The 288,358-nt window shown below is 51.3% G+C and overlaps 2 protein-coding genes and 1 long non-coding RNA gene across 5 annotated transcripts in view; 2 read left to right on the forward strand and 1 right to left on the reverse strand.

Annotated features, from left to right (window-relative positions):
* Positions 1-63,205: 63,205 nt before the first annotated feature.
* On the forward strand, positions 63,206-220,897 carry LOC140429183 (organic cation/carnitine transporter 2-like). 3 transcript variants are annotated; one of them, XM_072515850.1, is made up of 10 exons: positions 63,206-63,272; positions 73,487-73,641; positions 106,724-106,895; positions 111,540-111,681; positions 118,925-119,025; positions 137,860-138,074; positions 141,440-141,622; positions 168,739-168,874; positions 171,006-171,165; positions 220,065-220,897. In XM_072515850.1, the coding sequence occupies exons 1-9, from the start codon at positions 63,211-63,213 to the stop codon at positions 171,130-171,132; spliced, it is 1,293 nt and encodes a 430-aa protein (XP_072371951.1). In that variant the 5' UTR covers positions 63,206-63,210; the 3' UTR covers positions 171,133-171,165; positions 220,065-220,897. The 3 variants fall into 3 exon arrangements, 1 of the variants encoding a protein (XP_072371951.1); XR_011949008.1 differs by lacking the exons at positions 63,206-63,272; positions 73,487-73,641; positions 106,724-106,895; ... (4 more) ...; positions 168,739-168,874; positions 171,006-171,165 and adding exons at positions 192,695-193,014; positions 194,737-194,874; positions 207,482-208,135; XR_011949007.1 differs by lacking the exons at positions 63,206-63,272; positions 73,487-73,641; positions 106,724-106,895; ... (4 more) ...; positions 168,739-168,874; positions 171,006-171,165 and adding exons at positions 192,695-193,014; positions 207,482-208,135.
* Positions 108,610-141,557, reverse strand: LOC140429184 (uncharacterized). Its single transcript, XR_011949009.1, has 4 exons — positions 141,398-141,557; positions 121,340-121,532; positions 114,193-114,341; positions 108,610-109,281 (listed from the first exon to the last, which is right to left on the reverse strand). It is a non-coding gene; the product is annotated as an uncharacterized lncRNA (long non-coding RNA).
* A 38,664-nt stretch (positions 220,898-259,561) lies between the features above and the next one.
* The window catches only part of LOC140429963 (organic cation/carnitine transporter 2-like), a 317,607-nt gene continuing 288,810 nt past the window's right edge, over positions 259,562-288,358 (forward strand). Inside the window, exons 1-2 of the mRNA XM_072517551.1 lie at positions 259,562-259,735; positions 259,996-260,413. Coding sequence (XP_072373652.1) covers positions 260,042-260,413 — 372 coding nt within the window. The 5' untranslated portion in view covers positions 259,562-259,735; positions 259,996-260,041. The remainder of the gene's footprint in view (positions 259,736-259,995; positions 260,414-288,358) is intronic.

The raw sequence follows: 288,358 nt of genomic DNA on the forward strand, positions 1-288,358 counted from the left end.
ATCCCTTACCTGCAGGCTGTGATGTCACGGTTCAACTTCTTTCTATTTCTACCTGCCCTCGAGCCTTCCTCTTGATCTTTACAGCAGTTGTTTTTTTTTGGTTAGAGGAGGGGGTAGGGAGGGAAACACTGAAGAAGTGTTTCGGGTTTAAGTGTCACTTGACAACAGCTCCTCCACAAACCACCTTCAAGTTAGGGTGAGCACACGGACGTATGCAAATGTCCCCCGCAACAGCCAATCAGCATCTCCGCTTTACTGCCCTCTGCTGTATAGAATTCCTTTTTCCCAATCCTGTAGATAATCTTGACAATAAGCCCTCAACATTGTATTTAATGTCTGATGCCACCTTTCTAACGCTCCATGCAGTTCTGGATTGTATGCAGTTGATTTAAATTGTTTTATTCCTAAGTTATCCATAACTTCTTTGAATAACCTTGAGGTAAAATCAATCCTTTATCCGATGGTATTTCTGTGGGTAGTCCATATTTAATAAAGAATTTAAGTAACTCCTCCACAATCATTTTAGCTGTAATATTAAGTACTGGAATGGCCTCTGGAAACCTAGTAGACACATCCATTATAGTCAAAAGATATTGATTCCCACTTTTCGTTATCAGAACCGGCCCTACGCAATCAATTAGGATCCTTGTAAAAGGTACAGGGGCAGCACGGTAGCATTGTGGATAGCACAATTGCTTCACAGCTCCAGGGTCCGAGGTTCGATTCCGGCTTGGGTCACTGTCTGTGCGGAGTCTGCACATCCTCCCCGTGTGTGCGTGGGTTTCCTCCGGGTGCTCCGGTTTCCTCCCACAGTCCAAAGATGTGCAGGTTAGGTGGATTGGCCATGCTAAATTGCCCTTAGTGTCCAAAATTGCTCATAGTGTTGGGTGGGTTTACTGGGTTATGGGGATAGGGTGGAGTTGTTGACCTTGGGTAAGGTGCTCTTTCCAAGAGCCGGTGCAGACTCGATAGGCCGAATGGCCTCCTTCTGCACTGCAAATTCTATGATAATCTATGAAATACTGGAATGGGTATTAAGGGCACTGGTTTTATCACTGCTTGAGGTTTCCCTATCACTTGACATGTGTGACATGATTGACAAAATTTATCTACATCTTTATGTAGTCCAGGCCAATAAAAATGTTTCTTGATTTTTGCTTGAGTTTTCCTTATTCCCAAATGACCCCCCACTGGTACCTCATGTGCAACTCGCAACACCTCCTTTCTATACCCTACCGGCAATACTACTTGATGAACGTCTGCCCACTTTCCATCCGCCTGCAGATGTGAAGGTCTCCATTTTCTCCAAAGACATCCCTTTTACGGTAATAACACTCTGGTATACACGCAGATTCCTCTTCGTGTATGCTTTCTGATACATCCGTTTTTTTCTATATCTTTCTGTTGGAACTCCGCCAATTTTTCTGAACTAAAAATATCCGCCTCATTCTCCACCTGTTCTTCTTTTTCAACCCTCTGATCAAAAATCGTTTCTGATAATGGCACTTCAACTTCATCTGCACTCTTTGATTTCTCCTCTTGTCTTAACCTGTGACTTTGAGACCTTGTTTCTACACAATCCAGAAAAATCCCAGGATACGCGTCCTTCAACACTTCAGTTGTCTGATTTTCCACTGGCTTATCAACCACAGTAGGCATCACTCCCACCTGCGATCTAGCTATATCATTACCCAAGATAAACTGTACTCCTGGAAAAGATAGTTTCTCTATTACTCCTACTACCACTTCACCACTCTTCACTGGACTTTCCAATCTTACCTTATATTATGGAACACTACTCCTCTCACCCTGAATTCCACATATCACCACCTTTTCTGGCAATATTCTTCCCAAACCACATAACTCCTCATCTCTTCCCATTAAAGATTGACTAGCTCCTGTACCTCTTAAAATTGTGACTTATTTACCTGCTCCTCCTGATACACATGAGTAAACTTTACCCACACAAGTAAATTCTTTAAAGACATCTGGCACCTTCTTATCAATCACCTCTTGATCAGGCTGTGCAATCTTTTGCTCCTCCTTCGCTTCACTTGGGCTTTCCTTTACCACTTTTACAAACCCCACTGTCTTATCCTGTTTAACCACATCAGCCTTCCCAGTGCTTTTCTTCAACCACCAACACTGTGGTTTTACATAGCCCAGTTTATTACAGTGAAAACATTTTGAAACTTTTCATTTCTTTTCCACCCTCCTGGATTTATTTTTTAATCTGAGGTACACTCTTATTATCTCCCATCACATCACCTTTGCCTCTACCACTTGACTATTTCTCATGTCCCCAGTTTCTATCCTTCACAGGCTGAAACTGATGTCAGAAACCCAGCTTTGATTTATGAACTAATTCATAATCATCTGCCATTTCTGCTGCTAATCTCGCAGTTTTAACCCTCTGCTTTTCCACACGAGTTCTCACAACATTGAATTTTTAAACTCCTCCAAAATTATAATTTCTCTGAGAGCTTCATACGTTTGGTCTATTTTCAAAGCCCTTATCCACCTATCAAAATTACTCTGTTTGATCCTTTCAAACTCCAAGTATGTTTGACCAGGTTCTTTCCTTAAATTGCTAAACCTTTGTCTGTAGGCTTCAGGCACTAGTTCATATGCACCTAAGATGGATTTTTTTACCTCCTCATACGTCCCAGATACCTCCTCCGGTAATGATGCAAACACTTCACTAGCCTTACCTATCAGCTTTGTTTGAGTCAGTAATACGCACATGTCCTGTGGCCATTTATTTTGTTTAGCTCCCTTCTCAAATGAAATGAAAAAGGCTTCCACCTCCTTCTCGTCAAACCTTGGCAATGCTTGGACATAGTTAAATAGAACCCCACCAAGCTTTCGACTATGACGCTCTTTCTCACTATCCTCATCATTATCATCCAACTGTACGTTTCCCTTTACGTCTGCCAATTTTAACTGACTGTCATGTTTCATGGCCATTTTCTGACGTTCAAACACTCTCTCGTTGGGCGTGATTCTCCGCGAACCGGCGGGGCGGGCCACTCCGGCGCTGAGGAATGGCGTGAACCACTCCGGCATCAGGCCGCCCCGAAGGTGCAGAATGCTACGCACCTTCAGGGGCTAGGCCGGCGCCGGTGTGTTTGGCGCCATGCCAGCTGGCGTGTAAGGGCTTGGCGCCACGTCGACCGGCACCGAAGGGCCTCTGCCGGCCGGCGTGAGTTGGCGCATGCGCGGGGGGGGTTCTTTCCGCACCGGCCATGGTGGAGGTTGACTGCAGCCGGTGTGGAGGGAAAGATTTCCCCATGGCACAGGCCTGCCTGCAGATCGGTGGGCCCCGATCGTGGGCCAGGCCACCGTGGGGGCACTCCCCGGGGCCAGATCCCCCCGTGCCCCCCGAGGACTCTGCAGGCCACCCGTGGAGCCAGGTCCCGCCGGTAAGGACCTGTTATGATTTACGCCAGCGGGACCCGCCGAATACGCACGGCCAATCAGCACATCGCAGGCCGGAGAATCGCCGGGGGGGGCCACTAACAGCGACTGACGACTGGCAGGGCGTGATCCCCGCTACCGCCAAAACCCCGACGCTGGAGAATATGGCAGCCGGCGAGGGCAGGATTCATGCCCCCCCCCCCCCCCCCCGGGCGATTCTCTGACCCGGCGGGGGCTCGGAGAATCCCACCCTTATCTTTCTACCTGATATGTATTTCCCTTTCTCTTTCTTTTTGTTCTGCTCGTGCTATTCTTTTTTTTCTCCTTTCTTCTCTTTATTTTCTTTTTGCTCTCTCTCTCATTCGTATTCAAACTGCTTTAATTCTTTCTCATGTTCCATTTGTTTAAGTTGTAACTGAATTTTTGCCATTTCCGATGAGTCAAACTGTATCTCAGGCAACTTTAAATGCTTAGCCACCGCCATAATTACCTTATCTTTTTGCATTTTGTCAGGTAATGTTAACTGCAATGTTTTTGCCAAATCTAACAGTCTGCTTTTAGTCTCTGTCCGTAAGGTACTGCGTGTGACCATCTCCACCCCCAGAAATCAGAACCTCTGAAAGAGCCATTGTCCACAACACACTCCCCACTTAAACTATAATACCACATCTGAAAAGCAACCACAATATGCTCACCCCTCACTGTCTTTAAGTTCACTAAGCCAATCCAATAGATAGACTTTTATCCCGGATGAGCCCCCAATTTGTTATGGGCCATGGTTTAGAGAACCCTAAAGTGTATAATGGAGTTCACCTGGCCCACAACTTTTAATAGATTGTGGTATGGGGAGCACAGGGCCCGCTCTACAGTTGTGGTACAGCAGAAATGGAAAAGTATTTTTTAAAGCAAAACAATGTTTATTCTATGAACTCAAGTTAACCTTTTTAAAACATACAGTGAACATCTTAGCAACCATCAATTCAAATATAACCCCCAAAGAATGCAACACTAAGTAATCCTTAAGCTGTCCTTTTAACATCCATAATACTTTCAAAAAAACTTTTAACAGAAACACATCAGGTTAAAGTCACTACTGAGAGCAGTTATTAGTTTTAAATCACCAAAGGATCGATTTACAGTCTTTAGATTACAGAGAGAGAGACTCATACACCTTCTGGCTGCGACTGGAGCTATCCAGCTCTGAAAACGGAACTAAAACACATCTTGCAGCAAACAGTCGAAAACGAAATTAAAAAGCTGACAGACAGCCCAGCTCCACCCAAACTCTGACATCACTGATAAACACCCATTTCTTAAAGGTACATTTCTTAAAACCCATTTCTTAAAGGTACTCTCACATGACAATACGAGAACTAGACTAGGCAATCACAGGCAAGGCAGGCACAAAGGGAATGCACAAGTGTGATTAGTTGGGTTTTGTAAGGAATATTAGATGTATTATAAATAAAATTTGCATGGAATAGTTGTTTCTTTGTGGCTTTTATTTCAGGATTGTGGCCAAGGTCACTGTGATAGCCCATAACTGAGGGATGCTGGTGTGGACTGTTGTAAAATAGGAATCTTGGGAGTTGGCATCAAGTTGGGTGCTCATGGACAAACCGTCCGCAACATGGGCCTGCCCCTCTTCTTCCTCCTCCTGCTGCTGAGGTGAATACTGAAGGTATTCCCTGGAGGTAAGGGATGTGACCAGATTGTAGAAGGTTCAGCAGATCACCATGAATAGGTACAGCCATTCTGTTGAATAATGGAGAGCTCTTCCAGAGCGGATGAGGTGGTGCAAAGGTAGCTTCAACATCCCAATCATCTGACTGGTGCTATTTCTTGTAGCAGCATTACTCATTGGATGTATGCTGGCCATATATGTTTGGGTTGCAGAGGGGAGTTGTGAGCCAGATGGGATTCAGCACTGTTAGTACCATTGAATGTCAAGGGGGGATGGTTAGATTCTCCTTTGTTGCAGATGGTCATTGCCACAAATATTACTTGCCACTTGTCAGCCCAAGCTTGGATATTGTCCAGGCCTTGTTGCATTTGAATGTAAACTGCTTCAGTATCTGAGGACTCATAGCACAAATGATGTCTATGATAACATCACTTGTACTATGAGTCGCAAATGGTGCTGTACATTGTGCAGTGTCAGCAAAGATCACCACTTCTGGGGCGAAATTCTGCCGAAATGGCGCGATGTCCGCCGACTGGCACCCAAAACGGTGCCAATCAGACGGGCATCGCGCCGTCCCAAAGGTGCGGAATGCTCTGCATCTTTGGGGGCCGAGCCCCAACATTGAGGGGCTAGGCCGGCGCCGGAGGAATTTCCGCCCCGCCAGCTGGCGGAAACGGTCTTTGTTGCCCCGCCAGCTGGCGCGGAAATGACATCCCCGGGCGGCGCATGCGCGGGAGCGTCAGCGGCCGCTGACAGTTTCCCACGCATGCGCAGTGGAGGGAGTCTCTTCCGCCTTCGCCATGGTGGAGACCGTGACGGAAGCGGAAGGGAAAGAGTGCCTGCACGACACAGGCCCGCCCGCGGATCGGTGGGCCCCGATCGCGGGCCAGGCCACCGTGGGGGCACCCCCCCGGGGCAAGATCACCCGCGCCCCCCCCAGGACCCCGGAGCCCGCCCACGCCGCCTTGACCCGCCGTTCAAAAGGTGGTTCAATCCCGCCGGTGGGACAGGCAATTTATCGGCGGGACTTCGGCCCATCCGGGCTGGAGAATCGGGGGGCGCCAACCGGCGCGGCGCGATTCCCGCCCCCGCCAAATCTCCGGTGCCGGGGGGGGGCGGTCGGAGAATGACGCCCCTGATCTTATGATGGAGAGAAGAACATCAATGAAGCAGCTGAAGATGTTTGGGTGAAGTTTAAACATTGCTTGCAATTCTATTGGTGAAGTTTAAACATAGCAGCTTCAGGGACTGGATCGTGTCCAACTGGGGAGGGCTATTGATTTTTGAAAGTTGTATATGAGCTGAGTTTGTGTCTTTGTTCTGTAGAAGGACCTTGGCAGCTATCCAGGTCTTATCTCTCATGTACATGAATGCAAGCTTGTAGAATATTAAACCGTCTTCAGATTGTTGATGTGTCTGCTGCTCTTTGTACTGAGTTGAGCTACAGGCTAAAAGCCCATGTGGAAGCCGACTCAATACACAGGCCTTGAAACCGCTCCTGCACTTACTTAGCACAAAGGACGATAGATGTGGCTGTTGGAGGTCAATTACCTCAGCTCCAGAACATTACTGCAGGAGTTCCTCAGGATAGAGTCTTAGGGGGATATGCCAGGCCATGAGGTTACAGATTGTGATTGAATATAATTCTGCTGCTAATACTGGCCCACAATGCCTCATGGTTGTCTAATGTATTCTGTGAGTATGATTATGTCAGACTGTTGCTTGACTAGTCTGTGAGGCAGCTCTCCCAATTTTGTCACAAGCCCCCAAATGTCAGCAAGGAGGACATTGCAGGTTTGACAGGACTGGGTTTGCCATTGTTGTTTCTGGTCCCAAGATCAATGCTGGGTGGTCCATCTGGTTTCACTCCTTGCTGACTTTCTAGTGGTTTGATTTATGGAGCGGCTGCAGGGCATTCTGGAGAGGGAGTGTGAACAGACAGTGGTCGTGGTACACATAGGCACCAACAACATTGGTAAACAAAGGGATGAGGAGCTGCAAGCTGAATATAGGAAGTTAGGAGATAAATTAAAATGCAGGTCCTCAAATGTAGTAATCACAGGATTACTCCCAGTGCCACATGCTAGCGAGAGCAGGAATAAGAGGATAGATCGTATAAATGCATGGCTGGAGAAATGGTGTACCAGGGAGGATTTTAGATTCTTGAGGCATTGGGACCAGTTCTGGGGAAGGTGGATTCTGGATTTAGTCTTGGGAAATGAAGGTGGGCAGGTGGGTGAAGTGATAGTGGGCGGGGGATAGTGACCACAATTTAGTTAGATGTAATATTATTATGGAAAATGACATGGATAAATCAGGAATAACAGTTATAAACTGGGGGAAGGCAAATTTTACAAAACTCAGAGGGAATTGGCTGAGGTGGACTGGACAAGACTGCGAAAGGATAAATCAGCGGTAAACCAGTAGCACTAATACGTGAGATCCTTAGAGTACAAAACATACATGTCCCCTCCAAAAATAAGAATGGTACAGCCAAGTCTAAACCCTCACGGTTGTCTCGAAAAATACAGGGGACGATTAAACAGAAAAAGAAAACTTATGATAGTGACAAAAAAAATCAACACTGCAGATTGCTGAGAGGAGGTTTGCTTGAGTCACTTGGGAGGATTAAACTAGTATGGCAGGGGGGTGGAAACCAGAGCGCTATCTTAGAAGGTGTAAAAACTGAAGGGCACAAAAATAAGAGAAGAACATCACCTTGTCTACTCAAACACAATGGTTTGAAGTGTATTTGCTTCAACGCCAGAAGTACAGAGGGTAAGGCAGATGAACTTAGAGCACTTATTAGTACTTGGAATTATGATGTTGTGGCTATCACAGAAACATGGTTAAAGAAAGGGCAGGATTGGCAGCTGAATGTTGGAGGATATAGCTGCTTCAGGAGAGATAGCGGGGTTGTAAAAGGGGTGGGGGAGTATCATTACTGATTAAGGAGAATATTACAGCCGTACTGCGGGAGGACACCTTGGAGGGCTCATACAATGAGGCAATCTGGGTAGAGCTTAGGAACAGGAAGGGGACAATCACAATGTTGGGCATTTATTACAAGCCCCCCAACTGCCAGTGAGAGATAGAGGAGCAGATAGGTAGAGAGATTTTGGATCGGTGCAAAAGTAACAGGGTTGTTGTGGTAGGGGATTTTAATTTCCCCTATATTGACTGGGACTCATTTAGTGCGAGGGGTTTGGATGAGGCAGAGTTTTTAACGTGTATCCAGGAAAGCTTCTTGACGCAATATGTCAATAGACCAACAAGGGATGGGGCAGTACTGGATCTGGTATTGGGGAATGAGCCTGGACAGGTGGTTGAGGATCCAGTCGGGGAACATTTTGGGAGTAGTGACCACAAGGTTTTAGGGTACTTTTGGACAGGGGTGAGGGTAACCCTCACATTAAGGTGCTGAACTGGGGAAAGGCAGATTACGATAAAATTAGACAGGAATTGAAGAATTTGGATTGGGTGCGGCTGTTGGATAGTAAATCAACGTCAGACATGTGGGAGTCTTTCAAGCGACAGTTGATTAGGATTCAGGAAAGACACATTCCTGAGATAATGAAGGATAAGTATGGGAAGTTTAGGGAGCCTTGGATAACGAGGGATAGAAAAGAAAAATAAAACTTTTGTACGGTCTAGAAGTGTGGGAACAGTCGAAACCCTTGAGGAGTATAAAGAAAGTAGCAAGGTGTTGAAATGGGAAATTAGGAGGGCTAGGAGGGGTCATGAAAAGTCCTTGGCAAGTAGGATTAAGGTGAATCGCAAAGCTTGTTATTCATATGTAAAAAGCATGAGGGTGGCCGGGGAAAGGATTGGACCACTTAAGGACAATGGGGAGAATCTCTGTGTTGAACCAGATGAAATGGGTGAGGTACTAAATGAATACTTTGCATCAGCGTTCACTAAAGAAAGGGACTTTGTGGAAATTGATTCTTGGGTAGGGTGTGTGGACAGTCTGGATCATGTTAACATCAAAAAGGAGGAGGTATTAGGGGCCACCCCCCGTGATTCTCCGGCCCGGATGGGCCGAAGTCCCACCGCTAAAATGCCTGTCCCGCCGGCGTGGATTAAACCACCTACCTTACCGGCGGGACAAGGCGGCGCGGGCGGGCTCCGGGGTCCTGGGGGGGACGCGGGGCGATCTGGCCTCAGGGGGTGCCCCCACAGTGGCCTGGCCCGCGATCGGGGCCCACCGATCCACGGGCGGGCCTGTGCCGTGGGGGCATTCTTTCCCTTCCGCCTTCGCCACGGTCTCCACCATGGCGGAGGCGGAAGAGACTCCCTCCACTGCGCATGTGCGGGAATGCTGTCAGCGGCCGCTGACGCTCCCGCGCATGCGCCGCCCGGAGATGTCATTTCCGCGCCAGCTGGCCTTTTCCGCCAGCTGGCGGGGCGGAAATTCGTCCGGCGCCGGCCTAGCCCCTTAAGGTTGGGGCTCGGCCCCCAAAGATGCGGAGCATTCCGCACCTTTGGGGCGGCACGATGCCCGACTGATTTGCGCCGTTTTGGGCGCCAGTCGGCGGACATAGCGCCGTTTCCAGAGAATTTCGCCCGAGATCCCAGAGGACTGGAGAACAGCTGATGTAGTACTGCTGTTTAAGAAAGGTAGCAGGGATAATCCTGGAAACTATAGGCCGGTGAGCCTCACGTCGGTAGTAGGTAAATTATTGGAGAGAATTCTCAGGGACAGGATTTATATCCATTTGGAAACAAATGGACTCATAAGCGATAGCATGGTTTTGTGAAGGATAGTCGTGCCTCACTAACTTGATCGAGTTTTTTGAGGAGATGACAAAGATGATTGATGAGGGGAGGGTGGTGGATGTTGTTTACATGGACTTTAGTAAAGCCTTTGACAAGGTGCCTCATGGCAGACTGGTACAAAAAGTGAAGTCACATGGGATCAGAGATGAGGTGGTAAGGTGGATACAGAACTGGCTCAGTCACAGAAGGCAAAGGGTAGCAGTAGAAGGGTGTTTTCTGAATGGAAGGTTGTGACTAGTGGTGTTCCACAGGAATCTGTACTTGGGCCTCTGTTGTTTGTGGTGTACATAAACGATTTGGAGGAAAATGTAGCCGGTGTGATTAGTAAGTTTGCGGATGACACCAAGGTTGGTGGAGTGGCAGACAGTGTTGAGGATTGTCAGAAGATACAGCAGGACATAGATAGGTTGGAGACTTGGGCAGAGAAATGGCAAATAGAGTTTAATCCGGACAAATGTGAGGTAATGCATTTTGGTAGGTCTAATATAGAGGGAAATATACCGTAAATAGCAAAACTCTTAGGAATATAGAAAGTCAGAGAGATCTGGGCGTGCAGGTCCACAGATCTTTCAAAGTGACAACACAAGTGGACAAGGTAGTCAAGAAAGCATATGGAATGCTTGCCTTCATTGGACGGGGCAGCGACTATAAAACTGGCAAGTCATGCTACAGTTGTATAGAACCTTAGCAAGGCCGCACTTGGAATATTGCCCACAATTCTGGTCGCCACACTACCAGAAGGATGTGGAGGCTTTGGAGAGGGTGCTGAGAAGGTTTACCAGGATGTTGCCTGGTCTGGAGGGTGTTAGCTATGTGTAGTGGCTGAATAGACTCGGACTGTTTTCATTAGAAAGACGGAGGTTGAGAGGTGACCTGATAGGGGTGTACAAAATTATGAGAGACATGGATAGAGTAGATGGGCAGGCACTCTTTCCCAGGGTGGAAGGGTCAGTCACCAGGGGACATTGTTCAAGGTCCATGGGGCAAAGATTAGTGGAGATGTGCGAGGCAGGTTATTTTATGCAGAGTGTGGGTAAGCCCATGTCTGCGTGGGTTTCACCCCCACAATTCAAAGATGTGCAGGTTAGGTGGATTGGCCATGCTAAATTGCCCCTTACTTGGAAAAAAAATAATTGGATATTCTAAATTTATTTTAAAAAGGCATCTTGACAAACGCATGGATAGGATGGGTACAGAGGGATATGGCACAAAGAAGTGCTGAGGGTTTTGGCAAAGGTTGGTATCATGACCGGTACAGGCTTGGAGGGCTGAAGGGCCTGTTCCTATGCTGTATTGTTCTTTGTTCTTTGTTCATTGTTCTTTGAGTATAGAAAGTACAGGGATCAAGTAGAAAAAGAAATAAGGAAATCAAAGCAAGGGCATGAAAAATATTAGCAAGCAAAATTAAAGAAAACCCAAAGATGTTTTACCAGTATGTAAAGAGCAAAAGGATAGTTAAGGAAAAAGTGGGATCAATCAGAGATGAAGGAGGGAAATTGTGTGAAGATGCAGAGGATATGGGAAGAGATTTAAAAGATTTTTTGTCTCCATATTCACAAGAGAAAGGGATGATGTGGATATAGTAATCCAAGAGGAGTAGTGTGAAATATTGGATAAAATAATCGTAATAAGAGAGGAATTATTAGAGGAGTTGGAATCCTTGAAAGGATACGTCGCCAGGGCAGGATGGATTGTTTCCTAGGATGTTGAAGGAGGTCAGCGAGGAAATAGCAGATGCTCTGAAGATTATTTTTCAATTTTCACTAGACACAGGGGAGATGCCAGAGGACTGGAGGAATGCAACCATGGTTCCATTGTGTAAAAAGGGTACAAAGGAAATGTCGAATAATTATTGGCCAGTTAGTTTTACTTTGGTGGTGGCAAATTGTTAGAATCAATCCTGAGAGATCAGATAAACTGTCATTTAGAAAGGCATGGACTAGTCAAGGATAGTCAGCATGGCTTTGTTAAGGGAAGGTCATGCCTTATAAATTTGATTGAATTCTTAGAGGAAGTGACAAGGAGGATTGATGAGGGTAGTGCAGTGGATGTTGTCTACAGGGATTTTAGTAAGGTATTTGACAAGGTCCCACATGGCAGCCTGGTCAAAAAAGTAAAAGCCCTTGAGATACAGGGTAATGTGATGAATTGAATCCAAAGTTGACTTACTCACAGGAAACAAAGGGTAATGATTGATAGCTGCCTTTGCGAATGGAAAGCTGTTTCAAGTGGCGATGCAGGGGTCAGTGTTGGGGCTTCTGCTTTATTTTATATATTAACAATTTGGACATGAATGTGGGGGACACAATTGGAAACTTTGCAGATGACACAAAAAAATTGGCCGTGTAGTGGATAGTGTAGACTGTAGGCGTAAGCTCTAAAATGATATAGATGGGTTGGTGGAGTGGGCAGGAAAGTAACAGATAGAGTTCAACTCTATATGTGAGGTGATGCATTTAGGGAGGACAAAAGTAAAAGGGGATATAGAATAAATGAGAATATACTGAGAGGGGCAGATTAAGTGAGAGATCTTGCATTGCAAGTGCACAGGTCCCTAAAAGTAGCAGTGCAGGTAGTTAAGGTTGTAAAGAAGGCAAATGGAATGTTCCCCTTCATTGACAGAAGTATGGAATACAAAAGTAAGGATATGATGATGGAACTGTATAAGGCACTGGTGAGGCCACAACTGGAGTATTGTGTGATGTTCTGACACCACATTACAGGGAAGGATGTAATTGTTCTGGAGAGAGTGCAGGGAAGATTTACTAGAATGTAGCCAGTGCTGGAGAATTGTAGCTACGAGGAGAGATTGGAGAGGTTTGTTTCGTTTTGCTTGGAACAGAGAAAGCTGAGGGTTGATATGATTGAGGTATACATAATTGTGAGGGGTAAAGAGAGAGTAGACAGATGGAAAGTTTTTCCCTTGGCAGAGAGTTCAAAAACCAAGAGTAATAGATTCAAGATAAGTGGCAGAAGGATTAGAGGGGACATGAGGAACAACTTTTTATGCAGAGGGTGGTGTGGTGTCTGGAATTCACTGCCTCAGTTGATGGTGGAGGCAGAGACCCTAATCTCTTTTAAAAAGTACCTGGATCTACAGTTCATAAAATGTAATCTGCAGGGCTGTGGGGCGTGTGCAGGAAGGTGGGATCAGAAAGGGCACCTGGGCGTTTTTGGGTCAGCATGGACAAGATGGGCCAAATGACCGCATTCTATGCTGTAAAATGTCTATAGTTCTGACTGAATGGCTTGCTAGGCCAATGCAGAGGGTGTTAAAGAGTCAACCACATTGCTATGAATCTGGGGTCACATTTAGGCAGACAGGGTAAAAGTGGCAGATTTCTTTCCCTCAAGGGCATTACGACAATTAACAATGGTTTCATCATCAGACTATTAATTGCAGACTTTTATGGATTGAATTCAAATTCCATCATCTGTCATGAAGGGATTTGAAATTGGGTCCTCAGCGATTACTTAGGTGTCTGGATTACTAGTCTGCTGGCAGTACAAATATGCCATTGCCTCTCAACTGTAAACCATAGGTCGTGCACTTTTATGCTGGGGATTTTAGTTGTGGCGCGGAGGCCACTGAGGTTAAAGAGTTTTCCATCTCGGTGGTATTTAATACTGTCATCAGACAAGAGTTGATCTTTGATCAGAACCCTGGTAGAAGCCTGCGCGTGACTTTGTTTAACTGGGGAATTTGGGACGCCATCATTTCCCACACGATCTTGATAGATTGGTGGTCAGGTTTTGGTGATGTGTCGAACCACGATGTCCAGGACCACCTTGCCATTGCAGCCTTTTTCTGCCTTCACAGCCATTGAGATGCGCAGTCTTCCTTCGCCTGTTCTGCTATTGAGATTGTTTTGGACCATACTTTGTCTAGCACCTACCCCGACCTGTCCACTGTGGGTAGCCCTATCACGATAAAGGAGGGATCGTAGTTTAAGGTGTTTTTTTAGTTAGGGCTGTGGTATACCACGTTATTGTATTATTATTATTATTATTTTTTTTTTAATTCTCCTTTTTCACATTTTCTCCCACATTTACACCCATCAACAATAAACAATAATGAGCAAGATATGTCAATCCCCATAATAACAACGATCCCATCCGCCCACCAACCCCCAAACCTCAGCCCACATGTTTACATAAACAAATGACAAAACGGAATCAGGGATTACCCATAGTCACTCTTAATCTAACCTCCCCGCACCCCCGCCCCCCACCAACCACCCCCCCAACTAATGTTCGATGTTATCCAGTTCTTGAAAGTGCATAATAAATAGTGCCCATGACTTGGAGAACCTCTCCGAGCTTCCCCTCAGTTCGAACTTAACCTTCTCAAGGGTCAAGTATTCCAACAGGTCCCCCCGCCATGCCAGGGCACTGGGTGGAGAGGCTGCTCTCCATCCCAGCAGGATCCGCCTTCGGGCGATCAACGAGGCGAAGGCTATGATATCTGCCTCCGCTCCCGTTTCCAACCCTGGCTGGTCCGACACCCCGAATATGGCCTCCTGGGGACCCGAGTCCAGTTTCACATGCACCACCTTGGAAATTACCCTAAACACCTCCTTCCAGTACTCCCCTAGCTTTGGACAGGACCAAAACATATGAACATGATTCGCGGGCCCCTCCCCCCGCAACGCTCACACACATCCTCTACTCCTTCAAAAAATCGGCTCATCCTCGCCCTCGTGAGGTGCGCTTATATACCACCTTCAGCTGTATCAGCCCCAACCTCGCACATGAGGGGGAGGCATTCAATCTCCGGAGCACCTCACACCAGACCCCCCCTCCTCTATAACCTCTCCCAACTCTTCCTCCCACATTGCTTTTATCCCTTCCAGTGGTGCCTTATCCTCTTCCAGAATAGCTCCGTACACCGCAGACACTGCCCCCTTCTCCAATCCCCTTGTCGACAACACCTCCTCCAGCAATGTGGAGGCCGGTTCCTCTGGGAAGCTCTGTATCTCCTTCCTGGCAAAATCCCGAACCTGCATGTACCTAAACCCTTCTCCCTGCTCCAGCCCATACTTCGCTTCCAGCTCCCTCAATCCTGCAAACCGACCCCGAAGAGACAAATCTTTTAGCGTCTTAATCCCCTTCTCTTCCCATTTTCGAAAACTTCCATCCCACCTCCCTGGCTCAAATCTGTACGTTATTGTATTTAATGCATGGTGCTGTATTGTACATGCCTGGGCTTGTCCAGGCTGGCTCCGCCTGTGGCTCCTCCCCTCAGGCTTCTGTATAAAAGTGGCAAGTCTCCGCCTCCGGACCCAGTTCGGGTCCAGAGGCAGGAGGCTTGCTGTTTAGTGTATTAAAGCCTCAGTTGCGTTTATCACTCGTCGTGTATTATTGATGGTGTATCAATTTAATACACTAAACTTCTAAAGATGGACTCTTCACTCAAGATGAACTCCTCACTCAAGCCTGATCGCTTGCAACTGGACCCACAACCAGCCGACTCTACAGAAACGTTTCCACACTGGCTAAGCTGCTTTGCATCCTTCAACGAAGACTTCACAGACCTCCAGAAGAAGCAGGTCCTCTACGCTTGGGTGAGCCCAAGAGTCTTTAACCTCATCAGGGACTCCCCCTCGTACATGGAGGTAATAACGCTGCTAAAAGGACATTATGTGAAATCCGTTAACCAGGTATATGCTAGGCACCTCCTCGCCACGAGATGCCAACGCCCTGGGGAATCACACGCGGAATTCCTGTGTGCCTTGCGCATCCTCTGCCGTAACTGTGACTGCTGGGCGATATCGGCTACCCAGCACGCGGAGCTGCTGATCAGGGACGCCTACGTCGCGGGCATGTCTTGAACTATATCCGCCAGCGATTATTAGAAGGGGGGACACTTGGCTTCCCAGATACAGTCCAGCTCTCCAACTCACTGGAGGTGGCCTCCCAGAACATGGGGGCCCACACCTCCGACCGCGCAGCCATCAACCGACCCGGGTGCGGCGCAAGCCTGCGCCGCGCAGCGGCCCGCCAATGCTGGAGGCCCAATGTGCTACTTCTGCGGCCAGAGTAATCACCCCCGACAACGCTGCCTGGCACGGAACGCAACCTGTAACGGCTGTGGGAAGAAGGGCCACTTCACAAAAGCCTGCCAGGCCCGATCCCCCCCTAAATCTTCTGAGCACAGCCCTGCCTACTGCCTGTCGGGGCCACCCCCATGTGCGACCTGTGGGCGCCGCCATCTTTAATTTCGGCCGACACGTGCGACCCACGGGGGCCGCCATCTTGGATGCCATCTTGCACCTCCCCCGCCACGTGCGACACATGGGGGCCGCCATCTTGGGACCACTCTGCAGCCTCCCGGGAGCCCTGCTCACCCGACTGTACGCTGGCCGCCGTTACCTCTGACCGGCCTACCGATCGCCTTCCAAATCCCGCCTCAGTCACACTCGACATGTCCCGGCCGCACCACCTCGCGAAGTCCACGATGACCGTCCGGATCAACGGGCATGAGATGGCCTGCCTCTTCGACTCCGGGAGCACAGACAGCTTCATTCACCCAGACACAGTAAGGCGCTACTCCCTCCCCATCCTACTCGCGACCCAGAAAATCTCCCTGGCTTCCGGATCCGCAGTGGAAATCCGAGGGTACTGTGTCGCGACCCTCACTGTGCAAGGCATAGGGTACACCAACTTTAGGCTCTACGTTCTCACCCATCTCTACGATGCCCTATTACTGGGGCTCGACTTCCAGTGCCATCTCCAGAGCCTTACATTAAAGTTCAACGGACACCTGCCCCCCCTCACCATCTGTAGCCTCGCGACCCTTAAGGTCGCCTCACCCTCCCTCTTCGCAAACCTCATCCCGGACTGTAAGCCCGTCGCTACCAGGAGCAGACGCTACAGTGCGCAGGACAGGGCCTTCATCAGGTTGGAGGTCCAGCGATTCCTGCGAGAAGGGACCATTAGGCTAGTAACAGCCCCTGGAGAGCCCAAGTGGTGGTCGTCAAGACTGGGGAGAAGCACCGGATGGTCATCGACTATAGTCAGACCATTAACCTGTACACGCAGCTCGATGCGTACCCCCTCCCTTGCATGTCTGACATGATCAATCAGATTGCGCAGTATCGAGTCTTCTCTACAGTCGACTTGAAGTCTGCATACCACCAGCTCCCTATCCGCCCGGACGACCGCCAATACCACTGCCTTCGAGGCAGATGGCCGCCTCTACCACTTCCTCAGGGTCCCCTTCGGCGTCACCAACGGGGTCTCGGTCTTCCAAAGAGAAATGGACTGAATGGTTGACCAGTACGGGCTGCGGGCCACGTTCCTGTACCTAGACAACGTCACCATCTGCGGCCGTGACCAACAGGACCATGACGAGAACCTCCGGCGCTTCCTCCACACCGCGAAACTCCTGAACCTAACTTATAATAGAGAGAAATGCATCTTTCGCACAACCCGCCTGGCCATCCTCGGCTACGTCATGGAAAACTGAGTCCTAGGGCCTGACCCTGACCGCATGTTCCCCCTCCTGGAACTCCCCATCCCCCACTGCCCCAAGGCCCTGAAGAGATGCCTGGGGTTCTTCTCTTACTATGCCCAGTGGGTCCCCAACTATGCGGACAAGGCCCGCCCACTGATCAAATCCACCATTTTTCCCCTGACGACTGAGGCCCGACTGGCCTTCAATCGCATCAAAGCAGACATTGCCGAAGTCGCGATGCACGCTGTGGACGAGTCCATCCCTTTCCAAGTGGAGAGCGATGTGTCGGACTTTGCTCTGGCTGCTACACTCAACCAGGCAGGCAGGCCTGTGGCTTTCTTCTCCCGTACCCTCCATGCCTCCGAAATTTGACACTCCTCCGTCGAAAAGGAAGCCCAAACCATCGTAGAACCTGTGAGACATTGGAGTCATTACCTGGCCGGCAGGCGATTCACTCTCCTCACTGACCAATGGTCAGTTGCCTTCATGACACACAGCGGGGCAAAATCAAGAACGACAAGATCTTGAGGTGGAGGATCGAGCTCTCCACCTACAGCTATGACATCTTGTATCGTCCCGGGAAGCTCAATGAGCCCCCAGATGCCCTCTCCTGCGGTACATGTGCCAGCGCACAAGTAGACCGGCTTCGGGCCCTCCACAACGACCTCTATCACCCGGGGGTCACGTGCTTTTTCTACTTTATCAAAGCTCGCAACCTGCCCTACTCCATCGAGGAGGTCAGCTCCGTGACTGCCAGATCTGCGCAGAGTGCAAACCGCACTTCTATAGGCTAGACAGAGCACATCTGGTAAAGGCCTCCCCTCCACTGACTGTAAAGTGTACTTCCTCAACATCGTTGATGAGTACTCCAGATTCCCCTGCACTGACATGACCTCTGCCTCCGTTATCAAGGGCCTGCACAGTCTTTTCACCCTGTTCGGGTTCCCCGCCTACATCCACAGTGATCGGGGTTCCTCCTTTATGAGCGACGAGTTGCGTCAGTTCCTGCTCAGCAAAGGCATCGCCTCCAGCAGGACGACCAGCTGTAACCCCCGGGGAAACGGACAAGTGGAGAGGGAGAACGCGACGATCTGGAAGGCCATCCTCCTGGCCCTACTGTCGAAAAGTCTCCCAGTCTCCCGCTGGCAGGAGGTCCTCCTCGATGCGCTCCAGTCCATCCGGTCGCTCCACTGCACAGCCACTAACGGGACTCCTCATGAACAGATGTTTGCCTTCCCCAGGAAGTCCACCTCTGGGATCTCGCTTCCGTCCTGACTGACAGTCCCGGGACCCGTCCTTGTCCGCAAGCATGCGAGGAGCCATAAAACCGACCCCCTCGTCGAGAAGGTCCAGGACGGGCGGCAGGACACGGTCTCCCTTCGGGATTTGGCTCCTGCAGGCTCCCCGGCGACCATCACCACAATCCCCCACCCTACACCGTCTTTCCCCACCTCCGCCCACCACCCTCACGAACTGACACCCGCAGGCCCACCGGCAACAAGCAACACCACCTCCACCTGTACATCGCTCCCCCCTTCGCCGACTCAAGGGCAGCACGGTAGCACAGTGGTTAGCACAATTGCTTCACAGCTCCAGCGTCCCAGGTTTGATTTCAGCTTGGGTCACTGTCTGTGCGGAGTCTGCACATCCTCCCCGTGTGTGCGTGGGTTTCCTCCGGGTGCTCCGGTTTCCTCCCACAGTCCAAAGATGTGCAGGTTAGGTGGATTGGCCATGATAAATTGCCCTTAGTGTCCAAAATTGCCCTTAGTGTTGGGTGGGGTTTCTGGGTTATGGGGATAGGGTGGAGGTGTTGACCTTGGGTAGGGTGCTCTTTCCAAGAGCCGGTGCAGACTCGATGGGCCGAATGGCCTCCTTCTGCACTGTAAATTCTATGATATGATAATCAACATCTGGGTGAAGAAGAAGAAATCAACACGCTCCCGGGCGCGCAGGTCTCGACGCCGGCGCCCACACCACAGCCGGGACTGAGGCGGTCACGGCAGAAGGTCAAGGCCCCCAACAGACTTGACCTTTAAGACCACTTCACCCCCGCCGGACTTTTAAAAAAAATAGGGGGTGAATGTGGTAAACCACCTTATTGTATTATATGCATGGTGCTGTATTGTACATATCTGGGCTTGTCTAGGCTGGCTCCGCCTGTGGCTCCTCCCCTCAGGCTTCTGTATAAAAGTGGCAAGTCTCCGCCTCCAGACCGAGTTCGGGTCCAGAGGCAGGAGGCTTGCTGTTTAGTGTATTAAAGCCTCAGTTGCGTTTATCACTCGTCGTCTATTATTGATGGTGTATCAAGAGCTTCATGCTCGACACAGGCTTGGAGGGCCGAAGGGCCTGTTCCAGTGCTGTGCTTTTCTTTGTTCTTTGTTTCTTTGTTTACCCGAAGGCACTAAGCAAGCAATCGTAGAGCGCACTAGCCTCTCAGCCATGTCACGCTGCCGATCAATCAGGGGACACATAAGTACTCATCAGTTGATTTAAACCAAACATACAAGCTCTCGTCTAGATTCTCCACTGGTATTCATTGCAATTCACGTGAACTTGGCCAAACCAGCATCAAATATCAGGGTGAAAGTAGCATCAAAATCCAAATCTAGTTTCCTTGATCCTTTATGCTGTTTAAAATTTTCATGATGAAAACTAGCCCCGCTCACAAAACCTGCCGTGTCCTCAGATTGAATTAATAAGCATGGCAAGTTGTGGCCATTTGAGATGAAGGAGGTTCTTCACATTAAGGGGCAGGATTCTCCGGCCCCCCACGCCGGGCTGGAGAATCGCAGGGGGGCGGCGTGAATCCCGCCCCTCTGCCCCCCACCGGCTGCCGAATTCTCCGGCGTCGGTTTTTTGGAGGGGGCAGGAATCGCGCCCGTTGGCAGTGGCCCCCCCCCCACGGCGATTCTCCGGTCCCCGATAGGCTGAGCGGCCGCCCGTTTTGGCCTGTCCCGCCGGCGTAAATTACACAAGGTTCTTACCGGCGTGATCTGGCTCTGCGTGCGGCCTGCGGAGTCCTCGGGGAGGGGCGCGGGGGGGATCTCGCCCTGGGTGGGGAGGGCCCCCACGGTGGCCTGGCCCGCCATCTGGGCCCACCGATATGCGGGTGGACCTGTGCCGTGGGGGCACTCTTTTCCTCCGCGCCGGCCGCCGTAAAACTCTGCCATGGCCGGCGCGGAGAGGAAACCCACAGCGCATGCGCAGGAATCAGGGGCAAAATTCTCCGACCCCCCGCCTGGTCGGAGAATCGCCGGGGCTGGCGTGAATCACGCCCCCGCCCGTTGCCGAAGTCTCCGGCACCGGAGATTCAGCGGGGGCGGGAAACGCGACGCGCCGGTTGGCGGGCCCCCCCGCGCGATTCTTCGGCCCGGACAAGGCGGCGCGGGCGGGCTCCGGGGTCCTGGGGGGGGCGCGGGGCGATCTGGCCCCGGGGGGTGCCCCCACGGTTGCCTGGCCCGCGATCAGGGCCCACCGATCCGCGGGTGGCCCTGTGCCGTGGGGGCACTCTTTCCCTTCCGCTTCCGCCACGGTCTCCACCATGGCGGAGGCGGAAGAGACTCCCTCCAATGCGCATGCGCGGGAATGCCGTCAGCGGCCGCTAACGCTCCCGCGCATGCGCCGCCCGGAGATGTCATTTCCGTGCCAGCTGGCGGGGCACCAAAGGCCTTTTCCGCAAGCTGGCGGGGCGGAAATTCGTCTGGCGCCGGCCTAACCCCTTAAGGTTGGGGCTCAGCCCCCAAAGATGCGGAACATTCCGCACCTTTGGGGCGGCGCGATGCCCGACTGATTTGCGCCGTTTTGGGCGCCAGTCGGCGGACAACGCGCCGTTTCTGGAGAATTTCGCCCCTGGTTGGATTCTCCACTGGTTGGGTTCTCCACTGGCTGGATTCTCCACTAGCTGGGCCACTGGCTGGATTCTCCACTGGCTGGATTCTCCACTGGCATTTTCTCCACTGGCCGGTATCTCCACTGGCTGGATTCTCCACTGGCTGAATTCTCCACTGGCTGGATTCTCCACTGGCTCGATTCTCCACTGGCAGGATTCTCCATTGCGCAGGCAGTGCACCCTCGCCCGCGGTTTCCCGATGGCATGGGGCTGCCCACAATGGAATGCCCCATTGGTCGCTGGCGAGACGGAGAATCCCAGCGCTGGTTGGGGCGCGCCGCACCAGGAAAGGTGCAGCGGGACAGAGAATCGGGGGCGAAATTCTCCGGTATTGGCGCGATGTCGGCCAACCGGCGCCACAAACGGTGCTAATCAGTCGGGCATCGCGTCGCCCCAAAGGTGCGGAATCCTCCGCACCTTGGGGGGCCCAGCCCTAACCTTGAGGGACTAGGCCCGCGCCGGACTGATTTCCGCCCCGCCAACTGGCGGAAAAGGCCTTTGGTGCCTCGCCAGCTGGCGAGGAAATGACATTGCTGGGCGGCGATACCGGCCACTCACGGCATCCCCGTGCATGCGCTGTGGAGGGAGTCTCTTCTGCCTCCGCCTTGGTGGAGACCGTGGCGACGGCGGAAGGAAAAGAGTGCCCCCACGGCACAGGCCCGCCCGCGGATCGGTGGGCCCCGATCGCGGGCCAGGCCACAGTGGGGGCACCCCCCGGGGCTGGATCGCCCCGCCCCCCCCCAGGACCACGGAGCCCGCCCGCGCCGCCTTGTCCCGCCGGTAAGAGTGGTGGTTTAATCCACGCCGCCGGGACAGGCATCCTAGTAGCGGGACTTGGGCCCATCCGGGCTGGAGAATCGCGGGGGGGGTGGGGGGGGCGCCAACCGGCGCGGCATGATTCCCGCCCCCACCGAATCTCCGGTGCCGGAGAATTCGGCAACCGGCGGGGGTAATGTACACTGCTGATGTAATGAACTGCTTTGTTGTCCTAAATACCAGGGGCAAAATTCTCCCCAAACGGCGCGATGTCCGCCGACCGGCGCCCAAAACGGCGCCAATCAGACGGGCATCGCGCCGCCTCAAAGGTGCGGAATGCTCAACATTGAGGGGCTAGGCCGGCGCCGGAGGGATTTCCGCCCGCCAGCTGGCGGAAACGGCCTTTGTTGCCCCGCCAGCTGGCGCGGAAATGACATGTCGGAGCGGCACATGCGCGGGAGCGTCAGTGGCCGCTGACAGTTTCCCGCGCATGCGCAGTGGGGAGAGTCTCTTCTGCCTCCGCCATGGTGGAGACCGTGGCGGAGGCAGAAGGGAAAGAGTGCCCCCACGGCACAGGCCCGCCCGCGGATCGGTGGGCCCCAGGGTCAGATCGCCCCGCGCCTCCCCCAGGACCCCGGAGCCCACCCACGCCGCCTTGTCCCGCCGCTAAATAGGTACTCTAATTTACGCCGGCGGGACAGGCAGTTTATCGGCGGAACTTCGGCCCATCCGGGCCGGAGAATCGAGCGGGGGGTCCCGCCAACCGGCGCGGCCCGATTCCCGCCCCCCGCCGAATATCCGGTACCGGAGACTTCGGCAACCGGCGGGGGCGGAATTCACGGCGGGTCGGAGAATCTCGCCCAATGAGTGACTGGCATATCTGGGGCGAGATTCTCTGACCCCCCGCCGCGTTTGAGAATCGGCGGGGGCTGGTGTGAATCCCGCCCCCGCCGGTTGCCAAATTTTCCGGCACCCGATATTCGGCGGGGCCAGTTGGCAGGCCCCCCACCGCGATTCTCCGGCCCGGATGGGCCGAACTCCTGCTGCTAGAATGCCTGTCCTGCCGGCGTAGATTAAACCACCTACCTTACCGGCGGGACAAGGCGGCGCGGGCGGGCTCCGGGGTGCTGGGGGGGCGTGGGGCGATCTGGCCCCGGGGGGTGCCCCCACGGTGGCCTGGCCCGCGATCGGGGCCCACCAATCCGCGGGCAGGTCTGTGCCGTGGGGGCACTCTTTTCCTTCCGCCTCCGCCACGGTCTCCACCATGGCGGAGGTGGAAGAGACTCCCTCCACTGCGCATGCGCGGGGATGCCGTGAGCGGCCGCTAACGCTCCCGCGCATGCGCCGCCCGGAGGTGTCATTTCTGCGCCAGCTGGCGGGGCACCAAAGGCCTTTTCCGCCAGCTGGCGGGGCGGAAATTCGTCCGGCGCCGACCTAGCCCCTTAAGGTTGGGGCTCGGCCCCCAAAGACGCGGAGCATTCCGCCCCTTTGGGGCGGCGCGATGCCTGACTGATTTGCGCCGTTTTGGGCGCCAGTCGGCGGACATTGCGCCGATACCTGAGAATTTTGCCCCTGGTAACTGCAGTTTATTGGGCTCAGCCAAGGTCCTCGAGTATTTTATAACATCTCATTTCAATTGTGTTGCGACTTAGGGTCAAGTGGGGCTGGAGTCAGCTGCACACCTTATTAATATGCTCCGGCACCTTGGCCGACCTTCCAGTAGAACCAATTTGAAACAAGAACTGATCCATGCTATTTTAAAGCTCCTGAGTCACTTAAAGACATCTTTAGCAGCAGAAATGTTGGTTGGGTGCACATTTCTCCAAAAATAAACAGGAACGAGTTTCAACAAGATGGAACTGAAAATAAAATTGCCCTAAAATGGGAGGGGTAAAGGGTTGTAGGTGAATAGACATGACAATAAAACATTTCTAAGTTGGGCAGCTTAATTCCACATATTCACTTCATTACAGTGTTAATGTAAACCTACTTGTGACAATAAAAATTATTATGTATTGCTCAATTGACAAGTGAAGAATACAATTGATGGATAAGAAACAATTCTTTAATCTCAAGCCAGGCTGCTGATATGAAGAGGCTGAAGGCAGATCTGAGGAAAATAGCCTTTGAGACTGAATGCCAAAGATGATGACGAGAATAAAAAGAAAACTCATAGTGAAAATCTTTGAGGAAAGGAATCATTTTAAGTTTGCAGAACCGCCAGAGGGAGAAGAGGGGCGAAATTCTCCGGTATCGGCGGGCTCCGGGGTCCTGGGTGGGGCGCTGGGTGATCTGACCCCGGGGGTGCCCCCACGGTGGCCTGGCCCGCGATCGGGGCCCACCGATCCGCGGGCGGGCCTGTGCCGTGGGGGCACTCTTTTCCTTCCGCCTCCGCCACGGTCTCCACCATGGCGGAGGCGGAAGAGACTCTCCCCACTGCGCATGCGCGGGAAACTGTCAGCGGCCGCTGTCGCTCCCTTAAAGTCACCCATGACTACTACCCTGTGACTTCTGCACCTTTCCAAAATCTGTTTCCCAATCTGTTCCTCCACATCTCTGCTACTATTGGGGGGCCTATAGAAAACTCTTAACAAGGTGACTGCTCCTTTCCTATTTCTGACTTCAACCCACACTGCCTCAGTAGGCTGATACTCTTCGAACTGCCTTTCTGCAGCTGTTATACTATCTCTAATTAACAATGCCACCCCCCCCCCCCACCTCTTTTACTACCCTCCCTAATCTTATTGAAACATCTATAACCAGGGACCTCCAACAACCATTTCTGCCCCTCTTCTATCCAAGTTTCCGTGATGGCCACCACATCGTAGTCCCAAGTACCGATCCATGCCTTAAGTTCACCCACCTTATTCCTGATGCTTCTTGCGTTGAAATATACACACTTCAACCCATCTCCATGCCTGCAAGTACTCTCCTTTGTCAGTGTTCCCTTCCCCACTGCCTCATTACACGCTTTGGCGTCCTGAATATCGGCTACCTTAGTTGCTGGACTACAAATCCGGTTCCCATGCCCCTGCCAATTAGTTTAAACCCTCCCGAAGAGTACTAGAAAACCTCCCTCCCAGGATATTGGTGCCCCTCTGGTTCAGATGCAACCCGTCCTGCTTGTACAGGTCCCACCTTCCCCAGAATGCGCTCCAATTATCCAAATACCTGAAGCCCTCCCTCCTACACCATTCCTGCAGCCACGTGTTCAGCTGCACTCTCTCCCTAGTCCTAGCCTCGCTATCACGTGGCACCGGCAACAAACCAGAGATGACAACTCTGTCTGTCCTGACTTTTAACTTCCAGCCTCACTCCCTAAACTCATTTATTACCTCCACACCCCTTTTCCAACCTATGTCGTTGATACCAATGTGCACCGCAACTTCTGGCTGATCCCCCTCCCCCTTAAGGATCCTGAAGACACGATCCGAGACATCCTTGGCCCTGGCACCCGGGAGGCAACATACCTTCCGGGAGTCTCGCTCGCGACCACAGAATCTCCTATCTATTCCCCTAACATTGAATCTCCTACAACTATTGCTTTTCTATTCTCCCCCCTTCCCTTCTGAGCCCCAGAGCTAGACTCAGTGCCAGAGACCTGGCCGCTAGGGCCTTCCCCCAGTAGGTCATCCCCCCCCAACAGCATCCAAAATGGTATACTTGTTTTGAAGGGGAACGGCCACGAGGGACCCCTGCACTGTCTGCCTGTTTGTTTTTTTCCCCCTGTCTGTAACCCAGCTACTCTTGTCCTGTACCTTGGGTGTGGTTACCTCTCTGTAACTCTTCTCTCTCACCCCCTCTGCTTCCCGGATGATCCGAAGTTCATCCAGCTTCAGCTCCAGTTCCCTAACACGGGGCGAAATTCTCCGGAAACAGCGCGATGTCCGCCGCCTGGCGCCCAAAACGGCGCAAATCAGTCGGGCATCGCGCCGCCCCAAAGGTGCGGAATGCTCCGCATCTTTGGGGGCTGAGCCCCAACCTTAAGGGGCTAGGCCTGCGCCGGATGAATTTCCGCCCCGCCAGCTGGCGGAAAAGGCCTTTGGTGCCCTGCCAGCTGGCGTGGAAATGACATCTCCGGGCGGCGCACGCGCGGGTGCGTTAGCGGCCACTGACGGCATTCCCGCGCCTGCGCATTGGAGGGAGTCTCTTCTGCCTCCGCCATGGTGGAGACCGTGGCGAAAGCGGAAGGGAAAGAGTGCCCCCACGGCACAGGCCCGCCCGCGGATCGGTGGGCACGATCGCGGGCCAGGCCACCGTGGGGACACCCCCCGGGGCCAGATCGCCCTGGGCCCCCCCAGGACCCCGGAGCCCGCCCACTCCGCCTTGTCCCGCCGGTAAGGTAGGTGGTTTAATCTACGCCGGCGGGACAGGCAATTTATCGGCGGGACTTCGGCCCATCCGGGTCGGAGAATCGAGCGGGGGCCCCGCCAACCGGCGCGGCGTGATTCCCGCCCCCGCCGAATCTCCGGTGCCGGAGACTTCGGCAACCGGCGGGGGCGGGATTCACGGCAGCCACCGGCGATTCTCCGACCCGGCGGGGGGTTGGAGAATGACGCCCCAGATATCTACAGTTGCGAGATTTTCCGCGGAATGAAATGTCCTCGTTCCCTCGACTGCCAGATCACAACTTACTTGATAGGTTGTTCTTGCCAGATGAGTTGGGGGATGGGGGAATTGCAGACATCTGTGGATGGCTGATGGACACGGGCGGGATTCTCCGACCCCCCGCCGGGTCGGAAAATCTTCGGGGGGCGGCGTGAATCCCGCCCCCGCCGGCTGCCGAATTCTCTGGCGCCAGGGTTTTGGCGGGGGCGGAGATCGCGCCACGCCGGTTGGCTGGTGTGTCAGCATCCGACTAGCCTTTTCCCCGTACTCGTAGGTCGACCCCTGCGCTTTCCTCCACTGTGCCTCCACCTTCCCTGTGGTCAACAGGTCAAACTCCGTCTGGAGCCGTCGTCTTTCCCCCAGTAATCTTTCCTCCGGGGCCTCTGCGTATCTCCTGTCCACTCTCAACATCTCCCCCACTAACCTCTCCCTTTCCATGCCCTCTGTCCTCTCCCTATGAGCCCTGATGGAGATTAGCTCTCCCCTGATCACCGCCTTCAACGCCTCCCTTACCACCCCCACCCGCACCTCCCCGTTGTCGCTGGCCTCCAAGTACCTTTCAATACACCCCCTCACCTTCCCACACACCACCTCATCTGCCAGCAGTCGCACATCCAGCCGCCACAGCGGGTGTTGGTCCGTCTCCTCTCCCAGCTCCAGTTCCACCCAGTGTGGGGCATGGTCCGAAACGGCTATGGCCAAATACTCCGTCCCCTCCACCCTCGGGATGAGCGCCCTGCCCAGAACAAAGAAATCTATCCGGGAGTAGGCTTTGTGCACGTGGGAGAAGAAAGAAAATTCCCTGGCCTGCTGTCTTGCAAACCTCCATGGGCCCACTCCCCCCATCTGATCCATAAACCCCCTAAGCACCTTGGCCGCCACCGGTCCCTTTCCAGTCCTTGATCTGGAGCGGTCCAGTGCTGGGCCCAGCACTGTATTGAAGTCCCCTCCCATTATCAGGCCTCCTACCTCCAGGTCCGGAATGCGCCCCAACATGTGCTTCATGAATCCTGCATCATCCCAGTTCGGGGCGTATACATTTACCAACACCACCCACGTCCCTTGCAACCTCCCACTCATCATTACTTATCTCCCTCCATTATCCACTACGATAGTCTTGGCCTCAAATGACACATGGGGCGTCATTCTCCGACCCCCCAGCGGGTCGGAGAATGGCCGTTGGCCGCCGTGAATCCCGCCCCCGCCGGTTGCCGAAGTCTCCGAAGGGAGAAAAGTCGGCGGGGCGTTAATGTCGCCGCTGCCGTCGGAGAATGTCACGGGTCTGCGCAAGGCAGCCGATTTTCGGCCTGCCGATATTCTCCCTTCCGGATGGGCCGAAGTCCCGTCGACGTGATGACCTTTCACGTCGACGTAAATTAAACCTCGTTTTCATCAGCGTGACCCTGTGCTCCAGGTTCACGCCGACCAGCGTGGAGGTGAGTGACGGCCTGGGGGGTTGGCTCTGGGCAGGCAATGGCGTGGCCCCAGTCTGAATGCGTGAGGAGAGGTGTATCTCGGGTTGTGTGTGTGTGTGTGTGCGGCGGGGCGGGGGGTGGGGGGGGTGGTTAGAGTGGGCTGGGCTCCAGGGGAGTGCTGGGAGGGGGGTCCGTGCCGGGGAGGGGGATGTGGGGGTCCGTGCCGGGGTGGAGGTTGGGGGGGGGTCCGTGCCGGGGTGGAGGTTGGGGGGGGGGTCCGTGCCGGGGAGGAGGTTGGGGGGGGTCCGTGCCGGGGAGGGGGATGCGGGGGGTCCGTGCCGGGAGGAGGTTGGGGGGGGGTCCGTGCCGGGGAGGGGGATGTGGGGGTCCGTGCCGGGGTGGAGGTTGGGGGGGGGTCCGTGCCGGGGTGGAGGTTGGGGGGGGGGTCCGTGCCGGGGAGGAGGTTGGGGGGGGTCCGTGCCGGGGAGGGGGGTGGGGGGTCCGTGCCGGGGAGGAGGTTGGGGTCAGTGCCGGGGTGGAGGTTGGGGGGGGGGTCCGTGCCGGGAAGGGGGGGGTCCGTGCCGGGGAGGGGGATGCGAGGGCAAGTGAGTTGGTCCACCTGGCCAGGTGCCAGCCTCCAACAGTTGGACCCTTGCGGTCCATTCCCCCTGGCTGGGGGAGGAGGGGATATGGGCAATGATGACATGTCGTCGTTCCCCTCCCCCCCACCAGGCCGTCATGTTTTCCGATCATCCAGCGATGCTGGCCGCCGTGGCGGCAGCCGCTAATGTCTATGTTGCCCTGGATGAGGAGGAGGAGGAGGAGGAGGAGCGTGCCAGAGAGGCGGCGCAGGCTGCCGCAGAGGGACAGGCGGCAGCCGCCCAGGCTGGAGGGGCACCTGACCGACAGGACGAGGAGGGGGAGGAGGACGTCGCGGCCCCACGGCAACGGAGGCACCCGAGGGCGCCCCGTGTGTACCGGCCCCGGCAGTCATACCAGGACCTCACGGACCGGGAATGCAGGAGGAGACTCCGGATGAGGCGGGAAACCGTGGCACACATCTGCCACCTGCTGGCACACTTGTCACCGTGTGGCACTGGCGGGGGACACCCTCTCCCCGTGTCCGTCAAGGTTACGGTGGCCCTGAACATTTATGCAACGGGGTCATTCCAGGCACCGAGTGGGGACCTGTCCGGCATATCGCAGACATCGGTGCATCGGTGCATCCGGGCAGTGACAGATGCCCTATATGCCTTGGCGCACCGCTACATCCGTTTCCCCCTGGACCGGGCCAGCCAAGATGCCCGGGCCGTGGGCCTCTCTGCCGTGGCTGGGTTCCCCATGGTCCAGGGCGCGATCGATGGGATGCACGTCGCCGTGCGGCCACCTGCAGATAACAGGGCCGTGTTCACCAATAGGAAGGGGACCTATTCAATGAACATACAGGTGGTCTGCGACCACCGCATGATGATCCTGCACGTCTGCGCCCGTTACCCAGGCAGTGTACACGACTCATACGTGTTGTCGCGGTCATCCATCCCCGGCATGTACGAGGGACGCCATCCCCGGCTGAGGGGCTGGTTGCTGGGCGACGGGCTACCCATTGCGATGGTGGCTGATGACGCCTATACGGAGGCCACGCAATGAGGCGGAGAACCGCTACAATGATGCCCATGTAGGGACAAGGGGAGTGATAGAGAGGTGCTTTGGCGTGCTGAAGATGCGTTTCAGGTGACTGGACCTCTCTGGGGGCGCACTCCAGTATCGGTCAGATAGGGTCGGCCGCATCATTGTGGTGTGCTGCGTCCTGCACAACATAGCCCAGCAGAGGGGCGATGTGCCGCAGGCAGAGGAGGGCGGAGTGGAGGAGCAGCAGGAAGAGGCGCAGTCCTCCCCAGATGAGGGGGATGGGGGTAATGGTCAGGGCAGACGGGGTAGACACAGGCGGGTGGCTGTCCACCGTTACCGGCTGGCCCAGCGGGCACGGGACAGACTGCTAGCCGCCCGCTTCACTGACTAGATGGGCGTGGGAATCGGGTAGTATGGCCACAGACCGCACACCATGGCAACAGCCGACCACCCACACCCCCCACCCATCCACCCACCCAGCACCCTCACCCCCCTCCCCAACCCCACCCGCATGCACACCACCCCCCCCCCCCCCATTGCCGATCCACCTGCGGCACAACGGGCCGGGCTCACACAGTTGCGGGTGGACGCGTGTCTATTGCAGGCCATGGAGGATGATGACAACCCGCCCTGCGGTGAGCTCCTGGCTCCACATCGTTGGCCCATGTCTGACCCATGGCCACAGTACCACCATCCACCCGGACCATCCCTGCATGCGGCTGTGACACTGCAGCGCACGGTCCCGTCCTCTGCCCGGGGGATGTTGATGGCGGCCCAGGGGGAAGGGGGCAGACTCACCTGGGGCTGAGGTAAGACCACCCCTCACACACACACTTGCGCTCAACGTACATGACACCCCCGCACACTTTGGACAGAGCACAAAGGCAGCTTCTGTAGGTGTAACATTGACTTTAATAACCAAAGGAGTTCATGCACGTGCCCTAGCCCCTAAAACTCATCTGTGCCCTGCACCCATGCCAACTTATTCAGTGTCTAATTGTTTGGCCTTACGGGCCCTTTGACTACGTCTACGTGGTTCCCCAGACGGTACAGCAGAACTGGAGGTGGACTCCTGTGATTCCTGCCCTCTGACACTGGATCCCTTTGGCGGCCGTTTCCTGGGGCGTCCTGGCCTAGATGGGCCAGGCTGCGGCCCGGGCGACTGGGATGACGAGCTGCCAGCCTGTCCTGCCCGATGCACCTGGGACGGAAGGGGGGGAGTCCGAGGTGTCGCGGTGTACCGGGACCTCCCCTACAGGGGGAGCCGGGACGGACCACACCACCTCCTCCTCCCTCGGGGTGCCCGATGGCCCCCAGGCCTCTACATGGGTGGGGGATGCGAACGGACTGGCCATCCGATGCCCCCCCGACATCTGGCGCTGCCAGTCCTGGAGGCCCGTGCTGGTATCGACAGGGGTCTGCAGGTTTGCAGCCATGGAGCCCAGGGGGTTGGCAAACCCTGTCTGTGACAGTGCGACGCCGGCTCGCACATGGCCACTGGCGCCGATGCCCTCAGCGATGGCCTGCAGAGACTGGGCCATGGCCTGCTGAGACTGAGCCATGGCCTGCAGAGACTGGGTATTGGCCTGCTGAGACTGGGCCATGGCCTGCTGAGACTGGGCCATGGCCTGCAGAGACTGGGCTATGGCGTTGAGCGCCTCTGCCATCTTGCGCTGGCACTGGCTCATGGCCTCCTGTGAGAGGGCAGCCATGTCCTGGGCCACAGACGCCACCTGCACGGAAAGCCCCAGGCCTCGCAAACCGTTCCCCATGTCTGACACCGTCGCACCCATTGCCTCCACCGCGGACGCCACCCGTGCGGTGTCAGCCTGCGGTGTCAGCCTGGGTGGCACGCATGACCGGCACCACTCCCAGCTCCTGGACGCGGGTGGACTCCTCCACCTGCGACTGCAGCCGCCGCAAGCCGGCCGTCACCCTCTTCGCTCGTCTCCGGGTCGGTGGTTGCATCGGATCTATGTGTGGGTGTGGTAACTCCAGGAACCCGGGATCCATCTGGGCGGCAGATGTTCGCTTGGGCTGGGCTGCCCTCCGACCGCCCGGCCCCTCTGCTGCTCCTACCTCCACCTGCTGTACCGGGACGGCTGTGTTGTGCGCACCAGTGTGTGTACCAGACGCCTCATCACTAAAGTGCCCAACCGAGGTGAGTGTTTCTGCGATGGTGGAGGGTGTTGGTGACAGCAGTGGCGTTGTGTCGTGCTCTTCGTCCCACTCTGAGTCCATGGCACTTTGGGGTGGGGGTTCGTCTCCACCCATCCACTCTGAGTCACTGTCTGGTATTTCGTCTTCCTGGGTAGTGCTGTCCCGGGTAGGGGTGTCCTGGGCAGTGCTGTCCCGGGTAGTGGTGTCCCGGGTAGTGGTGTCCTGGGTAGTGGTGTCCTGGGTAGTGGTGTCCTGGGTAGTGGTGTCCTGGCTCGGATGTGACGGGGGCCTGTGGCTGCCCCCCTCGTCGCTGGGTGGTCGCTCCCGCACGTGACGGGGGTGTCGTCTCCCTGTTGCTCCAGGTCTCTCCGTCTCCCGTGGTGTGCGAGGGGCATCCTGCGAGCGTCGCATGCTGGAGGGTCCGGGTCTCTCCGTCTCCCGTGGCCTCCGAGGGGCATCCTGCGGCCGTCGCATGCTGGAGGGTCCGTGTCTCTCCGTCTCCCGTGGTGTGCGAGGGGCATCCTGCGGGCGTCGCATGCTGGAGGGTCCGTGTCTCTCCGTCTCCCGTGGTGTGCGAGGGGCATCCTGCGGGCGTCGCATGCTGGAGGGTCCGTGTCTCTCCGTCTCCTGTGGTGTGCGAGGGGCATCCTGCGGGCGTCGCATGCTGGAGGGTCCGTGTCTCTCCGTCTCCCGTGGCCTCCGAGGGGCATCCTGCGGGCGGTCTGCATCTGCGGGGATGGGTGCCTGGACGTTTGGTCCTGCGATACACAATGAAGCATGCATGGTTAGACATCAGGCAGTGATCAGGTGATATGGGGGAGGGGGATATAGGGGAGGGGGGATATGGGGACGGGCTGTCAGTGGCTCACTTGCCCCCGACCTCTGCATCAGCAACCTCCCGGTTGTCAGGTCCGCCAGCCAGTTCCAGGGCCCTTTCCTCGTGTTCGGTCAGTGGCCTCTCATCAGCGGGGTCTCCTCCAGTCCTCACATGCTCCCTATTGTTGTGTGCGCGCTTCTCCTGTGGGGGGGGGGAGGGGGGGCTGGCAGGGGTAAAAGGCAACACTGTTAGGCAGGTATATGAATGCACGCCATCGGTTGCGCGTGCATTGCAGAGGTTAAAGTTAGGGCTGGATTCACTTGGGGATATGGGGGATATGGGGGAGGGGGGATATGGGGAGGGGGGATATGGGGGAGGGGGGATATGGGGGAAGGGGGGATATGGGGGAGGGGGTGATATGGGGGAGGGGGGATATGGGGGAGGGGGGATATGGGGGAAGGGGGGATATGGGGGAAGCGGGATATGGGGGAGGGGGGATATGGGGGAAGGGGGGATATCGGGGAGGGGGATATGGGGGAGGGGGGATATGGGGCAAGGGGGGATATGGGGAGGGGGGATATGGGGGAGGCTCACCCTGCCTGCTCTGACGAGGTCGTTCACTTTCTTGTGGCACTGGGTGCCTGTCCGTGGTGTCAGGGCCGCAGCGGTGACGGCCTCTGCCACTTCCCTCCACAGACGCTGGCTGTGGCGTGGGGCAACTCTGCGGCCGTGCCCGGGATACAGGGCGTCCCTCCTCTGCTCCACCGCGTCCAGAAGCGCCTCCACATCCCATCACTCGAACCTCGGGGCTGAGCGGCGGCCAGCCATCCAGTCGGGTGTTCCGGTCAGGTGGGGGGGAGCAGCGCGGCCTTATGAGCCGTCACGCCGTGCGGTGTGTATGACGCTGCACGGCGTGAACCACTGCGCAAGCGCGGATCCCGTTACGTCGCTGCTAGCCCATTTCGGGCCGGAGACTTTCGACCCATTTTTCCGACGTGACGCAAGTCGGATTTGCGCCGTTTTTTGCGCCGATCGGCGGACTTTCCGCCGATAACGGAGAATTTCGCCCATGTTGTCCCAGCAAAATTGTCACCCCTCTATTTTTCGCGTCCAGTCCCGAGTGAAATACCTGTCCTACCCATCCCCTTCTTATCCTGACCTGGTCCGCCACCTTCAGGTATATCTCTTGGAGCATTGCCACGTCTGCCTTCAGTCCCTTCAAGTGCGCAAACACTCGAGCCCTCTTCACTGGCCCATTCAGGCCCCTCACGTTCCACGTTATCAGCCAGATTGGAGGCCCCCCCCCCCCCCCCGCTGACTAGCCATCTCCTTTTCTGGGCCAGTCCCGCGTCTCCCTCGCCCTCCAGTCCCCCAGCCGGGGGACCTCTGTCCCGACCGCCTCTTCTGTGTCCCATTCCCTTTCAGCCAGTGCAGCAGCATCCCTTTTTCCCGCCCTTCCCCCCTACCCTCCCCCCCGCGAGACCCCTGTCTAGCTTTTTTGCTCCCCCCATATCACTCCCGTAAGTCAGCTGACACCTGCTGACCCCGGCTTCCCCCGCCATCCCTTTGACCCCCCTGTGTGGGAGTCTCCCAATCAATATACGTTCCTTCGTTCCCCTTCCCGCCTTTCTTCCCGCGCGCGGGAAAAAAAACCCGCGCTTTCCAAAGCCTGCCCCACCCCCTCTGGCGCAGCCCCTGTCTCTCTCCCCAGCCCATATAACATTTCCTGCACGTGATTGACCCCCTATATATGCGCGGGAAAAAAAACCGCGCTTTCCAAAGCCTGCCCCGCCCCCTCTGGCGCTGCTCCTGTCACGGCCTTGTCTCTCTCCCCCAGCCCATATAACATTTCCTGCGCGTGATTGACCCCCTATATACAACAACCATCACACATCAACCCTCAAACACCCCCCACCCTCACAAACCCTCAGTTAGAGTCCAACTTTTCAGTTTGTATAAAGGTCCACACCTCTTCGGGCGTTTCGAAGTAGTAGTGCTGGTCCTTATGTGTAACTCACAATCGTGCTGGCTGCAGCATTCCAAATTTCACTCCTTTCCGGTGCAGCACCGCTTTGGCCCGGTTGAAACCCGCTCTCCGCTTAGCAACCTCCGTGCTCCAGTCCGGGTATATTCGGATCTCTGCAATGTCCCACTTGCTGCTCCGGTCCTTCTTGGCCCATTTCAGGACCCTCTCTCTGTCCGTGAACCGGTGAAACCTCACCACCATCGCCCTTGGCGGCCCATTTGCCTTGGGCTTCCTCGCCAGCACCCGGTGTGCCCCATCCAGCTCCAGCGACCTCGAAGGGGCCTCCGCGCCCATCATTGCCCCGATCATCATGCCCGCGTATGCTGCGGCATCGGCCCCCTCCACTCCTTCTGGGAGACCCAGGATCCACAGATTCTTTCTCCTCGACCTGTTCTCCAGGTCTTCGAGTCTTCCCGCCCACCTCTTGTGTAGCGCCTCGTGCCGCTCCACTCTCACCGCCAGGCCCAAGAGCTCGTCCTCATTCTCACTGACTCTTTTCTGGACCTCCTGGATCTTCACTTTGTGGGCCTTCTGGGTTATCCCTAGTCCTTCAATTACCGCCAGCATAGGTGCCAGCATCTCCTTGCGCAGCTCCTCGAAGCAGCGCTTGATGAATTCCTGCATCTCCTCTTTGTCCCCGGCTGCCGCCATTTTGACTTTTTTCCCTCGCTTCTCCCGCTGCTCCAATGCCGCTTTTTTGGCCGTTGCACTTCGGGTCCGGTCCATAAAAGTTGGTAGGGGACCTCTCTCTTCTCTTCCCCACGGGTTGTCTGTGAAAAAAATTCCGTTGGGGCTCCTCTAACCCCGTGATCGCTGGAGCTGCCGAATCGTGCGGCTTAGCTCCGCATAGCCGCAACCGGAAGTGAGGTGGAACAAAAGTTGTCCGAGTACGAGGGGTACATAACCGTTGGACATGTTGGAGAAGTTGATGGGGGCTGGGGCGTTTGTTTTGTTTAGATGCGTTCCCTCAGCCCCTGGAATTGGACAGAGCGCACAGAGCCTTCGCGAGGAAGCCCCGAGCGAACGAGCCGCCGAGGGCCAGGGTGGTACGTTTTCACCGTTTTATGGACAAGGAACACGTTTTGCAGTGGGCCAAGAAAGAACTGAGCAGCAAGTGGGAGAACTGTGAGTTGTGCATCTATTAGGACCTGGGAGCGGGTTTGGCCAAGAGGTGAGCTGGGTTTAATCGGGCAAAAACTACCCTCTTTAAGAAGGGCGCGAAGTTCGGGATGCTGTACGCAACCCATCTGTGGGTCACACATGAGGAACGGGACTTCTACTTTGAAACACTAGATGAAGTGCGGACTTTTATGAAAGCAATGAAGATGGAGGTGAATTAAAAGACACTGAAGCCTTGGAGAAGTACTGTGGCGGCGATTTGTTGTGCTGGATTGTATAAAATTAAGTAGCTCTATGTGAAATATTGGGCTGTGTGGATGGTCAAAGGTTGCTTTGTCTTGCAGGGAGCTGATTAGAGGAGGGATGGGCTTTGAATTTGGTTCTGCTTTTTGGGTAATTATTTTTCTAAAGTGACTTTCTTCACTTTTTTTTCTGATGTTTGTTTACTGGGGAATGTGATACTTTAAAATGTTTATTCATGTGGGGGGAGAGGGGAGAGAACAATAGGGAGACAGACTGCTTGGTGCCAGGGGCGGGCACTATCAAGTCAGCATGGGTCAGCTGACTCATGAAAGCACAGTGGGGGGGGGGGCGAGCAGGTGTTAAGCTGGAGCTTGACTTGGGGGATTTGGTTTCTAGTGTTGTTGCTAGGGGAGGAGGGAGGGAAGCTGCTTTGCTGACAGGGGAACTGTTACTAGGGGACAAATGGGAGGTTGGGAACGGCGACTGCCCTAGTGGGGACTCGAGGAATCAGAGGGAGCGAGGGGGGGGGGTGGCACTGGAGGCCCCCCATTGTTGCTAACTTTGCCTTTGTTTAATTGCTCTGTTTTATCACCTTTGCTCTTGAGTCGCCAGGTATCTTTATGATACCGCCACGTGGTTCAAGTCCGAGTAATGATCAATAATCCAATACACCGCTTAGTAAGATTTAAATCAAAGCACATTTATTATACACAGTAATCACTACTCATGCATAAATTCTACGTCTAAGCTACTTCTTATAGCTAACAGGCCTATACTTAACTTGGAACTGGCCCACCAGGTCAGGGAAACGAATGGCCTTTCGTTCGGGTTCTGAGCCTGCGGGATTCGAAGTTGGTACAGATTGGTAGCTAGGAGTGCCTATCACTTGGTTCGATTTTCTCCAATGCTGGAGCGGTTCCCTGATCGATGGGCGGTCTTGAGGTGGTCGTTCACCTCCTTTTGTGTAGGCTTCTGCTGGCGCCGAAGAGTCTGGTTTTGCTTTATGTGTCTAAATGTTGCTTATTGTTCCCGGGATTGCTCATTAATATGCAGATGGCTGTTATGCTGATGGTTGCTGGTATCGATCTTGTCTGGCCTTTCCAGAGGTAAATACAATCAACCTGCAGCTGCCCGTTTTTGTCCTGTTGGCTGACTTTCCCATCAGCCTTTGCCGTTCGCCATTTTAAATCGGGAGTTGGCCATTTTAAGTGGCTACATACCCTCCTTGTGATCCTAACGCGAAGTGTGAAGGATCACATAACTATGTTGCTTTCCATTCCCTGACCTGGGGGGAGGCACTTCCTTCATGGCCACTGCACTGACCATAGCTATGCAAAAAATGTTTTAACTAACAATTCTAAGGGCGCAATGTCAAACCGGGACATGCATTACAAAACAATAAATTGGGAACCTCTAACTATTCTTAATACACTACACTTACCTAAACATTTCATCATCCTAACTTCCTCAACCATACAAACAAAATCATAGCATTTTATACACAGTTTTCCTAGCTTGGCAGTCAAGCTCAGGATCGTACAATTTGCTCATGAACAGTTCTTTACATTTCTTTATTTACAATAACCGCAAGTGAATGCACTTTATTATAGATCGCGGGGGTCGGGGGTCTGGTCGTATCCGAACATAGGGGATCTGATCCTATATACCGGGGTTCGAGCGTGGTAGGCTCTCCTCCATTTCCGTAGACGCATAGTCTGCACTATGCAGCAGAGTATCGCTAATACCAGTAAGGTTTCTATTACATAGGACAGGGAATACCAGGTTATAAACCTGGCACACCAAGATGATGTGGTGTCGCTGGTGACTGGGCTCTGGGTACTGTGGGAAAGTGAAACATTAACGGCTGGGGGGCTTGAAGTCATGGGGTTCGCGTTCACGCGCAACCAAATGTCCATAAATATGATGCTGATCCGTGTGAAGGAAGTCCTCATGGCTCTTCTCTTTCCTTTTCTTTCTTCTCTTCTCCGGTCCTGGAGCTTCTGGAGTTCTGTGGAAACAAGCATAGTGTCTGTAACTATCTTTGTTTAATATCTTGTACGATAGTGTGTCTGTCCTGTAGTGCCAATTACTCCCTTGATAATTGGTCACTATGTGTGACTCCCTCATTTTTTTTCAAAAATCGAATTTTAGGACAAGACACACTTCCCAATAATGAACCAGTGCGAGCCGTCTCGCAGACTGTGCAATTTACCATCCAAATGTTTCAGGATGTAAATAGCATGTGGTTGGCAACCTAAAGGTTACCTAAACAAAACAAAACTTTTTGAACTGAAAGTGCCAAAATGAGGTGCGTATGGGCCGCGACGGGTAAGAGTTGGATGGAGTCCCCGGGTAGGACGGCTACCAATGCCGTGTCTCTCCTACCCAAGCGTAGTTGACCAGAGGGGGGGGTTCCCAGGCAGGACGGGTCCCAAGCCGTTTCTCCACTGCCTGAGCAACCGACAAGAACGGGCAAAAATGTAGTCATCGTGGTGGGACTGCCGTAGTGGTTCTACCTTCGAACCAGAAGGGCAGTTACGAACGGGCGTCTGGTTCCTTGACCAGTCTCTGTAGACAAGCTAGTTCCACTGAACTAGTGTCTGGCAATAGTGAGTCTCTGTAGGCAAGTCCTCAGAGGTTTCGGCCGAATAGGCGTGGGGCAGTGAGATAAAAAACTCTCCTGTCGGACAAACAACATTTAACAAACTTACACACAACATAAAACATGCGGCAGGTTCCATCAGAAAGGACACCACTTCTCCCAAGCGGTTCCTTTAAAACATCATCTGGACACCTCAGTTCTCGGTTGCGAACAGGGTCGCAAAGGGGTTCTCGGATTGGGAGTCAGACCCAAGGTCGTCATCTTCTCCCAGGTGCCAAACTCTTGAGTGTATCAGGGCTGAAAGGGCTGCGTGGTGTGAGGTGAGGTTACTCTCGTCGTTGCGGACGAGTCGGAACGAGTTATCTCGGTGCCAATAGTTGGTGTCTAGTTGTGTGGGGACAGAATCGGGGTCGTCAGTGTGGTTCGGTGGTCGGTGGTGGGGTTTGTTTAGGAAAATGATCAGGAAGGGATCACTTGGATCGTAGTCGGAATCGCCGGGTGTGGGTCCTGTTGCATGGGGATAGTAGGAGGCATGCTGTGGCTATCGTCCGAGTCACAGTCGCTGTCTCTGTTGCTGCAGTCTGTGGGCGTTCCGGGGTATTTTGGGGGTGGAGTCGAGGTCGAGTCCATGGCTGGGCTGGACGTGTTGGGGGATGGTAGGGTTACGTTGGCTGTGGGCGGGACGTGGTGTGCTGCGTCGAGCATGACGTGGTGTGCGTGGTTAGACTGTGTTCCATATGCCTTCAGCTGGTTTATATGGAACCACGCAATCTTACCGTTGGGGTACTTTATTTTATACACGGAAAGGCTTACTTTGTCCGCAATGGAATACGGACCCGAGTATTTTGGTGACAGGAATGTGCTGGGGTTATATACAGAGACCATAACTTGCTGTCCTATACTGTACTCAGTCGCATGCACTGCCTTGTCGAAACAAGCCTTGCCCTGTTTCTTTCTGGTGCCCAATTTTACTGCGGCTGCTAGCTGAGCCGTTTTAACATTCTCAACTAATTGCTCTACTGCTTTCTCGTGTGTGAGGGCCGTCACCTCGGGGCTGGTCAAGTCTAAACATAATAAATATTCTCTTCCTTTCATGGGGTGTCCGGTCATGAGGGCGTGTGGGGTGTAACCTGTGGAAGTAGAAATTGTGTTACGCAGAAACATCAGCGCAAAAGGGAGGACTGAGTCCCAAGTGGTGTTGTTCTGCTGGACCATTTTGCTGAGGGTGGATTTTAGGGTCCGATTCATGCGTTCCACGATACCACTCGACTGTGGGTGGTATGCTATGTGGAATTTTTGGGTGATGCCAAATATCGTGAGGACGTTCTGCATGACATGTCCCATAAAATGGGAACCTTGGTCAGATTCAATGCTGCGGGGGAGTCCCCATCTTGTAAAGATGTGGTGGGTCAAAATCTTGGCTGTGGTTTTTGCAGTGTTTGTGCGGGCTGGGAATGCTTCCACCCATTTCGTAAACGTGTCTATCACCACGAGTACATATTTATAGCCATTCCCACAAGGGGGCAATGGTCCTATAAAATCAATCTGGAGGTTCATCGAGGGGCCATTAACGGGTCGGGTGTGGCTGAGTTGAGCCTTTTTGGCATATCTGTCCGGATTATTCTGGGCACAGATAAGACAATTCTTGATGTAATGGTTTACATCTTCCTTTAAATTCGGCCACCAACAAAGCTGCTTGAGGTGGGCTGTAGTGCAATCGATTCCCTGATGTCCATGACCGTCATGGAACAAACAAATCAGTTGATTCCTGTCCTGTTCAGGAACCACATAAAGGGTGTCTTTTAACACCACACCGTCATGTGTGGTCAGTGCATTTCTAAACCTCTCATAGGGTGCGGGATATTTTCCTTTTACAATCTCCTTGAGATTGCTGTCCTGCTTCTGGGCCTCCACTAGATCCTCGATCTTTGTCTGTGAGACCTGAACTGCATTCACTGGTGCGCTTTCGGGGGGTGTCCAAAAGTATCCATGTCTGGAACCTGCTTTAGCCAGTGCGTCGGCTTTCACATTTCCAGGGGGGAGGAACGATGGTGACTGCGGACGTTGATGATCGCAAAAGTCCTGTTCTGGGCGCTCTCTAAAATGTGACGGAGTAATGGGGCTGAGGGGAGGGATTTTCCGTCTGCGGAAACAAATACTCTTGCTTTCCACAGGGGCAGAAATTCCGTGAGGCTGTTGCAGACATAGAGGCTGTCCGACTATATGTCTGCTGGGCTGGGGAAGGAATCGGGGTGTTCCACTATATACGCGATGGCCGCGAGCTCTGCTGCCTGCGCGCCTAAGTGGCCTGGAAGTATTAACGATATTTCCTCAAGGGCGCGTCCCTGCGCGTCCGCGACATAGATATCGCAACCTGTTATGCGCTTCCCATCCAAGACTGTGGAAGATCCATCCACATAGATCTTTTTGGGCTCACACGTGTCCGTGTGCTGGGGGCTCTGGGTTGAACTACCTATCTTTCTGGGGGGTGTTTTAGCGATAAAGGGGCCCATGTTGTGGTGTGGAGAGATAATCTCACATTCATGGGGGGTTCCGGGGTACTGTAAGTTGTCGGCTAAAAAGGTGTGCGTCCTTGTCCTTTTCACAGTGATGTCCCGTCCCTGCAACAGAAGGGTCCATCTAGCTGCTCTAATCTGGCTTACTGTACCGTCCTTGAGTCGTCCATCCAGTAAAAGTTGGGTGGGGGTGTGTTCGGTGAGAATAGTAATGGGGTTCAGTCTGGTAATATATGAAAAATACTGCACTGCCCAAAATACTGCGAGCAGGTGCCTCTCACAGGCTGAAAATCCCTGCTCTACAGCATCTAAAAGCCTGGAGGCGTAAGCTACGGGCCTTAACTGGTCGTGCCGTTCCTGGAGGAGCACGGCTGAGAGGGTGCGGTCTGTGGTCGCTACCTCTATGGCGTAAGGGGAAAGCGGGTCTGGAACTTGTAGTGCGGGGGCTGCTATGAGTGCCTGTTTTAAAGAGTCCACAGCATCCGTATGCTGCGGAAGCCATTCCCAGGGGGCTCCTTTCTTTAGGAGGTCTGAGAGGGGTGCTGCCTTGCTGGCGAAACCGTCAATGTAGTTTCGGCAGTAGCCAACCAGTCCTAAAAATGACCGGAGGGCTGAAACGTTCTGGGGAAGGGGCAATTCAGCAATCGAGTCAATCCTTTTACGCTCGATCTCGCGTTTACCGTGCGTGATAATTGTTCTGAAATATATCAACTTTTCTTCCAAAATCTGGGCCTTTTTGGGGTTGACTTTACAACCGGTTGAGTGTAATAGTTCCAGGAGTTCGGACAGAAGCTCAATGTGCTCTTCCTTGGTGTCTGTCTGCAGTAGTAGGTCGTCTACGTACTGAACCAGACATTCGGGGCGAGAGAATTTGGCTAAACCATTTGCCAGCTGTCGGTGGAAAATGGAGGGGGAGTTGTGGAATCCTTGTGGCAGGCATGTCCACGTGTACTGCTGTGCTTTAAAGGTGAAGGCACATTTGTACTGGCACGCCTTTGCCAATGGAATGGACCAGAATCCATTACTGACGTCCAAAACCGTAAAGTATCGGGAATTGAGTCCCTGCTTGAGCATGGTCTCGGGACTTGTTGCTACTGTGGGGGCTGCTGTGGGGGTGACTTTGTTGAGTTCCCGGTAATCGATGGTCAGTCGCCGTGATCCATCAGGCTTTCTCACTGGCCAAATTGGGGCATTATTAGTGGAGGCTACTGATCTAAGTACGCCCTGCTCTAATAAGCTGTCGATTACTTTTGAGATTTCTCCCTCTGCCTCTTGGGGAAATCCATGTTGCTTTTGGGGTCTAGGGTCAGGTCCTGTGATTTGTACTGAACCAGTCATCCGGCCACAGTCGTGTTTCTGGGTCGGGAATGCTGTCCTGTGCTTCTGCAGAACTGCCCTAACCTACTTGTCTGTGCTAATCGTAGTCGGATCAAACCAGAATTCGCCGACTGCGCTAATTTTGTTTGCATATTCTCCTGTGGTGACGTTGCGGGGGCTCTTGCAGATTTTGCCATTCTCCAGACACATTTTGTTGACTGGATCAAAGGATAGGTTGTGGGAATTCATAAAATCTATGCCTAAAATGTGTTCTGCTGTGTGGGGTAGATCGACTAAAACTATGGGGTACTTTGTCGTTATATTGCCAATCTGAATGGGTGCAGGGGCTGTGATGTGTCCCTGCTGTGAGTGGCCTGTAAAGCCGCTGAGGGTGATAGTGGCTGTAGTGGGCCACGTGTCTTTTTGAAACATGGTGGAGGAATTTATTGTGGTGCGGGACCCTTCTGTGTCCCAGAGAAATTCGATGGGCTGTCCCCGAATTTTCGCTGCAACTACCGGTCGTCCGGATCTATCCCAAAGGGTGTCGCAGACCCAACTGGGGGAGCCCGTACACCGTCAGTCCATTCCGGTCAAGTCCGTCTGATCTGAACGGGCGCTAACGCTGTGAATGGGTTCTGTCTTTTTCTTACTCAGAGTGCCCGTCTGCTGGGCTCTCTGGGGCTTTTTAGGGGCATTGCACTCTCTTGCGATGTGTCCCAACTGTCCGCAGTTGTAACACTCCTGTGACTTGGGTGGGGGGCTGTCCTTTCCCTCATTCACTCATGCGGGGAGGTTGTGGTGTGTTGTCTTTACTGCCTGCATATCTGCGCCGGCCTGCTTTTCCTCGGTATTCTTAACAGCGGGTTTGCTTTGAACAGATTGCTCCCAAGCGCGGGACAATCTTTTCACTACCCACTTCTCGTTATGGGCCTCCTCTGAGGGATCATAGCTCGTGCAAGCTTTCTGTCCTGTTTCGGTGGCATGGGAGATAAGGGTGTGGGTCCATTTGGCCATGTTGTCTGGGGACAAATGTGCACGGTCTAAGTCTCCAAAGACTGCTGCAAAGTGGATCCACAGGCGTCCAACAAACGCTGTGGGATGTTTGGATTTCTTTTGCCTACATTTGTTGAGGCCGTCTACGGCGTCACCCCGGTTATACCCGATCGCATCCAGGATCGCGGTATGCATTTCTGCAAGGGTGCCTCCTCCTACATTCTGTGGGTCGGGAAGGGCTGCTGCTACTGAAGGGTCTAAACTTAAAACTGTGAGCTTTACATGCTCTCGCTCATCCAGGCCATACATGGTTGCCTGATGCTTAACTGTGGCAAAGAAATGGTGGGGGTCTGAGGTGGGGAGGAACGGTGTGACCTTATCGCATGCGTCCCGTAATTGGGTCACTGTTAAGGGGGTGGAATATAGAAATTCCGCATCGTCCGATGTGGCTGTGCGGTGGGTGGTTACAGGGTTCATTGGAGCTTGAACTATCTGCTGTGTGGGGGGTTGGGGCGCTTTTCTCTTTTGTGGCTTTCCCTGCGCACATGTTCCCTGAACATATCTCTGCGCTGTTTCGTTCAATTCTTACCAATCAGGGCCATCTTCCTGATCTAATCTTTCTCCAAAGGTTTCCTGAAAACCTTTCTGAACAGAAAGCAGCGATTGCAGCTCTGCAATCTGCTTCCGGCACTTTGCGTGATCTAGCGTGCTTTGTCTTTGTTCTGTGGTGGCAGCATGGAGTGCTCTTAATGCTGCCTTGAGGTCACTACACTGTCTCTGTAATGCTTCTACCTGTCTTTCCGTTTCCTCACGTACCAGGACTGCACGTTGCGTGTCCTGATAGGCCTTTTCGTATTGAGACTGGAAGCTGCTTAAGTGCGCCAGACAAGACTGGTGAGCCCTTTTGGCGTCATCCACCTCTCCATCTTTTGCTGCCAACTTACTTCTCAATTCCAAATTCTCCTTTTCTACCTCGCTTACATCTACCTTACACATTCGATGTATGCCCTCAACTTCTTTCCGGAGCGTCCTAACGACCTCCTCTGTGCCTCGCAATTGTGCCAAGCAGGACACGATTGCCATCGGCTTGCGAGCTTTCCCTAAGCTCTTTTTGTGGATCTCGCTCAGGTTCTCCCACCAAGTATGCCCTATACTCCCGGGACCTGATTCCTCGTTGTCACAGAATTCATTCCAAAGGGGCCATCCTTTCCCTTTGAGATATTTCCTGATCTCTTCCTCCCAAATGGGACATTGTCCCACTCTACTGCTGCTGGTCGCTGTGACCGCAAATTCCTCTGGGTTCATTAGGCACTGCATTGCCTGCATTGCTATCTTTCCTATCCGAATGCTGCTCTTCAAATTTGGAACAGGGGTTTTAATCCGAATGCTGCTCTTCAAATTTGGGACAGGGGTATTAAGGCGGTGCTGTAAATACGGGTACGGCTTTCGCTACTTTCCGAAATACAAACTTCCGACAGTTTTGTCGCAACAAAAAATCTATCAGTTTTACCTTATCGCCCTGTTAGTTACGCATGCATACACACACTTCCGAATTTATGAGTATTGATCAGAACTGCTTGAACACTTGTGGTTTTCTGTTTCCAATTGGATCTCTAATTCAAATTCTGGGTTCTCCCGGAGTGGTTTTCCACTTCTAGATCGGGTCCCGGCAAAATGTCGCGAAATAATGTTGCTAACTTTGCCTTAGTTTAATTGCTCTGTTTTATCACCTTTGCTCTTGAGTCGCCAGGTACCTTTATGATACCGCCACATGGTTCAAGTCCGAGTAATGATCAATAATCCAATACACCGCTTAGTAAGATTTAAATCAAAGCACATTTATTATATACAGTAATCACTACTCATGCATAAATTCTACTTCTAAGCTACTTCTTATAACTAACAGGCCAATACTTAACTTGGAACTGGCCCACCAGGTCAGGGAAACGAATGGCCTTTCGTTCGGGTTCTGAGCCTGCGGGATTCGAAGTTGGTACGGATTGGTAGCTAGGAGCGCCTATCTCGTAGCGAGCGTTGAAGTAAGACTTACAGTTTTTGAGCGGCTGTTGAAGAGTTAGGAGAGCTGGAAGAGAGGTGGAAGAGAGCGCTTTGAACTTGGGGCTCAATTCTTATAGTCCCCAGGGGCTTCCCGCCTTTCGGGGTGGACCCTGTACCTGGTCCCAAGTGATTGGACTTTGTCCCAATCACTTGGTTCGATTTTCTCCAATGCTGGAGCGGTTCCCTGATCGATGGGCGGTCCTGAGGTGGTCGTTCACCTCCCATTGTGTCGGCTTCTGCTGGCGCCAAAGAGTCTGGTTTTGCTTTGTGTGTCTAAATGTTGCTCATTGTTCCCGGGGATTGCTCATTAGTATGCAGATGGCTGGTGTTTTGTTATGCTGATGGTTGCTGGTATCGATCTTGTCTGGCCTTTCCAGAGGTAAATACACAGCCAACCTGCAGCTGCTCGTTTGTGACATGTTGGCTGACTTTCCCATCAGCCTTTGCCGTTCGCCATTTTAAATCGGGAGTTGGCCATTTGAAGTGGCTACACTATCCAGGCTGATCACATGGAACGTTAGAGGACTGAATGGGCTGGTCACGAGGGCTCGCGTATTTGCGCATTTGAGGGGGCTGAAGGTGGACGTGGCAATGCTACAAGAGACATTTCGAAAGGTTACAGACCAGACAGGATTGAGGAAGGGGTGGGTCAGTCAAGTGTTCCACTCAGGACTGGACTCAAAGCCCAGGGGGGTAGCGATCTTAATCAGCAAACGAGTGGCATTTGAGGCAGGGAGAATCGTGTCAGACACGGGGGGGAAGGTACATAATGGTGAGTGGGAAGCTGGAGGGGGTGCGAGTGGTACTTGTGAACATCTCTGCTCCGAATTGGGACAACGTGGAATTTATGAGGCAGATTTAAGGTAAGATCCCAGACTTATAGTTACATAACCTGATCATGGGAGGGGACTTCAATACAGTCGTTGATCCAGAATTGGACCGGTCAAAATCCAGGACAGGGAGGAGGCTGGCTGCAGCAAAGGAATTGAAGGGTTTTATGGAACAGATGGGGGGAGTAGACCCAAGGAGGTTTGCACAGCCGAGGACGAAAGAGTTTTCCTTTTTCTCACATGTCTACAAAGTATACTCTCGCATCGACTTTTTTGTTCTGAGCTGGGCGCTAATACCGAAGGTGGTGGATACTGAGTACTCGGCAATTGCAGTGTCGGATCATGCCCCACACTGGGTGGATCTACGGGTTAGTGTGGAGAGAGGGCAACGCCCGCTGTGGAGACTGGATGTGGGGTTGCTAGCGGACAAAGCGATGTTAACCACCAGAATTATCTGGAAACAAACGATCCGGGGGAGGTCTCTGCAGCGACGGTCTGGGAAGCTTTGAAAGCAGTAGTCAGAGGGGAATTAATCTCGATACGGGCCCACAGAGAAAAGGTGGAACGGGCTGAGAGGGACAGGTTAGTTGAGGAGATAATCCAGGTGGACAGGAGATACTCTGAGGCCCCGGACGCGGGGCTACTGAGGGAGCGGCGGAGGCTACAGGTGGAGTTTGGGCTGTTGACCACAGGGAAAGTGGTGGAACAGTTGAGGAAGGCAAGGGGGTTGATCTATGAATATGGGGGCAGCACGGTGGCGCAGTGGGTTAGCCCTGCTGCCTCACGGCGCCGAGGTCCCAGGTTCGATCCCGGCTCTGGGTCACTGTTCGTGTGGAGTTTGCACATTCTCCTCGTGTTTGAGTGGGTTTCGCCCCCACAACCCAAAGATGTGCAGGGTAGGTGGATTGAACACGCTGAATTGCCCCTTAATTGGAAAAAATGAATTGGGTACGCTAAATTTATATTTTAAAAAATCAAAAATTTTTAAATAATCAATGAGTACGGGGAAAAGGGAAGCAGATGTTGGCGCAATAGCTCAGGAAAAGAGAGGCGGCCAGGGAGATAGATCAATTAAAGAGTAGAGACGGTAATACTGTCCTGGACCTAGCGTGGGTAAACAAGGTGTTTAAGGACTTCGATAGTAAATTATATTAGTCAGAACCCCCGGCTGGGATGGAGGGGATGTGGCAGTTTTTGGATCAGTTGAGGTTCCCGAGGGTAGATGAGGATCTGGTGGAGGGGCTACGAGCCCCAATTGAGATTGAGGAAATAATCAAGGGGCTGGAGGACATGCAGTCGGGCTAGGCCCCGGGGCCTGACGGCTACCCGGTGGAATTCTTTCAGAAGTTTTCAGAGATATTGAGCCCACTGCTGGTGAGGACAATTAACGAAGCAAGAGAGAAAGGAGTCCTCTCCCCAACAATGTCGCAGGCCTCGAATTCATTGATCATGAAACGGGAGAAGGACCCGGAGCAATGCGGGTCATACAGGCCGATTTCTCTTCTGAATGTGGATGCCAAACTGCTGGCTAAGATACTGGCCACAAGGATAGAGGACTGTGTCCCGGGGGTGATAGGGGGAGACCAGACGGGATTTGTTAAGGGCAGGCAACTCAAGCCCAATGTTCGAAGGCTGCTCAGTGTTATTGTGATGCCCTCAGAAGGAGAGGAGGCGGAGGTGGTGGTAGCGATGGATGCGGAGAAGGCTTTTGATCGGGTGGAGTGGAATTACTTGTGGGAGGTGCTGGGTAGGTTTGGGTTTGGTGAGGGCTTTATTGACTGGGTGCGGTTGCTCTATCAGGCACCAGTAGCGAGTGTGCATACGAACTGACTGAGGTCGGGGTATTTTAAACTACACGAGGGACGAGGCAAGGGTGCCCCCTCTCCCCGTTACTGTTTGCTCTGGCCATGGAGCCATTGGCCATGGTGGTAAGCGCCTCTAGGAACTGGAAAGGGCTGGTTCGGGCAGGGGGGGCTGGTGGTGGGCGGTGGAGCACCGGGGTGTCTCGATCTACGCAGATGACCTGCTCTTCGGACCCCCTGGAGCGGATGGGGCAAGTGATGCGAATCTTGGGGGAATTTGGCAATTTTTCGGGGTATAAATGGAACATGGGGAAAAGTGAGATGTTTGCGAATCAGGTAAGAGGGCAGGATAAGAGACTGGGAGAGCTGCCGCTCAGAATGGTAGGGAAGAGCTTTCGATATCTGGGAATCCAGGTGGCCTGGAAATGGGAGGTATACACAAGTTAAATCGATCCCGGTTGGTAGAACAAATGGAAGAGGACTTTAAGAGATGGGACATGCTCCCGCGATCACTGGCGGGGAGGGTACAGACCGTGAAAATTACGGCCCTCCCCAGATTTCTGTTTGTCTTTCAGTGCCTCCCCATCTTCATCCCTAAGGCATTTTTCAAGCGGGTGAATAAGATTATTTTGGTCTTTGTGTGGGCGAATAAAACCCCGTGAGTGAAGAAAGTGTTGCTTGAGCGCAGTCGGGGGGAGGGTGAGTTGGCGCTGCCGAACTTCTGCTACTATTACTGGGCGGCTAATATAGCCATGATTAGGAAGTGGGTAGTGGGGGAGGGGTCGGCATGGGAGTGGATGGAGGCGGCGTCATGTAAAGACACCAGTTTGGGGGCACTGGTAATGGCACCTCTGCCATTGTGGAGTATCGGGCTAATATAATTTACTGCTTGTAGCGACTTTAACATGGTTAAATATTGCGAATTTGGTGCAACACTCGATGATACTCTTTGTGACAGGCTGGTTTGTGGACTCTACGGTGAAGCTATTCAGAGGAAGCTGCTTACTGGAAATGATTTAATTATAAAAGCTGCTGTGGGCATTGCCACATCTATGGAGCTAGTAACAAGAGAAGATTCACAGATAGGGGCTGGAGTGAAGATCCACAAAATGGATAGCTCAAGGAGAAGTGCTATCTTTGTACACGGTTTGGACACTCAGCGCGGGAATGTTGGAATAAACTGAACACATGCCAGGACAGTGGATGGCCACATTGCCAAGACATGTTGGGCTGAGAAAACTACATCTATATGAAGAAGGTGGAAGAAAAAAATCACAGCTAGATAATGTAGTCGTAGCTGGGAGCGAAGTATGGGTTGGAGCACGGGGAAATATTTAGATACATGCAGGTTTGAGACTTTTCCAGAAAGGAGATACAGAGCTTCCCAGTAGAGCCGGCTTCCACATTGCTGGAGGAGGTGCTGACGACAGGAGGACTGGAGAATGGGGTAGTGTCGGCGGTTTACGGGGCTGTTTTGGAGGAGGAGAAGGCACCACTGGAAGGCATCAAGGAGGAAGAGTTGGGAGAGGGTATAGAGGAGGGGTTCTGGTGTGAGGTGCTCCGGAGGGTGAATGCCTCCACCTCGTGCGCGAGGTTGGGGCTGATACAGCTGAAGGTGGTGTATAGAGCACACCTTACAAGGGCGAGGATGAGCTGGCTCTTTGAGGGGGTAGAAGATGTGTGTGAACGTTGCGGGGGGATCCCCGCGAACCACGTTCATGTGGTTTGGTCCTGTCCAAAGCTGGAGGATTACTGGAAGGAGGTTTTTAGGGTAATCTCTAAGCTGGTGCACGTGAAACTGGACCCGGGCCCTCGGGAGGCCATATTCGGGGTGTCGGACCAGCTGGGGTTGAAAACGGACACGGAGGCAGATGTTGTAGCCTTCACCTCGTTGATTGCCCAAAGGTGGATCCTGTTAGGGTGGAGATCAGCCTCTCCACCCTGTGCCCTGGCGTGGCGGGGGGACCTGCTGGAATTCTTGATGCTTGAAAAGCTCAAATTTGAACTGAGGGGAAGGCTGGGGGGGTTCTACAATTCATGGGCATTATTCATTATACAGTTTCGAGAATTGGATCACATCGAACATTGGGGGGGGGGGGGCCGGGCTGGGAGAGTCGGGGGGAGAGGGACTGCATGTGTTAATGGTGAGCACAGTAAGAAGTCTCACAATACCAGGTTAAAGTCCAACAGGTTTGTCTCAAATCACTAACTTTCGGAGCACTGCTCCTTCCTCAGGTGAATGAAGAGGTAGGTTCCAGAAACATGTATATAGACAAAGTCAAAGATGCAAGACGATACTTTGAATGCGAGGATTTGTTGGTAATTAAGTCTTTACAGATCCAGAGAGAGGGGTAATCCCAGGTTAAAGAGGTGTGAATTGTCTCAAGCCAGGACAGTTGGTAGGATTTCGTAAGCCCAGGCCAGATGGTGGGGGGTGAATGTAATGCGACATGAATCCAAAGTCCCGGTTGAGGCCGCACTCATGTGTGCGGAACTTGGCTTTAAGTTTCTGCTCGGCGATTCTGCGTCCTTGCGCGTCCTGATGGCTGCCTTGGAGAACGCTTACCCAAAGATCAGAGGCTGAATGCCCTTGACTGCTGAAGTGTTCCCCGACTGGAAGGGAACATTCCTGCCTGGCGCTTGACACGCGATGTCCGTTAATCCGTTGTCGCAGCGTCTGCATGGTCCTACCAATGGTTTTGCCAATCTCGTCCTTGATGGAGATAAGTGTGTCCAAGAATGCAATCGATTCTGAAAAGTAATTCTGGTGAATCTGATGGTGGGATGGAACTTGTTGATGTCATCGTGTAGTCATTTCAGTGATTCTTCGCTGTGGGTCCAAAGGGTGCTGTACCTAAATGGGCTCAGTGTACGGAACAAGGTAAATGAGCTTGTTGCGCACATTGAAATTGGCCGGTACGATGTTGTGGGCACACAGCGATGTGGCTGCATGGGGATCAGGGGCGAAATTCTCCGGAAACGGCGCGATGTCCGCCGACTGGTGCCCAAAACGGCGCAAATCAGTTGGGCATCGCGCCGCCCCAAAGGTGCGGAATGCTCCGCATCTTTGGGGGCCGAGCCCCAACGTTAAGGGGCTAGGCCGGCGGCAGATGAATTTCCGCCCCGCCAGCTGGCGGAAAAGGCCTTTGGTGCCCCGCCAGCTGGCGCGGAAATGGCATCTCCGGGCGGCGCATGCGCGGGAGCGTCAGCGGCCGCTGACAGCATTCCCGTGCATGCGCAGTGGAGGGAGTCTCTTCCGCCTCCGCCATGGTGGAGACCGTGGCGAAGGCGGAAGGGAAAGAGTGCCCCCACCGCACAGGCCCGCCCGCGGATCGGTGGGCCCCGATCGCGGGCCAGGCCACCGTGGGGGCACCCCCCGGAGCCAGATCGCCCCGCACCCCCCCAGGAACCCGGAGCCCGCCCGCGCCGCCTTGTCCCGCTGGTAAGGTAGGTGGTTTAATTTACGCCGGCGGGACAGGCATTTTAGCGGCGGGACTACGGCCCATCCGGGCCGGAGAATCGCGCGGGGGGTCCCGCCAACCGGCGCTGCGCGATTCCCGCCCCCGCCGAATATCCGGTGGTGGAGCATTCGGTAACCGGCGGGGGCGGGATTCACGCCAGCCCCCGGCGATTCTCCGACCCGGCAGGGGGTCGGAGAATCTCGCCCCAGATCTCCTGCGACCAGGGTCACCAAAACGCCCCCTCGCCCTGCATTGGGGATTTCTTCTCCACTCTCCACAACACGAAAGGAAACCTGGATGTCGGGCTTCTGCAAACTATCAGATCCCCGTGTGTCAAAAAGTTCCTCTTCCTGCCAAAAGCATTAATCAGCAAATAGAGTATGTTTTTTAAATAGAGATACTTAGTGGTTGTTGTTTTTGAGTTTCCCCTGTAAACTTAAAATGCATTTTGATGATTGAGAGAAAGGGATTGAAGACAGAGAGAATGAGAGAGTGAGACAGAATGATAAAAGGAGGGGTAGCAGCGAGTGTGCGTGCTGATATTAGTTCAATGTTTAAAATTGCACCAGTTGCATTTTGAAGCCAATTAATTATCACACGTCGTGTTCCAAGTCAGGTGGCACGGCACAGAAATAGGCCTGTAGCTGGCCAGCCTTGTAAGGAGTGAAGCTTTTGCTTTCGATACTTATGGAGAGTAACTAGCAATAGGTGGATGGAGCGTCAAGGGGAAGGGGAGAATGCCAAAGCTAAATGGGAAACTTGGGGAGTCATCGATGTAGTGATGGGCGTGAAAGGGTTCAGAAGAAGATGAGGTAGTGGGGCGATCAGGTGACAGGGATATGACGACTTGTTTAGGGCCATATTTCTCCACAATGAAAGAAAGGAAGGAGAAATGGAGGAAGGAAATTAAGAAGGAAGGAAATAACAAAAATTATCTGTTTTTATGATGTTGATTTCGGGATCAGTATTGACCAGGACACCGATAACCCCCCTACATTTCTTCAAAATGGTGCACTGGGATATTTTATATATGCCCCAGCAGGCAGGTAGGGCCTTGGTTTAATATCTCATCCAAAAGGTGGCACTTCCAACAGTACGGAACTCCCTCAGCAATGCTCTTTTTAAAAGTGTACCTTCACACCCACACTTATTTTACCCTTTGGGGAACAATGGGGGGGGGAAGTGGTGGAGGGATTCCCGAGCTGATTATCAGGCTGTTGGTTCATGCTATGAACACTCTTTCTATGGCCAACAGGTCCTGGCCTGGTATTGGACTTGAACCGGAGCTTCTGGTCCAGTGGAAGGGACCGTACCATTCTGCCACAAGGCCCCCCAGTATTGCACTGGAGTGTCAGCATTGCTTCTTGTGCTCAAGCTCTGCAGTGGGACTTGACCCAGAACTTTGTGACCCAGCAGGAACTGTGAGGTGCAGCTGACATACGTTGGAGCTTATATTTTCCTCACTATCCCCAAATCACCCAACGCATCTCACTTGTGATTAATGTGGATGTTGTTTTATATTATCACAGAATCATAGAATCCCTACATTGCAGAAAAAGGCCATTCAGCCCATCTAGTCTGCACCAACCCTCCAAAAGAGAACCCTACCTAGCCCCATTACACTGCCCGATCCCCGTAATCCCACTGAACCTTTGGACAGCAAGCAGCAGTTTTGCAAGGTAGCACAGTGGTTAGCAGATCTGCTTCACAGCTCCAGGGTCCCAGGTTCGATTCCCGGCTTGGGTCACTGTCTGCGTGGAGTCTGCACGTTCTCCCTGTGTCTGCGTGGGTTTCCTCCGGGTGCTCCGGTTTCCTCCCACAGTCCAAAGATGTGCAGGTTAGGTGGATTGGCCAAGCTAAATTGGCCCTTAGTGACTTCTGGGTGCGGCGATGACCAGCTAAGTCGCACGTTTCGGCAGCTCCCGGTGGAACGGACTTTTGGGCTCTTAATAAGAGCCCCAACGGCAATTTTAACGGCTGTGCGGTAAACCAGAAGGGAATCCCCCCTGGAAACGGATGGCAAAAGGAGAGGGAAGTGGCCAGATTGCAGTGGATCCTTTGGAGCAGCGGCAAGGAAGGCAAGCAAGAACCAAGATGGCGACGGAAGGTGGCAGTTTAACATGGGGCCCTGAACAACAAGAGTTTTTGAAATGTTGCGTGGAAGAACTTAAAAAGGAAATGAAGAAGGAGCTGTTGGCCCCGATATTACAGGCGATCGAAGGGCTAAAGGATGAGCAAAAGACCCAGGAGTGGGAGCTTCGGGTCGTGAAGGCAAAGGCTGCCGAGAACGAGGACGATATACAGGGCCTGGTGGTGAAGACGGAGATGCACGAGGCACACCATAAACGATGTGTGGAAAGACTGGAGGTGCTGGAGAATAACGCGAGGAGGAATAATTTAAGGATTCTTGGTCTTCCTGAAGGTGCAGAAGGAGCATACGTCGGGGCATATGTGAGCACGATGCTGCACTCGTTAATGGGAGCGGAGGCCCCGGCGGGTCCGCTGGAGGTGGAGGGAGCATACCGAGTGATGGCGCGAGGACCGAGAGCAGGAGAAATTTCGAGAGCCATAGTGGTGAGATTCCTCCGTTTTAAGGACAGAGAGATGGTCCTTAGATGGGCAAAGAAAACTCGGAGCAGTAGGTGGGAGAACGCGGTGATCCGCGTATATCAAGACTGGAGTGCGGAGGTGGCGAGAAGGAGGGCGAGCTTTAATCGGGCCAAGGCGGTGCTTCATAAAAAGAAGATAAAATTTGGAATGCTGCAACCGGCAAGACTGTGGGTCACATATCAAGGGAGGCACCACTACTTTGAGACAGCGGATGAGGCGTGGACTTTTATTGTGGAAGAAAAACTGGAATAAGCGGGTTATTAAAAAAGAACGTTTGAAACAAAGTGGTGGGGCGAGCATGGGGGGCGAAGAGGGGGGAAAAAGGGGGGGGAAAGATGAGTTTTATGTTATTAATCCTGCGATGCGGTAACTTTTCTCTCTTCCACAGGAGGTGGTGGAGGGAGGAAGGGAGGTGGAGGAGATGGGGCGTTGGCCATGGGGGGCGGGGCCAAAAGGGAAGCACGGGCTTTGTTCCCGCGCTATGATAATCATGGCGGGAATAGGGAAGCAGGAAGGAGGGGGCGTCGCACGGTGCAAGCCGAGGTCACGGGGGGAAGCCGAGGTCGGCCAAAGTTTGCTGACTTCTGGGAGCAACATGGGGGGTGTAACTACGCTAGTGGGGGATCTAGCGGGGGGGGGGGAGGGGGGAGTTACTGGGTTGCTGCTGCTGGGGAGAGGGGGGAGCCGGAATGGGGTGGGGTGGGCAGGGGGGCACCGCCTGGGGGGGACACAGCTGCGTGGGAACCGGGTGAGGAGCTGGAAAAAGGGGATGGCTAATCGACAAGGGGGGGGGGGGTAAAAAGCCCCCCAACCCGGTTGATCACGTGGAATGTGAGAGGGCTGAACGGGCCGATAAAGAGGGCACGAGTGCTCGCACACCTTAAGAAACTTAAGGCAGACGTGGTTATGTTACAAGAGACGCACTTGAAACTTATAGACCAGGTTAGACTACGCAAAGGATGGGTGGGGCAGGTGTTTCATTCGGGGCTAGATGCGAAAAACAGGGGGGTGGCTATACTAGTGGGGAAGCGGGTTATGTTTGAGGCAAAGACCATAGTGGCGGATAGCGGGGGCAGATACGTGATGGTGAGTGGCAAATTACAGGGGGAGGCGGTGGTCTTGGTAAACGTATATGCCCCGAACTGGGATGATGCCAATTTTATGAGGCGCATGCTAGGACGCATCCCGGACCTAGAGGTGGGAAAGTTGGTAATGGGGGGAGATTTTAATACGGTGCTGGAGCCAGGGCTGGACAGGTCGAGATCCAGGACTGGAAGGAGGCCGGCTGCAGCCAAGGTGCTTAAAGATTTTATGGAGCAGATGGGAGGAGTAGACCCGTGGCGATTTAGTAGACCTAGGAGTAAGGAGTTTTCGTTTTTCTCCTATGTCCACAAAGTCTATTCGCGAATAGACTTTTTTGTTTTGGGAAGGGCGTTGATCCCGAACGTGAGGGGAGTATACGGCTATAGCCATTTCGGATCACGCTCCACATTGGGTAGACTTGGAGATAGGGGAGGAAACAGAAGGGCGTCCACCCTGGAGAATGGACATGGGGCTAATGGCAGATTTGAAGGGGTGTGTCTAAGGGTGAGGGGGTGCATTGAAAAATACTTGGAACTCAATGATAACGGGGAGGTCCAGGTGGGAGTGGTCTGGGAGGCGCTGGAGGCAGTGGTTAGAGGGGAGCTGATATCAATAAGGGCACATAAAGGAAAGCAGGAGAGTAGGGAATGGGAGCGGTTGCTGCAAGAACTTCTGAGGGTGGACAGGCAATATGCGGAGGCACCGGAGGAGGGACTGTACAGGGAAAGGCAAAGGTTACACGTAGAATTTGACTTGCTGACAACGGGTACTGCAGAAGCACAGTGAAGGAAGGCACAGGGTGTACAGTATGAGTATGGGGAGAAGGCGAGCAGGTTGCTGGCCCATCAACTGAGGAAAAGGGGAGCAGCGAGGGAAATAGGGGGAGTGAGGGATGAGGAAGGAGAGATAGATCGGGGAGCGGAGAGTGTGAATGGAGTGTTCAAGGCATTCTATAAAAGATTATACGAAGCTCAGCCCCCGGATGGGAAGGAGAGAATGATGTGCTTCCTGGACCGGCTGGAATTTCCTAAGGTGGAGGAGCAGGAGAGGGTGGGACTGGGAGCACAGATCGAGATAAAGGAAGTAGTGAAAGGAATTAGGAGTATGCAGGCGGGGAAGGCTCCGGGACCGGATGGATTTCCAGTCGAATTTTATAGGAAATATGTGGACTTGCTTGCCCCGATACTGATGAGAACCTTTAATGAGGTGAAGGAAAGGGGACAGCTGCCCCCGACTATGTCAGAGGCAACGATATCGCTTCTCCTAAAGAAGGAAAAAGACCCGCTGCAATGCGGGTCCTATAGACCTATTTCCCTCCTAAATGTAGATGCTAAGATTCTGGCCAAGGTAATGGCAATGAGGATAGAGGATTGTGTCCCGGGGGTAGTACATGAGGACCAAACTGGGTTTGTGAAGGGGAGACAGCTGAATACGAATATACGGAGGCTGCTAGGGGTAATGATGATGCCCCCACGAGAGGGGGAAGCGGAGATAGTGGTGGCGATGGATGCCGAGAAAGCATTTGATAGAGTGGAGTGGGATTATTTGTGGGAGGTGTTGAGGAGATTTGGTTTTGGAGATGAGTATATTAGATGGGTACAGCTGCTGTATAGGGCCCCGATGGCGAGCGTGGTCACGAATGGACGGGGGTCTGTGTATTTTCGGCTCCATAGAGGGACGAGGCAGGGATGTCCTCTCCCCATTATTGTTTGCACTGGCGATTGAGCCCCTGGCAATAGCATTGAGGGGTTCCAGGAAGTGGAGGGGAGTACTCAGGGGAGGAGAGGAACACCGGGTATCTCTTTACGCGGACGATTTATTGGTGTATGTGGCGGACCCGGCGGAGGGGATGCCAGAGATAATGCGGATACTTGGGGAGTTTGGAGAATTTTCAGGATATAAGCTGAACATGGGGAAAAGTGAGCTGTTTGTGGTGCATCCAGGGGAACAGAGCAGAGAAATAGAGGACTTAACGCTGAGGAAGGTAACAAGGGACTTTCGCTACTTGGGGATCCAGATAGCCAAGAATTGGGGCACATTGCATAGGTTAAATTTAACGCGGTTGGTGGAACAGATGGAGGAGGATTTCAAGAGATGGGACATGGTATCCCTGTCACTGGCAGGGAGGGTACAAGCGGTTAAAATGGTGGTCCTCCCGAGATTCCTCTTTGTGTTTCAGTGCCTCCCGGTGGTGATCACGAAGGCTTTTTTCAAAAGGATTGAGAAGAGTATCATGAGTTTTGTGTGGGCCGGGAAGACCCCGAGAGTGAGGAAGGGATTTTTGCAGCGTAGTAGGGATTGTGGGGGGCTGGCGCTACCGAACCTGAGTGAGTACTACTGGGCTGCCATCATCTCAATGGTATGTAAGTGGATGGGAGAAGAGGAGGGAGCAGCGTGGAAGTGATTGGAGAAGGCGTCCTGTAGGGGGACTTGCCTACAAGCCATGGTGACGGCGCCGTTGCCATTCTCACCGAAGAAATACACCACAAGCCCGGTGGTGGTGGCTACTCTGAAAATTTGGGGGCAATGGAGACGGCATAGGGGAAAGACGGGAGCCTCGGTGTGGTCCCCGATAAGAAATAATCATAGGTTTGTTCCGGGGAGAATGGATGGGGGATTTGGAACATGGCAAAGAGCAGGAGTAACACAATTGAGAGATCTGTTTGTAGATGGGACGTTTGCAAGTCTGGGAGCGCTGACCGAAAAATATGGGTTGCCCCAAGGGAATGCATTCCGGTATATGCAACTGAGGGCTTTTACGAAGCAACAGGTGAGGGAATTCCCGCAGCTCCCAACGCAGGAGGTGCAGGACAGAGTGATCTCAAAGATATGGGTGGGGGACGGTAAGGTGTCAGACATATATAGGGAGATGAGAGACGAGGGGGAGCTTATGGTAGACGAGCTGAAAGGGAAATGGGAAGAAGAGCTGGGGGAGGAGATTGAGGAGGGGCTGTGGGCTGATGCCCTAAGTAGGGTAAACTCATCGTCCTCGTGTGCCAGGCTAAGCCTGATACAATTTAAGGTGTTACACTGGGCGCATATGACTGGAACACGGCTTAGCAAATTTTTTGGAGTAGAGGATAGGTGTGCGAGATGCTCGAAAAGCCCAGCGAATCATACCCACATGTTCTGGTCATTTCCGGCACTACAGGGGTTTTGGGTGGGGGTGACAAAGGTGCTTTCGAAAGTAGTGGGGGTCCAGGTCGAACCAAGCTGGGGGTTGGCTATATTTGGGGTTGCAGAAGAGCCGGGAGTGCAGGAGGCGAGAGAGGCCGATGTTTTGGCCTTTGCGTCCCTAGTAGCCCGGCGCAGGATACTGTTGATGTGGAAGGAAGCCAAGCCCCCGGGTGTGGAGACCTGGATAAATGACATGGCAGGGTTTATAAAGCTGGAACGGATTAAGTTCGTCCTAAGGGGATCGGCTCAAGGGTTCACCAGGCGGTGGCAACCGTTCGTCGAATACCTCACAGAAAGATAGAGGGAATGGAAAAGAAGAAGACAGCAGCAGCAGCCCGGGGGGGGGGGGGGGGGGTGGGGGGGGGGGCGTGGGGGGGGGAGGAGGAACCAGAGGGATTCTCAGGGATGTTAATATATAAGTATAATATGTATAGGTTGTTGTTATGGATAATTGTATATTGGACTGTTAAAACATATTTTTGGAGAATATTTATCTGGGACAAGGCAGTTGCCATTTAGTTTTGTTTTTGTTTTTGTTTATATATTATTTATTTCTTGTTTATAAAACTGGCCATTGTTATTTATATTGTTATATTACTGTGTAAAGGATACACAATGTACTGTGATGGTTGACCAAAAACTTTCAATAAAATATTTTTAAAAAAAAATTGGCCCTTAGTGTCTGAAAAAAATTAGGTGGGGTTACTGGGTCACGGGGATAGGGTGGAGGCGTGGGCTTGGGTGGGGTGCTCTTTCCAAGGGCCAGTGCAGATGCGATGGCCCGAATGGCCTCCTTCTGCACTGTAAATCCTATAATCGACCTAATCTGCACGACTTTGGACTGTGGGAGGAATCCAGAGCACCTGAAGGAAACCCACACAGACTCGGGAAGAACTTTTACACAGACGGTCACCCAAGGTCGGAATTGAACCTGAGTCTGGCAGGGGATAGTACGGGGCGTCTCGCTCTACGCGGACAATCTGCTTCTGTACATATCGGAGCCACTGGGGGGAATTGGAGGGATTATGGGGATATTAGAGGAATTCGGACGATTTTCGGGATACAAATTGAATATGTTGCGATCCAGGCGAGGGGGCAGGAGACGAGATTGGGCGAGTTTCCATTCAAGGTGGTGGGAGGGAGCTTTCGATATTTGGGTATCCAGGTGGCGCGGGAGTGGGAACCGCTGCATAAACTGAATTTGGGGCGGCTGGTAGAACAGATGAGGGGCGGACTTTTGAGGGGAACTCGCTCCCATTGTCATTGGTGGGATTGGTAATGACGGTTAAAATGACAGTCCTCCTGAGGATTTTGTTTGTTTTCCAGAGCCTCCCAATTTTTATTCCCAAGGCATTCTTCAAAAAGGTGAATGCAGAGATCTCGGGATTTTGGGGGCGGCAAGTAAAACCCTATGGGTGAAAAGGTGCTGCTGGAGTTGTGCAGGTGGGGGGAGGTGGCTGGCCCTCCCGAATTTGTTTAACTACTACTGGGTGGTGAACGTTGCGATGGTCAGTAAGTGGGTAGTGGGGGAGGGGTGGAGCTGACATCTTGTAAGGGAACGAGTCTGGGGGCACTGTTAACAGCATCTCTACTGTTCTCACCAGCTCGGTACTCCACAAGCCCAGTGGTAGTGGCAGCCCTGAAGATGTGGGGACAGTGGAGGCAGTACATGGGGTTAGAGGGGGGTCGATGTGGGCACCGATATGTGATACCACCGGTTCATGCTGGCGGAGTTGGACAGGGGATTTCGGAGGTGGCAGCGGACAGGGATCAAGAGATTTGGGGATCTCTTTATTGATGAGGGGTTCCCGAGCTTGGAGGAGCTGGAGGAGGAGTTTGAGTTGGCAGGTGGGAATGGGTTCCAGTATCTGCAGGTGAGGGATTTTGTGCGGAGGCAGGTTTCGACCTCCCTGCGCCTGTCGCTCCAGCAGCTACAGGATAAGGTGGTATCAAGAACAGGAGTAGGAGAGGGAAGGTCTCAGAGATCTATAAGGAGCTGATGGAGTGGGAGAGACCCCAGAAAGGAGAGGTGAAGAGAAAGTGGGAAGACGAGCTGGGTGGGGAGTTATGCACGATCAATTGTACAAAGACTCAGGTTGGATACAACTGTGGCTTTATTGCAGTAAGATGTGTGGCCTCCCACAGCAGCTGGCGAAATGGCTGCTGGATAGAAGACATGCATATTTATCTCCTCCTACTGGGCGGAGCCAGCAGGCAGGGGCTACCGGCGAACCTGTAGTACAGGTCCTACCTTACATCACCGAATACAGGTGTAACAGTGGTTTACCACATTCACCCCCTGTTAAAAATGGATCCAGCGGGGGTGGTGGAGAACTATATACAGTAGTGAATTTATGTACAGTGTTTTATTAGGAGAGAAAAAAATGTCTTTTGAAAGTCCGGTGCCAGTTAGAGATTCAACCGGTCTGGTGCCTTCACGTTCTGCTGGGAGTGACGTAGCGGTGGCGGCGATGTCGATGCTGGCCTGATGTTGGGTGACCCCAGGAGCGTGCCGAAATCCTCTTCATCCTCTTGCGTGGGCAGGGGAAGGAGGGATGGTCCTGCTGGGGTTAATGTTGGGAGCGCCGGGGGAGGGGAGGGTGGTGCCGGGCCGGGGAAGTCTCTATGAGTGGAACCTGCTGGTGCCAGGTCCCTGAGGGAGACAGTATCTTGCCGGCCGTCGGGATACGCATACTGGGGCTTGGCATGGAGCAAGTGCACCCTATCCACCAACAGGTCCGCCTTGTGGAGTCGGACGTGCCTACGGAGCAGGACCGGTCCTTGAGCTGCGAGCCAAGTCGGGAGCGACACCCCGGAAGTAGACTTCCTGGGGAAGGCAAAAAGACGTTCATGGGGTGTGTTATTCGTAGTGGTGCACAGTAGCGACCGGATGGAGTGTAGTGCATCAGGGAGGACCTCCTGCCATCGAGAGGCTGGGAGGTTCCTGGACCGTAGGCCAGTTGGACGGCCCTCCAAACCGCCCCGTTCTCCCTCTCTACCTGCCCGGGGTAATAGCTGGTCGTCCTGCTGGAGACGATACCCCTGCTGAGCAGGACCTGTACTAAAGGTTCGCCAGTAGCCCCTTCCTGCTGGCAACCTGAGTCTTTGTACAATTGATCGTGCATCAATTTATTGCAGTAAGATTTTCTATAAGATGGACCTCCGAATCAAACCAGATCACCTGCAGCTGGATCCGCAATCGAGCGACGCCAGAAAGGACTTTAATCACTGGCTAGCTTGCTTCGAGGCCTTTATCAACTCAGCGACCACCCCTCTGACGGAGGCTCAGAAAATACAAATCCTGTACTCAAGGTTGAGCTCCAGCGTGTTTCCGCTGATCCAGGATTCCCCGAACAACGCGGACGCCATAACGCTCCTCAAAAAAAACTACGCACAGAAAGCGAACTCACTCTTTGCTAGGCATGTACTCGCCACTCGCTCTCAACTCCCTGGTGAGTCCATAGAAGACTTCTGGTGGGCCCTAATCCCACTCGTCCGGGACTGTGACTGTCAGGCCGTTACGGCCACCGAACATTCTAACCTTCTTATGCGCGATGCTTTTGTAACGGGGATTGGGTCGGACCTCATTCGCCAAAGGCTGCTTGAAGGGGCCATGCTCGACCTAGCGGGGACTAAGAAGCTAGCACTCTCCATGGCGGTCACCTCACGTAATGCTCAGGCCTACACCTCCGGCCGCGCGGCCCACCCCTCCTATCCCTCGTGGACCCCACAAACGGCCGCCCCAGCCGGGGCTTTACCCAGCCAATACGCCTGCACCACACGCCAATCCACGCACCCCGGGGGTCCCCGATGTTACTTCTGCGACCAGCAGAAGCACCCTCGCCAGCTGCTGCGGGGGGCCACACACCTTACTGCAATAAATTGATGCACGATCAATTGTACAAAGACTCAGGTTGGATACAACTGTGGCTTTATTGCAGTAAGATGTGTGGCCTCCCCCAGCAGCTGGCGAAATGGCTGCTGGATAGAGGACACGCATATTTATACTCCTCCTACTGGGCGGAGCCAGCAGGCAGGGGCTACCGGCGAACCTGTAGTACAGGTCCTACCTTACATCACCTAATACAGTTGTAACAGTGGTTTATCACAGGGAGTTATGGGAGGCGACCCTGAGGAGAGTTAATGCATCCTCGTCATGCGCCAGGCTCAGCCTGATATAGTTTAAGGTAGTCCACAGGGCACACATGACTGTGGTCTGGATATAACCAAACCCCCTTCCCCTAACTAGCTCTCTGAAATGTGAAATAAACAAACCCCATCTCTTGTGGAACCCCTCATCAGCCCCCCTTCTGTTAGATCCTCCAGCCACGCTGAGGCATAGGGTTACGAAGCTGACCTCCACCCCAACAGAACCCACAGGTTTGGCGGCGGTGTGAGGTGGCCACAATGGGAAATTCCATTGGCAGGTGGCAGGAATGGAGGATGTGTCACGTGTTTCACTGAAGAATTTCCACCTGGGGTAAGGTAACAGAGGATAGCCAAAGCCTCCCATCCCAACATCCCGCAGAGATAGGAGAAAAGATGTCAGTTGGGGAAGGTATACGCTGCCAAATAGAGACTAAAAGCTGCAACACCCTCTTTCACAGGTTTACCAGAATTTTACAGCATATTTTGATGTTTTTAAAAAAAAGAAGTGATTCTTTTTCAAAGTGTAGTCCACATGTGAGTGATTTTAATCATTTATTTTGCCTTTCTTGCAGTGGGACCTAGTTTGTGAGAACAGTTGGAAAGGTCCCTTTACCATGTCAGTGCTTTTTCTGGGGATGACAAGTGGTGCGTTCATCTCCGGACACGTTTCGGACAGGTACAGCTAATCCTTGCATTCAGTTTAAAGAGAAGACCATTCCAACTACAGGGCAATGCAATGAGTGTCAAGCCTGTGGGAATGTCGGTCCAGCTCCTTGTTTGTTCATGTTTACATCAGGCACACCCCGTCGAGAGGAAATTATTTACCCGTTAAGTTCTGCTGCTGAAATAAAGTCACCTTGTGTAACTCTGGCATCCAAGGTTTTTGAAAGTAGATCTCGCGCCAGCCTGGTTTCTTGTCAAAGGAGGATTCAAATTTGCAGGCTACAATTCAATGCTGGCACGCTTCCCCGGGGTATGCTATTCCCGAGCTTAAACCGCTCAGATTTATTGGAGCTTTTTTTAAGCCCTCTGTATTTTCTTCCATTTGCCAATCGTGTCTCTCCTGGTCTCCCACAGGTACGTTTAAAGCTTATAATATAATAATAATCTTTATTACTGTCACTAGTAGGCTTACATTGCAATGAAGTTATTGTGAAAATCCCCCAGTCGCCACATTCTGGCGCCTGTTAGGATACACGGAGGGAGAATTCAGAATGTCCAAATCACCGAACAGCACATCTTTCAGGACCTGTGGGAGGAAATTGGAGTACCCGGAGGAAACCCACGCAGACATGGGGAGAACGTGCAGGCTCCGCACAGACAGTGACCCAAGCCGGGAATCAAACCTGGGACCCTGGTGCTGTGAAAGAACAGTGCTACCCTTTGTGCTACCGTGCTGCCCATAAAGTAAAAGTCACCATAGTCGCAGATGGAATAGGCTGCTTCTGCTTTCCCCTTTGAGGGGGCGGGGGGGGGGGGGGGGGGGGGTGGGCGTGGGAGCTGTAGTAATTTAATCTGAAGATCACCATGCCTCAGGTGAGAGGCAAGGCTGAAAAGGCGGGGCCTTCATGAATAACTTCAGCCGGTACAGGAATTGAACCTGCGCTGTTGGCCTCTTTCCTTCCCTGGCAGCTTGTTTTCCTCCACCCCAATTTACAAACGTCAATCAGCAGGCAGGCACTCATGAAGCTCCCCCAAAGTCTGGTGACTCAGCCATCCAAATGAAGGGCCCGATTAATGCAGCGAATGGAGCAGGAATCTTGGGCGAGATTCTCCGACCCCCCCCGTCGGGTCGGAGAATCGCGGGGGGCTGGCGTGAATCCCGCCCCCGCCGGTTGCCGAATTCTCTGGCACTGGAGATACGGCGGGGGCGGGAATCGTGCCGCGCCGGTTGGCGGCCCCCCCCCCCGCGATTCTCCGGCCCGGATGGGCCGAAGTCCCGCTGCTAGGACGCCTGTCCCGCCGGTGTGGATTAAACCACCTCTCTTACCGGCGGGACATGGCGGCGCGGGCGGGCTCCGGGGTCCTGGGGGGGGGGGGGGGCGGAGCGATCTGGCCCCGGGGGATGCCCCCACGGTGGCCTGGCCCGTGATCGGGGCCCTCCGATCCGTGGGCGGGCCTGTGCCGTGGGGGCACTCTTTTCCTTCTGCCTTCGCCACGGTCTCCACCATGGCGGAGGCGGAAGAGACTCCCTCCACTGCGCATGCGCGGGAATGCCGTGAGCGGCCGCTGACGCTCCCGCGCATGCGCCGCCTGGAGATGTCATTTCCGCACCAGCTGGCGGGGCACCAAAGGCCTTTTCCGCCAGCTGGCGGGGCGGAAATTAGTCCAGCGCGGGCCTAGCCCCTCAAGGTTGGGGCTGGGCCCCTCAAGATGCGGAGGATTCCGCACCTTTGGAGCGGTGCGATGCCCGACTGATTTGCGCCGTTTTTGGCGCCGGTCGGCGGACATCGCGGCGATACCGGAGAATTTCGCCCAAGATAAGTAGGTTTTCAGAGGGAATTCCTGTTGTCAGGAATTTTTTTAAATGAGTTCAAGGTCACATTATGTGCATGATGCTGGAATACTTGGATTTATTGCTCAGTGCCTAATTACCAGAGAAAGTAGTGACATGTCTTCAATGTGACAATTGGTGAATAGCTGATCAGTTTACAAGGCCACTTCATGGGCAAGTGGAGCCAATCACTTAGTTCAGGATTGCAGCCATTCATGAAGTGATAATCCCACGGCTTTCCCAGCTATTGCTATTTTATGGTGTTCGTTTCAATGAAATGAAAATCGCTTATTGTCACAAGTAGGCTTCAAATGAAGTTACTGTGAAAAGCCCCTAGTCGCCACATTCCGGCACCTCTTCGGGGAGGCTGGTACGGGAATTGAACCGTGCTGTTGGCCTGCCTTGGTCTGCTTTAAAAGCCAGCGATTTAGCCCTGTGCTATGACACAAGATCTATTGAATTGAATTTCATTGCTTGCCAAGGTGTGATTTGAACTCCCAACAGACGGGTAGCTAGTTCACTACACACTGTATGCTGCAGAGATTGTGGCCTTTAGGAAACAGGAGGCTGGATTGGAGAATTGGTGGGAACCCCGTATCACTTCCTTTGGGCAGACCGAACCAAATTAAACTTCCGTTAGGCACTTAATTGCCCAACGTCAGGCCTTGCCTAGGATTCAGGACCCCAGGAATGGAAACCCTGTGTAATATCCCGCACGGGATTTACGGGGTGGGAATGCTTGTCTTCCGATGCGCCTTGCGAGTATGAGCTCCCCCACTAGGGGCGGGGTATCTCAATCACCCAGTGATAGATTTGTTAGTGGGGGAGCATTTTGGAGATTGTGACCACAATTCTGTGACTTTCACTTTAGTAATGGAGAGGGATAGGTACGTGCAACAGGGCAAGGTTTACAATTGGGGGAAGGGTAAATACGATGTTGTCAGACAAGAATTGAAGTGCATAACTTGGGAACATAGGCTGGCAGGGAAGGACACAAGTGAAATGTGGAACTTGTTCAAGGAACAGGTGCTACGTGTCCTTGATATGTATGTCCCTGTCAGGCAGGGAAGAGATGGTCGAGTGAGGGAACCATGGTTGACAAGAGAGGTTGAATGTCTTGTTAAGAGGAAAAAGGTGACTTATGTAAGGCTGAGGAAACAAGGTTCAGACAGGGCATTGGAGGGATACAAGATAGCCAGGAGGGAACTGAAGAAAGGGATTAGGAGAGCTAAGAGAGGGCATGAACAATCTTTGGCGGGTAGGTTCAAGGAAAACCCCAAGGCCTTTTACACATATGTGAGAAATATGAGAATGACTAGAGCGAGGGTAGGTCCGATCAAGGACAGTAGCGGGAGATTGTGTATTGAGTCTGAAGCGATAGGAGAGGTCTTGAACGAGTACTTTTCTTCTGTATTTACAAATGAGAGGGGCGATATTGTTGGAGAGGACAGTGTGAAACAGATTGGTAAGCTCGAGGAAATACTTGTTAGGAAGGAAGATGTGTTGGGCATTTTGAAAAACTTGAGGATAGACAAGTCCCCCGGGCCTGACGGGATATATCCAAGGATTCTATGGGAAGCAAGAGATGAAATTGCAGAGCCGTTGGCAATGATCTTTTCGTCCTCACTGTCAACAGGGGTGGTACCAGGGGATTGGAGAGTGGCGAATGTCGTGCCCTTGTTCAAAAAAGGGACTAGGGATAACCCTGGGAATTACAGGCCAGTTAGTCTTACTTCGGTGGTAGGCAAGGTAATGGAAAGGGTACTGAAGGATAGGATTTCTGAGCATCTGGAAAGACACTGCTTGATTAGGGATAGTCAGCACGGATTTGTGAGGGGTAGGTCTTGCCTTACAAATCTTATTGAATTCTTTGAGGAGGTGACCAAGCATGTGGATGAAGGTAAAGCAGTGGATGTAGTGTACATGGATTTTAGTAAGGCATTTGATAAAGTTCCCCATGGTAGGCTTATGCAGAAAGTAAGGAGGCATGGGATGGTGGGAAATTTGGCCAGTTGGATAACGAACTGGCTAACCGATAGAAGTCAGAGAGTGGTGGTGGATGGCAAATATTCAGCCTGGATCCCAGTTACCAGTGGCGTACCGCAGGGATCAGTTCTGGGTCTTCTGCTGTTTGTGATTTTCATTATTGACTTGGATGAGGGAGTTGAAGGGTGGGTCAGTAAATTTGCAGACGATACGAAGATTGGTGGAGTTGTGGATAGTAAGGAGGGCTGTTATCGGCTGCAAAGAGACATAGATAGGATGCAGAGCTGGGCTGAGAAGTGGCAGATGGAGTTTAACCCTGAAAAGTGTGAGGTTGTCCATTTTGGAAGGACAAATATGAATGCGGAATACAGGGTTAACGGTAGAGTTCTTGGCAATGTGGAGGAGCAGAGAGATCTTGGGGTCTATGTTCATACATCTTTGAAAGTTTCCACTCAAGTGGATAGAGCTGTGAAGAAGGCCTATGGTGTGCTCGCGTTCATTAACAGAGGGATTGAATTTAAGAGCCGTGAGGTGATGATGCAGCTGTACAAAACTTTGGTAAGGCCACATTTGGAGTACTGTGTACAGTTCTGGTCGCCTCATTTTAGGAAGGATGTGGAAGCTCTGGAAAAGGTGCAAAGAAGATTTACCAGGATGTTGCCTGGTATGGAGAGGAGGTCTTACGAGGGAAGGTTGAGGGTGCTAGGCCTTTTCTCATTAGAACGGAGAAGGATGAGGGGTGACTTGATAGAGGTTTATAAGATGATCAGGGGAATAGATAGAGTAGACAGTCAGAGACTTTTTCCCCGGGTGGAACAAACCATTACAAGGGGACATAGATTTAAGGTGAAAGGTGGAAGATATAGGAGGGATATCAGAGGTAGGTTCTTTACCCAGAGAGTAGTGGGGGCATGGAATGCACTGCCTGTGGAAGTAGTTGAGTCGGAAATATTAGGGACCTTCAAGCAGCTATTGGATAGGTACATGGATTACGGTAAAATGATATAGTGTAGATTTATTTGTTCTCAAGGGCAGCACGGTAGCATTGTGGATAGCACAATTGCTTCACAGCTCCAGGGTCCCAGGTTCGATTCCGGCTTGGGTCTCTGTCTGTGCGGAGTCTGCACGTCCTCCCCGTGTCTGCGTGGGTTTCCTCTGGGTGCTCCGGTTTCCTCCCACAGTCCAAAGATGTGCGGGTTAGGTGAATTGGCCAATGATAAATTGCCCTTAATGTCCAAATTGCCCTTGGTGTTGGGTGGAGGTGTTGAGTTTGGGTAGGGTGCTCTTTCCAAGAGCCGGTGCAGACTCAATGGGCCGAATGGCCTCCTTCTGCACTGTAAATTCAATGATAATCTATGATTAATCTAGGACAAAGGTTCGGCACAACATTGTGGGCCGAAGGGCCTGTTCTGTGCTGTATTTTCTATGTTCTATGTTCTATGTATATAAGGTCAGCCAGTAATGCACCAATAAACAGGTACCTGGTTGGGGGGGGGGGGGTCTACCGTGAAGTGCACGTTTGTAAATAAAATTTGTTCTTATTTTTCCTTGGCATGGACTCCCGTGTCCTTATTAAATCCTGCTTGCCAGCAGTTGCCAACCAATTAGAGGTTGGCAGATCTCCATTGTCGGCAGCACTATCATGAGCAATCGTTACTATCAGTCCTGACAGATCTCAGTGCGAGATCCTTGGAGACTGGTGCGTAAGGGAAGGATGTGAATTGGACGCAAGGGCTGTGCAGTCTTTCAGCACCATCAGCTCTCCCCCGCAAACCTCTTCTCATTGGGCCCTCAGTGCCTGACAACACGGGACCCCCGGTAGGCTGCTGACAAACCGTTAGTGTTTGCTGGGTGATCTTCAGGAGGTACAGGAAAGCCACATGTCTTCCATTTGAGCCCTGAGGAACCCATAACATTACAGTGGGCTCAGGGGTAATTAGTGTCAATTGGCTCATTAATGACACACCGGCACGAGTGGGGGGTTTCTCGCATCAGCCCATTCCTATGCCTGGCTTAATCGCCAGAGGCTCCCCAGCCGCTGTCAGACTGAAATACAGCCTCTCCCATGATTGAGTGGGGACCACTGCCATGTTTCTTGCTGCATCCAGGATTGCAGTTCATGTGGCGCTGAGGGGGGTGGGAATTTAATCAACAACCACCGACAAACTGACTGGACCCCCAAGATTTCAGCTTGAAATGAGAATGGCTGTCGCGTATCATGAAGTAAAAGTTATACTGAGATAAAGAAAGAATTTGCATTTATATAGCACTTTTCAACATTCAAGATGTCGCAACATTGTTAGCATCCAAAGAAGTACTTTTGATGCGTGGTTGATCTAGCAGTGTAGGGAAATGTAAGAGCCAGTTTGCAAACAGGGATGTCACATAAACAACAGTGAGACAAGTATTCTGATTTGGTGCTACCGATTGAGAGACAAATGTTGGACAGGCCAGTTCCTCTGCTCTTCCTTGAAGAGTGTCTTGCAATCTTTTATGCCCACCTAAAAGGGTAGATGGGACCTTGGTTTTACCTAATTGCCTGGAAAAATGGCACCTGCAGCAATGTGGCACTCCTTCAACGTTGTGCTGAATCTTCAGTGGAGGCCTTTTGTTCAAGCTGCTCGTGTTAGCAGTTGACCCATGACCTTCAGACTCTGAGGCAACAATGAACCATGGCTAAAAAGATATATTGACCTTTCTTTGTACCAGATCAGGGGAATCCAAAAAGCAGAGGCAGCTATAATTAAGGATATAGTGACTGAAAACCTCGAAAACCTTCAACTGATGAGAACGAGCAACATTGATTTGTAAAAATTAGTGCCTGTGAATCAGATTGAATTGTTTTAAAGAGCTGACTAAAATGATGTACAGAGAAATGTTTACATCTGTTATTGATATGGACTGCCAGAAGGCACTGGTAAAGTTCCACATGGAAATAGTGGATGCGTTGGTGGTCATCGTCCGGGATTCTATAGACTCTGGAACTGTCCCTGCAGATTGGAGGGTAGCTCACGTCATTCCGATATTCGAAAAGGGAGGTAGAGAGAAAGCAGGGAATTATAGACCAGTAAGCCTAACATCGGTAGTGGGGAAAATTCTTGAATCCATTATCAAGGACTTTAGAGCGGAACATTTAGAAAACAGTGGCAGGATCAGTCAGAGTCAGCATGGATTTATGAAGGGAAAATCATTCTTGAAAATCTGTTGGAATTCTTTGAAGTGGTAACCAGTACAGTCGACAAGGGGGAGCCAGTCAATGTGGTATATTTGGACTTTCAGAAGACGTTTGACAAAGTCCCGTATAAGAGATTATTGTGCAAAATTAAAGCGCATGGGATTGGGGGGAATGTATTGAGGTGGATAGAAAACTGCTTGGCAGAGAGGAAACAAAGAGTAGGAATTAATGGGTCCTTTTCAGATTGGCAGGCCGTAATTAGTGGGGTGCCACAGGATCGGTGCTGGGACCCCAGCTAGTCACAATATATATTAATGATTTGGATGAGGAACACAATGTAACATCTCAAAGTTTGCAGACGATACCAAGTTGGGTGGGAGGGTGAACTGTGACGAGGATGCAGGGATCCTACAGCATGATCTGGACAGGTTGGGCGAGTGGGCAAATCAATGGCAGATGCAGTATAATTTGGATAAGTGTGAGGTTATTCACTTTGGAAACAAAAACAAGAAGGCAGATTATTACCTGAATGGTTGTAAATTGGAAGAGGGGTGTGTGCAGCGGGACCTGGGTGTCCTTGTGCACCATTCGCTGTAGGTAAACATGCAGGTGCAGCAGGCGGTAAAGAAGGCTAATGGTATGTTGGCCTTCATTGCGAGAGGTTTTGAGTAGAGAAGCAGGAATGTGTTGCTGCAATTATACAGGGCCTTGGTGAGGCCACATCTGGGGTATTGTGTGCAGTTTTGGTCTCCTTCTCTGAGGAAGGATGTTCTTGCTCTCGAGGGAGTGCAATGAAGATTTACCAGACTGATTCCAGGGATGGCGGGACTGTCATATGAAGAGAGATTGACTGGGTTGGGATTGTTCTTGCTGGAGTTCAAAAGAATGAGGGGGGATCTCATAGAGACTTATAAAATTCTAACAGGACTAGACAGGGTAGATGCAGGGAAGATGTTACCGATGATGGATGTGTCCAGAACCAGGGATTACAGTCCGCAGATTCAGGGTAAACCATTTCGAACAGAAATAAGGAGACATTTCTTCACCCAAAGAGTGGTGAGCCTGTGGAATTCATCACCACAGGAAGTAGTTGATGCTAAATCATTGAATATATTCAAGAGGCGGCTAGATATAGCACTTGGGGAGAATGGGATCAAAGGCTATGGGGAGAAAACAGGATTAAGCTCCTGGGCGGGATTCTCCAACCCCCTGCTGGGTCGGAGAATCCCCGGGGCGTCGCACGAATTGCGCCACGCTGCTCCAATGCCATGACGCGATTTTCCACAGAGTGGAGAATCGGCTCCATTGGCGCCGGCGTGGTCGGCGCGGCGCCAGTCGGGGGCCGCTCTACCCACTCGATTCTCCAGCCTGGATTGGCCGAGTGGCCGTAGCAAAAAACCCGAGTCCTGCCGACGCCGTTCTAACATGCTCTGAGCCGGCGAGACCTCGGCATTGAAGGGTCCTTGGGGGGGGGGGGGACCTCCGTTGTGGCCTAGCCCGCGATCGGGGCCCACCGATCGGCGGGCCGGCCTCTCGGGCTGGGGGCCTCATTTCTTCCGCGCCGGCTCCTGTAGCCCTACGCCATTTGGTTTTGGGGCCGGCGTGGAGAAGAAAGCCACTGCGCATGCGCGGACCCCGCGCCGTCCAGTTGATGCCAGGGTCAGCAGCTGAAGCGGCGTGGGCCGCTCCAGCGCCGTGCTGGGCCCCTGTGGCCCGGAGAATTGGGCGCCGGAAGGCCTGTTGACACCGGAGTAAAACACTCCCGTTTTTACGCCGGCGTCAACAATGGGAAAATCCCGCCCATTGAGTTGGACGATCAGCCATGATCGTGAAAATGGCGGAGCAGGCTCGAAGGGGAAAAAGGTCTCCTCCTGCTGTTATCTGCTGTGTATCTATGTATCTATAAGAGACCATTAACTAAAGTTGAAGCTCAGTGGATTTGAAGGAAATGATTGACCTATTAAGGAAATTACCTGTGCAGCAGGCAGCAGAGAATAAGGACAGTGGGTAGGCTCCCTAATTGGCAGATAATTACTCGGTGATGTTCTGGAATAATCTGTGGCAGGGCCTCAACTATCCACTTTGCTTATGAATGACTTAGGCGATGAGATAGAAAGCCACAAGATTGCTAATTACATCAAGGTAGGAGGCATTGCAAGTGGTTTAGATGGAAACGTAAGAGTTACAAAAAGATAATAACAAATGAACCAAAGGACAGAACCGTGGCAAATGGATTTAAATATAAGAAAATGTGAGGTTATCCATTTTGCACCTAAAAATGATAGAACAGGGTATTTTCTGAATAGTGAAAGGGTAAACAGAATGGAGGTACAGAGTGACTTTGGCGTCCAGGTACATCGATCAATAAAATGTCATGAACAGGTGTTGTCAATAATCAAAAAGGTGAATGGACTGTTGACCTTTGATCCAGAGGATTAGAATACAATTTGGGGTAGAAGCTACACTGCAGCTCTCAAAAGCCTGGGCAGTTTTGGGCACCATGCCTATTTACCAGTCTGATACCAGGGGCGTCATTCTCCGACCCCGATAAATCGCCTGTCCCGCCGGCATAAATTAAAGTACCTTTCTTACCGGCGGGACAAGGCGGCGTGCGCGGGCTCCAGGGTCCTGGGGGGGCGCGGGGCGATCTGACCCCGGGGGGTGCCCCCACGGTGGCCTGGCCCGCGATCGGGGCCCACCGATCCGCGGGCGGGCCTGTGCCGTGAGGGCACTCTTTCCCTTCCGCCTCCGCCACGGTCTCCACCATGGCGGAGGCGGAAAAGACTTTCTCCACTGCGCATGCGCGGGAAACTGTCAGCAGCCGCTGACGCTCCCGCGCATGCGCCGCCCCGACATGTCATTTCCGCGCCAGCTGGCGGGGCAACAAAGGCCGTTTCCGCCAGCTGGCGGGGCGGAAATCCCTGCGGCGCCGGCCTAGTCCCTCAATGTTGGGGCTCGGCCCACAAATATGCGGAGCATTCCGCACCTTTGGGGCGGCGCGATGCCCGTCTGATTGGCGCCATTTTGGGCGCCAGTCAGCGGACATCGCGCCGTTTGGGGAGAATTTCGCCCCTGGTCTTGTATTCTAGCCCTCTCGACATGAATTCTTGCGAGCTAGCCTGATGGGTGCATGATTGAAAGCTTTGATTGCAAGTCTCTTTTTTACAGCAACACTCAAGTTCGGTACTATGAAACATATCACATTAGTATCTAAACTTTTTCCTTCTTTTCAAAGGTATGGGAGAAAAATCGTTCTCTTTGGAGCTATGGCAATACAGGCAACCTTAAGCTTCATTCAAGTGATCGCTTGGAGTTGGGAAGTGTTCTGCATACTGTGCTTTTTTGTTGGCTTTGGGGATATCTCAAATTATGTAGCTGCATTTGTTCTAGGTAAGTGCTTTTCAGACTATATTGTGCTATTACAAAAAAAACGGCTAAAATATATAATTCATCAGGGTCTCACTGAAACTTGACTAATATATTTCCGAATGAATATTTTTTACTTTACCTCTGTGATGATTGAAAGTAGAACTCTGACCAATTTTACTTAATAATTCATTTGGTTTCTCTCACATAGACATAGGTCTGCATTCTCTGCTTCGTGACACCAGCGGCAGGATTCTCCCCTAACTGGCGGGGCGGGGCATACAGGTGCCGAGCAGTGGCGTTAGCCACTCCGGCGTCGGGCCGCCCAGAAGGTGCAGAATCCTCTGCACCTTCAGGGGCTAGGCGTCATCCCAGTGCATGCGCAGGGGGTACTTCTCCGCGCCAGCCATGGCGGACCGTTACAGCGGCCCGCGCGAAGGGAAAGAGTGCCCCCACGGCACAGGCCCGCCCGCGGATCGGTGGGCCCCGATCGTGGGCCAGATCCCCCCGAGGACTCCACAGGCCACCCGCAGAGCCAGGTCCCGCCGGTACGGACCTGGTTTGATTTACGCCGGCGGGATCCGCCGAAAACGGGCGGCCACTCGGCCCATCGCGGGGTGGAGAGTCTCCGGGGGGGCCGCTGCCAACGGCCCCCAACCGGCGCGACGCGATTCCCGCCCCCGCCGAAAAACCGGCGCAGGAGAATCCAGCAGCCGGTGTTGGGTCGGCGGGGCGGCATTCACACCGCGCCCCCCCGCTGATTCTCCGGCCCGGCGGGGGGTCGGAGAATCCCGCCCGAGGTGAGTATTGCGATCGGGCAGAGAATCACGCAAAATGGAATAAACCCATTTTGCATCTGCCACAGATTCTGACGCCCTACTCCGGACCCCGCTGGCCATGTTATCGAAGTTCACAGCCTGCGCCGGTGGGTCTATGCAAAACCGCCATTTGCATGGATTTTAATATGGCTTGGACACTTCATGCCCCACCCCTCCGTGATGCTCCGTCCCTCTTGGGAGGAAGTCTCACGGGCACAAATTAGTGCAAGTATTTACATGCAGGGACAGGGTGCCATGGCTGTAGAGGGGAGTGAAAGGCTAAAAAACTGAAAAATCCTCAAAGATTATTCGGCTTGCCGAGGGGGTGACTGCCCGGGCCGAGGGGGAATGACTTGGTGCTGAGTCCGTGCAGTTGGGGTGCCCCCCTCAGGATCGGCTCAGACCGCCATTGTTGCAATATGTGATTTAAATGCACCCATTTGGGGCTACTTATAGGCTACTGGCTGCTCACACTGCTGATTGCGCACTGTGTCCTGTGAATGCTCAGAGAGACTCTGGCCATCTTGGAACCAACCCAGGCTGCCCCTATGGACAACCTCATATCCCAGGAGATGGGCATGGCCAAGCTCAATTAGTGACCCACCAGGTGTTGGCAACTTTCAGAAGCGCTGCCCCACTGCAGAGGAAGCGGGGGATTAGCAGAGCTCATCCTTACCAAATGGAACCTGCACCCTGGTGTTTGGAACCACTCTCAGGACAGAGATCTCACCAGTGACCCCACTCCTGAGGATCAGCAGCTGTCTGCCCCTGGTGAGGCTGGCAGCACTGACTGCCTCTGCCACCACCTCCCAGACATTGTTCAGGAGGGTGGGTATAAATCTGCAGTCCACCCTGGAGAAGAGTGTATCCCTCCTCTCCTCCCTGGAATGGAGCTGTGGGTCCACCTCGGACTCCTGAACCCGGGAGTTGGGGGGGGGGGGGGTGCTAGAATGGAATATTAAATGGCTTCATGATGTTCTGATTCCAATTCGATTGGCAAATCAGGATCGCAATTTGGAATATTTCCCCAGGGTCAATTGTGGGTTCGCAGCTGTGACCGTATCGAAAGTGGGCCGGGCTCACAGCATGGTCAAGGCTTAGCAAAGCACTTTGTTATATCGGGCTTGGGATTTTCTTGTTGCTGATGTTCCCAGGATCTCTCCTTTATCCCCGTTATTTGACAATGGTGAGGATTGGCGAGAAATGATTTGCCTTTATGCAGGGCAGCACGGTAGCATTGTGGATAGCACAATTGCTTCACAGCTCTAGGGTCCCAGGTTCGATTCCGGCTTGGGTCACTGTCTGTGCGGAGTCTGCACATCCTCCCTGTGTGTGCGTGGGTTTCCTCCGGGTGCTCCGGTTTCCTCCCACAGTCCAAAGAGGTGCACGTTAGGTGGATTGGCCATGATAAATTGCCCTTAGTGTCCAAAATTGCCCTTAGTGTTGGGTGGGGTGCTGGGTTATGGGGATAGGATGGAGGTGTTGACCTTGGGTAGGGTGCTCTTTCCAAGAGCCGGTGCAGACTCGATGGGCCGAATGGCCTCCTTCTGCACTGTAAATTCTATGATAATCTATGATCTCTGTTCATACAGCCAACTCATTGAATCCACTTGCCGCCGGTTTTCCGTATGCCACTTCGGCCAATATTTCCGAAATTGGTTGGAAACTCTAATTAGAACAGAGTAAAGCCACTGCCTTGATCTTGAGAAGCATGTATCAGGATGCATCTTCCAAAACCATCAGAATGGTTATGACCCCATCAGAAATTCATATCATGGAATCATAGAATCCCTACAGTGCAGGAGCCATCACGTCTGCACCGACCTTCTGAAAGTTAACCCTACCTAGGCCCAATCCCCCACCCCATACCCGAACCCCAGTAATCCCACTAAGGGGCAATTCAGCATGGCCAATCCACCTAAGCTGAAATACCTGTCCCACCCATTCCCTTCTTAACCTGACCTGGTCCGCCACCTTCAGGTGTGTCTCTTGGAGCATAGCCACGTCCCTTCAAGTGCCCCCCCCCCCCCCCCCCCCCGCCCGCCTGCCAACTAGCCATCTCCTTTTCTGGGCCAGTCCCGTGTCTGCGTCTCCCTTGCCCTCCAGTCCCCAGCCGGGGGACCTCTGTCCCGACCACCTCTTCAGTGTCCCATTCCCTTTTGGCCAGTGCAGCAGCAACCCTTTTTTCCCCCCCTCCCCTCTCTCCCCCCTCCCCGCCGCTACACCCCTGTCTAGCTTTTTTGCTCCCCCATATCACTCCCGTAAGTCAGCTGACACCTGCTGACCCCGGCTTCCCCCGCCATCCCTTTGACCCCCCCGTGTGGGAGACTCCCAATCAATATACGTTCCTTCGTTCCCCTTCCCGCCCCGCCCCCTCTGCCGCTGCTCCTGTCACGGCCTTGTCTCTCTCCCCCAGCCCATATAACATTTCCTGCACGTGATTGACCCCCTATATACAACAACCATCACACATCAACCCTCAAACACCCCCCACCCTCACAAACCCTCAGTTCGAGTCCAACTTTTCTGTTTGTATAAAGGTCCACGTCTCTTCAGGCATTTCAACGTAGTAGTGTTGGTCCTTGTATGTGACCCACAATCGCGCTGGCTGCAGCATTCCAAATTTCACTCCTTTCCGGTGCAGCACCGCTTTGGCCCGGTTGAAACCCGCTCTCCGCTTAGCAACCTCCGTGCTCCAGTCCGGGTATATTCGGATCTCTGCATTGTCCCACTTGCTGCTCCGGTCCTTCTTGGCCCATTTCAGGACCCTCTCTCTGTCCGTGAACCGGTGAAATCTCACCACCATCGCCCTTGGCGGCTCATTTGCCTTGGGCTTCCTCGCCAGCACCCGGTGTGCCCTGTCCAGCTCCAGCGACCTCGAAGGGGCCTCCGCGCCCATCATCGCCCCGATCATCGTGCCCGCGTATGCCCCGGCATCGGCCCTCTCCACTCCTTCTGGGAGACCCAGGATCCGTAGATTATTTATCCTCGACCTGTTCTCCAGGTCTTCGAGTCTTCCCGCCCACCTCTTGTGTAGCGCCTCGTGCCGCTCCACTCTCACCGCCAGGCCCAAGAGCTCGTCCTCATTTTCACTGACTCTTTTCTGTTCCTCCTGGATCTTCACCTCGTGGGCCTTCTGGGTTATCCATAGTCCTTCAATTACCACCAGCATAGGCGCCAGCATCTCCTTCCGCAGCTCCTCGAAGCAGCGCTTGATGAATTCCTGCAGCTCCGGCCCACACTCCGCTTTGTCCCCGGCCGCCGCCATTTTGATTTTTTTCCCTCGCTTCTCCCGCTGCTCCAGTGCCGCTTTTTTGGCCGTGGCACTTCTGGTCTGGTCCATAAAAGTTGGAGGGGGACCTCTCTCTTCACTTCCCCACGGGTTGTCGTCAAAAAAATTCCGTTGGGGCTCCTCCAATGAGCCCGAAAGTCCGTAGTAGCGGGAGCTGACGAATCGTGCGGCTTAGCTCCGCATAGCCGCAACCGGAAGTCCGATAGGAATCTATCCTGAGATAAGTGGTGGTGGAGCCCTCATCCTCCTCGGTGACATCCTCATCTCTTAGTGGGCACTCCAGATGGCTGGAGAGAAGCACCAGCTGGGAAGAAAACTTGCATTCCCTTCAAACATCACAGCACCAGTGGTGACACTGACAGAACCAGGCTGCGTAGCATGTCATGCATGTCATGCATCATATGGCTGTCCACACACAGTTCTATGTTCAATCTAATTGCTGCCACATATGGTCATCCATGAGGTTGCCCATTGTTTCAATGGAGGTTTGTGTGTTCAAAGTCCTGAGTCATGGTGGCACACAGGAGCTGAACAGACTCCTCCATTCTCTGCCCAAGACCTCGCACTGTCTCCGGGAACTCTGACAGGTGTGAGCACATCTCCTGCTGCTGGTCTAGGTGCAACCTCCTTTCCAGTGACTTCCGCAGTCCTGCAATTGATTCCAGCTGAGTAGAGCTGTGTCTGTCCTCCCTTCTCCGAGGGAAACTGCCCACCAATCCCTCTGCCCCTGGCACCTCCTTCTGCCCAGAGTCATGTGCTCCTTACCCAATAACATCCAATGTAAACACAAGTGAGGAGCACCGAGGTGACTGTATGTGAACTGGTGAACAGGCCAATTGTACAATGTGACACTGCTTCTTGCTCCTACTCTTGGGCTGCTGGTTGGGAGGGTTTAGGTCTCTGGGGAAACACAGGAAACAGTCATGAGAGCTAGCCTTGGAGAGCAGGAGCATCTGCAGTGTTGAGGCTTCCCAGTGCAATGCTGGACAGGGTGGAGTGCATGTATCCCTTCAATGAATACATTTCCTCAGTAATCATCATCTCCACCAGGGTCAGCCATTTCTGAAGACCAGCAATTGCCTTGGGCACAAAGCCCTCCCAGATTCAGGAACAGCAGTCGCCTCAATCAAGCCGTGTCTGTTTTGTTCATGTGGGGGCCTCCTCCTGTTACCTCTGTGAAGAAGACATACCTCCTTCTCTCCCTCATAGTCTCCAACAGGAACTCTTGGTCTGCAGCTCAGGAACAGAGAGTTTAACGGCCCAGAGGTTCGAGGACTCTTGCTGCCCGGGGACACCTTCCAAACTCTAGACCAATCAATGAAATAGCAGCCACAGCAACAGTCACACCCCTGTGGCCGTTAACTGGTCACCAAACCTGTCACCCTCTCAATTAAAGGGCCTCCCCTGTGACTCATTTTAGTTTACACCTCATGGGCGATGTCAGGACTCCAACAGTCCCGACTTCAGTTTCCGACCTCCAAAGTGAGAATTCAATCCAATTGCAGCTGGGGTTGAGTCTTTGCAGCTTGAGCTGTCAGTTTTCTATTGCAAGGCCGCCATCTGTTTCCTACTTCCAATTTCGGGAACTTTGCCTATTATGGGGCGAGATTCTCCGCCCCCCCGCCGGGTCGGAGAATCGCCGGGAGCTGGCGTGAATCCGCGCCCGCTGGTTGCCTAAGTCACCGGCACCGGAGATTCGGCGGGGGCGGGAATCGCGCCGCGCCGGTTGGCGGGCCCCCCCGCGCGATTCTCCGACCCGGATGGGCCGAAGTCCCGCCGCTAAAATGCCTGTCCCGCCGGCGTAGATTAAACCACCTACCTTACCGGCGGGACAAGGCGGCGCGGGCGGGCTCCGGGGTCCTGGGGGGGGGTGCGGGGCGATCTGGCCCCGGGGGGTGCCCCCACGGTGGCCTGGCCCGCGATCAGGGCCCACCGATCCGCGGGCGGGCCTGTGCCGTGGGGGCACTCTTTCCCTTCCGCCTCAGCCACGGTCTCCACCATGGCGGAGGCAGAAGAGACCCCCTCCACTGCGCATGCGCGGGAATGCCGTCAGCGGCCGCTGATGCTCCCGCACATGCGCCGCCCGGAGATGTCATTTCCGCGCCAGCTGGCGGGGCACCAAAGGCCTTTTCCGCCAGCTGGCGGGGCGGAAATTAGTCCGGCGCGGGCCTAGCCCCTTAAGGTTGGGGCTCGGCCCCCAAAGATGCGGAGCATTCCGCACCTTTGGGGCGGCGCGATGCCCGTCTGATTTGCGCCGTTTTGGGCGCCAGTCGGCGGACATCGCACCGTTTCCGGAGAATTTCGCCCATGAACAGAATAAAAAATGTTCTGTCAGCCACACAATTGAGCAATGTCGTGTATGAGTGTCAATGCCAGCGTGAAGCCAGATACAACACACATACCAACAATTTGCAAATCAAATCAAACAGCACATTCTTTCAGTTTTTCACAATAGGCAGAATGCAGACAGTACTCAACCAACCCATGCTTCCAAAATACAAAACAAAATGTCTCCTGGTAGATGTAATTCTCTAATTGGGTAACACTTGTTGAACAATCCTGAGTGCATTGATAGCTGCACTAACCGCAAATTTCAGATAATCAATCGAGATCATAACTTGTGCTTGCTAGAATGATACGTTCATACACAGAGACCTGGGGCTGGATTCTCCCAAAATGGGACTATGTTCCCACGCCGGTGTAAAAACGCTGGAGTTTTACTCCAGAGATTCCTGGAAAAAAGATCAGGGGCGAAATTCTCCTACCCGCCCCGCCACATTTCTGTGCCGACCGGCCGGCGGGAGTCTCCGTAACACCGGCCGGTCAATGGGGTTTCCCATTGTGGGGCACCCCCACGCCGTCGGGAAACCCCCGAGCGCCAGCAGAACGGAGACTCCCGCCGGCGGAGAATGACGCCCCAGCTAATTCAATGCCCTGCAGGGGGCTAGCAGGGACCCGGAGTAATTCATGCAGCTTTAGCTGCGGATACGGACCCCCGCACTTCTGGTGTGGAGTCCGCGCATGTGCACGGCGGTGGCCTCCAGCGGCCGAGCCAAGCTCCACTGCGGACATGGACCGCGGAGCCAGACACAAAAATTAGACCACCCCGATCAGCCGCGCCCCGAGCATCTAACTGCGCGGATCTAACCCCCGACCGCCTATAAGGCCCCCCCGCACGGTGTCCGATCGCCTGACCCCCCCCACCAGGGCGGCCACAAACTGAGTCCGCAGCCGCCATGCCATACGTGGTTAGTTCCACACCGTCGGGAACTCGGCCGGTGGGGAATGGAGGATTGCTGGGCTGACCTCTGTCAATGGGCCCCCAGTTGCATGGCGTACTCCGCGATCACGCCAATTCCTGGTTCCCGGAGAATCGCCGGACCAGCGCTGGCCCTTATTTCGGCGTGAAAGTGGATTCTCAGTCGCCGTGCTGAACGCGATTTTGGAGCGGGGCTGCGGAGAATCCAGCCCCAGCCTGTTCTCTGCAAACAAAATGAATATTTTCAAGCCTTAGGCGCTTTCTGAATTACCAGGAAACTTTGCGAGCCTATATTTCTCCATAGCTTTCGCCATGGCACCGCCTTAGCCAGTCAACCAGCCCCCTTTTCTTCTGTGGTATGAATTGTTGTGATTGGTTGAAATTTGGCATTCTTGCATTTGTGCTGATGAGTATAAGGTGAAAAGCTTTAGCAACATATCTCTCTTGTAAGCACGGTAGCATTGTGGTTAGCACAATTGCTTCATAGCTCCAGGGTCCCAGGTTCGATTCCCGGCTTGGGTCACTGTCTGTGCGGAGTCTGCACGTTCTCCCCGTGTGTGCATGGGTTTCCTCCGGGTGCTCCGGTTTCCTCCCACAGTCCAAAGATGTGCGGGTTAGGTGGATTGGCCATGCTAAATTGCCCTTAGTGTCCAAAATTGCCCTTAGTGTTGGGTGGGGTTACTGGGTAATGGGGATAGGGTGGAGGTATGAGCTTGGGTAGGGTGCTCTTTCCAAGAGCCGGTGCAGACTCGATGGGCCGAATGGCCTCCTTCTGCACTTTAAATTCTATGATTAATCAAAATTCAAGTTCTGTATTAACAAATGACTGGATGATGAAGAAGATCAAGGCCAAGCAACACTGACTGGCTATAAAACAACAAATCATCAAAGAGGAATTTTGAGCAATTCCTCCCTTCCTCAGTGCACCAACAATCTCTCCGACCATCTCGCTCAGATGACCGATTTTAATTTCCTTATACAGTATTAACTCATGGCTGTTCCTTTACATAAAGTGAACGTATAAGTGAGGATGTGGCGTAGTGGTATTGTCACTGGACTAGCAATCCAGGATAATGCTCTGGGTCCCGGGTTCGAATCCCACCATGGCAAATGGTGGAATTTGAATTTAATAAAAATCAGGAATCAAAAGTCTGATGATGGCCAATGAAACGCTTGTCGAAAAAAAACCTCTGGTTCACTAATGTCCTTGGGGGATGCAAATCTGCTGTCCTTACCTGGTCTGGCCTACATGTGACTCCAGACCAACACAATCTTAACTTCCCCCCTCTGAAATGGCCTAGCAAGCCACTCAGTTTAAGGACTTCTAGGGATAGGCCAGAAATGCTGGCGCCCAATTCCCATGAACGAATAAAACAAAATGGCAACCAATGGCTCTCCGCCAAATAACTGAGCTGCAATCTTGCACATTTGATAATATTTTCCTTTCCTGGAATCACCATAGTGAAGTTTGGCCCCTCTGGTACTTATATTCTGCGGATCACCTTTTTAAAACTTCATTGGATGTGGCCAGCATTTATTGCCCTGCCCTAATTGCTTCCCCGGAGCGGAGAAACTACGACATCTTCTTCACAGCCTTCAACACGTCATCGATGAAGATGAACATCTTGCCAAGGTCATCCCCACACCCCCACTACTTGCCTTCAAACAACCGCGTAACCTCAAACAAACCATTGTTTGCAGCAAACTACCCAGCCTTCAGAACAGCGACCATGACACCACACAACCCTGCCATGGCAATCTCTGCAAGACGTGCCAGATCAACGACATGGATACCACCATTACACGTCAGAACACCCCCCACCAGGTACGCGGTACATACTCGTGTGACTCAGCCGACGTTGTCTACCTCATACGCTGCAGGAAAGGATGTCCCGAAGCGTGGTACGTTGGTGAGACCATGCAGATGCTGCGACAACGAATGAACGGACATCGCCCGACAATCACCAGGCAGGAACGTTCCCTTCCAGTCGGGGAACACTTCAGCAGTCAAGGGCAGTCAGCCTCTGATCTCCGGGTAAGCGTTCTCCAAGGTGGCCTTCAGGATGCGCAACAACGCAGAATCGCCGAGCAGAAACTTATAGGCAAGTTCCGCACACATGAGTGCGGCCTCAACCGGGACCTGGGATTCACGTCGCATTACATTCATCCCCCACCATCTGGCCTGCGAAATCCTACCAACTGTCCTGGCTTGACACAATTCACACCTCTTTAACCTGGGGTTACCCCATCTCTGGATCTGTAAAGATTTAATCACCTGCTAATGCTCGTATGGCATCTTTGAATCTATCTATATATATGTTTCTGGAACATACCTCTTCATTCACCTGAAGAAGGAGCAGCGCTCCGAAAGTTAGTGACATCGAAACAAACTTGTTGGACTTTAACCCGGTGTTGTAAGACTTCTTACTGAACTCACTCTAGTCCAACGCCGGCATCTCCACATCATAGCTAATTGCTCGTAGTTGAGTGACTTGCTAGACCATTTCAGAGGGCATTTAAGAGTCAACCACATTGCTGTGGGTCTGGAGTCAGATGCAGGACAGACTGGGTAAGGATGGCAGATGTGAACCAAATGTTTTTTTTACAATAACCAACCATGGTTTCAGAGTCATCCTTAAAATGGGTCACGGGCTGGCAGTCAGCGGTGGTGCTTTTACCCTGCCAAAGGACAACGTGAGCTTCTTTCATGGAGCTAACATCACTGCCATGAGGTTGAATCTCAACACTACCTCTGTCTGTGTCAGAACTCAGTGAAGGAGAGGTGTGATATTCTGGATGACCTTTCATGCCTTACATGCTCCTATCCACACTCATGATTTGAAAGCCTGGAGAGGTTCGAGACTCTGTGGCCACAATTACAGCAATCTGAGCTCTTTGTGAAACCTCAGAGCTGCCTTCTGGGACTCTATCATTGTGCAATCGCACTGCATTGTTCATAGAGCTGACCTCTCGCTCAATGGCTGGCTTCAGGATCTTAATGCCGCACCTCAAAAGCAAACAATATTCAGCTGGACTCCAACAGGCTCTGCGCCATGGTGCTGAAGCTCACTCACAGCAGGCCAGTGTCATGTTAAATACACTGGTCTAACACTGGCTGCAACTGGATGCAGCTTAGATCAGAAAGATACTCCAGACCTTGAAGTTAGTTCAATCAGGTTTATTGAACTGATAGCACAGTTAGCACAGTTCTCTGTGAGTTAGACTCTCTGCTGACTTAAGTGTGGTTACTCTGTCTGACCGAACCAGACTAGCTCTTAGCCACGTGGTGGAGGTGTGGGATTGTAACAACACCCTTGACTGACTCTCTAGATGTTCATCAGTGGAAAGAGGTGGAGTGTGAGTATCTCGTATCTTTTATAGTCAGATCCCACCCCTGAGTGTCCTGCCTGCTTATTGGTCATGTCCTGTTCTCTGTGTCCGTTAGCTGCTTGTCTGTATATCATTATGTGTGTGTCTGCATATCATGACATCTCCCCTTTTTTTTCATGTTTGGATGACATATGTGAACGTATTTACAAGAATAGGCCAATATTAACATATATACATACAGTGGATGTGAACATATGTACATGTGAAACAGCTGTCTAATGCAAGAACACAGAACATAGGAAACGGAATAAATGTTCATAAGTCCAGTCTCTGTGGCTTGTGTCTGATCCTGGTCGACATACGAGCGGGGGGCAGCCTGTCGAACAACGACAGCTGGAGCTGACCAGCCTCCATCAGGAAACTTGAATTTTACTTAATCATAGAATTTACAGTGCAGAAGGAGGCCATTCAGCCCATCGAGTCTGCACCGGCTCTTGGAAAGAGCACCCTACCCAAGGTCAACACCTCCACCCTATCCCCATAACCCAGTAACCCCACCCAACACTAAGGGCAATTTTGGACACTAAGGGCAATTTATCATGGCAATTTATGATGAGCTGCTTCACTATGTGCACCCCTTTCTCAACCTTTCCGTTTGACTGCGGATAGTGTGGGCTGGAAGTGACGTGTTTGAACTGATACGACTGGGCAAACAGAGACCATTCATGGCTGCTGAAACACGGGCCGTTGTCACTCATGACAGTGAGTGGGATACCATGCCTGGAGAACGTCTCCTGACAGGCCTTGATGATGGTCTGAGATGTGAGGTCTGTGAGCTTCACGACTTCAGGGTAATTGGAAAAGTAATCAATGATTAACACGTAATCACGACCATTTGCATCAAAGAGGTCGATGCCAACCTTGGACCACGGAGAGGTTTTGATTTCATGTTGCTGAAGTGTCTCCTTACTCTGCGCTGGCTGGAAGCGTTGACAGGTCGCACAGTTAAGGAATATGTTCGCGATGTCCTGGCTGATCCCGGGCCAGTAGACAGCCTGCCTGGCTTTGCGTCTGCACTTTTCCACACCCAGGTGGCCCTCATGGATTTGACGGAGCACCAAGCCCTGGAGACTGTGAGGAATTACAATCCGGTCCAATTTGAGGAGGATACCATCAACCGCCGTCAGGTCGTCCTTTACATTGAAAAATTGAGAGGCACTGCCCTTTTTGCCAGCCATTGGCTAGGTGTTGCATAACATGCTGCAAGAGGGGGTCTTTGGCTGTCTGCTCACGGATACGAATCACCTTCTCATAAGATGCCGGGAGGGTGCTAGCACACAGCTGCACCTGTGACTCAACCTGTGACTCAATTTGCCGGATGACGTTCAGTGGTTCACTAGGCACGGGGATGGAGCGGGACAGTGTATCGGCAATGATGAGCTCCTTGCCAGGTGTGTAGACCAGGTCAAAGTCGTACCTTCTGAGTTTGAGGAGGATGCGCTGCAACCGAGGCGTCATGTCATTAAGGTCCTTGTGGATAATGTGGACCAGGGGCCTGTGATCCGTCTCGACTGTGAATGCCGGCAGGCCGTAGACATAGTCGTGAAACTTGAGAATGCCAGTGAGAAGGCCCAGGCATCCCTTTTCGATTTATGCATACCTTTGTTCGGTGGGCGTCATTGCCCTTGATGCGTAGGTGACAAATCAAATTTCTTTACCCGTCAGTCTGGCCTCAATAAAAGTCGAGATGGATTTGCAGGTACAGCATTAGTTATTTTATTTGGCTTGCAAGCCTGATTCATTTCACAGAGGCATAAGACACATCTAGTCTCCTACACCCCGGAAAGCGAATGAACAAAGAGACAAAGGGATTTCTTCAAATAAATTCAAATGGTATCAAGTTTCACATACACGATTCCCATAGGTCATCCTATACCCCTCCTGACCTGGTCATACATTCTGATTGGCTCACTTCTCATCCCTTCCTCTGGCCCCCTTATTACCCAGCATCCTTTTCTCCTCCTTTGGTGGACACACCTCCTCCTTGCTTTGCCATGCGGTCTGAAATCCTTTGTCTGTGAACTCACCAGAATGAGACTGGCCTATCTCTACATTACAGTAACTAATATCTCTAAAGTAACTATTTTATATCACATTCATCATTCCCTCCTTTTATCATTCCATGATAACCGAACTATCCAATCCATAGCTACGGTCCCTCATCTAAAAAGATCCGTCGCTGCATTTCCAATTCCTGGCGTAGCCCCCCTTCATCTGCTGCACCCTCATGGATTTTGACAGCCAAGATTTTAGGGGCGTTGATCTGTTCCAGTGTACCCCGCATTCTACCCATCACACATTTAAGGATGGCTGGGCCCACAAAGATGCAGCCAATAGCCACTGCTAAATACATGGCCATATTTATCAACCAGTCCTTCCAACCTCCAAATCCCCAGTTACCCCAAGAGCCAGGATCCTGCATTCCGTCCAGGTGATCCCGTATGCGATCCATAAATTTAGTGATGTTAGCGGTTAAGTCTTGAACTCCCATGATACACTTGCCCTGTACTATGGCGCATACCCCACCCTCACGGGCCAGAAGATAGTCATGAGCAGACCGGTTCTGCATTGCAAACAACCGCAGCTGAGACAATTACTTGGTTATTGCCCCAACGGCTCCCAAGGCCTCATTTCCCAAGATGGTAAGGCCACAAATAAAATAATTCCTATCGCTGACAGCCAAGGAATCCCCCACACCTCCCAGTGTCAAGACGCTCCAAATTCCCCACCGGGCTGAGGGGCCCCGGTTGGGTGCGGGAACCTGAGGTTTTTTCCAGTTCTCGCAGAATTCAGCTGAGACTGCCTGGCGTGCTAACTGATTATGCAGCATCCACGCCGAGGGGCAGGGGACTGTGATAGGGACTAGAGTCCCAATAGCAATTTGGCGGGGAAATGGGGGTGACAAAACATTAGTTGCTGTACCATTTTTTTTCAAAAGTAGTATCCTTGTTCCGTGTGCAGGCTAGCATCACAATCAGTATATCGGTTGCGTAGGGATCCCCCAGTAGTCCAGTTTATCCAGCTTTGGAACGCCCATTCGGGCTGCCTAGCAATGCAGAAATCCCTAGTCCCAACAGTGATATGAGAGACATTCGCCCAGCCACAAAGGAGCTGGAGGCCGGCGTTCAATAGAACGCCAATGGTGTTGTAACAAACGCATTGGCCAGACGCCTGGGTGATATGACACCTCCTGTCCGTACAGGTGGGGAATAGACATGTTATATTCGTTTCCACCTCTACCAGCAAACAGCCGTATCCTCCACTGCTGAAACAATTCTCGTACGACCGGGAATCCCTATTGGGAGTGAAGTGGCTAGGTATATACGCCCTCCACCGTTGCAGCCTATCATACTGTGAGTGGGAATTATCCCGAGGAAGGGGAAGGCAAATAGCCGGTGGTGCTGAACCCGGATCGTAAGGAAGAGTGACTTGCTCGGGCGGTGACTCGGAACGCTGACAATGAACCACCGTTTGGGGAGTGCCCCAAAGCGGTGAAACAGAAAATAACCTAGACACCGCTGCGGGGTTCGGGTAGCAGACAACCCGTCCGTGGCCATACAAGCGGTGGTAAATCTGGTAGAAGAGATTCATACTACCCGGGTTTTCCTCAGTTTGGCCTTTAACTAAATCAAGTGTATCTCCTGATAACCTACATTCTAGCTGCACTCCCCTTCTCAGACGCTCCGTCCTCTCTCTAGTCCCCCTCTCTTTCTCACAACCTCTTCCTACCTTCTCCTGACGGTCTGATGTTACCTTTATCGCACCAATCTTAACACATCCAAAAACAAGGCAATGTCCATATGTTTCCTTCCCATTGCCGGGACCGGTGCAATTGCTTCATGAGTCCTGCATTTTCCTTGAATTTGGTGACCTTCCATGAGTCGATACTATGTCCTCGTATATGGGGGCAGCGAAGAACATCACCTTTGCATAAATGAACTGTCCTTGTCGCTTGGTTGGGGTTACAAATGTAGATAATATTTCCCTTTTCCATGTCCGTCGCCAATAACACTCCAAGCGAGGTGAGGCCGAATATCACACAGACGGTGCGTAGCCACCCCATCATGCTCCACACCTGTAAAATAGCACTGGGGAAGGGAGGCAGGTTAATCTGTCCAAGAAAATGAGGCCCGTTATCAGAACTCAACTGAGCTGGTATACTGTACCGGGGAATGATTTCCCGCATCAGAACTTTAACCTCAGTAGCAGCTTTATTATCGGTAGTCGGATACGCCTCAACCCATCTGCTGAACCCATCCACAATGACCAAAACATATTTATAACATTGACACCTTTCCAACTCAATGTAATCCATTTGTAGCGTCTCAAAGGGACCACTGGGCAACGGGGTTTGCCCCATCCCACAAGGGATACCTTTGCCGGTGTTATATTGCTGACAAATCAAACACCGATTACTGATACTCTGGGCCAACCCCTGCATTTCAGGGTGCCACCAAGTGTCCAGCAACAAATCACTAGTCCCTCGAGCCCCACAATGAGTTGCAAAGTGTACACATTCAGTGACCCATAAAGCCAGTACATCAGACATACAAGTCTGATGTGCTGGCGTGGTCCATAAAGAGGAAACAGAATCATATGTACAACCTAACCGTTTCCACATTTGTTTATCACTCTCATGAGCGTCCTCCTGTAACCTTATGACGTCTTGGATGGTTGGCATTGACTTGTCAGAAGCAGACATATTTATAGTAGATCGTTTAGTCTGACTTAACATTTTAGGCACCATCTCTTGCTGAATTTGCGCGGCTGTCCGCGCTGCACAATCTGCTTGTTCATTACCAACGTCAACTGGGGTCTTACCATTTTGTGTGGGCAGCGCATTTAATGACGAAAATCTGCGCGGGCATAAGGAGGGCCTGCAGTAAGTCATTAACTAAACCCCGGTGGGATATTTGACCACACATAATCATGTCAGGTTGTTCTGACGAAATATCACTCAAATCGTCCCTTATTGTGGTAGTTTCCTGAATCAAGGCTAAACAGTCGTGGCCAGGTGCGTCTTCATGGACAGGGGGACCACTAAGAAAACAGGCTGGATTGATAGTGGTACAGTGTTTAAATGTCAGACGTGGATTGTTCAAAAGGTATATCTCATACCTATTCTGACGAGCTGCGGTAAGATGCTGAGTCTGCAGTTGCCTCAGCAGTGCGATGACCGAGTGGGAGCTATACACCGTAATATCCTGTTGGAGAGTGAGAGCATGTAACGGCTGTGCGATGGCATTGATTGAACGTAAATCCTGTACTAATCAGTACTAGTCTGGCTTGGCTGGTTTAGGCACAGCAAGTATGGGGGTGTTACATTCTGATTGGTAAGGGACCAAAATACCCTGTTGCAACAGCTCTCGGATTAATTTGTCCATAGACGGGGCTGCAGTCGAGTGTTAATCGTTTCAGGGACCTCAAAATATTTTATGGCAGTGTCGTCTGGCGTGACTTGAAGTGCGTACTCTGTTGGATCTGAATGATCCACTGCCCTCCTTACCATAGGCCCCAAATCCCTGGCATGGTACTGGTCATGGACCTGACGTGTAATATGAGGGCTTACTGAAGCTGACTGTGGCCATAAATGTGGTGGTATTGTAACAAAATCGGCTGTACCTTCTTTTCCCGTGACTGTGGCTGTAACTTTGACTGGCCATTCGGTCCCAATTAATGGCCGGTATTTGTCCTCCAACTCCCTGTTTTGTCCGGTTCTGTCATAGGCCAGGGTAACGTGATGCAGCGAATGTTCAATGTCTAACGTCCACCACTGGGGGGCGATAGAAATATAGCACTGTTGTCTCATCCTCCATGATTTAACCGTTACCCCCTCGTCTCCGCACTCTAGCTGTAGCTGGAAGATACACAGTAAATCTCGGGCCAACAAGTTACAGTCCAATCCAGTAGTCACTACAAACTGATGATCTGCAGACTTATTCTCGTAAGTGACTGTCACAGGTTCAGAAATAGGATACTCACACACCTGTCCTTGGAACCCCGACAAATGCTGGGTGTGATCAGATAGTGGGAGGCGAAGTTCTGATTGCAGAGAAGACATGGCTGCTCCAGTGTCGATGACAAATGGGTGATGTTCATCTCCTATCTGCAGAGAGATAATAGGTTCCCTGTCCGATTGGAGAGTCCTTATGACTAAATTAGCTAGTCAATCCTGTGTTGGGAAAGGGTTTGCCTGGGAGAAGTCAGTGTATCTCGTCTGTCCTCCCCTTGGTGGGTACCCCCTCCTTCTGCTGCCTGTCTTTTAAAGGGGCATTCCTGTTGCCAGTGATCTGCACGGCCGCAATTAAAACATGCATTGCTCCCTCTATATCTGCCCCGTCCTCTTCTCCCAGTAGACCAATGGCCCCTCAGAGGGGGCGGCGGTTGTAAAGCTGTTGGTGCATACGGTGGGCCATAAAAAGGAGCTGAGGGTCCCTTTGGGTCGGTTTGATATCCTCCCCCTCGCTGATCCACCCACCCAAAGTCACAATATTGGGGCTCCAGCTGGTAAGCTACCATTTCTGCCGCTTGTTGGGGTCGCAGATCATCCTTTTTCATTACATACTCAGTCTTAATCTTTGTAACTGAGCCTCCTTCCTGGCCTACACCCTCCTTCCAATAAAATCTGACTGCCCTTGCCATCTGGTAAGGGTCGTTCTCTGTCCAATTCATGTTATTACATTTCACAGCAGTAGCCACGGAAGGTGGTAGGCAATGCATTAACATAGCACAATATTGAGGGGAATTCTGACCATTTCGATATGGCAAGTCGTCTGACTGCCCATAGTAGATTCCATTAAAACGTTCCAGAAATTCCTCTGGCTCTTCAATCTTCTTCGGTTTTAGGTCTAAGATAGCAGAAAGATAGGCTTTTGAAATGTGCTATTCAACGCATTCAGGATTTGTGTCCCTCTATCATCGTCTAACGCATGGGCTTGCTGAAGTGCGGCGTGGCTAGCATAATTCAAGTGATTAAGATGATTGCAGTACTCTGCTGGGGTTAAAACCTGCTGGACTAGGGCCCAGAGGTCCCTAGAATCAGCTTGATAAATTGTGATGGTAGTTCTCAGGGAATCCACGAAAGCAGCAGAAGATTATTTTCTATCTGGGATTGTAGCCATAATAGCCATCATCTCACTGGGTGTCCATGGGAAATAAACGTCTATCGTGGGCTGGGCCCCGGCAGTCACTGCGTCAAGGTTTGGTATCTTCCTAATCGGCAACTGTCTCCGAGTCTCACCAGGGGGCACTCTAGCTATTTCCTCTGGTTCTTCCAAGACTTCGACGTCCCTCCCTGTCACTAGAGGGAGTTCTTTCTCTTCAGAATCATCCCTGGCATCTCCCTTTGTTCTCGAAATTTGCGGTTTCCCCTTGGTCTGAAGGGATTTAGGTGGTATGCTTAATTTTTTCTGGTTAGGATCAAGCCCTTCTCTCGCTGTCCGAGATCGGGTCCTAGAGCTAACTGGGCTTGTGGAACAGAGCTCCTCTTCCCCTACTGATCGTGAAGATTGTAAATCGGGACTCACGCTATCAACCAAAAGGGCTGGAGTGACTGGCATGATTGGGATCTGGGGAGCAGTGACTGGATATAAATTATTATACTCTGGTGGTTCTGGAATTAGTGCAGACAATGCTACAGGTGCAGTCGAAATCCTTTGCTGACATTTTCAAATTATCGAATTGGTCATTTTCTGTCAATTCAAGGCCAGCCATTGAACTACGTAGCCCATCTTTTGTTTGACCCGAGCCTTTCCTGTCTTTACTTGCGCGTTTTTTTTTTTGAATGCACATTCCTTTTTCAAGACCTGTAATGTTTTTTGGTTACCCTGTTCACTAATTGAAATTCCCATTTTAAGGGCATTGTCCAGACAACTTGATAACATGATCTTATCTCTTTCCTCTTGACAATATTGTCTCCATAATCTAATTAACTCTTTAGCTTTCATACTTTGGCACTTTCTTTTTTTAAATTATATCTATTTTATTTGCTTATTTATAACCAATGGTAATTTTTGCTCCTTAGAAAAATGATTGAAAAGGTTCTAAAAGTGTTCTTTTAAAACTTAAAATGTTTGAAAATTCAAATTGAATTACTGCAACTTGCAAGCTTTGCTCTGATCTCAACTCAGAACTAAATTTACGATTTGCTTAACACAAACTTGTATAACATTTACAACTTAATTAATTCTTTATCTTAACAATTTTTCTTTTAACAAGTTTTTCTTACATTCTCAAAAATGTTGGCTGCTATCAATGAGGGAGCAGTTAGCTGCGGTGATGTATACCGGAGCAAAGTCAACTGTCATCTCCAGATTTACACTTTTTAAAATGGTGTCAGTGAGTTTCTTTAAGTTTCTATTAATTCACAAATAAAATAAGATAAACATTATTTCAAGTAAGTAAAACTTAAGATTCTGGCAATTTCAATCAATTGCTTTCGAAAATAATAACTTTTATCAAAGAGGTGGAGAAACCCACTGGTTTCCTTTAATTAATTCAAAACATAACTTTGCTGGAGTTCACTAACTCAAAGGAAATGTATCCGATTACACTACAGGCTGCTGCTGTTATCTCAAGGCCTGAGTGAGAAGCACTGTCTGTCGTCTTTAACTTTGGCTGCTGCTGTTAACCCTTTGAGAGACTTCTGCTTTAACTAACATGCAGGATCCAGTTCTATGGATGTTCTTTGTTTTGAAATTTATCCGAGCAATTCCCCATAATCTCAACTAGTCCTCAGAACTGCGTTTTTCGCCACTACAGTCCAAGGGGACAATTTTAGCTTAATCAACTATAGATTTAAAACACTCACACATGGAATTGAATCATCTGTTTTAGATGTCGCATCAACCCATAACCTAACCCAAGCCAAATCAGAACTGACATATGGAGTTGAACCATCTGTTTTAGATGTCGCATCAACCCATAACCTAACCCAAGCCGAATCAGAACTCACACATGGAGTTGAACCATCTGTTTTAGATGTTGCATCAACCCATAACCTAACCCAAGCCGAATCAGAACTCACACATGGAGTTGAACCATCTGTTTTAGATGTCGCATCAACCCATAACCTAACCCAAGCCGAATCAGAACTCACACATGGAGTTGAACCATTCAGATTTAAAAATACTTATTTAACTGAACCTTCATCTGCTGAAGTCACATCAGTTCATCAACAACACAATTAACCCAAAACTGAACTATCAATTATGATATCCCATCAGTTTAATTTTCTAATCCCCAGACTGACCTTTGATTTCGTCGAGACGATCTTTCCGTACCAACCGCGAGTGACCAGACTAATCAGACGATAAGAAGAGGGGAAAAAGCAATGCGTGGTCATTTTCCAGCTATCCATTGTGGGCCCCTTCTTCCCACTCTCCCTGTTCATAATCAGTCTAATTCTGATTTCGCGGTTGGTCAGAACCGTCTTGAGAAATCCCGGGTTTCCGGCACCAAATGACAAATCAAATTTCTTTACCCGTCAGCCTGGCCTCAATAAAAGTCGAGATGGATTTGCAGGTATTTGCCGGATGACGTTCAGTGGTTCACTAGGCACGGGGATGGAGCGGGACAGTGTATCGGCAATGATGAGCTCCTTGCCAGGTGTGTAGACCAGGTCAAAGTCGTACCTTCTGAGTTTGAGGAGGATGCGCTGCAACCGAGGCGTCATGTCATTAAGGTCCTTGTGGATAATGTGGACCAGGGGCCTGTGATCCGTCTCGACTGTGAATGCCGGCAGGCCGTAGACATAGTCGTGAAACTTGAGAATGCCAGTGAGAAGGCCCAGGCATCCCTTCTCGATTTATGCATACCTTTGTTCGGTGGGCGTCATTGCCCTTGATGCGTAGGTGACAAATCAAATTTCTTTACCCGTCAGTCTGGCCTCAATAAAAGTCGAGATGGATTTGCAGGTACAGCATTAGTTATTTTATTTGGCTTGCAAGCCTGATTCATTTCACAGAGGCATAAGACACATCTAGTCTCCTACACCCCGGAAAGCGAATGAACAAAGAGACAAAGGGATTTCTTCAAATAAATTCAAATGGTATCAAGTTTCACATACACGATTCCCATAGGTCATCCTATACCCCTCCTGACCTGGTCATACATTCTGATTGGCTCACTTCTCATCCCTTCCTCTGGCCCCCTTATTACCCAGCATCCTTTTCTCCTCCTTTGGTGGACACACCTCCTCCTTGCTTTGCCATGTGGTCTGAAATCCTTTGTCTGTGAACTCACCAGAATGAGACTGGCCTATCTCTACATTACAGTAACTAATATCTCTAAAGTAACTATTTTATATCACATTCGTCATAGGCAACCGGTGCCCAGGATGAAATGTCATCGCGTTGCAGCAGGACTGCACCGATGCATCCTGGCTCGCATCTGTCGAGATTTTTGTTTCCCTGTCTGGGTCGAAAAATGCCAATACAGGTGCAGTGGTGAGCTTGGCTTTCAGCTCCAACCACTCTGCCTGATGGGCCGCCTTCCACTCGAAGGCAGTGGACTTCTTCACTAGGTTTCGTAGGGCCGTGGTGTGTGAGGCCATGTTTGGGATGAACCTGCCCAGAAAATTGACCATGCCCAGGAAGCGCAATACCGCCTTGTCTTGTCTTCCGGGACCTTCATGGCTGCGATGGCCTTGACCTTGTCTGTGTCAGGGCACACGCCCTGCTGAGAGATCTGGTCTCCTAGGAACCTGAGTGTCGTCATGCCAAAGCAACATTTGGCCCTGTTCAGCTTCAGGCCATTGGCGTAGACACGGCGGAATACCTGCTGGAGACGGGAAACATGCTCTTCAGGGGTCGTGGACCATATGATGATGTCGTCAACGTACACACGAACCCCTTCGATGCCCTCCATAATCTGCTCCATGATGCGATGAAATATCTCTGATGCTGAGACGATGTCGAACGGCATACGGTTATAGCAGTACCTGCCAAACGGTGTGTTGAAGGTGCAGAGCCTTCTGCTGGACTCATCCAGCTGGATTTGCCAGAATCCATGTGACGCATCTAACTTCGTGAAAAACCTTGCATGTGCCATCTCACTGGTGAGTTCCTCCCGCTTTGGGATGGGGTAGTGTTTACGCATTATATTCTGGTTGAGATCCTTGGGATCAATGCAGATGCATAGGTCTCTGATGTGTTAAGTAAGTTGGTTCAACGTTGACTGCAACTGGATGCAGTGAAACTAGAAACAGGGAAACAGGCTTCTGACACAGGAGATGGTCCAACACTGTTTTATTGAACTTCCTGATTGCTGTACATAGTCTGCTGTGAGTTGACACTCTATCAATCTAACTGACAACCTCCTACTGACTTGACCAGACTAACTCTCTACCTCATGGTGATAGTGCTCACTGGCTTGTGCACTCTTACTATCTCAGTAGCTGTGTCCTGTCGAGAGAGGGAGAGTCTTAATGCCCTGTGTGCTTTATAGTGGTGGTGTCCTGTCTGGTGATTGGTTGTTATGTGTTGTGTGTGTTCATTGGTTATCCTGTGTGTCAATCACTGCCTGTCTGCATCTCATTATATACATGAGTGGATATTATGACAGTCTCCAGAGGGTTTTTTAACTACCACCATCGAGCTGACCCAGTCAGTCGGCTCGGTTACCCTGGAAATGATCCCCTGCTGCTGCAGCTCCTTGAGCTGTTCCTTCAGGTGCTCCTTCAGCGGAGCCGGGACCCGGCGTGGTGCATGGACCACTGGCTTGGCTTCAGGTCGCAGTAGGATCTTGTACCGATATGGCAAAGTGCCCATCCCGTCAAATACATCTGGATACTGAGCGAGGATGTCGTCAATGCCAGCTTGAAGATCCACGTTGGAGGATGTCGTTGAATAAACCCGCTGCATCAGGTTTAGCTTTTTGCAGGCATGCGCGCCCAGTAGGGATGCCCTGTCCGGCTTGACAATTTCAAACCTTAGCCGTGCATGGGTACTCCGGTTGGAGACGAGTAGATGGCAGGACCCCAGTGCCGTGATGGCATTACCGTTATAGTCCAGGAGATGGCAGGCTGCTGGAAGGATCATGGGGGGCTTCTTGATGCGTTTGAAGTCTGCCTGTGAGAGGAGGTTGGCAGAAGCACCTGTGTCCGGCTTCAACTGGATGGAGCAGCGGTTGACCTGCATCACCGCACGCCATTCGTCCTCCAAATCCACAGCGAGGATGGCCTGAATGCGAGATGAGTTAGGTGTGGCATGTTCACATGTGGTAATGATGCCCACTCGGTGGGCGGACTCCAGGCACTCGTCCTCTGGATCAGAATCCTGTAATCGTCGTTGCACATTCTGGACGTGTCGTCGTTCGAATTGGGAATGCTGGCCTCTGACTGGTGGTGCAGACCTGCACAAGGCTGCATAGTGTCCAGGCTTCCCGCAGTTTAAACATCACCTGCCTCTTGCAGGGCAGTGTCCCTTTAAGTGGGCGTTGCCACAGTTCGGGCACGTCATGACGCGGCGTCGTGACACGGTGTACATCGTCGCACATGCGCAGTGCGGTTGGTAGACGTTTACACCTGCGCAGTGTGGGTGATATCCCGTTCGCATCGCGCATGCGTGGGGCTCCGGGAAAAATGCGCGAGATGGCCGCTGTCTTCAATGCTGAGATGCTGCATCTGGGAGATGGCCTGCGCACTCACTGCCTCGTGGGAGGCAGGTTTCTCATTTTCAGCCGATTTGTATTGGGAATACCGATTTTTTGCGTGCTTATGCACTGTACATGTTTCAATCGCGACTGGCAGGGTCATATGCTTGATTTTTAAGAGCTGCTCTCTCAGAGGATCAGAGTGAACTCCAAACACGATTTGGTCTCTGATCATGGAGTCAGCAATATCACCAAAGTTGCAGGACAGCACTAGCAGGCGGAGGCTAGTTAAGAAGGCAGTGCAAGATTCATCTTTACCTTGAAGACGTTGTTTGAATATGGAGCGCTCGAAGATTTCATTGGTGTCCACTTCACAGAGACTATCGAACTTGTCCAGGATGGTCTGAAACTTTGTCTTGTCCTGGCCTTCGGTGAAGTTAAACGAGTTGAAGAGTTCGATGGCTTGATAACCCGCTGTTGAGAGGAGAAGCGCGATCTTTCTTGCATCAGACGCACCCTCGAGGTCTGAGGATTCGATGTACAGCAGAAACTTTTGCTTGAATATCTGCCAGTTGGCACTGAGATTGCCAGAGGTCCTGAGCTGGTGAGGAGCTAGAATCTTCTCCATGGTGCCGGGACACATTTGCCGGTCGTTGCGGAACGGACTGAGGTAAGCCACCTTAAATTAGTAGTCTCCTGGTATCATGTCGTGTTAAATACACTGGTCTAACACTGGCTGCAACTGGATGCAGCTTAGATCAGAAAGATACTCCAGACCTTGAAGTTAATTCAATCACGTTTATTGAACTAATAGCACAGTTAGCACATTTCCCTGTGAGTTCGACTCTCTGCTAATGTAAGTGTGGTTACTCTGTCTGACTGAACCAGACGAGCTCTTAGCCACATGGTGGAGGTGTGAGATTGTAACAACACCCATGACTGACTCTCTAGATGTTCATCAGTGGAAAGAGGCGGAGTCTGAGTGCCTCGTGTCTTTTATAGTCAGATCCCACCCCTGAGTGTCCTGCCTGCTTACTGGTCATGTCCTGTTCTCTGTGTCCATTAGCTGCTTGTCTGTATATCATTATGTGTGTGTCTGCATATCATGACAGCCAATACACTTAGAAAATCTTGGTATAGAGCCACCTTCTGCTATAGGCTACAACCTGAGGGCATTCATGTGCATCCTCGGCAGCAAAGTTAGGATTGGAGCCTCCCCCTCCACGCCGTCTCCTGGCTTGTCCTACCACCTTCCTGGGTGAGTCTCCAAACTGGAGATTGCGCTGGGCTATTATCTCTACTGTAGTCAATTAGGAGTCCCGAAAAGGAGGGTCAAAAATAGTTCATTTCCTACTCACGCTGGGAAATACAATAACAAAGTAACTGTCCAAGTCCCAGCTGGGACCATACTGAGATGTGGGCTCCTTCCTGGGCCAGCTTCCATTTCAGGGAATTAATGAGCCCTGTGCTGGGCCTCTGCTCCACAGCAGGTGGAGCAAGTACTCCACGAACCCCATGGGGAGATCAATTGGATTGTGTCTGCCGGTCTCATGGGGGTTATAACAGACGCCCAGTTACCACTTTGCTATGTCTTCATGGGTCCATCCTCTTCCAGCTCCTTTACTGCAATCCCTATATCCCTTATACCTAACAGGAAAGCCAGTAACAAGAGTTAGTGTTTAGTGTCCAAGCTAAGCAGAGTTGGATGAGTGGCTACTGAAAGGAGTTTCAAATTTCAGTGAGAAGGTTAAAACGGTAAGACAGCCTAGAAGGCTGCAGAATGTGTCATTCCACAGAGAACGCTGTGAGATCTCAGTTAGGAAGCCTCGGGCCTAAAGCCACAGGTTTCGAAGTCAGATTGGCCTTCTTGAAAGTGAACCCTCGGAAAGCAACAGGTCCTGACCGAGTCCCTGGTCGTGCACTCAGATCCTGCGTGCACCAACTGGCGGGCGTGTTCGGGGACATCTTCAACCTCTCCCTACTCCGTTCCGAGGTTCCCAAGAAGACCACCATCATACCGGTGCTAAAGAAAAATCAGGGAACGTCCCTCAATGGCTACCGTCCGGTGGCCTTGACATCTATCATTATGAAGTGCTTCAAGAGGTTGATCATGAGACATATCTACTCCATACTCCCAAAATGCCTTGATCCTATGCAATTCACATACCACCACAACCGGTCCACAGCAGAAGCTTTCTCCCTGGTCCTACACACATCTCAACAACAAGGACTCCTACGTCAGACTCCTGTTTATTGGCTACATCTCCACCTTCTGATTTGATTTGATTTATTATTGTCACATTGATGCACGAGCAATGACCACTAAAGCGAGGTTGTAGTCCAACTGAAGGCTTTAATAAGCTAGATGTTTCCCCCAGCAGCTCAGGTACAGAAAGAAGGCTGCTGGGGCGGCATGGGCTCTTATACCCTGCCTTGCAGTGCGGAGCTACCATACAGCTTGACCAATAGGAAACATACAATATCTACCAATGGTGTTCCAGCATTACCAGGTACCATAATACCTCGACACAGACTACCACATTCACCCCCTGTTAAGAAAAGAGTCCGGCGGGGGTGGTGGCTTGATATTACAACATGGTAATGTGGTAGAAATTATAGTTATGGAGGTACCATAATACCTCCGTACACCGTTTTGTAACTATTTACAATTCTATTTACTATTTACAATTTATGATTCATAATTAACTACACACTTTAAAATTAAGCAATCAGTCGATCGGGGGCCCTAGTCGTCCTCTGTGATCGTCAAAGCTTCGGTGGTGACTCTGGTGGAGGATCGGGCGTCTGTGACTCCGGGAGCATGGCCTCGATCTCTGTGGCCGCTTCAACACCCCGAGACGGTGCTGGTGGGGAAAGCGGTTGACCTGGGAAGGGAGCATCTGCGGGGAGCGTCGGTGGGTGGGGGGCCTAGACGGGGGGCCAGCGGAAGGACCGATCCTCCTGTAAGGTGCACTGGTGGGAGGGAGGGTGGGACTGGTGGCTGGGGTGTGTATGGGGATCCGGCGGGCGCCAGGTCTCGTAGGGAGACCGTATCTTGTCGGCCGTCGGGATACGCCACGTAGGCGTACTGGGGGTTAGCGTGGAGAAGATGGACCCTCTCGACCAACGGGTCCGACTTGTGCGCCCGCACGTGTTTTCGGAGCAGGATGGGTCCGGGAGCTGCCAGCCAGGTCGGGAGCGAGGTCCCAGAGGAGGACTTCCTGGGGAAGACAAGGAGACGTTCGTGAGGTGTTTGGTTGGTCGTGGTACAAAGCAGTAACCGGATGGAGTGGAGGTCATCTGGGAGGACTTCCTGCCAGCGAGAGACTGGGAGATGCCTGGACCGTAGGGCCAGTAGGACGGTCTTCCAGACCGTTCCGTTCTCCCGCTCTACCTGCCCGTTACCCCGGGGGTTGTAACTGGTCGTACTGCTCGAGACGATGCCCTTGCTGAGCAAGAATTGACGCAGTTCGTCGCTCATAAAGGAGGACCCCCTATCACTATGTATGTAAGTGGGAAACCCGAACAGTGCAAAGATGCTATGGAAGACCTTGATGACGGTGGTTGCGGTCATGTCGGGGCAGGGGATGGCGAATGAGAACCGTGAGCACTTGTCAATCACATTCAGGAAGTACGTGTTGCGGTCGTTGGAGGGGAGAGGGCCCTTGAAGTCCATGCTGAGGCGTTCAAAGGGACAGGAAGCCTTTATCAGGTGCGCTTTCTCTGGACGGTAGAAGTGCGGTTTGCACTCCGCGCAGATTTAGCAGTCCCTGGTGGCTGTCCTGACCTCCTCGATGGAGGAGGGCAGGTTGCGGATCTTGATAAAGTGGAAAAAGCGAGTGACCCCCGGGTGGCAGAGGTCCTTGTGGAGGGCTCGGAGTCGGTCCACTTGTGCGTTGGCACATGTGCCACGGGACAGGGCATCAGGATGCTCGTTTAGCTTCCGGGACGATACAAGATCTCGGAGTTGTAGATGGAGAGTTTGATCCTCCACCGCAAGATCTTATCGTTTTTTATCTTGCCCCACTGTGCATTATCGAACATGAAAGCAACCGACCATTGGTCAGTGAGGAGAGTGAATCTCCTGCCGGCCAGGTAATGCCTCCAATGTCGCACAGCTTCTACTATAGCCTGGGCCTCCTTTTCGAGTGGCGGATTTCAGAAGCATGGAGGGTACGTGAGAAGAAGGCCACGGGTCTGCCCGCTTGGTTGAGGGTGGCCGCCAGAGCTACGTCAGACGTATCGCTCTCGACCTGGAAGGGGAGGGACTCATCGATGGCGTGCATCGTGGCCTTTGCAATGTCTGCTTTGATGCGGCTGAATGCCTGGCGGGCCTCTATCGACAGGGGAAAAGCTGTGGATTGGATCAGGGGACAGGCCTTGTCCGCATAGTTGGGGACCCAGTGGGCATAGTAAGAAAAAAATCCTAGGCAGCGCTTCAGGGCCTTGGAGCAGTGAGGGAGGGGGAACTCCATAAGGGGGCGCCTGCGTTCAGGGTCGGGGCCTATCACTCCATTTCACACTACGTAGCCGAGGATGGCTAGGCGGCCGGTGCTAAACACGCATTTATCCTTGTTATATGTAAGGTTAAGGATCTTTGCGGTCTGGAGGAATTTTCGGAGTTTGGTGTCATGGTCCTGCTGGTCGTGGCCGCAGATGGAGACATTATCGAGATACGGGAATGTTGCCTGTAAACCGTACCGGTCAACCATTCGGTCTATCTTGCGCTGGAAGACCGAGACCCCGTTGGTGACACCGAAGCGAACCCTTAAGAAGTGATAGAGCCGCCCATCTGCCTCGAAGGCAGTGTATTTGCGGTCACTAGTGCGGATGGAGAGCTGGTGGTAGGCGGACTTAAGATCCACCGTGGAGAAGACCTTGTAATGCGCGATCCTGTTTACCAGGTCGATATGCGGGGGAGAGGGTACGCGTCCAGCTGCGTAATCCTGTTGATGGTCCGACTGTAGTCGATGACCATCCTATGCTTCTCCCCGGTCTTTACCACCACTACTTGAGCTCTCCACGGACTGTTGCTATCTTAAATGACTCCTTCCCTCAGTAGCCTTTGGACCTCTGACTTAATAAAGATCCGATCCTGGGCACCACTGCTCCTGGTGGCGACGGGTTTGCAATCCGGGGTGAGGTTCGCAAACAGGGAAGGAGGATCGACCTTGAGGGCCGCGAGGCCGCAGACAGTGAGGGGGGGGGGGGTGGGGTATAGGGCCGCCAAATTTGAAAGTTAGACTTTGGAGATTACACTGGAAGTCTAAACCTAGGAGTGTGGCCGCGCAGAGGTGGGGAAGGGCGTAGTGCCGGTAATTTCTAAACTCCCTTCCCTGGACTGTGAGGTTTGCTACACAAAACCCCTTGATCTCTACTGAGTGGGAACCGGAGGCCAGGGAGATTTTTTTGATTAACGGGTTGGACGAGGAGAGAACAGCGCCTTACTGTGTTGGGGTGTATGAAGCTCTCCGTGCTCCCAGAGGCGATTAAGCAGTACGCCTCGTGCCCGTTGATTAGTACTGTTGTTGTAGCAGCTGAGAGTGTTCGAGGCCGGGTCTGGTCCAGGGTCACCGAGGCTAATTGCCGCAGTTGAGTGTTCTCTTTGGGCAGTGTGCGGTCAGCGGAGCTGGGGTCCTGAGAGTCCAACCAAGATGGCGGCTCCCATTGGTTACTCATGGCTGGGGGTGCACAAAATGGCGGCGCCCATCCATCAAACTTGTCGGGACAAGATGGCGGTGCCTGGGGGCTGCACGTGGCCCTGGAGGAGGAAGATGGCGGTGCCCACTGGCCACACGGGGACCGTGGAGAGGGTTGTGGTGGCGGTCCGCATTCGCCGCCGGAGACCGCGAAGACAGCACGGGCCTGGCATACCACCACGAAGTTGCCCTTTTTACCCCATCCCTTGCAGGTGGATGCGCGAGCCGGGCAGCGCTGCCGGGGGTGCTTGGCCTGCCCGTAAAAGTAGCAGCGGAGCCCCCAGGGGTTGTCAGGCCGCCTTGCAGCACAAGCTTGTGGGGGGGATGGGGGATGTCTCGGGGTCGGCTGCGGAGGGGTTCAACGCTGCCCAGGGGGCTGCCGCGTGGTTGGGAACGTAAACGCGGACGTTTCTGGAGGCCAAATCCAGGGAGCCTGCAAGGGCCCATGCCTCCTTGAGGCCTAGGGTGTCTTTTTCCAGCAATCGCCTGTGGATTTGGGAGGACGGCATACCTGCCACGAAAGCGTCCCGGATCAAGAATTCTGTGTGGTCGCTCGCAGAAACTTGCGGGCAGCTGCAGTTTCTCCCCAACACCAGGAGCGCACGATAGAATTCTTCCAGCGATTCCCCAGTGATTTGTCGCTTCGTTGCTAGCAGGCGTAGACCTGGTTTACCGGGCGAATATAATGTCCTTTTAGCAGCTCCATTGCTGCATCGAAGTCGTCCGTGTCTTCAATGAGGGTGTAAATTTTCGGGCTCACCCTTGAGTGCAGGACTTGTCATTTCTGTTCTCCCGTGGGTGTGTTTTCGGCCATTCCGAGATATCCTTTAAAATACGCCGCCAGTGCTTGAAGGTTGCCACTGAGTTCGCCGCGTGGGGGCTGAGTTGCAGACACTCCAGCTTGATTCGAGATCCATCCTTTTAAATCAGCTTATTAAATTGATGCACGATCAATGACCACTAAAGCAAGATTGTAGTCCAACTGAAGGCTTTAATAAGCTAGATGTTTCCCCCAGCAGCTCAGGTACAGAAAGAAGGCTGCTGGGGCGGCACGGGCTCTTATACCCCGCCTTGCAGGGCGGAGCTACCATACAGCTTGACCAATAGGAAACATACAATATATACCAATGGTGTTACAGCATTACCAGATACCGTAATACCTCTACACAGACTACCACACACATGTATTAGTATACAGTGAAAAGTATTGTTTCTTACATGCTATACTGATAACGCATACCGTACATAGGGAAGGAAGGAGCGACTACAGAAAGTAATGTTACAGTCATAGCTAGGGTGTAGAGAAAAGATCAACTTAACACAAGCTAGGTACATTAAAAGTCTGATGGCAGCAGGGAAGAAACTGTTCTTGAGTCGGTTGGTACGTGACCTCAAACTTTTGTATCTTTTTCCTGACAGAAGAAGGTGGAAGAGAGTATGTCCAGGGTGCGTGGGGTCCTTAATTATGCTGGTTGCCTTTCCGAGGCAGCAGGAATTGTAGACAGAGTCAATGAATGGGAGGCTGGTTTGCGTGATGGACTGGGCTACATTCACGACCCTTTGTAGTTTCCTGCGGTCTTGGGCAGAGCAGGCTCCATACCAAGCTGTGATACAGTCAGAAAGAATGCTTTCTATGGTGCATCTGTAAAAGTTGATGAGAGTGGTACATGCCAAATTTCCTCAGTCTTCTGAGAAAGTGGAATTTCTTAACTATAGTGTCAGCATGGGGGAACCAGGGACTAGGGTCAGGACCAGGCCTTCAACACCATAATCCCAGCCAAACTCATATTAGAACTCCAAAACCTAGGACTTGCCTCCTCCCTCTGTAACTGGGTCCTTGGCTTCCTGACCCATAGACCACAATCAGAAAGCATAAACAACATCTCCTACAAGACCAGGTCCTGAGAGCGTTACCGTGGATCCCTGGAATACTACTCTAGTGACAATACAACTATGCCACTGCCTTCCTAAAGACTCATGTGGATGTGTTCAGTAAATGCCCTCCATGTTTCTACACAAAATATAAAAGTTAGCGGGCTGGATTCTCCACATCCCCGTGCCGAAACCGCGTTTGGCGCGGGGGCGGAGAATCGACCTTCCGGACGGAATTGGGCCCTGGTGGGGGGCAGGGAGATTGGGCACCGGGGAGGCCTCATGGGCAGCCAGGGCTCTGATCGGGTCAGGGGGGCAAGTTTCTTCATGTGGGTCCGCAGCCCAAATCCGTCTGGTGCTCGGCCGCTGCAGGCCACTGCCGTGCGCATGCATGGAGCCGGAACCAGACGTGTGGGGGCTCATATCTGCAGCCAAAGCTCTGTGAAGCACTCCGGGTCCCTGCTAGTCCCCTGAAGGTAAGTGAATCGACTGTTATTCTTTTTCCAGGGAACTCGGGAGTGCAATGCCTGTGTTTTTACGCTGGCGAGGGGACATAGCCCCATTTTGGAAAAATCCAGCCCAGGATCTATTAGCCAGGCTTTACCTCAGGATATGACTTGTCCAGTAGTAACATCAGCTGGGATCAAAACCCTGTTCCACTTGCAGCAATGAACTGGGGACCCTGGAATCTTGAGACTCTGGAATTCTACCTCGATATATCTTACAGATGCAGACGTCAGATTGTGCAGCTAGAGCCTTGGTTCTATACAGTATAGTTTTATGTATGAGTGAACAACTTCTCATTACAAATATCCCCTTGTGTCATTTATATTGTGTAAGATACTGCTTATCTTTGAGAAACTGGGGTTATTTTCTGATATTTAATTTAACCCAGCAATTTGAACTGTCTTTGTTCTATGGTGACCTCCACTTCATGATTGTCACTGTACCAAAGTCAGACAGGCTAATCATTCTTGGTGACTTCAATGCAGGAGTTGGCCCAGATCAACAGGCATGGGAAGGGGTGGGGGGGCCATCAGGAAAAACGGTATAGTCAGCTGTAACAGTAATAGTTTCCTCTTACTGAAGGCGTATGCTGAACTTGAACTCTTAATCACCAACACAGTGTTTGGCCTCCCTAATTGCAACAAGACATTTTGGGTACACCTCATTCTATGGATTGGCACCTAATGGATGGCACAGCCGCCTTCGAAAGCAAATGGATCTCAGAGGCAGAGAGGAAATGCAAGGAGAGGAATATGTTATCCTCAGTCGAATATCCGGTTTAACTTTTTCTTCTCTTGCTGGTGTCTAGCTAGCTTTCTGAAATCACTCCTTGTATCATATGTTATTCTCTAAGTCTGAATAAAGATTGTAGACTTCCAGTTAACATAAATACTTTATTCAATGGGTTTGTTCTGTTTCCAGAGCTTAATTAGATGTAACACAGTCAAGAGGTATGACCAGTGAAGCTAACGTTAACTGCCTATGCTGAGCTGTCTCTGTCTGCTGCTGCTCACTAGCCCTGTGCTTCTGAAAGAGGTGGATCCTACCTTGGGCTGGAGCCTTTATACCCGTCTCTGATGCCCTCTAGTGATGCTGTGGCTGTTACATCTGTCTGCAGTCCCTGGTGTATGTGCAGATGTATGTACAGATGTACAGATCACTACAAGGAACTCCTGAACCAGCAACTTGTCCAAAGCCCATTTGTCTGCGGTTTGCTCTCCAATCTGCAGGGTATTCGGGGTTATGGGGAGAAGGCAGTTCTCGGAAGGCAGAGAATGGGGATGAGAAAATATCAGCCATGATTGAATGGCGGAGCAGACTCGATGGGCCGATTGGCCTAATTCTGCTCCTATGGTCTTCTGGTCTTAGAAGTTTCCAGGTGCAGATTGTCGTTAGCAGTTACTTATGTACCGGCCGGAACCCTACCAAACATCCCAGATGATGAGCTTCACCTCAAAGAATGAACAAGCACCAAGGAATTTCATCCAAATATATTTATGTGTCTGTTAATGATGGTACACAGTGTTGTTTTCTATCCCTTAGTGTCAATACAATTGTGTCTTGGAGTTGAATTGCTTAAACTTCAAAATTTGCATTTCCAACAAACCTGCCATGGTTTTGCATTTAGAACAAACCTGCCATAATCTAATTTAAACTATTTCTTTCCTTCACTGAATAGGAACTGAACTCCTTGGCAAATCGGAAAGGTCTGCTTACTCAACACTTGGTGTCTGCATGTTTTATGCCATAGGCTATGTCATTCTGCCAATCTTTGCCTATTATATCCGAAATTGGAGGATGCTACTATTAGCTTTGACCATCCCAGAGGTTTTGTATATTCCTTTTTGGTGGTGAGTTATTTTTTAAAAATTGTTGTCAGTAATAACAATGTGCCTTCATTTGGCACCGTGAATGTCATAAAACATCACAAGGTGCATCAAAGGAATGTCAGCAAACCAAAAATGTAAAGTTATATCAGGGCAGATAAACCTGATCAAAAAGTTTGGTTTTAAAAAGCACCTTCAAGGAGGAAAGAGAGGCATTGAGGCAGGGAGGTTTTGGAGGCCTTGAGGGAATAACCACAGTGCTTAGGGCTTAAGCAGGGTGAGAAGTTTTGAAATTTAAAAACAATTCTGACTAAAACGGCAGCCAGTGTAGATCATTGGGCACTGAGGTGATGTGAACTGGACTTGAATTAAGTTAGGACATAGAAAGCAGAGTTTTGGATGAAGGTTAGCCAGGAGAGCAGAATAGTCAAAACTGAAGGTAGCAAAGGCATGAATAAGAGCTCGGCAGTAGGTGAGCTGGAGCAGATGGTGGAGTCAGGTTCAATTAAGAAAATTGAAGCTGGTGGTGTAGGTGATGGTGCAGATATAAGGTCAAAAGCTGAATAAGGAATCAACTATGACACCGAGGTTGCAAATAGACTGGTTCAACCTCAGATAGGTGGAGGATGGAGTTAATAGAGAACAGAGTTTGTGGACAGGGTCGAGAAGCAACAATTTCAGTCTTCCCAATATTTATCTTATTTATGAATGAGCCTCAGGCCGTCACTTTCGGACCTAAAAGGTGCCGAGCCTACCTCAGATTACCATGGCAGGGCAAGGTATCAAAAATCTGAACAATAGGTGAAGTTAGCTGTTTCACGCTTCAACGATACAATAGCAACACAAGTGATATTCACCACTAACAGGATGCTGCCATCAAGTCTAAAAGTTAAACGAGTAAAGTGGCATACGAATTTCAGTGCCTGTGTGATGCTTGGTATGTAGACATATGTCCCAAATATTGGTGGGTTGCATCAAACAACATTTTTTGTTGTTCTCAATGGGCAAAATGCAAACGATACCTAACCAGCCCGAGCTTGCAGAACTCAAAACACAATGTCCCAATATTAAGTAGTCATTCCGTGATTGGATAACATTTGCCAATTAATCCTCAGTGTGCTAAGAATTACGCTGACAACCAATTTAAGATTGTCAGTCAGGCTCGTGGTGCATTTGCATGCATAAAAAGCTACATTTATTAATACAGACAGAAAGAACTTGTATACATATTGGCCGGGATTCACCGATATCGTGGCCAAGTGTCAATACCGGCGCGAGCGGTGACGGCGTCAACGGACCTCCAGGCCCTGTAATTCTCCTTTTCTTCAGGGGCTAGAACGGCGCGGGTCTGCGCATGCACGCCACGGCTGTCTCCGCGCCGGTGTATGCGCATGGTTGCCGTCTCCGCGCTGTCCCCCAGGCAACACGGTGGAGCCCTACAGGGGCCCGGCGCGGAGGAACATAGGCCCCCACCGGAATGAGCGCGCTCGCCGGTCGGTAGCCCCCGGTCGCGGGCATGGCCACTGTGGAGGCAACCCCCCCCCCCCCGGAGTCGGACCCCCCCCCCCCCCCCCCCCCCCCGCCCCCCCCCCCCACCAAGACGGCCCCCGCAGCCAGAACGCCGAGGTCCCGCCGGGTGGGACCATATGTGAATTACGACGGCGGACTCGGCGGGCACTCAGCCCGTCGAGCGCGGAGAATCGCCACGGGGGCCACTTTCAACGGCCCCCGACCAGCGGTGCAGCGTTCGCGCGGGCGCGATCGGCAGCCCGGCGTCGGAGTGGCGTGGCAGGATTCTCACGCCCCACCCCCGGCGATTCGCCGACCCGGTGAGAGGTCGGAAATCCTGGCCCTCGTGCCTGTTTCAGCTAAACAAAATAAGTAACAGCCATTCACTGGGTTATTCTTCAGGGCAGTACCTTGATCAATCAGAGTCTATCTGCCTGGTTTAAATCTCAAATAATGCCTGACAGTTAACTGTCAGTTACCATCAACTGGTGAGCCAGAAGACATGCCCATTTAAACACATCCAGTTTTTGCCTGGCCAGTGGCCCTGGGAAAGAAGTAGCAGATGGTGGGTAAGGAGAACAGGAAGGTGTGATTGTGCATATTAGTGGCTCTCAGCAGTGTTGTGGAGACAGAAGGACAATTGTTTCCATGCAAAACGTGTTGGTGGACGGCATTAGGCTGCATCCATGGCTGGAAAATGTGCAAGAAGCAGTTCAAGGCCTGGTCAAGCAGCCAGTCTCAGGACTATTCGCAATTGGGCCTAATATCTGCTCCAGGAAACTGCTATGGATGTCTGAACATTGTCCAACCTAATAGAATGCCGAACAAATTTCAATCGGTTTTGATGACGCAGCAGAACAGAATGCTCCTCCTCCAGTGTTTTTCTTTTAGCCTGGCGCATCTACAGGAAGACAAAAATAGAGATTCAAAAGGGTTGCTGAGGGGCAATGTCCACATACTTTTCAGTAGGAGGAATGGCACTGGGGGGATTGCAATCGTGAGGAGCCGCGTATCTGACACATAGAACATAGAACATAGAACATTACAGCGCAGTACAGGCCCTTCGACCCTCGATGTTGCGCCGACCTGTGAAACCACTCTAAAGCTCATCTACACTATTCCCCTATTGTCCAATTGGCAGCTAGGCACCTTGTTTTCCCCTTCTCTCACTCCATTAGCTAGCCGCCTCCCCTTCTCTATTGGAATGAAAGGACAGAGATTGGGAGGCCCACCATTTGCACCAGGTTTTCCCTGTGTTTTGTGATGGCTTCTCCTTCAAAGGAATGCGGAATATGAGAATGCTGTTATGAAATGTAAACATACCGAGCGGTCAGCAAGCAAACCATAATGGGGTTGGTGGCAGAGATGTGAACCAACAAAGGCTTTCAAAGAGATTTTTTTGCATGAAAAGAAACATTTGCAGGAAAACATTGAGGATACAATTCACCCTCACTTACCCCATAGGATTTGATGGGAACCCCTTGAAACATTTTAATAGAGTCCCGACTTTTGAAGAAATTAGTTTTAAAATCAGACTGACCTCTCCTGCCAGTCTGCCGACACCAAATATTTTATGTGTATGATTAGAGTATTAATACACATAGTAACATGCCTCATTGACCTTTGATTATCCACTTAAATATGGCAGGTGGGCTGCCTACTCTGCCACCTGTCCATTGCCCATATTATCATGGGGGTGAACTCGGGGCAGTTGGGAAGGTGGCGGGATGGGCAACCGCCCTTTTGTACGCACCCCACTGCTGTTAACATTCTCAGCGGAGGCAGGTAAAATGCAGCCCATTGGCCTAGCCAGTGACATGCCATGAATGAGTTAAAAAAAATAATAAAAATGTGGGGGTTATACATATCAGGAAAGGGTTGACAGGCTGATCTAGAGAAAAGAGAAGGCTGAAGGGGGCCTAAAAGAGGTCTTTGAAATTCTGAAATGTTAAAGTGGGTGCAGAAAGAATGTTTGGACATGTGGGGAAGAGCATAACTTGAGGCCATCGATATAAGACAGTCACCTAAATAACTGGCTTTCAAAGCAGACCAAGGCAGGCCAGCAGCATGGTTCAATTCCAGTACCAGCCTCCCCGAACAGGCGTCGGAATGTGGCGACTAGGTTTTTTTTTACAGTAGCTTCATTTGAAGCCTACTTGTGACAATAGGCGATTTTCATTTTTTTCATTTTCACCAGGAAGGGAATTCAGGAGAAACTGCTTTACCAAAGAATATGGAACTTGGTGCCACATAGAATGGTTGAAACAATTAGGGGAGATACTTTTAAGGAAAATTTGATTTGCATGCGAGCGAGAGAAGGATAGAGAGCTATGTTAGATGAGGAAGGACAGGAGGCTCAAGTGGAGCATAATCACCTTATTTTTGCTGCATTCCTTCAGGGGATGTTGGGCATCATCAATCAAGTCAATATTGGCTTTCACGTCCATTTTGGAGGGCAGTTAAGTCAAATCCAGATAAAGACGGCAGAAGATAAAGTGTGCAGAAAAAGGCTGGTCAGCCCTACTGTGCCCAGCTGGTGTTAATGCTCCACTAGGAAACTCCTCACAGCCCTCTTAATCAGATCCTGTGCTGGCACACCTTTCTCTATGTACTGAGGTCCAGCAGGTTCCACAGGTTTTTGTTAATTTATTTGTTCATGGGTGTCACAGGCTGTGCCAGCATTTAATTGCCAAGATGTGTTTTAATGAGAATCGACTCATGGCTGTCGTTAGACTTTTAATTCCAGATTTCTTTTGAATTCAAATTTCACCATCTGCAGTGGTAGGATTTGAACCTGGGTTCCCAGAGCATTACTCTGGATCTCTGGTTAACTAATCCAGTGATGGGGCAACACGGTGGCGCAGTGGGTTAGCACTGCTGCCTCACGGCGCCGAGGTCCCGGGTTCGATTCCCACTCTGGGTCACTGTCCGTGTGGAGTTTGCACATTCCCCCCGTGTTTGCGTGTGTTTCACCCCCACAACCCAAAGGTGTTCAGGGTAGGTGAATTGGCCACGCTAAATTGCCTCTTAATTGGAAAAAATGAACTGGGTACTCTAAATTTATTTAAAAAAAACGAATCCAGTGACAATACCACGACGGCACCGCCTCCCCCAGGTTATTGCGCTGACGTCTGCTTTATTTGTACTCTTTTTGTTTAGGCTTATACCTGAGTCTCCCAGATGGCTGATCTCTCAGGGCCGAGCTACCGAGGCAGAGAAAATAGTGCAAGCCTTTGCAAGAAAAAATGGCATCACCCACGTTGGGGTGATATTTCAGCATGTCAATACCCAAGAATATACGGTAGTTATTTCACTTCTATCACTCTTTCTATCTTCGGCTGTTATTCAAATATGTCAAGATCATGCAACAATATTCCTCTGCCTTGGAGTCATAATCTATATTTAATTATATTTACTCGCAATAATAGTAAAGTCGAAGAACATAATTTTATATTGTAGCACTTATTTTTATTTATGGTATCTCCTCTGGTTGAATTTGTTCTGGATGGCAGGTTGTGGGGAATAGTTAGGGAAATTTGAAAGGAAACAGGCATGGAACTGGTCCTGGTGTAGTGAGGATGAATATTCTCTCTGTGCTATCATTTCTACAATTCAAAAATGATCAAAGGTGTTTCTTAAATAACCATCTTGATGCGCTAAATTTAGCATTCTGATAGTAATTAGTCACCTGATAGTACAGGACTGGGAATTGTTGAAAAAAAAGCGACATAGAGTCAGAACTCTCCAGAATTCCAATTTCTTAAGGGAAAAATTATATACACTGCACGAGTAAAGGGGTACTGATTGGTTGACAAGGCAGCCCTGATTGGGCGACACATCGCCATGATGAAAGCACCAGGGAGTTGAGTAGGTTGGCCCTGGAGTCAGTGGAGTTTAGAAGAATGAGAGGCAACATTATTGAGACATATTGGATTCTCAGGGGGCTTGACAGGGGAGATGCTGAGAGGTTGTTTCCCCTAGAATCATAGAATTTGCAGTGCAGAAGGAGGCCATTCGGCCCTATAGGAGAGTCTAGGACCAGAGGGCATAATCTCAGAGTAAAGGGTCACCCATTTAAGACAGGGAGTAATGAATCTGTAGAATTCTTTGTCACAGAGAACTGTAGAAGTTGGGTTATTAAGTATGTTCAAGGCTGAGAAGACAGATTTTTAATCAATAAGGGAATCCAGGGTTATGAGGATAAGGTGGGAAAGTGGAGTTGAAGATTATATCAGATCAGTCCTGATCTCATTGAATGGCAGAGCAGACTCGATGGGTTGAATGGTCTACTTCTGCTCCAATGTCTTATGGGCTGATAGAGTTATTGTTCCGCATGCTTTTTGTTTATTCAAAAATGTGAAATGGCTGGACATGTTCCTTCTTGCCTGCGGAGGAATGGTCTTTGAGCTTCTAGCAAGCATTAGTGTGAGCCCGACTGAACATTTTAAATTGGTTGTTAGTGTAATTCTTAACGCATTCAGCATTGTTCAGCAAATGTTGCTGAATCTCAAAATGACAGCTAATGCTAGACATTAAAGGGTGTATCAAAGCTATCACGTGAGATAATGACTATACTGATCAGATCATTACTCACTTTGTACTGTGCATACTCACAAATGGGCTTAAGGCCGCCACTTTTGGACCTGCAAAGTGCCCACCCTATCTCATATTATCCTGGAAGGGCAATGTATCTTAAATATTTGAGCAACAGGTGAAGCTAGCCATTTCACATTGCTACTATGCAATGGTGTTCTCCATTAACAGTATTCTGCTGTTCAAGACAAGAAGACATTCTGCCTACCACACAAAGAGCACTGTGATATGTGATTTTCAGTACTGGTGCGATGCCAGATACACAGGGTAAAGCCCCCACGACTGGTGGATGTGTCAAACAGCACGTTCTTTTGTCTGAACACTGGCCATACTCAACCAACCTGTGCTTGCAAAACTCAGACCCTCAGACCATAATGTCTAACGTTAAATGTGATTCTGCAAATGTGCGAAGAATTACGCTAACAAATGATCTATTTATCAGTCGGGCTCACAGTGTAAACTTACTTATTCTTGCTAAAGGCCTCAGTATTTTCACATGCAGCAACTTATCTGCTGCAGGCAAAAGGAACATGTCCAGACATTGGACCTTTTTTGAATAAACAAAAGCGTGGGGGCAAATAACGTCCTGGTGCATTTGCCATGGCAACATCTGGACCAATCAGAGCTGACTTGTCAACCAATCAGCATCCCTTTTCTCATGCAGTATCAATTGTTCCCTTTCAGTTTGGCATTCTTGCATCTGTCCTGATGGGTGCAAGATGAAAAGCTTCAACAGCATGTCTCTTTAAAATCAGTTACCTGCCAAAGAGTTAAATGGAATGGCTCATGAAATCCAAACTAAATCATGGACCAATGTGTCTCCGGCTCTTATATATAATCTCCTTCTCTAAAACGGTAATGTTAACACATGCCCACAGATCACAGAGACAGGAGTAGGGCCATGGGATCCTTTGAGCCTCTTCTGCCTTTCAGTCTATTCATGGCCAATCTGTATTTTAACTTCTAGTTCTGTTTGCCCTTTGTAAATCTTGCTGAACAGTACCGTCGTCGATATGAGTTTTAAAGTTTTCAATTAACCCTTTGATAACTTTCTTCAGGAAAATGTTCCCAGTTTCTACTACCTTTTGCAAGAAGTGCCTCAAACGTTAACCCCTAAAAAGCCAAGCTCTAATTTTAATGTCTGCCCCAACCTCTATTCTCGTCTCTCCATCGGAGGAAGTCTCTCTTGTCAATGAAATTCTTCAACCTACTTACCTACCTCAATAGACAACCCTTTAGTCTCTATACTCAAGAGACTACAGGCCTAGTTTGTGCCACTTGTCCGCACAATGTAACCCATTTAGTTCAGAGAAACGAAAACCAAACGCTGTCGATGCTCAAAATCTGGGAATACTCAGCTGGCAGAATCTGTGAAGAACGAAAGAAGAATGAACATTTCAGTCAATGACCTTTCATCAGAATGGGGAAAAGTTAGAAATGTCATTGATTTTAAATCGGTCATATGTGGGAGTGTGGAGAAAGCACAAAGGGGAGGTCTGTGATAGGGTGGATGATGGGAGTCTGTGAATGACTGAAAGTTGGTGGTGCAAAGCCAAAGGTAGTAGTAATGGGACAAGTAAGGAAACAAAAAGTATGTATGGAGGAGGTGTGAATGGTAGAATGATGAACAGCTGCCTTCAAAAAAACGGCTCTTAGAGAGAGCTGGCCAGCTGAGCACATTCCCCAATTTTTCCCACAAACCTGCCAATATGTTTTCACCTCAGGCAACTATCTGATTTCCTTTTGAAAGTCACAATTGAATCTGCCTGAACCACATCCTCAGGCAGTGTATTCCAGAGACTAACCACTCGCTGCGTTAAAAAACATTTCTGTTCATGTCGCCTTTAGGTATTTTGGTTGGAGGTCAATCATCACAGCCCCCAGATGCCACTGCAGCAGTTCCTCAGAGTAGTGCCCTAGGCCCAACCATCTTCAGCTGCTTCATCAATGACCTTCCTTCCATCATAAGATCAGAAGTGTGCTGAGTATTTCTTAAATGGTAAGAAATGAGGAAGTGTAGATGTACAAAGGGATCTGGGTGTCCTTGTCGATAAGTCACTGAAGGCTAACATGCAGGTGAAGAAAGCTATGAAGAAGACAAATGGAACGTTAGCATTTACCACAAGAGGATGTGCGTACAGGCATAGTGAGGGCTTGCTTCAATTGTATAAGAGCTTGGTTAGACCACACCCGGAGTATTGTATGCAGTTTTGGTCCTCTTATCTCAAAAAGGATATTATTGCCACAGAGGGAGTGCTGCAATGGTTCACCAGGCTGGTTCCAGGATGGTGCAACTGGGTCTTATGAAGAGTTTGGGAAAACTGGGTCTGTATACTCACAAGTTTTGAAGAATGAAAGGTGATTTAATTGAAAGTTCCAAACTACTTAAAGGAGTAGACAGGGTAGATGCAGGTAAGATGTTTCCCTAGATTTGGGAGTCTAGAACCAGGGGGCACAATTTCAAAATAAGAGGGATAACAATTAGGACAGATGAGGGGAGAACAGGGCGGCACGGTAGCAGTGGTTAGCACTGTTGCTTCACAGTGCCAGGAACACGGGTTTGATTCCCGGTTTGGGTCACTATCTGTGCGGAGTCTGCACGTTCTCCCTGTGTCTGCATGGGATTCCTCCGGGCACTCCGGTTTCTCCCACAAGTGCTGAAAGCTGTGCTTCTTAGGTGAATTGGACATTCTGAATTTACCCTCTGTGTACCTGAACAGACGCCAGAGTGTGGTGTCTAGGGGATTTTCACAGTAACTTCAATGTGGTGTTAATGTAAGCCTACTTACGACAATAACAAAGATTATTATCATGTGCAGACTCCGCACAGACAGTAATCCACCAAATCAAACATCTTTGCATTTAATTTTATCTGCCACTTGTCAGCCCATTCCACCAGCTTGTCTGATTACTCGTGAATGAAAAATGAAATGAAATGAAAATCGCTTATTGTCACGAGTAGGCTTCAATGAAGTTACTGTGAAAAGCCCCTAGTCGCCACATTCCGGCGCCTGTCCGGGGAGGCTGGTACGGGAATCGAACCATGCTACTGGCATGCCTTGGTCTGCTTTAAAAGCCAGCGATTTAGCCTATTGTGCTAAACCAGCCCCTTGAAGTCTCTTGAAGTCTGTCACTATTTTTGACACAGCTCATAAGGCCTCCAATTTTTTGTTAACTAAAAATCTTGAATTTTACTCTGTGTACCAAAGTCTAGATCATCAATATAGAGCAAGAATAGCCTAATAATGGCCTCTGGGGAACTCCATGATACACCTTCCTCAAATCCTCCAGATGGTGAGATTCCCAGGTATCTGCTATTCTCGTCCTTTTAGATGGCAGTGGTTGTGGGTTAGGAAGATGCTGCCTAAGGAACATTAGCCAGTTACTGCAATGCATCTTGTAGATGATACACAAGCCTGCCACTGTTCATCAGTGGTGGAGGGTTGAACATTTGTGGAAGGGTAGCAATTAAAATGGGCTGCTTTGACCTGGATGGCGTTGAGATTCTCGAGTGTTGTTGGAGCTGCACTTATCCAGGAAAGTGGAGAGTATTCCATTACACTCCTCTTTTTCATTAATTTAGAGTACTCAATTATTTTTTTTTCCAATTCACAATTTAGTGTGGCCAATTCACCTAACCGACACATAGAAGATAGAACATTACAGCGCAGTACAGGCCCTTTGGCCCTCGATGTTGCACCGACCTGTGAAACCACTCTAAAGTCCATCTACACTATTCCCTTATTGTCCATATGTCTATCCAATGACCATTTGAATGCCCTTAGTGTTGGCGAGTCCACTACAGTTGCAGGCAGGGCATTCCACGCCCTTACTACTCTCTGAGTAAAGAACCTACCTCTGACATCTGTCTTACATCTATCTCCCCTCAATTTAAAGGTATGTCCCCTCGTGCTAGACGTCACCATCCAAGGAAAAAGGCTCTCACTGTCCACCCTATCCAATCCTCTGATCATCTTGTGTGCCTCAATTAAGTCACCTCTTAACCTTCTTCTCTCTAACGAAAACAACCTCAAGTCCCTCAGCCTTTCCTCATAAGATCTTCCCTCCATACCAGGCAACATTCTGGTAAATCTCCTCTGCACCCTTTCCAATGCTTCCACATCCTTCCTATAATGCGGCGACCAGAATTGCATGCAATACTCCAAATGCGGCCGCACCAGAGTGTTGTATAGCTGCAACATGACCTCATGGCTCCTAAACTCAATCCCTTTACCAATAAAAGCTAACACACCGTATGCCTTCTAAACAACCCTCTCAACCTGGGTGGCAACTTTCAGGGATCTATGTACATGGACACCGAGATCTCTCTGCTCATCCACACGGCCAAGAATCTTACCATTAGCCCTGTACTCAGTCTTCCTGTTATTCCTTCCAAAATGAATCACCTCACACTTTTCTGCATTAAACTCCATTTGCCACCTCTCAGCCCAGCGCTGCAGCTTATCTATGTCCCTCTGTAACTTGTAACATCCTTCCGCACTCTCCACAACTCCACCGACTTTAGTGTCATCTGCAAATTTACTCACCCATCCTTCTACGCCCTCCTCCAGGTCATTTAAATTCAAAAATGACAAACAGCAGTGGCCCCAAAACAGATCATTGTGGTACACCACTAGTAACTGGACTCCAGTCTGAACATTTCCCATCAACCACCACCCTTTGTCTTCTTCCAGCTAGCCAATTTCTGATCCTAACTGCTAAATCACCCTGAATCCCATGCCTCCGTATTTTCTGCGGTAGCCTACCATGGGGAACCTTATCAAACGCTTTACTGAAATCCATATACTGCTTTACACTCATCCACCTGTTTGGTCACCTTCTCAAAGAACTATATAAGGTTTGTGAGGTATGACTTACCCGTCACAAAACCGTGTTGACTATCTCTAATCAAATTATTCCTTTCCAGATGATTATACATCCTATCTCTTATAAACCTTTCCAAGATTTTTCCCACAACAGAAGTAAGGCTCACTGGTCTATAGTTACCGGGGTTATCTCTACTCCCCTTCTTGAACAAGGGGACAACATTTGCTATCCTCCAGTCTTCTGGCACTATTCCTGTAGACAAAGATGACTTAAAGATCAAGGCCAAAGGCTCAGCAATCTCCTCCCTAGCTTCCCAGAGAATCCTAGGATAGATCCCATCCGGCCCAGGTGACTTATCTATTTTCACACTTTCCAGAATTGCTAACACCTCCTCCTTATGAACCTCAAGCCCTTCTAGTCTAGTAGCCTGAATCTCAGTATTCTCCTCGACAACATTGTCTTTTTCCCGTGTGAATACTGACGAAAAATATTCATTTAGCACCTCTCCTATCTCCTCGGACTCCAAGCACAACTTCCCACGACTGTCCTTGACTGGCCCTACTCTTACCCTAGTCATTCTTTTATTCCTGACATATCTATAGAAAGCTTTAGGGTTATCCTTGATCCTACCTGCCAAAAACTTCTCATGTCCCCTCCTGGCTCTTCTTAGCTCTCTCTTTAGGTCCTTCCTAGCTAACTTGTAACTCTCGAGCGCCCTAACTGAACCTTCATGTCTCATCTTTACATAAGCCTCCTTCTTCCTCTTGACAAGTGTTTCGACTGCTTTAGTAAACCACGGTTCCCTCACTCGACCACTTCCTCCCTGCCCGACAGGTACATACTTATCAAGGACATGCAGTAGCTGTTCCTTGAACAAGCTCCACATTTCCATTGTGCCCATCCCCTGCAGTTTTCCTCTCCATCCGATGTATGGCAGGTTGTGGGGAATAGTTAGGGAAATTTGAAAGGAAACAGGCATGGAACTGGTCCTGGTGTAGTGATGCAATACTTTCAATACTGTTTGTGACAAAGGAGATGTTTTACTTAAAATGTGGTGCCTGCAATCAAGGATCATGTCTACTGTGCAAACATTGAAAAATATTTTTTTTAATGCTTTCTTTTAGCTTCTGAATTCCACAGTTGGGCAAACCCATTCATATGGTTTTTTGGATTTGATTAGAACTGCAAATATACGGAATATCACAATTCTGTCTTTCCTGGTGTGGTGAGTAGAGACACGAGGAGGTCTCACCAGAATAATTCACATTCAAAATTGAGTCAGTTTGTCATATGTATGGTTGCGGTGTTTAGCAAAATATATTTTGAGATTTTCTGTGTAGAGGCACTTTAACGACACGCACTGAGGCGCCATTGATGTTGCAAATTGAGATTCTTACTGCTCTCAGAAAGTTAACCCACACTCTGCTGAAATGATGCAAGCTGGCCACCCTTGAGAATAAATGCATAAGCTTATTTGACTCATTCACCTCTTGCCATAAAAAGCAAAACAAAACATGTCTGAAAAGGCAGAAAGGGACCTAATTTCCTTGGAAGTGGATTGTTTGCATGATTTTAGTGAAGTATTGCATCAATTAACAAAAGCTGTGTTTTATGAAACAAAATGACAGCACAGGTCAAAGTACAAGTACTCAGAGGCAACAGGAATGAACCACCTGCACAACGAGTGGCACGGATTTAGTCATAGAGTCATAGATGTTTACAGCATTGAAACAGGTCCTTCGGCCCAGCTTGTCCATGCCGCCCAGTTTCTATCACTCAGCTAGTCCCACTTGCCCGCATTTGACCCAAATCCCTCTGTACCCACCCTGCCCATGAAACTGTCTAACTGCTTTTTAAAGGACAAAATTGTACCCGCCTCTCCCACTGTCTCTGGCAGTCCGTTCCAGATGCGCACCACCCTCTGGGTAAGAAATTTCCCCTCTGGTCTCTTTTGTATCGCTCCCCTCTCACTTTATACCTATGCCCTCTAGTTCTAGACTCCTCGACCTTTGGGAAAAGATGTTGATGCTCCTCATTATTCTATAGATCTCTATAAGATCACCCCTAAGCCTCTCACGCTCCGGGGAAAAAAGTCCCAGCCTATCCCGCATCTCCTTATAACTCAGACCATCAAGTCCTGGTAGCACCCTCGTAAATCTTTTCTGCACTCTTTCTAGTTTAACAATATCCTTTCTTTGATAGGGTGACCAGAACTGAACACAGTATTCCATATGTGGTCCTACCAATGTTTTGTACAACTTCAACAAGACATCCCAATCCCTGTGTAGCGCACAAAGACTCACGAGAGACGAATAGAGATGAAGTCGATGAGGCTTTATTAAGCGTGACTTGTTCCCCGCAGTTCAGCAACAGACTGGCCTGCGGGGGAGAACTCCTGGTTCTTATACTCCGCCTTCAGGGTGGAGCTAGAGATCAACAGCCAACCAGGACCCGGGATCTGTCAGCCAATGACATCACGGCTTCACAGTCCCACATGACCCCTAATGCATACTACCACACTCTGTATTCATTATTCTGACCAATGAAACCTAGCATGCTGAATGCCTTCTTCACCACCCTGTCCACCTGTAACTCCACCTTCAAGGAGCTATAAACCTGTACCCCTAGACCTCTTTGTTCTGTAACTCCCCAACTCCCTACCATTAACTGAGTAGGTCCTGCCCTGATTTGGTCTACCAAAATGCATCACCTCGTATTTATCCAAATTAAATTCCATCTGCCATTTGGACTGCACCGCCTGATTGGCTGGATACATATTCAACTGTAGTCTTCAAAAGGGAATTGGATAAATATGTGAGGGAGAAAAAAAAATCGCAGGGAAAGAATGGGTGGATAGGGCTGCTTTTTAAAAGAGTTGGCGCAGCACTGTACTAGTTTGTGGTCCCGAAGCAGTATAATTTTACAAATCAGCATAAAGTTTAGAGATGCGGAAGCTTGGCAAAACACAATACGATTTTGTAAACTGATGGATCAATGAGTAATAGCTTGCAATTTGACAGTTTTTCAGGTATCCAGTCTATTCAGAACGTTACATAGATTCAAGATAACTGGCAGAAGGTGTGGAGGGGGCATGAGGAAGGACTTTTTTACGCAGAGGGTAATGGGAGTCTGGAATTCATTGCGCGAGTTGGTGGTGGAGGCAGAGACCCTAAATCTTTTGAAAGGTACCTGGATTTGCACCTTAAGTGCTCTAAGCTGCAGGGCTATGGGCTGGGTGCAGGAAGGTGGGATAAGAAAGGGCACCTGGGTGTCCTAGTGCTGACATGGACAAGATGGGGTGAATGGCCTCCTTCTGTGCTGTAATGTTTCTATGATTCTATGATTTAGACGATGAAACAACATATTCCAGAATGTTCCAGAATCTGGTAAGCGTACTTTTTTTTATTCATACGTTTATTCTAAAGTAAGAAATAAAATTGTTGAATTTTCACTCTTTACCGAAGTCTGCCAGTAACCATTGCTGTAGGCTTGTTAGATCATGCAAAGTCAACTCATGAAAATATTCTTCCTAGGCTCACCTCTACGTTGTTCCAAGTTTCTGTATCATTCTGAAGGGAGAGTGGGCAAACAGAATGAAGAAACATCGAGTTGGAGCCATAGCACAACTCCGGAAAATAAGCGACCAGGCATTGTGTTGTTGGGAAGAATTTCAAATCTCTGAAGAGACTTTCTGCAAGTGGACTTCCATAAGTGCCAGAGAAACTGGCAACTCTGTCAAAGAAATAAAGCCAAAACTTGTTAGGGATACTTCAGCAGCTGTGCTGGCTTCTGTCCAACTCACTGAAAGCATATTGGAGCAATGTATTTACCAGATCCATCAACCCTTCAAGGCAAACCACAAGCATGATTGAATTCTTAAATGAAATAATAGAAAACGCTGATCAATGTAAAGCAGTAGATATTGTTTATACAAACTTTTGGATGGCATTCATGAAAGTGCCACACAGGATGGCAGCCCATGGAATGAAGGGGAAATTGGTGATATGAATACAAGGGCCGGGATTCTCTGGGGACCTCTGCCCGCAGGGGGAACCCGATGAGCTGGTGAATTGGGCGTCAGGCCAGAAATGTGTTTCTTACCGGTTGTGAAGCTTGTTGCGAGTCTCTGGCCCTGACAGGGGTCATGCCCAGACTGGGTGGGAACATGCAAATAGCTCATTCATTAGAGCTGATTTGAATCTTATTTACGGGCAGGACACCCAATTCAGCTGCTCCCTGGGATATCCAGCTCCCCCACCATAAATATCGCTGGCATGAATTGGTGCTAGGCCTGACGAACTAGACCTGGCAGCTTGCAGTCCGAGGTGCGGCAAGGGGATGAATGAGTAACCTCCCTACACTTGCTTCCAGGGTTCCGTGGGGCATCCTTCATGTTTATTTATAAAGCTGTGCAGATGCTCCAATAATTTCGAGGAGCAGCTGTGTTTCTAAATGCATTTTATTTTATGAGGCTGTCCCTTTGTTCTCAGGAGCTTTCTAGGAAGAGCAGGTGTGAGGGCAACACTCAGACAGAGCACCTGCTCTTTCTGGGAAGCTCTTGAGAACAAAGAGACAGCCTCTTAAAAAAAAAACTGCAGTTAGAAAAACAGCTGCTCCTCTGAGCTAATGGACCCCTCTGGAGCTATATAAATAAAATAAAATGAAATTACCTTGACTTATCAATCAAATAGCTTCTAAAAGGCGATGGTCTGTGAAATTGAATGTGAACAATGCAGTTCAAAGCTTTTATGCTTCCAGGCGTATGAACAGGCTTCAATACATTAAAGGGCGCTAAAATTTACTGTGAAAAAGAACTTCAAAGATTTCCACCATATTAAAAGGAATACATATACCTTAATTTCACAGATCTTTAAACTTGACATACTGGGAGCCAGTTTAATGGGTTATGGGCGACATGAACACTTTTTTGCTTTATTATCGGATAATTGTACTTTAGAGATACTGACAGACTGTTTAAAGGGTTTAAAGACTGCATATGGGAGGAGCAATCAAATGATCCCCATTCCGGAAAGAATACCGACCTGAGCCCATCTAGCCCGGACCCCGAACCCCCATGAAGGACCCCCTTTGGTAACCTGGAGGCAAGTGTAGGGAGGGTATGCACCTCCTTGCCTTCCTTCTGAGCAAGATGCCAGCTTGGCGCTGCCAAGGGGCAGGGCCTGAAGGGTGGAAAATCAGGGAGGGGGGGACTGGGGAGGGTGAGAGGGGAATGAGGGGGACTGGAAAGGGCACTGGGGGCGGGTGATGGGGACCATTGCCAATGATCTGGAGAGGGCAACAGCAGCATTTTGAGATCAGGGCACCCTTTAAAAATGGCGCTCCAACCTCTGTGAAGGGGGGCATTTCAGAGAGATTAGGCCCCGCCTCTCAGGTCCTGCGAGAACCAGTTCAATGGCACTGAAAACCCGATCCTGGGTCAAACATTTTCTAAGTGCCGTTGAATGACACGTCGGGTTTACTCCTGGTGACAGCAGTAATCACTCTGGGTTTTCCACTGGCAGGAGCACTTCATCTGCAACCGGGAGAATTGCGTCCAAGATTGGATCAGTGACAGGAAGCAAATGAAGGTGGTGGATGGCTGTTTTTCAGATTGGGAGGTTGTTTGCAGTAATGTTCCCCAAGGGTCATTTTGGGTCCATTACTCTTTACAATTTTTATAAACAACTTGGATTCGGACGTAGGGAGCAGCATTCTGAAGTTTGCAGATGGGACAAATCTTAGAATAGAATTTACAGTGCAGAAGGAGGCCATTCAGCCCATCGAGTCTGCAACGGCCCTTGGAAAGAGCACCCTACTTAAGCCCACACTTTTACCCTATCCCCGTAACCCAGTACCCCCACCTAACCTTTTTTGGACACTTAGGAGCTGTGAAGAAACAGTGCTAACCACTGTGCTACCATATCACCCCATGCAGTTGGTAGTCATGGCAAAAGCATTGAAGATGGAGTTCATTGCAGAGATGTGTGAGATGATGCACTTTAAGAGAGCTATGATGGAAAGAGAGTAAACTATAAATGGCTAATTTTGAAAAATGCAGATGAGCAGAGACACCTTAAAAATCCTGATGAAACTTTATAAATCACTGGTTCAGTCTCAGCGGGAGCCTTTCAATTTTGACCAACATATTTCAGGAAAGTTAGAATGCCATGGAGTAAAGGTGGCAGCACGGATAAGCAGTTGGTTGAGTGATGAACAATTTCTTTTCAGATGGGAGAAAGACATATTGTGGGAATACCCAGGGCTAAGTGTTAGGACCACTGCTTTTCCTGATCTAGACTTCTGCTTCTGCTATAGTTATAGGGCAGCACAGTAGCACAGTGGTTAACACAGTGGTTAGCACAGTTGCTTCACAGCTCCAGGGTCTCAGGTTCGATTCCCGGCTTGGGTCACAGTCTGTGTAGAGTCTGCACGTTCTCCCCGTGTCTGCGTGGGTTTCCACCGGGTGCTCCGGTTTCCTCCCACAGCCCAAAGATGTGCAGGTTAGGTGAATTAACCATGATTGCCCTTAGTGTCCAGAAAGGTTAGGTGGGGATACTGGGTTACGAGGATAGGGTGGAGGCGTGGGCTTAAGTAGGGTGCTCTTTACAAGGACCGGTGCAAACTCGATGGGCTGAAAGGCCTCCTTCGGCACTGCAAATTGCATGATTCTATGTTGGCATCATACACTAATATCTGTTTCCACCAACATTTATGTGAGTTTTGCTAACTAAACCAGACCTGTTGAGGTGGTAGTCCTGATGAATAAAAATTACAAATGGAAATAATCCAAAGATGAGTCTGGAAGATTTCAAGAGATGGGGCCTGTGACGATTTCCTTTGGCAGCTTGTTCCATTGGGAGATTGTCCTTCGGAAGAAACACTGTTGATACACTGTCTTGGAAACATATTGAGCACGATTTTGTGGCTGCGCTTGCCAAGTGGGAAAATGGGTGGCCGCTAAATCACATGCAAACTCAGAAATGCAAATTTCAACAGCAAGTTGGGGGACCCCCCCCCCCCCCCCCAACTGCCCCAACCTCCGAATACCCCGAAGCCCCTCCTACCCCCATACCACCCGACCATACCCCACCCTCCAACCCCAGTTGGGGGGGTGGGTGTTCGGGGTAGTAAGTAAAACCTCTTTTATTAAATGGTGCTGTGGAATTCTTACAACTCTGCCATTGTTCTGTGAGAACTTACTTTCAATGTACAATTCTTATGTATTATGCACTAGAATTTTAAAGCTAAGGATACATAACAAAATAGCATTGAAGGCACACTAGCTGCAAGCGTCTGCTCACTGCTATCACTGTACCCTGGCCCGTACCCAAGTTCTGGGGTCAGTTATCTAACAGGAGCAGGCACTCTAAGCATGTTACCATCCCATGGGGTCAACAGAACATGGAGGAGAAGCCTTCAAAAGAGGGAACCGGAAGCTGAGATTGGCACTGCCGTCCAAAGCATTTTACCTTCCCTCAAGGAACACAGGGGACACCTAGGGTGCGATTTAATGGAAAAGTTTCTAAGTGTGGTAGCAAGCGGGAATGCCAACGCTTGGTCCGGTGAGATCGTCACCCACCGCTATAAAACGTTAATTGGCCCACTTAACGAGGCCCCACGAGATTCATGGCACAAATTATGCTTTACCGGCTGATTCGACCGGGACCGCGCTCGCCAGTCCCCCGCTAACAAGTGACAGCAGCATTTAAACCGCTCCTGCATAGCCAACCCCACTCCACTCGCAGCCATGCTGCCACGGAGACCAGCCCCACGCTTTGGTGACACCAAACTTGGATGACTTTTGGACACGGTGGAGGCCAGACAGGATGCCCTGTTCCCCTGAGGGTCCAGGAGGGTCAGTCACAGGACAGCCAGCACTGCCTGCAGCGGCCGCTAGCTTGGAGAGCGTGACTAGGAGGACCAACATCTAGTGCTGCAATAAGATGAATCGCCTCCACCGGGCCACTCGGGTGAGTTCACACCGGAACCTCAACCCCCCCCACCTCCCACTAACATACTCGCCCCCCCCTCATATTATCCCCCATACTACCCATTCCCCCTCCTCCATATGGCCCATCTCCCCAAGTCAAATATGCATTGTTAATGCCATAGAGACTGACCCATCTCTCCTGCTGACCATATGTCCATTCTCACACAAGACCTCCAGCCAAGGGCGCCATCCCATCCGAGGTGGATCCACCCCCCCCCCCCACCCCTCCCCCCGACTCCCATGGGAACACCTCAGAGGAGAGCTCTGAGGATGCCACCATAGACGCAGCGCAGCTGCCAACCTGACCATCGACCAGCACAGAGACACACACCTTGGTGGGCAATGATAGTGGTCAGGCTTCTGGGGCACACCTGGTGAGCACCACGCAGTTGCAGATGCACATCAGGTGGAGGCAGGCATGCCCAGGTGAGACAACAGTCGGAGGTCTGCTGGATCCCAGGACCCAACTGGGTCCCAGTCAGATGCTGAGCCTATGGACTAGGTTTACCCGGAGCTGATGCAGATGATAGGGTGGGGCCGTGATATTCAGAGGGGGACCCTCCAGCAGGTCCATAGCCGATTAGAGGAGTCCCAGAGGCTATGGGTGCAGGAGGTGGCACTGGCAATGCAGGGCACTGAGGCCAACACTGTTTGGGTGGCGACCGTAGTGGAGAGTCTGGCGGACTCTCAGGAGCATGAGTGAAGGTGTCCAAGGCGTGGAGCAGTCGGTGACGGCCATGGCTGAGGATCGCGGCAGAATGTCCGACTCGCTGGGCGACTGGACCCAGCACCAGGAGGTCCTTGATGAGGCGCTGCGGGACATAGCCCAGTCTCAGATGGGAAAAGCCGAGGCGCTGCGGACTTGTCGTAGTCACAGGTGAGGATTGCCGAGGCACTGCAGAGCATGGTCCAGCCAATGGGGAGCATCGCCAAGGACATCAACAACATGGTGCAGATATTAGGTAGCCGCCAGGGCTGGCACAGCCAGATGCCACAGAGGCTGCTGGGTCTCAAACCAGCTGCCTCTCCGTCCCAAGGTGACCCCAGGGCCTTATGGCAGGAGGGGGCACTGGATGCCAAACTGGACCCATCCTATGGAGTGACGACGGCGGCCCCCAGCTCCCCTGAATTCCACTCCTCTGACAACGCCGCATCTCGCAGTCAGCATCCAGTACAATGCGGCATTGTGACCCTGTGGGAGGTTTACTGGAGAGCATCATTGGAGTTGTCGAGGCATTAGAACCACGTTTTGAGGAATCCAATGCACCGCTCAATGACAGCCCGGGTGGCCGCATGGGTCTCTTTGAATCGTGTCCCTGCATCAGTCACCGACCTCCGTACTGGCATGATTAGCCACATCCTAAGCGGGTACCCCTTATCCCCCAAGAACCAACAGGCCATCCTTGAAGAGCCCGAGGATGTCCGACAGCCCCAAGATGTAGCTGTCGTGCACACTCCCTGGGAAGTATGCACACATGTGCATGACCTTCATCTGGTGGTCGTGCATGAGCTGAATGTTCAGTGAGTGGAATCCCTTTCTGTTAACATAGGGGCACTCCCTGATGGACCGGTGAGCGCAAGGTGACATGTGTGCCATCTATTAGCCCCTGGACCTGGCGCATCCGTCGATGGTGGAGAATCCTGCTGCCGTGGCATCTTGTTGGACTTGGTCCATGTCAAAGTTTATATAGTTGATGCACGATCAATGACCACTAAAGCGAGGTTGTAGTCCAACTGAAGGCTTTAATAAACTAGATGTTTCCCCCAGCAGCTCAGGTACAGAATGAAGGCTGCTGGGGCGGCACGGGTTCTTATACCCCGCCAAGCAGGGCGGAGCTACCATACATCCTAACCAATAGAAAGCATACAGTTTCCACCAATGGTGCTTCAGCCTATCAGGTACCGTAATACCTATAATGCCACATTCACTCCCTGTTAAAAAAGAGTCCGGCGGGGATGGTGGCCTGAAACTACAAAGCATGGCAACTTGGTATAATTAGTTATGGAGGTACCGTAATAGCAGTACAGTGTTTAGTAACTATTCACAATTCTGATAGCTATGTACATTTGATGGTTTACATTTACAGTTTACAATTAAAAATGGAGAAATGGGATTACAGTTTACAGTCTACAATTTAAAATGAAGCAATCAGTCGATCGGGGGCCCTGGTCGTCCTCTGTGATCGTCGGAGCTTCGGCGTCTGTGACTCCGGGAGCGTGGCTTCGATCTCCATGGCAGCTTCGGCACCCCTAGACGGCGCTGTTGGGGAAAACGGTTGACCTGGGAAGGGAGCGCCTGCGGGGAGCGTCGGTGGGTGGGGGGGCCTAGACGGGGCCGGTGGAAGGACCGATCCTCCTGTAAGGTGCTGCGGTGGAGTGGAGGGTGGGACTGGTGGTTGGGTTGTGCGTGGGGTTCCGACGGGCGGCAGGTCCCGTAGGAAGGCCGTATCTTCTCGGCCGTCGGGGTACGCCACGTAGGCGTACTGGGTGTTAGCATGGAGCAGATGGAACCTCTTGACCACCGGGTCCGACTTGTGTTTTCGTGTTTTTGGAGCAGGGTGGGTCCGGGTGCTGCCAGCCAGGTCGGGAGCGAGGTCCCAGAGGAGGACTTCCTGGGGAAGACAAGGAGATGTTCGTGAGGTGTCTGGTTGGTTGCGGTACAAAGCAGTGACCGGATGGAGTGGAGGGCATCCGGGAGGACTTCCTGCCAGCGGGAGACTGGGAGGTTCCTGGACCGTAGAGCCAGTAGGACGGTCTTCCAGACCGTTCCGTTCTCCCTCTCTACCTGTCCGTTACCCCGGGGGTTGTAACTGGTCGTCCTGCTCAAGGCGATGCCCTTGCTGAGCAGGAATTGATGCAGTACGTCGCTCATAAAGGAGGACCCCCTATCACTATGTATGTAAGTGGGGAACCCGAACAGTGTAAAGATGCTATGGAGGGCCTTGATGACGGTGGTTGCGGTCATGTCGGGGCAGGGGATGGCGAATGGGAACTGGGAATACTCGTCAATCACGTTCAGGAAGTACGTGTTGCGGTCGGTGGAGGGGAGGGGGCCTTTGATGTCCATGCTGAGGCGTTCAAAGGGACGGGAAGCCTTTATCAGGTGCGCTTTCTCTGGTCGGTAGAAGTGCTGTTTGCACTCCGCGCAGATTTGGCAGTCCCTGGTGGCTGTCCTGACCTCCTCTATGGAGTAGGGCAGGTTGCGAGTCTTGACAAAATGGAAAAAGCGAGTGACCCCCGGGTGGCAGAGGTCCTCGTGGAGGGCTCGGAGGCGGCCCACTTATGCGTTGGCACATGGGACAGGGCGTCAGGAGGCTCATTTAGCTTCCTGGGACGATACAAGATCTCGTAGTTGTAGGTGGAGAGTTCAATCCTCCACCGCAAGATTTTGTCGTTTTTTATCTTGCCCCGCTGTGCATTATCAAACATGAAAGCAACCGACCGTTGGTCAGTGAGGAGAGTGAATCTCCTGCCGGCCAGGTAATGCCTCCAATGTCGCACAGCTTCTACTATGGCCTGGGCCTCCTTTTCGACTGAGGAGTGGCGGATTTCGGAAGCATGGAGGGTACCAGAGAAGAAGGCCACGGGTCTGCCCGCTTGGTTAAGGGTGGCCGCCAGAGCTACGTCGGACGCATCGCTCTCGACCTGGAAGGGGAGGGACTCGTTGATGGCGTGCATCGTGGCCTTTGCAATGTCTGCTTTGATGCGGCTGAAGGCCTGGCGGGCCTCTATCGACAGGGGAAAAGCTGTGGATTGGATCAGGGGCCGGGCATTGTCCGCATAGTTGGGGACCCACTGGGCGTAGTAGCTAAAAGACCCGAGGCAACGCTTCAGGGCCTTGGAGCAGTGAGGGAGGGGGAACTCCAGAAGGGGGCGATGCGTTCAGGGTCGGGGCCTGTAATTCCATTTCGCACTATGTAGCCAAGGATGGCTAGGCGGTCGGTGCTAAACACGTATTTATCCTTGTTGTATGTAAGGTTAAGGATTTTTGCAGTCTGGAGAAATGTTCGAAGGTTGGTGTCGTGGTCTTGCTGGTCATGGCCACAGATGGTGACATTATCGAGATACGGGAATGTTGCCCGTAAACCGTATCGGTCGCCCATCTGCCTCGAAGGAGTGTATTTGCGGTCACTAGTGCGGATGGGGAGCTTGTGGTAGGCGGACTTGAGATCCACCGTGGAGAAGACCTTATAATGCGCGATCCTGTTTACCAGGTCGGATATGCGGGGGAGAGGGTACGCGTCCAGCTGCATTAACCTGTTGATGGTCTGACTGTAGTCGATGACCATCCTATGTTTCTCCCCGGTCTTTACCACCACTACTTGAGCTCTCCAGGGGCTGTTACTGGCTTCAATGACCCCTTCCCTCAGTAGCCTTTGGACCTCTGACCTAGTAAAGATCCTGTCCTGGGCACTGTACCGTCTGCTCCTGGTGGTGACGGGTTTGCAATCCAGGATGAGGTTTGCAAACAGGGAAGGCGGGTCGACCTTTAGGGTCGCGAGGCCGCAGACAGTAAGGGGGGTATTGGGCCGCCGAAATTTGGAGGTTACACTGGAAGTCTAAACCCAGGAGTGTAGCCACGCAGAGGTGGGGAAGGACGTAGAGATGGAAATTTTTGAACTCCCTTCCCTGGACTGTGAGGTTTGCTGCACAGAACCCCTTTATCTCCACTGAGTGTGAACCGGAGGCCAGGGAGATTTTTTGATTAATGGGGTGGATGAGGAGAGACCAGCGCCTTACCGTGTCAGGGTGTATGAAGCTCTTTGTGCTCCCAGAATCGATTAGGCAGGACGTCTTGTGCCCGTTGATGAATACGGTCCTTGAAGCAGTTGAGAGTGTTCGAGGCCGGGACTGATCCAGGGTCACCGAGGCTAATCGCAGCAGTTGAGAGTTCTCTTCGGGCAGTGCGTGGTCAGCCAAGCTGGGGTCCTGGGTGTTCATCCAAGCTGGCGGCTCCATTGGTCGCACATGGCTGGTGGTGCACAAAATGGCGGCGCCCATCCCTCGAACGTGACGTCCGCGGAGCAAGATGGCGGCGCCAGGGGTCCGCACGTGGCCCTGGAATATGGAGATGGCGCCGACCGCTGGCCGCACAGGGACCGTGGAGACGTTTGTGGTCCGCATTCGCCGCTGGAGACCGCGGCAACCGCACGGGCCTGACATACCCCCACAAAATGGCCCTTTTTTGCCGCATCCCTTGCAGGTGGATACACGGGCCGGGCAGCGCTGGGGGGGGTGCTTGGCCTGCCCGCAAAAGTAACAGCGGCACCCCCCAGGATTGCCAGACCGCCTTGCAGAGCAGGCCTGTGGGAGGATGGGGGAAGTCTCGGGGCCGGCCGCGGAGGGGTTCCACGCTGCCCAGGCGGCTGCCGCGCAGTCGGGAACGTAAGCGCGGGCATTCCTGGAGGCCACGTCCAGGGAGCCTGCAAGGGCCCGTGCCTCCCTGAGACCCAGAGTGTCTTTTTCTAACAGTCACTGGCGGATTTGTGAGGATAGCATACCTGCCACGAAAGCGTCACGGACTAAGAGTTCCGTGTGTTCGCTCTACGAAACTTGCGGGCAGCTGCAGCTTCTCCCCAACACCAGGAGTGCACGGTAGAATTCTTCCAGCGATTCCCTGGGCTAATGGTAAGATTCTTGGCAGTGTGGATAAGCAGAGAGGGTTGTTAAGAAGGCGTACGGTGTGTTAGCTTTTATTGGTAGAGGGATTGAGTTTCGGAGCCATGAGGTCATGTTGCAGCTGTATAAAACTCTGGTGCGGCCGCATTTGGAGTATTGCGTGCAATTCTGGCCGCCGCATTATAGGAAGGATGTGGAAGCATTGGAAAGGGTGCAGAGGAGATTTACCAGAATGTTGCCTGGTATGGAGGGAAGATCTTATGAGGAAAGGCTGAGGGACTTGAGGCTGTTTTCATTAGAGAGAAGAAGGTTAAGAGGTGACTTAATTGAGGCATACAAGATGATCAGAGGATTGGATAGGCTGGACAGTGAGAGCCTTTTTCCTCGGATGGTGATGTCTAGCATGAGGGGACATACCTTTAAATTGAGGGGAGATAGATATAAGACAGATGTCAGAGGTAGGTTCTTTACTCAGAGAGTAATAAGTGTGTGGAATGCCCTGCCTGCAACAGTAGTGGACTCGCCAACACTAAGGGTATTCAAATGGTCATTGGATAGACATATGGACGATAAGGGAATAGTGTAGATGGGCTTTAGAGTGGTTTCACAGGTCGGCGCAACATCGTGGGCCGAAGGGCCTCTACTGCGCTGTAATGTTTTATGTTCTATGTTCCCCTGGGGTTTGTCGCCTTGTTGCAAGCAGGTGCCAGGCGTAAACCTGGTTTACCGGGCGAATATAGTGTCCTTTTAGCAGCTCAATTGCTGCATCGAAGTCTTCCGCTTCCTCGATGAGGGTGTAAATCTCCGGGCTCACCCTTGAGTGCAGGACTTGCAGTTTCTGTTCTCCCGTCGGTGTGTTTCCGGCCGTCTCGAGATACCCTTTAAAGCACACCAGCCAGTGCTTAAAGATTGCCGCTGAGTTTGCCGCGTGGGGCCTAAGTTGCAGACACTCCGGCTTGATTCGGAGCTCCATCCTTTCTTCTTAAAAAAACTAGCTTATTAAATTGATGCACGATCAATGACCACTAAAGCGAGGTTGTAGTCCAATTTAAGTCTTTAATAAGCTAGATGTTTCCCCCAGCAGCTCAGGTACAGAATGAAGGCTGCTGGGGCGGCACTGGTTCTTATACCCCGCCTAGCAGGGCGGAGCTACCATACATCCTAACCAATAGAAAGCATACAGTGTCCACCAATGGTGCTTCAGCCTATCACATACCGTTATACCTATAATACCACAATAGTTCACTGCCCAGGCAAACAGGGCATCTGGTACCTCAAGGTTGCACTTGTTGGCTGTAGTTTGTGAGAAGCCACACAGGTCCCTGCTCGAGCCCTGGAATGATCCTGAGGTGTAGAAGTTCAGGGCTGCGGTGACCTTGGCAGCCACCGGGAGCGGGTACCCTCCTCCTACACCTGGAGCCAAGTCGGCGAGGCCATGACACAGATGCCACACTGACTCCTTGTTGAGGTTGAGCCTCCTGCGGCACATGCTTTCTGTCATCTGCTTGAAAGACCAGGGGCTTTACACAGTAACTTCATTTGAAGCCTACTTGTGACAATAAGCGATTTTCATTTCATTTCAGTTCATTTCATTACTTGTAGACCCAGGATTGTCACGTGCCTCCTCCTCTGGGGCCCTCCCTGGCCTGTTGGGCAGCCCTGTCCGCAAGGTGTGGGGTGGGGCCCAGCATGCTGCCTGGGTATTGTGTGCAGACGTGCATAATGTGCATCAAGTCATCACATACCAATTGCACGTTCATGGAGTGGAACCCCTTTTGGTTTGTGAAAACCACCCCCTCATGCGCCGGTGCTCATAGGGGGACATGTGTCTCATCAATCACCCCCTGGGCCTGGATCATCCCACCGATGGCAGCGAACCCCGCTGCCTGTGCATCCTTGTGGGTTTGGTCCAGATTGAATTTGATATGTTGTGCCAAGCGGGCATGTAGGGTCTCCGTGACGGTGCGAATGCACCTGTCCACTGAGGTCTGTGAGATCCTTGACAAGTCCCCCCTGTAGGACCCCGTGGCGAAAAGGTTCAGGGTGACCGTCACCTTGACGGCCACTGGGCGTGGCTGTCCTCCTCCATAACCCTGCAGATATGCCGGACGGTGCCCCTGCTCAGCCGGAGACTTCGACACGCTCGGCCTGGCAGTTCCTCGAATGAAAGGCGCTGCCGGTACACACAAAGCCTAATGTGGTGCCTCCTTCCCACCTCCTCCTCAGCCTGTTGGGTGGCCAGCTCTCCATCCTCACTGGCTGGTCTTGTTCCTCTGGGGCAGGCTCCGCTGCTGCAGGGCCCTCCTCAAGCAGCTCCTGCGGTAAGGCAGATGCCAACCATTCCTGGTTGGATCCTGAAATCCATTGTCTGCAGGGGATGAAAGGCAGACATGGTGCATACCACGTGCCCAACTATGTCCAACAGGCTAAATGGTGGCCCCGGCCAGCACTGCAGAAATTGCCCACACATGCCCTTCTCCCCCCCTCTCCCATCTCCCCACCCACCCCAGCTGTTCCCACTAGCACTCAGCCCTCTGCACCACACCCCTGGCCCCATTGGTGCCTGGCACCACTGGGGTCTATGGCCCCAGCACCCATCCATGCTGGCAGGGGTACCAGTGGCTGGCGCTACCCATGCCAGCGGTACGCTCTGCGGTTCCATCCGGCACCCTCCTGTAGGTGCTACTGAGGGTAACCCCCTTGGGTGGGCTGCGTGATGCCCTCCCGGCAGGGCGGTGCCCGGTTCAGGGAGCGGGTTGGGGCACTCATACAGCTCTGTTTAACCACGGGCCACGGTGGTAAGTCAGTGAGGTGCGCAGCAAGATGGCTGCCTTGCAGATACCACGGTTCTGGGACACCTCAGCCCCACAACCCACCCCCTGGTCACCCCCTCTATTCCCCCCGGCCCTGGCAGACGCGCGTCCACCCCTCCCAGCGGCAGGACCGGCAGCCCATAGCTGCGGCATTGGGAACATGTCCTGCGTCTTCTCTCTCCCTCAGCAGCCATGGCACCTATTTTCTGATTTTAAAGCCACATGTGAACCTCGCCATCGGTAATTCTTCCTGGCGAAGGCGGAGCATCGTGGGAGCCCCAGAGAATACCGAAGTTGGCCCGTTGATGATATGCCAACGGCTTTTTCTGTATGTGCGAAGTAGAACACATCCCCACTGCTGTCGAGGCTCTGGAGCATGGCATTCCGCGCCAGGCGGTTTTCGGCTGACGCCCGATTCTCCGCCCGATCATGCTTTACAATTTCGGCAGTGCTGGATGGAGGATCTCGCCCACAGTCTCCCAACCGGAGAATCCCGCCCTCTATCTCTATCTCTCTCATGCACACAGACAACCAGGAATATAAGGGAGTTTTGACAATCTTCTGCCGTAACTTCAGAAGAACATCAGCAGAAACACCAGATAAATATTTTATTCTGTTATTGTCAAATTTGGTTGTTATTTATTAAAGCAACACAGCATTTCATTGTGTTTTGAGTCATGTCAGAACTTTTACATCCACTTATCCCACCTGATCAGCCATCCAGCTACTGATCCATTAATGCTGGGAGGTCAGTTCCTGACTTGCCTTTTTGCAATTTATACTTATGCCCCTTTGTCCCATCGAATCACAGCTAACTTGAACTTAAAAGTCATACAGGCCGACAGCACAGAGAAGGCCCCTTGGCCCATTGTGTCTGCGCCGGTCAAAAACAAATTCTCGTTGAGTCTAGAATGTATAATTTTCTGGCCTACTTAGTACCTTATACCTGCAGAAGGTTTATTTATCATTCACATACTTTCATGGCTAAACAGAGGAAAAGTTCCTGAGATACAACAGACATGAAGTGGGCTGAGCAGTAAAAGAGAGTATTATGCCAAGTGCAATTCCTGGGTTCCCTACTTTAATGTAACTGGGCCTTTGTCTGGGCTAAGTTCCTGTTTGGTTATTAGAGCAGGCCTTGAATAACCCTCATCCTCCAATTCTACTTTGCTACCTGGATATTTGTTGAGGTTGAACCTGACTGTGCATTGCCTCAGGACTTTACTTGTGTTTGGGCTGGGCTACAAACCTCTCATTAAGGACATCTCTAGACTGGTACGGGGTGAAATTAGTCCAGATTAGCCGCATACAAAGAACAAAGAACAAAGAAATGTACAGCACAGGAACAGGCCCTTCGGCCCTCCAAGCCCGTGCCGACCATGCTGCCCGACTAAACTACAATCTTCTACACTTCCTGGGTCCGTATCCCTCTATTCCCATCCTATTCATGTATTTGTCAAGATGCTCCTTAAATGTCACTATCGTCCCTGCTTCCACCACCTCCTCCGGTAGCGAGTTCCAGGCACCCACTACCCTCTGCGTAAAAAACTTGCCTCGTACATCTACTCTAAACCTTGCCCCTCTCACCTTAAACCTATGCCCCCTAGTAATTGACCCCTCTACCCCGGGGAAAAGCCTCTGACTATCCACTCTGTCTATGCCCCTCATAATTTTGTAGACCTCTATCAGGTTGCCCCTTAACCTCCTTTGTTCCAGTGAGAACAAACCGAGTTTATTCAACCGCTCCTCATAGCTAATGCCCTCCATACCAGGCAACATTCTGGTAAATGTCTTCTGCACCCTCTCTAAAGCCTCCATATCCTTCTGGTAGTGTGGCGACCAGAATTGAACACTATACTCCAAGTGTGGCCTAACTAAGGTTCTATACAGCTGCAACATGACTTGCCAATTCTTATACTCAATGCCCCGGCCAATGAAGGCAAGCATGCCGTGTGCCTTCTTGACTACCTTCTCCACCTATGTTGCCCCTTTCAATGACCTGTGGACCTGTACTCCTAGATCTCTTTGACTTTCAATACTCTTGAGGGTTCTACCATTCACTGTATATTCCCTACCTGCATTAGACCTTCCAAAATGCATTACCTCACATTTGTACGGATTAAACTCCATCTGCCATCTCTCCGCCCAAGTCTCCAAACAATCTAAATCCTGCTGTATCCTCTGACAGTCCTCATCGCTATCCGCAATTCCACCAACCTTTGTGTCGTCTGCAAACTTACTAATCAGACCAGTTACATTTTCCTCCAAATCATTTATATATACTACAAACAGCAAAGGTCCCAGCACTGATCCCTGTGGAACACCACTGGTCACAGCGCTCCAATTAGAAAAGCATCCTTCCATTGCTACTCTCTGCCTTCTATGACCTAGCCAGTTCTGTATCCACCTTGCCAGCTCACCCCTGATCCCGTGTGACTTCACCTTTTGTACTAGTCTACCATGAGGGACCTTGTCAAAGGCCTTACTGAAGTTCATATAGACAACATCCACTGCCCTACCTGCATCAATCATCTTAGTGACCTCCTCGAAAAACTCTACCAAGTTAGTGAGACACGACCTCCCCTTCACAAAACCATGCTGCCTCTCATTAATACGTCCATTTGCTTCCAAAGTAGATCCTGTGGGTTAAAGAGGATCGGCAGCTGAGTGTTCACCAAGTAAATTCTTATTTTCCATTGACTTATGTAAAAGTGACAGTGGGACTAGGAAACGAGTGTCGGAGAAGAGTTTGAACTAGCACTCTGTGAACTGCAGTGGAGCAAAAATTGGCACAGTGAAAATTCAACTGTTGACTCGTTATGAGCCAGTTTTGCGTTGCTGCCATATAGACCAATTTTCTCCTTATAATTCCCATCGTGGACAACATATGTCTGCAGCTACCTCCTCCCCACCGCTGATTAAAACCTTAATCTATGTCACCTTCAAGCTGAATGTTTCCAATATTCCTAGTATACCATTTATCCCTCAACCCTCACCTAACACAGATGTCCTTGTCTTTTATTTCATTATTTGTTTGTGGGGCCTTTCTCTGCACCAGTTCACTGCTGCATTTCCTAATTTCAGAAGTGTTTGATTGGCTGTAAGATGCTTTGGGCAGTTCTGAGCTTGTGAAAGGTGCGATATAAATGCAAGTTCTTCCTTTCTGGTTTCCCCTCATTCTTATTATTTTGACATATTGTGGGTCATACCAATGAAATAAAAAACAGGAGAGAGGTGTAATGTCTCTTCTCTTCTATTCTGATCCACCCTATTACCCAAAATCTATATTGTACCCATTCTGTGCTCCTCCATCATTAATGGCAAAGCTTTCGATCAACATGCGGTTTCAAATTCTCTTCCGCGCTTCTCCATCTTCCTACTTCTGTAGCCATCTTGCAAAATCCTTTGAAAATTAGCTCCCTTGACTGTATTTTTGGTCAACTCTTCAAACCTTCTCCAAGACCTGAAGTGTCCAATCTTCTTCACAGTGAAGAACTGTAGGACATTTCCACAATGTTAAAGGCATCATATAGGTGTGAGTCATCATCTGAATTTCTACCATTAGCCTGCTGACTGTATCTAGACAATCTTTTACAAAAGGTTGAAAAACTGTAATTTCTTTTCTGTTTCATTGTAGGATGACTACCTCCATTGGGTACTTTGTTTTAACCTTGGGCACTCCCAACATGTATGGTGACCCTTACCTCAACTGCTTTATTTCTGCAGCCAGTGAAATTGTAGCATATACAATGGCATGGTGGATGGTGAGCCATGCACCTCGACGACTTTCAACTGCTTCCATGTTGATTCTCAGTGGTGTTATTCTGCTCTTCATTCAATTTATTCCTCCATGTAAGAGCTTTAGAGAACTCTCCCACTTCGCATTTTTTGAAATACCGATGGTTATCTGCTTCACCTTTTGCCTGGTGACATTTTGTATCCGCTTATTAAAGCTAGTTTCAAGTAAAGAATAACAAATAGGAGCTCTCTTAATAGCATGATGATAAGAAGTGCACCACCCAATGTGATGCTGGCGAATCAGTCCAGGAAAACTCCAGGTTCTGACCCCAGTCCATGCTGATCATGGTCATGAACATCACAAGGAATAACAAGCTCGCCCTTCCAATGTTATCCATTTGACTTTTGTATGATGCCAGAGCTTTTACATCCACTCAACCTACTTGAGAAAACATCCAAAATATGCTTTATGTTGGAGATGACCTTTTATTCAGTTTATACCTATGCTCCCTTGTCCCATAGAATCACAGCTGACTTTAACTTAAAGATTATGGCATTTATTTCTACTTTACTTACTAAATGTCACCATCGTCCCAGAGGACCATATGCTGCTCTCCTCTTTTGCGAGCTGCCTGGTGGTGATTTAACCTGAGGGTCACCACACATGTACTGTTGGCGCTGCTACACATCATGAACCAGGCGTCCAGCCACCTGAGCTAACCAAACTCCTCACTTTTCTTACTATCTGTTATAACCTGCCCGGATCGTATTGGCAAGCGACAATTAATTGCTCCATGCTACTCGAGGAATATGAGCTCTCCCAAATGAGAGGGGGGGGGGACACAATAATTAGCAGCACAGCTGTATAAATAGAGCTGCCCAGTGTGGTACTGGCTAGAGAGGGAACCAGAAGTGAACGACTGGCCCAGTGTATATATCCTTGCAGGTAAAGTTACTTTCTGTTTGATGCTACAAACCTGTGCTACATTCTACGTGGTCCTCACAAAACTATCTGGGACCCAGAAAAGGATTCTTTATCATTCATACTCATTAATGGCTAAAGATAGCAGAGAATTTCAATTTTACTGTGGCTGGGGAGTGCTCAGTTCCCAGGCACAGCAGCACGAAATAAGATGCACAGTGAAGCACCAAGTCCCACATTAGCTGCTCTGATGAAACTGGGTCAGTGCCTGGAGGAGGTGCAGTCCCAGGTTAAGTAGTTAAGTACTAGAGTTGAGGAACATAGACAGCCTTGGCCTCCCACCTCAGTTTCTTCTACGTTGGTGCTCTGGGTGCCCAGGCAGAGAGATAGCACAATGATACAGACATTGGGGTTTGTGCTGGGACTACTTGTGGATTCTTAAGTGCTTGAAGTCTCCTGGAGATACTTGGAGAACAATAATCTTGAAGTACCCTCCTTGTCCGTGGCAGGAATTACTACCACATCAGATACAATGATCATACCTTTGTTTTTGATATTAGGTACAAAATATCAGAGGCAAATTCATATTCATTTATACCTATGCTCCCTTGTCCCATAGAATCACAGCTGACTTTAACTTAAAGATTATGGCATTTATTTCTACTTTACTTACTAAATGTCACCATCGTCCCAGAGGACCATATGCTGCTCTCCTCTTTTGCGAGCTGCCTGGTGGTGATTTAACCTGAGGGTCACCACACATGTACTGTTGGCGCTGCTACACATCATGAACCAGGCGTCCAGCCACCTGAGCTAACCAAACTCCTCAATTCATTTCCCTGTGGAAATCAGGTCAGTGAGGCGGCTAAAATTGGCAGCGGGATTTACCTGCTGATCTGCCATTCCCAGCTGTGTTTGATTTTAGCATTCACTTCTCAGCAAGTGGGAAGGACTCTTGCTTCACACCTCCAGGATCTTCTTTAAATATACCCCTTAGGCTTTGGAGTCTGCTGCTATTTTAAACATAGGCCGAGGTAGGGGAGTGTTTGTGACTCTCTTGCCAGATCCATCCAGCAGCAAGACGTGCCAAGTCCAGACCCAAAAATCAAACTTAAAAGAAATTCCTTTAACTTTCCTTGAGGGACCAGGAAGAGCAGGAGAAAATCGCCAGACCACACAATTAGGAATGTTTAGATCGCTCCCGGACCTAGGCTCCATTCTCAAGTGATCATGAGACCCTCCTGAAACCGATTCTCCATGGTGTACCTGAGCACTGGGAGGCTTTTTCTTCAGTCCCAGATGTTGTGCTACCATGAACCAGTGAGTCACTGCTTTCTGCTGATTTTGGACACGAGGCTGACTGGGACAATACAGTCAAGGGGCAGAGTTAAACCCGTACAACTCTCATAGTGCTGACATCAGGAGGGTCACCTTCTCAGTTCCCATCTCATGTTCCCATCAGATCTTTAGGCTCTTACCTCTAAGAGTAAAGAACAACTGAATGTTTTCCTGTTTCTCTGTTTGTTTGGGTTATTACTTCCTCTTCTTCTAACACCAGGGGTGGGATTCTCCGTTCCCCCACACCGATTTCGTAATCGTTGATTGGGCGGAGAATCCCTTTTTACGATGCAATCGGGCTCGGCACCTGTTTTCGCATACGTCGCCCCCTCCAAAACGGCGTCATCGCGGCGCGCGCCGCATGCCGTTGGGATGGCCTCAGGACGTCACCTGAAGGCCCTCCCCCGATGCTCCACCGCCGATGGACCGAGTGCCCAACTGCGCGGTTGATTCATGGTCTTAACGGTTGGGAACACGGCCTGGCGGCTGCAGACTTTGTCCAGCGCCGCCGCAGTCGGGTGGGAGCCGTGCTGCTAGCCAGGGGGGCTTGGGGGGACTGGTGGGGGGTGGCCAGGGGATGGCGAGGGTGTAACCACAGGGGCACTATCTGGCAGGTCGGGTCCGCGCACGGCCGGCGCCATGTTGTGCGGCGCGACCGCTGCAGGTTGTTGCCGTGCGCATGCGCGGCCACGGACGCGACAATTCTCGTGGAAGCCAGGCGTTTTTGTCGTGGAGGCCAGGCGTTTTACGTGGAGCGGCTGATAGCCCCTCACTGGTCGGAGGATTGGTGCTGGGGCGGTGACGATTTTCCCCACGTAAAACGCCACGGATCCTCCGGACATAGCCTGAAAATCGGAGAATCCAGCCCCTGATTTTTTGTTTGATTTTGCCTACTTTAACATACCTGCTAAATCAGAGGCAAGGCCCCCATGGGGCATTTGCTCAAGTGCTGTGTATTTGAGCACAGCAGACAGTGAAAAGAGGAACGGATATAATTTTTGCTCCTCAGTATAAATGTTGCGTTGGCAGTCACACAGATTGGCTACAATATTGCAGATTTTCAAGGAACAAAAACACTCTGTGACAGCAGGGATTTTGGAATTATGCCATAAGTAAACATCCTGCTTGGAAATGAACAAACAAAGAAGTGAGGTGCATTTGCACCATTCTGAAATACCTTTCCGCACGTATTAAATGCGACTTAATTTGCTTCTCGCAGCTCTTCACATTCTGACAACAGCGTTGGTGATGGTTGGAAAAGCAGGCATTACAATATCCTTTGCCATAGTCTATGTCTTCTCCGCTGAACTATATCCGACTGTGGTGAGGAGCATGGGGATCGGAATATGTTCCATGGCATCCAGAGTTGGCAGCATAATCTCCCCGTATTTTGTTTATCTTGGTAAGTGAGGAGTCGATAAAGATGTACTGTGTTTTTTGAAAAATAAATCTTTCACAACGTTTCAAGGCGCGATAAGACAACAGAGAGACACTAAAAATAGAATTTTGAGTTTCATAGATTATCATAGAATTTACAGTGCAGAAGGAGGCCATTCGGCCCATCGAGTCTGCACCGGCTCTTGGAAAGAGCACCCTAGCCAAGGTCAACACCTCCACCCTATCCCCATAACCCAGTAACCCCACCCAACACTAAGGGCAATTTTGGACACTAAGGGTAATTTAGCATGGCCAGTCCACCTACCCTGCACATCTTTGGACTGTGGGAGGAAACCGGAGCACCCGGAGGAAACCCATGCACACACGGGGAGGATGTGCAGACTCCGCACAGACAGTGACCCAAGCCGGAATCGAGCCTGGGACCCTGGAGCTGTGAAGCAATTGTGCTATCCACAATGCTACCGCTGAGAATTTCCTTGGAACTATTCCAGAAGTTAAAAGCCAGGACAGAGTTGTCATCTCTGGTTTGTTGCCGGTGCCACGTGATAGCGAGGCTAGGAATAGGGAGAGAGTGCAGTTGAACACGTGGCTGCAGGAATGGTATAGGAGGGAGGGCTTCAGGTATTTGGATAATTGGAGCGCATTCTGGGGAAGGTGGGACCTGTACAAGCAGGACGGGTTGCATCTGAACCAGAGGGGCACCAATATCCTGGGAGGGAGGTTTTCTAGTACTCTTCGGGAGGGTTTAAACTAATTTGGCAGGGGATTGGGAACCGGATTTGTAGTCCAGCAACTAAGGTAGCCGATATTCAGGACGCCAAAGCGTGTAATGAGGCAGTGGGGAAGGGAACACTGACAAAGGAGAGTACTTGCAGGCACGGAGATGGGTTGAAGTGTGTATACTTCAACGCAAGAAGCATCAGGAATAAGGTGGGTGAACTTAAGGCATGGATCGGTACTTGGGACTACGATGTGGTGGCCATCACGGAAACTTGGATAGAAGAGGGGCAGAAATGGTTGTTGGAGGTCCCTGGTTATAGATGTTTCAATAAGATTAGGGAGGGTGGTAAAAGAGGTGTGGGGGGGGGGGTGGCATTGTTAATTAGAGATAGTATAACAGCTGCAGAAAGGCAGTTCGAGGAGTATCACCCTAATGAGGTAGTATGGGTTGAAGTCAGAAATAGGAAAGGAGCAGTCACCTTGTTAGGAGTTTTCTATAGGCCCCCCAATAGTAGCAGAGATGTGGAGGAACAGATTGGGAAACAGATTTTGGAAAGGTGCAGAAGTCACAGGGTAGTAGTCATGGGTGACTTTAACTTCCCAAATATTGAGTGGAAACTCTTTAGATCAAATAGTTTGGATGGGGTGGTGTTTGTGCAGTGTGTCCAGGAAGCTTTTCTAACACAGTATGTAGATTGTCCGACCAGAGGAGGGGCAATATTGGATTTAGTACTTGGTAATGAACCAGGGCAAGTGATAGATTTGTTAGTTGGGGAGCATTTTGGAGATAGTGACCACAATTCTGTGACTTTCACTTTAGTAATGGAGAGGGATAGTTGCCAACAGTTTGACGGGTTCCTGCTCAAACTGAGCATTGAATGCATTGAGTTCATCGGGGAGGAGAGCGCCGCAGCCGGAGACTCAACTCGACTTCGCTTTGTAGCCCATTATGTTGTTTAAACCTTGCCACAACCGACGAGAGTCCGTGATGTTAGTGTGGGACTCTAGCTTAGTCCGATATTGTCTCTTGGCATCTCTGATGCGAAGGTCGTACCTTGACTTCTTGGGTAAATCAGGATTGCCTGTCTTGAATGCCTCAGACTTGGCCTTCAGTCGGGAATCAATCTCGCGAGTAAGCCCTGGCTTCTGGTCGGGGAATGAACGTACTACTTTCTTTGGCACGCAGTCTTCTATACACGTGCTGATGAAGTCTGTGACGGTGGTGGCATACTCGTTTAGGTTGGTTGCTGAGTTCTTAAATATGGACAAGTCCACTGACTCCAAGCAGTCACGTAGGGGCTCTTCTGTTGCCTTGGACCAGCACTGCACAACCTTCTTAACCGGATTCTCCCGCTTAAGTTTCTGCTTGTATGTCAGGAGAAGGAGCACCGTCTTATGATTTCGACATGAATGTAGGAGGGTTGTTCAGTAAGTTCACGGATGATACGATAATTGGTGGGGTGGTAAATAGTGAGGAGGAGCCTTAGGTTACAGGAGGATATTGATGGGGTGGTCAGTTAGGCTGATCAGTGGAAATTGGAATTCAATCCAGATAATTGTGAGGTGATGCACTCGGGCAGGACAAACTAGGCAAGGAGATACACAATATACGGCAGGATCCTGGGGACTACCAAGAATCAGAGGGAACTTTGTGTACATGTACCCAGATCCCGTTAGGGAGCCGAGCAGGTGGATACGGTGGTTAAGAAGGCATATGGTTTACTTGCCTTTACTAGCCGCGGCACAGAGTTTAAGAGCAGGGAGGTTATGCTGGAACTGTATAAAACGTTGGTTAGGCCACAGCTGGAGTATTGTGTTCAGTTCTGGAATCCATATTATAGGAGGGACATGATAGCACTGGAAAGGGTACAGAGGTGATTTACCAGATGTTGCTTGGGCTGGAACGTTTTAGCTATGAAGGGAGGTTGGATAGACAAGGGTTGTTTTCCTTGGAGCAGAGGAGACTGAGGGCGGACATGATTGAGATGTATAAAATTATGAGGGGCATAAATAGAGTAGACAGCAAGAAACATTTCCCCTTGGTGAAGGGATCAATGACCATGGTGCATAGATTTATGGTAAGGGGCAGGAGGTTTAGAGGGGATGTGAGGGGAACCTTTTCATCCAGAGGGTGGTGGGAGTCTGGAACTCACTGCTCGAAAGGGTGGTGGAGGCAGGAACCCTCATAGAACCATAGAGAAGTTACAACACAGAAGGAGGCCATTTGGCCCATCTTGTCCATGCCAGCCCGAGGACACCCAGGTGTCCTTTCTATTCCCACCTTCCTGCACCCAGTCCATAGCTCGTAACATTTAAGAAGCATTTAGTGGGATTAGAATATTTAGGTGGTTGTTTTTGGCTGGTGCAGACGCGATGGACCGACGGGTCTTTACTGTGCTGTGGACCTCTATGACTCTATTCTGTGGCCAGGAGGGAGCTCCATGGAGCTGCCTGAGACTAAGTCCGGGGAACCAGAGACCCAAGTGAGTGTAAGAGGTCCCAGGGCAGGGAGGGAAGGCTTGTGGGGGAGGGTCGAAGGGTGTGAGAAAGCAATCAGGGTCTTGGGCATAGGCTGGTGGAGGGAGGGATGTCCGAAGGTCACCTGGCCATAAGGGGCGAGCACCACCAATCAAGAAGGGGGATTCTGATGTAGGTGCCAGCCACCACCACCCTCCCACCCTGAGATCTAACTTATTTTATTTTGGGGTTTCTCACACAGAGGTTCATTACAGGTTTCCATAACCAGTACATTGAGATGAGCAGCAATCGGATAAAGGAGGCAGTTCCCAACATATAAATTCTTGGATTTCTTAGATTTTGGCAGCTGGTGTTTGAGCGTCTGTCGGGGATTATGGGGGTCAAGATAACAGCTGGTCCTTTGGTGGCGATTTTGGGGTTTTGGAGGCGCCGGGCTGCAGGAGGGCAGGGGGGCCATGTTGCAGCCTTCGCCTCTCTGATTGCCCGGCGATGGATGCTGTTGAACTTGAGGTCGGCAGCGCTGCCGAGGTTCACAGCGTGATTGGGAGATTTGTACGAGTTCCTCAGGTTACAGAAGATAAAGTTTGTCCTTAGGGGGTCGGAAGAATGATTCGACATGCGGTGGAGGCTGTTTCTGTCCATGTTTGAGGAACTGTCTTTTGCTGAGGGGTGGGTGGGGGAAGGGGGGAGTAAAAGGGGGGGAAATTGAACAAATTGCATGTACCATGTCTATTTTTAAAAAACATATTTTATTGATGCATTTGTAATTTTCACAATTTAACATATTGACATCTCTAACACAATCGTGCGGGTCGACGCACAAAAATAACAACACACAATAAACCACGTACCCCACTTCTCCCACCCTATCCCCCAACTACTCCCTGTCCTCATTTAACATTACCATGCCTCCTATTTTCCTCCCCCCCCCCCCTTTTTCCGTTTCCCCCCTTACTGCTGACGTTGAGTTTTTGTTGAAGAAATCGATGAACGGCTACCAACTGAGGGCGAATCCCTGTATTGATCCTCTTAAAGCAAACTTGATTTTCTCCACACTGGGAAACTCTATCATATCGCTGACCCACACTCCTGATTTCGGGGGCTCCAAGTCCCTCCATCTCAGCAAGATCCATCTCCGGGCCACCAGGGAGGAAAAGGCCAGAATATCGGCCTCTCTCCCCCACTTTACCCCGGATCTTCCGACACCCCAAATATTGCTAATTCTGGACTCGGAGTCACCCTACCTTCCAGGACTTCCGACATAACATCTGCAAATCCCTGCCAGAATTCCCTCATTTTCAGACATGCCCAAAACATATGAACATAGTTGGCCGGGCTACCCCCACATTGCCCACATCTGTCCTCCACCTCCTTGAAGAACCTACTCATCCAGGCTACTGTCATGTGGGCCCTGTGGACTACCTGGAACTGAATCAAGCTGAGTCTAGCACAGGACGAGGATGCATTTACCCTTTTTAAGGCTTTTTCCCACCGTTCAGTTGCCAGCTCCCCTCCCAACTCCTCTTCCCACTTCCTTTTCACCTCTTTGAAAGGGGCCCCTTCCCACTCTAACAATTCTCTGTATATGTCCGAAACCTTCCCACCTCCAACCCCTGTTTTTGACAGCACTTTATCCTGTAGTCCCAGTAGCACCATTGATCACACACGAGGCGAGACGTAGAGAACTTCAATCGAGGCTTTATTGAGCAGACTTGTTCAGACTTGTTCCCCAGCAGCTCAGTCACAGAATGCAGCTGCGGGGAGTAAACTGGGTTCTTATACCCCGCCTATCTGGGTGGAGCCCAGTAGGCGGCAGATCCAATCGGGACCCAACATCTGTCCTCCAATAGCTCCTCGGCATTCATGGTGTACCGTATTACCCCTAATAAATACCACCACATTCTCCCCTTGTTAAAAAGGAACCGGGCGGGGTGGTGGGTGGTTTGGTGGTGGGGGTTTACAGGGTCGGTGCCTTAACCATTGAACTATATACAACCATGCCGCTTTTACTGGGCCACTGAATTATTCACATTTTACCCGATTAGCAGCATTAACTATTTACAACAATGCCGCTTTACTGGGCCACTGAATTATATACATCTAAAGTCGACTCAATGAGTCGAGATGGTGCTCTGGTCGCCCTCTCCGATCGTCGCAGCCCGGGTGGTGGTGGTGGTGGTGGTGGTGCTGGCTCGGGTCCGGTCGACTCTGGAAGCATCGCGCTGTCCCTCTCTGTTTCCTTACTCCTGGGCGGGCCTGGGAGGACAACCAATCTCCCCGGGAAGGGGGTGGCTGTGGAGTGCACCGCCGGGAGTGAGGGGGTGGTGATTGGTGTTAGGGGGGGGGGGGTGGGGAGCTCCGGTGGGCGGCAGGTCCCGCAGAGAGACCGTGTCCTGTCGGCCGTCTGGGAACGCCACATAGGCGTACTGCGGGTTGACGTGGAGTAGATGTACCTTTTCCACCAGTGGGTCTGATTTGTGCGCCTGCACATGTTTCCGGAGCAGGATGGGTCCCGGGGCTGCCAGCCAGGTCGGAAGTGACGTTCCAGAGGCAGACTTCCTAGGGAAGACAAGGAGGCGCTCATGCGGCGTTTGGTTCGTGGTGGTGCACAGCAGGGACCGGATAGAATGAAGGGCATCCGGGAGGACTTCCTGCCAGCGGGAAGATGGGAGATTCCTAGACCGTAGGGCCAGTAGGACGGTCTTCCAGACCGTGCCGTTCTCCCTCTCTACCTGCCTGTTCCCCCGGGGGTTGTAGCTGGTCGTCCTGCTCGAGGCTATGCCCTTGCTGAGTAGGAATTGACGCAGCTCGTGACTCATGAAGGAGGACCCCTTTTCGCTATGGATGTAGGCGGGGAAACCGAACAGGGTAAAGATGGTGCAGAGGGCTTCAATGACCGTGGCCGCGGTCATGTCGAGTCACGGGATGGCGAAGGGATGGCGAAGGGGAAACGGGTGTATTCGTCAACGACGTTAAGAAAGTACATGTTGCGATCGGTGGAGGGGAGGGGGCCTTTGAAATCCAGACTGAGGCGTTCAAAGGGACGGGAAGCCTTTATCAGGTGCGCTCTATCTGGCCTGAAAAAATGCGGTTTGCATTCTGCGCAGATTTGGCAGTTCCTGGTGACTGTTCGGACCTCCTCGACGGAGTACGGGAGGTTGTGGGCCTTTATCAAGTGGTAGAAGCGAGTGACCCCCGGTGGCAGAGGTCCTCGTGAAGGGCTTGGAGGCGGTCCACTTGTGAGTTGGCACATGTGCCGCGAGATAGGGCATCGGACGGCTCGTTCAGCTTTCCGGGACGGTACAAGATCTCATAGTTGTAGGTGGAGAGTTCGATCCCCCACCACAGGATCTTGTCGTTCTTTATCTTGCCCCGCTGTGCATTATCGAACATGAAGGCTACCGACCGTTGGTCCGTGAGGAGAGTGAATCTCCTACCGGCCAGGTAATGCCTCTAATGTCGCACAGCTTCCACTATGGCTTGGGCCTCCTTTTCTACTGAGGAGTGGCGAATTTCTGAAGCGTGGAAGGCCACGGGTCTGCCCGCTTGGTTGAGAGTGGCCGCCAGAGCTACGTCGGATACGTCGCTCTCGACTTGGAAGGGGAGGGACTCGTCGATGGCACGCATCGTGGCCTTTGCGATATCCGCTTTGATGTGGCTGAAGGCTTGGCGGGCCTCTGTCGACAGGGGAAAAGTAGTGGACTGGATTAGTGGGCGGGCCTTGTCTGTGTACTGGGGGACCCACTGGGCGTAATAAGAAAAGAAGCCCAGGCAGCGTTTCAGGGCTTTGGCACAGTGGGGAAGAGGGAACTCCATGAGGGGGCGCATGCGTTCAGGGTCGGGGCCTATCACTCCATTACGCACTACGTAGCCCAAGATGGCTAGACGGTCGGTGCTAAACACGCATTTTTCCTCGTTGTAGGTGAGGTTGAGTGCGTTAGCGGTCTGGAGGAATTTGCGGAGGTTGGCGTCGTGGTCCTGCTGGTCGTGGCCGCAGATGGTGACGTTGTCGAGGTACGGGAACGTGGCCCGTAAACCGTGCTGGTCAACCATTCGGTCCATCTCCCGTTGGAAGACCGAGACTCCGTTCGTGACGCCGAATGGAACCCTTAAGAAGTGGTATAGCCGCCCGTCTGCTTCGAAGGCAGTGTACTTGCGGTCACCGGGGCGAATGGGGAGCTGGTGGTAGGCGGACTTAAGGTCCACAGTGGAGAAGACCTTGTACTATGCAATCCGATTGACCATGTCGGATATGCGGGGAAGAGGGTACGCATCTAGCTGCGTGTACCTGTTGATGGTCTGACTGTAGTCTACGACCATCCTCTGCTTCACCCCTGTCTTCACTACTACCACCTGAGCTCTCCAGGGACTATTGCTGGCCTGGATTATGCCTTCCTTCAGCAGCCGCTGGACTTCGGACCTGATAAATGCTCGGTCCTGGGTGCTGTACCGTCTGCTCCTAGTGGCGACGGGTTTGCAATCCGGGGTGAGGTTCGCAAACAAGGAGGGCGGTTCGACCTTGAGTGTCGCGAGGCCGCAGATAGTCAGTGGGGGTATAGGGCCGCCAAATTTAAATGTTAAGCTCTGGAGGTTGCATTGGAGGTCCAACCCCAGGAGGGTAGGAGCGCAGAGATGGGGGAGGACATACAGCCGGTAATTTTTGAACTCTCTTCCCTGCACCGGTAGGTTTGCGATGTAGAACCCTTTGATTTCAACGGAGTGGGACCCCGCCGCCAGGAAAAGTTTTTGGGTACTTGGCCGAATTACCAGGGAACAGCGTCTTACCGTGTCCGGATGAATAAACCTCTCCGTGCTCCCCGAGTCGATCAAACACGGCATTTCGTGCCCGTTCACCAGCACCTTTGTTGTTTTCGTCTGGAGCGTCCGGGGCCGCGACTGGTCGAGGGTTACCGATGCCAAACGTGGTTGGTGCATCAGATCGTTGTCTTCAGGCAGTGTGGAGCCGTCCACGCTGGGGTCCTTGCCTGTCAGCCAAGATGGCGGCGTCCATGGATCGCACGCAGTCGTGGGTGGACAAGATGACGGCGTCCATGGATCGTACGCTGCCGGGGGTGGACAAAATGGCCGCTCCCATGGATTGCATGCGGCCCGTGGATAGGAAGATGGCGGCGCCCGTCCCCCCCTCGTGGTGTCCGGGGTCCAAAATGGCGGCGCCCGTTGGCCGCCCATGGGTCGCTGGGGGGGTTGAGCCCGTGGTCCCGTTGTTCTCCGGAGATAGCGGCGACCCCACGGGACTGGCACACCGCTGCGTAGTGCCCCTTTTTGCCGCAGCTTTTACAGGTGGCCGAGCGGGCCGGGCAGCGCTGGCGGGGGTGTTTTGGCTGCCCGCAAAAGTAGCAGCGGAGCCCACCCGGGTGGTCTGGGATTCTGCCCGCGCACGCTTGTGGAGGGTGTCGGGGGGTCGGTCGCGGCGGGGGTCCACGGAGCCCAAGGGGCTGTAGTATGGTCGGGGGCATAGGCGCGGGCGTTTTGGGAGGCAACGTCGTGCCTCTGTGAGTCCGAGAGAGTCTTTCTCTAAAAGTCTCTGGCGAATTTGCGACGATGCCAAACCTGTTACGTAAGCGTCTCTGATCAGGAGGTCCGTATGTTCATTCGCCGTTACCGCTGGGCTGTCACAGTTTCTTCCCAGGATCGTCAGCGCATTGAAGAAGTCGTCCAGCGATTCCCCGGGGATTTGTCGTCTCGCCGCGAGCTGGTAGCGTGCGTAGACCTGGTTGACGGGCCTAATGTAGGTCTGTTTCAGCAAGTTGATCGCCGCTGGGAATTCTTCCGCGTCCTCGATGAGTGCATAGATTTCGGGACTCACTCTGGAATGCAGGACCTGCATCTTCTGGTCTTCCGTTGGTCTGCTGGGGGCCGTTCGGAGGTACCCCTCAAAGCACGCCAGCCAGTGTTTAAACGCCGATGTTGCGTTAGCTGCTTGGGGGCCGATTCGCAGGCACTCCGGGGCGATCGGAGCTCCATTTTCCTTTTTAAGTCTGCTCAATAAATTGCAGCACCATCGATCACACACGAGGTGAGACGTAGAGAACTTCAATCGAGGCTTTATTGAGCAGACTTGTTCAGACTTGTTCCCCAGCAGCTCAGTCACAGAATGCAGCTGCGGGGAGTAAACCGGGTTCTTATACCCCGCCTATCTGGGTGGAGCCCAGTAGGCGGCAGATCCAATCGGGACCCAGCATCTGTCCTCCAATAGCTCCTCGGCATTCATGGTGTACCGTATTACCTCTAATACATACCACCACAGTCCCCTCAGGGGGAGGAGAGGAAAGCTTGGGACCTGTCTCCATACAAAGTCCCGCATTTGAAGATACCGAAACCCGTTCCCTCCCGGCAAGTCAAACTCCTCCTCTAATGTCTCCAAGGTCGGGAAGCCCTCCTGGATGAATAGATCCCCAAACCTCTCAATCCCTGCACGCTGCCAAACCTTCAAACTTCCATCCAGCCCCCCCGGGACAAACTGGTAATTGTCACAGATCGCATATGCTGCCTCCATTGCCCCCACACCCTCAGGGCTGCCACCCTGACAGGACATGTGGAGTACCGAGCCGGTGAGAACGGCAGGGGCGCCGTCAATAAAGCCTCCAGACTCGTACCTTTGCAGGATGCTGTCTCCATCTGCTCCCAGACCGACCCCTCCCCCACTACCCACTTCCTGACCATCGATAAGTTGGCAGCCCAGTAATAGTTAATAAAACTCGGGAGAGCCAATCCCCCTTCCCCGCGGGCCCGTTCCAGGAGTGCCCTCTTTACTCTCGGGGTTTTACCCGCCCATATAAACCTCGATATCGCCACATTCATACTTCTGAAAAAAGCCGTTGGCACAAAAATCGGGAGACATTGAAAAATGAAAAGCAGTCTCGGAAGGACAGTCACCTTCGCCGTCTGAACCCTCCCCGCCAGCGGCAGTGGGAGCATGTCCCATCGACAAAAATCCCTTCTCATTTGATCCACTGCTTTGCCCAAATTTAACTTGTGAAGCTGCCCCCAATCCTTGGCCACTTGAATCCCCAGATACCTAAAACTCTTCCCAAGCACTTTAAAAGGTAGCTCCTTCAGCCTCCTTTCCTGCCCCTGTGCCTGAATCACAAACACCTCACTTTTTCCCATGTTTAACTTATAGCCTGAAAATCGCCCAAATTCTCCTAATACCTCCATGATTTTGATCATCCCCCCCCCCCCCCACACCGCGTCCGTGATATAAAGCAGCAAATCTTCCGCATAGAGAGAGACCACGTGCTCCACCCCCCCTCTCACTATACCCCTCCAGGTATTTGCTGCTCTCAGAGCCATTGCTAAGGGTTCTATGGCTTGGCAAACAGTAATGGGGAGAGCGGACATCCCTGCCTTGTCCCCTGACAAGCCTAAAGTATTCTGACCAAACTCGGTTAGTTCTTATATTTGCCACCGGGGCCTGGTATAGGAGTCGGACCCACTCCACAAATCCCTTCCCAAACCCAAATCTGCCTAAAATATCCCATAAATACTTCCACCCCACTCGGTCGAAAGCCTTCTCCGCATCCATGGCAACGACCACCTCAGCCTCGCGTCTCTCCGCTGGCATCATAATTACATTAAGAAGCCGTCTAATGTTGGATGTCGGGTGCCTGCCCCTTGCAAATCCCGTCTGCTCCGCCCCAATTATATCCGGGACACAATCCTCTATTCGAGTGGCCAAGATCTTTGCCAATAATTTGGCATCTACATTCAAGAGGGAGATTGGCCTGTACGATCCACAGCTCTCCGGATCCTTGTCACGCTTCAGGATGAGAGAAATTGATGCCTGTGATAACGTTGGGGGGAGTACTCCCAGCTCCTTGGACACGTTGAAAGCCTTAACTAGGAGCGGCCCCAGTAACCCAGAGAACTTCTTATAAAATTCCACTGGGAATCCATCAGGTCCCGGGGCTTTACCCGATTGCATCGCCCCCAGTCCATCTATCACCTCTCCAAGCCCAATCGGGCCCTCCAGGGCCTCCACCATCTCCTCATTTACTTTCAGGAACTCTAGCCTCCCCAGCAATTGATTCATGCCTTCCTCCCCATCCGGGGGTTCCGACTCGTATAGCTGGCTATAAAATTCCCGGAACACTTCATTCACCGCCCAAGGGTCCATCACCGTCTTCCCCCTCAAATCCTTTATTTTCCCTATTTCTCTCACCGCCTCTTGTTTCCTCAGCTGATGTGCCAGAATCCTGCTAGCTTTCTCCCCCATGTTCATATATTGCCCCTTTTACCCTCCTCAGCTGACCCTCCGCCTTTCCTGTGGGAAGGAGCCCAAACTCCATTTGAAGTTTCTGACGCTCCTTCAGGAGCTCCTCATTTGGAGACTCCGAGTATCTCCTGTCCACCTGTAAGATTTCTCCTACCAACCTGTCCAGCTCCAACCACTCAGTTTTATCTCTGCGGGCTCGAATCGAAATACATTCCCCTCTAATAACCACTTTCAGTGCCCCCCAGACCACCCCAGCTGCAGTCTCTCCCGTGTCATTGATCTTTATGTACCCCCGAATGGCCTCTCTCACTCGCTTACAGATTTCCTCATCCACTAACAGCCCTGTATCTAGTCTCCACTGTGGGCGCTGGGACATTCCCGTGTCTGCCCGTAAGTCTATCTAGTGTGGTGCATGATCTGAGACCACAATTGCTGAGTACTCAGTGTCCTCAACCCCTGCTAGCAGTGTTTTATCTAGCACGAAGAAATCTATCCTGGAGTACGCCTTATATACATGGGAGTAGAATGAATATTCCCTGCTCCTTGGTCTCTCAAATCTCCACAGATCCACCGCTCCCATGCGCTCCATGAACCCGCAGATACTTTGTCATTGCTGATAGCTTCCCTGACCTAGCACTCGACCGATCCAACCTCGGGTCTAGGACCGTATTAAAGTCACCCCCCATGATCAGCCGGTGCGAGTCAAGGTCTGGGATCTTCCCCAGCACCTTCCTGATAAACACGACATCACCCCAGTTTGTGGCATATATATTCACCAGCACCACTGCCATTCCCTCTAGCTTCCCGCTAACCATAATAAATCTGCCTCCCAGGTCTACCTCTATCCACCCCACCTCGAATGTCACCCTTTTATTATTAAACCCCCTTGTTTTAAAGTCCAGTCCTGAATGAAACACTTGCCCGACCCATCCCTTCTTTAATCTAATTTGGTCTCCCAGCTTCAAGTGTGTCTCCTGTAACATAGCCACGTCCGCTTTTATCTGTTTCAGGTGTGTGAACGCACAAGCTCTCTTAACCGGCCCGTTCAGTCCACGAACATTCCATGTAACCAGTCTGGTCGGGGGGGGGGGGCTTTTGCCCCCCTCCCCTGTCGTCAACCATGACCTTTCCTAGGCAAGCTCCTAGCCCGTGTTCCACACCTCGCTTAATCCGCCCCTGGGCGATGACTGCCATCTGATCTCCATCTCCAGTCTCCTAACTGTCCCTTACTTGTCAGAAGTATCCCCCCCCCCGCCCCCCCCCCCCGACTTTGTCTTTCCTTAGTTCTCCCCCCACTTTGCTCCCGTGAACCAGCTATCCAGCTCAGCATCTCCCACCCTCTGGCGTCAAGAAGCCTGCTAACTGCCAGATTCTATCACACCTAGCAATGAAAGGGGCTGTTTAGCACAGGGCTAAATCGTTGGCTTTGAAAGCAGACCAAGGCAGGCCAGCAGCACGGTTCAATTCCTGTAACAGCCTCCCCGAACAGGCGCCGGAATGTGGCGACTAGGGGCTTTTCACAGTAACTTCATTTGAAGCCTACTTGTGACAATAAGCGATTTTCATTTCATTTTTCATTTCATTTCATTTTCAACAAGCACTCAACACAGTACCAACAATCCCAAAAAGCAAACATACGCCCCCCAACGAGCAGGCAAAGAGGCAAGCCCCTCCCCCTTTAACCGATTCTTATCAGTCCTATCACCTTCAAACAGAATCCAACACAAAGCAAGAAGCTTCAAGCAACTTAAGTGAAATTATGCATGCAAGAATCAACCATCATTCTTGCAGATACTAAAACACCCCATTGCATCTTAAAAGTTCTTACCTCTGTGATATCATACATAAAGCAGTAAATCAAAATCAAATTACACAAGAAGAAAGGAAAGAAAAAAAATATATATGTAAACACCAATTTCTTCCCGAATATAGCAACTTAACTCACAGAATTAAAAGACCAAAATTTTAAACAAGACATAGCAAAACACAGAACCATTTTTCTCACCTCCCCGCCATCCTGTCTCCTCCCCCAAACTCAGACCCCTACAGTTTGAGTTTAAAAGTCGTTATACCAGATTGCCCGGTTCTACCCCTCCCCCTTTGACCGATTCTTATCAGTTCCATCACTTTCAAAGAGAATCAAACACAATAGAAGAAGCTCCAAGCAGCTTAATCAAAATTATGCATGCAAGAATCAACCATCTTTGTTACAGAGACTAAATCAAAATCAAATTACACAAGACGAGAGAAAAGAAAAGAGAGAAATCTTTTTTTTTAAAAATAAAACACCCGAACCCTTTTCTTCCCGAACATCGCAACTTAACTCACAGAATTAAAAGACTGAAATTTTAAACAAGACAAAGCAGAATACAGAACCATGTTTCTCTCGTCCCCGCCACTCCATCCCGTCCCTCAAACTCAGCCCACCACAGTTAGAATTTAAGAGTCCTTAATTTAAGAGTCCTTAAGCCAGATTATTGTCTTTCATGAAAGTAACCACCTCTTCCGGAGAATTGAAATACAGCTCCCGGTTCTCGTAGGTCACCCAAAGACGCGCCGGGTATAACAGTCCAAATTTAATGTCTTTCTCAAACAGGGCCGCCTTAACTTTGTTGAAACTTGCTCTCGTCTTTGCGAGTTCTGGTCCCCAGTCTTAGTACACCCGGATCCCCGATTCTTCCCACATGTGCCGTTTCGTCTGCCTGGCCCACTTCATGATACGCTCCTTGTCGAGGAATCGATGCAGCCTCACCACCATGGCCCTCGGGGGTTCACGACCCTGGGGCTTGCGTACTAGCACCCTATGCACCCGGTCCACCTCCAGTGGCTTGTCAAACACATCGGCCCCGACCATCTCCTGCAACATCTTCCCCACATACGCTCCCGCATCTGATCGCTCCTTCCCCTCTGGCAGCCCGACGATTCGGATATTTTGCCCGCGAAACCGGTTCTCCAAGTCTTCCACTTTATCTAGCAGTCGTTTCTGGCTGTCCTGCAGTATGCTAATTTCCAAAGCCATTGCAGTGAACTCCTCCTCTGGTTCAGTCGCCAGCTCCTGCAGCTTTAGAATCTCCTGTCCCTGGGTCGTCATTTTCTCCTCCACCCGGTCAACCTTAATCGAGGCTATCATCTGGGTTACATCTTCTGTACACTCCTTGCGATGTTGGGCGAACGTCTCATCCAGGTACTCGACCCATTGCTCCATCGACCAGTGAGCTGGCGTGGACACGCTTTGCCTCGTGACCATTGAGCTCGATGACCTCTGATTCTTGCTTTCACTCATCTTTTGGTTTCTCCTTTGTCGACTCTTATTTGGACACGGTTCCATAAATTGAGGGTCACCTCCTTTTCCTCTCCCTTCGATCAACTTATGTTGAGAAATTTTCTGAAAAAAATTCAAGGCCTAACCTTGAGAAACAAACTAACTGGGAGGCATCCATCTGAATCAAAGATCCTTTATCCTTTTATTTTTATGAATATTTTCTTTACGTGTCAACCACCCTTTTCCCTCTGTGTTGTTTGTCTGTGTATGTGTAGAGAGTCGGGGTATTTAGAAAGGGAGGGGTTGGAAATCAGACAATAGATAGCCAGTTGTATTTTTTGGCCTATTTAGTTATAATTACTGTTAATAATCAAAGATTTCTTGTGTTTAAATTTTACAAACCTGGTGAAACCTAGGACGGCATGGGTGACTGTCTGTAGAGTTTGCACTTTCTCCCCGTGTGTGCGTGGGTTTCCTCCGGGTGCTCCGGTTTCCTCCCACAGTCCAAAGATGTGCAGGTTAGGTGGATTGGGCATGATAAAATTGCCCTCAGTTTCAAGGGATGTGCAGGTTAGGTGGGGATAGGATGGGGGAGTGGGAAGAGATAGGGTGCTATTTCAAAAGGTCTGTGCAGACCCGGTGACCAAATGGCCTCCTTCTGCGCTGTAGGGGTTCTAAGGACTATGGTCAATTTAACTCAGCCCGGGGGGTGGGGGACACAGTGGTGCAGTGGTTAGCACTGCTGCCTCACAGTGCCAAGGACACAAATATCCCCATCCTCAATGATGGAGGAGTCCAGCACATATGTGCAAAAGACAAGGCTGAGGCATTCACAACAATCTTCAGCCAGAAGTGCCGGGTGGATGATCTATCTTGGTCTCCTCCAGAGGTCCCCAGCATCACAGATGTTCAGCTAATACGATTCGCTCAACGTGATGTCAAGAAAAGGCTGAAGGCACTGGATACGCAAAGGCTATGGGCCCTGACAATATACCGGCAATAGTACTGAAGTCTTGTGCTCCAGAACCTGCTGCACCCCTAGCCCAGCTGTTCCAGCTACAACACCGGCATCTATTCGGCAATGTGGAAAATTGCCCAGGTGTGTCCTGTACACAAGAAACAGGACGAATCCAACCCAGCCAATTACCACCCTTTCAGTCTACTCTCCATCATCAGCAAAGTGATGAAGGAGTCATTGATGCGCAATCAATTACTCTCGAGACAAGGTGAGTCATAACTAATAGGCTTTAATCAGCTACAACTGTTCCCAGCAGCTTCGATACAGAAAGTGAAGGCTGCTGGGACGGCATTGGTTCTCATACCCCGCCTCTCAGGGCGGAGCTATGTACGTTAGCCAATGGTAGACTCCTGGGTCTAGCCAATGGTCATCCACCTCTCAGGTACCGCAATACCTGGTATTACCACAGTCACCCCCTGTTAAAAAAGAATCCGGCGGGGTGATGGCCTGCGTAAATGTCGCCTTTCGCATGGTAGGACCAGGTCTTGAGGTACCGTGATGTCGAGGGTAATAACAAAGTGTTCATAGTGCAGCAATCAGTCGATCGGGTGGCCTGGTCGACCTTCTGGAGCGTCTGAGCTTCGGCGGTGATCCTGATGGGGGCCCCGGCGGTTGCGACTCCGGGAACGTGGTGTTGTCCTCCCAGGCAGCTTCGTCACCCCTAGGCGGCGCTGTTGGGGCGAAAAGTGGGCAGGGGGATGGGTGCCTGCAGGGGGCGTCGGTGCTTGTCCGGGTCGGGGTAGGGGCGGCGGCAGTACTGACCCTCCGGTCAGGTGCTGCGGGGAGAATGGGAGTGGGGGCGGTGGTGCGGGTGCACGTGGGGCTGCGGCGGGCGCCAGCTCCCGAAGGGAGACCACGTCTTGGCGGCCATCAGGGAATGCTACATAGGCATACTGGGGGTTGACATGCAGCAGGTGGACCCTCTCGACCAACGGGTCCGACTTGTGCGCCCTCACATATCTCCGAAGCAGGATGGGTCCGGGTGTCGCGAGCCAGGTTGGGAGCGAGGTCCTGGAGGAGGACTTCCTGGGATAAAGAAGGAGACGTTCATGAGGTGTCTGGTTTGTGGTAGTACAGAGCAGCGACCGGATGGAGTGGAGGGCGACCGGGAGGACTTCCTGCCAGCGGGAGACTGGGAGATTCCTGGACCGTAGGGCCAGCAGGACGGTCTTCCAGACCGTTCCGTTCTCCCTCTCAACCTGCCCGTTTCCCCGGGGGTTGTAACCGGTCGTCCTGCTGGAGGCGATACCTTTGCTGAGCAGGAATTGATGCAGTTCGTCGCTCATAAAGGAGGAGCCCCTATCACTGTAGATGTATGCGGGGAAACCGAACAGTGTAAAGATCCCCTTGATGATGGTGGTTGTGGTCATGTCTGGGCAGGGGATGGCAAATGGGAACCGGGAGTACTCGTCAACCACGTTCAGGAAGTACGTGTTGCGGTCGGTGGAGGGGAGGGGGCCCTTGAAATCCATGCTGAGGCGTTCAAAGGGACGGGAAGCCTTTATCAGGTGTGCTTTCTCTGGCCGGTAGAAGTGCGGTTTGCACTCCGCGCAGATTTGGCAGTCCCTGGTGACTGTCTTGACCTCCTCAATACAGTAGGGCAGGTTGCGGGTCTTGATAAAATGATAGAAACGAGTGACCCCCGGGTGGCAGAGGTCCTCGTGGAGGGCTCGGAGGTGGTCCACTTGTGCGGTGGCACAAGTGCCGCGGGACAGGGCATCAGGAGGATCGTTCAGCTTCCCGGGATGGTACAAGATCTCGTAATTGTAGGTGGAGAGTTCTATCCTCTACCGCAAGATCTTGTCGTTCTTAATCTTGCCCCGCTTTGCATTATCGAACATGAAAGCAACCGACCGTTGGTCCGTGAGGAGAGTGAACCTCCTGCCGGCCAGGTAATGCCTCCAGTGTCACACAGCTTCTACTATGACCTGGGCCTCCTTTTCGACCGAGGAGTGGCGGATTTCGGAAGCATGGAGGGTGCGGGAGAAGAAAGCCACGGGCCGGCGCGCTTGGTTGAGGGTGGCCGCCAGAGCTACGTCGCACGCATCGCTCTTGACCTGGAAGGGGAGGGACTCGTCGATGGCGTGCATCGTTGCTCTTGCAATGTCTGCTTTGATGCGGCAGAAGGCCTGGCGGGCCTCCATCGACAGGGGGAAGGTTGTGGACTGGATTAGTGGTCGAGCCTTGTCTGCGTAATTGGGGACCCACTGTGCATAATAGCTGAAGAAGCCGAGGCAGTGCTTTAGGGCCTTGGGGCAGTGAGGGAGGGGGAACGCCATGAGGGGGCGCATGCGTTCGGGGTCGGGGCCTATGACTCCACTACGCACTACGTAGCCTAGGATGGCTAGACGGTCGGTGCTAAACACACATTTATCCTTATTGTAGGTCAGATTAAGGATATTTGCAGTCTGGAGAAATTTTCGGAGGTTGGTGTCGTGGTCCTGCAGATGGTGACGTTATTGAGATACGGGAACGTTGCGCGTAAGCCGTACCGGTCAACCATTCGGTCCATCTCATGCTGGAAGACCGAGACCCCATTCGTGACACCGAAAGGAACCCTTAAAAAGTGATAGAGCCGCCCATCTGCTTCGAAGGCAGTGTACTGGCGGTCACCATTACGGAGGGGTAGCTGGTGGTAGGCAGACTTGAGATCCATCGTGGAGAAAACCTTGTATTGCGCAATCCTGTTTACCAGGTCGGCTATACGGGGGAGAGGGCACGCATCCAGCTGCGTAAACCTGTTGATGGTCTGGCTGTAGTCGATGACCATTCTATGTTTATCCCCGGTCTTTACCACCACTACTTGAGCCCTCCAGGGACTGTTGCTCGCTTCGATAACCCCTTCCCTCAGCAGCCTTTGGACCTCTGACCTAATAAAGATCCGGTCCTGGGCACTGTAGCGCCTGCTCCTGGTGGCGACGGGTTTGCAATCCGGGGTGAGGTTCGCAAACAGGGAAGGCAGGTCGACCTTAAGGGTCGCGTGGCCGCAGACAGTAAAAGGGGGTATAGGGCCGTCAACTTTAAAGGTCAGGCTTTGTAGGTGGCACTGGAAATCCAGCCCAAGAAGGGTGGCTGCGCAGAGGTGCGGCAGAACGTACAGGCGGAAATTGCGGAATTCCCTGCCTTGGACAGTGAGGTTCGCTAGGCAGAACCCCTTGATCTCCACCGCGTGTGACCCGGAGGCCATGGAGATCCTTTGGTTTACGGGATGGGTGACAAGAGAGCAGCGCCTTACCGTGTCGGGGTGAACAAAGCTTTCCGTGCTCCCAGAGTCGACCAGGCACGACATTGCGTGGCCGTTGATGGCGATCGTCGTAGTAGCTTTCGCTAGCGTCAGGGGCCGACTCTGGTCCAGAGTCACCGAGGCCAGCTGCAGTAAAGGAGAGTCCTGGTCGGGCAGCGTGTAGTCGGCTGTGGTGGGGGCCTGAGGCCCCATCCAAGATGGCGTCAGCCATGGGTCGCACATGGAGTCCGGAGGAGCAGAAGATGGCGGTGGCGAGGGACAAAATGGCGGCGCCCACCCGTCCAGCGTGGTGGCAAAATGGGGATAGGAAGGCGGCGGTGGGCTTTGGATGGCCGGGACCTAAACAAAAGGCTGCCGATAGTCGCTGGAGACTGCGGCCACGGCGCGGGCCTGGCAGACCCCGACATAGTGGCCCTTCTTGCCGCACCCTTTGCAGGTAGCGGTGCGGACCGGGCAGCGCGGGCGGGGATGATTCGCCTGCCCGCAGAAAAAGCAGCGTTGGCCGGCGGCGATAGTGGGCCGTCTCGTCGCGCAGGTTTGCGGGGTTAGGGGATAGGTCTGGGGGGCTGCCGTTACGGAGTGCCACGTGCATCCGGGGGCAAAAGCCAGCGTGTTTTTATACACAACGTCCATAGACCCCGCCAAGGCCCGTGCCTCAGTAAGTCCCAGTGTGTCCATTTCTAGGAGCCTTCGGCGGATATCAGGAGAAGTCATACCTGCCACAAAAGCAGCCCTAATCAAAAGTTCTGTGTGCTCGTTCCCCGAAACTGGCGGGCATCCACAGTTTCGGACCAGCACTAGCAGTGCCCGATAGAAGTCTTCCACTGTTTCTTCAGGGCTTTGCCTTCTAGTTGCCAGCAGGTGACAGGCATAGACCTCGTTCACAGGTCGGATATAATGTCCTTCTAGCAGCTCGATAGCTGCAGCATAATTCTCCGCCTCCTCGATCAGAGGGTAGATTGCAGGGCTGACTCGGGAGCGTAGAAGGTGCATTTTCTGCCTTTCCGTGGGGGTGTCGGCGGCCGTGTCGACGAAGTTCTTAAAACATGCCAGCCAATGCTTGAAGATAGCAGAGGAGTTGTACGCGTGGGGGCTGAGCTGAAGGCACTCCGGTTTGATACGGAGATCCATCTTTCACTGAAGTAATAGCTGATTAAATTGATGCGCAATCAATTACTCTCGAGACAAGGTGAGTCATAACTAATAGGCTTTAATAAGCTACAACTGTTCCCAGCAGCTTCGGTACAGAAAGTGAAGGCTGCTGGGACGGCATCAGTTCTTATACCCCGCCTCTCAGGGCAGAGCTATGTACGTTAGCCAATGGTAGACTCCTGGGTCTAGCCAATGGTCATCCACCTCTCAGGTACCGCAATACCTGGTATTACCACAGTCATCAACAGTGTTATCAAGCAGCACTTACTCAGTAATAACCTGCTCACTGAGCTCAGTTTGGGTTCTGTCAGCGTCACTCAGCTCGTGACCTCATTACAGCCTTGGTTCAAACATGGACAAAAGAACTGAATGCCAGAGGTGATGTGAGGATGACTGACCTTGACATCAAGGCTGCATTTGACCGAGTATGGCATCAAGGAACCCTAGCTAAACTGGAGTCAATGGAATCAGAGGGGAAGCTCTCCATCAGTTGGAGTCATACCTGCCACAAAGGTAGATGGTTGTGGTGGTTACAGGACAACATCTCAGCTCCAGGACATCACTGCAGGAGTTCCTCAGGGTAGTGTCCTAGGTCCAACCATTTTCAGGTGCTTCATCAATGACCTCCCTTCAGCATAAGGTCAGAAGTGGGGATGTTTGTGTCATGATATGCAGACATGCACATAATGAGATACAGATAGGCAACTAATGAACACAGAGAACAGGACATAACCAATCAGCAGGCAGAACACTTGGGGGTGGTTTCCCACTACAAAAGGCACAAGGCACTTACACTCCGCCTCTTTCCACTAGGGAGACATCTACAGAGTGACTCTGGTGTATATATCACATAACACCAAAAGCACGTGGCTATGAACTAGTCTGGTTCAGTCAGACAGAGTAATCACACTTACGTTAGCAGAGAGTCGAACTCACAGAGAACTGAGCTAACTGTGTGATAGGTTCAATAAATCAAATTGAGCTAACTTGAAGGTCTGAAGTCTATTTCAGTTATAGCTGCATCCAGTTGCAGCCCGTGTTACCTCAGTGTGTTTAACACAACATGGTACCAGAAGACTGCTATTCCTAGGTGGTTTACCTCAATCTGCTCCGGGACGACTAGTAAATGCATCCTGGCACCATGGAGAAGATCCAGGCTCCTCAACAGCTGCGGACCTCCGGCGATCTCAGTGCCAACTGGCGGTCTTTCAAGCAAAGGTTTCTGCTGTACATCGAAGCCTCAGACCTCGAGGGTGCGTCTGATACAAGAAAGATTGCGCTTCTCCTCTCAACTGCGGGGGATCAAGCCATCCAACTCTTTAACTTGTTTAACTTCACCGAAGGCCAGGACAAGACAAAGTTTCGGACCATCCTGGACAAGTTTGATCGTCATTGTGAAGTGGACACCAATGAAATCTTCGAGCGCTATATATTCAAACAACGCCTACAAGGTAAAGATGAATCTTTCAACTCCTTCCTAATTAATCTCTGTCTACTAGCGCTGTCCTGCAACTTTGGTGGTATTGCTGACTCCAAGATCAGGGACCAAATCATTTTTGGAGTTCGCTCTGATCCTCTGAGAGAGCAGCTTTTAAAATTTAAGCATATGACCCTGTCAGTCGCGATTGAAACATGTACAGTGCATGAGCACGCCAAAAGTCGGTATTCCCAATACAAATCGGCTGAAACTGAGAAAGTTGCCTCCCACGAGGCAGAGAGTGTGCAGGCCATCGCTCGGATGCAGCGCCTCAGCCATGATGAAAGCGGCCATTTCGCCCGCTCTCCCCGGAGCCCCACGCATGCGCGAAGCGAATGGGATAACGAAGCGGCCGATCACCACACTGCGCAGATGCGAACGTCTGCTGACCGCACTGCGCATGTGCGACGACGCACGGAGTGTAACAACATCATGACGTGCCTGAACTGTGGCACCGCCCATTTAAAGAAACACTGCCCTGCAAGAGGCAGGCGCTGGTTAAATTGTGGAAAGCCTGGACACTCTGCAGCCGTGTGCAGGTCTGCACCACCGGTCAAGGGCCAGCGCTCCCAATTCCAACGCAGGCACATTCGGAGTGTCCAACAAGGTTCACAGGATTCTGATCCTGGCAGTATAATGGATCCAGAGGACGATTGCCTGGAGTCCCCCTACCATGTGGGCATCATCACCACACGTGAACATAGAACATAGAAAATACAGCACAGAACAGGCCCTTCGGCCCACGATGTTGTGCCGAACCTTTGTCCTAGATTAATCATAGATTATCATGCCTCACTGACATCATCACGGAGCCTGCCCATCCTCACTGTGGATTCTGCTGACGAATGGCGTGCGGTGATGCAAGTAAATCAATGCACCATCCAGTCCACGCTGGACACAGGTGCTTCTGCCAATCTCCTTTCACAGGCAGATTTCACCCACATCAAGAAGCCACCCAAGCTCCTTCCAGCAGCCTGCCAGTTCCTGGACTATAACAGCAACGCCATCACAGCACTGGAATCCTGCCATCTGCTCGTCTCCAACAGGAGCATTCACGCAAGGCTAAGGTTTGAAATCGTCAAGCCAGACAGGGCCTCCCTGCTCGGCACACATGCATGCAAGCAGCTAAACCTTGTGCAGCGGGTCTACACGATGACCTCCCCCAACGTGGATCTTCAAGTCAGCATTGACGACATCCTCGCTCAGTATCCGGATGTGTTTGACGTGATGGGCACTCTGCCATATCGGTACAAGATCCTGCTGCGGCCTGATGCCACGCCTGTGGTCTACGCTCCACTCTGGGTCCCGGCTCCACTGAAGGAGCACCTGAAGGCGCAGTTAAAGGATCTTCAGGACCAGGGCATCATCTCCAAAGTTACAGAACTGACTGACTGGGTCAGCTCGATGTATGTGTAAAAAAGCCTTCGGGGGAGCTGGGCATCTGTATTGATCCCAAGGATCTCAACCAGAATATAATGCGGGAACACTACCTCATCCTGAAGTGGGAGGAACTAACAAGTGAGATGGTACACGTCCGGTTTTTCACAAAGTTAGATGCGTCACACAGGTTCTGGCAAATCCAGCTGGATGAGTCCAGCAGAAGGCTCTGCACCTTCAACACACCGTCTGGCAGGTACTGCTATAATCGTATGTCATTCGGCATTGTCTCAGTCTTGGAGATCTTCCATAGAATCATGGAGCAGATGATGGCGGGCATTGAAGGGGTTCGTGTGTATGTGGTCGACGTTATCATTTGGTCCACAAACCCCGAAGAGCACATCTCTCGTCTCCAGCAGGTATTCCACCGTGTCCATGCCAATGGCCTCAAGCTGAACAGGGCCAAGTGTTGCTTTGGCATGCCGACACTGAAGTTCTTGGATGACCAGATATCTCAGCAGGGTGTGCGCCCAGACACAGACAAGGTCAAGGCCATCGAACCCATGAAGACCCCTGAAGACAGAAGGCAGTGCTGCGCTTCCTAGGAATGGTGAACATTTTGGACAAGTTTATCCCAAACCTGGCCTCACACACCACGGCCCTCAGACACCTGGTGAAAAACCAGCCTTTGAGTGGCAGGCAGCTCATCAAGCAGAGTGGTTGGAGCTGAAAGCCAAGCTCACCACTGCACCTGTATTGCCATTTTTTGACCCTGACAGGGAAATCTCGACAGATGCGAGCCAGGACGGCATCGGCGCGATGTTGCTCCAGCGCGATGACGCCTCATCCTGGGCACTGGTTGCCTACGTATCACGGGCGATGACACCCACCGAGCAGCGGTACGCCCAAATTGAAAAGGAATGCCTGGGCCTTCTCACTGGAATTCTCAAGTTCCATGATTATGTCTACGGCCTGCCGACATTCACTGTCGAGACGGACCACAGGCCTCTGGTCTACATTATCCACAACGACCTGAATGACGTGACGCCCCGGCTGCAGCGCACCCTCCTCAGGCTCAGACAGTATGACTTTGAACTTGTGTACATGCCTGGCAAGGAGCTCATTATTGCGGATCCTTGTCCCGCTCCATAACCTTGCCCAGTGAACCGCCGGCATTCATCCAACAGATTGAATCACAGGTGCAGCTGTGGGCCAGCAACCTCCCGGCGTCGGATGAAAACGTGATCCGCATTCGCGACGAGACAGCCAAAGACCCGCTTCTGCAGCGTGTCATGCACCACCTCACCAATGGCTGGCAAAAAGGGCAGTGCCCTCAATTCTTCAATGTGAAGGACGACCTGGTTGATGGTATCCTCCTCAAGCTGGATCGCATTGTCATCCCACTCAGTCTCCAGAGCTTGGAGCCAGTAAATCCACGAGGGACATCTGGGTGTCGAGAAATGTAGGTGCAGAGCCAGGCAAGCTGTCTACTGGCCTGGGATTAGGCAGGCCATCTCAAATATGGTCCTCAGCTGTCGGACCTGTCAACGCTTCCAGCCAGCACTGAGCAAGGAAACGCTTCAGCAGCACAAAATCGTGACCTCCCCGTGGTCCAAGGTGGGCATCGACTTCTTTCATGCCAATGGTCATGATTATGAGCTAATCATCGATTATTTTTCCAACTACTCAGAAGTCGTGAAGCTCTCGGACCTCACATCCAAGACCGTCATCAAGGCCTGTAAGTAGACGTTCTCCAGGCATGGTATTCCACTCACTGTCATGAGTGACAGCGGTCTTGCTTCAGCAGCCAAGAGTGGTCAGGATTTGCCCAGCTATATCAGTTTCATCACATCACTTCCAGCCCACATTACTCGCAGTCCAACGGGAAGGTTGAGAAAGGGGTGCACATAGTGAAGCAGCTCATCTGCAAGGCCGTGGATTCTGCTTCTGACGTCAACCTTGTGCTGCTCTACTGGCATGTCACCGGCTCAACTCCTGATGAACAGGGACCTGCGGACGACTCTTCCAGCCATACACTTGCCTGATCTGGATCACCTCCCGGTGCTGCAGAAGGTGCAGCAACTCAGGGACCGGCAAAAGCAGGGCTATGACGCTCATGCCACCGATTTGCCTGTGCTATCCCCGGCGGATGCTGCTCAGATCAAGCTACCTGATGGAGGCTGGTCAGCTCCAGCGGTTGTTGTTCGACAGGCTGCTCCTCGATCATATGCTGTGCGTATGGCTCTGATGTGCAGTGAACAGCACGGCACTGCGCACAGTTGCCCGCCCGCAACCACGTTCTTCGTTGTTCCCATCTGTTATTGTGCCATCTCCTGACACCTCGAACCACGAGGCCACCAGTCCGGCTGCAATCCCACCCATCAAGGCGCCATCGTCCCCACCACCACCTCTCCGCCGGTCGACCAGGATCAGACGCAAGCCCCAGAGACGGGACTTATGAACATTTGTTTTGTTTCCTTTGTTCTGTTTTTGCACATTAGACACCGGTTTTCACATGTACATATGTTCCCATCTGCCATTTCATGTAAATACATTAGTTTTTCGGCCTACACGTGTAAATACTTTCACATATGCTACAGAAAAACATTTCAAAAGGGCAGATGTCATGATATGCAGACATGCACACAATGAGATACGGACAGGCAGCTAATGAACACAGAGAACATGACATAACCAATCAGCAGGCAGAACACTCGGGGGTGATTTCCCACTATAAAAGGCACGAGGTACTCACACTCCGCCTCTTTCCACTAGGGATATCTACAGAGTGAGTCCGGTGTACATATCACGTAACACCTACAGCACGTGGCTAAGAATTAGTCTGGTTCAGTCAGACAGAGTAATCACACTTAGGTTAGCAGAGAGTCAAACTCACAGAGAACTGAGCTAACTGTGTGACAGATTCAATAAATCAAATTGAACTAACTTCAAGGTCTGGAGTCTGTTTCAGTTATAGCTGCATCCAGTTGCAGCCCGTGTTATCTCAGTGTGCTTAACACGACAGTTTGCAGTTGACTGCACAATGTTCAGCACCATCCGCAACTCCTCAGATAATGAAGCAGTCCATGTCCAAATGCAGCAAAACCTGGACAATATCCAGGCTTGGGCTGACAAGTGACAGGTTACATTCGTGCCACATAAGTGCCAGGCAATGACCATTTCCTACAAGAGAGGATCTAACCATCACCCCTTGACATTCAATGGCATTACCATCACTGAATCCCCAACAATCAGCACCCTGGAGGATACCATTGATCGAAAAATGAACTGGACTCACCACATTAATACTGTGGCTACCAGGTCAGGTCAAAGGCTAGGAATCCTACAAAGAGTCACTCACCTCCTGACCCCCAAAGCCTGTCCATGATCTACAAGGCACAGGTCAGGAGTGTATTGGAATACTCTCTACTTCCCTGGATGAGTGCAGCTCCAAAAACACTCAAGGTGCTCGACACCATCGAGGACAAAGCAGCTCGCTTGATTACATCCCCTTCCACAAACATTCAAACCCTCTACCACCGATGAACATTGGCAGCAATGTGTACCATCTACAAGATGCACTGCAGTAACTCACCAAGGTTCCTTAAACAACACCTTCCAAACCTACGACCACTAACATGTTGAAGGACATGAGCAGCAGATATCTGGGAACACCACCTGGAGTTTCCCCTCCAAGCCACTCACCACCCTGACTTGGAAATATATTGCCGTTCCTTAACTGTTGCTGGGGCAACATCCTGGAACTCCATCCCTGATGAGCACATGGGTGTATTTACACCTCAACGACTGCAGCGGTTGAAGATGGCAACCCACCACCAGCATCTGAAGGGCAACTAGGGTTGGGCAATAAATGCTGACCTAACCAGCGACACCCACATCCCGTAAATGAACAATAAAAAAAACATGTGGTGCGAGTCCCCCAAATTTCTAAACTTCAACACGAGGAGGACTCTCTATGGCTGCTCTAAGTTCTGAATGTTGCTCAGGCAAGTTGTAACCAGGCCTGAACGGTACATCCTTTGAGAACAAAGTTAATGTTAAACCCCGTTTCAGATCAAATTTTCTGTGCTGCAATTGTGAATACATTTTTGGCAGCCTCCAGTTATTTGTAAAACTGTCTCCTTCTGTCTTGCAGGAACATATAACAGGATATTACCTTTCATGCTGATGGGCGCTTTCATTTTATTGGCTGGCACTTTCACTTTACTCCTACCTGAAACACGAGACCACCCCCTTCCCGAAAATGTGCAGCAGGTACAGCCAATTAGATGGTAAGAAATTTGTGAGAAACAGCTGTGTGTTTTGTGATCGGCCTGTATGGAAATCAGTCAGTAATATAACCAGTAGGCAGGAGGAACACTGCATTCAAACTGATTGAACATAGAATAAATGACAACCTTTTAAACAAGTCTAATCATGGTTACCGGTGATTAGATATTAATTGATGCCACTGGTAATGATCCAGGTTACAAATCACTTAGTTGAACATAGGTTTTCTATGCTTCGGTTGGAAGCTTTTTATCTAGCACTCATCAGGTAGTCCTGTCTGTGCCGAGTCTGCACGTTCTCTGCGTGGATTTCCTCCGGGTGCTCCGGTTTCCTCCCACAGTTCAAAGATGTGCAGGTTAGGTGGATTGGCCATGCTAAATTGCCCTTAGTGTCCAAAAAGGTTAGGTGGGATTACTGGGTTACGGGGATAGGGCGGAGGTGTGGGGCTTAAGTGGAGGCTCTTCCCAAGGGCCGGTGCAGACTCGATGGGCCAAATGGCCTCCTTCTACACTATATATTCTATGTTCTGTCATTAAAATGCTCCCCCACCAACACATCAACCACCTGTCCAGAGCTTCATTCCCCAGAATTCGGTCCAGCACTGCACCATCCCTTGTTGGATCCTCCACGTATTGAATTAGATCATTCTTCTGTATACAACTCTACTCCATCTAAGCCCTTAACATAATGGCTATCCAAATTAATTTTGGGAAGGTTGAAATCACCTAATATAATTACTCTCTTATTATTTTTACACCTCTCCGCGAATTGCGCACATATTTGCTCCCAATTTCCTGCTGAATCTCTGGGGGTCTATAATAAAGACCTAACAACGTAGCTGTCCCTTATTATTCCTAAGCACAATCCACAAAGCTTAATTTGATGCCGCCTCCAAGATATCATCTCTCCTTACTGCAGTAACTGCCTCCTTAACTGATAATGCAATGCCTCCTCCTCTTCAATCCCCTCTCCTGTCTTGCCTGAAGATTCTATGTCCCGGGATGTTGAACTGCCAATCCTGCCCCTCACTCAACCATGTCACTGTGATAGCTATTATATTCTAATTATACATGTCAGTCATCACCCTTAACACCTTTCGTACTCCTGGCATTAAAGTAGAGGCCATCCAGCCTTGTCTTACTCCCTTGAAACTTACTGCCACTGTATTCCCTCTGACCTGATTGCTTTTCTATGTTGTACTGTGCCCCTATTCTGCAATCGGTCTGCATCCCCTCCCCCTGCAAAACTAGTATAAGCTCTTTCCAACAGCACTAGCAAACCCACCAGCAAGATAGTGCCGCTCCGGTTTAGATGCAGACCGTCCTGCTTGTACAGGTTCCACCTTCCCCCAAAATGGTCCCAATGGTCCAGGAATCTAACACTCTTCCACCTGCACCAATTCTTAAACCACACATTCATCTGTGCTATTCTCCTATTCCTGCACTCACTGGCACGTGGCACTGGGAGTAATTCAGCGATTACAACCTGAGAGGTTCTGCTCTTTAGTCTACAGCCTAACTCCCTGAATTCTTGATACAAGACCTGATCCCTCTTTCTACCTATGTCATTGGTACCAACATGCACTATGGCCTCTGCATTATCACCCTCCCCCTTCAGGATGCCCTGCAGCCGTTCAGTACCATCCTGGACCCTGGCACCCCACCATCCTAGAGTCTTTTTCACAGCCACTAACCCCTATGACTACTGCTCTCCTGAGCTTTGACCCTCCCTGCTGAACAACAGAGCCAGCCATGGTGTCATTGCTCTGGCCACTGCTGTTGTTTTCCCCTGATAAGCCATCCCTCTCAACAGTATCTAAAGTGGTATACTTATTAGAGAGGGGGACAGCCAGGGGGAATTCCTGCACTGACTGCCTACCCTTACTAGCGGTCACCCATCTGTCTGCCTGCACCTCGGTTGTGACCACGTCTCTATAACTCCTGTTTGTTGTCATATAGAAAACAGCCCAAGTACCATTGCTAATTAGAGAGTGATAGCTGTTGCTGAGGACAGGAACACATATAATTTAGTTGTAACACTGCATCATAAACATGCGTTCTTCTGTGAATGAAGGAGTAAATTAATGCTTTCAAGCTGCAACATTTCTTCTGATAACCTGCTTTCTTCCTTAAGTCTCTGCCGCCCTATTGCTCAACATCATTCTGAGTCTGAAGCCTCCAAGACACCCAGTCAACAGGAGATAAAAGTTCAGAACGGCAGTGTTTTCTCCCTGCCTAATTCCACACCCGGACCAAGCTAGGGGATGACATGAACTGCTTCCCATTGTGTGCAAGTAAGTATACATTCTTCTCAGTCCTATCGAAATGAGGAGTTGCATTACAGAAAACCAGAATACTTTTCCATAGGCATTCCTTTTCAGCATCAAGACAATTAAAGCAGGCCCAGGCACATAAAGGAATAGATGGCCCAGTGTGATGTGTGCTCATTCCAGTCCAATAGTCGAAGGACATTTCCAACGGAACCTGTTTCCTTTGGCCTGTTTGAGTGAGATTTTAAATTTGTGGGAATTTTTGTGATGTGCATCGAAACTGGCTTGAAACTCCTCAAAGCTATTTCAGGTAGGCCTCGCGAAGGAAACTTTCACTCAAGGCATAGCCAGGGTTGGTTAAGAAAAGAATGGAGGCTTATGGCAGATATCGAGGGCTCAAAACAGCACAAGGATTTTATAAAATGCAGGGGGTTACTTAAGAAAGAAATTAGGAGAGCGAATAGGGGGCATGAAAAAGCACTGGTGGGTAAAATAAAGGAAAATCCACAGATGTTTTATAAGTATATTAAGGGCAGGAGGTAACCCGGGTAAGAATAGGGTCCATTATGGATGACATGGCAATTTGTGTGTGGAACTGGAAGATATGTGATGTTTTAAATAAGTACTTTGCACTTGTGTTCACGAAGGAGAATGCTGATGTAGAGGTATAGAAATCAGGGGGGTGCATTGTAATTTATTTGAATGACTTAACATTGAGAGGGAGAAGCTATTAACATTTTTAATGGGCCTAAAAGTGGATAAATCCCCAGGACCAGATGAGCTGTATCCCAGAATGCTGTGGGAGACAAGGGAGGAGATTGCAGTAGCTGTGACAAAACTTTTCAAATCATCTCTGGCCACAGAAGAGGTGCCAGGTGTGGAGGACAGCTAATGTGGTGTCATTATTCAAGAGGGGAAGTAAGGGCGAACCAGGAAATTACAGGCAAGTGAGTCTAACTCCAGTGGGAGGTGTCATGTGAGAGTACCTTTAAGAAATGGGTGTTTATAAATGGGTGTATATGTATAAGTATCTGTAGTGAGAGTACCTTTAAGAAATGGGTGTTTATTACTGCAGTGATGTCAGAGAGTGGGTGGAGCTGGGCTGTCTGTCAGCCTTTTACGTTCATTTTAGGCTGTTTGCTGTTTTAGTTTCATTTTCAGAGCTGGATAGCTGCAGTCACAGCCAGAAGGTTTTTGAATCTCTTTCTGTAATCTAAAGACTAAATCGATCCTGGTGATTTAAAACTAATAACAGTAGTTTTAACCTGATGTGCTTTGGGTAAAAGGTGTTTTAAGTCTTAGGATGTTAAAAGTAAAGCTTAAAGGATTACTTAGTGTTGTATTCTTTGGGGGTTGTATTTGAATTAATGGTTGCTACGATGTTCACTGTATGTTTTAAAAAGGTTAACTTGAGTTCATAGAATAAACATTGTTTTGCTTTTAAAACATACTTTTCCATTTCTGCTGTACCACAACTGTAGAGCGGGCCCTGTGCTCCCCATACCACAATCTATTAAAAGTTGTGGGTCAGGTGAACGTCATGATACACTTTGGGTTCTCTAAACCCTGGCCCATAACAAATTGGGGGCTTCAGTGGGATAAAAGTTTATCTATTGAATTGGTTTAGTGAACTTAAAGACAGTGAGGAGTGAGCATATTGTGGTTGCTTTTCAGGTGTGGTATTATAGTTTAAATGGGGAGTGTTTTGTGGACAATGGCTCTTTCAGAGGCTCTGAGGTTTTTGGGGGTGGAGACGGTCACACGCAGTACCTTACGAACAGAGACTATAAGCAGACTGTTAGATTTGGCAAAAAGATTGCAGTTAACATTACTTGACAAAATGCGAAAAGATGGGGTAATTATGGCGGTGGCTAAGCATTTAAAGTTGCCCAAGATACAGATTGACTCATTGGAAATGGCAAAAATTCAGTTACAAATTAAACAAATGGAACATGAGAAAGAATTATAGCAGCTTGAATACGAAAGAGAGAGAGATGAAAAAGAGAGAGAAGAAAGGAAAACAGAAAGAATAGCCCTAGCAGAACAAAAAGAAAGAGAAAGGGAGATACAGATCAGGGAAAAAGAGAAAGAGAAAGAGTTTTAACTTCAGAAAATGACCATGAAACATGACAGTCAGTTAAAATTGGCAGACGTAAAGGGAAACGTACAGTTTGTGGCTAGTGATGTGGATAGTGACAAAGAGCGTCATAATCGAAGGCTTGGTGGGAATCCATTTAAATACATCCAAGCATTGCCAAGATTTGACGAGAAGGAGGTAGAAGCCTTTTCTATTTAATTTGAGAAGGTAGCTAAACAAATGAAATGGCCACAGGACATGTGGGTATTAATGATTCAAACAAAGCTGTTAGGTAGGGCTAGTGAAGTGTTTGCATCCCTACTGGTGGAGGTATCTAGGGCATACGAGGAGGTGAAAAAAATCCATCTTAGGTGCATATGAAATAGTGCCTGAAGCATACAGACAAAGGTTTAGAAATTTAAAGAAAGAATTTGGTCAAACATACATGGAGTTTGAAAGGATCAAACAGAGTCATTTTGATAGGTGGATAAGGGCTTTGAAAGTAGATCCAACGTATGAAGCTCTCAGAGAAATTATACTTTTGGAGAAGTTTAAAAATTCTATTCCTGATGTAGTGAGATTTCATGTAGAAGAGCAGAGGTTAAAACTGCGCGATTAGCAGCAGAAATGGCAGATGATTATGAATTAGTTCATAAATCAAAGCTTGGTTTCCGACATCAGTTTCAGCCTGTGAGGGATAGAAACTGGGGACATGAGAAATACTCAAGTGGTAACGGTAAAGGTGATCTGATGGGACATAATAAGGAGAGTGTACCTCAGATTAAAAAATAAATCCAAGAAGGTGGAAAAGAAACAAAAAGTTTCAAATGTTTTCACTGTAATAAACTGGGCCATGTAAAATCACAGTGTTGGTGATTGAAGAAAAGCACTGGGAAGGCTGATGTGGTAAAACAGGATAAGACAGTGGGGTTTGTTAAAGTGGTAAAGGAATTCCGAAGTGAAGCAAAGGAGGTGCAAAAGATTGTACAGCCTGATCAAGAGGTGATTGATAAGAAGGTGCCAGATCTCTTTAAAAAATTTACTTGTGTGGGTAAAGTTTACTCATGTGTATCAGGAGGAGGAGGTAAAGAAGTCACAATTTTAAGAGATACAGGAGCTAGTCAATCTTTAATGGGAAGAGATGAGGAGTTATGTAGTTTGGGAAGAATGTTGCCAGAAAAGGTGGTAATATGTGGACTTCAGGGTGAGAGGAGGAGTGTTCCATTGTATAAGGTAAGGTAGGAAAGTCCAGTGAAGAGTGGTGAAGTGGTAGTAGGAGTAATAGAGAAACTATCTTGTCCAGGAATACAGTTTATCTTGGGTAACGATAAAGCTGGATCACAGGTGGGAGTGATGCCTGCTGTGATTGATAAGCCAGTGGAGAATCAGACAACTGAAGTGTTGAAGGACGACTATCCTGGGATTTTTCCGGATTGTGTAGTAACAAGATCGCAAAGTCACAGATTAAGACAAGAGGAGAAATCAAAGAGTGAAGATTAAGTTTAAGTGCAATTATCAGAAATGATTTTTGATCAGATGATTGAAAAAGACCAAGAACAGGTGGAGGATGAGGCGGATATTTTTAGTTCAGGAAAATGGCGGAGTTACAACTAAAAGATATGGAAATAAAACGGATGTATCAGAAAGCATACACAGAAGAGGAATCTGAGTGTATACCAGAGTGTTATTACCGTAAAAGTAATGTCTTGATGAGAAAATGGAGACCTTTACAAATGCAGGCGGATGTAAAGTGGGCAGAAGTTCATCAAGTAGTATTGCCAGTATGGTATAGAAAGGATGTGTTGCGAGTTGCACATGAGGTACCAGTGGGAGGTCATTTGGGAATAAGGAAAACGCAAGCTAAAATCCAAAAACATTTTTATTGGCCTGGACTACATAAAGATGTAGTTAAATTTTGTCAATCATATCACACATGTCAAGTGATAGGGAAACCTTAAGCAGTGATAAAACCAGCACCCTTAATACCCATTCCAGCATTTGAGGAACCTTTTACAAGGGTCCTAATTGATTGCGTAGGACCGCTTCCTAAAACAAAAAGTGGGAATCAATATCTTTTGACTATAATGGATGTGTCTACTAGGTTTCCAAAGGCCATTCCAGTAAAAAGATTGTGGAGGAGTTACTTAAATTCTTTACTAGATATGGACTACCAAAGAAATACAATCGGATCAAGGATCAAATTTTACCTGAAGGATATTCAAAGAAGTTATGGATAGCTTAGGAATAAAACAATTTAAATCAACTGCGTACCATCCAAAATCGCAGGGAGCGTTAGAAAGGTGGTATTGACGAATGTGATATAAAATAGTTACTTTAGAGATATTAGTTAATGTAATGTAGAAGATAAGCCACTTTAATTCTGGTTAGTTCACAGACAAAGGATTTCAGACCGCATGGAAAAGCAGGAAGAGGTGTGTCTACGAGAGTGATGCTGAGTAATAGGGGCCAGAGGAAGGGATTGGAAGTGAGCCAATCAGAATAGATCAAACAGGTCAGGAGGGACATAGGATGACCTATGGGCGTCGAGTATGTGAAACTTGATGCCATTTGAATGTATCAGTACAGAGCTCTTTGTTTGATAGCCTCACTCGATTCCGGAGGTACAGAGAACGAGAGGCATTCTGTACTGCTGTGAACTGAGAAAGCTTGCAAGCTGAATAAAATAACTAATGCTGTACCTGCAAATCCATCTCGACTTTTATTGAGGCCAGACTGACGGGTAAAGAAACTGAGGATTTAACAGTATCAGACATTAAAGACAATGTTGCGGGCTTATTGTCAAGATTATCCAGGGGATTGGGATAAATCAATTCCATTCATACTGTTTGCAATTAGGGATGCACCTAATGAGCCAACCAAATTTAGTCCTTTTGAACTAATTTTTGGTCATGAGGTAAGAGGACCACTTAAATTGATTTAGGAAAAATTGGTGAGTGAGAAATTGGAAATTACATTATTGGATTACGTGTCAAATTTTAGGGAACGGTTAAATAGAGCAGGTGAATTGGCTAGACAACATTTAAAAGTTGCTCAAAATGTGATGAAACTGGTAGCGGACAAAAAATCCGAAGTTCGTAGTTTTGCCAGTGGAGATAAAGTTTTAGTGTTGTTACCAGTGGTAGGTGAACCTTTAAAAGCAAGATTTTGTGGACCTTATCAGATTGAAAAGAAATTAAGTGAGGTGAATTATGTGGTAAAACCACCAGACAGAAGGAAAACTCACCAACTGTGTCATGTGAATATGCTTAAAAGGTACTTTGAACGGGAAGGCGAGAAAAAGGAGGAGGTTTTAATGATTCTAACTCAAAGTGACGAACCTAATCGAGATGACTGTGAATTTGACCTCAAATTAAATTGAAAAATGACGATGTTCTTTCAATTGGGATAACTTGTTGAGTTACCTTCCAGAGGAAAAATAGACTGACCTGAAAGAGTTATTGATATCACATGGGCATATCTGTGGAGATAAATTGGGAAGTACTAAAATGGCTATACATGATGTAGATGTGGGAAATGCAGGGGGTTACTTAAGAAAGAAATTAGGAGAGCGAAGAGGGGGCATGAAAAAGCACTGGTGGGTAAAATAAAGGAAAATCCACAGATGTTTTATAAGTATATTAAGGGCAGAAGGTAACCAAGGTAAGAATGGCGTCCATTATGGATGACATGGCAATTTGTGTGTGGAACTGGAAGATATGTGAGGTTTTAAATAAGTACTTTGCACTTGTGTTCGCGAAGGAGAAGGCTGATGTAGGTATAGAAATCAGGGGGGTGCATTGTAATTTATTTGAATGACTTAACATTGAGAGGGAGAAGCTATTAACATTTTTAACGGGCCTAAAAGTGGATAAATCCCCAGGACCAGATGAGCTGTATCCCAGATTGCTGTGGGAGACAAGGGAGTAGATTGCAGTAGCTGTGACACAACTTTTCAAATAATTTCTGGCCACAGAAGAGGTGCCAGGTGTGGAGGACAGCTAATGTGGTGTCATTATTCAAGAGGGGAAGTAAGGGCGAACCAGGAAATTACAGGCAAGTGAGTCTAACTCCAGTGGGAGGTGTCATGTGAGAGTACCTTTAAGAAATGGGTGTTTATAAATGGGTGTATATGTATAAGTATCTGTAGTGAGAGTACCTTTAAGAAATGGGTGTTTATTACTGCAGTGATGTCAGAGACTGGGTGGAGCTGGGCTGTTTGTCAGCTTTTCACTTTCATTTTCGGCTGTTTGCTGCAGGGTGTGCTTTAGTTTCGTTTTCAGAGCTAGATAGCTGCAGTCACAGCCAGAAGGTGTATGAATCTCTCTCTCTAATCTAAAGACTGTAAATCGACCCTGGTGATTTAAAACTAATAACAGTAGTGACTTTAACCTGATGTGCTTCTGCTAAAGGGTGTTTTAAGTCTTATGGATGTTAAAAGGAAAGCTTAACGGATTACTTAGTGTCGTATTCTTTGGGGGTTGTATTTGAATTAATGGTTGCTAAGATGTTCACTGTATGTTTTAAAAAGGTTAACTTGAGTTCATAGAATAAACATTGTTTTGCTTTAAAAAATACTTTTCCATTTCTGCTCTACCACACCTGTAAAGTGGGCCGTGTGCTCCCCATACCACAATCTATTAAAAGTTGTGGGTCAGGTGAACTCCATGATATACTTTGGGGTTCTCTAAACCCTGACCCATAACATAGGGAACCTACTGGAAAAGATTCTGAGGGACAGATTTAATCTCCACTTGGAGAGGCAACGATTAATCAAGGATAGTCAGCATGGTTTTGTCAAAGGGAGATCATGGGCTGGATGCTCCGATTTTGCGGCTAAGTGCCGACGGCGGCGTGGGTACTATGACTTTTTGCGATGCTAAGATCGGCACCGAACCCTCACCGATCCTGGGACCAGTGAGGGGCTAGCAGCCGAGCCGGGTATAACTCCCGACTCCCACGCCCAAAACGGCCAGAGAATGTGCAGGCGCCGATCTGCAACGGTCATGCCGTACAACATGGCGCCAGCTGTGCATGGACCCAACCTGCCAAATACTGCCTCCCTGGCCACCACCTGGCCAACCCCACCAGCCCCCCCAGCCCTCACGGAAGCCTCCTCCCCTGGCCAGCAGCGCGGCTCCCGGCTGACTGTGGCGCCGCTGGACACAATCCACGGCCGCCACGTTGATTTCCCGACCGCTGAGACCACACGTCAGAAACTCGGCCCATCAGTGATGGAGCAGCAGGGAAGGGACTTCCGATGATGCGCCTCGCCGTTATAATGGCATGCGGTGCACGACGCGATGATGCCATTTCATAGGAGGTGGAGAACAGACAACCAGCATCAAACCGCTGCCGCCCCCGATTTGGATGTCGGAAGGGATTCTCCGCCCGATCGGCGATTATGATATCGGCGTCAGGCAACGGAGAATCCCGTCCCGTGTCTTACAAATTTGATTGAGGTGGTGACTAGGGGTGGGGGTCCTGGAAGGAGGGGGGGTGCCTGTAGGTGGGTGTGGGTGCCTGAAGAGGGGGGTCCCCCAAGGGCCCCATAGCGCTGTGACCTCACTTGGGGGCTGGCCTCACTTTATCGGCTGTTCACGCCGGTGGGAAATTCCGGTCCCACGCAAGCACACAGGTTTCCCGGCGGCAAGGGGTGCTGTCAACAGGAAATTTAATGTGGCCAATCCACCTACCATGCACATCTTTGGGTTGTGGGGATGAAACCCACGCAAACATGGGAGAATGTGCAAACTCCACATGGACAGTGATCCAGAGCTGGGATCGAACCTGGGACCTCGGCGCTGTGAGGTAGCAGTGCTAACCACTGCGCCACCGTACTGCCCCTAGAGTGGCGGAGGGTTAAGACTACCGCATGTCTGTGTGTGTCTGGAGTCACATGTAGGCCAGACCGGGTCAGGACTGCAGATTTCCTTCCCTGAAGAACACGAGTGAACCAGATGGGTTTTTACGACAATGGTTTCATGGTTACCATTAGATTTTAAATTCCAGGTTTTTATTGAATTCAAATTTCACCTCCTGCCATTGATGGTATGCGAACCCGGGATCCCAGAACATTACTCTGGGCCTTTGAATTATTAGCCCAGTGACAATACCACTATGCCACCACCTCCCCCTATTGTCATATGTCTATTGTCATTAATTTTTCTTATCTGGTGTTCACAGTTATCTTTCTTTAACCTGCTGTGGTGACTACAAGGAGATGCTTGTGAGTATGCCAAGGTGCATTCCCAAAATTCATTTTGATTCAACAGATAATCATAAGATTACGGCACAGAGAGATACTATTCAACCCATCAGTGCTGATGCTAGCTCTTCGACTGATGCGATCTAGTTTAATTTCATTTCCATTCATTACTCAAAATCCTTTTATATTCTTCTTCAAATGTATGTGTTCCTTTATGTTAAATTATGTTATAAATCTCGTCCTCCATAATCCTTTGCTGCGAACTTTATGTTCCTGTGGCCCTCTTTGGAAATATATCCCTTTAAATTCCTTGCTCAATCTTTGAGTGATAAACCTTTCGCCACAATTTCCTAGCGTCATGGGGCCAGATCTTCAAAGGGCTTCTGGATTGAAGGTGGGAATTAAAAATTGCCTCTGGGGCAGTTTTGACTTTTCAATGGACTGGCTGGAGGATGCTGGCGGGTATTGCAGTTACCGCCATTTTTTTCTGGCGAGCCCGAACAGACTTGTACATATTCATGCAGCTGTCAGTTTCACTGCAGGACCCAAATCATTTTCCTTACAGTTTCTTTTGAGATCAGATCTGTGGGGCCACCCAGTACTGGCACGATCACTGCTCTTAACCTTGTCCTCCATGGCTGCGCTCCATCACTTTTCACCTCCTGGTCTTCTGAGGAGCCGCTTGATTTAGTCAGCAAGGCAACGCCATGCAGTCCCCAACATGGCATCTGCCTGCATTTGCCTCCAGTGCCAGGCAGGCAGCTCCTGCCTCCTGGAGACTCTCAGCCCCACCATTTGGGTGTGAGCTCACATCCTGGTCAATTAGGACTTTGTATTCAAACTTTATGTCATGACAGCAGTATACCTGAGGCATGCAGTGGCGATGTGCAATTCATCCAGGTGTCAGCTTCCCACCCTTGCTTAAAATGTCCAGCCTACAGAGTCATTACAACATTAAAGGAGTGGATTCAGCCCATCAAGCCCATACTGGCTCTCTGCATAATAATCCAGTCAGTCCCATTCCTTAACTCTATCCTGGTGCTCATGCAAGTTTATTTCTCACAAGTGGCCATCAAATTTATCTTCAAAATCATTGATTGTTTCCACTTCCAGTACCCTTGAAGATACAGATCCCTGCCAGTCACGGCTTTAAAAAGTTCTTCTTCACATCCACGCTGTATTTCTTGCCCAATCTTTGTCCCCGAGTACTTGTACCATCAGTTAATCCCTGGTTCCTTTTGTTCCTGCATTCTGTTACAGCTGCTACACCTTCACTCAATAAAGGTAATTTGGAATTTGTGCGAGAGTGTGAAACTGATGAGAGTGAATTGGCAGAGAGTGAAGATCTGCTTCAAAGTATCTCTGGACACTGAACTGTCTTCTTGCACCATTTTTGTTTGCTGTGTCGAGATTAGAGCAAGCATCCCCTCTGAAAGAAAAGACATTCACAGCCTCAGGATGTCCCAGAGTGCTTCATGGTCAACAAAGGACTTTTGAATTGTAGTCAGTGTTGTAAAAGACTAATAGCCCCCGACAAAATTGGACACAGAAATTCCCCCAAACATTTCCCCATTGGATAAACGGTGATTTCACCTGTTCCATTTTTATTGGTTGAGGAATCAACATTGACCAGGGCATTGGAACATGTCCTCTGCTCCTCTTTGAAAAGCACCATGGGATTGTTTACTTCTCCACCTGAATTGAAGGCAGGATGGAAAGGTGACACGTTGCACTGGGGTATTTGCATGGATTATGGGCTCAAGCCTTTGGAGTACGGCTTGAATCAACAACCTTTTGGCTCAAAGACAAGAGGCAAATTAAAGTGTAGTAACTTGAAAGGAGAGGTGACTACAAAGCAGAGTACTATAGAGCTATTAAGTAACAATAATTTAATAATCTTTATTGTCACAAGTAGGCTTACATTAACACTGTGAAAAGTCCCTAATCGCCACATTCCGGCGCCTGTTCGGGTACACAGAGGGAGAATTCAGAATATCCAAATTACCTAACAGCAGGTCTTTCGAACTTGTGGGAGGAAACCGGAGCACCCGGAGGAAACCCACGCAGACACGGGGAGAACATGCAGACTCCGCACAGACAGAGACCCAAGCCGGGAATCGAACCTGGGACCCTAGAGCTGTGAAGCAACAGTGCCAACCATTGTGCTGCCCATAGACCTGGCTGGGCTGGTTTAGCACAGTGGGCTAAACAGCTGGCTTGTACGGCAGAACAAGGCCAGCAGCGCAGGTTCAATTCCATTATCGGCTTCCCCGAACAGGCGCCGGAATATGGCGACTAGGGCCTTTTCACAGTAACTTCATTGAAGCCTACTTGTGACAATAAGCGATTATTATTACCTATGTATAGAGAACGATAATAATGCTACTGATGACTTCAACTCCAGTTTCTAGACTGGCTAGGAAAACCCTCACTCGGCCCCAGGATTTGCACACTCCGGCCCAATTGGCCGAAGGGGTCACATGACCCTCCGAGAACCCGCCCCCTAAAGAACATGCTACCACGTACCTCCCCCTTCAAATTCCTGATTAACATATTTCAATAACAATGGAACTATTTACAGTATTGTACAACAAATGGATCTCAACACAGCCCCTTAGAAATTACGCCAGTCCGGGGACTTCCTGATTCTTCGGGAATGTCGTAATTCACTAATGGGTTCTTCAGCAATAGAGGAAGCACCAGTTTGAATTCAAGGGGCCAACTCTCGATTTACGAAAGTAACGTTAGTGGAGATAACTTCTCCAGTTCCTACTGGAACATGACTTGGCTCTTCCTCAGGGTAGATTGCTGCAGCATTACTTTCATCCACAGCAAATTTAAAGTACCAATTACTTTTTTCCAATTAAGGGCCAATTTAGTGTGGCCAACCCACCTAACCTGCACATCTTTGGGTTGGGGGTAGGGGTGAAACCCACTCAGACATGGGGAGAAAGTGCAAACTCCACACTCACAGTGACCCAGGGCCGGGATCGAACCAGGGTCCTCAGTGCCCTAGGCAGCAGTGCTAACCACTGCGCCAACGTGCCGCCCAAGTTTTTGTCAAATCATGATGTCTCTTTTGCACACTGAGCTTTGCCTCCACGCTCCCCACCAACATTGGAAACACCAGGTTTAAACTAGTTAGAATCGTCTACCCATCATCAACACAGCCAGGGGTTACTCCGGTGGTCATGTGCGGCGTCGTTCTATAGGCAATAAGAATTTGGTTTGCAGGAATGTTGCCGACTTTGGCGACTTGATGACTACTTTGAAAGTTTGCACAGCCCTCACCACTAATCCATTCGAGAAGAGGTGGTACAATGTGGTCCGCAAATGCTTAATGCCATTTGATGACATGAAATGCTGGAACACCTCGCTGATGAATGCTGTCTCATTGTCCAAAACGAACACCTCTGGCAAACCATGGATGGCAAAGGTTTGCCAGTAACTTTTCCAATGTTGCCAAAGACGACATGGACATGGACATTTTATCGCTGACTCGCCACTTTGAGTATGCATCAACTATAAGTAGGAACACGATGCCCATGGTTAGCTCATTCTAACCCGTCCTCCATGGCAAGACAGCTCCAATTCCATAAGGGAATGATTGCTTTGGAAGTGTCAAAATGGACTAAGAGGCAGAGCGACTATAGGACTTGCTTCACTTGTCTGAAGGCTTTGTTTTGCTGTGTCTTCCAGTACCATGATGTTATTTTAATAATGTATGTAGAGGTGCCAATATCATGAACAAATTTTAAATAAACTTTCCATAATAATTTGCCATTCCAAGAAAAGACTTTAACTATGACACACACTTTGGGGCTGGTGCTTCTTTATTGGCCTAATTTTATTATATGTCGTCAGCCTGGTTGCCGTGTTGTTGGACCCCTCCCTGTAGGTGGTCATAAGCTTTTTCTCCCATGACTGAGGCTCCCGTGTCAACCTCTATTTTGAGCGGACGACCGTTAACCATCAATACAATCGTGAGAGGAGCCACTTTGCCCCCCTTAATATTATTTAATCTGTATACATCTGATCCTTTTTCTAAGCTGTGCACTGGAGCCGGGATATTTTTTTCTGCTGTCAGGCAGGCCCTGTTTAGTATTGTATTTGCTTCTTATGTGCCCCTTTCTGCCCCTAAACTTACACTTCTGAGGGTGGGCTCCCCACACTGAAAGCATTCTTCACCGTTCTTGATTTGTAGACTGAATCTCCTGTACCTCTGAACTCCTTCTGTTCTGTACATTTTTTGTTCATTGAACTCTACACCCTATTTCTGGCATTACTGCCATTAGCCATTCCTCTCCAAACTTGGTGGACCTCACCAGCTTACACACTTTGACGTTCTTTCACACATTCTGCAAGTCCCAGAGCAAGGGCAATTTCTAACACCTTCATTAGGGTTATTTCTGTTTCAGCCAAGTTCCTTCTGTATGGCAGTATTATTTACCCCACACACTAGCCGGTCTCTCAACATCTCATTCAGGACAGACCCAAATTCACAAAGTTCGGCCGTTTGCCTCAACCGCACCATGAAAGTTACTCTCACCTACCAGTGGGCGCTTGCCGTTGAATTAAATTTCTATCTCTGCATAGTCACCGAGGGCTTTGGGTGATAAAGCCCTTTTATAATTTCTATGAGTTCCTCAAAGGTTTTAGTGTCGGGCGTCATGAGAAGTCAAACTCCTGTCAACTTATATGTTTGGGCACCCCAGGCTGTTAACAGTATTACCCTCTGCTTCTCCTCCCCTTGTGTTTTGTTTGTTTTGAAGAAATATCGCAGGCATTCAAAGTATTCTACCCAATCCTCCGAATTAGGATCGAGTGATTCAAGCTTTCTGAATAGAGGGATTATGACAACCCACTGACTGCTGAATTGACGTGCTTCCAATGAATTGTACACATGGTCTGCTCTACCATTCTCCACGGCGAATGAAATGCGCCCTGTTGATCCTCGCCACCAAAAGTAATAACTTGGAAGGAGTGGTGACCACCAAGCAGAGTAACTGTAGAACTATTTATTAATAATATAACTATTTACAGAGAATGATAATGATGCTACCGATGACTTCAACACCAATTTCTAGACTGGCTAGGAAAACCCACATTCATCCCCAAGATTTGCGCACTCTGGCCCACTTGGCCGAAAGGTCACATGACCCTCTGATTACCTGCCCCTTAAAGGGGCGCGCTACAATAGAAAGGATTCATTGTTTTTAAAAAATATATATTTATTCAATGTTTTAACAAATTTTCAACAAAACCCCCCCCAACAAAAAGAAAGAAACAGGAACACACCAATCAGAAATTATACATTGGATTTCCCCCATATACAATAACCCCCCATATAACATGTAAGAGCATAAATAGGGAAAATACCCCCCCTTCACCCAAACGCCATCCAAAAGACACCCCCCACCACCACCCACCGCTGGGCTGCTGCTGCTGACTTCCTCCTAACGCTCCGCGAGATAGTCTAGGAACGGTTGCCACCGCCTGAGGAATCCCTGCACAGACCCTCGCAAGGCAAACTTTATCCTCTCCAGCTTGATGAACCCTGCCATGTCATTGATCCAAGCTTCCACACTAGGGGGCTTCACATCTTTCCATAGTAGCAAAATCCTCCGCCGGGCTACCAGGGACGCAAAGGCCAGAATACCGGCCTCTTCCGCCTCCTGCACTCCCGGCTCGTCCGATACCCCAAATAATGCAAATCCCCAGCTCGGCTTGACCCGGGCGTTCACCACCTTAGACACCGTCCTTGCAAAGCCCCTCCAAAACCCATCCAGCGCCGGGCACGACCAGAACATATGGACGTGATTTGCCGGGCTCCCCGAGCACCTCCCACATCTGTCCTCCACCCCAAAGAACCTACTCAACCGCGCCCCTGTCATATGCACTCTGTGAGTAACTTTGAACTGTATTAGGCTGAGCCTGGCGCAAGAGGAAGAAGAATTAACCCCTCAGGGTATCAGCCCACAGACCCTCATCTATCTCCTCCCCAAGCTCCTCCTACCACTTGCCCTTTAACTCCTCCACCGAGGCCTCCTCCTCTTCCTTCAGCTCCTGGTAAATCGCCGAAACCTTGCCTTCTCCAACCCATACACCCGAAATCACCCTGTCCTGAATCCCACGTGCCGGAAGCAGCGGGAATTCCCTCAACTGCCGCCTCACAAACGCCCTCACTTGCATGTACCTGAAAGCGTTTCCCGGGGGTAGCTCAAACTTCTCCTCCAGCGCCCCTAGGCTCGCAAACGTCCCCATCGATGAACAGGTCCCCCATTCTTCTAATCCCTGCCCGATTCCAGCTCCGAAACCCCCCTTCCATCCTTCCCGGGACGAACCGATGATTCTCCCAAATCGGGGATGAAACTGAGGCTCCCACCTCGCCCCTGTGTCACCTCCACTGCCCCCAGATCTTCAGCGTCGCCGCCACCACCGGACTCGTGGTGTACCTTGACGGCGAGAGCGGCAGCGGTGCAGTCACCAGCGACCTCAGGCTCGTGCCCACACAGGACGCCATCCCTAGCCTCTTCCACGCCGCCCCCTCTCCCTCCATTACCCACTTACAGATCATTGCCACATTGGCTGCCCAATAATAGCACACAGATTCGGCAGCGCCAGTCCCCCCCTGTCCCTGCTACGCTCCAGAAACACTCTCTTCACCCTCGGGGTCTTATTCGCCCACACAAATCCCATGATGCTCCTGCTTACCCGTTTGAAAAAGGCATTGGGGATCATAATGGGAAGGCACTGGAACACAAAGAGATACCTCGGGAGGACCGTCATTTTGACCGACTGCACCCTACCCGGAAGTGAGAGTGGAAGCATATCCCATCTTTTAAAATCCCCCTCCATCTGCTCCACCAACCGCGTCAAATTGAGCTTGTGCAGGGCCCCACAACTCCTAGCTACTTGGATCCCTAGGTACCGAAAGCTCCTTTCCGCCCTCTTCAGCGGTAGCTCATCTATCCCCCTTCCCTGGTCCCCTGAATGCACCACAAAGAGCTCACTCTTCCCTACGTTGAGTTTATACCCCGAAAAGTCCCCAAACTCCCTCAGGATCTGCATGACCTCTGCCATCCTCTCCACTGGATCCACCACATTTAACAACAGGTCGTAGGCATACAACAGCAACCGGTGTTCCTCTCCCCCCCGGACCAGTCCCCTCCATTTCCTGGACTCCCTCAGTGCCATGGCCAGCGGCTCAATTGCCAGTGCAAACAACAAGGGGGATAAGGGGCACCCCTGCCTCGTCCACCCGGTACAGCCGAAAGTACTCCGACCTCCGCCGGTTTGTAGCCACACTCGCCATTGGGGCTCTATATAGCAGCCTGACCCAACTGATGAACCCCTCCCCGAACCCAAACCTCCGCAACGCTTCCCAAAGATACTCCCACTCCACCCTATCAAAGGCCTTCTCCGCGTCCATAGCTGCCACTACCTCCGCTTCCCCCTCCACCGAGGGCATCATAATCACATTGAGGAGCCTCCGCACATTTGTATTTAGCAGCCTACCCTTCACAAATCCCGTCTGGTCCTCATGAATCACCCCCGGGACACAGTCCTCAATTCTCGTAGCCAGCACCTTTGGCAGCAACTTAGCATCAACATTGAGGAGCGAGATTGGTCTATACGACCCACATTGCAATGAATCCTTATCCCGCTTCAAGATCAAAGAAATCAGCGCCCTGGACATTGTCAGGGGCAAGATCCCGCCCGCGCCCCCCCCTCGCCTTATTAAAAGTCCTCACTAGCAACGGGCCCAGCAGGTCCACGTATTTCCTGTAGAATTCAACCGGGAACCCATCTGGCCCCGGGGTCTTCCCCGCCTACATACTCCCCAATCCTTTAACCAGCTCCTCCAGCCCAATCGGCGCCCCCAAACCAGCCACCTCCTCCTCCTCCACTCGAGAACCTCAGCTGATCTAGGAATCGTCACATCCCCTCCTCCCCCGCTGGGGGCTCAGACCTGTACAGATCCCCATAGAAGTCCCTAAATACCTTGTTTATTCTCACCGCACTCCGCACCGTATTCCCCCCTCTATCCTTAACTCCACCAATGTCCCTCGCTGCCTCCCTCTTGCGAAGCTGATATGCCAGCATCAAACTCGCCTTCCCCCCATACTCATACGTCGCCCCCTGCGCTTTCCTCCACTGTGCCACTGCTTTCCCCGTGGTCAACAGGTCGAATTCCGTCTGGAGGTTCCGTCGCTCCCTAAGTAGCCCCTCCTCGGGGGCCTCTGCATACCTCCTGTCCACCCTTAAAACCTCCGCCACCAACCTCTCGCTCTCCCTCCCCTCTCTCTTTTCCCTGTGGGCCCTAATGGAGATTAGCTCTCCCCTGACCACCGCCTTCAATGCCTCCCAGACTACCCCCACCTGCACCTCCCCGTTGTCGTTGGCCTCCAAATATCTTTCAATACACCCCCGCACCCGCCCGCTCACCCCCCTCATCCGCCAACAAACCCACATCAAAGCACCACAGCGGGCGCTGGTCCCTCTCCTCCCCCAACTCCAGCTCCACCCAATGCGGGGCGTGGTCCCAGATGGCTATGGCTGAGTATTCCATTCCTTCCACTTTCGGGATTAGCGCCCTACTCAAAATGAAAAAATCTATCCGGGAGTAAGCTCTATGGACTTGGGGAAAAAAGGAAAATTCCATGGCCAGCGGTCTGGCAAACCTTCATGGATCCACTCCCCCCATCTGGTCCATTAACCCCCTGAGCACCTTGGCCGCAGCCGGCCTCTTACCCGTGTTGGACCTAGAACGGTCCAGTGCTGGGTGCAGCACCGTGTTGAAGTCCCCCCCCCCCCCCACCCCCCGCCCCCATTATCAAGCATCCTACCTCCAGATCCGGAATCCGACCCAGCATGCGTTTCATAAATCCGGCATCATCCCAATTCGGGGCATATACGTTCACCAGTACCACCCGCACCCCCTGCAACCTACCACTCACCATCACATATCAACCATCATTATCCACTACAATATTCAGTGCCTCGAACGACACCCACTTCCCCACCAGTATTGCAACCCCTCTGTTCTTCGCATCCAGCCCTGAATGAAAGACCTGCCCTACCCATCCCTTTCTCAGCCTAACCTGATCTGCCACCTTCAGATGTGTCTCCTGGAGCATAACCACGTCTGCCTTCAGTCGCTTTAAGTGCGCGAACACCCGGGCCATCTTGACCGGCCCGTTCAGGCCCCTCACATTCCAAGTTATCAGCCGGATCAGAAGAACATAAGAACTAGGAGTAGGCCATCTGGCCCCTCGAGCCTACTCCGCCATTCAATGAGATCATGGCTGATCTTTTGTGGACTCAGCTCCACTTTCGGGCCCGAACACCATAACCCTTAATCCCTTTATTCTTCAAAAAACTATCTATCTTTATCTTAAAAACTTTTAATGAAGGAGCAAGGAATTCCACTGCTCGACTGGGCAAGGAATTCCAAAGATTCACAACCCTTTGGGTGAAGAGGTTCCTCCTAAACTAGCCCCCCGCCCCCCCTGCTGACTAGCCATCTCCTTTTCTAGGCCAGCCACGTGCTCGCTCCTCCCGCACCCTCCAGTCCCCCAGGCGGCGGACCCCCACCCCGACTACCTCTCCTACTTCCAGCTCCCCTTTGGCCAATGCAGCAGCAACCCAGTTCCCCCCCTCCTCCGCCCTCCCCCCCCCTCCCCGCTAGATCCTCATCTAGCCATTTTGCTCCCCCATGACACTCCCGTAGGTCAGCTTACTCCTGCTGACCCCGGCCTCTCCCGCCATTCCATTGACCCCCCAGTGTGAGAATCCCCCCACCCCTTGGCAGTCAGTGTGCGCTCCTCTCCAGCATCGCCCTTCCCCCCCTAGCCCCGCCCCCATCCTTCCCTGACGCGGGAAAAGGCCCACGCTTTCCTGAGCCGGCCCCGCCCCCTGTGGCGCAGCTCCTTTTTGCGGCCTTACCCCCACTCCCCATCCCCGGGCCTCCACCCCCCTCTTCCTCCGTGGGGCCCTGCCCCTCCAACACCGACGCCCACACTCTCCCACAGCCCCACATCAAATCCATTCACCCATCCCCACCCAGCACTCAAACAAAAAGAATATTCCCCAAACGCAGTAAACACAGTGAACATCCCCCCACGACAAACCCTCAATTTGAGTCCAACTTTTCAGTCTGTATAAAGTTCCATGCCTCATCAGGCGTTTCAAAATAGTGGTGCCCATCTTGGAACGTGACCCACAATCGCGCTGGCTGCAGCATCCCGAACTTCACCCCCTTCCAATGGAGCACCGCCTTAGCCCGGTTGAAACCAGCCCTCTTCTTAGCCACCTCCGCACTCCAGTGTTCTCCTACCTGCTGCTCCGCTCTTTTTTGGCCCATCTCAGGACACACTCTCTGTCCATAAAGCAGTGGAACCTCACCACTACAGCCCTTGGCGGCTCGTTGGCTTTAGGTCTCCTTGCCAGGACCCGATGAGCCCCATCCAGCTCCAGGGGCCTCGGGAAAGCTCCCGCGCCCATCAGCGAATTGAGCATCGTGCTCATATATGCCCCGGCATTGGGCCCCTCCACTCCTTCAGGGAGACCCAGAATCCGAAGATTCTTCCTCCTGGACCTATTCTCCAGGTCCTCAAATTTTTCCGCCCACCTCTTGTGCAGCGCCTCGTGCGCCTCCACCTTCAACGCCAGGCCCAAGATCTCGTCCTCGTTCTCAGAGGCTTTTTGTTGCACCTCCCGGATCGCCGCCCCTTGGGCCTTCTGGGTCTCCACAAGCTTCTCAATCGCCGCCTTCATTGGCGCCAGCATTTCTGTCCTCAGCTCCTCAAAGTAGCGTTTAAGAAACTCCTGCTGCTCCTGCGACCACTGCGCCCACGCTGCTTGGTCTCCACTCGCCGCCATCTTGCTTTTCCTCCCTCGCACTTTTCGCTGCACCAGGATCGCTTTTTTAACCGCTCCACTCCTGGTCCAATCCATATAATGTCGGGGGGACCTTGCTGTCACCTTCTCACACTGGAAGCCGTCGAACAATTGCCATTGGGGCTCCTATGAAGAGCCCAAAAGTCCATTCCTAGCGGGAGCTGCCGAATGTGCGACCTACCTAGGCATAGCCGCAACCGGAAGTCCGAAAGGATTCATTGTTGATGGTCAGTCTAACAATGCCCATATCCAACTCTACTAAATGTTAAAATCAGCTCCATGAAAGCTGCCATTGGCCAAGGTTGGCTCTAAGTAAACTTTGCAGGCTCACGCCACATTCTGTTCTGAAAGGCCAAAGATATATTGTTGTTAGCATTCTTCAAGTTGACTACGGAAGATTTAGATGTTTTATTTCAGCCTGGTATCCTTTACCAAGCTGTTTGTTGTGGTAATGTAACATTTTTCAATGATATTCATTAAAAATTAAGACAGCAAAAGCTTGCAAAGCAGAAAGGCAAGGGGCAGAGACCCTCTGAGTTCCCATGGGGAAGTAGAATAGGCATTGCATTAAAATGCAAATGAGGCAGTGATGTTACCACAATTGCAGCCTCACTTTAGGGAAGGCACCATTTGGCAGAAATACACGTCGACAGGCAGCTCATGGCTTCACTGCTTGTGTCCACCTTCTCAGGTCGGAAGATTTGGGAGGAACAGACAACAAACAGTGTGCCCCGAGGCTCTTTGCAGCTTGACTGGAGGGTCCAAAATAAGGAGTATATTCTTTATAATGAAGCAGAGGCAGAGCCAGCTGGAGGTGGAGGTCTTCCTACTGTTTTTTCAGAATGGCAGCTATGAAGGCCACAGTTCCAGTGGCGTCATGTCTGCTGTACGATATCACTGGCCTCATACTTAACCCAGAAATCCGGCACTTTCAGGTAGAAGGCAACATGTGACAATAATCATATTTAACTACTGCGACAATTCATAGGGTAAACCAAAATGTCTTATTCCTATAACCAGTATATGTATTTAAGAAAATCTATATTTACTTTATTTTTATATTTTCTTACTTTTCATAGATTTCATAGAATTTACAGTGCAGAAGGAGGCCATTCAGCCCATCGAGTCTGCACCGGCTCTTGGAAAGAGCACCCTACCCAAGGTCCACACCATCCCCATAACCCAGTAACCCCACCCAACACTAAGGGCAATTTTGCACACGAAGGGCAATTTATCATGGCCAATCCACCTAACCTGCACATCTTTGGACTGTGGGAGGAAACCGGAGCACCCGGAGGAAACCCACGCACACACAGGGAGGATGTGCAGACTCCGCACAGACAGTGACCCAAGCCGGAATCGAACCTGAGACCCTGGAGCTGTGAAGCAATTGTGCTATCCACTATGCTACCGTGCTGCCCATGGTTTCAATTTTTAAAAAAGGTTGTGATCTTATTGAATGGCAGAGAAGCTTGACGGGCTGAATGGCCTAATTCAGCTCCTAAGTCCTATGTTCCTGTGTTCATTTGGAACATGATGCCTTGCTCGGCAAGCTTTGTAACATAGACATAAAAGAGTGTTGATGGCTACTTATGGTATATCACAACACTGCTATCTATGGTAGGGGCTTAGATTATGCTGTCGATGAATAACCTGGCAATGCACATCTATTATTTCTAGTACTAGGTTACTTATTTTGTCTGATGTCTTGCTGTTTGAAATTATTTGCGTTCATGTACTTGATGCAGAGTTAAAGAAAAGAATACCATTCCTCCCAACGTGTAGTGGCAAAAAACATTTAGAGGATACTTTCTTTCTCAAAGTGTCTATTCTAAACAAATAAATGTAGCACAAAGAAAGAATATATAAAGAAAGACTCTCATATATATAGTTCATTCACGACCACTGGATATCTTAAAATGTTTTACACCCAATGAAGTATTTTGAAGTGTTGTAATATTGTTACATGATAGCCATACCAAACTCCCACAAACAGCAATGCAATAATGTGCAGATAATCTGTTCTTTTGTGGTGTTGAATAAAGGATAAATAAGGGACAAAACATCAGGGATAACTCCCCAGCGTTACTTCAAAATAAAATGCTTATTTAACATCCACCTGAGCAGGTTGATGGGGTCTTAAGATTTAACATCTCATTTGAAAGATGGCACCTCCTACAGTGCTGCACTGGAGTGCCGGCCTTTTTTCTTTGACTCTTGCACTGAAGTGCTAGCCTTGTTTTCTTTTGGACTCCTGCACTGAAGTGGGACTTGAACCTCGAACCTTATGATTCAGTGCCAAACACGCTGACAATTGGAACCATGGTTGACACATAAACTATGGAAAAATACTCCCTTTTTGTCGACTAGAAACATGATTATTAAATGGGGTGGAAAGTGTTCAAGGTAATGCGGTAACTCAAGTGGGGGGAGGGCGATAGGCAGGAGAACGATAAAAATCTGGTTTACCTAAAGAGTCACTGAACCACAAGTCTAGAAAAGAGGCATTGCATAATAGCTACCAAGGAACTAAAGAATTTGGCAGGAACTCAAAAACTGTCCATTGTATCAAATGAACAGCCATGTAAAAAGTAACTTCAGCAAATCGGTTTGATGGAAATGTTGAAGAACCTAAATGCTAACACTGGCAGAAGGGAAGTTCCACAAGTCTCCGAAGAAAGCTGCAAAGGTTGGTCATTTTGTTCCAGGAATGTTATATTAATATCTGCTACAGAGCAATGAATATGTTTTGTATATTGAACAACATTCTACAATAATCCATAGAATCCCTGCAGAGCAGAAGGAGGCCATTCAGCTCATCGAGCCTGCAGCGAAAGAGCACCCTAACCTAGGCCCAGTCCCCTGCCCTATCCCCGTAACACCGTAACCCCGTCTAACTTTTGGATGCGAAGGGGCAATACTTAGCATGGTCAATCCACCTATCTTTGGACTGTGGGAGGAAACCGGAGCACCCGAAGGAAACACACGCAGATACTGAAGTTAAAACCTCACCACTATTCTTAGAATTCCCCTATACCAAAAAAAGGGTCGATATTCTAAATTGTGAACAGGAATTCTCACTCCCCGACTCCGATACAGGCTTCAGTGGGTGCTATTCAGGTCAAACTATGTTTTCAAGTTATCCCCCGGTATAACCCATACCTTCACCGAAGAATTTTACCTACTTACCCCTCAGTAGCATTGATATCCTGGGTCCTACGTTGCTAAGTAAGTAAAGTGAGCTAATAACCACTGTTTCAGGTTAAAACTTTTAAGTTATTTTATTATTATATATTTTTTTCTCTTTTTAAAAGATGCAATCACTGTCTTTACAGAAAAGTAAAAAGATCTTGCTTCTGAATCCTTCTGGTTGGTTGAAGGGACCTTTAGGCCCAACTTGACAATCAATCTTCTTTTTAAAATCTGGTCTTCTTTAGATGTATTCGCTGATGAGCTCGGTTGCTGTGTCCTATCTTTCCCATGTACCGAGCTGTGAGAGCTGGCTCTGCTGGCTGTCCCCTTTCTTCGGGTTTTTATATATTTCTAACAGTTATCTAGTTTTTATGACTTTATTGTAAAGTAACTCTTGATTCTCTTTGATTGCAAAAAGTATCTTTGATCTAAACATTCTGATCCAACTAAGTATTCATTTTGACATAACCTCATCTCATAGATCTGATTACATTGTGTCCTTTGTGATGTTCAAAATGCTTTGACTTCAAGAGGTGTTACTTTTAATTCCTGTCATTTCTATAGTTTTATTTCCCAATTGTGTCCTCAGCTCATAATTTTGACTTTGATTTTGGCTTTAAATTATGTTTCTCGTAGACTGATCGTCTCCAGTTTTCTTTAATTTACCTGGTATTAGCAAATTTTCACACCTAGAATTCTCACCAAATTCAACTGAACCTCATCCTTTCTTTTCCAGATGTTTACTAAGATAGTTACTTTCAATGAAGGTGTGAGCCATTGTTTTTGGCTTCATTCAAAATCCAGCCTGCTTGACTAAGGATATCTGCATTTTATAATTGTTCCCTGGCAGCTGCTGTTAACCCTTTGTGGGATCTTGCCCTGTATTCTCTCATGTTTCTCTCAGACCAGATATTGCCAGACTTCCATGTTTCAAATGACACATCTTTGCATATTTTCAATAACAATACGGGGAGAAAGTGTAAACTCCACACAGACAATCACCCAAGGCTGGGATCGAACACCGGTTCCCTGGCGCTGTGAGGCAGCAATGCAATGTACATTTTTTCTCAAATGTAGTGAGCCCGGTATAAATTAAATTATTTCACTCTATCCAAGCTATCATTTATTGTACAGTGACATGCAATTATAATGGAGCACATGTAAAGATTCCAAAGATAAAATGATGCACTCTTAATTTCCTTTTTTTCATTCCGCACAGCCTTCTCAATCATAAGTCTTCAGGAACATCTGTAACAGCTGAATCTCCCATCTCCACCAACATCTGCGCAGTCCATAACTGAAACTGCACATGCCCTTGTCCTTTGCACTTTTCACTCTCAGCACCAATTGGGCAAAGGTAATTTGATCACCGGAATCACACAAATGTAATGTTGCTAACTTTTAGTTGGTTCAATTGGTTCTGTTTTATAACCTTTGCTCTCGAGTCGCCAGGTATCTTTCTGATACCGCCACGAGATTCAAGTTCAAGTAATGATTAATGACTCAACACACCAATTAGTAAGATTCAAATCAAAGCACATTTATTATACACAGTAAATCACTACTCATGCATAAACTCTACTTTCTAAGCTATTTCTACAACAGGCCAATATTTAGCTTCGGACTGGCCCACCAGGTCAGGGGAACAACTGGCCTTTCGTTCGGGTTCTGAAACTGCGGGATTCAAAGCTGGTATGGACTGGTAGCTCGGAGTGCCTATCTCGTAGCGAGCATTGACTTGAGACACTTCAGTGATGCGGCAGCTTGGACACTCTCAGGGGTTGCTTCGCGTTGCTGAGTGACCCTGTCAAGAAGGATGATTTGAACTTGGGGACTTTACTTTATAGTCCCCAGGGGCTTCCCGCCTTTCGGAGCGGACCCCGTACCTGATTTCCAGTGATTGGACTTCGTTCCAATCGCTTGGTTCGATTTCTCCAATACTGGAGCGGTTCCCTGATCGATGGGCGGTCTTGAGGTGTCCGGTAACCTCTTTTGTGTTGGCTCCTGCTGGCGCCGAGGAGTCTGGCTTGGCCTTGGTTTTCTCAAATGTTTCGATTGTTCCCGGGGATCGCGCATTTGTATGTAGATGGCTGCTACATTATTATGCAGATGGTTGCTGGTATCGATGCTGTCTGGGCTTTTGCAGAGTTTAATACACAGTAAACTTGCACCTGCTAGTTTCTGCCTGTGTTGGCTGAATTTCCCTTCAGCCTTTGCTGTTCTCCATTTTACATCGGGAATTGGCCAACCCAGGTGGCTACAAGTCCTCCTTGTGATCCTAACGCGAAGCGTGAAGGATCACATAGCTGCGTTGTCTTCATTCCCTGACCCGGCGAGCACTCTTCTGTGGCCTCTACACTGACGATAACTATGCAAAAATGTTTTAACTGACATTCTAAGTGGTGCTATGTCAAAACAGGGACATGCATTACAAAATAAGAAAATCGGTACCTCTAACTATCCTTAATAAACTACACTCACTCAAACATTCAATCATACTAACTTCCTAAACAATACACACAAAATCATAGCAGCATTATACACATTTTCCCTGGCTTGGCAGTCAAGCTCAGGATTGTACAATCGCTCATGAAACATTTCTTTTTCACAAAAAAACGCAAACGAATGTTCTTTATTATAGATCGCGGGGGTCGGGGGTCTGGTCGTATCCGAAAATAGGAGCTCTTATCCTATATACCGGGGTGCGAGCGCAGTAGGCTCTCCTTCTCCATTTCCTCAGACGAATAGTCTGCACGATGCAGCAGAGTATTGCCAATACTAGTAGGGATTCTATCAAGTAGGACAGGGAGTACCATGTTATAAACCTGTCACACCAAGTTGGTGTGGTGTCGCTTGTGACTGGGCTCTGGGTATTATGGGGAAGTGAATCATTAACGGCTGGGGGGGGGGGAGGGGGGGTTGAGGTCAGGGGGTTCGTGTTCGCATGCAACCAAATGTCCATTATGGTGATGAGCACCACGGAGGATGTCCTCATGGTTCTTCTTCTCTCTTTTCTCTTCTCTTCTCTGGTCCTGGAGCTTCTGGAGTTCTGTGGGATCAAGCATAGTGTCTGTTACTATCTTGGTTTAATATCTCGTATGATAGCATGTCTGTCCTTTAGTGCCAATTACTCCCTTTATAATTGGTCACTATGTGTGACTCCCTCATTTTTTTTTCAAATCCGAATTTCAGGACAAGACACACTTACAAATACTGAAACAGTGCGAGCCGTCTCGCAGACTGTGCGAGTTACCATCTAAATGTTTGAGGATGTAAATAGCAGAGGGTTGGCAACCTAAGGGTTACCTGAAAAGAGAACAAAACCTTTTGAACAGAACTTGCCGAAATGAGGTGCGTATGGGCCGCGACGGGTAAGATTTGGATGGAATCCCCGGGTAGGACGGCGACCAATGCCGTGTGTTCCCTACCCGAGAGTAGCTGACCAGAGGGGGGTCCTCAGGCAGGGCGGGTCCCAATGCCGTTTCTCCACTGCCTGAGCAACCGACAAGAACGGGCAAAAAATGTAGTCATCGTGGGGGGTTGCCGTATTGGTTCTACCTTTGAACCAGAAGGGCAGTTACGAACGGGGGTGTGTGTTTCAGTCGACAGACGAGTTCCTCTGAACTGGCGTCTGGGACATTAACAAGTCTCAGCGGACAAACTAGTTCCTCTGAACTAGCGTCTGGACAAACTAGTTTCTCTGACTGCCAGTGGGCGTCAGAAGGGTGGTGGCGTGGGGCTGTGGAAAAAAAAATTCCGGTCTTACATACAACATTTAACAATACTAGTACAAACAACATTAAACATGCTGCAGGTTCCATCAGAAAGGACACCATTTTCTCCCAAGCGGTTCTTTTTAAAGCATCATCTGGACACCTCAGTTATCGGTTGCGAACAGGGTCGCAAAGGGGTTCTCGCTTTGGGAGTCAGACTCAAAGTCGTCATCTTCTCCCGGATGCCAAACTCTCAAGTGTATCAGGGCTGATAGGGCTGCATGGTATGATTTGGGATCGCTCTCGTCATTCCGGACGAGTCTGTATGAATTATCTCGGTGCCAAAAGGTGGTGTCTAGTTCTGTGGGGACGGAATCGGGGTCGTCATTGTAGGTCGGTGGTCGGTGGTGGGGCTTGTGATCGTGAAGGGATCACTCGAATCGTGGTCAGATTCGTTGGGTGTGGGTCCTGTTGCATGGGGATAGTAGGGAGGCATGCTGTGGCTATTGTCCGAGTCACAGTCGCTGTCGCTGCTGCTGCAGTCTGTGGGCGTTCCGGGGCGGAGTGTATATTTCGGGGGTGGAGTCCGGGTTGAGTCCGTGACTGGGCTGGACGTGTTGGGGGAGGGTAGGGTTACGTTGGCTGTGGGCGGGGCGTGGTCTGCTGCGTCGAGCATGACGTGATGTGCGTGGTTAGACTGTGTTCCATATGCCTTAAACTGGTTGATATGGAACCACACAGTCTTACCATTGGGGTACTTTATTTTGTAGACGGAAGGGCTTACTTTGTCCGCAATGGAGTAGGGACCCGAATATTTAGGTGACAGGAATGTGCTGGGGTTGTGTACGGAGAGCGTGACTTGCTGTCCTACACTGAACTCAGTCGCATGCACTGTCTTATCGAAACAGGCCTTGCTCTGTTTCTTTCTTGCGCCCAATTTCACTGCGGCTACTAGCTGAGCCGTTTTTACATTCTGTACCAGTTCCACAGCTTTCACGTGTGTGAGGGCCGTCGCTTCGGGGCTGGTCAAGTCTAAGCCTAATAAAAATTCTGTGCCTTTCATGGGGCATCCGGCCATGAGGGTGTGTGGGGTGTAACCTGTGGATGTGGAAACCGTATTTCTCAAAAACATCAGCGCAAAGGGGAGGACTGAGTCCCAAGTGGTGTTGTTTTGCTGGACCATTTTTCTGAGGGTGGATTTTAGGGTCCGATTCATGCGCTCCACGAGACCACTTGACTGGGGGTGGTATGTGATGTGGAATTTTTGGGTAATGCCAAATATCGTGGGGACGTTCTTCATGACACGTCTTGTAAAATGGGAACCTTGGTCGGATTCAATGCTGCGGGGGAGTCCCCATCTCGTAAAGATGTGGTGGGTTAGGATCTTGGCTGTGGTCTTTGCCGTGTTCGTTCTGGATGGGAATGCTTCCACCCATTTTGTAAACGTGTCTATCACCACGAGTACATACTTATAACCATTCCTGCAAGGGGGCAATGGTCCTATAAAATCAATCTGGAGGTTAGTCCAGGGGCCATTAACAGGTCAGCTGTGACTAAGCTGAGCTTTTTTGGCATATCTGTCCGGATTGTTCTGGGCACAGATAAGACAATTCTCAACGTAGTGAGTTACATCTTCTTTCAAACTCGGCCACCAACAGAGCTGCCTGAGGTGGTCTGTAGTGGGATCAATTCCCTGATGTCCATGACTTTCATGGAATAAACAAATCAGTTGATTCCTGTCCTGTTCAGGAACCACATAAAGGGTGCCTTTCAACACCACACCGTCATGTGTGGTCAGTGTATTCTTCAACCTATCATAGGGTGCTGCATAGTTTCCTTTTAAAATCTCCCTGAGATTGCTATCCTGCTTCTGGGCCTGCACTAAATACTCGATATTAGTCTGTGAGACCTGAACTGCATTCACTGGTGCGCTTTCGGGGAGTGTCCAAAAATATCTGTGCCTGGAACCTGCTTTAGCCAGTGCGTCGGTCTTTACATTTCCAGGGGGGGAGGAACGATCGTGACTTCGAACTATAACTATTCCAAAAGTCCTGTTCTGTGCTCGCTCTAAAATGTGACGGAGCAATGGGGCTGAGGGGAGGGGTTTTCCGTCTGCGGAAACAAATCCTCTTGCTTTCCACAGGGGTAGGAATTCCGTAAGGCTGTTGCAGACATAGAGGCTGTCGGAATATATGTCTGCTGGGCTGCGGAAGGAATCTGGGTGGTCCACGATGTATGCGATGGCTGCAAGTTCTGCTGCCTGCGCGCCTAAGTGTCCTGGAAATCTTATTGCTATTTCTGCTAGGGCGCGTCCCTGCACGTCCTCAATGTAAATGCCGCATCCTGTTATGCGCTTCCCTTCCAATATTGTGGAAGAACCATCCACATATATCCTAATGGGTTCACACGTGTCTGTGTGCTTGGGTCTCTGGGTTGAACTACCTATCATTCTGGGGGGTGTTTTAGCAATAAAGGGGCCTGTGTTGTGGTGTGGAGAGATAATGTCACATTCATGGGGGGTTCCGGGGTACTGTAGGTTATCGGCTAAAAAAGTGTGGGTCTTTGTCCTTTTAACAGTGATGTCCCGTGCCTGCAAAATAAGGGTCCATCTAGCTGCTCTTATCTGACTAACTGTACGGTCCTTGAGTCGTCCGTCCAGTAAAAGTTGGGTGGGAGTGTGTTCTGTGAGGATTGTGATGGGGTTTAGTCCGGTTATGTAAGAAAAATACTGTACTTCCCAAAAAACTGCGAGCAGGTGCCTTTCACAGGCTGAAAATCCCTGCTCCACAGCATCTAAAACTCTGGAGGCGTAAGCCATGGGCATTAACTGTTCGTGCCGTTCCTGGAGGAGCACGACCGAAAGGGTGCGGTCTGTGGTCGCTACCTCTATCGCATAGGGGGAGAGCGGGTCTGGAACTTGTAGTGCGGGGGCTGCACTGAGTGCTCTTTTCAACGAGTCCACAGCATCCGTATGCTGCGGAAGCTATTCCCAGGGGGCTCCTTTCTTTAGGAGGTCTGAGAGGGGTGCTGCCTTGCTGGCAAAATCGTCAATGTGGTTTTGGCAGTAGCCAACCAGTCCTAAAAACGACCGGAGGGCTGAAACGTTCTGGGGAAGGGGCAATTTAGCAATCGAGTCAATCCTTTTATGCTCGATCTCGCGTTTATCATGCGTGATAATTGTTCCCAAATATATCACCTTGTTTTCCAAAATCTGGGCCTTTTTGGGGTTTACTTTACATCCAATTGCTTGAAGGAGTTCCAGGAGTTTGGACAGAAGCTCGATGTGCTCTTCCTTGGTGTCTGTCTGCAGTAATAGGTCGTCCACATACTGGGCCAGACATTCGGGGCGAGAAAATTTCGATAATCCATTTGCCAGCTGTTGGTGGAAAATGGAGGGGGAGTTGTGGAATCCTTGTGGAAGGCATGTCCGCATGTACTGCTGTCCTTTAAAAGTGAAGGCAAATTTGTACTGGCACGCCTTTGCCAATGGAATGGACCAGAATCCATTACTGATATCCAAAACCGTAAAGTATCGGGAATTGAGCATGGTCTCGGGACTTGTGGCTACCGTGGGGGTGACTTTGTTGAGTTCCCGGTAATCGATGGTCAGTTGCCATGATCCATCGGGCTTTCTCACTGGCCAAATCGGGGCATTATTAGTGGAGGCTACTGATCTAAGTACGCCCTGTTCTAATAAGCTGTCGATTACTTTTGAGATTTCTCCCTCTGCCTCTTGGGGAAATCCATATTGCTTTTGGGGTCTAGGGTCAGGTCCTGTGATTTGTACTGAACCAGTCATCCGGCCACAGTCGTGTTTCTGGGTCGGGAATGCTGTTCTGTGCTTCTGCAGAACTGCCCTAACCTGCTTGTCTGTGCTAATCGTAGTCGGATCAAACCAGAATTCGCCGACTGCGCTAATTTTGTTTGCATATTCTCCTATGGTGAGCGTTGCGGGGGCTCTTGCAGATTTTGCCATTCTCCAGACACATTGGTTGACTGGATCAAAGGATAGGTTGTGGGAATTCATAAAATCTATGCCTAAAATGTGTTCTGCTGTGTGGGGTAGATCGACTAAAACTATGGGGTACTTTGTCGTTATATTGCCAATCTGAATGGGTGCAGGGGCTGTGATGTGTCCCTGCTGTGAGTGGCCTGTAAAGCCGCTGAGGGGGATGGTGGCTGTAGTGGGCCACGTGTCCTTTTGAAACATGGTGGAGGAATTAACTGTGGTGCGGGACCCTCCTGTGTCCCAGAGAAACGCGATGGGCTGTCCCCGAATCTTTGTTGCAACTACTGGTCGGCCGGACCTATCCCAAAGGGTGTCGCAGGCCCAACTGGGGGAGCCCGAACACCGTCAGTCCGTTCCGTTCAGGTCCATCTGATCTGAACGGGTGCTCACACTATGCATGGGCTCTGTCCTATTCTTATTCAGGATGCCTGCCTGCTGTGCTCTCTGTGGCTTTCGTGGGGCATTGCACTCTCTTGCAAAGTGTCCTAAATGGCCACAGTTGTAACACTCCTGTGGCTTTTGTTGGGGGCTGTTCTTGCCTTCATTTACCCTTGCGGGGTTCTGGTGTGCCTTAACTGCGTGTATGTCTGCTTCTGCCTGCTGTTCTTTGGGATTTTTAACTGCGGGTTTGTTTTGTACAGACTGCTCCCAGGCGCGGGACAATCTTTTTACGACCCATTTCTCATTATGAGCCTCCTCTGAGGGATCATAATTCGCACAAGCTTTTTGTCCTGTTTCTGTGGCATGGGAGATAAGGGTGCGGGTCCATTTGGCCATGTTGTCTGGGGACAAATGGGCGCGGTCTAAGTCTACAAAAACTGCTGCAAAATGGATCCACAAGCGTCCAGCAAACGCTGTGGGGTGCTCGGTTTTCTTTTGCCTGCACTTATTGAGTCCATCTATGGGGTCACCCCTGTTATACCCGATCGCGTCCAGGATCGTGGTATGCATTTCTGCAAGGGTGCCTCCTCCTACATTCTGTGGGTCGGGAAGGGCTGCTATGACCGAAGGGTCTAAACTCAAAACTGCGAGCTTTACGTGCTCCCGCTCATCCAGGCCGTACATGGCCGCCTGCTGCTTTACTCTGGCAAAGAAATGGTGGGGGTCTGAGGTGGGGAGGAACGGTTTGATTTTCTCGCACGCGTCCCGTAATTGGCTCACTGTTAAGGGGGTGGTGTACAGAAATTCCGTGTCGTCCGATGTGACTGTGCGGTGGGTGGTGACTGGGTTCATTGGAGCCTGAACTATCTGCTCTGTGGGGGTTGGAGTGCTTTTCTCTTCTCGTGCTTTCCCTGCGCACATGTTCCCTGAACATATCTCTGCGCTGTCTCACTCAATTCTTCCCAATCAGGGCCGTCTTCCGTATCTAATTGCGATACAAAGGTTTCCTGGAATCCTTTTTGAACTGAAAACAGAGATTGCAATTCTGCAATCTGCTTCCGGCACTTTGCGTGGTCTAGTGAGCTTTGTCTTTGCTCCGTGGTGGCAGCATGGAGTGCTCTTAACGTTGCCTTCAGGTCACTACACTGCCTCTGCAATGCCTCTACCTGCTTCTCGGTTTCCTCTCGTACCAGGACTGCATGTTGCGTGTCCTGATAGGCCTTTTCGTACTGGGGTTGGAAGCTGCTTAAGTGTGCCAGACAAGACTTGTGTGCCCACTTGGCATCATCCACCTCTCCGTCCTTTGCTGCTAAACTCCGTCTTAACTCTGCATTCTCTTTCTCTACCTCACTGACATCAACCTTGCTCATTCGATGTCTGCCTTCTATCTCTTTCTGGAGCGTCCTAACGACCTCCTCTGTGCCTCGCAATTGTGCCAGACAAGACACGATTGCCATCGGCTTGCGAGCTTTTCCTAAGCTCTTCTTGTGAATCTCGCTCAGGTTCTCCCACCAAGTATGTCCTATACTCCTGGGACCTATTTCCTCATTGTTACAGAATTCGCTCCAAAGGGGCCATCCTTTCTCTTTGAAGTACTTTCTGATTTCCTCTTCCCAAACGGGACACTGTCCTACTCTACTGCTGCTGGTCGCTGCGACCATGAATTCTTCAGGGTTTATGAGGCGTTGCATTGCCTGCATTGCCATTTTTTCTATCTGAATGCTTCTCTTAAAATTTGGAACAAGGGGTATTAAGGCGGTGCTGTAATTACGGGTACGGCTTTCGCTATTTTCCGGAATACAAACTCCCGACAGTTTTGTCGCAACAAAAAAATCTATCAGTTTACCTTATAGCTCTGTTAGTTACGCATGCATACACACACTTCCGAATTATGAGGATTGATCAGAACTGCTTGAACACTTGTGGTTTTTCTGTTCCCAATTGGATTTCTAATTCAAATTTTGGGTTCTCCCGGAGTGGTTAAGCCACTTCTAGATCGGGTCCCGTCAGATGTCACCAGTAATATGTTGCTAACTTTTTGTTGGTTCAATTGGCTCTGTTTTATAACCTTTGCTCTCGAGTCGCCAGATATCTTTATGATACCGCCACGAGGTTCAAGTTCAAGTAATGATCAATAACTCAACACACCAATTAGTAAGATTCAAATCAAAGCACATTTATTATACACAGTAAATCGCTACTCATGCATAAACTCTACTTTCTAGGCTATTTCTACAACTAACAGGCCAATACTTAGCTTCGGACTGGCCCACCAGGTCAGGGGAACAAATGGCCTTTCGTTCGGGTTCTGAAACTGTGGGATTCAAAGCTGGTATGGACTGGTAGCTCGGAGCGCCTATCTCGTAGCGAGAGTTGACTTGAGACTTACTTCAGTGATGCGGCAGCTTGGACAGTTCACTCTCAGGGATTGCTTCGCGTTGCTGAGTGACCCTGTCAAGAAGGACGATTTGAACTTGGGGGCTTTACTTTATAGTCCCCAGGGGCTTCCCGCCTTTCGGGGCGGACCCCGTACCTGATTTCCAGTGATTGGACTTTGTTCCAATCGCTTGGTTCGATTTCTCCAATACTGGAGCGGTTCCCTGATCGATGGGCGGTCTTGAGGTGTCCGTTAACCTCTTTTGTGTTGGCTCCTGCTGGCGCGAGGAGTCTGGCTTGGCCTTGTTCATCTCAAATGTTTTGATTGTTCCTGGGGATCGCGCATTAGTATGTAGATGGCTGCTACATTATTATGCAGATGGTTGCTGGTATCGATGCTGTCTGGGCTTTTGCAGAGTTTAATACACAGTAAACTTGCACCTGCTAGTTTCTGCCTGTGTTGGCTGAATTTCCCTTCAGCCTTTGCTGTTCTCCATTTTACATCGGGAATTGGCCAACCCAGGTGGCTACAGTAAGTACATGGTTTCGGAAACGAGTAGGCAGGTCTTCAGAGTGACAAGTTTAAACTGGTGAACAGGAAATGCACCAAGTACTGGAACAGTTCCACAAAGGTTTAGATCAAAGATTAGAGAACATGTGCAGAAATATGCAACGCCAGTTTCTGTGATACATCCTCACAATTCCCTTTGGCCTATGTAGAGAGCAGCACACATATGGAAATTTCTCTGTGTTATTTTTAGCAGATTTGTCAACTGTTAATTAGATTCATGAAAGGAGTGTGTAGCGAAACAGGGCATTGGAATAGTTGGTGAAGAATCCTGCTTCAGCCACCTGGAAGAAGACTCCGTAGTCTTGAGTATATTAACTGCAAGTCTTATCTCAACAATTCATAACTATATACATAAATGCAATAAAGGGTACCGGTATAGAGCTGACCCCATCCTAGGCCTTTACACATGTCTGTCCATCTCTATACTGACCCTAGCCCTGGGCCATGGTCCTTCTTACATCACTGTGTGGGCTGTACTGTACTCAGTCACACATTAAACCTCTATGTACCAGACACTACTGCTAGAGTTGGTAAAATATCTATCATCGGCATGGACAATGCTTTCAGCAGCAGATGAATTGAAGCAGGGAGGAAGGCAGACAATGTAGCAGAGATATAGGTAGTCCTTGTGATGGAGCAGATATGGGGGTCATAAGCTCAGCTCAGGGAGAGACAGGATAAACAAGTCGATCTCAGTTGCGATGCACTGAAAACAAATTTCCATTCAAGATTAGTGGGCATGTGGATTACTCTCTCACATTTTGTATCAGAGGCTTTTAATATTTAAATAAGGGGATCATTAAAAATCGAAGTGCACCGCGGAGCTGGAATTCTCAGCCACGACAACATCTTCGATGGCCGCCATCATCCAGATGCAAGCAGCACCACCGAGGCGAGGGCCCATTCAGCAGCAACTGATCCTCTGCAAGCTGGGCTCCACCCCAACCAACTGCGACTGCCACAAACAACCCACGATTTTAGCATTTTATCTTGGCTCTTCCACACAGAAAGACCAATCAGGAACATCCGGCGACACAGCGCAAGCCACGTAACCCAAGGAAAAGCAAGTATGGAATGTGCACCAGGATGAAATGAAGGATTAAAAGACGAGCAGAGCTCACAAAAACGCAACCATTCTCCGGCTCTCATCACGTGACCCCCCCCGACAGAGTTTTGATCGACTAAAGAGCCAAAGGTCGAAGATGATGGGTGGCAGATAGGAAAGAGGAGTTAAGGCCACTATCATAATATGCACCCATGCACATCATGAGGTAAAAGCAGGAAGTGACAGACACCCAGGTGAGCCAATCAACATACAGAACAGAACACGACCAATCACCAGACAGAACACCAGAGGGGGGCTTCCAACTATAAAACACATGAGGCATCAGCACTCTGCCTCTTTCCACTGGTGACAACTGTAGTGACAGTCAGGGTGTATAAATCATTCAACACCTTCTACACGTGGATCAGAGCTAGCCTGGTCTAGATAGTTAATGTTAGTTTACTTAGAGTAGTAGAGAGTCAACCCACAGGCAGCTGTGTGCTTCGTTACTGAAGTTCAATAAATCTTATTGAACCAACGCCTACGTTTGGTGTATACTTTATCATTTCACTGCATCGTGTTGCAGTCCGCGTTACCCCAGGGTGAATAACACGACAGCCACCACCACATCAATCAGAACCTTATTGAATGGCAGAGCAGACTGGAAGGGACAACTCCTGTCCCTAAGTTCTATGTTCGTACTAAGCACTGACCAGCCAATTAAAGGCCATCAGCAGGCCTGCCAGTCAGTTATAGAAGGAGAAGCACCAATCTCAGCAAATTCCGGGACGAGTTATTATGTGGCAATGAGGTCATGACCTGGAAGAAGAATCCAACCTTGGATTTAAAGGACCGGTGAAAAGATGAGTCCCCTGGGCAGAGAGGTGTAATTGTCTGGTCACCATTACATTTTGAACTGAAGTCAATAAGTTGAGTAGGTGACTGAAACAGAAGGGAATAATATCAGCTGGCAGAGTCACTGGTCTTTGGCGATTACATTCACTGTCAACACTTAGCAGTGTTGGGAAAAAGTACCACTCCTCCAGGACAACCCCCAACTGGTTCGTTTGTGGCCAATCTCACTGCAGGGGCAGTCAGTAAGAATGAAGGAAACAAGAAGCTAACTGGCACCATGGTTGAATGATGAATTCCTGCACCCCCTCCTCCAGGCTGTCGCTGATGGGTACGATGTTCTCATACTGCGGGATGGATAAAGGAGACCTCCTTGATAGACTAAACAAGCCTGGATGGAGGTGGCAGAGATGTTCAACAACTGCGGGGCTGGCCGGAGGACTTGGCGTCAGTGTTGCAAGAGGCTAAATTAACCTCTGCAACCAGCCTGATGGATTCTGGTAACGGAGGGCGGTGTTTGGGAAGGAAGGTACCTGAGTGGGGAGTCATGTCAGCTGCAGTAGTAAGGCAGCTCAGGTTGTGCCATCCATTGGAAGGGCATGATGATATCTTTGAGGACAATCATCATTTGTTTCCTTTTCCTTCCTGGGAGTAGATGGCCCATGAAGGGAGCTGGAAGTTGTTGGAGGTGTGGCCAGCTCATCATTTCTTACACCAATGGGCATATTGCAGCTGTAACTAGGGGTGCAAATCTGTTGATTGCGCAGAGATTGGAAATCAACCTAGGGGTGTTGTAATAGTGAGAGAATGATTGAATGTACTGTAGATGATGGGATTTTGGAATGAAGCTTTAGCAATGAGATTGGGAGTTAAGCGTGAGAAGCAGTCAAAGGCTGGGAGGTCATTAGTCAGTGTAATGGGTTGAATGATGGAGGGTTACAGTGGAGATGCTTAAACGTCTGCTGGCGGTTCATATGAGCTGAGATTCATTGACAACATTCCTGCTTTCTCCAACAGGTCAATCATCGACACCACCAGCGCCATCCCTGACTGACCTCTGAGGAAGATGAGGGGACTTCAAAGGGTGCACACTCCATCCTTCATCTGCACCTAGCACCAGCTCAGATACTTGTACCTTGGTGGGATCTGGCATGTTGGAAGAATGTGATACACAAGGGTTGAGAACTACACAATCAAATGTTGGGAGCTGCGGCTGATCAGGAACCTAACACTTGACGGCGGATTGTGGGAATGCTGGCCAATGCCGATGCTGAGTCCCAAGCTGATGACCAGCCTCTGGAGTCATCCATAAGGCTGAAGATACTGGATGTGCAGCGGGAGGTATGCGAAGGACTGGCATGTGTACAGGGGAATGCGTGCCATGGCAGGGCCAATGGCGGCATCAATCCAAGCTTGAGCGTTGTGATCTGCCTCATGTGTGCATGTGTGGCCTCCTCCATTGAGAGAATGGTGACTCAAATAGAGATCCACATTCAGCAAACCAGTCAATGTCTGCTGTTGATGTATACTGACCTGCGTACTGACCTGCACACTGACCTGTATACTGACCTGTATACTGACCACCGCCTGGTCACTGAGCTCAAGCAACCACCAACACGCCAGAGGGGAATGAAGTGCTTTGACTCAATGCCAGGACCTCACTCTTCTCAGGTAAGCGGGGAAGGAGGGAGGGGGGTGCAGGTTTTCCTTATGACGGTGGTTGACTGTTGTCTGCATCTGGGTTCTCCTCTCGGTGTGGTCCGTATGTTGACTGTGTTGCCTTCATCCCTCTGCAGTGACACCAGCACCTCAGGGTGCCACGGCAGCAGAGGAAACTCCTGTTGAGACCCTCACAATGCTGGGTCCCTCACGGCCTCGAGCGCCCAAAGGATGCCTGTCAAGGTCATCGCAGGGAAAGGGGCATCAAAGTCAGGTGTCTGCATCCAGCTCTGTTGGTAGCAACCAGGGCGCATCACAATGCAGCACATGGAAACAATTTAAGAATATATTTAAGACATATTAGTCAGCATGGGTGATGCTTTCAATCTGATGTGTTAAGAAACATTGTTGCCTTTTTGATCATATCAGCATAACTTGGAATGGATTTTCTGTTTTTGTTGGTTTTGGAAGTTTAACATTTGTATTAAAGAACTAACATCCCATGAAGTGAGCGACCTCAATGTTCTCGGAGCTGTCATTGGCTGTGATAATTCTAATGGAGCTCCTGCCTATGATGGCCTTAAATGCTCCAAGGGGTTCATCTCTCAGGGAACAAGGCAGTTCAAATAATGTTCCATGGACTCTACATTGGTATGTGAGGTGCCGCAATATGACAACCTCTTGAGTTTCACAGGAACCACATCCCTGCTTCCCCGCAGGCTGACTGGCTGCCTGGCATAGATCCTCTTGTTCTTGCTCAGAGCCCTGCTCACAATCGTCACTGACGGACCTATGCCGCCCTCCAAGTTCATCCTCTGCCACTTTCTCCCCCCTCTGTGGCTTGTCGAAATGTTGTGGGGAGCACAGCACACATTGAGGAGACCTCTGCCGGCACCTGCTGCAGTGGTCCACCAGCTTGGGATATCATTTTGAGCGAAAACAGCGCCTGAGGAGAGAGCCGGGAGATTTAAAAAGCGCGGGAGGAGAGAGCCGGGACAGCGAAAACAGCGCTGGAGGAGCGAGCCGGGAGATTTTAAAAGCGCGGGAGGAGAGAGCCGGGACAGCGAAAACAGCGCCGGAGGAGCGAGCCGGGAGAATTAAAAAGCGCGGGAGGAGAGAGCCGGGACAGCGAAAACAGCGCCGGAGGAGAGAGCCGGGAGATTTAAAAAGCGCGGGAGGAGAGAGCCGGACAGCGAAAACAGCGCCGGAGGAGAGAGCCGGGAGATTTAAAAAGCGCGGGAGGAGAGAGCCGGGACAGCGAAAACAGCGCCGGAGGAGCGAGCCGGGAGAATTAAAAAGCGCGGGAGGAGAGAGCCGGGACAGCGAAAACAGCGCCGGAGGAGAGAGCCGGGAGATTTAAAAAGCGCGGGAGGAGAGAGCCGGACAGCGAAAACAGCGCCGGAGGAGAGAGCCGGGAGATTTAAAAAGCGCGGGTGGAGAGAGCCAGGACAGCGAAAACAGCGCGGAAGCAGAGAGAGCCGGGACCGCGAAAACAGCGCCGGAGGAGAGTGCCGGGAGATTTAAAAAGCGCGGGAGAAGAGAGCCGGGACAGCGAAAACAGCGCGGGAGCAGAGAGAGCCGGGACAGCGAAAACAGCGCCGGAGGAGAGAGCCGGGAGATTTTAAAAGCGCGGGAGGAGAGAACCGGACAGCGGAAACAGCGCCGGGGGAGAGAGCCGAGAGATTTAAAAAGCGCGGGAGGAGAGAGCCGGGACAGCGAAAACAGCGCGGGAGCAGAGAGAGCCGGGACAGCGAAAACAGCGCCGGAGGAGAGAGCCGGGAGATTTAAAAAGCGCGGGAGGAGAGAGCCGGGACAGCGAAAACTGCGCCGGAGGAGCGAGCCGGGAGATTTTAAAAGCGCGGGAGGAGAGAGCCGGGACAGCGAAAACAGCGCCGGAGGAGCGAGCCGGGAGAATTAAAAAGCGCGGGAGGAGAGAGCCGGGACAGCGAAAACAGCGCCGGAGGAGAGAGCCGGGAGATTTAAAAAGCGCGGGAGTAGAGAGCCGGACAGCGAAAACAGCGCCGGAGGAGAGAGCCGGGAGATTTAAAAAGCGCGGGTGGAGAGAGCCAGGACAGCGAAGACAGCGCGGAAGCAGAGAGAGCCGGGACCGCTAAAACAGCGCCGGAGGAGAGTGTCGGGAGATTTAAAAAGCGCGGGAGAAGAGAGCCGGGACAGCGAAAACAGCGCGGGAGCAGAGAGAGCCGGGACAGCGAAAACAGCGCCGGAGGAGAGAGCCGGGAGATTTTAAAAGCGCGGGAGGAGAGAACCGGACAGCGGAAACAGCGCCGGAGGAGAGAGCCGAGAGATTTAAAAAGCGCGGGAGGAGAGAGCCGGGACAGCGAAAACAGCGCGGGAGCAGAGAGAGCCGGGACAGCGAAAACAGCGCCGGAGGAGAGAGCCGGGAGATTTTAAAAGCGCGTGAGGAGAGAGCCGGGACAGCGAAAACAGCGCCGGAGGAGAGAGCCGGGAGATTTAAAAAGCGCGGGAGGAGAGAGCCGGGACAGCGAAAACAGCGCCGGAGGAGAGAGCCGGGAGATTTTAAAAGCGCGGGAGGAGAGAGCCGGGACAGTGCTGGGAGAGGTGAGTGCACAAAAGGTGTGGCAGGAGTGCCTTTAGTCACGGAGTGCTGATTGGAACAGAGTGCATCTGAGTTTAGGTGAGTGACTGAGTTCGGGTGAGTGGCTGTGTTTTTGTTGGTGTTCGGGTTTATCCTTGAGGTTCTATAAAGAATTTTTTAAAAATATATATTTAAATTAATTAACTAGTTGAATATGGCTGGACAGGTGATGTGCTGTTGCTGTATGATGATGGAACTGGTGGATCCCATTGAGACCGTCAGTGACCACATCTGCAGCAAGTGTTGGCTGCTCGAGGAATTTCGGCTCAGAATTGATGAGCTGGAGACCGAGCTGCACACACTGCGGCACATCAGGGAGGGGGAACATTACCTGGACGCTTTGTTTCAAGTGGTAGTTGCAGGGGATTCTATAATTAGGGGGATTGATGGCATCCTTTGTAAGCCAGATCGAGAGTCCCGCATGGTATGTTGCCTGCCCGCTGCCAGGGTGAGGGACATCTCTGATCGGCTTGAAAGGATTTTGGAGAGGGAGGGGGAGGATCCAGTTGTTGTGGTCCACGTTGGGACTAACAACATAGGTAAGACTAGGAAAGAGGACCTGTTTGGGGATTATCAAACACTAGGGACTAAATTAAAGAGCAGGTCCTCCAGGGTTATAATCTCTGGATTACTACCCGAGCCACGTGCCAATTGGCATAGGGTTGAGAAAATTAGAGAAGTTAACACGTGGCTAAAGGAGTGGTGCAGGAAAGAGGGATTCCATTTCATGGGGCATTGGCATCAGTACTGGGGCAGGAGGGACCTGTACCGTTGGGACGGTCTTCACCTGAACCATTCTGGGACCAGTGTTCTAGCGAATAAGATAAATAGGTTGGTCACAAGGACTTTAAACGAGCAAGTTGGGGGGAAGGGAAGTGTAAAGCTATGGACAGTATAATGGTTAATGGAGATCAAGGCAGCAGGTTACGTGACAGGTTATTATGTAGAGATATGGGTTCAAAGACAAGGAAAATTAGGAGAAAGGGTAAGAGGAAAAATAATTTGCGAAAAGTTACTGATCAAGGTGTTGGGATTCATAACAAAGACATAAAAAACAGCATAAGTGTACTTTACCTGAATGCTCGTAGTATACAAAATAAGGTAAATGAGTTGATGGCGCAAATCATCGTGAATGACTATGATTTAGTGGCCATTACTGAAACATGGTTAAAAGATGGTCACGACTGGGAGTTAAATATCCAAAGGTATCAGACTATGCGAAAGGATAGAATGGACGGTAAGGGCGGTGGTGTAGCTTTGTTGTTTAAGGATGGCATCCGGGCAATAGTAAGGGATGATATTGGTGCTATGGAGGACAAGGTTGAATCAATTTGGGTGGAAATCAGGAATAGTAAGGTGAAAAGGTCACTGATAGGAGTAGTCTATAGGCCACCAAATAGTAACAGGTAGGGCAGGCAATAAGCAAAGAAATAACGGATGCATGTAGAAATGGTACAACGGTTATCATGGGAGATTTTAATCTGCATATCGATTGGTTTAACCAGGTTGGTAAAGGCAGCCTTGAGGAGGAGTTTATAGAATGTGCCCGGGATAATTTCCTGGAACAGGATGTAATGGAACCTACAAGGGAACAAGCGGTCCTAGATCTGGTCCTGTGTAATGAGGCAGGATTGATTAATGATCTCATAGTTCGGGATCCTCTCGGAAGGTGCGACCACAATATGGTGGAATTTAAAATACAGTTGGAGGATGACAAGGTAAAATCAAACACTAGTGTTTTGTGCTTAAACAAAGGCGATTACAATGGGATGAGAGAAGAACTAGTTAAGGTAGACTGGGAGCAAAGATTTCATGGTGAAGCAGTTGAACAGTGGAGAACCTTCCGAGCGATCTTTGACAGTGTTCAGAAAAGGTTCATACCGACGAAAAGGAAAGACGGTAGAAAGGGGAAAAATCGACCGTGGATATCTAAGGAGGTGAGGGAGAGTATCAAATTGAAGGAAAAAACATACAAAGTGGCAAAAATTAGTGGGAGACTAGAGGACTGTGAAGTCTTTAGGGGACAACAGAAAGCTACTAAAAAAGCCATAAAGAAGAGTAAGGTAGACTATGAAAGTAAACTGGCTCAGAACATAAAAGCAGATAGTAAAAGCTTCTACAAATATATAAGGCAAAAAAGAGTGGCTAAGGTAAATATTGGTCCTTTGGAAGATGAGAAGGGAGATTTAATAATAGGAGACGGGGAAATGGCTGAGGAGCTGAACAGGTTTTTTGGGTCAGTCTTCACAGTGGAAGACACAAATAACATGCCAGTGACTGATGGAAATAAGGATATGATAGGTGAGGACCTTGAGATGATTGCAATCACTAAGGAGGCAGTATTGGGCAAGCTAATGGGGCTAAAGGTAGACAAGTCTCCTGGCCCTGGTGGGATGCATCCCAGAGTGTTAAAAGAGATGGCTAGGGAAATTGTAAACGCACTAGTGATAATTTATCAAAATTCACTAGACTCTGGGGTGGTCCCAGAGGATTGGAAAGTAGCAAACTTGACACCACTGTTTAAAAAAGGAGGTCGGAAGAAAGCGGGTAATTATAGGCCGGTAAGCTTAACTTCGGTTGTAGGGAAAATGCTGGAAGGAAATAGCGGGGCACCTGGAGGGAAATTGCCCCATTGGGCAGACGCAGCATGGGTTCACAAAGGGTAGGTCGTGTCTGACTAATTTGATAGAATTTTTTGAGGACGTTACCAGTGCAGTAGATAACGGGGAGCCAATGGATGTGGTATATCTGGATTTCCAGAAAGCTTTTGACAAGGTGCCACACAAAAGGTTGCTGCATAAACTAAAGATGCATGGCATTGAGGGTAAAGTGGTAGCATGGGTAGAGGATTGGTTAACTAACAGAAAGCAGAGAGTGGGGAGAAATGGGTGTTTCTCTGATTGGCAACCTGTAACTAGTGGGGTCCCTCAAGGATCAGTGTTGGGCCCGCAGTTGTTCACAATTTACATAGACGATTTGTAGTTGGGGACCAAGTGCAATGTGTCAAAGTTTGCAGACGACACTAAGATGAGTGGTAAAGCAAAAAGGGCAGAGGATACCGGAAGTCTGCAGACGGATTTGGATAGGTTAGGTGAATGGGCTAGGGTCTGGCAGATGGAATTCAATGTTGCCAAGTGTGAGGTTATCCATTTTGGGAGGAATAACAGCAGAATGGATTATTATTTAAACGGTAAGATGTTAAAACATGCTGCTGTGCAGAGGGACCTGGGTGTGCTGGTGCACGAGTCGCAAAGAGTTGGTGTGCAGGTGCAACAGGTGATTAAGAAGGCTAATCAAGTTTTGCCTTTCATTGCTAGAGGGATGGAGTTCAAGACTAGTGAGGTTATGCTGCAATTGTATAGGGTGTTGGTGAGGCCGCATCTGGTGTATTGTGTTCAGTTTTGGTCTCCTTTCCTGAGAAAGGACATATTGGCACTGGAGGGAGTGCAGAGGAGATTCACTAGGTTGATCCCAGAGTTGAGGGGATTAGATTATGACGAGAGGTTGAGTAGACTGGGACTGTACTCATTGGAGTTTAGAAGGATGTGGGGGGATCTTATTGAGACATATAAAATTATGAAGGGAATAGATAGGATAGATGCGGGCAGGTTGTTTCCACTGGTCGGGGAAAGCAGAACTAGGGGGCAAAGCCTCAAAATAAAGGGAAGTAGATTTAGGACGGAGTGTAGGAGGAACTTCTTCACCCAAAGGGTTGTGAATCTCTGGAATTCCTTGCCCAGTGAAGCAGTTGAGGCTCCTTCTTTAAACGTTTTTAAGAAAAAGATAGATGCCTTTCTAAAGAATAAAGGGATTCGGGGATATGGTGTACGTGCCGGAGAGTGGAGCTGAGTCCACAAAGATCAGCCATGATCTCATTAAATGGCGGAGCAGGCTCGAGGGGCCAGATGGCCTACTCCTGTTCCTAGTTCTTATGTTCTTATGTTCTTACTGATGGTCCACTCAGTTGTGACCCTGATGATTGCGTGGGTCCCGTTACAGCATTGTCTCTGCAATGTGTTTGTGAGCTCCTCATGGGTCAAAACCATCTCCTCAGCGGATACCCCAGAATTTATCTGTCCAATTACGGTGGCCGGGTAAAACGTCTTGGCACTTGGGTGTTGCTGAAGATGCATGAGTCATGAATGCTCTCAGGGTATCACTCACAAACCTGCAATGTTCTTTGTTGGTGGTCACAAACTGATTGAACAATTAAGGAATGGAACCCTTGCAGTTCATGAATTTACCTAGGTGGCTGAAGGGTTCCTTAATGGCAACATGTGTGAAGTCTATGACCATCTTGATCCTGGGGAAACCCACTGGGGCTCCAAAGCTTTATTGGTCTGACTAACCTCAGCTGTCATGAAACTGATGCTCTACTGGATAGTAGCTCAGTGACTATCCTGTGGAAGTGGAGTGCTGTGCCCTGCAAGGTACCACACAGATTCCCGACAGCTGCCTGGAAGGAGCCCATGGCATAGAAATGCAGGGCATCGGTCATCTTCAAGTGGCAGGCATTGGGTGGTCCACAATACAGTTGGAACTAATCTCCCTGCCACTGTACTGCACAGAGAAATCAGTAGGGTAAGCGCAGTTTTCAGACACTGACACTCTGACAGCTGCAGGTAGTAACAGGGTGATGTGTGGAGTTTTGTACGTTCTCCACGTGTCTGCGTGGGTTTCCTCCGGGTGCTCTGTTTTCTTCCCACAGTCCAAAGATGTGCAGGTTAGGTGGATTGGCCAGGCTAAATTGCCCCATGGTGTCCAAAGATGTGCAGGTTAGGTGAGGTTGTGTGGCTACGGGGATAGGGCGGGGGAGTGGGCTGAGGTAGGGTGCTCTTTCGGAAGGTCGGCGCAGACTCGACTTTCTTATATGGATACATTTGCCATCTTACTGCTGCACTTGTTTTGCCTCCTGCAACTTCTTTGCAGTAGTCGGCAGGTTTTGAGTAATGGGAGATGTAAAGGCTTCCATCTCCTCGATGAAATTCAAATCCTCTAGATTAGTTCCTTCAACTGGTTTCCTCATGTATGCATCTGTTGTAACCTGGTACTTCCTTCTATGTACTCAGGTACGGAGTCATACCTCATTGACCTCAGTCTGAAGCATTGGATTTTTGGCTGCATTTTTGAAATCTCTTTCTTGTTCAGAAGAATGAATAGTGGTTTATGGCTTGTTTCAATTTTGAACTACAATCCCATTATGTAGTCCGTAAATTTCTCGCACTCCCATATTGTTGTTGGTGCTTCCCTCTCAATCGTAGCATATCTTTTCTCTGTGTCTCTGAATGGCCTTAAAGCATAGTAAATGAGTCTACATTAACCCTCTCGCTTTTCTGAGATTAATACCGCACCCTAGACCTTTGGATCATGCACCTGCTGCTTTTATGGCCAATACGCTGGGTCATAATGTGCTAAAATAGGATTTGTGATTTTCTCAGAAGTATTTTGCTCTACAACCTTCCAACACCATTATTCACCCTGTCTAAACAACTTTCTCAAAGATCTGTCAAATTTGATAGGAACTTGCCGACTTGGCTAACCACCCCGAGGAAGCTCTGAAGTTCAGTAATTTTCCTGGGTAATAGAAATTTTCTGATCAGCTTTGTCTTTTGTGGGTTGATTGTTATTCCAGTGGATTGTACGATGTGACCTAGAAATGAAATCATCGGTTTGGCAAACATTTTTCACTCAATTTTAAGGGTGCATCGTCACAAGGAACAAAATGACACCGCAAACAGCCACTTTGGAGGGTCCCCAAACAAAGGGAAACCCCAGAGTGCAGGGCATCCACATGACGTACACATAGCTGGCGGCCATGTTGGGTGGCCCCTTGGCAAAAGGAAACCCAGGAGCGCAGGTGGTCGGCCTTCTGGTGAGTACGGTGACCATGGCCATTTTGGTTGGCCCCCTAACAACGGGAAACCTCTGAGTGTAGAGGTGCATCCACAAGGTAAGAATGGTTGATCCTGCAGGAATGGGGGGGGAGGACAAAAATCCCCCATCAGAATAGTCACCTGGAACGTCAGGGGACTTAACGGCCCAATGAAAAGACCTAGAGCCTTCGCCCACCGGAAAACCAACATAGTCTTCCTCCAAGAGACTCACGTGAGGGAGAAGGACCGAACATGTACGCGCCCAACTGGGATGACAAGGAATTTATAAAGAAAACCATGGCAGAAATCCCCACAGACTAATCATGGAGGGGGACTTTAACTGTGTACAGGACCCACAGATGGGGACAGGTCAAACCCCAAAACAGGGAAGACTGCAAACATGGCTAGAGAACTAGTAATATTCATGGAGCAGATGGGGGCAGTGTATCCATGGAGGTTCATGCACCCAGGAGAGAAGGAATCCTCATTCTTCTCATGGGTACACAGGATCTAAACCCATATTGACTTATTTGTAGTTGGGAAATGGGTGCTTCCAGCGATAGTAAGAGTGGAATATCCCACAACTGTTATCTCCGACCACGCTCCACACTACATGGATGTGAGGTTGGAGACGGGTGGTGCCTAACGCCCCCCCCATGGAGGTTGTGCATGGCCCTCCTGGCTGACAAGGTTTTCTGCAGGAAAATATTACAGACCATAGACAAGTACACAATTAATAATTGGAATGGGGGGGTCTCACCCTCCACGTTCTGGGAGAAGTGATCAGGGGAGAGATTATCACTTACAAAGCGTGCAGGGACAGGGATAAGAGGGCGGCTTGGCAACAACTGGTTTATTCCATACTGGAGGTAGACAGAAGGTACTTTGTGACCCCAACCGTAGAGCATCTGGTGGAAAGGAAAAAGCTACAAATGGACTTTAACCTGTTGTCCACCAGGAAAGCAGTGCACCAACACCGCCAGACATGGGGTCCTTCTGCCAACACCAGCTGAGAAAGCAGGCAGCCAAGAGGAAAATTGCACAGGTTAGTGATAACAACAACAGACGTAGCCGAGCCAAAAAAGGTCAATGAAGCATCCAAGGCCTTCTACAGGGGGCTGTACACCTCTGAAACTCTCTAATGCAACTGAAAGTGGTGCACAGAGCACACCTGACTGGAAGCTGCAGGTATCTGAGTTCGTCACCCTTAGCTAGCTGGAATATCTCTGTCAGTAGCATAGGTAGCATAGGGCAGCACGGTAGCATAGTGGTTAGCACAATTGCGTCACAGCTCCAGGGTCCCAGGTTCAATTCCCAGCTTGGGTCATTGTCTGTGCGGAGTCTGCACGTTCTCCTCGTGTGTGCGTGGGTTTCCTCCGGGTGCTCCGGTTTCCTCCCGCAGTCCAAAGATGTGCGGGTTAGGTGGATTGGCCATGATAAATTGCCCTTAGTGTCCAAAATTGCCCTTAGTGTCCAAAATTGCCCTTAGTGTTGGGTGAGGTTATTGGGATATGGGTGGAGGTAGGATGCTCGTTCAAAGAGCCAGTGCAGACTCGATGGGCCGAATGGCCTCCTTCTGCACTGTAAATTCTATGAGTACAGTGCGTCCAGTGTTGTGACCCTGTCATCGGTGGAAAGGTCCCTGTCCTGTCTCCACCTTTTAAAGGTGGCGTCAGGGAGTGCTGGCGTGAACCAATGCTTATTGCAGATGGGGGCTTTGTCGGACATTTCGGTCAGATCGAATTGTTGCCATAGCTGGTTCCAGGTCTGGAGAGTGGCTACCACCACTGGACTGCTGGAGTGTTTTTTGGGTGGGGATGAGGATGCCGCCATGGCGAGGTCCCCCTGCAGGAAGCCTCCTCCGCGCGCACCCACTCGGGCTTCTGGCTCCTTAATCCATCCCATCATTCTTTCTGTCGCTGCCCAGTGGTAATAGTGTAGGTTTGGAAGGGCTAGCCTCCCCGCCCCCCCTGGACTTTGCTGTAGGACCGTCTTTGGAATCCTATCATTCTTTCCCCCCCACATACAAACGCCATTATTAATTTGTCCAAAGAATTGAAAAAGGCCTTGGAGACATAGGCCTTTTTCTCCTATAGAGAGAAAGTGCATCTAAGTAGGAAGAGGTACCAGGCAGCACGTTCATTTTGATCGTCTGCACTCTCCCTGTGAGGGAGAGTGGGAGTGGGTTCCATCTCTGCAGGTCCTTTTTTACTTCTTCTGTCAGGCTGATCAGGTTCCATTTGTGAACCCCTGTCCAGTTGTGAGCGATTTGGATCCCCAGGTAGCGGAAATTGTGTCGGGCTTGTTTAAATGGCAGTCCCACCAGTGCTGCCCTACCCCCTTGCGGGTTCACAGGGAAGACCTCACTTTTGTTCATGTTGAGTTTGTAGCCCAAGAAGACGCCAAACTCTTTCAGGAGCGCGATGATACCTTCCATGCTGCTTTGTGCGTCCGAGATGTAGCGGAACAGGTCATCCGTATCGAGCAAGACTCTGTGCTCTCTGCCTCCTCTTTGCATTCCCCCTCTAGTTTTTTGCTGTTCTGAGTGCGATCGCTAGTGGTTCGATCGTTAGGGCGAACAGCAGCGGGGACAACGGGCATCGCTGCTTGGTAAAATTATATCAAATATAATAGTGCTGAAGACTTGTGCTCCAGAACTAGTATGCCCTTAGCCAATCTGTTCCAGTAGAGGTAGACACTAGCATTTACCCAGAAATGTGGCAAGTAACATTTGTACCAAAAAGGTGCCAGGCAATGACTATCTCCAACAAGAGAGAGAGTCCAACCATCTCCCCATGACAATGGGATGAGAATCACTGATTCACCCGCTATCACCTCCTGAGGGTTACCATTGACCAGAAACTGAACTGGACTAGCCACTATGGTTACAAGAGCAAGTCAAAGGCTGGGAAGTCACCTCCTGACTCCCCAAATCCTGTCCACTATCTGCAAAGCACAAATCATTCTCAATCCATATTCAAGATGGTGTCGCTTTGGATAGTTGACAATTGAGATTATGAATTGTATCTTCAGCTGAAAAAGCTTGGCACAGTGCGCCTGTGTATGTTCACTTGCAGCAAATTCCAAGGCTCTTTTACACATCATCAAAAAGGACCTACTTTTCATCATTGCTTGTTTGTCTACCTTTTGGTCTTAGCTTGCTAACAGCAGCTTTCATCGGCACAACAAGATGTGTATATTTGAGCTGTCCCTTTAATGGAAGCTTAAAGAGCAAATGCAATTATGCCTAGAGGCATGTACAAGTTACGATGGGTTTAACAGATTTGTTGCTTTTGTTGGGTGTGGAATGTTATCAGTGATGAAAAGCAGCAAGGTAGAAACATGGTTGTGTTTGGTACTGAAGCACTTTTCATTATCGCTTTCCAGCAGTCTATGAACTCAGTAAATCATACCAATCTCACTGGTTGTGTTTACGTTTTTCTTCTTGCAGGTATAAACAGGCAGGAGCACCATCATTACAGAGGCAAAAAAGCAGGAAAAGCACAAAAGGAACAATGATCGAAAAGCTAAAGTGGAAGTCCTCCAAACCTTGAAATGCTAACATTTCCAAAGACTTACCACCTTCATGAAATGAACTCAACAAGTCTTAAGTGCAAATAAAAATGTGAAACGTGTGCAGCAGAAAACCAATCGCGGCTTGAATATATACCATTTTACAGTCGGAAAGGTGATTTCCGCCCACAGAAATTAGTGTGGATGATGCCAACAGATGACTCAATATAGCACGGATACAGCATTCTTCTGTCTGCTTTTAATGCAAGCATTAGCCTGTTTATTTTAATGTAATCAATCTCCCCCGTGGCACTGGGGAATCCAAAATCAAGGACAGTTTTCAGCAGACGCAGGACAAGAGAACAGGGTTCATTGGACCAGGGTGTACAGGTGCAACGGAGCCCCTACTTTGACATTGTACATTCTGTTCTTACTTTTATATGATGCTTTGATTGTATGTTATTAGTTACAGTAAACAACAACATATATGACAAATTGTGGAGCAGAGAGATGCAGTCGATTGAAGCGTCAGAGCTTCTCTGTATTAGGGGTGCTGAAGAGCCAGTACTGGTCGGATTTTACTACATGACATATACATGAGTAATTTTGATTATAAATAAGACATAGAAATTTATAATGGAAAGGATGATACTAAAGTGCAACTGAAATGCGTCACAAAGTAAGTTTTTCAGGAAGGAAGGGCAAGATTGTATTATACTATAGATAGGTTAATGTCTTTGCTGAATTAATATATAAAGGAATGTCATATTACTTTTGCTAATATTGTCAGGTGTTTTCTGGTGATTTACTGCTGTTTATAATCAAAACATTTGAACCTGATTTGTCAACAATACATCATAACGCGAGCACAACTTACATTTCTATTCCATATCTTTTTTTAAAAATATTTCTTCATTCTCCTTTTTCACATTTTCTCCCAAATTTACATCCACCAACAATAAACAATAATCAGGAACAAATATGTCAATCTCCATATCAATAACAACGATCCCATCCTCCCAGCAAACCCCAAACATTAGCCTGCATGTTCACATAAACAAATGACAAAAAGGAATCAGGAATCACCCATAGTCACCATTAACACACACCGCTCCCCTCCTCCCAACCCTCCCACCCACACGCCCCAACTAATGTTCGATGTTATCCAGTTCATGAAAGTGCATGATGAATAATGCCCATGAATTGTAGAACCCCTCCATCATTCCCCTCAGTTCAAACTTAACCTTCTCAAGAGTCAAGAATTCCAACAAGTCCCCTTGCCCACGCCAGGGCACAGGGTGGCGAGGTTGCTCTCCATCCCATCTGGATCTGCCTTCGGGCGATCAACGAGGTGAAGGCTACAACATCTGCCTCCGCACCCGTTTGCAACCATGGCTGGTCCGACACCCCGAATATGGCCACCCAGGGGACCGGGTCCAGTTTCACATGCACCACTTTAGAAAATACCCTAAAATCCTCCTTCCAGTAATCCTCTAGCTTTGGACAGGACCAAAACATATGAACGTGATTAGCGGGACGCCCCCCGCAACATTCACACACATCTTCTACTCCTTCAAAGAATCGGCTCATCCTCGCCCTCGTGAGGTGTGCTCTGTGTACCACCTTCAGCTGTATCAGCCGCAACCTCACGCACGCGGTGGAGGCATTCACTCTCCGGAGCATCTCACACCAGAACCCCTCCTCCATATCCTCTCCCAACTCTTCCTCCCACTATGCTTTGATCCCTTCCAGTGGTGCCTTCTCCTCTTCCAAAATAGCTCCGTAATCCGCTGACACTACCCCCTTCTCCAGTCCCCCTGTCGCCAGCACCTCCTCCAGCAATGTGGAGGCCAGCTCCTCCGGGAAGTTCTGTATCTCCTTTCTGGCAAAATCTCAAACCTGCATGTATCTGAACATTTCCCCCTGGTCCAGCCCATACTTCACTTCCAGCTCCTTCAGTCCTGCAAACCGACCCCTAAGAAACAAATCTTTCAGTGCCTTAATCCCCTTCTCCTCCCATTTCCAAAAATTTCCATCCCACCTCCCTGGCTCAAATCTGTGGTTCCCCCGAATCGGCATTTCCTTGACCCTGCCCCCAACCCGAAGTGTTGACCTCCAAATTCTCAATGAAGCTATTATTACCGAACTCCCTAAGTACTTCCCCGGGGCTATCGGGAGCAGCGCTGTTGCTAGTGCTTTCAATCCCGACCCCCTGCACAAACACTCCTCCATTCTGACCCACTGGGAATCAACCCCTCTTACCTAGCTCCGCACCTTCTCCACATTCGCTGCCTAGTAGTAATACATCAGGTTCGGAAGACCCAAACCCCCTGCCTGCCTTCTCCTCTGTAGTAGCACCTTTCTAACTCTGGCCACCTTCCCGCCCCATATGAACGACGTAATCCTTCCCTCAATCTCCCTGAAAAAAGCCTTTGGCAGGAAAATCAGCAGGCATTGAAAAATAAACAGAAATCGCGGCAACACGTTCATTTTAACCGCCTGTACCTGACCCACCAGTGACAGACGGAGACCATCCCACCTTGCCAGATCAGCTTTCACTCTCCCACCAAACTAGAAATGTTGTACCTGCGGAGCCCCACTCCCGGGCAACCTGCACCCCCAGGTACCTAAAGTGAGCCCCTGCCCTACGGAATGGCAGCCCCCCCACCCCCGGCCCAGACACCACAAAATACTCACTCTTGTCTAGATATAGTTTGTATCCCGAAAAAGACCAAAACACTCGAAGCAGCTCCAATATTCCCCCTATCGACACGCTCGGTTCCGACACGTATAACAGCAAGTCATCGGCATACAAGGACACCCGATGCTCCATCCCCCCGCCTGCCCTATTCCTTTCCATACCCCGGAACTTCTTAATGCAATGGCCAATGGCTCAAACACGAGTGCAACAGCAGGGGGGGCATAGGACATCCCTGCCTAGTCCCATGGTGGAGAGAAAAGTATCTCGAGCTGATGTTGTTTGTGCAGACACTTGCCCTCGGCTCCTTATATAGTAGTTTTACCCAGTTCACAAATCTTGGTCCAATCCCAAACCACTCCAGAACTGCCATCAAGTATCCCCATTCTACCCAGTCGTACGCCTTCTCAGCGTTCAATGCCACAACCACCTCTGTTTCCTTCCCCTCTGCCTGTGCCATAACGACGTTCAATACCCTTCTAATGTTTGAAAAGAGCTGCCTCCCTCTCACGAACCCCGTCTGATCTTCACCTTCGGGAGGCACTCCTCCAGCCTACCCGCCAGTACCTTCGCCAATACTTTTGCGTCCACATTCAGAAGTGATATGGGCCTATACGACCCACACTCCGTCGGAAACTTATCTTTTTTTAGCAACAGGGAAATTGATGCCTGCCCCAAAGTTTGTGGCAAAACCCCCTCCCCTATCGCCTCTCAAACATCCCCACCATCAGGGGTACCAGCTTATCCTTGAAATTTTTATAATATTCCACCGGAAACCCATCTGGCCTTGGAACCTTCCCTGACTGCATCCTCCCAATCGCATCCTTTATCTCCTGCTCCACTATCGCTCCTTCTAATGTAGCCCTGTCCCCCTCACCTAACCTTGGGTACACCAACCCATCTAGAAATTCCTGCATCTCACGGTCTCCCCCAGGTGGCTCTGACCTGTACAACCTCTCATAAAATCCCTCAAAAACCTTGTTAATCAGATCCGGAGCCACCATCAACTTCCCTGCCCTATCCCTCACCTGCACAATTTCCCTTGCCGCTGCTTCCATCCGGAGCTGACCTGTTAACGTACGCCTTATCTCCATGTTCGTAAACTGCACCCCTTGCTCGTCTCAGTTGGCGCACCGCCTTCCTGGTAGATAGTCGGTCAATTCATAGATTCATAGAATTTACAGTGCAGAAGGAGGCCATTCGGCCCATCGAGTCTGCACCGGCTCTTGGAAAGAGCAACCTACCCAAGGTCCACACCTCCACCCTATCCCCATAACCCAGCAACGCACCCAACACTATGGGCAATTCTGGACACTAAGGGCAATTTAGCATGGTCAATCCACTTAACCTGCACATCTTTGGACTGTGGGAGGAATCCGGAGCACCCGGAGGAAACCCACGCACACACGGGAAGAACGTGCAGACTCCGCACAGACAGTGACCCAAGCCGGAATCGAACCTGGGACCCTGGAGCTGTGAAGCAATTGTGCTATCCACAACGCTACCGTGCTGCCCTACAGGTCAAAGCTCGCCTGTAGTTCCTTCCTCTTTTCCAGCGTTGCTGGGTCCCCATCCTCTGCATAACTCCGATCTACCTCCAGCATCTCATCTATTACCCTCTGCCGCTCCAACCTCTCCTCTTTGTCCACCCTGGCCTTAAACAAAATCACCTCCCCCCTCACCACCGCCTTCGACACCTCACCCGTACAGTTGAAACCTACATATTCCTTAATTACCTTTTCAATTTTGTCACAGAATACTTGGTCCCCCAAAAGTCCCACATCTAATTTCCTCCCCGGCCTCTGCGCTACCCCCTTCTCCAGCACCATACCCACCCAATGTGGAGCATGATCTGAAACTGCAATTGCCGAGTATTTATTTTGTATCTTAATTGAACATCTAACAAATAGATCTTTCAAAATGCTGGAAGTAAAAAAGCACCAAAAACGCAGTTGGTCACTGACTGCAGATGGACACAAATGTGAGTTTGGGAATTTGGTGAGCGATCATCATAGACTTTACAGTGCAGAAGGAGGCCATTCGGCCCATCGAGTCTGCATCAGCCCTTGGAAAGAGCACCCTACCCAAAGTCAACAACTCCACCCTATCCCCATAACTCAGTAACCCTACCCAACACGAAGGGCAATTTTGGACACTAAGGGCAATTTATCATGGCCAATCCACCTTGGAATTTCAAGAGTTAATTTTAGGGGCTGGTTTAGCACAGTGGGCTAAACAGCCGGCTTGTAATGTAGAATAAGGCCAGCAGCGCGGGTTCAATTCCCGTACGGGCCTCCCCGACCAGGTGCTGGAATGTGGCGACTTGGGGCTTTTCACAGTAACTTCATTGAAGCCTACTTGTGACAATAAGCGATTATTATTATTAATTTTAAGGGTCAATTTCTTTTTAAAATCCAGTCTGTCCTGCAGTTCACATTTGTCTACATTTGACTGTTAAGGTTATTTGACTGTTAAGGCCGGTGAGCCTTACGTCAGTGGTAGGGAAATTACTGGAGAGAATTCTTCGAGACAGGATCTACTCCCATTTGGAAGCAAATGGATGTATTAGCAAGAGGCAGCATGGTTTTGTGAAGGGGAGGTTTTGTCTCACTATGCAGGTAAGGCAGTGGATGTTAGAAGACTGGTACAAAAGGTGAAGTCACACAGGATCAGGGGTGAGCTGGCAAGATGGATACAGAACTGGCTAGGTCATAGAAGGCAGAGAGTAGCAATGGAAGGGTGCTTTTCTGTTTGGAGGGCTGTGACTAGTGTTCCGCAGGGATCAATGCTGGGACCTTTGCTGTTCGTAGTATATATAAATGATTTGGAGGAAAATGCAACTGGTCTAGTTTGTAAGTTTGCAGATGACACAAAGGTTGGTGGAATTGCGGATAGCGATGAGGACTGTCAGAGGATACAGCAGGATTTAGAGCGTTTGGAGACTTGGGCGGAGAGATGGCAGATAGAGTTTAATCCGGACGAATGTGAGGTAATGCATTTTGGAAGGTCTAATGCAGGTTGAGAATATACAGTGAATGGTAGAACCCTCAAGAGTATTGACAGTCAGAGAGATCTAGGTGTACAGGTCCACAGGTCACTGAAAGGGGCAACACAGATGGAGAAGGCTTCTGTCCCTCTTTGCTGTTGTTTTTTTTAATTTTATTTTTTTAAGGCGGGAACAGGAAGTTCGACCCGCGGACTTCTGGGAAGTCCCTCACCAATAATTTCTGGTGGAGAGGAAACCTGAGACACTACACGTGTAGTGTCTCCCACCTGCCCTCCTCCTCTAACCTAATAATAAAACCCATTGGTGTGAGGTAAGTACCATATTGTATTATTATTATTTTTTTTTAAAAAAATTTTTAAATTTAGTTGTTAGCCAGATCTTGGTAGAAAGTTAGAGGGATGGCAGGGAAGGGAGTGCAATGTTCCTCCTGCAGGATGTTTGAGGTGAGGGATGCCGTTAGTGTCCCTGCTGATTTTACCTGCAGGAAGTGCTGCCATCTCCAGCTCCTCCAAGACCGAGTTAGGGAACTGGAGCTGGAGTTGGAAGAACTTCGGATCATTCAGGAGGCAGAGGGGGTCATAGATAGCAGCTTTAGGGAATTAGTTACACCAAAGATTGGAGATAGATGGGTAACTGTAAGAGGGACTGGGAAGAAGCAGTCAGTGCAGGGATCCCCTGCGGTCGTTCCCCTGAGAAACAAGTATACCGCTTTGGATACTTGTGGGGGGGGGGGCGACTTACCAGGGGTAAGCCATGGGGTACGGGCCTCTGGCACGGAGTCTGTCCCTGTTGCTCAGAAGGGAAGGGGGGAGAGGAGCAGAGCATTAGTAATTGGGGACTCGATAGGGGCACAGATAGGAGATTTTGTGGGAGCGTGAGAGACTCACGTTTGGTATGTTGCCTCCCAGGTGCAAGGGTACGTGATGTCTCGGATCGTGTTTTCCGGGTCCTTAAGGGGAGGGGGAGCAGCCCCAAGTCGTGGTCCACATTGGCACTAATGACATAGGTAGGAAAGGGGACAAGGATGTCAGGCAGGCTTTCAGGGAGCTAGGATGGAAGCTCAGAACTAGGACAAACAGAGTTGTTATCTCTGGGTTGTTGCCCGTGCCACGTGATAGTGAGATGAGGAATAGGGAGAGAGAGCAATTAAACACGTGGCTGCAGGGATGGTGCAGGCAGGAGGGATTCAGATTTCTGGATAACTGGGGCTCTTTCTGGGGAAGGTGGGACCTCTACAGACAGGATGGTCTACATCTGAACCTGAGGGGCACAAATATCCTGGGGGGGAGATTTGTTAGTGCTCTTTGGGGGGGTTTAAACTAATGCAGCAGGGGCATGGGAACCTGGATTGTAGTTTTAGGGTACGGGAGAATGAGAGTATAGAGGTCAGGAGCACAGATTTGACGTCGCAGGAGGGGGCCAGTGTTCAGGTAGGTGGTTTGAAGTGTGTCTACTTCAATGCCAGGAGTATACGAAATAAGGTAGGGGAATTGGCAGCATGGGTTGGTACCAGGGACTTCGATGTTGTGGCCATTTCGGAGACATGGATAGAGCAGGGACAGGAATGGATGTTGCAGGTTCCGGGGTTTAGGTGTTTTAGTAAGCTCAGAGAAGGAGGCAAAAGAGGGGGAGGTGTGGCGCTGCTAGTCAAGAGCAGTATTACGGTGGCGGAGAGGATTTAAACTAGTATGGCAGGGGGGTGGGCACGGGAGCAATAGGTCAGAAAGTGAGAGCATTGAGGGAGAACTAGGGAATAGGGACAGTGTGGCTCTGAGGCAGAGCAGACAGGGAGAAGTTGCTGAACACAACGGGTCTGGTGGCCTGAAGTGCGTATGTTTTAATGCAAGAAGTATTACGAGTAAGGCAGATGAACTTAGAGCTTGGATTAGTACTTGGAACTATGATGTTGTTGCCATTACAGAGACCTGGTTGAGGGAAGGGCAGGATTGGCAGCTAAACGTTCCAGGATTTAGATGTTTCAGGCGGGATAGAGGGGGATGTAAAAGGGGAGGCGGAGTTGCGCTACTGGTTCGGGAGAATATCACAGCTGTACTGCGAGAGGACACCTCAGAGGGCAGTGAGGCTATATGGGTAGAGATCAGGAATAAGAAGGGTGCAGTCACAATGTTGGGGGTTTACTACAGGCCTCCCAACAGCCAGCGGGAGATAGAGGAGCAGATAGGTAGACAGATTTTGGAAAAGAGTAAAAACAACAGGGTTGTGGTGATGGGAGACTTCAATTTCCCCAATATTGACTGGGACTCACTTCGTGCCAGGGTCTTAGACGGGGTGGAGTTTGTAAGGAGCATCCAGGAGGGCTTCTTAAAACAATATGTAGACAGTCCAACTAGGGAAGGGGTGGTACTGGATCTGGTATTGGGGAATGAGCCCGGCCAGGTGATAGATGTTTCAGTAGGGGAGCATTTCGGTAACAGTGACCACAATTCAGTAAGTTTTAAAGTACTGGTGGACAAGGATAAGAGTGGTCCTAGGGTGAAAGTGCTAAATTGGGGAAGGCTAATTATAACAATATTATGCGGGAACTGAAGAACATAGATTGGGGGCGGATGTTTGAGGGCAAATCAACATCTGACATGTGGGAGGCTTTCAAGTGGCAGTTGAAAGGAATTCAGGACCGGCATGTTCCTGTGAGGAAGAAGGATAAATACGGCAATTTTCGGGAACCTTGGATGACGAGAGATATTGTAGGCCTCGTCAAAAAGAAAAAGGAGGCATTTGTCAGGGCTAAAAGGCTGGGAACAGACGAAGCCTGCGTGGAATATAAGGAAAGTAGGAAGGAACTTAAGCAAGGAGTCAGGAGGGCTAGAAGGGGTCACGAAAAGTCATTGGCAAATAGGGTTAAGGAAAATCCCAAGGCTTTTTACACGTACATAAAAAGCAAAAGGGTAGCCTGGGAAAGGGTTGGCCCACCTGAAGGATAGGCAAGGGAATCTATGTGTGGAGCCAGAGGAAATGGGCGAGGTACTAAATGAATACTTTGCAACAGTATTCACCAAAGAGAAGAAATTGGTAGATGTTGAGTCTGGAGAAGGGTGTTTAGATAGCCTGGGTCACATTGAGATCCAAAAAGAAGAGGTGTTGGGTGTCTTAAAAAATATTAAGGTAGATAAGTCCCCAGGGCCTGATGGGATCTACCCCAGAATACTGAAGGAGGCTGGAGAGGAAATTGCTGAGGCCTTGACAGAAATCTTTGGATCCTCGCTGTCTTCAGGGGATGTCCCGGAGGACTGGAGAATAGCCAATGTTGTTCCTCTGTTTAAGAAGGGTAGCAAGGATAATCCCGGGAACTACAGGCCGGTGAGCCTTACTTCAGTGGTAGGGAAATTACTGGAGAGAATTCTTCGAGACAGGATCTACTCCCATTTGGAAACAAATGGACGTATTAGTGAGAGGCAGCACGGTTTTGTGAAGGGGAGGTCGTGTCTCACTAACTTGATAGAGTTTTTCGAGGAGGTCACTAAGATGATTGATGCAGGTAGGGCAGTGGATGTTGTCTATATGGACTTCAGTAAGGCCTTTGACAAGGTCCCTCATGGTAGACTAGTACAAAAGGTGAAGTCACACGGGATCAGGGGTGAGCTGGCAAGGTGGATACAGAACTGGCTAGGCCATAGAAGGCAGAGAGTAACAATGGAAGGATGCTTTTCTAATTGGAGGGCTGTGACCAGTGGTGTTCCACAGGGATCAGTGCTGGGACCTTTGATCTTTGTAGTATATATAAATGATTTGGAGGAAAATGTAACTGGTCTGATTAGTAAGTTTGCAGACGACACAAAGGTTGGTGGAATTGCGGATAGCGATGTGGACTGTCGGAGGATACAGCAGGATTTAGATTGTTTGGAGACTTGGGCGGAGAGATGGCAGATGGAGTTTAATCCGGACAAATGTGAGGTAATGCATTTTGGAAGGTCTAATGCAGGTAGGGAATATACAGTGAATGGTAGAACCCTCAAGAGTATTGAAAGTCAAAGAGATCTAGGAGTACAGGTCCACAGGTCATTGAAAGGGGCAACACAGGTGGAGAAGGTAGTCAAGAAGGCATACGGCATGCTTGCCTTCATTGGCCGGGGCATTGAGTATAAGAATTGGCAAGTCATGTTGCAGCTGTATAGAACCTTAGTTAGGCCACACTTGGAGTATAGTGTTCAATTCTGGTCGCCACACTACCAGAAGGATGTGGAGGCTTTAGAGAGGGTGCAGAAGAGATTTACCAGAATGTTGCCTGGTATGGAGGGCATTAGCTATGAGGAGCGGTTGAATAAACCCGGTTTGTTCTCACTGGAACGAAGGAGGTTGAGGGGAGACCTGATAGAGGTATACAAAATTATGAGGGGCATAGACAGAGTGGATAGTCAGAGGCTTTTCCCCAGGGTAGAGGGGTCAATTACTAGGGGGCATAGGTTTAAGGTGAGAGGGGCAAGGTTTAGAGTAGATGTACGAGGCAAGTTTTTTACGCAGAGGGTAGTGGGTGCCTGGAACTCGCTACCGGAGGAGGTGGTGGAAGCAGGGACGATAGTGACATTTAAAGGGCATCTTGACAAATACATGAATAGGATGGGAATAGAGGGATACGGACCCAGGAAGTGTAGAAGATTGTAGTTTAGTCGGGCAGCATGGTCGGCACGGGCTTGGAGGGCCGAAGGGCCTGTTCCTGTGCTGTACATTTCTTTGTTCTTTGTTTGTTCTAGATGGGGACTCATCTTCCGAGGTAGTATGGGCTGAGGTCAGAAACAGGAAAGGAGAGGTCACCCTGTTGGGAGTTTTCTATAGGCCTCCAAATAGTTCTAGAGATGTAGAGGAAAGGATGGCGAAGATGATCCTGGATAAGAGGGCAAGTAACAGGGTAGTTATTATGGGAGACTTTAACTTTCCAAATATTGACTGGAAAAGATATAGTTCGAGTACATTAGATGGGTCGTTTTTTGTACAGTGTGTGCAGGAGGGTTTCCTGACACAATAAGTTGACAGGCCAACAAGAGGCGAGGCCATGTTGGATTTGGTTTTGGGTAATGAACCAGGCCAGGTGTTGGATTTGGAGGTAGGAGAGCACTTTGGGGACAGTGACCACAATTTGGTGACGTTTACGTTAATGATGGAAAGGGATAAGTATACACCGCAGGGCAAGAATTATAGCTGGGGGAAGGGCAATTATGATGCCATTAGACGTGACTTGGGGGGGATAGGTTGGAGAAGTAGGCTGCAAGTGTTGGGCACACTGGATAAGTGGAGCTTGTTCAAGGATCAGCTACTGCGTGTTCTTGATACGTATGTACCGGTCAGGCAGGGAGGAAGGCGTAGAGCGAGGGAACCGTGGTTTACCAAAGAAGTGGAATCTCTTGTTAAGAGGAAGAAGGAGGCCTATGTGAAGATGAGGTGTGAAGTTTCAGTTGGGGCGATGGATAGTTACAAGGTAGCGAGGAAGGATCTAAAGAGAGAGCTAAGACGAGCAAGGAGGGGACATGAGAAGTATTTGGCAGGTAGGATCAAGGAAAACCCAAAAGCTTTCTATAGGTATGTCAGGAATAAGCGAATGACTAGGGTAAGAGTAGGACCAGTCAAGGACAGGGATGGGAAGTTGTGTGTGGAGTCTGAAGAGATAGGCGAGATACTAAATGAATATTTTTCGTCAGTATTCACTCAGGAAAAAGATAATGTTGTGGAGGAGAATGCTGAGACCCAGGCTATTAGAATAGATGGTACGTAGGGAAGATGTGTTGGCAATTCTGGACAGGCTGAAAATAGATAAGTCCCCGGGGCCTGATGGGATTTAGCCTAGGATTCTCTGGGAGGCCTGGGAAGAGATTGCTGGACCTTTGGCTTTGATTTTTATGTCATCATTGGCTACAGGAATCGTGCCAGAGGACTGGAGGATAGCAAATGTGGTCCCTTTGTTCAAAAAGGGGAGCAGAGACAACCCCGGCAACTATAGACCGGTGAGCCTTACGTCTGTAGTGGGTAAAGTCTTGGAGGGGATTATAAGAGACAAGATTTATAATCATCTAGATAGGAATAATATGATCAGGGATAGTCAGCATGGCTTTGTGAAGGGTAGGTCATGCCTCACAAACCTTATCGAGTTCTTTGAGAAGGTGACTGAACAGGTAGACGAGGGTAGAGCAGTTGATGTGGTGTATATGGATTTCAGTAAAGTGTTTGATAAGGTTCCCCACGGCAGGCTATTGCAGAAAATACGGAGGCTGGGGATTGAGGGTGATTTAGAGATGTGGATCAGAAATTGGCTAGCTGAAAGAAGACAGAGGGTGGTGGTTGATGGGAAATGTTCAGAATGGAGTTCAGTTACAAGTGGCGTACCACAAGGATCTGTTCTGGGGCCGTTGCTGTTTGTCATTTTTATCAATGACCTGGAGGAAGGCGCAGAAGGGTGGGTGAGTAAATTTGCAGACGACACTAAAGTCGGTGGTGTTGTCGACAGTGTGGAAGGATGTAGCAGGTTACAGAGGAACATAGATAAGCTGCAGAGCTGGGCTGAGAGGTGGAAAATGGAGTTTAATGTAGAGAAGTGTGAGGTGATTCACTTTGGAAGGAATAACACGAATGCGGAATATTTGGCTAATGGTAAAGTTCTTGGAAGTGTGGATGAGCAGAGGGATCTAGGCGTCCATGTACATAGATCCCTGAAAGTTGCCACCCAGGTTGATAGGGTTGTGAAGAAGGCCTATGGAGTGTTGGCCTTTATTGGTAGAGGGATTGAGTTCCGGAGTCAGGAGGTCCTGTTGCAGCTGTACAAAACTCTGGTACGGCCGCATTTGGAGTATTGCGTACAGTTCTGGTCACCGCATTATAGGAAGGACGTGGAGGCTTTGGAGCGGGTGCAGAGGAGATTTACCAGGATGTTGCCTGGTATGGAGGGAAAATCTTATGAGGAAAGGCTGATGGACTTGAGGTTGTTTTCGTTGGAGAGAAGAAGGTTAAGAGGAGACTTAATAGAGGCATACAAAATGATCAGGGGGTTAGATAGGGTGGACAGTGAGAGCCTTCTCCCGCGGATGGAAATGGCTGGCACGAGGGGACATAGCTTTAAACTGAGGGGTAATAGATATAGGACAGAGGTCAGAGGTAGGTTCTTTACGCAAAGAATGGTGAGGCCATGGAATGCCCTACCTGCAACAGTAGTGAACTCGCCAACATTGAGGGCATTTAAAAGTTTATTGGATAAACATATGGATGATAATGGCATAGTGTAGGTTAGAGGGCTTTTGTTTCGGTGCAACATCGTGGGCCGAAGGGCCTGTACTGCGCTGTATTGTTCGATGTTCTAAGGTATCAAGAAGGCATATGGCATGCTTGCCTTCATTGGCCAGGGCATTGAGTATAAGAATTGGCAAGTCATGTTGCAGCTGGAAAGAACCTTAATTAGGGCACACTTGGAGTATCGTGTTCAATTCTGGTCGCCACACTACCAGAAGGATGTGGAGGCTTTAGAGAGGGTGCAGAAGAGATTTACCAGAATATTGCCTGGTATGGAGGGCATTAACTATGAGGAGCGGTTGAATAAATTTGGTTTGTTCTCACTGGAACGACGGAGGTTGAGGGGCGACCTGATAGGGGTCTACAAAATTATGAGGGGCATAGACAGAGTGGATAGTCAGAGGCTTTTTCCCAGGGGAGAGTGGTCAATTACTGGGGGGCATAGGTTTAAGGTGCGAGGGTCAAGGTTTAGAGGAGATGTACGAGGTAAGTATTTTACACAGAGGTTAGTGGGTGCCTGGAATTCGCTGCCGGAGGAGGTGGTGGAAGCAGGAACGATAGTGACATTTAAGGGGCATCTTGACAAATACATGAATAGGATGGGAATAGAGGGATACGGACCCAGGAAGTGTAGAAGATTGTAGTTTAGTCGGGCAACATGGTCGACACAGGCTTGGAGGGCCAAAGGGCCTGTTCCTGTGCTGTACGTTTCTTTGTTCTTTGTTCTTTGTACCCTTAGTGCTCTTTAGCGCGCTCCCTAAAGGAGAGGTCACTAAGTAGTTAACTAGCTTGAACTGTTTTTCCTATCCTGACTCCAGTTCTGGTTCATCGCTGTAAAATTTCAGCGACATAAATACAGGTGGCCCTGCAAAGTGCAGGAAGGAAGCAGAACCTCAAAAGGTAATAATCTCTTGGTCACCCTGCATAACAGCTCTGTGAGTGTACCTACACCACAGAGATGATGGAAGTTCAAGAAGGCAGCTCACCACCACCTTCTCCAGGGCACTTAGGAATGGGCAAGAAATGGGAATCTGGGGATTCCGGATGGGTCAAGCTCGTTATCACACTGTAGGTTGGCCCTCTGCAAACCATCAGTCATATCACAGTTTTTCATGCATCGCCAATAATCACATTCATTCAAAGAAAATAGTCCAAACGTTCAACATATTGCCCCCACTCGTCTGTATCTGCATCAAAAATATCTGCATTCCTGTGAGTGGCATTTCGGAGGTTACAAGTGGGGTCTGCTGAAGCCTAAACAAGGTGGGCCGGGCGCGTATCAACCGGTGTCGACGTCAGCTCCACTGAATCCTCATTGCTAATGTTGGATCTGTGGTAGTCAGAATGCATAGACAAAAGTAGAAATTACAGAACCTTGGGCGTCATTCTCCGACCCCCCGCCGGGTTGGAGAATCGCCGGGAGCTGGCGTGAATCCCGCCCCCGCCGGTTGCCGAAGTCTCCGGCACCGGAGATTCGGGGGGGCGGGAATCGCGCCGCGCCGGTTGGCGGGCCCCCCCGCTTGATTCTCCGGCCCGGATGGGCCGAATCCCGCCGATAAATTGCCTGTCCCGCCGGCGTGGATTAAACCACCTTTTGAATGGCGGGACAAAGCTGCGCGGGCGGGCTCCGGGGTCCTGGGGGGGGGCGCGGGGCGATCTGGCCCCGGGGGGTGCCTCCACGGTGGCCTGGCCCGCGATCGGGGCCCACCAATCCGCGGGCGGGCCTGTGCCGTGGGGGCACTATTTCCCTTCCGCCTCCGCCACGGTCTCCACCATGGCGGAGGCGGAAGAGACTCCCTCCACTGCGCATGCGTGGGAAACTGTCAGCGGCCGCTGACGCTCCCGCGCATGCGCCGCCCCGAGATGTCGTTTCCGTGCCAGCTGGCGGGGCAACAAAGGCCGTTTCCGCTAGCTGGCGGGGCGGAAATTCCTCTGGCACCGACCTAGCCCCTCAATGTTGGAGCTCGGCCCCCAAAGATGCGGAGCATTCCGCACCTTTGGGGCAGCGCGATGCCCGTCTGATTGGCGCCGTTTTGGGGGCCAGTCGGCGGACATCGCGCCGTTTCGGGAGAATTTCGCCCAACGTTTCTTTCGATACAATTACAGTACTCTCCACCCCTAAGGGTCTCCCTCCTGACCTGCAGCTAGACTGGGGTTTTCTCTGTACCTAGGTACACGTGACAATAAACCCAAATCCAATGCAACCCCTGAAGTTAAAAAAAGGTGAGTTAAAAGAAGGTTGCAACTTCAGTGATTTTGGGAAGAAAATAAAAAGTAGAGAAAAACTATGCAATTGCCGAATGACAGTGGTCAAGTGAGACAGAGACATAGAAAAAGACAGGGAAGAGACAGTGTGTGTCAGAGAGTATAGGCAGGGACTCTTTTCAGCTCTCTGAGAAAAGAAAAGTACAAGGCTTGTGGAACAGTGGTAATTGAATCATTTGTTACAGGACTCAATATCGTGATCAGTTTGATGATGTTGCTACGAAAACAATGAATTTAAAGTGTGGTTATATTTGGGTGTCTCAGGGAGAGATACAAGTTAGGTGATAAGCATCAAATGAATGCTCAAAGATTCACCATTGTGGACTTCCCATTGTGGCCACCACTTGCCGTCGGTGGAAAGGAGGAAAATGATAAGGGACAGGATTCTCTGCTTCAGAGATTCTGGGCGGGGTTCTCCCACCTGACGGCAGAGTGTTGCCGCCGTCGTAAAAACTGGAGAGTTTAATGACGGCATCATTGTCCGCTTTGTGTAGCGATCCTGTGCCCTACAGGAGGCCAGCACGGCACTGGAGTGACCCACGCCGCTTCAGCTGCCGATAACACTGACAAATGGGCGCCGCGGGTCTGCGCATGCGCACTGCGACCAGCGAAAATGCGCGGTAGCTTCCTTCTCCACGCCAGCCCTGACGCAACATGGCGTAGGGCTACAGGAGCCGGCGCGGAGCAAAAGAGGACCCCACCACGGATCGCTTGGCCCCGATCGTGGGCCAGGCCACGGTGGAGGCCCCCCCCCCCCAGGGTCGCACCCCCCTTCCCAACCACCAGTCCGCCCCCGACAGGTTGGACGGCGAGGTCCTGCCGGGTAAGACCAGATGTAAACGGCGCCGGCGGGACTCGGGCTTTTTTGGGAAGCCCGTCGACCCGTTGCCGGGCGGATAATCGCTGGGGGGGGGGGGGGGGGGGGGGCGGCGGCGCCTAGAATGGCCACCGACCGGCACCGCGTCGGCGCCGAATCTGCAAAGAATCGGCAGACCGGCGTCGGGACAGCATCGCGAGATTCGCGCTCGGCCCAGCGATCCTCCACACTGGCGTGGGCTGAGAGAATCCCGCCCTAGGTGCTGACGCTGAATCATGAGAATTCTATGGTCAAAATGAGGGTACCGGTCCCGGAGCAATTTAGGAAGGACTAATGGGCCAGCACCAGCACCACGTACAACCAGTACAATTCCAATGCATGCCGGCGTGTGTCTTGATAGCCTGACAAGCTACAGACGTGTACAAGTACTCCACTCCCCACACATTCTCATTCCAGACAAGAAGATGGTACCCTGAAGAGTGGCACCGAGGTTTGCCGACGCAGAGCTGGATCACTGCTGGATGCCGTGGATGAGAGGTGGGACACCTTGTTCCCCGAGGTGGGAAGGAGGCTGGGTCTGAGTGGAGGTGGCAGAGGCCTTGAGCGCCGTGGCCCCACCACCAGGACCGGGCAGCAGTGCCAGAAGAAGTTGCACGGCCTCCTTAGGGCAGCCAGGGCGAGTCACCCATCACCACCGTGCCGCTGGCACCACTCCTGTCCCACACAGTGCACAACCCATCAACCCTTATGTGGCCCCCACCGGGCGGACCGGCAGGCGGTGCTGGGTAAAGATGGACAACACCCCAGGCCAGTCAGGTGAGTCATCACAGTGCTCCTGGCACCATCCCCCAGTCCCGGTGTTCGAACCCCACCCACCGGCAGGCCGTTCATACCCCATCCCGCACCACATGCCAATACCCATATCGCCCACTATGGCCGGATGTGCTGCACACACAGGCCACTAGCTGTGGACCCCCAGTGCTGCCCACATCGAAGTGCCTCTCATTATGCATTATCTGTCACCCCAGGAGAAGGCAACTCACCACCATCTTCAGAAAGGCAAACCGGGATGGGCAATAAATGCTGGTCTAACCAGCTGAGGAAATGGTAGGAATGTAGTGGTACTGGAACAGCTTGAATAGGGGTACGGCTAACTTTAGAGCACAATTTAACCTTCGCAACTATTGTGGGATATTGTAAGGGCCCCTTCAGCCTTTTCTTAATATCATATGGAGTGAATCGAATTAGCTGAAGGCTAGTATCTGTGATACTAGGGACCTCAGGAGAAGGCTGAGTTGGATTATCACAGAATACTACAGTACAGAAGAGGCCCTTCGGTCCATCGAGTCTGTACTGATGCATGAAAGGCCCTGACCTGCCCGCCTAATTCCACTTGCTGCACTTGGCCCATAGCCTTGAATGTTATGATGTGCCAAGTACTCATCCAGGTACTTTTTAAAGGATGTCAGGCAACCTGCCTCTACCACCCTCCCAGGCAGTGCGTTCCAGATTGTCACCATTCTCTGGGTAAAAATATTTTTCCTCAAATCCCCCCTAAACCTCCCACCCCTCACGCCTAGACCCTTGTGAGAACTGTGCCTCTGGCACTGATCCTGGGGGGCACCCTTAACTATGGAGGAGGGGGTGGGGGGGTACCTTTTCTCCAAGAAACCATCCCTGTAGCAGCTGCGCTCTCTCAAATACCTCCGGTATCTGTGAACGGCCAAAGATGTAGCTGCTGTGGATGGTCCCCAAGAACCCAGCACACACCTGGAGGATGCGCATAGCATGGTTGCTGGTGATCTGAACACCTTACAGTAAATGATTGGACTCCTTGATGCCATGGGGATTGGAGAACTATGGCCGAGATTCTCCGAGCCCGCGCTGGGTTGGAGAATCGCCATGGGGGGGGGGGGGGGGGGGGGCGCGAATCCCGCCATGCCACTCCGACACCTGGCCTCCGATTCTCCGGATATGTCTGCGCCCAAGAGAAAAGGTGCACCAAAGTCCAGCTATGCCTCCCTTGAGGCCCATCTGCCAGCAGCGGGATGTCCTCTACCCCAGGGATGGCCCCAGGTGACCTACCAACCTCACCTTGTCGGTCTGAGAGGCGTGCAAGAGAGGGCGTCTCCTCAGGCACCCACTCAAGATACGCCATCCAGTACAGGTAGAGGATGAATGATCTTGTCTGTTCCATCAGGGAATGTCAACCTTCAGCGCACTCCAACTCACACTCGCATAATGGCAGGGTTACACTGCTCAGGGATCTCACAAAATATTAGTTGGGGACATAGTAGCACTGATTGTCTAACAGACACTTTAACATCACCAGCATCTTATCTAACATGCTGAACAAACTCCATTCTCAGCCCTCACAGAGGAGCGCTCAGCACAGGTATTGCCCAGGTATATCCTGTACACAAAAAAACAAGACAATGCCAACCCGACCAATTATCTCTCCATCAGTCTACTCTTAATCATTAGTAAAGTGAAGGAAGGGGTCATCAACAGTGATATCACCAGTGACATGTACTCAGTTTGGGTTCCGCCAGGGTCACTCAGCTCCTGACCTCATGACAACCTTGGTTCAAACATGGACAAGAGAACTAAATTCCAGAGGTGGCGGGAGAGTGACTGTCCTTGCCATCAGACAGTTTTTGACCAAGTATGGCATCGAGGGGTGTGAGGAAAATTGCAGTCGATGGGAATCAGGGGGAAAAGTCTCCACTGCGTGGAGTGGTACTGAGCACAAAGGAAGATGGTTGGGCGGCAAGGTGGCGCAGTAGTTAGCATTGCTGCTTCATGGCGCTGAGGACCCCGGGTCTCTCCCGACCCTGGGTCATTTGTCTGTGTGGAGTTTGCACTTTCCCTCTGTGTCTGCGTGGGGCTCACCCCCGCAACTCAAAGATGTGCAGGGTAGGTGGATTGGCCAAGGTAAATTGCCCCTTAATTAGAATTCTTTTTTATAACAAAGGAAGATGATTGTGGATGCTGGAGACCAAGCATCTCAGTCCCAGGACATCAGTGCAGGAGTTCCTTAGGGTAGTGTCCTAGGCCCAATCATCTTCAGCTGCTCCATCAATGAACTTCTTTCCAACATAAGGTCAGAGGTGGGGATATTCGTTGATGATTGCGCAATTTTCAGCAGCATTCACAACTCCTCAGATACTGAAGCAGTCTACGTTCAAATGCAGCAAGACCCAGACAATATCCAGGCTTGGGCTGACAAGTGGGAAGTTACATTTGCAATATATCAGTGTCAGGCAATGACAATCACAACAAGGGAGAATATAATCATTGTCCCTTGACATCTCAGGATTGCTACCAGTGCCATGAGACAGTCAGAGTAGAAATTCAAGAATAGTCAGAATGAATAAGGCACATCCTCCCCGTGTGTGCGTGGGTTTCCTCCGGGTGCTCCGATTTTCTCCCACAGTCCAAAGATGTGCAGGTTAGGTGGATTGGCCATGATAAATTGCCCTTCGTGTCCAAAATTGCCCTTAGTGTTGGGTGGGGTTACTGGGTTATGGGGATAGGGTTTGCCTTGAGTAGGGTGCTCTTTCCAAGAGCCGGTGCAGACTCGATGGCCCTAATGGCCTCCTTCTGCCCTGTAAATTCAATTAACACGTGGCTTGAGAGATGGTGCAGGAGGGAGCGGTTCAGATTTTTGGGACATTGGACCCGGTTCTGGGGCGGTGGGACCATTACAAATCGGATGGTCTACATCTGGGCAGGACTGGAACCAATGTCCTAGGGGGTGCTTTTGCTAACACTGTTGGGGAGGTTTTAAACTAATGTGGCAGGGCGATGGGAACCAGATTAGGAAGTTAGAGGTCAGTAAAGAGGCAGCAACTGAAGCCAGTAAGGTACTAGATAATAAACTCATTATAACTAAGGGGAAGAGTAGACAGGGAAGAGATGATGAACGCAAAGGGACAGATGGTCTGAGGTCCATTTGTTTTAATGCGAGAGGTGTAGCAGGTAAGGCAGATGAACTTAGGGATTGGATTAGTACCTGGGAATATGATGTTATTGGTATTACTGAGACTTGGTTGAGGGACGGGCAAGATTGGCAACTAAATATCCCATGGTATAGCTGCTTCAGGAGGGATAGACAGTGAGGTAAAAGGGGTGGAGGAGTTGGATTACTGGTCAGAGATGATATCACAGCTGTGATTAAGGAGGGGACTATGGAGGATTCGAACACTGAGGCAATATGGGTAGTGCTAAGAAATAGGAAGGGTGCAGTAACATCGTTGGGACTTTACTACAGGCCTCCCAAAAGCGAGTGTGAAGTGGAGGTACAAATATGTAGACAGATTATCTAAAAATGTAGGAGCAATAGGGTGGTCGTGATGGGAGATTTTAACTTCCCCAACATTGAATGGGACTCATGTAATGTTGGAGGCGTAGATGAAGCAGAATTTGTAAGGAGCATCCAGGAGAGCTTTTTAGAGCAGAATGTAAATAGTCCAACTCGGGAAGGGGCCATACTGGACCTGGTATTGGGGAATGATCCCGGCCAGGTGGTTGAAGTTTCAATAGCAATCACAATTCCGTAAGTTTTAGAATACTCATGGACAAAGACGAGAGTGGTCCTAAAGGAAGAGTGCTTGACCCACGATCAATGACCACTAAAGTGAGGTTGTAGTCCAACTGAAGGCTTTAATAAGCTAGATGTTTCCCCCAGCAGCTCAGGTACAGAATGAGGGCTGGTGGGGCGGCACGGGTTCTTATACCCCGCCTATCAGGGCGGAGCTATCATACACTCTAACCAATAGCAAGCATACAGTTTCCACCTATGGTGCTTTAGCCTATAATACCACATTCACCCCCTGTTAAAAAAAAGAGTCCGGCGGGGATGGTGGCCAGAAACTACAAAACATAACAACATGGTATAATTAGTTATGGAGGTAATGTAATACCTCCGTACAGTGTTAAGTAACTATTTACAAGTCCGGTAGCTATGTACATTTGATGGTTTATATTTACACATTACAGTAAAAATGAAGCAATCAGTCGATCGGGGGCCCTGGGGCAGCACGGTAGCATTGTGGATAGCACAAATGCTTCACAGCTCCAGGGTCCCAGGTTCGATTCCGGCTTGGGTCACTGTCTGTGCGGAGTCTGCACATCCTCCCCGTGTGTGCGTGGGTTTCCTCCGGGTGCTCCGGTTTCCTCCCACAGTCCAAAGATGTGCGGGTTAGGTGGATTGGCCATGCTAGATTGCCCATAGTGTCCAAAATTGCCCTTAGTGTTGGGTGGGGTTACTGGGTTGTGGGGATAGGGTGGAGGTGTGGACCTTGGGTGGGGTGCTCTTTCCAAGAGCCGGTGCAGACTCGATGGGCCGAATGGCCTCCTTCTGCACTGTAAATTCTATGATTCTATGATTCTATGATCGTCCGAGCTTCGGTGGTGACTCCGGTGGAGGCTCGGGCATCTGTGACTCCGGGAGCGTGGGTTCGATCTCCATGGCAGCTTCGTCACCCCTAGACGGCGCTGGTGGGGAAAATGGCTGACCTGGGAAGGGAGCGCCTGCGGGGGCCGTCGGTGGGTGGGGGGCCTAGACACGGGCGGCGGAAGGACCGATCCTCCTGTAAGATGCTGCGGTGGAGGGGAGGGTGGGACTGGTGGCTGGAATGTGCGTGGGGTTCCGGCGGGTGCCAGGTCCCGTAGGGAGAGCGTATCTTGTCGGCCATCGGGGTACGCCACGTAGGCATACTGGGGGTTAGCATGGAGCAGATGGACCCCCTCGACCAACAGGTCCGACTTGTGCACCCGCACGTGTTTTCGGAGCAGGATGGGTCCGGGTACTGCCAGCCAGGTCGGGAGCGAGGTCCCAGAGGAGGACTTCCTAGGGAAGACAAGGAGGCGTTCGTGAGGTGTCTGGTTGGTGGTCGTACAAAGCAGTGACCGGATGGAGTGGAGGGCATCCGGGAGGACTTCTTGCCAGCGGGAGACTGGGAGGTTCCTGGAACATAGGGCCAGTAGGACGGTCTTCCAGACTGTTCCGTTCTCCCTCTCTATCTGTCCGTTACCCCGGGGGTTGTAACTGGTCGTCCTGCTCGAGGCGATGCCCTTGCTGAGCAGGAATTGACGCAGTTCATCGCTCATAAAGGAGGACCCCCTATCACTGTGTATGTAAGCGGGGAACCCGAACAGTGCAAAGATGCTATGGAGGGCCTTGATGACGGTGGTTGCGGTCATTTCGGGGCAGGGGATGGCGAATGGGAACCGGGATTACTCGTCAATCACGTTCAGGAAGTACATGTTGCGGTCGGTGGAGGGGAGGGGGCCTTTGAAGTCCATGCTGAGGCGTTCAAAGGGACGGGAAGCCTTTATAAGGTGCGCTTTCTCTGGTCGGTAAAAGTGTGGTTTGCACTCCGCGCAGATTTGGCAGTCCCTGGTGGCTGTCCTGACCTCCTCGATGGAGTAGGGCAGGTTGCGAGTCTTGACAAAATGGAAAATGCGAGTGACCCCCGGGTGGCAGAGGTCCTCGTGGAGGGCTCGGAGGCGGTCCACTTGTGCGGTGGCACATGTGCCGTGGGACATGGCGTCAGGAGGCTCGTTTAGCTTCCCGGGATGATACAAGATCTCGTAATTGTAGGTGGAGTGTTCGATCCTCCACCGCATGATCTTGTCGTTTTTCATCTTGCCCCGCTGTGCATTATCAAACATGAAAGCCACCGACCGTTGGTCAGTGAGGAGGGTGAATCTCCTGCCGGCCAAGTAATGCCTCCAATGTCGCACAGCTTCTACTATGGCCTGGGCCTCCTTTTTGACTGAGGAGTGGCGGATTTCAGAAGCATGGAGGGTACGTGAGAAGAAGGCCACGGGACTGCCTGCTTGGTTGAGGGTGGCCGCCAGAGCTACGTCGGACGCATCGCTCTCGACCTGGAAGGGGAGGGACTCGTCGATGGCGTGCATTGTGGCCTTTACAATGTCCGCTTTGATGCGGCTGAAGGCCTGGCGGGGAAAACTGGATTGGATCAGGGGACGGGCCTTGTCCGCGTAGTTGGGGACCCACTGAGCGTGGTAGCTAAATAACCCTCAGCAGCGTTTCAGGGCCTTGGAGCAGTGAGGGAGGGGGAACTCCATAAGGGGGCATATGCGTTCAGGGTCGGGGCCTCTCACTCCATTTCGCACTATGTAGCCGGGAATGGCTAGACGGTCGGTGCTAAACACGCATTTATCCTTGTTGTATGTAAGGTTAAGGATTTTAACGGTCTGGAGAAATTTTCGGAGGTTGGTGTTGTGGTCCTACTGGTCGTGGACGCAGATGGTGACATTATCGACATATGGGAATGTTGCCCGTAAACCGTACCGGTCAACCATTCGGTCCATCTCGCGCTGGAAGACCGAGACCCCGTTGGTGACACCGAAGGGAACCCTTAAGAAGTGATAGAGCCGCCCATCTGCCTCGAAGGCAGTGTATTTGCGGTCACTAGTGCGGATGGGGAGCTGGTGGCAGGCGGACCTGAGATCCACCGTGGAGAAGACCTTATGATGCGCGATCCCGTTTACCAAGTCGGATATGCGGGGGAGAGGGTACGCGTCCAGCTGCGTAAACCTGTTGATGGTCTGACTGTAGTCGATGATCATCCTATGCTTCTCTCCGTCACTACTTGAGCTCTCCAGGGGCTGGTACTGGCTTCAATGACCCCTTCCCTCAGTAGCCTTTGGACCTCTGACCTAATAAAGATCCAGTCCTGGGCACTGTAGCATCTGCTCCTGGTGGCGACAGGTTTGCAATCCTGGGTGAGGCAAACAGGGAAGGCAGGTCGACCTTAAGGGTCGCGAGGCCGCAGGCAGTAAGGGGGGGTATAGGGCCGCCGAATTGGAATCTCAGACTTTGAAGGTTACACTGGAAGTCTAAACCCAGGAGTGTAGCCATGCAGAGGTGGGGAAGGATGTAGAGACGGAAATTTTTGAACTCCCTTTCCTAGACTGTGAGTTCTGCTACACAAAACCCCTTTATCTCCACTGAGTGTGAACCGGAGGCCAGTGAGATATTTTGATTAATGGGGTGGATGAGGAGAGAACAGCGCCTTACCGTGTCGGGGTGTATAAAGCTCTCCGTGCTCCCAGAGTCGATTAGGCAGGACGTCTCGTGCCCGTTGATGAATACGGTCGTCATAGCGGTTGAGAGTTTTCGAGGCCGAGACTGATCCAGAGTCACCGAGGCCAGTCGCAGAAGTTGAGAGTTCTGTTCGGGCAGTGTGTGGGCAGCCGAGCTGGGGTCCTGGGGGTTCATCCAAGATGGCGTTTCCCATTGGTCGCACATGGCTGGGGGTGCACAAAATGGCGGCGCCATCCCTCCAACGTGGCGTCCGCTGAACAAGATGGTGGCGCCCGGGGTCCGCACGTGGCCCTGGGATATGGAGGTGGCGGCGACCGCTGGCCGCACGGGGCCCATGGAGAAGTCTGTGGTTGCGGTCCTCATTCGCCGCTGGAGACCGCGGACACCGCTCAGGCCTGGCATACCCCCACGAAATGGCCCTTTTTGCCGCATCCCTTGCAGGTGGATGTGCGGGCCGGGCAGCGCTGGCGGGGGTGCTTGGCCTGCCCATAAAAGTAGCAGCTGGGCCCTTCGGGGTTGCCAGGCCGCCTTGCAGCGCAGGCCTGTGGGGGAATGGGGGAAGTCTCGGGGTCGGCCACGGAGGGGTTCTACGCAACCCAGGGGGCTGCCGCACGGTCAGGAACGTAAGCGCAGGCGTTCCTGGAGGCCATGTCCAGGGACCCTGCAAGGGCCTGTGCCTCCCTGAGACCCAAGGTGTCCTTTTCTAACAGGCGCTGGCGGATTTGTGACGCTAGCATACCTGCCACGAAAGCGTCCGGACTAAGAGTTCCGTGTGTTCGCTCGCCGAAAGTTGCGGGCAGCCGCAGCTTCTCCCCAACACCAGGAGTGCATGGTAGAATTCCTGCAGCGATTCCCCAGGGGTTTGGCGCCTTGTTGCAAGCAGGTGCCGGGCGTAGACCTGGTTTACCGGGCGAATATAGTGTCCTTTTAGCAGCTCTATTGCTGCATCAAAGTCTTCTGCTTCCTCGATGAGGGTGAAAATCTCCGGGCTCACCCTTGAGTGCAAGACATGCAGTTTCTGCTCTCCCATGGGTGCATTTTCGGCCGTCTTGAGATACCCTTTAAAGCACGCCAGCCAGTGCTGAAAGATTGCCGCTGAGTTCGCCGCGTGGGGCTAAGTTGCAGACACTCCAGCTTGATTCGGAGCACCATCCATTCTTTTTAAAAACTAACTTATTAAATTGATGCATGATCAATGACCACTAAAACGAGGTTGTAGTCCAACTGAAGGCTTTAATAAGCTAGATGTTTCCCTCAGCAGCTCAGGTACAGAATGAGGGCTCTGCCGCAGCACGGGTTCTTATACCCCGCCTAGCAGGGCGGAGCAATCATACATTCTAACCAATAGCAAGCATACAGTTTCCACCAATGGTGCTTTAGCCTATCAGGTACCGTAATACCTATAATATCACAGTGCTAAATTGGGGAAAGGCCAAGTATAACAAAATTCGGCAGGAGCTAGGGAATGTGGATTGGATCAGCTGTTTAAGGGTAAATCCACATTTGAAATGTGGCAGTCTTTTAAGGAAAGGTTGATTAGAGTGCAGGACAGTCATGTCCCTGTGAAAATGAGGGATAGAAATGGCAAGATTAGGGAACCATGGATGATGGGTGGAATTGTGAGACTAGCTAAGACGAAAAAGGAAGCATACATAAGATCTAGGCGACTTACAACTGATGAAGCTTTGGAGGAATATCGGGAAAGTAGGACAAATCTCAAACCCGCAATAAAGAAGGCTAAAAGGGGTCATTAAATATCTTTCGCTAACAGGGTTAAGGAAAATCCCAAAGCCTTTTATTCGTATATAAGGAGCAAGAGGGTAACTAGAGAAAGGATTGGCCTACTCAAAGACAAAAGAGGGAATTTATGTGTGGAGTCAGAGGAAATGGGTGAGATTCTTAATGAGTACTTACCATCGGTATTCACCAAGGAGCGGGACATGATGGATGTTGAGGTTAGGGATGGATGTTTAAATACTCTAGGTCAAATCAGCGTAAGGAAGGGGGAAGTTTAGGGTATTCTAAAAGGCATTAAGATGGACAAGTCCCCAGGTCTGGATGGGATCTATCCCAGGTTACTGAGGGAAACGAGGGACAAAATAGTTGGGGCCTTAACAGATATCTTTGCAGCATCCTTGAGCACGGGTGACGGTCCCGGAGGACTGGAGAATTGCTAATGTTGTCGCTTTGTTTAAGAAGGGTAGCAGGAATAATCCAGGGAATTATAGACCTGCGAGCTTGACGTCAGTGGTAAGCAAACTATTGGAGAAGATACTATTGGAGAAGATACTGAAGGATAGGATCTATTCACGTTTGAAGAAAATAGACTTATGAAACGGGCGGGGAACAGAGGGAAGTAGATCCTTGGAAAATAGGCGATAGGTTTAGATAAAGGATCTGGATCGGCGCAGGCTGGGAAGGCCGAAGGGCCTGTTCCTGTGCTGTAATTTTCTTTGTTCTTTGTTCTATCACTGAATCTCCTACGATCAACACCCTGTGGGGGTTACTGTTCTGGCGCTGCACGGCGTGACGGCTCATAAGGCCGCGCAGCTCCCCCCCCCCACCCAACCGGAACACCCCGCCCGCAACACCCGACTGGATGGCTGGCCGCCGCTCAGCCCCGAGGTTCGAGTCACGCGATGTGGAGGCGCTCCAGGACGCGGTGGAGCAGAGGAGGGACGCCCTGTATCCCGGGCACGGCTGCAGAGTTGCCCCACGCCACAGCCGGCGTCTGTGGAGGGAAGTGGCAGAGGCCGTCACCGCTGTGGCCCTGACACCACGGACAGGCACCCAGTGCCACAAGAGGTGAACGACCTCGTCAGAGCAGGCAGGGTGAGCCTCCCCATATCCCCCCCCTCCCCCATATCCCCCCCTCCCCCATATCCCCCCCTCCCCCATATCCCCCATATCCCCCCTCCCCCATATCCCCCCTCCCCCATATCCCCCCCATATCCCCCCTCCCCCATATCCCCATATCCCCCTCCCCATATCCCCCCCATATCCCCCATATCCCCCCTCCCACATATCCCCCCTCCCCCATATCCCCCATATCCCCCCTCCCCATATCCCCCATATCCCCCTCCCCCATATCCCCCCTCCCCATATCCCCCATATCCCCCCTCCCCCATATCCCCCCTCCCCCATATCCCCCATATCCCCCCTCCCCCATATCCCCCATATCCCCCCTCCCCCATATCCCCCATATCCCCCCCACCATATCCCCCATATCCCCCTCCCCCATATCCCCCCTCCCCATATCCCCCATATCCCCCTCCCCCATATCCCCCCTCCCCCATATGCCCCATATCCCCCCCGCCCCCATATCCCCCTCCCCCATATCCCCCTCCCCCATATCCCCCTCCCCCATATCCCCCCATATCCCCCCTTCCCCATATCCCCCCTCCCCCATATCCCCCATATCCCCCCTCCCCCATATCCCCCCTCCCCCATATCCCCAAGTGAATCCAGCCCTAACCTTAACCTCTGCAATGCACGCGCAACCGATGGCGTGCATTCATATACCTGCCTAACACTGTTGCCTTTTACCCCTGCCACCACCACCCCCCCCCCCCCCCCACAGGAGAAGCGCGCACACAACAATAGGGAGCATGTGAGGACTGGAGGAGGGCCCGCTGATGAGGAGCCACTGACCGTACACGAGGAAAGGGCCCTGGAACTGGCTGGCGGACCTGAGGACCGGGAGGTTGCTGATGCAGAGGTCGGGGGCCCACCAGCAAGTGAGCCACCGACAGCCCGTCCCCATATCCCCCCTCCCCTATATCCCCCTCCCCCGTATCACCTGATCACTGCCTGATGTCTAACCATGCATGCTTCATTGTGTATCGCAGGACCAAACGTCCAGGCACCCATCCCCGCAGAAGCACACCGCCCGCAGGATGCCCCTCGGAGACCACAGGAGACGGAGAGACCCGCACCCTCCGGCATGCGACGCCCGCAGGATGCCCCTCGGAGACCACGGGAGACGGAGAGACCCGGGACCCTCCAGCATGCGACGCCCGCAGGATGCCCCTCGCACACCACGGGAGACGGAGAGACCCGGACCCCTCCAGCATGCAACGCCCGCAGGATGCCCCTCGGAGACCACGGGAGATGGAGAGACCCCGGACCCTCCAGCATGCGACGCCCACAGGATGCCCCTCGGAGACCACGGGAGACGGAGAGACCCGGACCCTCCAGCATGCGACGCCCGCAGGATGCCTCTCGGAGACCACGGGAGACGGAGAGACCCGGACCCTCCAGCATGCGACGCCCGCAGGATGCCCCTCGCACACCACGGGAGACGGAGAGACCTGGAGCAACAGGGAGACGACACCCACGTCACGTGCGGGAGCGACCACCCAGCGATGAGGGGGGCAGCCACAGGCCCCCGTCACATCCGAGCCAGGACACCACTACCTAGGACACCACTACCCAGGACACCACTACCCAGGACACCACTACCCAGGACACACCCTACCCGGGACACCACTACCCAGGACACCCCTACCCGGGACAGCACTACCCAGGACACCCCTACCCGGGACAGCACTACCCAGGACACCCCTACCCGGGAGACGAAATACCGGACAGTGACTCAGAGTGGATGGGTGGAGACGAACCCCCACCCCAAAGTGCCATGGAGTCAGAGTGGGACGAAGAGCAAGACACAACGCCATTGCTGTCACCAACGCCCTCCCACCCTCGCAGAAACACTCACCACGGTTGGGCACTTTAGTGATGAGGCGTCTGGTACACTCACTGGTGCGCACAACACAGCCGTCCCGGTACAGCAGGTGGAGGTAGGAGCAGCAGAGGGACCGGGCGGTCGGAGGGCAGCCCAGGCCAAGCGAACATCTGCCGCCCCAGATGGATCCCGGGTTCCTGGAGTTACCACACCCACACATAGATCCGATGCAACCACCGACCCGGAGACGAGCGAAGAGGGTGACGGGCGGCTTGCGGCGGCTGCGGTCGCAGGTGGAGGAGTCCACCCGCGTCCAGGAGCTGGGAGTGGTCCCGGTCATGCGTGCCACCCAGGCTGACACCGCACGGGTGGCGTCCATGGTGGAGGCAATGGTTGCGACGGTGTCAGACATGGGGAAACGGTTTGCGAGGCCTGGGGCCTTCCGTGCAGGCGGCGTCTGTGGCCCAGGAAATGGCTGCCCTCTCACAGGAGGCCATGAGCCAGTGCCAGCGCCAGATGGCAGAGGCGCTCAACGCCATAGCCCAGTCTCTGCAGGCCATGGCCCAGTCTCAGCAGGCCATGGCCCAGTCTCTGCAAGCCATGGCCCAGTATCAGCAGGCCATCGCTGAGGGCATCGGCGCCAGTGGCCATGTGCGAGCCGGCGTCGCACTGTCACAGACAGGGTTGGCCAACCCCCTGGGCTCCATGGCTGCAAACCTGCAGACCCCCTGTCGATACCAGCACGGGCCTCCAGGACTGGCAGCGCCAGATGTTGGGGGGGCGTCGGATGGCCAGTCCGTTCGCATCCCCCACCCATGTAGAGGCCTGGGGGACATCGGGCACCCCGAGGGAGGAGGAGGCGGTGTGGTCCGTCCCGGCTCCCTCTGTAGGGGAGGTCCCGGTACACCGCGACACCTCGGACTCCCCCCTTCCGTCCCAGGTGCATCGGGTGGGCAACGGGCAGGACAGGCTGGCAGCTCGCCATCCCAGTCGCCCGGGCCGCAGCCTGGCCCATCTAGGCCAGGACGCCCAAGGAAACGGCCGCCAAAGGGATCCAGTGTCAGAGGGCAGGAATCACAGGAGTCCACCTCCAGTTCTGCTGTACCGTCTGGGGAACCACGTAGACGTAGTCAAAGGGCCCGTAAGGCCAAACAATTAGACACTGAGTAAGTTGGCACGGGTGCAGGGCACAGATGAGTTTTACGGGCTAGGGCACGTGCATGAACTCCTTTGGTTATTAAAGTCAATGTTACACCTACCGAAGATGCCTTTGTGCTCAGTCCAAAGTTTGCGGGCGTGTCATGTACGTTGAGCGCAAGTGTGTGTGTGAGGGGTGGTCTTACCTCAGCCCCAGGTGAGTCTGCCCCCTTCCCCCTGGGCCGCCATCAACATCCCCCGGGCAGAGGACGGGACCGTGCGCTGCAGTGTCACAGCCGCATGCAGGGATGGTCCGGGTGGATGGTGGTACTGTGGCCATGGGTCAGACATAGTCCAACGATGTAGAGCCAGGAGCTCATCGCAGGGCGGGTTGTCATCATCCTCCATGGCCTGCGATAGTACCGCGTCCACCCGCAACTGTGTGAGCCCGGCCCGTTGTGCCGCCGGTGAATCGGCAATGGGGGGGGGGTGGTGGTGTGCATGCGGGTGGGGTGTGTGGGGTTGGGGAGGGGGGTGAGGGTGCTGGGTGGGTGGATGGGTGGGGGTGTGGGTGGTCGGCTGTTGCCATGGTGTGCGATCTGTGGCCATACTACCCGATTCCCACGCCCATCTAGTCAGTGAAGCGGGCGGCTATCAGTCTGTCCCGTGCCCGCTGGGCCAGCCGGTAACGGTGGACAGCCACCCGCCTGTGTCTACCCCGTCTGCCCTGACCATTGCCCCCATCCCCCTCATCTCGGGAGGACTGTGCCTCTTCCTGCTGCTCCTCCACTCCGCCCTCCTCTGCCTGCGGCACATCGCCCCTCTGCTGGGCTATGTTGTGCAGGACGCAGCACACCACAATGATGCGGCCGACCCTATCTGACCGATACTGGAGGGCGCCCCCAGAGAGGTCCAGGCACCTGAAACGCATCTTCAGCACGCCAAAGCACCTCTTGATCACTCCCCTTGTCGCTACATGGGCATCATTGTAGCGGTTCTCCGCCTCATTGCGTGGCCTCCGTATAGGCTTCATCAGCCACGATCGCAATGGGTAGCCCCTGTCGCCCAGCAACCAGCCCCTCAGCCTGGGATGGCGTCCCTCGTACATGCCGGGGATGGATGACCGCGACAACACGAATGAGTCGTGTACACTGCCTGGGTGACGGGCGCAGACGTGCAGGATCATCATGCGGTGGTCGCAGACCACCTGTATGTTCATCGAATAGGTCCCCTTCCCATTAGTGAACACGGCCCTGTTATCTGCAGGTGGCCGCACGGCGACGTGCATCCCATCGATCGCGCCCTGGACCATGGGGAACCCAGCCACGGCAGAGAAGCCCACGGCCCGGGCATCTTGGCTGGCCCGGTCCACGGGGAAGCGGATGTAGCGGTGCGCCATGGCACAAAGGGCATCTGTCACTGCCCGGATGCACCGGTGCACCGATGTCTGCGATATGCCGGACAGGTCCCCACTCGGTGCCTGGAATGACCCCGTTGCATAAAGGTTCAGGGCCACCGTAACCTTGACGGACATGGGGAGAGGGTGTCCCCCGCCAGTGCCACGCGGTGACAGGTGTGCCAGCAGGTGGCAGATGTGTGCCACGGTTTCCCGGCTCATCCGAAGTCTCCTCCTGCATTCCTGGTCCGTGAGGTCCTGGTATGACTGCCGGGGCCGGTACACACGGGGCGCCCTCGGGTGCCTCCATTGCCGTGGGGCCGCGACGTCCTCCTCCCCCTCCTCGTCCTGTCGGTCAGGTGTCCCTCCAGCCTGGGCGGCTGCCGCCTGCCCCTCTGTGGCAGCCTGCGCCGCCTCTCTGGCACGCTCCTCCTCCTCCTCATCCAGGGCAACATAGACATGAGCGGCTGCCACCACGGCGGCAAACATCGCTGGATGGTCTGAAAACATGACGGCCTGGTGGGGGGGGAGGGGAACGACGACATGTCATCATTGCCCATATCACCTCCTCCCCCCAGCCAGGTGGCATGGACCGCATGGGTCCAACTGTTGGAGGCTGGCACCTGGCCAGGTGGACCAACTCATTTGCCCTCACAGCACCCTCCTCGGCACGGACCCCCTCCCCAACCTCCACCCCAGCACGGACCCCCCCCCAACCCCCAACCTCCACCCCGGCACGGACCCCCCCAACCCCCAACCTCCACCCCAGCACGGATCCCCCCCCCAACCCCCAACCTCCACACCGGCACGGACCCCCCCCCCAACCCCCAACCTCCACCCCAGCACGGACCCCCACCAACCCCCAACCTCCACCCCGGCACGGACCCCTACCAACCCCCAACCTCCACCCCGGCACGGACCCCCCCAACCCCCAACCTCCACCCCAGCACGGACCACCCCCAACCCCGAACCTCCACCCCAGCACGGACCCCCCCCAACACCCAACCTCCACCCCAGCACGGACCCCCTCCCCAACCTCCACCCCAGCACGGACCCCCTCCCCAACCTCCACCCCAGCACGGACCCCCCCCAACCCCCAACCTCCACCCCAGCACGGACCCCCCCCCAACCTCCAACCCAGCACGGACACCCCCAACCCCCAACCTCCACCCCGGCACGGACCCCCTCCCCAACCTCCACCCCAGCACGGACCCCCCCCAACCCCCAACCTCCACCCCAGCACGGAGCCCCCCAACCCCCAACCTCCACCCCGGCACGGACCCCCCCAACCCCCAACCTCCACCCCAGCACGGACCCCCTCCCCAAACTCCACCCCAGCACGGACCCCCCCCCAACCCCCAACCTCCACCCCAGCACGGACACCCCCAACCCCCAACCTCCAGCCCGGCACGGACCCCCCCCCCAACCCCCAACCTCCACCCCAGCACGGACCCCCTCCCCAACCTCCACCCCGGCACGGACCCCCTCCCCAATCTCCACCCCAGCACGGACCCCCCCCAACCCCCAACCTCCACCCCAGCACGGACCCCCTCCCCAACCTCCACCCCAGCATGGACCCCCCCCAACCCCCAACCTCCACCCCAGCACGGACCCCCTCCCCAACCTCCACCCCAGCACGGACCACCCCCAACCCCGAACCTCCACCCCAGCACGGACCCCCTTCCCAACCTCCACCCCAGCACGGACCCACTCCCCAACCTCCACCCCGGCACGGACCCCCTCCCCAACCTACACCCCAGCACGGACCCCCCCCAACCCCCAACCTCCACCCCAGCACGGACCCCCCCAACCCCCAACCTCCACCCCAGCACGGACCCCCCCCAACCCCCAACCTCCACCCCAGCACGGACCCCCTCCCCAAACTCCACCCCAGCACGGACCCCCCCCAACCCCCAACCTCCACCCCAGCACGGACCCCCTCCCCAACCTCCACCCCAGCATGGACCCCCCCCAACCCCCAACCTCCACCCCAGCACGGACCCCCTCCCCAACCTCCACCCCAGCACGGACCACCCCCAACCCCGAACCTCCACCCCAGCACGGACCCCCTCCCCAACCTCCACCCCAGCACGGACCCCCTCCCCAACCTCCACCCCGGCACGGACCCCCTCCCCAACCTCCACCCCAGCACGGACCCCCCCCAACCCCCAACCTCCACCCCAGCACGGACCCCCCCAACCCCCAACCTCCACCCCAGCACGGACCCCCCCCAACCCCCAACCTCCACCCCAGCACGGACCCCCTCCCCAACCTCCACCCCAGCACGGACCCCCCTCAACCCCGACCTCCACCCCAGCACGGACCCCCTCTCCAACCTCCACCCCAGCACGGACCCCCTCCCCAACCTCCACCCCGGCACAGACCCCCTCCTCAACCTCCACCCCGGCACGGACCCCCTCCCCAACCTCCACCCCAGCACGGACCCCCCCCAACCCCCAAGCTCCACCCCAGCACGGACCCCCTCCCCAACCTCCACCCCAGCACGGACCCCCCCCCAACCCCAACCTCCACCCCAGCACGGACCCCCTCCCCAACCTCCACCCCAGCACGGACCCCCCCCAACCCCCAACCTCCACCCCAGCACGGACACCCCCAACCCCCAACCTCCACCCCAGCACGGACCCCCCCCAACCCCCAACCTCCACCCCAGCACGGACCCCCTCCCCAACCTCCACCCCAGCACGGACCCCCCCCAACCCCTAACCTCCACCCCAGCACGGACCCCCTCTCCAACCTCCACCCCAGCACGGGCCCCCTCCCCAACCTCCACCCCGGCACGGACCCCCTCCCCAACCTCCACCCCAGCACGGACCCCCTCAACCTCCACCCCAGCACGGACCCCCCCCAACCCCCAACCTCCACCCCAGCACGGACCCCCCCCAACCCCCAACCTCCACCCCAGCACGGACCCCCCCCAACCCCCAACCTCCACCCCAGCACGGACCCCCCCCAACCCCCAACCTCCACCCCAGCACGGACCCCCCCCCAACCCCCAACCTCCACCCCAGCACGGACCCCCTCTCCAACCTCCACCCCAGCACGGGCCCCCTCCCCAACCTCCACCCCGGCACGGACCCCCTCAACCTCCACCCCAGCACGGACCCCCCCCAACCCCCAACCTCCACCCCAGCACGGACCCCCCCAACCCCCAACCTCCACCCCGGCACGAACCCCCCCCAACCCCCAACCTCCACCCCGGCACGGACCCCCTCCCGGCACTCCCCCGGAGCCCAGCCTACTCTAACCCCCCCCCCTGCCGCACACACACACACAAGCCGAGACACACCTCTCCTCACGCAATCAGTCTGCGGCCACGCCATTTCCTGCCCAGAGCCAACCCCCCAGGCCGTCACTCACCTCCTCGCTGGTCGGCGTGAGCCTGCAGCACCGTGTGAAAGTGTACAAACTCAGAAATAGCATGATGGGAAAAATAGCCAACTTATGTAACCAAGTGTAAGACAGCTGTGTCACCTAGTGCCAAGATCAGACCCTGACAAACTAGACAAAGCTAAGAATCCACATAATTGTATCATACAAGGCCAGAAGAGGGAAGATAGTGCCTGACCTTGTTAAAACCTGATAACAAAGCCACGATCTAGGAATGTCCTAATAACACAACTTCCTCATGACCTAGGTCCATCTGCGTCAAGGCATCATGAGGGCAGAGGTGTAAAACAAAATAGGACCACGTCTTATTTCCTCTAAAAACAACCTACTGCAAATAAGCCGAGTCAGGGTCTTTTCCATGACAACATGTTTGATCAGAAGTTATGACTGTATTGACATTTTTGAACAAGGTCTGTTTTTGTAAAATGATACAGCTTGTGTATAAATATTGAACGTTTTCTCCATGTCTTTGCGAGCTTGAGAAAGAATGAGCAGGTTTACCTTAACAGCTCTCTCTCTCTCTCTAACCTGTAGCCATCTGCATGCAGACTTTGGTCAATAAAGACAAAGTTATTTATTTCGAAACAGAGTTGTAAAGTTGTTTTTTCTCACAGTCTTGAAGTAGGAAAGATTTTAAAAGACGACAGTGGCGCTGCGAGCAGGGTTAACGAGACGTCGATTGGAAAATTTGCAGGGGTTGGCGGTGGTGGAAAAGGCTCCTCTACCGGTGTTGTACTGATAGTTAATTCTTGGAAAGCCTGATTAACAGAGGTAACGGGCTGATCGAGGAAGCTGGTTGGTGCTTTTGAGCGAGTGCGTGTTGCAATGGGAGTAATAGGAGCAGGGAGATTATCGGCAGCAAGGTTGTTACAAGGGGGAGGGTGAGAACGGGGCTGCCACACCGTGGAGCTGGGAAGAGGTGGCCATGGGGGCATCGTGGGATTTAGTTCCTCCTCCTCCTCCTCTGTATCAATCAAATAGGGAAACAACGGCATGCCAGAGGTAGTGGGAGGATCCTCCTGATTTTTAATCTGATGGACTATTCCGACCTGCTTAACACCCGGTGCAGTATTATCTCCCCCTTGATTCTTAGGATCTTTCCTGTCCCATAGTTCACATTCGAATTTCAACGTTTCCCAGTCTTTGGTTTCTCCGTCTTATCAGGGAACATGGTGCACATAAAAAGCAAGGGAGAATTGTCCTCCGTTTTGTCCAGGCACTGGCCCATGATTTTTAAGGAGTGGAAAAAAAATTAAAAGAGAGAGAGAAGAGAAAAAAAATGGGGAAAAACTGCCTTGTAAATTTAAAAGTCAAAAATCCAAATCTGGTCCCTGACCTAGCCAAGCCTGTGTATCCCTGTCCTGAAAAAAAACAAGAGCAGGTGGTCCCTGACCTTAGGCTTTGAACGACAACCGGGTCCCAGACCCTAAGAACATTACTCACAGTCAAATTTAGATTCGAACACCGTCACCTGTCAGGGTGTTACAGGGCGATTGGCACGGAACCAAAATTTCCTGTTGAAGGAAGGACCATTAGTAAAACTGAGGAGTTCTTTATGATCGCCTTTCCAGTTGTATGTTAATGTCCTTGACCTATGTGCCACGGGTGTCTTGACACAGGAACATGGTGACCAACGCCGTCCGGTTGCCTATTATTCTACTAAATTGGATCCAGTAGCTTGTGGTTTGCCCCCCTGCACTCAAATTCTCACTGCTGTACATGTGTTAGCTCAGGCAGCCTCTAATCTAACCCTTCATCAGCCCGTGCATGTGTATACCTCACACTCTGTTGTGGCTCTCCTTACATCTCAGCAGACCCAGCATCTGACACAGGCCCGCTTGAGCCGATATGGGTTCTGTAATAGTGAGACCTCATATCGGCTCAAGCGGGCCTGTGTCAGATGCTGGGTCTGCTGAGATGTAAGGAGAGCCACAACAGAGTGTGAGGTATACACATGCACAGGCTGATGAAGGGTTAGATTAGAGGCTGCCTGAGCTAACACATGTACAGCAGTGAGAATTTGAGTGCAGGGGGGCAAACCACAAGCTACTGGATCCAATTTAGTAGAATAATAGGCAATCGGACGGCATTGGTCACCATGTTCCTGTGTCAAGACACCCGTGGCACATAGGTCAAGGACATTAACATACAACTGGAAGGGCCTGTCATAAAGAGGTCGTCCTAGAGCCGGGGCGGAAGCCAGCGCGTTCTTGAGAGTAACAAAAGATTGCTGTGCTAAATCGGGTAGTTCAAACTTAAGGGGTGAATTCTGGGAGGAATAAGGAGTAAGCTCCTTGGTATGAGCAGTAACATTCGGAATCCATTGTCTGCAAAAGTTCACTAAACCTAAAAAGGCTCTCATCTGCTTTGGCGAGGTAGGAAGTGCGGTTTGCAAAATGGGAGTAATACGATCCTGCGTAAGGGAACGTTCAGTAGCGCTTATCAGAATGCCCAGAAATTTAACCTGCCTCTGTCCTTTGTGTACTTTATTAGCTGATATTACATATCCCCAGGAATGGAGACGGGTGAGCAGATAAATGGAGTCGCGTTCGTTAGAAGCAAAGTCAGGGCTAGCAAGGAGTAAGTCATCGACATACTGTATAATAGTAGATCCCCCCGGGGGTGTCAAAGTAGCTAATTGGGAGTGCAGTGCCTGTGAGAAGAGTGTCGGTGAATGAATGAAACCTTGCGGTAGCCTAGTCCAAGTGTACTGGTGCCCTTTGAATGTGAAGGCAAACAAATACTGGGATTCAGCGGCAAGGGGTATCGCAAAAAAGGCGTGTTGTAAGTCCACAAAGGTAAAGACAGCTGCCTCAGGCGGGATATTACTGAGGATTGTAGCCGGGTTAGGGACCAGGGGATGCAAGGGTTCAACGATTTGATTGATACGGCGGAGGTCCTGGACCAAACGCCATTCAGATGGCCGCCCAACCTTAGGAACCGGAAGAATAGGGGTTGTGAAAGTGTACAAACTCAGCAATAGCATGATGGGAAAAATAGCCAACTTATGTAACCAAGTGTAAGACAGCTGTGTCACCTAGTGCCAAGATCAGACCCTGACAAACTAGACAAAGCTAAGAATCCACATAATTGTATCATACAAGGCCAGAAGAGGGAAGATAGTGCCTGACCTTGTTAAAACCTGATAACAAAGCCACGATCTAGGAATGTCCTAATAACACAACTTCCTCATGACCTAGGTCCATCTGCGTCAAGGCATCATGAGGGCAGAGGTGAAAAACAAAATAGGACCACGTCTTATTTCCTCTAAAAACAACCTACTGCAAATAAGCCGAGTCAGGGTCTTTTCCATGACAACATGTTTGATCAGAAGTTATGACTGTATTGACATTTTTGAACAAGGTCTGTTTTTGTAAAATGATACAGCTTGTGTATAAATATTGAACGTTTTCTCCATGTCTTTGCGAGCTTGAGAAAGAATGAGCAGGTTTACCTTAACAGCTCTCTCTCTCTCTAACCTGTAGCCATCTGCATGCAGACTTTGGTCAATAAAGACAAAGTTATTTATTTCGAAACAGAGTTGTAAAGTTGTTTTTTCTCACAGTCTTGAAGTAGGAAAGATTTTAAAAGACGACAACCGGGTCACGCCGATGAAAAGGAGGTTTGATTCACGTCGACGTGAACGGTCATCACGTTGACGGGACTTCGGCCCATCCGGGAGGGAGAATATCGGCAGGCCGAAAATCGGCTGCCTTGCGCAGACCCGTGACATTCTCCGCGGCAGCGGCGCCATTAACGCCCCGCTGACTTTTCTCCCTTCGGAGACTTCGGCAACCGGCGGGGGCGGGATTCATGGCGGCCAACGGCCATTCTCCGACCCTCTGGGGGGTCGGAGAATGACGCCCCTCATGTCCAGTGTTCCGGACGCTATTAAATCACACAACAAAATATTTTCTTCTTATCCTTTTTATGTCTTTTTCGGGCAGCACGGTAACACAAGTGGATAGCACTGTGGCTTCACAGCGCCAGGGTCCCAAGTTCGATTCCCTGTCTGTGCGGAGTCTGCACGTTCTCCCTATGATTGCGTGGGTTTCCTCCGGGTGCTCCGGTTTCCTCCCACAGTCCAAAGATGTGCAGGTTAGGTGGATTGGCCATGATAAATTGCCCTTAGTGACCAAAAATGTTAGGAGGGGTTATTGGGTTACGGGGATAGGGTGGAAGTGAGGGTTTAAGTGGGTCGGTGCTGACTCGATGGACCGAATGGCCTCCTTCTGCACTGTATGTTCTATGTTCTATGTTCTATCACTGTGCACTGACAAATTTTGGTCTTTGAGAGACCGGGCCTTCACCATTGTCATTACTAAAGCTGCAAAGGGAAGGAAGTATTCTCAGTAGAATGATACAATAGGAAGGGATGGATTTATTTGAAGAGTTGTGCCAGAGTTTTGCAAAGTGCTGTTGCTAAATTAGTCGGTTACGAAACCTCAATACAAGTGAGCCAATAATTTGCGCTTTCCCCTCCACATATTAGGCAGGGTTAAATTTGCCATTGCACATGTGAAGTCATTTTGCCTTTTACAAGGACTAAATCTAATCGGATTGGCAAAGATTTTCAACGCACTTGTTCGAACATTCTGCTTTTAAATTAAGTTTGTTTTCCAAAAGCATCAGTTGTAAACATCATTTTTACGAAGTATAATTCCTCTTGTAAACATTTAGTTCAAGCTAAAATTCTGTTTCCAGAATAGCCTACCAGAAGCACCAGATTGTCAGCTGCTGGTTTCACTCATATTATATAAGCATCGTTCCACATGTTGGACTCTGTACGGACATGGGCTGAAAGAGAGAAAAGCAAATCAGTTAACTATTTGCGGGACATCTGAGGGTCATCCGTGGCTTCTGATGCTTTGCAAAGATTTTTCTTAGGTATGGTATGGTTTTGGAGTTGTCTTAAAGGAGTATTAATTTATGTAGTTCATATTAAACACTAAATATAGTTCGGAATAAAACGTGAAGACCGGTTTTCAAATTGAACTTCAATTAGCTTTACAACACTCTGAACAAGTGTTTCTAAATGTGCCAGCAGCTTATGAGATTTGATGCACATTCTTATTGGGAGCAATGATGGTAACTTTCTGGCACAGGCCTATCAGAAAATGAATTAATCAGTTTTACTGTTTTCACAGGAAGCATATTTAAAACGAAAGCAGTAACTGCACAAGAAAAAAGAAAATGCTAAGTTACAATGAAGCAACTGCCTTCCTGGGAGAATGGGGACCGTACCAGAGGAAAATGTTCTTTTTCCTAAGTTGCGCCTCTATTCCAAATGGCTATATGGTTATGTCGATGGTGTTTCTGGCAGATATCCCTGAGCACCATTGCCGCCTGCTTAACTCTTTAAACACAACGGCTGGAGAAACATCCTTTGCTAACCAGAGTTTATTGCTGCCCGTGGAGGGAGTGGGTGGTGCACGAGAGCCCAGTAAATGCACCAGGTACAGAAGTCAAGCAGATGGTTTAAATAACAAAATGGGTGGAATAGAACCCTGCATTGATGGCTGGATGTACAGCACAGACAGATACATCTCTACTATTGTCACTGAGGTAAGAAACTTTCATTTTATGCATCGAAAATGCACATTTTGGTAGACGGGTTGACATCCAAATGGGTTACCAAAGTCATCGCATATTTTCCGATATTCTCATAATCTCCTAAATTATGTTCTGAAATGCCACTTTAAATGTCTACCAATGCCTCTCTATCACTTATCCCTAAATGTAAATTTCCCAGTTCACTGTAGCCAACTTTATTTGTCTCTCCCTCAAATTGAATGTGAAATGCGATCATATTATGGTCATCGCTACCTAGGGATATCTTCACTATAAAATCATTAATTAATCCTGTCTCATTGCACATGACCATATTTAGTATAGCCTGATCTCTGCTTGGGATTAAAACGTGTTGCTATAAGAAACTTTCCAGGAAACAATCTGTGGGCTCATCATCCTGGTGACTTTTGCCAATCTGGGGCGTCATTCTCTGACCCACCGCCGGGTCGGAGAATCGCCGGGGCCTGGCGTGAATCCCGCCCCCGCCGGTTGCCTAAGTCTCCGGCGCCTGATATTCAGCGGGGGCGGGAATCGCGCCGGTTGGCGGGCCCCCCCGCTCGATTCTCCGGCCCGGATGGGCCGAAGTCCCGCCGATAAATTGCCTGTCCCGCCGGCGTGGATTAAACCACCTTTTGAACGGCGGAACAAGGCGGCGTGGGCGGGCTCCGGGGTCCTGGGGGGGGCGCGGGGCGATCTGGCCCCGGGGGGTGCCCCCACGGTGGCCTGGCCCGCGATCGGGGCCCACCGATCCGCGGGAGAACCTGTACCGTGGGGGTACTCTTTCCCTTCCGCCTCCGCCACGGTCTCCACCATGGCGGAGGCGGAAGAGACTCCCTCGACTGCGCATGCGTGGGAAACTGTCAGCGGCCGCTGACGCTCCCGCGCATGCGCCGCCCGGGGATGTCATTTCCGCGCCAGCTGGCAGGGCACCAAAGGCCGTTTCTGCCAGCTGGCGGGGCGGAAATTCCTCCGGCGCCGGCCTAGCCCCTCAATGTTGGGGCTTGGCCCCCAAAGAGCATTCCGCACCTTTTGGGCGGCGCGATGCCCGTCTGATTGGCGCCGTGTTGGGCGCCAGTCGGCGGACATCGCGCCGTTTCTGGAGAATTTCGCCCCTGATTTGTCCCAATTTATTTGCACATTAAAATCACCTGTGATTACCGCTGTACCATTCTCACAAAAGGTTATGGGCTGGATTCTCCACTGTTAGGATTCTCCGTTGCGCCGACAGCCCGGGGATTTCCCGACGGTGTGGGGCTGTCCACAATGGGAAATCCCATTGGCTGGCTGGCGTGACAGAGAATCCCGGGGGGCGTGCTGCACCAGAAATCTGGGCGGGATTCTCCCATCGGGCAGCTAAGTGCCGACGCCAGATTAAAAACGGGAGTGTTTTACTCCGGCGTCGGCACCCGTTCCGGGATCCCATTCTGCGGCCCACAGGGGGCTAGGATGGCGCAGGAGCGGCCTCCGCCGCCCCAGCTGCCGATCCCGGCCTGAACCCGGCGCCAGGGGGTCTGCGCATGCAAAGTTGAGCCGGTGCCAACTAATGCATGCGCAGTTGGGCCAGCGCCAACTGGCGCTTGCGCAGAGGCCTTCTTCCCCGCGGTGGCCCCAACGCCAAATGGCACAGGGCGACAGAAGCCAGCGCGGAGGAAAGGAGGTCAGTGGGCAGAGAGGCCGCCCCGCCGATCGGTGGGTCCCGTTCGCGGGCCAGGCCACTATGGAGCCCCCCCCCCCGGGATCTTACCCCCCATCCCCCCCCACAGGTCACACCCGGACCCTTCAACGCCGAGGTCCCGCCGGCCCACAGCAATTTAGAACGGTGCCGGCGGTACTCGGCTTTTTGTTGATGGCCACTCAGCCTATCCGGCCCGGAGAATCGGCGCGCCGGCCCGTGCCGCCCCGGGCTGGAGAGTCGCCGCATACCCCGACCGATGCCACGCCGACCACGTGTTGCGGAGAATAGCGTCCCGGCGTCAGGGCGTCATGGCACGATTCGCGCGGTGCCGCGCCAATTCTCTGACCCAGTGAGGGGTCGGAGAATTCCGCCCCTGGTGCATATGGAGAATCCTGCCCAATGTACCTGTAAATATTCAGGTCCCAGCCTTTGTCATCCTGCAGCCATGACTCGTTAATAGCTATCAAATCGTAATTATTTATTTATTTCCATTTGTGCTCTCAATTCATCTGTTTTGTTCTGAATGCTATGTGCATTCAGATTTAGACTGGGCGGGATTCTCCGTAGCCCAACGCCGAAATCGGGAACGGTGATCGGGCAGAGAATGGCTTCTGAAGCCGGAATCGGGGCAGACGGCAGTTTGATGCCGGTTGCCGATGATCCACCCCCTCCAAATCAGCATTATCGGGACGTGCACCGCGTGCAGCCGCAATGCCGTTGACTCGTTATCTGTCGGCCCACCCGTGATGTTCCACCCCAGATGGGCCAAGTTCCCAATGGCGCGGACCATGTGTGGTCCCAGCGTGCCGGCTGTGAACAATGTCCAGCGCTTCCACACTCGGCCGGGATCCCTGCTGCTGGCCGAGGGGCTTCCGCTATAGCTGGGGAGAGTGGTGCGGGGTGGCCAGGGGGTGGGCTGTGGGGTTGGGGTGGGCGGGTACGTGGCCCAACATGGCCGATGCCATGTTTCCCGGCACGACTGGTGGGGGCGTAGGCATGCGTGGCTGCAGCTTGTCAGCCCTGCGCATGCGCTGCCCGGGACCCGGCCATTCTCCGACCATTCTCCGCACGATCCGCGGTTGCTCCATGTGGCTAGCCCATACTGGTACTGGAATCGGTGAGGGATTAGTGCCGCGATTTCCCGGTCGTGGAGCACCACAGATTCTCTGTTGCCACCGGCATTTTGCAGCAGAAACAGAGAATCCAGCCCAAAGGCTTTAGTTCTATCTTCTTACATTCTTTGTAACTTCTAGTCTTATCTGCTGATGTACTCTAGGGTTTGTGCACTCTGTCCCTTCCCACTATGATCTTGATCACCATTTCTCTTCTTCCTTCCTTGTTCTTTTGCCTTGTTAATTTATGCCAGTTTTCCCAAGCTTGATTCCTTGCTGTTTCAACTATTTAGTTGAACGCCCTCTCTGCCAGCCTAGTTATACAACTCGCATGAACTCTCGTCCCAGCACAGTTTAGACAAAGACAGTTCCAAAGGTACAATTCCCTTTTTCCCCAGTACTGCTGTCAGTACCTCTTGAATCAAAACCCATTTCACCCTCACCAATCATTAAGCCGTGATTGAACTCTCTAATCTGATCTACCCGACACCAATATGCTTGTTGCTCAGGTTGCAATCCAGAGATTATTACTTTGAAGGTCTGTTTTTACTTTAACCCGGGTTACTCATGCTTCCTCAGCAGAATCTCTTCCCTAGTTCTACCTATGTTGTTGGCACCTACATGGACCACAACAACTAGATCCTTCCACCCACTGCAAGTCACTCTCCAGCCCAGAGCAGATGTCCTAAACACTGGTATCGGGCAGACAACGCAGCCATTTGGAAGCTACAGGAAAATGTGTCCATCACTCTGAATATAAGGGGCGGGATTCTCCTTTTGTGGGACTGAATCCCCTCACCGGCGGGAAAACCGGCACGAACCACTCCAGCATCAACAGCCCCCGAAAGTGCAGAATTCTCCACACTTTTGGGGGCTAGGTGGACGGCGGAGGGGTTGGCGCCGCACCAGCCGGCGGCGAAGTGACTGCGCGAGTCCGCGCATGCGCCAAAGGGCCGGCGTGATACCGCGCATGCACAGAACCGCCGGCGTATTCTGGCGCATGCCATTCTACACCGGCCATGGCAGAGCCCTATAGGTGCCGGCGCGGAAAGAAGAAGCGCCCCCATGGCACAGGCCTGCCCGCAGATCAGTGGGCCCCGATCACGGGCCAGGCCACTGTGTGGCCCCCCCGGGGTCGGATCCTCCCACGCCCCCCCGAGGACCGTACCAGCCGAATTACCTGCCAGGTCCCGCCATGTGGGACCATGTCTAATCCACGCCGGTGGGACTGGCCAAAAACGACGGCCGCGCGGCCCATCGGGGCCCAGAGAATTGCCCGGGGGGGGGCCGCTGTCAATGGCCCCCGACTGGTGTGGCGTGAACCCCGCCCCCGCCCGAAAACCAGCGGCGGAGTATACGGCAGCCGGCGGCAGGGCGGGTTTTCCGCCGCATCCCGGGGATTCTACGACCCGGCGTGGGATTGGAGAATCCCGCTGACTGTCTCCAACTAACGCTATATTCCTATTAACTCCCACTGTTTGAATTGTTTCCTGGACCATGGTTAGCCACATCCAGGGGCTGGTTTAGCACACTGGGCTAAATCGCTGGCTTTTAAAGCAGACCGAGACAGGCCAGCAGCACGGTTCAATTCCCGTACCAGCCTCCCCGAACAGGTGCTGGAATGTGGCGACTAGGGGCTTTTCACAGTAACTTCATTGAAGTCTACTTGTGACAATAAGCGATTTTCATTTCATTTTTCATTTCACTGCCCGCATCCCGAGAGGCTGCAAGAATTGCAAATCTGTAAAGCAATTGCAAAGGCTGAGTGTCCTCCACTTCTAACTCTTAGACCCCGTTACATGCCCCACTCCCAGTCATACCCTCCTATCCTTGACCGTGGGATGTGGCATCGCTGGCTAGGTCAGCATTTATTGCCCATCTCTGAGGGCATTTACGAGTCAACCACATTACTGTGGATCTGGGGCCAGACCAGGTAAGGACAGCAGATTTCCTTCCCTAAAGGACATTAGTGAACCAGATAGTTTTTTACGACAGTCATTTCATGGTCATCATTAGACTTTTAATGCCAGATATTTTTTTAATTCAAATTTCACCATCGGCATGGAATACCACTACACCACTGCCTCCCAACGGGCTACCCTAAGGGGCATGACTACCTCCCAGTACAAAGTGTTCAGGTAACTTTCCCCCTCCCTGATGCATCACAGTATCTAAAGCTTGGCCTTCAGCTCAGTGACTCTGAGCAAAAGCTCCTCAAGCTGCAGACATTTACTGCAGATGGGTTTGCCCTGAGCTCCCACATTCTGCAGTCGCAACACGTCACCTGCCCTGCCATCTTTATAATGTGTTAATTCATCTATTCTTACTGAATTTATGCTTAATACACGCTGTTACTCACAATAATCTTTACCACTGCTAGTATACATGAATAAAACCTTGCAATTGCTAATAAATTCTATGAGCTTTGAAGAAAAGTTAGCAAAATATTCACCAACCGATCTGTTTTTCGGTGATGTCTCACTTTAATTGTTGTCAGAACACGGCTGCTCTGCTCTGGAGCAACAGACTGGATTGAATTGGATAGCCCGTCTAGGTTCACAATCATTGGGCAAGACAGGCTGTTTCATGGATGTCCATGTACCCCAATGCTCTTGTTACCAGCATTCACTAACAAGTGTGTGTGACAAGGCTCCCATCCCATTCTATTCTAGGTGGTAGAACGTGTCGATTTAGAATGAACTTGGCAAGGGAGGATGGCAGGGCTGGGTCTACATCCCAAGAAGGTGATGGAGTGATAATCATGCAGAAACATCATTGTTGTATGAACCTTGTATCGATCAGGTTGTCCCTGGCATCCCTTGCATATCTCTCCATGGCCCTGGCAATCATCAAAAGTTCATTTGGATTTATGGGCTCCACCTCATGTTCTGACAAATACTCAAATAAAATCATTTGAGGAGGGCTGATCTTCTTGCGCTCTTCCTCTTTTAATATCCATCCATGTTGCAGTGCCAGCTTGTGCAATACATAACAGACCACTACTATTCGTGACACCATCTGGGGTGTGCATAATAGAGCCATGGAATATGTCATTGGGGATCCATCCACCATCTTGGGTTGGGGCTTCGAAAAGTTCTGGGAGCTGTGCATAGCGTAAAATCCATGCACCATGACTGCTCCCTGAGACAGGAGCACAGACTATTCTACTCCTGTGGTCACACACCAGTTGTATGGTCACGGAGAGGAACTGCATGATTTCCAAAAGCATCTGGAAGTTGCCAGGGAGCATTTATGGCCACAAGAGTGCAGTCAATGAAATCTTGCACTCATGGAAGCCCAACGATGACACTGAATGCGATTATCCTTGCAGCCTGGCTGTCTTCATTAGTGGTAAAGTGAATAAAATCATTGGCACAACTATCATAGAATTTACAGTGCAGAAGGAGGCCATTCGGCCCATTGAGTCTGCACCGGCTCTCGGAAAGAGCACCCTACCCAAGGTCAACAGCTTCACCCTATCCCCATAACCCAGTAACCCCACCCAACCCTAAGGGCTATTTTAGACACTAAGGGCAATTTAGCATGGCCAATCCACCTAACCTGCACATCTTTGGACTGTGGGAGGAAACCGGAGCACCCGAAGGAAACCCACGCACACATGGGGAGGATGTGCAGACTCCGCACAGACAGTGACCCAAGCCGGGAATCGAACCTGGGACCCTGGAGCTGTGAAGCAATTGTGCTAACCACAATGCTACCGCGCTGCCTGAGGGCATTTTCCGGCTCCTTTATATACCCATGTGTGACAGTCTGTGAAATGCCACATATATGTAACCTGTCACAACCGTTGGTGAAGAAATTGAGCTCTGCTGTAACCTTGAGGCCAACTGGCAGTTCCCACCAAAGTCCACATGGCTGAGCACCTTGATGGACAACCTGACATACCTCAGTGACCATGTCTTGGGATGCCCTCAGGCATCTCTGGCATCACCTATCTGGCATCTGGAGCAGTTTGTCCTGTCTTCTGGATGTGTTGATAGGCCGGTGCCTGTCTTCACCAATGATTGCCTTGGACCAGCCTCCTCCTCTGATCCTGCCAGCTGCTGGCCTTGAGGCACCTGGGGCGTCATCCTCTGACCCCCCAGAGGGTCGGAGAATGGCCGTTGGCCGCCGTGAATCCCGCCCCCGCCGGTTGCCGCGGGGCGGGGCGTTAATGGTGCCGCTGCCGCGGAGAATGTCACGGGTCTGCGCAAGGCAGCCGATTTTTGGCCTGCCGATATTCTCCCTTCTGGGTGGGCCGAAGTCCCGTCGACGTGATGACCGTTCACGTCGACGTAAATTAAACCTCCTTTTCATCGGCGTGACCCTGTGCTCCAGGTTCACGCCGACCAGCGTGGAGGTGAGTGACGGCCTGGGGGGTTGGCTCTGGGCAGGCGATGGCGTGGCCGCAGTCTGAATGCGTGAGGAGAGGTGTGTCTCGGGTTGTGTGTGTGTGTGTGCGGCGGGGGGGTGGGGGGGTGGTTAGAGTAGGCTGGGCTCCGAGGGAGTGCCGGGAGGGGGTCCGTGCCGGGGAGGGGGATGGGGGTGTCCGTGCCGGGGTGGAGGTTGGGGGGGGGGTCCGTGCCGGGGAGGGGGATGGGGGGGGGTCCGTGCCGGGGTGGAGGTTGGGGGGGGGGTCCGTGCCGGGGTGGAGGTTGGGGGGGTGGTCCTTGCCGGGGAGGGGGATGGGGGTGTCCGTGCAGGCTGGAGGTTGGGGGGGGTCCGTGCCGGGGAGGGGGAATGGGGAGTCCGTGCCGGTTTGGAGGTTGGGGGGGGTCCGTGCCGGGGAGGGGGATGGGGGTGTCCGTGCCGGGGTGGAGGTTGGGGGGGTGTCCGTGCCGGGGAGGGGGATGGGGGTGTCCGTGCCGGGGTGGAGGTTGGGGGGGGGTCCGTGCCGGGGTGGAAGTTGGGGGGGGGTCCGTGCCGGGGAGGGGGATGGGGGTGTCCGTGCCGGGGTGGAGGTTGGGGGGGTGGTCCGTGCCGGGGAGGGGGGTGGGGGTGTCCGTGCCGGGGTGGAGGTTGGGGGAGGGGTCCGTGCCGGGGAGGGGGATGGGGGTGTCCGTGCCGGGGTGGAGGTTGGGGGGGGGGGTCCGTGCCGGGGAGGGGGATGGGGGTGTCCGTGCCGGGGTGGAGGTTGGGGGGGGGGGTCCGTGCCGGGGAGGGGGATGGGGGTGTCCGTGCCGGGGTGGAGGTTGGGGGGGGGGTCCGTGCCGGGGAGGGGGATGGGGGTGTCCGTGCCGGGGTGGAGGATGGGGGGGGGTCCGTGCCGGGGAGGGGGGTGGGGGTGTCCGTGCCGGGGCGGAGGTTGGGGGGGGGTCCATGCCGGGGTGGAGGTTGGGGGGGGGTCCGTGCCGGGGAGGGGGATGGGGGTGCCCGTGCCGGGGTGGAGGTTGGGGGGGGGGGTCCGTGCCGGGGAGGGGGGTGGGGGTGTCCGTGCCGGGGTGGAGGTTGGGGGAGGGGTCCGTGCCGGGGAGGGGGATGGGGGTGTCCGTGCCGAGGTGGAGGTTGGGGGGGGGGTCCGTGCCGGGGAGGGGGATGGGGGTGTCCGTGCCGGGGTGAAGGTTGGGGGGGGTCCGTGCCGGGGAGGGGGATGGGGGTGTCCGTGCCGGGGTGGAGGTTGGGGGGGGGGGTCCGTTCCGGGGAGGGGGATGGGGGTGTCCGTGCCGGGGTGGAGGTTGGGGGGGGGGTCCGTGTCGGGCAGGGGGATGGGGGTGGGGGTGTCCGTGCCGGGGTGGAGGTTGGGGGGGGGGTCCGTTCCGGGGAGGGGGATGGGGGTGTCCGTGCCGGGGTGGAGGTTGGGGGGGGTCCGTGCCGGGGTGGAGGTTGGGGGGGGTGTCCGTGCCGGGGTGGAGGTTGGGTGGGGGGTCCCTGCTGAGGAGGGGGATGGGAGGGCAAGTGAGTTGGTCCACCTAGCCAGGTGCCAGCCTCCAACAGTTGGACCCATGCGGTCCATGCAACCTGGCTGGGGGGAGGAGGGGATATGGGCCATGATGACATGTCGTCGTTCCCCTCCCCCCACCAGGCCGTCATGTTTTCAGATCATCCAGCGATGTTGGCCGCCGTGGTGGCAGCCGCTCATGTCTATGTTGCCCTGGATGAGGAGGAGGAGGAGGAGGAGGAGCGTGCCAGAGAGGCGGCGCAGGCTGCTGCAGAGGGGCAGGCGGCAGCCGCCCAGGCTGGAGGGACACCCGACCGACAGGACGAGGAGGGGGAGGAGGACGTCGCGGTCCCACAGCAACGGAGGCACCCGAGGGCGCCCCATGTGTACCGGCCCAGGCAGTCATACCAGGACCTCACGGACCGGGAATGCAGGAGGAGACTCCGGATGAGCCGGGAAACCATGGCACACATCTGCCACCTGCTGGCACACCTGTCACCGCGTGGCACTGGCGGGGGACACCCTCTCCCCGTGTCCGTCAAGGTTACGGTGGCCCTGAACTTTTATGCAACGGGGTCATTCCAGGCACCGAGTGGGGACCTGTCCGGCATATCGCAGACATCGGTGCACCGGTGCATCCGGGCAGTGACAGATGCCCTATATGCCATGGCGCACCGCTACATCCGCTTCCCCGTGGACCGGGCCAGCCAAGATGCCCGGGCCGTGGGCTTCTCTGCCGTTGCCGGGTTCCCCATGGTCCAGGGCGCGATCGATGGGATGCACGTCGCCGTGCGGCCACCTGCAGATAACAGGGCCATGTTCACTAATAGGAAGGGGACCTATTCGATGAACGTACAGGTGGTCTGCGACCACCGCATGATGATCCTGCACGTCTGCGCCCGTCACCCAGGCAGTGTACACGACTCATTCGTGTTGTCGCGGTCATCCATCCCCGGCATGTACGAGGGACGCCATCCCCGGCTGAGGGGCTGGTTGCTGGGCGACAGGGGCTACCCATTGCGATCGTGGCTGATAACGCCTGTACGGAGGCCACGCAATGAGGCGGAGAACCGCTACAATGATGCCCATGTAGCGACAAGGGGAGTGATAGAGAGGTGCTTTGGCGTGCTGAAGATGCGTTTCAGGTGCCTGGACCTCTCTGGGGGCGCCCTCCAGTATCGGTCAGATAGGGTCGGCCGCATCATTGTGGTGTGCTGCGTCCTGCACAACATAGCCCAGCAGAGGGGCGATGTGCCACAGGCAGAGGAGGGCGGAGTGGAGGAGCAGCAGGAAGAGGCGCAGTCCTCCCCAGATGAGGGGGATGGGGGTAATGGTCAGGGCAGACGGGGTAGACACAGGCGGGTGGCTGTCCTCCGTTACCGGCTGGCCCAGCGGGCACGGGACAGACTGATAGACGCCCGCTTCACTGACTAGATGGGCGTGGGAATCGGGTAGTATGGCCACAGACCGCACACCATGGCAACAGCCGACCACCCCCACCCCCCACCCATCCACCCACCCAGCAACGTCACCCCCCTCCCCAACCCCACCCACCCCAACCGCATGCACACCACCCCGCCCCCCCATTGCCGATCCACCTGCGGCACAACGGGCTGGGCTCACACAGTTGCGGGTGGACGCGTGTCTATCGCAGGCCATGGAGGATGATGACAACCCGCCCTGCGGTGAGCTCCTGGCTCTACATCGTTGGACTATGTCTGACCCATGGCCACAGTACCACAATCCACCCGGACCATCCCTGCATGCGGCTGTGACACTGCAGCGCACGGTCCCGTCCTCTGCCCGGGGGATGTTGATGGCGGCCCAGGGGGAAGGGGGCAGACTCACCTGGGGCTGAAGTAAGACCACCCCTCACACACACACTAGCGCTCAACGTACATGACACCCCCGCACACTTTGGACAGAGCACAAAGGCAGCTTCTGTAGGTGTAACATTGACTTTAATAACCAAAGGAGTTCATGCACGTGCCCTAGCCCCTAAAACTCATCTGTGCCCTGCAACCGTGCCAACTTACTCAGTGTCTAATTGTTTGGCCTTACGGGCCCTTTGACTACGTCTACGTGGTTCCCCAGACAGTACAGCAGAACTGGAGGTGGACTCCTGTGATTCCTGCCCTCTGACACTGGATCCCTTTGGCGGCCGTTTCCTGGGGCGTCCTGGCCTAGATGGGCCAGGCTGCGGCCCGGGCGACTTGGATGGCGAGCTGCCAGCCTGTCCTGCCCGTTGCCCACCCGATGCACCTGGGATGGAAGGGGGGGAGTCCGAGATGTTGCGGTGTACCGGGACCTCCCCTACAGAGGGAGCCGGGACGGACCACACCACCTCCTCCTCCCTCGGGGTGCCCGATGGCCCCCAGGCCTCTACATGGGTGGGGGATGCGAACGGACTGGCCATCCGACGCCCCCCCCGACATCTGGCGCTGCCAGTCCTGGAGGCCCGTGCTGGTATCGACAGGGGTCTGCAGGTTTGCAGCCATGGAGTCCAGGGGATTGGCAAACCCTGTCTGTGACAGTGCGACGCCGGCTCGCACATGGCCACTGGCGCCGATGCCCTCAGCGATGGCCTGCAGAGACTGGGCCATGGCCTGCTGAGACTGGGCCATGGCCTGCAGAGACTGGGCTATGGCATTGAGCGCCTCTGCCATCTGGCGCTAGCACTGGCTCATGGCCTCCGTCACCCTCTTCGCTTGTCTCCGGGTCGGTGGTTGCATCGGATCTATGTGTGGGTGTGGTAACTCCAGGAACCCGGGATCCATCTGGGCGGCAGATGTTTGCTTGGGCTGGGCTGCCCTCCGACCGCCCGGCCCCTCTGCTGCTCCTACCTCCACCTGCTGTACCGGGACAGCTGTGTTGTGCGCACCAGTGAGTGTACCAGACGCCTCATCACTAAAGTGCCCAACCGAGGTGAGTGTTTCTGCGATGGTGGAGGGTGTTGGTGACAGCAGTGGCGTTGTGTCGTGCTCTTCGTCCCACTCTGAGTCCATGGCACTCTGGGGTGGGGGTTCGTCTCCACCCATCCACTCTGAGTCACTGTCCGGTATTTCGTCTTCCTGGGTAGTGCTGTCCCGGGTACTGCTGTCCCGGGCAGTGGTGTCCCGGGTAGTGGTGTCCTGGGTAGTGGTGTCCTGGGTAGTGGTGTCCTGGGTAGTGGTGTCCTGGCTCGGATGTGACGGGGGCCTGTGGCTGCCCCTATCATCGCTGGGTGGTCGCTCCCGCACGTGACGGGGGTGTCGTCTCCCTGTTGCTCCAGGTCTCTCCGTCTCCCGTGGTGTGCGAGGGGCATCCTGCGGGCGTCGCATGCTGGAGGGTGCGGGTCTCTCCGTCTCCCGTGGTCTCCGAGGGGCATCCTGCGGGCGTCGCATGCCGGAGGGTCCGGGTCTCTCCGTCTCCCGTGGCCTCCGAGGGGCATCCTGCGGGCGGTCTGCATCTGCGGGGATGGGTGCCTGGACGTTTGGTCCTGCGATACACAATGAAGCATGCATGGTTAGACATCAGGCAGTGATCAGGTGATACGGGGGAGGGGGATATAGGGGAGGGGGGATATGGGGACGGGCTGTCGGTGGCTCACTTGCTACTACGCCCCCGACCTCTGCATCAGCAACCTCCCGGTCCTCAGGTCCACCAGCCAGTTCCAGGGCCCTTTCCTGGTGTTCGGTCAGTGGCCTCTCATCAGCGGGGCCTCCTCCAGTCCTCACATGCTCCCTATTGTTGTGGGCGCGCTTCTCCTGTGGGGGGGGGGGGTGGCAGGGGTAAAAGGCAACACTGTTAGGCAGGTATATGAATGCACGCCATCGGTTGCGCGTGCATTGCAGAGGTTCAGGTTCGGGCTGGATTCACTTGGGGATATGGGGGAGGGGGGGATATGGGGGAGGGGGGGATATGGGGGAGGGGGGGATATGGGGGAGGGGGATATGGGGAGGGGGGATAGGGGATATGGGGGAGGGGGGATATGGGGGAGGGGGGATATGGGGGAGGGGGGGGATATGGGGGAGGCTCACCCTGCCTGCTCTGACGAGGTCGTTCACCTTCTTGTGGCACTGGGTGCCTGTCCATGGTGTCAGGGCCACAGCGGTGACAGCTTCTGCCACTTCCCTCCACAGACGCCGGCTGTGGCGTGGGGCAACTCTGCGGCCGTGCCCGGGATACAGGTGCGTCCCTCCTCTGCTCCACCGCGTCCAGGAGCGCCTCCACATCGCGTGACTCGAACCTCGGGGCTGAGCGGCGGCCAGCCATCCAGTCGGGTGTTGCGGTCGGGTGTTCCGGTCGGTTGGGGGGAGCAGCGCGGCCTTATGAGCCGTCACGCCGTGCGGCGCGTATGACGCTGCACGGCGTGAACCACTGCGCAAGCGCGGATCCCGTTACGTCGCTGCTAGCCCATTTCGGGCCGGAGACTATCGACCCATTTTTCCGACGTGACGCAAGTCGGATTTGCGCCGATCGGCGGACTTTCCGCCGATAACAGAGAATTTTGCCCCTGTTGTTGGACAGCTAGAGTGCACCTTCTTCACATTCTCTGCTCCTGCTCCTGAGGTGTTAGGAAAATTGGGTGAATGAGACACATGGTTGTGACAGTGTGTGAGGAGGGCCGGTTTACATGTGAGAACATGCTCGCCCACAGTTCTCATCCATTTACCTAACTATTTGGGAGACCCTTTAGTCGCCAGTTTGTCCGTGTGGAGTATGCACATTCTCCCCGTGTTTGCGTGGGTTTTGCCCCCACAACCCAAAGATGTGCAGGCTAGGTGGATTGGCCATGTTAAATTGCCCCTTAATTGGAAAAAATGAATTGGGTACACTAAATTTATAAAAAGAAAAGTCGGCCAGTTGTGCACAACATGAACTCTACCCACCCAAAATGACCCTCCTACTTTTAAAAAAAACATTTTTATTCTCCTATTTCACATTTTCTCCCAAACTTACACCCACCAACAATAAACAATGATCAGTAACGAATGCAATGTCAATCCCCATATCAATAACAGCGTTCCCATCCTGCCACCAAACTCCCAAACAGCATCCCGCATGTTAACATACACAAATAACAAAAGGGAATCAGGAATCACCCATAGTCGCCATTGACACATACAGTCCCCCTCCACCCAACTCTCCCAACCAACCACCCCTAATGTTCGCTGTAATCCAATTCTCGAAAGTGCATAATGAATAATGCCTATGAATTGTAGAACCCCTCCATCCTTCCCCTCAGTTCAAATTTGACCTTCTCAAGTGTCTAGAACTCCAGCAGGTCACCCCGCCACGCCAGGGCACAGGGTGGAGAGGTTGATCTCCATCCCAACAGGATCCACCCTCGGGTGATCAACGAGGCGAAGCCTACAACATCTGTCTCCGCACCCGTTTCCAACCCCGGCTGATCCGACACCCCGAATATGGCCACCCGAGTGCCCGGGTCCAGTTTTGCGTGTACCACTTTAGAGATTACCCTAAAAACCTCCTTCCAGTAATCTTCCAGCTTTGGACAGGACCAAAACATATGAACGTGGTTAGCCCCCCCCCCCCCCCCGGCAATGTTCACACACATCTTCTACCCCCTCAAAGAGCCGGCTCATCCTCGCCCTTGTAAGGTGCGCTCTATACACCACCTTCAGCTGTATCAGCCCCAACCTCGCACACGAGATGGAGGCATTCACCCTCCGGAACACCTCACACCAGAAGCCCTCCTCCATACCCTCTCCCAACTCTTCCTCCCACTTTGTAACCCTCCTCCTACTTTGACAGCTTTGGCAAAGAGTCATCCAGACTCGAAACGTTAGCTCTCTTCTCTCCCCACTGATGCTGTCAGACCTGCTAAGATTGTCCAGTATTTTCTCTTTTTGTTTCAGATTCCAGCATCCACAATCATTTGCTTTTACATATGTATTAAGAGCCTTGTTAGGGGCTGTTCGAGCCCGTACTTCTACGACTGTGGATCTTAAATGTATTTCATGGTAACATATTGACTGATTGGCCTTATACTTGTTTTCAAAATACTTTCTCTGTCAACCTCTATTTTTAGCACGTGTTCCTGGCATGATAGTAGTTACTTTGCAATGTCAGCTACTTATACTGCTGGTTCATTGAGAAATTTAGATAGGTCAGAGTTAATTACCATGTTTATCTTTCTAGTAGTCTTGTATATTCTTCATTCTCTGATGAGGAAGAATGAGGTGGCGGCACGGATTCCAATGAGTGTTATCTTCCCTCGTATGTACCTTGTGTTATAATACTGAAAACAAGCGACAGAGATACCCATGTCTTAAACATTAACACGGCTGTTGAGAAAGATATCGCCTTGTTACTCGTCTACCACTAACAGCAGCTGCAATCCTTCGGATTACAGAACAATCCGTTCCTTCGAAAGGTAATCTGATCTACACTGATGTAACCAAGTAGCAAAGAGAGCTGGAAAGACTGGGACAGTGAGAGTCTTGAAGACAACTCCGCTAATTTATCATTACAGGCCATTTCATTATTCAATGGAGCTCAGCTCTGAGATTACCATTTTCTGAATGGTGGCAGAACTTGAATCAGATCCCTGCCCTTGCTGTGCCTGTGATCAATACCAGTTGATGTGCAGCTTGTCACATATCATTTGCAACTATCATTTAAAAGGACGGGTTCTTTTAAAAATAAAGGGTTGTACATTTAAGACTGAGATGAGGTGGACTTTCTTGCTCAGAGGATATGGTCATTTCTGGCCAGACTATCTATTGTTGCCCATTCCCAATTGCTCTTGAGAAGGTGGTGGTGAGCTGGTTTCTTGAGCCGCTACAGTCCATGAGGTGTAGGTACACCCACAGTGCTGTCAGGGACCGAGTTCCAGGATTTTGACCCAACGGGACCAAAGAAATGGTGATATAGCTCCATGACAGGATATTGTGTGGTTTGGAGACAAACCTGTAGCTGATGTGTTCTCATGCATCTTCTGTCTTGTTCTTCTGACCTGTGAAGATTACAGGTTTGAAAGGTATTGTCAAACAAGCCTTGGTGGGTTGCTGCAGTTCATCTACACTCCATCGGTGGTGGAGGCTGTGAATGTTGAAGGTGGTGGAGAGGGTGCCAACCAAGTGAGATGCTTTGCCCTGGATGGTGTTGAGCTTCTTAAGTGTCGTTGGAACTTCGCTTATCCAGGCAAGTGGAGGGTATTCCATCACACTCCTGAATTGTGCCTTGTAGATGGTGTTCAGGCTTTGGGGCATCCGGAGGTGAGTTAATCGCCGCAGGATTCCTTGCCTTTGACCTACTCTCGTAGCCACAGTATTTAAATGGCCAGTCCAGTTCATTTTCTGGTCAGTGATAACACACTGGATGTTGACAGTAGGGATTTCAGTGAAGATAATGTATTGAATGCCAAGGGATGATGGCTAGATCCTCTCTTGTTGGAGATGGTCATTTCCTGGCACTTGTGTGACACGATTGTTACCAAGTGAAAGTTAACCATTTTCAGATGATGCAGTTTATTGGATTGCAACTTAAAGCACTGTCTATGCTTCTTATATACTACAGTGCATTCCCCGAATCAAAAATTAAATGGAAAACTTGAGGTTCCTGTTGTCTACTACAGACTGACTGCCTTTGTCTTCTTGATTCTCATGGTTTTCCCCTCTCCTCCGCTCCTGGCCCGAGCACCCATGTCCTTATGCTCTCTTTTGCTTCTTCATCCTTTATTTAAAACCCAGCGACAGTGAAGGAACGACGATATATTTCTAAGTCAGGATGGTGAGTTACTTGGAAGTGAACGTACAGGCGCTGAGGTTCCCTGTATCTGCTGCTGTAGTCCTTCTGGATGGTAGAGGTTTTGGGGTTGGACGTTACTGCCGAAGGAGCCGTGGTGAGTTCCTGCAGTGCAGTTTGTAGATGGTACACATTGCTCCTACACATTCCTGACCTGAGCCTTGTAGGTGGTGGACAGGCTTTGGGGAGTCAGGAGGTGAGTTACCCGCTGCAGGATACCTAGGGCGCGATTCTCTGCTCCGGCGCGGTTGGGAGAATCCCCCGGCGCGCCATTTTTCCCAACGATGCCGGTCCGACGCTGTCCCGCGATTCACTCAAGCGGCGAGAACGGCTCCGTCGAGTTCTGCGCGGCGCAGGCCGGAGATTTGCCCGGGACATCCAAAATGGCGATTCTCCGCTACACCCGCTATTCTCCGGCCCAGATGGGCCGAGCAGCCTGCCCAAAACGACGGCTTCCCACCGGCACCATCCACACCTGGGGGGGGGCGGCCTGTAATGGGGCGAGGGGGGTTCTTTCACCGGGGTAGGACTCAAAAGGGGTCTGGCCCGCGATCGGTGCCCACCGATCGGCGGGCGGCCTCTCCGAAGGTGGACCTCCTTTCCTTCGTGCCCCGCAAGATCCACCCATCATCTTCTTGTGGGGCGGCCTCGGGGAGGACGGCAACCACGTATGCATGGGTTGGCGCCGGCGCAGGTGACGCCAGTTACGCGGCGCCAGCCAGGTCATTTAAGCGGCGCACCGGCGCGCGCTGACGACGCTGTTTTCGCGACACGCCCCCCGAGTTTCTCGTGGCCCCGATCCCAGCCCATTTTCGGGCCGTGAATCGGTCGAGATCGGGGCAGTTTCGCGACGTCGTGAACCTCGACGGCGTTCACGACGGCGTGGGCACTTAGTCGCGGGAGCGGAGAATCGCACCCCAAGTCTCCGACCTGCCTTGGTAGCCATAGTATTTCTATGGCTAGTCCAGTTTGGTTTCTGTTGAACGGTAACCCCCAGGATGTTGATCGTTGTGGGATTCAGTGATAGTAATGACGTTGAATGTGAAGGGTTGGTGGACAAATACTCTTTTGTTGGAGATAGTCATTGCCTGGCACTTGTGTGGCATGAATATTACTTGCCACTTGTCAGCTCAAGCCTATCTATTATCTAGGTCTTGCTGCATCTTTCTTTGTTCTAAGTATGACTCCAAACATTGGAGAGTTTTCCCCGTGATTTTCATTGAATCTAGTTTTGATGGGGCTCCTTGATGCCATCAAATACTGCATTGGTGTCAAGGGCAATCACTCTAAACTCACTTCTGGCATTCAGCTCTTTTGTCCATGTTTGAGCCAAGGCTGTAATGAGGTCAGGAGCTGAGTGACCCTGTCAGAATCCAAACTGAGCATCCGTGAGCAGGCTATTGTTGAGTAAGTGCCGCTTGATAGCCTGAAGGGTAACTAGGGTTGGGCAATAAATGCTGGCCTAACCAGCGACGCCCACATCCCATAAATGAATTTTTAAAAACTATTGATGACCCTATCCAACACTTTACTGATGATCAAGAGTAAATTGTTAGGCCTGTAATTGGTCTGTTTGAATTTGTCCTGTACAGGAAGTACCTGGGTAATTTTTCACATTGCCGATAGATGCCGGTGTTGCATCTGTGCTAGAACTGCTTGGGTAGGGGTGCGGCAAGTGCTGGAGTACAGGTCTTCAGTACTATTAATGAAATATTGTCAGGCCCATAGCCTTTGCAGTATCCAGTGCCTTCAGCTGTTTCTTGATATCACATGGAATTAAATTAATTGATTAAAGACTGACGTCTGTAATGCTGGGGAACTCCGGAGGAGGCCGAGATGGATCATCCACTCGGCACTTCTGGCTACAGATTGTTGCGAATGCTTCAGCCTTGTCTTCTGCACATATGTGCTGGTCTCCTCCATCACTGCGGATGGGGATATTTGTGGAGCCTCCTCCTCCAGTGAGTTGTTTAATTGTCCACCGCCATTCACAGCTGGATATGGCAGGACTGCAGAACTTAGATCTGATCCGTTGGTTGTGTGATGGCCTAGCTCTGTCTATTACTTGTTGTTTATGCTGTTTGGCACATAAGTAGTCCTATGATGTAACTTTACTAGGTTGACATCCCATTTTTAGGTATGCATTGTGTTGCTCCTGGCACGCTCTCCTGCACTCTTCATTGAACTGTAGCCATCTGGGATGGCCACCTACAAAAAGAAACATGGACATTCGCAAAGCCTAACGGGAAATATGGACAATGTAAGATTCAGGCAGGCACAGAGCCTGAATGTATATTTGTGAGCAAAGAATCCAGACAGCATCGAAACCCCCAACCGATTAGCATTTAATGGCCCATCTCCGTAAGACAAAGGGTTGATACTCGAGTAACCGAGTCCCAGACATTTCGGCACCACTCCCTTTACTCAGGAAGCATCAACAACAGGGTCAATGATGCCAAGCCATCAAGGCATCTGCCCCTTTATTGGCTCAGATCGAAGGCAGTGATCGAGAATTGCCCAATTAATTGGGTCCAAACCTAAGGACCGCCCAAAAGAGCGCAAAACTCCCCAAGGTTAAAGAGAGACATGGCCATGTGTTCGACCTCTTTTGGACCTGGCGCTCCGGCAACGTCCACCTCCAATTGCAGCACCACCAGAAGCAAGTTCAAGTTCAACGCTCGCTACCAGACAGATGAGCCCAGCTGAGCAGCAGTTCCTTGTCCAGACCCAGTAGATCCAGATTCGAACAAAGGCCACTGTTTCTCTGACCTAAGCCGGGTGCCTGAAGTTAAGTACAGGTTGTCATAGTTGTTAGGTGTAGTTTAACTAGTGTTTATGTTGCATGTGTAAATTAATCTTGTGTGTAAATAAAGTACCATTGATCTTGACCTAACTAACTGGTTGTTTGGCTCTTTGATCGATACCCGATTGAACCTTGTGGCGGTATCATTTGATACCTGGCGACTCTGAAAGCAATATAATATCGCTATCTAAAGAAAGAAGGGCAACCTTATTGATTGCCATATTTATAGCGAGTAAAAAAGGCAACAGAACTAGGGTTGATCTCCTGGCCTTCTGGTAATGGTAGAATGGGGGATATGCCAGGCCATGAGGCTGTAGATTGTGGCTGCTGCTGATGGCCCACAGTGCCTCATGAATGCCCAGTCATGAGTTGCTAGATCGCAGTCAATCCCTTTTAGCACTGTGCTAATGCCTTACACATGATGAGGGGTATCTTCAATCTGAAGACGGGACTTTGTCTCCACAAGGACTGTGTGGTGGTCAGGTCTATGGATACTGTCATTGACAGATGAATTTGCGGCAGGCAGATTGGTCGGAAGAGGTCAAGTATGTTTTTCCCTCTTGTTGGTTCTCTAAACACCCGCTGCAGCCCCAGTCTATTAGCTACGCCCTTTAATTTTGATTTTATTTATTTATTTGTTTTAAAATTTAGAGTACCCAATTATTTTTTCCAATTAAGGAGTAATTTAGCATGGCCAATCCACCTACTCTGCAGATCTTTGGGTTGTGGGGGTGAGACCCATGCAGGCAAGGGGAGAATGTGCAAACTCCAGACGGACAGTGACCCAGGGCCGGAATCGAACCCGGGTCCTCAGCACCGTAAGGCAGCAGTGCTAACCACTGTGCCACCATGCCACCCAGCTATGTCCTTTATGGGCTGACCACCTCGGTCTATGGTGGCACTACTGAGCCACTCTTGGTGATGGACTAAGAAGTGCCCAACCAAGAGGATATCCTGCGTCCTTGCCACCCTCAGTTCTTCCTCCAAGTGGTATTCAACATGGAGGAGTACTGATTCATCAGCTGAGGGTGAACCTTACATGATAATTGGCTGGAGGTTTCCTCGCCCATGTTTGTTCTGGTGCCATGGGATTTCATGGGGTCCAGATTTGATGTTGAGGACTACCTGGGCAACTCCCTCCTGACTGCACACTATTGTGCCACCATTCTGCTGGGTCTGTCATTCCGGTGGGATAGGACATACTCAGGGATAGTGATAGTGGTGTCTGGGATATTATTTGTAAGGTATGATTCTGTGAATATGACTATGTCAGGCTGTTGCTTGGCTAGTCTATGAGACAGCTCAACCAATTTTGGCAGAAACCCCCAGATTGTTGGGTGCAGAAGCTGGCTGTGCACCATTCCCACCTTGGTGAACTGGGACTTTTCCCCTTTGTAAAAAAAACAAAATACATCTCTCCCACTTTCACCCTTTACCCACCCACACACTCTCCATGCACCCTCACTTAGCCCTCATGGCTCTTCATGATCTCCATGCCAACCTATGGCCCATTCATAACTTTTATATTCCCTCAACTACATAATCCCTTATAAAAGAACATGCATTTCATTCAAGTGCTTAATCCCCTATAAAAATATTTGTAATCATAGCCCCACATCAAAGACTCTATAACGACTTGGGCCTCTCAATCAAAGAGTGAACTGTGAATTGTTTTGCAGTGTCGTGCCGCAGGTTAAACCATCTTCAGCTGCTTAGTCAATTGCCTTCCCTTCATCAAAGGGTGGGGATGTTCACTGATGATTGTACAATGTTCTGCACCATTAGTGACTTCTCAGATACTGAAGAGGTCCTTGCTGTATGCAGCAAAACTTGGACAATATTCAGGCTTGGGCTGATAAGTGGGAAGGAACGCTTGTGTCACACAAATGCCAAGCAATAACCTTCTCCAACAAGAGAGGATCCAACCATCTCCCCATGACATTCAAAGGCATTACCATCACTGAATCCGCTATCAACATTCTGGGGGTCACCATTGGCCTGAAACTGAACTGGACCAGTCATATAGATACTGTAACTAATGACAGGTCAGAGGCTTGCAATTCAGCAGAGGGCAATTTACCTGCTGACTCCCCAAGGCTGTCCATCACCTACAAGGCATAAGTCAGGATTATGATGGAATATTCTCAATATGTTTGGTGAATGCAGTTCCAACAAAACTCAAGATGCTCCACATCATCCAGGAGAAATCAACACATTTGTTTGGACCCCATCTACCACTTTAAACATTCACTCCCTCCACCACCGATGCACAGTGGCAACAGTGTTTACCATCAACAAGATGCAGTGCAGCAACTTACCAAAGCTCTTTCGACAGCAGCTTCCTAACCCACACTCTCTATGACCTAAAAAGGCAGGAGAGCATAGGAACATCACCACCTGCAAGTTGTCCTCCAAGCCAACCTGACTTGGAGCTATAATCGGTGTTGCTTCACTATCGCTGGGTCCTCCCTAATAGAACTGGGTGCATTCATGCTACGTGGATTGCAGTGGCTCAGGATGATAGCTCATCACCCCCTTCTGAAGTGCAATCAGGGATGGGCATTAAAAAAGCTGGCCTAGCACCCACATCCCATTAACAAATAAAACAAAAAAGGCACCCCACTGTGATAATGATATGTTGTGACATTAGTAATGCAGAAAAAAAATCTTTTTTTCCTGGGACCCACTTTTACCAACCAGCAGACTTTCGGGACCCATGCTGGCTGACGTTAGCGACCCACGCCGGCCGACCTTTGCAACACACCATTATTGCTTACCTTTAATGCGGCAGGTGAGCCGGCTTGGTCCTCAAGATCTCTCTTGCTTCATCATTCAATGTTACATTTTTTGCTAAGGACTTCAGATGATGATTTAAGTTCTCGCTGCATGCTTTGAAAAAAATCAAGAGGTTTGTCCTCGAACTCACCATGCTTAGTCTTCAAATGCCTTTGAAGATTTGAGTGTTTTAAACTTAATTTGCCAGTACTTCCCTGCATATAACACATGGGCTTTGCATCCTGATTTGCATTGGCACAATTAAAGCCATACCTCAAGCAATCATCTTCATACTACTTTGTTCCCGTATTTTCATTTCTTCTTAATTGTTTGTTCACCAGAGGCCCTGGAGCTCTGGGGCCATCTCACACCCGCACTGCTTTGTCCTGCCGAGAACAAGCCTGTGAAGCTCTCTCCAGCAGATTCAGTTGTGAGATCCTGGCTTGTTTGTATCTCTGGCCCTCTCTTCCTTACTAAAACAATGACCCATCTTCAGTTCTTCACACCATCCTGTTGCTTGCTTGCTGGCAGCTACAAAATGGAAGAATCTCACTTCTATGATTTTGCACCCAAAGCATTGACGTACAGGACACATCAGTGTACATGCCAGCGCGTGACCTCTGCCGGAAAGATTCTATCATTCATATTTAAAGGATGGTTGTGGCCAGCATTCTTTGTTTTTACTTTGAATCTTTATTTCCAATACCTGGGGCGGGATTCTCCGACCCCCCGGCGGGTCGGAGAATTGGCGCGGGGCGGCGTAAATCCCGCCCGGCTGCCCCGCGATATTCGCCGGCCCCCAAAAATCCCGTCGACGTGAATCACCTCGGAGAATGTCAAGGACCGGCGCGATGCAGCGGGCCCCGGGGCCGCCCCAATTCTCCGGGCCGGATGGGCCGAAGTCCCGCCGACGTGACCACGGGTTACGCCGGCGTAAATCAAACCACCTATTTAACGGCGTCAACCAGTCGTGATGGTTGATGCCGCCCAGCGCGGAGGTAGGGGTCGGCGTGGGGCAGCCGCTGGAGAAGTGACGGCATGGCCGCAGGTGGAGGGGGGGTCGTGCCGAGGGGAGGGGTTGGGGAGGGAGGGGCTGGGGGAGGGAGGGGCTGGGGGGAGAAGTGGGAGGGACTGGGGGAGTGGCTGGGGGAGAGGTTGGGGATGGAGGAGGGGATGGGGGGTGGGGGCAGGTGCTGGGGAAAGGGGCTGGGTGGGTGGGGCAGGGGCTGGTGGGATGGAAGGTGCTGAGGGGGAGGGACAGATTGGGGGAGGGAGGGGCTGGAGGGAGAGGATGGGAGGGGCTGTGGGGAGGGGCTGGGGGGAGGGAGAGGCTGGGGGGGAGGGGGGAGGGGCTGGGGAGCGAGGGGAGGGGGGTGTTGGAGAGGGTGCGTGATGGAGAAGGTGCGTGGTGGAGAGGGTGCGTGCCGGGGAGGGAAGAGGGAGGGTTTGGGGACTGTGTGTGCCGGGGAGGGGGGGGGGGGGGGGGGGATCCGCCTGGCCATGTGCCAGCTGCCAACAATCGGGACCAACCATGCAGCCCATGGCACCTGGCTGCGGGGGGGGAGGGGGGGGGGGGGCGTATGGGCAATGGAGACATGTCGTCTATCCACCCACCCCCTGCAGGCCGTTATGTTTGGTCATCACGCAGCGATGTTGGCCGCCGTGGCGGGAGTCGCACTTCTACATTGTTGCTAACTTTTGGTTGGTTCAATTGGCTCTGTTTTATAACCTTTGCTCTAGAGTCGCCAGGTACCTTTATGATACCGCCACGAGGTTCAAGTTCAAGTAATGATCAATAACTCAGTACACCAATTAGTAAGATTCAAATCAAAGCATTTTTCTATACACATAGTCAAATCTACTCATGCATAAACTCTACTTTCTAAGCTATTTCTATCACTAACAGGCTAATACTTAGCTTCGGACTGGCCCACCAGGTCAGGGGAACAAATGGCCTTTTGTTCGGGTTCTGAGTCTGCGGGATTCAAAAGCTGGTTTGGACTGGTAGCTAGGAGCGCCTATCTCGCAGCGAGCGTTGACTTGAGACTTACGTTCTTTGGCGGCAGCTGGACAGGTCACTGTCAAGGGTTCGTTCGCGTTGCTGAGTGACCCTGTCAAGAAGGATGATTTGAACTTGGGGGCTTTACTTTATAGTCCCAGGGGCTTCCCGCCTTTCGGGGCAGACCCCGTACCTGGTTTCAAGTGATTGGACTTTGTTCCAATCGCTTGGTTCGATTTCTCCAATACTGGAGTGGTTCCCTGATCGATGGGCAGTCTTGAGGTGTCCGCTAACCTTGGCTCCTGCTGGCGCCGAGGAGTCTGGCTTGGCTTTGTTTACCTTAAATGTTTCGATTGTTCCCGGGGATCGCTCATTAGTATGTAGATGGCCGCTACATTATTATGCAGATGGTTGCTGGTATCGATGCTGTCTGGGCTTTTGCAGAGTTTAATACACAGTAAACTTGCACCTGCTAGTTTCTGCCTGTGTTGGCTGAATTTCCCTTCCGCCTTTGCTGTTCTCCATTTTACATCAGGAATTGGCCAACCCAGGTGGCTACAGCATGTTGCCCTGGGGGAGCTGGAGCAGGAGCGTGCCAGGGAGGCGGCGGAGGATTGTGCCACAGGGAGGCAGGTGGCAGCCGCCCACACAACAGGACGAGGAGGAGGAGGAGGTGGTGGTGGTGCCACGGCGATGGAGACGCCCGATGAGGCCCCATGTGTACCGGCCCCGCTCGTCGTACCTGGACTTCACGGACCGGGCATGCAGGAGGTGACTCTGGATGAGCCGGGAAACCGTGGCACACATTTGCCACCTGATGGCACACCTGGCACCGCGTGGCACTGGGGGAGGACACCCTCTCCCCGTGGCCTTCAAGGTTACGGTGGCCCTGAACTTTTATGCCATGGGGTCATTCCAGGCGCCGAGTGGGGACCTGTCCGGCATCTCGCAGGCATCGGTGCACTGGTGCATCCGTGCAGTGACAGACGCCCTATATGCCATTGCGGACCGCTACATCCAGTTCCCTGTGCACCGGGCCAGCCAGGATGCCCGGGCAGCGGGCTTCGCCGCGGCATCCAGGATGCCCATGATCCAGGGGGCGAGCGATGGGATACACGTCGCTGTGCGGCCACCTGCGGATAACAGGGCCGTGTTCACGAATGGGAAGATGACCTATTCCATGAACGTGCAGGTGGTCTGCTACCACCGCATGATGATCCTGCACGTCTGCGCCCGGTACCCGGGCAGTGTACATGACTCATTCGCATTGGCGCAATCTTTCATCCCCACCATGTTCGAAGGACGTCCCACCCGGCTGAGGGGCTGGTTACTGGGGTTACCCGTTGCGGTCGTGGCTGTATACGCCTATACGGAGGCCACAGACTGACGCGGAGAACTGCTACAGTGATGCTCATGCAGCGACCAGGGGTGTGACAGAGAGGTGCTTTGGGCTGCTAAGGATGCACTTCAGGTGCCTGGACCGCTCTGGAGGGGCCCTCCAGTACCCGTCAGACACGGTCGGCCGCATGGTTGTGGTCTGCTGCGTCCTGCACAACAGAGCCCAGCAGAGGGGCGATGTGCTGCAGGCAGAGTAGGGGGAAGGGGAGGAGCAGCAAGACGAGGCACAGACCTCCCAGATGAGGAGGATGGGGGCAATGGTCAGGACAGACGGGCTGGACATGGATGGGAGGCTGCCCACCGTTACCGGCTGGGCCAGCAGGCACGGGACAGGCTGATAGCCGCCCGGCTCATGGACTAGGGGTGACGTGGGAACTGCCGAGTATGGGCACAGACTGCACACTACGGCACCAGCCTACCACCCTGGCCCTACTCACCGACCAGCCTACCACCCTCACCCCACCCACCCACCACCAACCACCCTCACCCCACCCGCATGCACAGCACCCCTCCATTGCACAACGGGCCGGGCTTACACGGTCGCCGGTGGAAGCGTGTCTATTGGAGGCCATGGAGGATGATGACAACCCGCTCTGCGATGAGCTCTGGGCTCTACATCGTTGGACAATGTCTGACCCATGGCCACAGTACCACCCTCCACCCGGACCGTCCCTGCATGCGGCCGTGACACTGCAGCGCACGGTCACGTCATCTGCCCGGGGGGATGGCGAGGGCGACCCGGGGGGAGGGAGGGACACACTCACCTGAGGCCGACGTTCTATCACCCCTCATATACACTGGCGCTCACCTCACACCACACCCCCGCACGCATCGGACAGAGCACAAAGGCAGCTTCTGTAGGTGTGAAAGTGATTTTAATAACAAACTGTTCATACACATGCCCTAGCCCCAGAACTAATCTGTGCCCTGCACCCGTGCCAACTTACTCAGTGTCTAATTTTTTGGCCTTCGGTGGTTCCCCAGACGGTACAGCAGAACTGGAGGTGGACTCCTGTGATTCCTGCCCTGTGACTAGGGTCCCCTTTGGCGGCCGTTTCCTGGGGTGGCCCGGACTAGATGGGCCAGGCTGCGGCTCGGGCGACTGGGATGGCGAGGCGCCAGCCTGTCCTGCCCGTTGCACACCAGATGCACCTGGGACGGAAGGGGGGGAGTCCGAGGTGTCGCGGTGTTCTGGGAGCTCCCCTACAGGGGGACCCGTGACGGACCACACCACCTTCTCCTCCCTTCGGGGTGCCCGATGGTCCCCGGGCCTCTACATGGGTCAGGGATGAAATGAAATGAAAATGAAAATCGCTTATTGTCACAAGTAGGCTTCAAACGAAGTTACTGTGAAAAAGCCCTAGTCGCCACATTCCGGCGCCTGTTCGGGGAGGCTGGTACGAGAATTGAACCGTGCTGCTGGCCTACCTTGGTCTGCTTTCAAAGCCAACGATTTAGCCCTGTGCTATTCCAGCCCGGATCGAGCATCCGACGCCCCCCCCCAACACCTGGCGCTGCCAGTCCTGGAGACCCGCCCTGGTATCAACAAGGGTCTGCAAGTTTGCAGCCATGGAGCTCAGGGAGTTGGCCATCCCTGTCTGTGTCTGGGCGACGCCGGCCAGCACCTGGGCAATAGCGCCGATGACCTCAGCGATGGCCTGCAGAGACTGGGCCAATGCCTACTGGGACTGCGTCATGGCCTGCTGAGACTGGGCCACGGCCTGCTGAGACTGGGCCACGGCATTGAGCGCCTCTGTGATCAGCTGCTGGGCCACGGGCGCTGCCCATGTGGAACGCACCAGGCCTTGCATACTGCGAACCATGTCTGACACCGTCGCACCCATTGCCTCCTCCGCGGACGCCACCCGTGCGGTTTCGGCCTGGGTGGCACGCATGACCGGCACCACTCCCTGCTCCTGCACGTGGGTGGGCTCCTCCACCTGCGACTGCAGATATCGCAAGCCGGCCGTCACCCTCTTCGATCGTCCCTTGGTCCATGACTGTATTGGGTCTATGGGTGGGTGTGGTAACCCCAGGAACCCGGGAGTCGTCTGGGCAGCAGATGATTGCTTGCGCCGGGCTGCCCTCCGACCACCCGGCCCCTCGGCTGCTCCTGCCTCCACCTGCTGTACCGGGATGGCTATGTTGTGCGCACCAGTTAGTGTCCCAGTTGCCTCATCGCTAAAGTGTCCAACCGAGGTGAGTGTCTCTGTGATGGTGGAGGGTGTAGGAGATAGCAGTGGCGTAGTGTCATGCTCCTCATCCGACCCGAAGTTCAGTGTCCCCTGGAGTGGTAATTTTTGTCCATCCGTCCCATGTGTGTGGGTGTCGTGTGCGTCAGTGTCGTGTGCGTCAGTGTCCTGTGCATTGGTGTCCTGTGCGTCAGTGTCCTGTGCATTGGTGTCCTGGGCGTCAGTGTCCTGGGTAGGTGTGTCCTGGGTCGGCTGCGGTGGGGGCCTGTTCCTTTGGCTGCCCCCTTCGTCGCTGGGTCTGGCCCGTCGGCGTCGCCACACTTGCACTAGATGGGGGGGTCGTCTCCCTGGTGCT

The sequence above is a fragment of the Scyliorhinus torazame genome, chromosome 9, assembly GCF_047496885.1.
Source record: "Scyliorhinus torazame isolate Kashiwa2021f chromosome 9, sScyTor2.1, whole genome shotgun sequence".
Lineage (NCBI taxonomy): Eukaryota > Metazoa > Chordata > Chondrichthyes > Carcharhiniformes > Scyliorhinidae > Scyliorhinus > Scyliorhinus torazame.

What these genes read in the sequence shown, in the direction of transcription:
- LOC140429183 (XM_072515850.1), top strand. Translation starts at nt 63,211, where the DNA reads ATGTCAGTGCTTTTTCTGGGGATGACAAGTGGTGCGTTCATCTCCGGA. An exon ending in ATTCTGTCTTTCCTGGTGTG is followed by an intron (nt 119,026 to 137,859) that starts GTGAGTAGAGAC and finishes GTTTCATTGTAG; the next exon opens with GATGACTACCTCCATTGGGT. An exon ending in CATTCAATTTATTCCTCCAT is followed by an intron (nt 138,075 to 141,439) that starts GTAAGAGCTTTA and finishes TGCTTCTCGCAG; the next exon opens with CTCTTCACATTCTGACAACA.